The sequence below is a fragment of the Elephas maximus genome, chromosome 26 (genome assembly GCF_024166365.1).
Source record: "Elephas maximus indicus isolate mEleMax1 chromosome 26, mEleMax1 primary haplotype, whole genome shotgun sequence".
In the NCBI taxonomy this organism is placed as follows: domain Eukaryota; kingdom Metazoa; phylum Chordata; class Mammalia; order Proboscidea; family Elephantidae; genus Elephas; species Elephas maximus.
In genome coordinates, this window is record NC_064844.1 from 6,798,548 (window position 1) to 7,029,335 (window position 230,788).

Consider the following 230,788-nt stretch of genomic DNA (forward strand, 5'->3'; position numbering starts at 1 on the left):
TGGATTTCATCTTATAGGATGTTGCAATTCAAAGATGATTAAATTGTATATAATGCACCATCCCTCTTTTGCCAGACAGAGAAATTTCCTGATTGTACTCCTGAGATACTATAAAGCATTTCCAAGGCTGTTTTTAAACTAGGGAATTGTGAATTGGTGGATTTTCACATACGTTCCTCCAGACCTCAGTCTGGTCTTAAGCTTCCTGTTTTTACAATTAACTCCTCATGTTTCTTTGTTGAGTGTGTGTGTGTGTATGTGTGTATGTGTGCATGCATGCGCGCAAAACCTAAAGATAGACCACGATGCATCTGGAGCCATCTGGCTTTAGAGGGGAATCCAGATTTCTGTGAGGGCTGCACACTAAATGTAAACTGGATAACGGATGCTATCTAAATGTACACCTCCTCCGTTAACCCTTCAGTAACCACTTTCCAGGATGCTCTTAACCTGTTGCGCTTGGTGTTAACACTTTACGGGTTCTTAAAATCTGTGAATGAAGCAGGTTGGTCTGTGTTAGCATTAACCCCAGTATAGGCACAGACACTTCCATGTTGTTTATGCCAAGCTTCTGAGGGATTACAAAGGAAAGTGGACATGGCCGGCATTGGGCTGCTCCTAAAAGCAATGTTCCTTCTTGGTTCCTGCTCTCTTTCTGGCATTCCATTCAGCAAAGAATGCAGTGTGATTAAGAAAGAGTCATCAAGAGCTGAAAGAAGAGTTGCTAGCAACCAGGATGATGGGAGGCTTGCACACTGGTCAGGGCAATGCAAGGTTCTACTGTGTACAACACCTAGCAAAGTACCACATGTAATTATCCAGTGTATCCTAATTTCAATTATGATGATATTGGAAGGAATTTATTACTCTACTCCCCAAAGCAAGATCCTTTCTACAGCAATTGAAGTGAAGTGGGAGAGGTTACATTTCAAGTTGTTTTCTTAAGTGTCTTCATTTGGGGGCAGTAAGGATGAAAATTACATCGATAACATTTATAGAACAATTACTGTAGACCATCATTTCATTTAACCCTGTTATTACTCCCACTTTACAGGTGAAGAAAGTGAAGCATAGAGAGGTTCAGTAACGTGCCTAGGCTCTCACAGCTGGTATTTGGATTTGAACCAGGGCTTGGAATCAGTTCCTTCCCATTCCAAGCCTTGCTGAAAATTTGCATTTCCACCTCAGATAGACTGAATCAGGATCTACAGTTTAACAAGATCCCCAGGTGATTTTTATGTACAATAAACTTTGAGAACCACTGCTGTAATAGTGGTTCTCAGAACTGCTCCCTAACCAGCAGCATTAGCGTGGCCTGGGAACTTGTTAGAATTGCGAATTCTCAGTGGGGATTCCAACGAGAACCAACCGGGTTGAAGCCCTGATTTGAACTAGCCAGGGAGACTCTAGGGCCCAGGCTCTCAACTAGTAATTAAGTGATTTTGCTATTTCTTAATTCACTTTTATGACAAGAAATCTTTACCACTAATTTAAAATACAGAAGCATCAGAAAGTAGGTATTTATGTAAACATGAACACAGCACACATTGTAAAACTGTATAACTATATTTATTTTCTTTTAAAAAATCATCTTTTCCATGCCTATTTCATCCCAGGAAAAGGTCTTTATTTCCCCTGGAAATGAGGAGTTAAGGTCTGGTTTTGTTGGAGAACTGTTTAAATCGTGCACGGCATAGAGATTTATGACTAAATATGTAATCTGTTTATTTGTCGCCCAACTTGGATGACTGCCAAACGTCTCCTCTTAGTAGCTCTTGATTTGTTTGGATTTTTTTTTTTTTTTCAATGACCAAATAGTCAAACAATGTCTGAATCCCATTTGCTCCAGTCAGGGAATACCCACATGTTGAAAGACGCTGCTAGTCATTTAAAATCCTACCACATTTTACTTGTAACTTTGAAGAACATTCACGCTTCAGTGGACTAGATTAAAGAGCAAAGAAAGAAAAAAAAAGAAAGCAAAGAGCAAAGTTTGCGGTTCAAGCGTCTTTGCCATTTGCTGCAGCGAGTTCCCCTACTCCGTTTTGCTGCCGAAAGCACGCTCAACAGATCAAATCAAAGTGTCCGAAAAGGCTGTCTGCATCCCTCGCGTTTAAAAAGGGGATTTCGTTCCCTTTCCTTCGCGCATCAAAGAAGGCGCCGGGGGAGGAAAGCAGCCCCAAGCGAGCAGGAGCCAGCGAGCCCGCAGGCAGACCCCGGCCCCGGCTTCCCTTCCCCGGCCCCGGCTTCCCCGCCCCGCCCGGGTCCAGGCAGCCGTCGTGGGCGCGGGCGCGGGCGCGAGCGCGGCGCCGGCCACCGCAGCCCTGCCGCGAGAGCGCGCCCGCCGGCGGCATCTGGGCGGCGGCGGGGCCGGCCGGGGGCGCGCCGGCTCGGGAGCGCGCTCATGCAGCGGTTTTCTTCTCCCACAATCCAGAGGCAGCGGCGCGGGAAGGGCGGGGAGCCGGCGGAAGGATATCGGCGCGGAGGGAGCGGGGCGCTCCCTTTGACGGAGGGCCGGCGCTCGTGGTTGGGCGGCGCGGGCTGGGGTGTGATGCGGCCCTGCGGTTCTGTGGCCGTTACTCCCGCTCCTCCGGAGAGGGCGGAGGCCGGAGTGCGGCGGTGATTTTCTGCCGGAGCTCCCGGAGGCCGACTGGAAAGGCCGGCGGGGCTTAGGAAGCTGGGGGGTCAGGGACTCACGTTCAGGCCCCCACCCCGGGAGGGGAAGGGGAAGGGGAAGGGGGCTGGAGGCGCGGCGTGAGGGCGGCGGGAGAGCGCCCGAGGGATGGTGTGTGCTCGCGGGAAGGGGGCGAGCCCTGCCTGTGGGCGGTGAGGGGCTGCGGGCAGGGCGGCTCCGTCGCTCGGAGCGGCCGCCGGTCGCTGTGTGTGTGGAGCGTGCTGAGGGGAACGCCGCGCTCCGGCCGGGCGGCCACCGGCAGCCCCAACGTTGTGCCTGACGAGCCGACGTTGGCGGTTAATTCATTGGCGGCGTCGCTCGTCTTGCTCCTCCAGGAGCTGGGCAGCCTTGACGGGCTTTTTGTCTCGCTGCTCCAGCCCCCTTTCCCTTCCTCCTCCTCCAGATGCCTTTTCTCTGCCCCTCCTCGCCCGGTGAAGCCCTTGCCCGCGCAGGCTGCCGCTCGCGCCGGCCGTCGAAGCCGCTGCTCGGGAGTTCGCCTCTTTCCCCTCTGGGGTGTTTTCTGAGGAGGGAGACCTTTTCCCCCTGGACGATGGGATTGTCCTCCCTTGCGGAAATGGACTTTCATTGATTTTTACTTACTTCAACGTCTAGTGACCCATTCCCCAAGCGTTATTTGTGTGGTAGTTCCCTTTTTTTCTTTTTTTTCCCCTCTTCCCCCAAATACACCATCTGTAAAATGGAGAGCGAGATTTTTACTCCCCTTCTGGAACAGTTCATGACCAGCCCCTTGGTCACTTGGGTAAGTGGGGTGTCCTTGGTTGTATTTGTGGCTGCAGAGATGGAGGTGGGCGTTCGCGGCGTGCTGACGAGCTTGCTTTCTGTTCTAGGTTAAAACGTTTGGACCCCTGGCTGCGGGAAACGGGACCCACCTAGATGAATATGTGGCTTTGGTGGATGGGGTCTTCTTGAACCAGGTCATGCTCCACATGTAAGTGCTCTTTTCTTCTCTTCGGGACAACTTGTTTTCTGGGGGCGGGGGGGGGGATTGCATGTTGTGAATTTAGAGGCTTTCTGTTTGAAGCCCCTCATTTGGTTTATCGGCCGGAAGAGTCCAGGTGGTTCAGGAATTGGACCTTAACAGGAGTGGTCATCTTACGGGCCCAGCACATGTCTCACAATCTAGGAATTTTACCTGTTCAAACGGTGAAACTTTAATATTGCGTTCTGTGAACTATGTATTGTCGCTTACAGTCTTCAGTGCTGAAATCCAAACCGTAGCCTGCCTTCTTGGATAATCTGGCCAAATGAGAGAGAAAGAGAGAAAATGAACATAGTTTCCTCTCGGGGTGGGGGAGGAACTTTACTGTGAAGTTATGTGCATTTGATGCAGAAATGTTTCTTCCTAAGCTTCGTGTTTAACAATAAATGGCTCAAATTCTTAAACTGGTGAAGTAATAGCAGATTTTGCAAGAGAGAGAATTTCAAACAATAGTTCTGATTGGTGAGGAGGACTGTTGCAGTAGCAGGGAATTTAAATGCCTCTAATTTTTTTTTTTTAATAACCAGAGCCCGGTTAGATGATTTACTGTATGCATTATTAGATTGCTTAATATTTTGGGAGATGATTTTGAGGTGTTCTTAGGCGTTTTGAAATGCAGGTAACTGAAGTCTTGATGACAACTAGATAATAATTTAGCATGCATGTCTTTGTCTTACATGTTTATATTAAGTAGAAAAGTACATTTTTGACTTGGGAACTGAATATTGAAATTGTATTGGGAACTGAATCAGTGAAATACAAACGTCCATTTTTATTGTTACAGGTATTGGAGCATGCATGCATTCTAAGTACGTGCATGTAGGTTATTAAATTCTGCTTATTATATTATAGTTGTGCTCAAAATAAGGTGTATTTAGGCATAATTTCTCTTGAATAGGATCTGATTTACAAGAGTCAATTGGAATTTTTAATTTCAAAACATTCTTCTCTCTTATCTATGTAGAAATTTAGTGCATTGTTAATATCTGTTACTAGAGAATAAGTACTGTTTTGCTTTACTAATTTTAGATATATAATTTCAATTCTGCATTTTATTAAAAAGGATTTTTTTCTGCTTAAAAGAAGGCAGAAGTCAAAGCCATAAATAGCTGTTCCGGTGATAACTTCTGAGTCTGTGTGCCCGAAGAGATCTGTGTGCTATTTTTCATGTATATGCTGAACCTATAGGGAAGTATTATACTACTGTACATTTCCCCAAAGTGTTTTATTTGTGTAGACACTTAAATGTATATGTTATCTAAATGTCTGTATGTTTTTATTTTTCTTTAAGAAAAAAGGAATGTAGAAATGAATTCTTTCTGGAGATTGTGAATATGTTTTTTGGCAGCTCTTCCATAGAATTATTTTTTATATTTGAAATATCCCACTATTTTGTAAGCAAAATGGTAGAATGACTAAATTGACTTCTGTTTTAGGGGAAGCACATGACAGGAAGGGTAGCCATTACAGTAGATACTCAGAACTTGTTCCTCTGTCTCTTCATTTGCCTGTTTTTAGACAGAAATTTGAGAATTTGCTCAATGAACTCTAAAACATAGGCGTGTTCACAAAAATAGGAAAATATATTTAGTTTTCTACTTCAATGTTTTTTTGTTTGCATGATTCCTTTTTCAAATAATATTTAAATGTTGTTTTTTTGAGTCCTGAATAGTTAGCCGGGCTACTAAAAACAGATACTCCCCACTTTGAGTACAGTTTTACACTAAAAAAAAAAATGTATATTTTGAAATAGTGGTTGCAATGTTGTTGTTTTTTGGGAGGAGGACTAACTCTTTTCCAAACCTCAAGTCTGCTTCTGTGTTTTCAGTTCCTTTAAAAGTTTTTCAGTGTCCTAATTCTGTCTGAATAACCTGTATAAATTAAAGGAAAAGAAATTTAAGAAAAAGAAGCACATTGCTGCTTAAAAAAGAATTTTTGCTAAAATAAGATCAACACAGATTTACTTTAATGAATTATTTAACTGACAGGGTAAGAAAATATACATTGTTTTAAAAATTATGTTTTGCTAGTTTTTACATCATTAAGATTTTTGTTAAGCATTTTCCTCAGATTAATGTTTGATTTAATATATTCTCCCAAAGTGTCAATTACAACACTGTACCTAGTAAGTTAGCCTAAAGGCTAGTTTTAGTCTAAGTAATTTCTAGATTACATTTGGGTATAGAGTCTGTGAGTGAGAATTCTTTGTAAATGAAATTGTTTATATATTTTTCTTATGTTTCTTGTGCTTGGAGTTTGTTGAACCTCTTGGCTCTGTGGGTTTGTGGTTTTTATCCAATTTGGAGATTTTTTGGCCGTTATTTCTTCAAATATTTTTGCCCCTCCCTCTTGGAAGTCCAGTAACATGTCTGTTAGCCTGGTTAAGTTGTCTTAAAGCTCAGATCAGTTTTTTTTTTTTCCCCCAGCCTTTTTTTTTCTCTTTGTTTCATTTTGGATAGTCTATCGCTGTGTTTCCAAATTTTATTCATCTTCTTTTCTGCAGTGTTTAATCTGCTGTTAATTTTATGCAGCGTATCTTTTATTTCTGACATTATAGTTTCTCCTCAAGAAATCTGGCCTTTTTTATATCTTCCACGTCCCATCTTTCTCCTAGCTTCTTGAACGTATGGAATATGGTTATAAAGACTGGTTAAATGTGTCTACTAAGTCTATGTTTCTGGGTCAGTTTTAATGGATTTTTCTCCTAATTATAGATTGTTTTTTTCCTGCTCTGTATGCCTGACACTAGGAATTTTACCTTGTTGTTGGATACTGGGTATTTTTGTATTTCTGTAAATACTTTTGAACTTTGTTCTAGGATATGGCCTTTTTGGGGTTGCTTTTAAGTTTTCTTAGACAGTGCTAGGGCAGTGTTTAGTTTGGGGGTAATTTTGTCCCAGTATTGAGGCACAACTGTTCTGAGTACTCTGGCTGGTGGGAACAGGAATGTTCCTGGTCCTCCTGTGTGCTGTAGGTGTTGCCTTTAATCCTTTGGGTGGATATTTCCCCTATACTTAAGTAGTTTACTCACAGTATGTATTTGTAAGTACCCAGCTGAAAACCTGAGGAATACCCCCTACAGACCTGTGCATCTTTCTCCGCTTAAGTACTCACTCCTGCTTGCTGTCTCTAGCCTCAGTTCCATCTCCTCAACTCAGAGACCATCACACTCTGCCTGAGTTCCCGGTCCCCGTTCTGCAGCCTGGAAACTTTCAAGGCAACGGGCTAGGGCAGTTGTAGGGCTCCCCTTGTTTGTTTCCTGTCTGTCAGGGATCACTGTCCTTTGTTGCCTGATATTCCATGTCTTGAAAAACTTTCATATATATTTTTTTTCCCTGGTTGTTTCAGGCATAAGATTAAATTTCATCCCTGTTACTCCATCTTGGCCAGTAGTGGAAAGCTCTTTATATATTTTAATTAGGTTTTTCCCTGCTAGTCTTATAGTCCTGCTTACAGACATGACATTGAATTATGTTTTATGAGCCTTATTGTAGAATTTTTTTTTTTAAGTATTTACCAGAAATAAGAATATTGATTGATTTAGTGACCCTGGTGTTGTCGTTTTGCACCCAGGATGTGGAAGTGAAGAGTTGGATTTCATGACACTGTTTACTGACTCTTCTGATTTCAGAGTCTCTTCACGGACTTGGCAGGCACTGTATTTGGAGATGAAGCCTGGATTTCACTGAGTAGCTCCTTGAATCAAAGAATCTCTGTAAGAGCTTGTGACATGGCACCAGTGCTCTTTAACTAATAGGAAAGGGATGCGATGTACAGATCTGGAATGATGGCCCATCTTGTCTGCATATTGCAGGGCATTTTTCTGCTCCCACCAGATGAGTTTTTCTTTCCCCCCTCACATTTAGTGGTCAAACATAGGGCTTGGCGACAGTGAGGCAGAAATGATCATTTTCCTGTTGAGATGTCAGTTCTGTAACTCATTTTGAATATTACTGTACTTTTTAAGGAATTTGTGACATTGTAGTTAATTTCATAAGCCTAAAAAGTATACTCTTCATATTAGCTAAGTAATTGGAAATGTGGCTATGTTAGGTTTTAAGTACCGAGACAATTGATAATAATATCAGACCAATGTTTGGAATTATTCCGTGTGATTGAACCCCATTAGATGGCTGTAGACATCTGGACTTGGAACACATGGTGATCATAATGTACTTGTTATGTCTTCTTGTGGAACCTTGAGTTTAAGGAGCTCTAGGAGTCATCTACTATGAAAATCTTTTTAAATTAAACCCCTGACACATGGTCATCCGACTTCTGCTTGAGTATTTCCTGAGAATCAGCTTCACAAAGTATACCTAAAGAAGCCATTCATCTGATAGAGGAAGTTGACTGAGAAAAGTTCCTCTGTCCTATCAGTGCTTAAGATTTCAAAAGTGGATTGTGCTAACTCTGTAACTCTACAATAACTCTAAAATGACTTATAGAATAAGCTGCCTTACCAAGTATGGCGTTGACTCTGAATTTTTATGTGGTTACTCTCAGGTTTTCTCACTGGGCCTCATAGTTTTTGTGTATTTAAAAAACATATACAGTGTAGTCAGAATTGCTAACTTACTACCAAGTTCTGTTGATTTACCTCCTAAATATTTCTCAGATGTGTCCCTGACTCTTGAAATAATTTAGTAGCCGTGACTGGTCTTTTTTCCTTTGGGCTTAAAAAAAGAAAAAAAAACAAACCTGTTGCTATTGAGTCAATTCCTACTCATAGCAACCCTATAGGACAGGGTAGAACTGCTCCGTAGTGTGTCCAAGGCCGTAATCTTTGCAGAAGCAGACCATCGCGTCTTTCTCCTGTGGAGCAGCTGGTGGGTTTGAACTGCTGACCACCCCACAGCACCTTGCCCAAGACTGAGCAGACTTGTAGCCTCAGACATACTGTGTTCTTCTGTGTCTCTCTGCCTTCCTCTGTACCCTTCCCTTCCCCAGAACACTGTCCCACCACCTTTCTGTTGCTTTCTTTAACCAGCTTTTACTTACCTTTCAAAACTGCACTTCTGCATTCCCTGGCTCAGTCTCGGCTAAGGACCCTTCTTTGTATTTCAATAAGATCCTGTCTATACTTCGGTGGTAGCATATATATCTCACTGTATTGTAGTGTCAGTTTGCTTGACTGTCATGACTAGCCTGTGAGTTTCCTGAAGCCAGGCTTTATATCTTTCATCTCTGTATTGCTAGCGTAGTAGTAGTGATAGACATATGGTAGGTTCTTGGTACACTTCTGTTGAATGAGTAAGAGAGAGGCTACACAGTAAAGTTGAGTAAATTTGGGCTTTGGGTCAGACTGACTTGGGTTCAATTCTAGCTATGCTACTTAATGACTGTGTGTCCTTAAGCAATTTACTTAACATCTCCAAATCTCAGTTTCTGCATCTATAAGATGGGAGATAATGTTTCCTTCCATGGATGGTGAGGGATGGGGAGTAAGGGGAAAGATTAGACATAATCTCTACTCAGGCAGAGGCAGTATGTTTTCTGTTTTGTTGACCACTGTACCCCAGTGCTGGTTGCTGTCATTATTTTTATCCTGTGCTATACCATACCAAGCTATTACTATTTCCACAAACAGGTCATAATCATTCACAGCTTAATTTTATGTGATCTCTGTTAGCATCAAATCCACATAACTTTATCACCTTTAACAAGTTACATAGCCCCTCAGTTTTCTCACATATAAACTGAAGATGAAGAGAAATTATAGGATTAGTGTGAGAATTAAATAGGCTAATTTGTGTACAAGGCCTAGCATATGGTAAGTATTCAATAAATATTAGCTCTCTGTGTCATTTTTACTTTATTATTATCATACTTATTTTGCACCTCTCCCTTTCTTTTCCTAGCAAATAGCTATGGTTCAGTGGGTTTCTTTATATGGTCTTTTTAGCACTGGATTTGTAATTCTCCCAAAACAATTGTTCTAACTGCAGTCCTTCAAGTGGTTGGTCAGTTTACTGTCTGTAGAAGTGACTTGGCAGGGCTTAGTCAGTTTACTATCTGCAGAAGTGGCTTGCAGGGATCGGTTGGTTTATGATCCACCTAAAGGATTAGTTGGTTTAGAAAGCCACGCCCTGAAATTAACAAGGAGTGTCCCCATTTAAATGGCCAGTCTCACAGAGGGTTTTGGTGGCTTCCTGATCCATGAGAGCTAGGAGAGAAGTGGTCCTTTGGACCTGGCGCCCCTGTACTGATAACGTAAACCAAAAAAAAAAAAATTTCCATCAAGTTGATTCCAACTCATGAGATTCTATAGGACAGAGTAGAACTGCCCCATAGGGTTTCCAAGGCTGTAACCTTAATGGAAGCAGACTGCCACATCTTTCTCTTGTGGAGAGGCTGGTGGGTTCAAATCACTGACCTTTTGGTTAGCAGCCAAGGGCTTATCTACTGCACCACCAGAGTTCCTTGAGAGCTTCTCTCCTAGACCCAAATAAAGGAGCTGTAGTATGGATCAAGGGCAGTAGCACTGAAGACCAAGAGAGACTAGCTGTGGTGGGTGAGCTGGCCCATGAAGAGAGACTGTGGTGTAGTGGATGAGTTGGCCTACGGAGAGAGACTGTGGTGGTGGTGGGTGAGTCGGCCTATGAAGAGAGACTATAGTGGTGGTGGGCGAGTTGGCCCATGGAGCAGATGGCGAAGGAGTGGTGGCTATAGCAGTACTAAAAGAAGTGGCAGCGAACAGAACAGACCCATACAGTGGCAGCAGGGTTTAAAGACTGAACCCTAGGTGAGCCTGTCGAGTGACATCGTTGAACTTCCAGTTTGAAAGTGCCCTGATGGGCGAGAATGAACGTTAGTTTTCTGAAGGGTAACCTGCTTCCCTTTGAGATATAAGTGGGTCTTCTTTTAGGTGTTGAGGCCTCATGGTGGGACCCCTCCTGAACCTCACATTTTGCATATATTCATTCTGTTTATATTAAAGTTGTTATTGCAGTTTTATTGTTTCCATGAGTTCTCTGGACTGTTCCAATGAATTATTGAACCCAGTAGAGAAAGAGTGTCGTTGCGGGTACTGGCTGGTGTCAGAGATGGTGGCGAAGTAAGAGAATGGGGGTGTATCTGACCTTCATATGCCTCATAGGAACCAGTTTGGTCCCAACTCTTATAGTCAGAGTTATTATTACAACACCCTATGAAGTCCCTTGGTAGAGTTACTTGCTTTTTCTCCTGTGATCCCAAATTGTTAAAGTGCCACCCCCTACTAGATTATTAGGCTTTAGAGGCTGGAGATTTTGTCTTTCACATCACCAGCGTCTGGAATGATACCTGCCACAAGTCACCAGCATCTGGCATAGTACGTAGCATGTGGTAAGTTTTCAGTAAATGTTAAGGGAATGACAGAAGGCCTTCCATAATTTTATTGATTTCCAAAATTTGGGACACCTTCCAGTTTTAGTACTGTAGAATATAGTTTTATTTTTTAGTTTATCTTCTATTTCTCCTTTTCTTTTGTCCTCCCTCTATCCTCTTACTTGTTTTAATTACGTTTATTGAGTATTTTCCCCCCTGTGTTATGTCTCCCTTGAGTTGATGAGGTGGTAAGAACTCCATGTCATGATTCATGGCTTTTTTATGTTACTTGAGTAAACAGTGCTTTCAGTTTAGTTTTCAGTAACTTTCCTGATGGTGTCCAACATGTTGAGATTTTTGTCCATAGAGGACTGGTGTCTTCACGTTGGACTGTTGTCTTCAAGAACAGTCCACAGCGATTGTCTGCTATGACTCATCTAGTTAAACTATAGAAAGTGATGTGAAGCTAGGTTAAGAACAAGTGGACTAGTTGCTACATATGGGAGTTTTTTTTTTTAAAACAAATTTCTCTCTGTAATATGTATTAATTATTGGAAACTATAGTCCTTATGGAATAGATGGAAAGGAAGGCCAATTCCTAACTCTACCCTTTCAGAAGGAAACTAGTTGACTTTCTTTTAGGATCAATGAAACAATCTTTTTTTTTTTTTTTCTTCAATATTTTAGGTGAAAGTTTACACAGCAAATTGGATTCTCATTCAGCAATTTATATACATGCTGTTCTGTGACATTGGCTGTAATCCCCACAGTGTGTTGGCGGTCTCACTGTTTCCGTCTTACCTGCCCAGTTTCCATCCATCCGGTTTCCCTGCCCCTCCTTGCCTTGTCTTCTTTGCTTTTGTGTAAATGTTGATTGTTTGGTGTTGTAGAGTTGATTGTTTAAAGGAGCACATTCCTCATGGGTGTTTATTTTATAGGCCAGTCCATTATTTGACTGAAAGGGACCTCCAAGAGTAGCTTCAATTCCACATTAAAAGGGTATCTTCAGGCGATAGCCTCAGGGGTTCTTCTAGTCTCTATCAGTCCAGTAAGTCTGGTCTTTTTTATGAATTTGGCTTTTGTTCTACATTTTTCTTGCATTCTAACTGGGACTTTCTATTATGTCCCTGGTTAGAACGGCCAGTAGTGGTAGCTGAGCACCATCTAGTTGTTCTGGTCTCTGGCTAGATAACCCCAAGGTTTGTGTGGACCGTTAGTCCTGTGGACTAATTTCTTGAGTCTTTGGTTTCCTTCATGCTCCTTTGCTCCAGATGGAGCTAGGTGTATCTTAGATGGTCATTCACAAGCTTTAAGACCCAGATACTACTCACTAAACTAGGATGTAGAACATTATCTTTATGAAGTTATACCAATTACATAGTTGTCCCATGAGACTCTTCATAGTTGTTCCTGAGCCTTCAAACCCAGTAAATTAATCCCATGAGGTGTTTGGATATGCCTAGGCAGTATCCATAACCCTGCTTCCGTGTGCTTTATTATATGTGTGAATATATGTGCAGGACATACAAAAATGTGTATACATATGCCCACAAATACATACATGCACATGTACTTCCAATACGCCTTCCCACACCTGTGTAGCATACGTATCTACCTATGTAACCACTCGTGTTTTTTGCTTTTTATTACTGTTGTTGCAAAATTGTGTCTGTTACAGCATTTACTGTAGTTGTCCTTTGCTCTTGCATACCTCTCAGTGTCTTCATTTATCTTGGTCACGTTGTGCTGACTTCCCCCATATTGTGTATTGCCTTTCCCATCACCAGAATTAACGTATGTAGTAAATGATTCCCCCTTCCTCCCCCTCCCTTCCCTGGTAACCATCAAAGTTGCATTCTGTGTATATACCTGTTCTTGGCTTTTTATAAAAGTAGTATGATGCAGTAATTGCCTTCCTGTGTTTAACTCATTTCACTCAGTATAATGCCTTCCAGATTCATCTATGTTATATTTCACTGACTCATCATTATTCTTTATCCTTGTATAGTATTCCATTGTAAGTATGTACCACAAGTTGTGTATCTGTTTAACCATTGACTGGCACTTAGGTTGTTTCCATTGTTTTGCTATTGTGAATAATGCTACAGTAAAAAATACCTGGTTTTCTAGTAGATGGACATCTCTTAATACCAGGTAAAATCTCAAATATGATTTCTAAATATTGAAACATTATGTATAGAGTGATATCAAGATTGTTCCATGGACTCATCAAAAGATTTTACCAAAAGAGTAAAAGGAGCCTTGGTGGTATATTGGTTAAGAGCTTGGCTATTAACCAGAAGGTCAGCAGTTCACATCCACCAGCTGCTCCTTAGAAACTCTATCAGGCAGTTCTTTTGGGTTGCTGTGAGTTGGAATCAACTCAGCAGCAACGGGTTTGTTGTTGTTTTTTTTGACCTAGTATTCAATTTAGTCGTTAGTAAACTGACTGCTTTTAGAAAGCCAGTATGGTATTGAGGGGGAAAAAACATGGACTTAAGAATTACAAGTTTAAATCCTGGATCTGTTACTTAATGTATTGTTTAACCAGTTACTGAAACTGGAAAATAATATTATCTTGAGTCCTGATTCTGTTCCTATGCTACCCTAGCCCTATTTTACTAGTTAATAAAACTGGGTTGATGAAACTCATCAACTTTACTCTGAAAAGAGCCCTGCCCCTGTAATTGGTGGAGCCCAGAGCAAGCATTCATTTACCATGTATACCTAAGTATTTAAAATTATAAACCAAGCTAACAAATTGTTATGTTCTGTCCTTTTATCTTGATGAACATACATTCATAATGACTCAAAAGGGAAGGTTCAAATTTAGAATTTATGGAATTTAGAATTCATAAATTTCATTTAATACCAGAATGTGGTGGAGCCTCACCTCCTCCCTCAATTCCTAACTCAGTCTGGCACCACACGGGGGTCTCAGATGCGTGCTTGTGAACGTTCCAGCCTGCATGCCCAAGATCTAAACTCTGGTGCTCCTTCCCCCAAACACCTGCGCTTTGGCCCAAGGTGTCCATATGTGTAGCAGAGTCTACCTTCAGAAGGACAGACCTGGAGAAGAGGCCTGTGCAGGCCCTCAACTGACTTAGGGGCCTTTGGGAAGAAATGCCGGAATCTCAGGTACTCGCATGTCATCTAGAAGGGAGATGGGGAGTGTGAGTCCATCCCCTTGTTTCCATGGATTCCATGCCCAGTGGAGAGGAATATGGCCTGAGGAGGGCTAGAGTGGGGTTCAGGGCAGAGACCCCTCTTGGCAGGATCTAAAGGCAGTATTTTGAGAGGGAGGAGGGGATGATTCATTCAAAGATCAGTTCATTCAGTGAGTAGTTTCTCTCTGCTGGGTTCTGGGATATGGTGCTAAATAAGGTATGGCCCTTGCCTGCTAATAAGGGAGAAGAGTTTGTAAACAAATTGCAGTGTGGTATATACACTGTAGTTTGTTTACATGTGTATTTTGTCTCAGTACTTCAGATGTGTTATCAGGAGGGACCGATCCCTGGAGAAGGACATCATGCTTGGTAAAGTAGAGGGTCAGTGAAAAAGAGGAAGACCCTCAATGAGATGGATTGACACAATGGCTGCACCAATGGGCTCAAGTATAACAATGATTGTAAAGGTGGGGCAGGACCCGGCAGGGTTTTGTTCTGTTGTACATAGGGTTGCTATGAGTAGGAACCAACTTGACAGCACCTAACAACAGCAACATATGTGCTGAGTAGTGGAATTATATTTTGGTATCGTGTTGGCAGAAAGATGGGAGTGATTATTTACACTTTGGAAAGTCTTCTTGAAGGAGGTAACATATGAGCTGGGACATGAAAGTTGACTAGGAATAATCAGGGTGAATAGGGGGAGTGGAAGGAAGGACATTTTAGGTAAAGGAAATAGCATGAATGAAGGCATGAATATGTAAGTAAATATGGTTGAATCCAGGAACTGTGCAGTATTTTATCTGGTTGAAGCAGAGATTGTATGCTAGGTTGCACGTGGGAAATGCACGTGAAGAGAAATGGGCAAGGAGGAACAGATCAGGGAAGGCTTTGTATCCCATGCGAAGAAGATTGTATTGTTTCCTGTACAGTAGTGTTTCTTAAACTGGGTCCACAGATACTCTTGGGGGCCTGCAAATACTTTGTGTTGTTGTGCACCATTGAGTTGATTCCAACTCATAGCCATGCTATATGACAGAGTAAGGTATGGTCTTTCTGCCCCACAGGGTTTTCTAGGCTATAATCTTTACAGGAGCAGGTTGCCAGGTCTTTTCCCCCACAGAGCTGCTGGTGGGCTCAAACCGCAACCTTTTGGTTAGTAGCCAAGCACTTAACCATTGTGCCACCAGGGCTCCTTGTGAGTACTTTAATTTTTGTTTTCATTGTTACCAATTAAATTTTTTTCCAGAGGTAATAATAAAATTCATTTGTAGTGGTAATTCTCAGTTGGAATATTTTTTCATAGGTTAAGACTACTTTCTTAAAGCTACTTTCTCAGACGGGGTCCGTGGACTCCTCGATAATTTTGTTTCTTTAAAAAGTGTCACTACCTTACTCAAGCTTGAAAAACAATAATGTAGGCTCTAGAAATTCACAGAAGGAATTTGAACACATGGTGTTTGCATTTTATCTGCAAATGTCCTAAGTTTGCCTTCATATTTGAGAGACAGTTTTGCTGGATATATGATTCTTGGGTGGCAATTTTTTCCTTCAGTGCTTTATATAAGTCATTCCATTGCCTTCTTGCCTGCATGGTTTCTGCCGAGTAGTCTGAGCTTATTCTTAGACTCCTCCTTGTAGATGACTTTGTTTATCCCTAGCTGCTCTTAAAATTCTTTTTCTTTGGTGTTGGCGGGTTTGATTATAATATGTTTTGGTGACTTCCTTTTGAGATCTACCTAGTGTGGACTTTGATGAGCATCTTGGATAGATATCTTCTCATCTTTCACAATATCAGGGAAGTTTTCTGCCAACAAATATTCAACAATTCTGTCTGTATTTTCTGTTATCCCTCCCTGTTCTGGCACTCCAGTCACTCGTAGGTTATTTCTCTTGATAGAGTCCCACATGATTCTTAAGGTTTCTTCATTTTTTAAAATTCTTTTATCTGATTTTTCTTCGAGTATATTGGTGCCGAGCGTTTTATCTTCAGTCTCACTAATTCTGCCTTCCACTTCCTCAATTTTGCTCCTCTGACTTTTTATTGGGTTGTCTAATTCTGTAATTTTATTGTTAATCTTCTGAATTTCTAATTGCTGTCTCTCTGTGAATGCTTGCAGCTTATTAAATTTTTCATTATGTTCTTGAATAATCTTTTTAATTTCTTCACCTGCTTTATCTGTGTTCCTTGGCTTGTTCTGCATTTTGCCTGATCTCCTTCCTGATGTCTTGAAGAGTCCTGTATATTAATCTTTTGTATTCTGCATCTGTAATTCCAGGAAGGCACCTTCATCCTGAAGATTCCTTGATTCTTTGTTCTGAGAGCTTGTTGAAGTGATCATGGTCTGCCTTTTTATGTGATTTGATATTGACTATTGTCTCCGAGCCATCTATAAGTTATTGTATTGGTTTATTTTAGGTTTGCTTACTGTATCCTGGTTTCTTGCTTTGTTTTGTTTTGATATGCCCAAATAGGCTGCTTAAATGAGCTAGCTTGCTTATTTGCGCCTTTGAAGCTCTAACATCCTATCATCAGATGGCTAGAGCTGTTACCAGGTATATGAGCCTAGGAGTCCTTTCAGCTCAGGTGCCCAGGGAGTTGGTCATCAAGTGTGTGGTACAGGCTCTGTCCTGCAGTCTTAGAGGGGCAGGGGTGATTGGTGTAGGTACAGGTATCTGGTTGCAGCAGGGAATCACACTCTGAACAAGGCAAGGAGCTGACATCTGTCCCCCAAATGTCTGTGAGGAAAGTGTGTCCCTGTTCCCTAGAGTGCAGAGGTGGGTGGGTTCTGCAGCCAGACCATGGGCACCCAATGCGTTTGGTTGTAGGGGCTGGGAGGTACCAGTTATCCTTGGACCCTTGTCATGGGTGGCTGGGTGATCTGAGTGGAGCCACCAGTCCTTAGGCCCCTGATGTGGGTAGGCGAGGACCCTGGTTAATAGGCAAAGCAGTGTCAAACATCAAACACCCACCTCTCCACTACACAGCTGAAACAGTTACAGTCTGCCAGCAAGGGCCTATTCTCCTGAAATGGGCCCACATGGGTCCATGCAGGGGGGACAGGTATTCCCAGTCCACGGACCGTTTATGCCCGGACAGGAGCTGCTTCTGTCCTGAGCTCCCCAGGCTAGTGGAAGTTGACAGATTATCTTTTCCCTCAATTGTGAATTTATTCCTTCTCCAGGGCCAGGGGAATGGCTCAGGACGCACAGCAGAGCCTGTCTAAGGCCCAGGGAAATAGACTAGCCACTGAAGTTGGCTTGGGGGCTGGGGCCATGGTCAAATATACCCAAGTACTTAGCTTTTGCCATGAGTGCCATTCTTTTCTGGTTCCGGAGGTGTGAGTAGGCTGTGCAGCTTGCTCTTTGTTCCTGAGGAAACTGTGTCTGGAACTCTACTGCCAGGCCTGCTGAGGTCTTTCCAGGGAGTGGTGCCTGAGGGTGCTCAGCGATTCAGGTCTGGCAACTCATCTTGGCTTCTGAACCGTCTCTCCCTCCTCCTGCCCCTCAGTCTGTTTTCTGACTTTTCCTTTAATGTTCAGGGCTCCTAGCTTGTCATAAGTATAATCGTTTCACTTGTTTCTTCAGGTCTTTGTTGTAAGAGGGATCACCGGAAGCGTCTGACTACTCCGCCATCTTGGACCCACCCTCAAGTGTTTGCATTTTGGAAGAATTGGTCTGGATTTGGTTATGGCCATAATCTAAGCTATAAATGACAAGTGCCAGAACAGAGATAGGAAGTGCAGTGATACAGAAGAGGCATTATGGAAGACAGGATAAGAATGTTGAAATGATGGGGCTTGGTTACCAATTTGATATGGATATTGAGAGAAAAAGGGGTTTAAGTCTAGGATGACTACCAAGGTTTTACTTGAATAAACAGTGAATGGTAGTGCCCTTAGTAAGACATTACAGGATGAAAGGTTGAAGGAAGTGTAGGAAACAAGTTCTGAGTTAATTTTGGAATATCTGGTGGAGACATCTTGTAGGCAGGTGGATATCCATAGGTCTGGAGCTGAGGAGAAAGGCCTAAGATAGAGATAGGAGAATTAGCTTTTAAGTTTGTAATGGAAACTAAGGACATGGTGCCAGGAAAAAAAAAAATCAGAAGAGGGCCAATGACAGGCCCTAGGAAACAGCAGCAATTAAAAGGCTGGGTGTTTGAGGGAGGAAATCACAAAGAGAGGCAGTTACAGATGAATATAAATATTGTCATGCAGAGTTTGATGGCTAAACTTACCTGAGATTTGAAGACCCCACTTGTAGAGGAGCCAGTCAGCATAGTTGAGTAATTTAACCAGTAGTACTTAGCAGCTCAGAAGCTGACAGAAAGATTGGGGTTTATTCAGAGTTGAGGATTGGTAAGTAGGTGTGGGGTGGGAGATAGAATGTCCTAGAGATTCTTCAAGTGTGAGCATTAAAATGGGGAGGAAAGCCAGTATCATCAGGAGGAGACTGACAGACTGGAGGTTGCAATAAGGATGAAGAGTATGCTTAGCAGGAGTGAGTGAGTGAGCGAGTAAGTAAGTAAAAGATATGAAGCTGAGTAGAGAGGCTTTCAGAATTTGAGATTTTGGCTGACAGGTGTCCCATTTTGAATGGTGATTAGGGCCAAAGTTAGAGCATGCTATGGGTGGGTAGAATAGAGTAAGAATGAAGGTAACTGAAGTGAGATGGAACTTCTTCATTTCTTAAGATGTTGTGATCTCTTGATTACCCCTAGAGATAGAAATAGGTATTTTGAATTAAATAAAAAACTAGTCAGTTACAGAATAAATAGCTAATTTTAATGGTGCTATAATTAAAGAATAGCGGGGAAGGAAGAAGACTGGTAATTGTTTATAACTTTTATATTAATGTAATCTTTGTATTAAAAATCATACTTTGTGAAATATCTAATAGCTCTTCAGGAAATTTTTAAAAAATGGTATATTTTTAGTATGACTTTTCTAGTGAAGGCCAGAAAAATATTTGAACGTCACATTATCCTTGACAACGCGGCTATGTTCTTTTCCTTGGTAGTAAAGTAACAAGAAAGATGGTTTCCTTTTAGGTGTTGGGTTCTAGTCCTGGATTAAGACCTGGATTACTGTATGGTTGTGCAAGATGAGGAATTGTGGAGAAAGACCAACAGAGACCCGTTTTTACCAAGACTGGTTAAAAAAATCCTCAACTACAGTAAAATCTCAATTAACGTGAATGTTCAAGGAGAATGACGTTTTCCCACATTGGAAGATTAACTTACTTTCTCTAACTCTTTATTTAAAATCTTTCTAAATGAGTTGCACTGTGTTTCCACCTTAAGAGATAGAATATACATGTGAAGATTAAGAATCTTATGGTATCTCACATGGTTTTAAACATAACTTCATGTTAGGTGTTGAAGACATACACTGACTGAGACGAGTCATAGTGAATGGTGATGTCAGGCATTTGTTTGAAAACTAATCTCTGGTTGTTAGCTTTGTTGTTCTTTTTAAAGTTTACGTATGGGTTTTATGTTTCTTCTGAGTGTAAGTGTGTGTGTGTGTTAGTATGGATAGAATAGGGGACCCTTACCATTTAGAGGAGAGCTGGTGGCACAGTGGTTAAGAGGTCAGCTGCTAACCAAAAGGTCTGCAGTTCACACCCACCAGGCGCTCCTTGGAAACCCCATGGGGCAGTTCTACTCTGTCGTGTAGGGTCACTATGAGTTAGAATCGACTTGATGGCCGTGGAGTTGGCTTGGTTTGGGCTACCATTTAGAAGTTAGCTTCTGCCTCTGGAGGTATGGATAGTTGGGGAAACCTATATGTGGAGGAAGTTAGAACTCAGGCTAGGGAAGCAGCTTGGGGAAAAGAGCACAGTGTATGTATGATTTGGGTATACTGAAAAGGGCAGATAAGACCAATATTGTGGTAATCTTATTCTACTGTTACTTAATAGGAATTTATATTCTTAGAGTTGTCCTATGGGGGGGCTTTTTTTTTTTAATATTAGAGAAAACAATGAAAAGATAAAACATTTTCTTAATCCAATTAAAAAATTTCTTCCCTGAGATACATTTCTGTAAGTACATGTTTATTTTAGTTCATTCCACTACCTGTCAGTTTGCTTGTGTGTTGCTGTGATGCTGCAAGGTATGCCACTGGTATTTCAGAGTCACCCATGATGGACAGGTTTCAGCAGAGCTTCCAGACTACAACAGAGGAGCGAGGAGGTTCTGGGGATCTACTTCTGAAAATTAGCCAATGAAAACCCTGTGGATCACAACTGAATATTGTCTGATACAGTGCTGGACGATGAGCCTCTGTCAGAAGGCACTCAGAATGCACACTGGCAGCCACGTTGGACCTGGACATACCAACGATTGTGAAGATAGCACAGGACTGGGTGACGTTTAATTCTGTCTTACGTGGGTCTCCGTGAGTTGGAGCCAACTTGACAACAGCTAACAACCGTGACGTTTTAGTTCATTCATTAGAAGAGATTGTACTTTGGAAAATACTCTTGAAAGTTTTCCCCATTTTAGAGGGCTTTATTACTTCTCAAAAAATGACAGTGATACTGATCACTAGTAACTAATCAGGTGAACTCTTTTAATTACCCAGGAGGGTTTAAGGACCACAGGTTAAAAACCCTTGCTCTGTTGACTTGATAGTATGAGAGTGAAAGCCACAGTAGTTAGATCTGTCGCTGATCGAAGGAAATAGCTAACTACACGTCAGCCCTGGAGTCTCCAGGACTGACTGAATCTGGAGCAAATACCGCCCTGGAATACTGATGAAAACAAACCTCCATGACCCGGTCTTAGGTTTAAGGACAGTAGGTAAAGGTTCCGTCACAAGTCAGTGGTGATGCCCCTCGGTTGTGTAGACAGCCTTCCTTTATTTTCGTCGCCGGCCGTGTGGCTGACCACCATATATAAATGGAGGTTCTGTTCCTTTTTGAAGACACTGATTAGCATAATACCAAGTCCTTGCCCAGGTTTCCATGCCAAGAACGGGAACTGATTTGCCCAATATAGTAGATCTCAAAGTGCTGGCAACCGATGGGGGCTGGGGGGCTGGGGAGAGGATCCCAGAGACTTTTTCAGGGGACTTTGGGAGGTCAAAATTATTTTCATAATGATACTAAGATATGATTTGCTTGTTTGTATTTACAAAGCCCTGATTGTGCAGAAGCAAAGGTGGGTGGAAGTGCAGGCACCTCAGCATGAATCAGGAAGTGGTGCCCAGTTACACTGACAGTCACTCCACTCGTCACAGCTATTCACTTGCAGCTAAAAAAAAAAAGAGTTTCACGTGAAAATGCCCTGGATGAAGCAGTAGAAGCTATTTTAAGCCTTGACCCTGAGTGCACATCTTTTTAATGTTCTGTGGGATGAAGTGGAAAGTATGCGTGAAGCATTTCTGTTGCATAATGAAGTGTGATGAATGCCTCAAGGAGAAATGTATGATTTCCTTTTTTTTTTTGAGTTGCAAGTTTCTTTTGTGAAACACTATTTTTACTTGAAAGAACGACTGGCAGACAAACTATGGTTATTCAGAAGTGACTTAAAGGAAACTTTTATCAGCTAACATGAGCTGGGCAACTCCTCAGTGCTCGAAGACTTCTCTGGTGAGGATTGGAGGTGATATTAATGAATATGGTTTTTCTCATATTGAATAACAAAACATGCCAACATTTGGAACCTCTGTATAATTCAGTGATCCAATTTTTCAAAATGACCAGTGGACAGTGTTAAAAATTGTAAATATGTAAAAAGGCCCTGACAGCATACCAGATAGACCAGTGGATTTTACTGTGTAACAGAGTAAGAAAAGTTCATTGATATGCTTTTAGATTCCATATTGCAACTAACCTTTTAAAAAGTCCTACATACTGAATTCTGGTCATGTCAAAGAAGAATATCAATAATTATCTGAAAGGGCTATTAAAATATTCTAATTATGTATTTATGTGAGGTTAGATTTTTCTTCATGTACTTCAGGAGAAAAACGTAACACAACACACTGAATGCAGAAGCAGATTTAAACACTCAGCTGTCATCTGTTAAGGTTGACATTGAGGAGATTTACCAAGATGTTAAAGAATATTGCACCCCACTAAAATTTTTTCTGTTTTGGAAAAGATAGTTATCATAAAAAATGCTTTTTATGTTAACATTCAATGAGTTTGTTAATTTTAGATAATTTTAAAATATTAATTTTAGTTTCTAATACAGTGAGAATTAGAAAGAAAAGATAAACAAAACGTCTTTAACAGAAGATCTTTGGAGTCCTCAGTAATTTTTAAGAGTGAAAAGGAGTGGTGAAACCAAAAAGTCAGAAAATTGATGCCTAATATTTGAAGGGCTCATGATGGAGCCTAGGCCATTCTAAGAAATAAAAATTAGGTCTTTAGCCGTTTTATCCAGTTAGATAAAATCTAAGTTAAGTGTATTGTGATTATTTGTGTGTCTTTTTGCAATTTTTAAATTAAAGCATTGTTTCTATCTGTTAGATCAGTGACCATCATGCTGTATTGCTAGCTCAATCTTGGCATTTTAATGAGGGCTAGCTAGAAAACGTCATAGATAGATACTTCTTTAATTTTTGAAGAGGTGACTTGATGTGTCTAAAATTATAAGAATAAATACATGAAAGGGACCATGACTGTAATAATCTCTGTGAAAATTATGTGTCACATACTTCTCCAAGAATGATGGTTCAGTTATTGGTACATAGATTTTGTGAATATTAGCTTCTGTTGTTAGCTGTCATGCACAATGGTGGTATTTGTGAGAAAGGGGAGAAATTAAGTCAGAGGGATGCCTTTTTTTTTTTTTTTTTTAAGCCACTCATTTTCCTGATTATATTTGAGACTAAAATAATTATTTGGATAGATAACCCATAATGGTGATAGTATTTAACTGAGTTAAGTTTTTTCCCTAAAGTAAATGTTCATATTACTTAGTTATTTCAGAAGTTTCACAGTGATTTGCAAGTGTTACATAGTTACAAGTTACCACAATAGAATATCTCAAAAACTAAAAAAAAAAAAAAATTATATGAACTAGTTTTAAGTCAGAGTGGCATGATAAAAAATATGAGCACATGTAGTTGTTAAGCACCAACACTGAACAGATGGTCCAAGAGGACACACAACAGGTTTGCAGTCTGGGTAGAATTGCTTGGAACCATTAAAACTATCAGATTTCTGTTTCTCGTAGATATTAGTCAATAAGTAAGTAAAGACATAGTCCTTGATTGTTCAGGGACCAAATCTTACAGTATTAGTGTTGCAAAAATACCGACTTTTCCTCTAAAAATTTACTGTATGCAAGGGTAGATAATACTATAGTCTGTTTACTATTTTAGTTGAAATTAATGCAGCTTGTCATAATTAGGTCGTTTATAAATGTGAGATTGCTTGAGGCCCTCTTTTACTGCCATGCTGCATTTCATTTCTGACTGGACAGATTTGAGGTATATTGCTAGGCTATTTGCCACTAAAGCGTTTTTATTTTTCATCTTATAAAAGGAAATGCTTGATTTGAGATTGTGTTGCCTTGGAAACAGCTATGTATGATTAGAAAGGTATCTGCTCACATGTAGCACGTGTATCATGCAATAGCTCATTTTTTAATTTAGAAAAAGATCTTTCCAAAAATACATTCTTAAAAAAGGTATGCTTTTAAAAAAGCCTAATCAAAACCTCATTAATTATGACTCCATCTGAATTTGTGATAACTTCCCCCAGTCTCTCTCTGAATTAATGTTTGTTTAGCATTTTAAATATTAAACATGAGTGAAAGGCAGACTATTTAGAGTACTCAATAGGCTACAGATTTTTTTTAGAAAATTCTGTAAGTCATACTAAACCCAGTTTAAGTTCCCACTGCCGTCAAGTCGATTCCGACTTACAGCGACTCTACAGGACAGAGTAGAACTGCCCCGTAGAGTTTCCAAGGAGCGCCTGGTGGATTTGAACTGCCGACCCTTTGGTTAGCAGCCGTAGCACTTAACCACTACACCACCTAAATTAGTGTACTGTTATTTTTATTGTGTAAGAAATAAACCTTAAAATACACAAAGCAATGGTAGTGCTTTCTATCTTTACAAAAAATACATTTTTTACAGAAGCTGTTTTTATATTGTTTTATTTTCTTGTGTGTTTATGTTTAATCTCACAAATGTTTTATGACTCTGAATCCGTTGCGTTTGGGATTGAAACATGCATAGCCTTATTAAACGTGCTTCAGCTGAGTAACAGTCAGACACAATTACTAACATTTTTCCTTAGGAGTTAATAAAATTGACAGGCCTCGTGAATCAAAATATTTTTGTGGGTGTTTTTCTCTTTAAAAAATGTTTTACATGATTAAAAGGATTAGTTAATACCAAAAAAGGTTCATAGTGGAAAGCAGCAGTCCTCTGCTCTGTCCTTCCCCACATCAGTACAGGTCTCCAGAGTAAAAACTGTTTACTTCTTTTAGCCGTTTCTTCTGTTATTTAGCTCCATACATAGTGATAATATGCCTACCCTGGTATTTTTTGATTTATCCATTTCAGACATTATCTGTTGGCTTCCTGATAATAGTAGATGATATTTTAGCTTTTTTTGTGCCCCCAACCTTATTCTTAACTGTGTCCTCTTGATGTATTTATCATAAGTTTAGTTTCACTAGTAGTCACTGTTTACATTATTAGAACTACATAGTGTTCACTACCAAGCCAGGCAGTGTGCATTATTACATTTTCTTTTCTTTTTTTTTAATTGTTTTCCTGAAGTTACCAATTGCCTTGATTTTTGCACTTACATAATTTTTAATAAACCTTAAGTATTCAGCTGTTTTCATGGAGGTGAAGCTCAGGACTTTTCAGGCAGTGTCACTTGGGAGCAGTCCATCCCACATAAAGAAATCTAATCCTTGGGGCCAAAGGGCCTGTTTTCCATGGTCCTAGCATATGTCGATATGGCCCTAACACAAATTACGAATGCATCAAACAGGAAACCCAAGTCCTGTAATTGAAAGTTTATTGCTGTCTGGATCCAGACCTAGAGTCCTTAGGGGTTATCCTGGTCTCCAAGTCCAGAACTTTTAGGATCATAGACTATGAGGTAATAGCCAGAGATTCTAAACAAGTTAGGAAATTTCCAGTTCTGTTTGCATATTAAAATAACTCTCAGGTAGGTCCAGTGGAGATTAGGAACTGAAACCAGAGGCTTCGAGTGCCTGCGTATTACCCTGTTCCACCACAGAGCTCCACCACTCTGTCAGGTTTTCTAATGAGTCCTTCCAGATAAGAGAATTCCCCGAGTCTCAAGTAGTCATAGCAAAGAGACCTGCAAAGCACCACAGTTTTATAAAAGGATGCAGAAAACTTCCATTCCCCCCCCCCAGCTCTAAGATTCTTACTGAATATGAAATTTTAGGTGTTGAAGTACTTTTTCTGCAATTTTTTTCTTGAAATACCTTCTCTAGCTTATCTAAAGTGAGTTTTCCATTTTTTCTTAGATTCCTGAAATAATTTCTAATATCCTTAGTTGTAAAAACTAAATGCTTTTTATACTCAGAATTGTATCAGTTGTCAAAAACAGTCTTTCTCAAAGGATGAAAAAAACCTACTAGAAAGCTTATAAATAGTTATTTTAACATGCGTTTTAAAAAAAAAAATTTTGAGCAAACAATAATTCTAAAGTCTGAAAACTTGCTAATTCTTAGAGGTGCTTTCTTCCTGGCGACTGAGTAAATTTCAAGATAATCATGTGAGCAATGTTGGACATAAAATTTAAAAAGAAAATTTTAGACTTTATTTAAAAAACAAATATCACCTTAACACAGAAATACAGTAACAACTCTGTGTCAGGGATAAAGATAATATTTACATTATAAAACTTGTCCAAGTAGGAATGAAATCACATTTATTAGAATATGAGGTGTCCCAAATTACAATCCAAATTGTATATCAAGTCGTTTGATGATGGGCTTGCACTGTGTGTGCAGCTTTTTTAAAATTTTGTATACATTTTTAGTAGTAATATTGAAATCTTTCTTAAATATTTGTTGTCAGACTTAAATAACTAGATTTGTAATATCGCTGTAATGAACTAAGGGGAAAAGGAAATTAATCTCCTTAAGTTTGATTCCTTACTCTGAAAACAGACTAGAGAATATCTTCAAACAATACAGTAACAGTGATTTATTGTATTGTAAAAATCCATTGCACACATGGATTTTATAGATAACATTGCTGAAACCTTTTTCTATTGTCTTTTTTTACTTTCCTGAATGATCCTGTAACAGAAAGGCCGAGAGAGATTAAAGGAAGAAACCGCAGGATCCTGGGCGAGTTACTGTTCTGGACTTCAATTTTGTGACTTGTAGTGAAATTCCGTAATCTCTGAAGGCTTTCCTAGGTCTAGATGCTGTCAGGGTATGGATAAGAGATAGTCACGGGTGAGGTTTGTAAAGGGATTCAAATGTAAAGAAAATAGAAACAAAAAGACGGGAGATGACGACTAGAGAGGAAAGCTATTTATTGAATGTCCATGATTGCCAGTGAAATTTATATAACTGTAGGTATACCAAAGAGCCCTGGTGGCACAGCAGTGGCTTCCAACTGAAAGGTGGGGGGTTCAAACCCACCAGCTCTGCTCTGAGGGAGAAAGGTGTGTCAGTCTGCTTCCGTAAAGATTTACAGCCCTGGAAACTGGGGCAGTTGTACTCTGTCCTGTAGGGTCGCTCTTGGCTGGATCAACTCAGTGGCTGCTGGTTTGTTTGCTTTTTGTAGGTATACCTAACATTTCTGTTGCTAGAATTGTTCCTACTCAGTCCTCCCCAGTTACGAGTATACTTGATAAAACTCGATTTTACATACATTAAGGAGTAAAAGTATTCGTTAGTTTACTGACTACAAGTGCACCAGAGTTGATTACATGAAAGAAGGCTTTCCCTTCAGCTTTTCGGGTTTTTAGCCATGGCTTCCTGGCCATGGTGCAGTTTGTCTTTGTCTGCCATGACATACGTATCTGACTTCTGCGATATCGTCTCCTTGCTGTCGTAAATAATTCTGGTTGGAGCTTTTACCTCAGAAACCCACTTTCCTGTTTAGACTCTCATTTGCCTTGGGCTGTTCTAGGATTCTGACTTGAGTCGTTATTTCCCTTCCATTAAGCATAAATCAGCCACAGCTTGGCGTAGCCTGCCTCAGCGCCGTGTACGTGTACGTGTGCTACAGACCCGCAGTTGTAGTATAGGGCTCTGTGAACTCAGCCGATCCTTGGACACAGATCTTAGCAAGGAGTAGCTATTCCAGACTGCCAAGTGGATGGTTAGCTTGGAGAATGTCATCTCATAGCTCTTGTTAAAAAGCAACTGTTTTTAAAACACTATGTTTAGGTCCAGATTATTTATTCTTGTCTATTTATTCAAACTACATTTGTGCCAGTAAATATACTCGTTATTGGAGATAAATATGAATAAGAAATGGTCCCTGCTCTCAATGAGTTTACAGTCTAACGAGAAAGTAAGTCGTAAAGGCCGTGAAATATTAAAAGGACTGTGGTAGAATTTTTGTACAAAAAGAGGGAAGAGTGCTTATGTCATGTGGTAGGGCTGGTGGAGTGAATAGGTTCAGTATTAAGTGTAACAGTAATACACTGCATTCATACGTTAAAGGAGAAGAATCAGAAGTAGAAGCGGGAAGATGGTTGAGGAAGGCATCCTTGCAGGGTCTGGGGCAGGCAGGTGTGGGGTGTCAGAATCCGAGCCAGGTGCAGAGGATGCTGTGGAGGAGGGGAGGTCCAGCATGGGCAGTCAGAGTGTGAATGGGGGTGAGGAGGATGTAGGGATGCCCTGGTGTGAGGTGTCGAGATGGGTGAGGACGGCTTTCACATGGGCTGAGGGATTTGTGAGGCATACCAGTGATATTAGACTGCTTACACACAGGGGGTTAATCAAATAAGTAAATTCATTAGGAATAATGGGAACAAGGTTTCTCACGTCAGAGAAAGGAATTCCAAACTTGGGAAGGAAGAACTAGAATGAACATTGTGGTTGGATTGTCATTAGAGGTATTGATGTGAACTCAGGGATTTCAGTATGTGTATGTGTTTCCTTGTATGTGTCGCCTGAGAGGGTCTGGGAACAGCAGCACCTCAGCAGTCATGAACACACCTGGGACCTCTTGATTTATTGTCTGCCATTTCACTTAGCAGTGCCTTTTTCTAGCCTGACCTCTTTGCCCAGGTGAGGAACTAGCTCATACCTACTTGTGTTCTGGCCCCAATTTACCCATCTGTTCTGGTAGCCACACTTTTACTTGAACTTCCTGGTTCTAACTGTAGCTTGACTATCATTCTTCTACAGTTTATGCTGCCTTAGAATCATTTAGCCTTTTGCCTTCATTCAGTGACAGAGTTTACCCGAGAAAAAAATATTAACCCCGTCACCTGTCTCATTGTTTCTTCAGTTCCCTGGGATACTCCCTGCTCAAATACTGTCCCCACTACCCTGTAAGGAGGAAGCACATACATTGATTATTAGTCCATATTTTAAATTCTTGACTAAAATGGATTTATTTTGGGTGATAAAAGTATATATTCAAAAGAAATGAGGTGATTCATCCCTGGAATATGGAAAGACAAAATGAGAACATGTGGCTTAAATTTCACGTTTATTTTGCCACTGCCTCAGCGTTCCTGGGTGATGCAAATGGTTAAAGCACTCAGCTCATAACTGAAAGGTGGAAGTTTTGAGTCCAACTAGAGGCACCTTAGAAGAAAGGCCTGGCAGTCCACTTCAAAAAAATCAGCTATTGGGAACCGTACGGAGCATAGTTCTACTCTGACATTCATGGGATTGCATGAATCGGCATCACCTGGACAGCGGTCAGTCAGGAATATCAGATGCGCCTGTGTTCATCAGAAACCTAGAGTACACATCACACTAATTGTCTCTCCTTTTAGATCATCTCTGTGGAGATGAATGCACAACCTGTTCAGAGAAAGAAATATTAATATGGTTAATTTCCATTGTCTAACTTTGAATAAGTTGATAGGTATTTTTCAGTGTAATTTTAGTTAAAAAAAATTTTTTTTTATTTCTTACAGTAATCCTAAATTGGAGAGTCAGAGAGTAAATAAAAAAGTCAACAATGATGCCTCACTTAGAATTCATAATCTGTCCATTTTGGTGAGACAGATAAAATTTTATTACCAGGTAAGAGCTTTGTTTTTTAATCTCGTATTTTAATAACTACTTATTTACGTTTTTTATGTTACTTAGTATCGATCATCTAACAAATATTAAATGCTTATTATGTGCCAGGTACTAGTCCATTAAGGAGCCCTGGTGGCACAGTGGTTAAGCGCTCAACTGCTAACCGAAAGGTCGGTGGATTGAACCCCCCAGCCGCTCCACAGGAGAAAGACGTGGCAGTCCGCTTCCGTAAAGATCACAGCCTTGGAAGCGCTACGGGGCGGTTCTACTCTGTCCTGTAGGGTCGCTATGAGTCGGAGTGGGCTTGACAGCACACAGCCACCACCACTGGTCCGTTTGCTGAGATAGAGCCATAAACAGAATAGATAATTTCCTACGAGGTATTAGATACAAGCAAGCATTCTTGTCTTTTATCTTTTTTCAAGCCAGTTCCCAGCTTCAGGAGACTTGCACTTTGTTAACATACTTGAATTATGCCTTTAAAGGGTATACTTTTTATTCAGTTTTTTTTAGCTTAAAATGGATGTAAATTTTACTTTTTAAATATGAGTATTTTTAAGGCCGTTAATTTACCTCTAAGAATCCCTATAGCTCTGTTGTACAAATTTTGTTATGTTGTATTTCTTTAATGTTTAAGTATTTTCTAATTTCTGCTATGACCTCTTATTTCATTTATGAATTTTTTAAAAGTATGCTTTCAAGTTTATAAATACGTGCTGTTTTTCAAGGGTTTTTTTTTGTTTTTGATCCTCGATGGAATAATATGGTCTGCATGGTACTGTTTCTTTGGTATTTGTTAATTATTACCTGTCCTGGCCTAGTGTACTGGCAGTTTCCATAAAGTTCCAGGTGAGCTTGAAGAACATGCATTCTCCAGTCGTCTGGGCGCAGAGTTAGAGCGAGCTCGTTTGTTAATTATATTGTTCAGATCTTTTGCATCCTCATTAATTTTGTTATTGAGCAATCAATTTTTGAGAAAGATGGGTTGAAACCTCCCATGATGACGATAGATTTGTCAAGTTTTCCTTTATATATTTTGAAGCTGTGTTATGGGGTGCAGTGACTTTAAAATTGTTGTCTTTTTTGAGAATTGAAACATTTATGGTAGTTACCTAGTGACTCTCTCCTGGGTTTGGAAACCTTTTTTTGTCTGCTACTTTAAATTTACTTCTGTTTATTTAGAGGCCACTCTAGAAATTATACCTTGAGTAAAACTGCCCCATTGGCTTTCCAAGTAGTGACCAGTGGATTCCAACTGCCGACTTTTTGGTTAGCAGCCAAGCTCTTAATCGCTGCGCCAGCACGGCTCTGTATTTAACTTAGTAAAGGCCAAAATTAATCAGTATCTTCATCAATTTCTGGATTAATACTTTGACTTGAGAATGCTTTAATGCTGGTCATTCTTCCTGATGACTTAAAAGCTATTCTTACTTGTATTTTAGTTCTTTTTTTTGTTAACAGTATAAATTAAATATTAAAAGTACCATTGAGTAAGTAAAATCAGTGTTTCTTTAGATAAAGCTACAAGTTTTCTTTTCTCCTTCCTACTCATGGTTTTCTCTTGTATCTCAGATGTTCCTTTGTAATCATTTTTCTTTCTTCTGGAAGTACATTCTTCATAGATTTAGAGAGGGCTTGTAGGAAACCCTGGTGGTAGTGGTTAAGTGCTACAGTTGCTAACCAAAAGATGGGCAGTTTGAATCCACCAGGCGCTCCTTGGAAACTCTATGGGGGCAGTTCCACTCTGCCCCGTAGGGTCACTGTGATTTGGAAGCGACTCGACGGCAATGGGTTTTTTTTGTTGATAATGAAGTTTTTCAATATTTATTTATCTGAAAATGCTTTTATTTCACCCTTGTCCTTAAAAGATAATTTTGCTGGATGTGCATTTCTCAATTAACAATTGTTTTTCTCTCAGTGCTTTGAAGATTTTATGCGTCTATCTCTGGATTGGGTGGATCTCTGGATTTCTTTTTGCTTTGAATAAGTCAGCTATCAGTCTGATTTTTGTTAGTATTTAATTTATTGTTCTTTTTTCTCTTTTGGCTGCTTTTAGTATGCCTCTTCTAATATTTTCTCTTTCTTATCCTGTTAATCCGATATCCTTCAGATATTTCTGTTAGATATATAGTAGACTTTCTTGTTCTAGCCTCCATTTTATTAAACTTCCTTTTATATTATCAATCTCTGTTACATTCTGAGTTTTTTTTTTCAGCATTTTATTGGGCTTTAGGTGAAAGTTTACATAGTAAATTAGTTTCCCATTCAATAATTCATATACACATTATTCTGTGACCTTGGTTGCAATTCACAGAATGTATCAGCACTGCCCATTTCCACCCTGGGTTCTCTGTTTCCATTTGTCTGGTTTCCCTGCCCTTCCTGCCTTCTAACCTTTGCTTTTGGGCACATGTTGCCCTTTTTGTCTTGTATAGCTGATTGTTCTAAGGAGCCCGTTTCTTATAAGTGTTACTGTTTGTTGTGTAGGCCTGTATATTATTTGGAAACCCTTGTGGCGTAGTGGTTAGGTGCTATGGCTGCTAACCAAAAGGTTGGCAGTTCAGATCCACCAGGTGCTCTTTGGAAACTATGGGGCAGTTCTGCTCTGTCTTGTTGGTTTGCTGTGAATTGGAATTGACTTGATGACAACGGGTTTGGTTTGGTTTTGTATATTATTTGGCTCATAGGTGATCTCTGGGCATGGCTTCAGTTCAACTTTAGAAGGATGTCTTAGGACATAGTCTTGGTGGTTCTCCTGGTCTCTGTCAGACCAGTAAGTCCGGTCTTTTTTTATGAATTTGAATTTTGTTCTCAGTTTTTCTCCCACCCTAACCGGGACTTTCTGTTGTGTTCCTGGTCAGAGCAGTTGGCAGTGGTAGCTGGGCACCATCTAGTTCTTCTGGTCTCAGGCTAGTGGAAGCTGTGGTTCCTGTGGGCTAAGTGCTTCCTTGTGTCTTGGGTTTTCTTCATTCTCCTTTGTTGCAGACGGGAAGAGACCAATAGTTACACCTTAGATGACCATGCATTCTGAGTTTTATTTATTTTTTTTCAGGACTGTCTCTCTGGTTTACAAATTTGCCCCTCATCTGTATTAAATATTCTGTTTTAACCCATTGATTGAGCTTTGACTCTCAGCAATTACATTTTTCATTTCTAGAAGTTCCATTTGGTTCTCTTTACATCTACCTTTTCATTTTCTTTATTAATCACTCTTTTAATTGCCTCCTTTATTTCTTCAGAATTTGTAAACACTTTTTATTTCAGATTTTCTATCTGAGAAATCCAGAATCTGAAACCTGATTGGGATCTGCTGTTTGTGTCTGTTCGCTCTTATGGCAGCAGCAGTGGCGGAGGGCATGCGTGTTTTCATTTTTTTGCCATTTTATCTGTGGGGATTCTTTGGGGTCTGAGCCAAGGATGTATTCCTTCAGAGAGGATTCATTTCCTTTTGTACAACCAACCCAGGAGCCCGTTTAGTTTTTTAATTTATTTTAACTAACTCTGTATTACTTTAGGTGCAACGCTTGTACACTGTAGAATATTAGAGGAAAAACCATTTGGGGCTATCACTATTTGTATTGGCTTCCTGGGGCTGCTGTCACAAATTACCACAAACTGGGTCATTTAAAACAACAGAAATTTATTTTCTCACTGTTCTGGAGGCTAGCAGTTCAAAATCAAGGCATCAGCAGTGTCGCGTTCCCTCTGAAGACCCCAGAGAAGAATTTGTCCCTTGCCTCTTCCTAGCTTCTGTCACACACAGAAACACTTCTGGCCTAAAAAGAAAGAAAGAAAGAAATCCAAAAATGTTGTATACTTAAAAAAAAAACTTTAGAAATTTTTAACTGAGCTCAAAAGGAAGTAGCTGGCAACCCTTGGCGTTTCTTGCCTTGCAGCTGCATCACTCTGATCTCTGCCTCCTCGTCATGTGTCCTTGCCTCTGTCTTCTCTGTGTCTAAATCTCTGTCCTGTTATAGTAAGACCTCATCTTAACTTGATTACATTGGCAAACACCCTGTTTCAGATAAGGTCCCATTCACAGCTTACCAGGGGTTAGGACTTCAGCGTATCTTTTTGGGGGACGCAATTCACCACTGTTAACACCTGAGTATATGTAATTCTGGATCTTTTTCTGTACAGTTGTGTGTGTGTGTGAAATAGGTGTGTGCTCATATATTTTTTTTTACTAGGACCACATTACTACAAATCATTTAGAAAATAACCTCTTCAGTCCCCTCCAAAGCCAAGAAAGATCGATTTTTCCTTGTCTTCCTTTGCAGGGTTCAAAAAAAAATTTTTTGTTTCCTCTTTTATCTCTACCTGATAATTATATGGCTACTTTCTTTTGAGCTCAGTTAAAAATTTTAAAAGACTTTTTTTTAATGATACATTTTTTCTTTCTTTCTTTCTTTTTCAGGCTAGAGGTGTTTTTGTGTGCATTTTATTTTGCTTTTGTATATTGAGTGGTCTTTGATGCTAGAAGTAGAAGTCTGTGGTAGATTTATTTAGAAATAGTTTGTTAATACTCTGCGGTATTCAGGCCCTTATTTTCTTCCGTTTGGTCGGAATGACTAAGGTTTTATGATACATCTATTTTGTCACTTACGGTTTTTTCATATCTGTATTTCTAGGTATTTTAACCAAAAGACTAGATTAAATGGTACACTGACTCATTTTGACAATCTTCATCAGTTTTTGTCCTTCTGGTTATTGGAATTATGCTAGACTTTTGGTTTCATGTTATCTTAAGGGAGGAAAGTTTCCCTTGGAAATGTCAGTGAAATTTCCCTGGGGGAGAAAGAGAAAAGGCCAAAGGCATTTCTGCATCAGAGTCTCAGATCAGTTATCAGTGCAACCTAACTCTGAATTATGTACAACTGCTTTGTTTCTTAGCAGCTTTATTGAGGTATAATTAGCATACCATTATAGTGCACCCATTTTTTTAAGTCAGGTTTATTGATCTTAATTTACATGTATTAAAGTTTTTGACAAATGTATACAATAAGGTGATGGCCACCACAATCAAGATGTTGAACATTTCCTTCACTTCAAAAAACTCCTTCCTGCCCTGCTCCTATGACCTAACCCTGTAACCATCGGTCTGATTCATATCTCTATACCGAAAACCAAAGCCAAACTCATTCCCGTGGAGTCAATTTCTACTCGTAGTTTTGTCTTTCTGTTTCTTCTTTCACTTAGCAGAATGCTTTTGAGATTCACCAAGTTGTCATATGTATTAGTAGTTTGTTCATTGATGTACTGATAAGTGTTTTAACAACATGCTTTCCAAAAAAAAAAAAAAAGCCCTGATTTGTAACATTAGGTAAATAGTCCCACAATGGCCTATATTAAGCCAAGCCACTCACACCAGCGCATAAAACCCCTGAAAATTTCACAGTGGTCTCTGATGGCCTATTAGCATCAGCGTCAGCGAACCACCGACTTTGTTCCTTTGTATTGGTGGGTAGCATGCCATTGTACTGAATTATAAATAAAGCTGCTATAACCAAGAGCGTGCAGGTCTTTGTGAGGGACAAATGTTTTCCGTGTCCTGGAGTAACTAGAGAGGAGTAGCATGCAGGGTCCTGTGGTAAGTGCTGTTCACCTTCATGTTGCCAAACTGTTTCCAGAATGGCTGGACTTATGTTTTCCCTCCAGCAGCGTATGAGAGTTCAAGTAGTTTTACATCCCCACCAGCACTTGGCATTGTGTTTTTTTAAGTTTTAGCCGTTATGTGTGTAGTGGTCTGTTTTAACATTTTTACCTTCTTAATTCTTTTTAGTATTTGGACTAACATAGCAAGTTGATGAGAGACATTTTTAAAGAATTTGTTCTTTTTTTCGTCTTCTCGTGCTCATCGTTCATAATCTCACTGTGCAGGCTCTGTCAGAGGATGTTTCCTGAGGTTCTTATCGTGCAGTTCCCTCTCCTGACATTAGAATTGCATGTTTTTAAAGGCGGCGTCGTTAGTGAATTATTTTAATGCTTGGCTGTTAACTTTAAATGTGACTTTTTTTTTTTTTTTTTTTTTTAAGTTAGGGAGATAAATTTTTGTTTCTTTCAGAATCAGTTTAGAATTTTTAAAAAATTCTCAAAAAAACTTTACTTGATCTCAGAGGGGGAGAAAAAGATTCTGTGTTGCTACCAATATGGCAGTACATTGTTTTGCAGCATTTCACCAAGGTTTTATAAACTTGGTGGATTGTTTCTATTTTAAAATCTTGAAGACTGTTAAATTGTTTGCCACCCTTTCTGAAGCCTCAATATTGAAATCTTATTTTTGAAGCTTCTTGTAGTTTTAGTGTGGGCCAGGGGTTGAATTACATACACCAAGTCTGTACATTAAATTTTCAGTAATAAAATACCGTGTTGCCTTGTTAGAGTAATATATAATTGGATAGAAGGAGATGATGAAATAAAGCATGCGTAGCAGTAACCTTGTATAATACATCTTTGGCAGGATTAGGTTATACTTCAGGGACAGCCACAGTCCTAATTTGAGTACTGTGTAGCACAAATGATTGGGCACTTGGCTGCTAACCAAAAGGTTGGTAGTTTGAACCCACCAAGAGGCACCTCAGAAGAAAGTCCTGGCAGTTTGTTTCCAAAAGGTCACAGCTGTTGAAAACCCTGTGAAGTTCAGTTCTGCTCCGAAACACACGGGGTCACCATGAGTCAAAATCGACTTGGGTAAAAAAACTTGATAGCAGCTGGTATTGGTCATAGTAAGAAATGTTTGTAAACACCTCCTTAATAAGAAATGTTTTTATAAACCTCAGCAGTTCTCATAGAAAATGGGTAATTTGTTGAGACGTTGATTCAGATATTTGTACATTCACACGCCTGCACAAATGTCTTCTGCATACGATGTGCAAGGTCCTTGTCCTGTTAGAACCTAGAGTCAAGGGGGAGAAGCCATTGAACAAGTTATCCTGATAAGTGAGAAATTGGTGCTGTAGTTGCATGTGAGACGCAATTCACCCATTTAACGTGTGCAATTCAGTGGTTTTTACAGAGTTGGCAACCATCAGCACAACCTATTTTAGAAAATTTTCACCTCTCCAGAAAGAAACCCTGTATGATCAGCAGCTCTCCCCATATACTCTCAACAATGTATTCCTCCTGCCTCCAGCCCTAAACGAGTCGATTCCAACTCATAGCAACCCTATAGGACAGAGTAGAGCTGCCCCATAGGGTTTCCAAGGAGTGGCTGGTGGATTGGAACTGCTGACCTTCTGGTTAGCAGCCGAGCTCTGAACCTCTGCTCCGCCAGGGCTCCCTTAGGTCTCTGTAGGTCTGCCTGTTCTGGACATTTCATGTAAGTGGAGTTGTGCAATATGCGGTCTTTTGTTACTAGTTTCTTTCATGTAGCATGATGCTTTCAAGGTTTATCTATGTGGTAGTACTTTATTCCTTTTTTATGACTGCTGCTTTCTTGTTCTTTGTCTTGTCTTCCTGTGCCAAGTATTGAAATTATCTTTGTAATAATCATGTTAATTTAACGATGTTATAGTCACAAAGAGATTGGGGAAGGAAGGAATTTGTGACATCTGTCAACTCAGCAGTCATCAATTGGGCATGACTTTGTCCCCTGGGGGACATTTGGCCATGACTGGAGACATTTTTTTTTTTTTTTTCATTGTACTTTAGATGAAGGTTTACAGAAAAAAACAGCTTCTCATTAAACAGTTAGTACACATATTATTTTATGACATTGGTTAACAACCCCACAACATGTCAACATTCTCCCTTCTCAACCTTGGGTTCCCTGTTACCAGCTTTCCTGTCCCCTCCTGCCTTCTAGTTCTTGCCACTAGGCTGGTGTGCCCGTTTAGTCTCCTATTGGTTTATGGGCCTTTCCAATCTGGCTGAAGGGTGAACCTCAGGAGTGACTTCATTACTGAACTGAAAGGGTGTCAGGGGGCCATAATCTCAGGGCTTCTCCAGTCACTGTCAAGCCAGCAAGTCAGGTCTTTCATTGTGAGTTCTACATTTTCCTCTAGCTCTGTCCCGGACCCTCTATTATGATCCCTGTGGAGATATTTTTAATTGTAACAACTTAGAGGCGGCGTAGGGAGGGCGGTGGGGGTGCTGCTAGTGGCATCTGTTGGGTAGAGGCCAGGGATGCTTCTAAGCATCCTGCAATATAAGACTCACAGCAGGGTTGTCCAGATCAAAATGTTATTAGTACTGAGATTGAGAAACCATGGATTAGATGATACTGGAATTGAAGATTTTGTCTTGACTGTCACCATTTTATTTAGACACATCTGTAAATATTAATGTTTATTTCAACACCAGTTATACTGTTTTTCTCTTCATGGCTCTAAGTTTGAATACCAGTGGACTACCTCAGGGCTAGAACTGATTAGCAGCTACATCCAGAGCTGTCAAGATTTCCAACTTAGCATTGCTTACTTTAAAAAAGGAGGGGAGGGGTGGTTTAGTCATCTAGTGCTGCTGTAACAGAAATAACACAGGTGGATGGCTTCAAAAAAGAGAAATTGATTCTGTCACGGTCTAGTAGGCTAGAAGGTCATATTCAGGGCGTCAGCTCCAGGGGAAGTCTTTTCTCTGTTGGCTCTGGGAGAAGGTCCTTGTTGTCAGTCTTCCCATGGACTAGGAGCTTCTCCGTGCAGGAACCCCAGGTCCAAGGGACATGCTCTGCTCCTGGCACTGCTTTCTTGGTGGTATGAAGGCCCCACTCTCTGCTTGCTTCCCTTTCCTTTTATCTCTTAAGAGATGAAAGTGGTGCAGGCCACACTCCAGGGAAACTCGCTTTACAATGAATCAGGGATGTAACCTTGGTAAGGGTGTTAAAATCCCACCTTAATCCTCTTTAACGTAAAATTACAGTCACAAAATGGAGAACAACCACACGATACTGGGAATCATGGCCTAACCAAGTTGACAGATATTTTGGGGAGGGGGACACAATTTAATCCATGACAGGAGGAGTACTCAATTACAGAATTTTTCCAAAAAAAAAAAAAACAAAGTTTCTGAGATGAATATTGAATATTTATGAATGTGTAGAGCTTTATCATAACTTGTTGTCAATCTTCTTTTAGATACTTAAGACAAAATATTGCTGTTGCTAGTAGCTGTGGATTTGACTCCTGGTGACCCCGTAGGGTTTTCAAGGCTGTGACTTTGAGAAAATCACCAGGCCTGTCTTCCAAGGTGCATCTGGGTGGGTTGGAACAGCCAGCTTTCCAGCTAGTCATCAGGCAGTTAACCACGTGCACCACCCAGGGACTCCTGACATATTCCCGAAGATTGAAATTCCTTGTGTGCTGCTCCCCAGTGTCCTTCTTGTAGGACCAGTTTGCCTCCTCACCCCCAAAATGTTTCATATTCTTACATAAAGTGTTCTGAGGCACTTCTAAATAGTCTTCAAAAATATATCAGTCATCTTAACACACGATTAATTGACTGTGACTGAGTTTTTTTTATTCTCATATACATTACTAAGCTAGACATGGCATTGGTTTAATATGTGACAGATTTCAGGTTCACAGAGTCAGATAATACAGTTCTCAGCTGCTAAATTAGCTATTTGTTGGAAATCTCAGATGTTTCCAGAAGTCTTTTTAAAACTGTTTAAAAAAAATATGTTTTTATCCTCATACACCCCTCAAATAAAGAATTTGCAGTGAAATATTTCAGTACACTTTGGTTATTATGACATGCAAAGGAAAGGTGAATTTGGGTAGGTTAAAACTGAAAAGTGTATGTCTCCAAATTTTTGATGGCGTGGTAAGCATCAGGGTCATTTTACAAAAATGATTCCCAAGGAGAAAAGAAATTTTACAGAATATCCTGAGATGGTTATTAGTGGGGAGGTTATTTCAGTATCTTTTTACAGTAATGCTGGATAAATTTAAGTGTCAGAATTCCTTGTTTTCTTCATCTTAATGATTTAGAATATGTAAAAATGCTCCATAGAAATAAGCTGTCAGTCAGATTTCCCTCTTCTTCCTCTCCGCTTTACTGAATGCCAGGCATTGTACCAGGTATCGGGGCTACAGAGGTGAACGGGACCGACCACATCCCCACTGTCGTGGAACTTAGTGTTCTAGCAGATTGCTAATAGACAAATTAGCAATTAAATAAAATATCTTCAGATTGTAATAAGTAATGTAAGGACAGTGCAGTAGTAATGAGAGAGGCTGTGAAAGAGGCAATTGGTAGCGTTAGATTATCGGGAGGTTTATTGAACTTACACTTAAAAAAAAAAAAAATTACACTTAGTTATGTTTAAATGACGATCAGACCTTTTCAAGTAATCACTTGAGCCACAGCCGGTATCTCTTTTTGTCTTGTGAATAAATATTCCAGAGTTTCAAGGCAGAAAACAAGTAAATCATACGTTTTCTGTAAACTTACTTAGGTTGTGTGATTTTTTTTTTTTTTGACATTATTTTTGTTCCTGTGAGTGTGGAAGAGGGAGTAAATTTGATAATCAGACACGGTTGACAAGTAAAGTATCATAGTCCATTTTTAGAACTGTTAGGAATCAGAGTTTGACGTGGCTAGATGGCATGGACTTGAAACAAGGACTAAGTGGGAAAAAAAAGTGGTTCTTCCACCACTGTTAAAGCATTGGAGGCCCCAAAAGAAAAGAACACGTTACAATTAGGACATCTAAATGTATTAGGAAGTTTTTGCGTGGTACAATGTCACTAATACTAAAAACAAAAATCAGGGCTAGCACCATTGATCTAGTGCCTACAGAAAGCAGATACTTTTTAAGTTTTTCTTTAACATCTGTTAAAATAAGCAACATTTGGAATATTCATGAAATTCAGCAGCCAGGAAAACCAGGCTCTGTGTTTGTTATATAACAATTGCTTTATATTTCATCATATTTTTGATACTCTGATCAGATGTTTTTCTTTTTAAAGCCATTCATTTAGTTTTTTTCATTAGTCTATTAAGATATGGTAAAATAGTCTTAATTGTCTGTTTAAAAATAGATGGCGAGTCTCTAAAAGCAGGAATTGTCATTCCAGCATATTTTACAAATCTTTCAACCATATTTAGCACTACAAAAATGTGTAGTTTTAATAACAGCATTTTGCTCTGTATGTGGTTTAGGAAAGGAAAATGAGCCCAGACCTTTGCCAGAAGTGTTATTGAACTTCTTACTGTGAAGAAATGTTATGGAGAACTGATAGGAAAAAGGAGAAGCCTAGCTTAAATCATCTTTATATAGTACCTAAATAATAATGTTTATGTCTGGGGTATACTTGAAAGGGTCTTTCTTTTAGTGCTTCAGCAACATGAATTTTAAATCACACAGTAAACTTGTATATTAATAAAAAAGACTTTAGATGGTAAACTAAAAACTATGGTTAATATACCAGTTTTTATGGAAAAATTATACAAAACCACTTAAAGGTAGTGGGAATGAAATTACTTGTAATGCCTTTCAAGACACCTTTGCTGTTATTTTTGTATTCTCATAATGTCTACCAGTTTTTCCTTGTTCTTCTCTTTTTCTTAAGTATTGCAGTTCTCTAAATCTTGCAGGACTGCCTCGTTGCGTAAGGGAATTTCGGTCTATTGAGTGAAACTTTGCTTTAATGATTCTGAAAACCCACAAATTCTTTGTTTGAATACTTGCATACCTTTCTAAAATTGCAGCCTTCCCATCATTTCCACCCTCCCCCAGTACTCCTTTTCTTCCTTGCTTTATTTTTATCCTTAGCATTTATCACCAAAAATATTTACTTGTTTATCATGTTTATTTTCTGTCTAGCCCAGCTAAAATGTAAACTCCACAGGAACAAGAATTTTTGTTTGTTCACTGCTGTATTTCCAGGGCTTAGAACAATGCTCGGCAAATAATGTTGTTGTTAGGTGCCGCCCAGTCAGTTCCGACAAATACTGACCCGTGCACAACAGAACAAAACACTGCCAGGTCCTGCGCCATCCTCACAATCGTTGCTATGTTTGAGCCCATTGTTGCAGCCACTGTGTTAATCCATCTCCTTGAGGATCTTTCTCTTTTTTTGCTGACCCTCTACTTTACCAAGCATCATGTCTTTCTCTAGAGACTGATCCCTCCTGATAACATGTCCAGAGTATTTGGGACATAACCTCACCATCCCTGCTTCGAAGGAGCTCTCTAGTAGTCCCTCTTCCAAGATGATTTGTTCGTTCTTTTGGCAGTCCATAGTATATTCAATATTCTCCTCCAACACCACAATTCAAAGTCGTCGGTTCTTCTTCAGTCTTCCTTATTCATTGTCCAGCTTTTGCATGCATATGAGGCGATTGAAAGCACCATGACTTGGGTCAGGTGCACCTTAGCCCTCAAAGTGACATCTTTGCTTTTCAACACTTTAAAGAGGTCTTTTGCAGCCGATTTGACCAAGGCAGTGCATCTTTGGATTTCTTGAGTGCTGCTTCCCGTGGGTGTTGATTGCGGATCCAAGTAAAATGAAATCCTTGACAACCTCAGTTATCTCTCTGTTTATTATAATGTTGCTCATTGGTCCAGTTGTGAGGATTTTTGTCTTCTTTATGTTGAGGTGTAATCCATACTGAAGGCTGTGATGTTGATCTTCATTTGTAAGTGATTCAAGTCCTCTTTACTTTCAGCAAGCAAGGCTGTGTTATCTGCATATCACAGGTTATTAATAAGCCTTCCTCCAACCTTGATGCCCCGTTCTTCTTCATATATGCATATAGTTCAGCTTCTCAGATTATTTGCTCAGCATACGGATTGAATAGGCATGGAGAAAGGATGCAACCCTGATGCACATCTTTCCTTATCTTAAACCATGTAGTATCCCCTTGTTCTGTCCGAACAACTGCCTCTCGATCCATGTACAGATTCTTCCTGAGCACAATTAAGTGTTCCGGAATTCCTGTTCTTCTCAATGTTAGCCATAGTTTGTTATGATCCACGTAGTCAAATGCCTTAGCATAGTCAGTAAAACCCAGGTAGACATCCTTCTGGTATCCTCAGCTTTCAGCCAGGATCCGTCTGACGGCAGCAGTGATGTCCCTGGTTCCACGTCCTCTTCTAAATCAGGCTTGAATTTCTGCGACATAGTGCTGGCTGCTTTTGAATGATCCTAAGCCAAATTTTGCTTGCATGTGATATTAATGATATTGTTCAGCAATTTCCACATTCGGTTGAATCACCTCTCTTGGGAATAGGCATAAATATGGATCTCTTCTAGTCAGTTGGCCAGGCAGCTGTTTTCCAAATTTCGTGGCATAGACGAATGAGCACTTCCAGCACCGCGTCCGTTTGTTGAAACATCTCAGTTGGTATTTTGTCAATTCCCAGAGCCTTGTTTTTCGCCAGTGCCTTCAGTGCAGCGTGGACTTCTTCCTTCAGCACCATTGATTGGTTCCTGATCATATGTTACCTCCTGAAATGGTTGGACGTCGGCCCAGTACTTTTTGATATAATGACTCTGTGTAGGCTTTGCATCTTCTGTTGATGCTTTCTGCATCGTTTAATACTTCTCCCATGGAATCCTTCACTATTCCAACTCAGGGCTTGAATTTTTTCTTTAGTTATTTCAGCTTGAGAAATACTGAGTGTGTTCTTCCATTTTGGTTTTCTATCTCCAGGTCTTTGCACATGTCATCATAATACTTTGTCTTCTTCAGCTGCCCTTTGAAATCTTCTGTTCAGCTCTTTTACTCCATCATATTTTCTTTTTGCTTTAGCTTCTCGACGTTCAAGAGCAAGTTTCAGAGTCTCTTCTGACATCCGTTTAGGTCCTTTTCTTTCTCTCTTGAGGTTTTGTTTTTTTTTAATAATTTTTATTGTGCTTTAAGTGCAAGTTTACAAATCAAGTCAGTCTCTCACACAAAAACCCATATACACCTTGCTACACACTCCCCAATTACTCTCCCCCTAATGAGACATCCCGCTCTCTCCCTCCACTCTCTCTTTTCGTGTCCATTTCGCCAGCTTCTAACCCCCTCCACCCTCTCATCTCTCCTCCAGGCAGGAGATGCCAACATAGTCTGAAGTGTCTACCTGATCCAAGAAGCTCACTCCTCGCCAGCATCCCTCTCCAACCCATCGTCCAGTCCAGTCCATGTCTGAAGAGTTGGCTTTGGGAATGGTTCCTGTCCTGGGGCAATCTGTCTTGTGTTTTTAATGACCTCTTGTTTTCTTCATGTAGGATGTCCTTCCACAACTTGTCTGGTCTTCAGTGATAGTGTTCAGTGCATCTTGAGATGGTCTCTAAATTCAGGTGGGCTGTACTCAAAGTCATACTTTGGCTCTCATGGATTTGTTCTAATTTTCTTCAGTTTCAACTTGAACTTACATACAAGTAATCGATGGTCTGATCCACAGTCCGTCCCTGGCCTTGTTCTGACTGATGATAATTGGGCTTTTCCATCATCTCTTTCCACAGATGTAGTTGATTTAATTCCTGTGTATTGCATTGGCAAGATCCATGTGTATAGTCACTGTTCATGTTGGTGAAAAAAGGCATTTGCAGTGAAGAAGTCGTTAGTCTTGCAAAATTCAGTCATCCAGCATCGTTTCTATCACCAAGGCCATATTTTCCAACTACTGATCCTTCGTCTTTGTTTCCAACTTTCTCATTCCAATCACCAGTAATTATCAGTGCATCCTGATTGCATGTTTGATCAATTTCAGACTGCAGTAGTTGGTAAAAATCTTCACTTTCTTCATCTTTGGCTTTATTGGTTGGTGTGTAAATAATAGTCGTTTTAATTAGTCTTCCTTGTGGGCGTATGGATATTATCCTATCACTGACAGCATTGTACTTCAGTATAGATCTTGAAATGTTCTTTTTGACGACGAATGCAATGCCGTTCCTTTTCAAGTTGGCATTCCCGGCGTGGTAGACCATATGATTGTCTGATTCAGCATGACCAATACCAGTCCATTTCAGCTCACTAATGCCTAGGATATTGATGTTTACGGATTCCGTTTCATTCTTGGCACTTTACAGTTTTCCCAGATTCATACTTCATACGTTCTAGGTTCTGATTATTAATGAATGTTTGCAGTTGTTTCTTCTGATTTTGAGTTGTGCTACATTAGCAAATGAAGGTCCCGAAAGCTTGACTCCATCCACGTCATTAAAGTCGACTCTACTTTGAGTAGGCAGCTCTTTCCCATTTGTATTTCGAGTGCCTTCCAACCTGAGGGGCTCATCTTCCGGCTCAATGTCAGTGTTCTGCTGCTATTTGTAAGGTTTTCCCTGGCTAATTCTTTTCAGAAGTAGATCGTTGGGTCCTTCTTCCTAGTTTGTCTTAGTCTCGAAGCTCAGCTGAAACCTGTCCACCACGGGTGACCCTGCTGGTATTTGAATACCGGTGGCATAGCTTCCCGCATCACAGCAACACGCAAGCCACCACAGTAAAACAAACTGACAGATGCGTGGGGGTGGCAGATGATAGACACGCCAAAAGATATTTGTTGAGTGAATGATTGTCCTGATTTTCTCAAAACTTTCTCCTCGTTTTTCAGTTGTATTGCAAGAAGTCTGTCTTCATAAAATTTCTTATAGGTTTCTTATCACTTCAGTGACAAATTGGAGTGTCTTTACGAGTTCATGAACTTCAGTAGTTTATATATTATCATCTTTAGCCCATCAACTGATTGGTTCCTGTTATTAACTTCAGATTTGTCTAGGGCTCATTTATGTATTCTTTTTCCTTTTTCGTTAACATCTTTGGTGAACATCTTTAAACTAGGTGAAATATGGGGAATGTGGAATGTTATAAAAAACCTAAAACCAAACCCATTGCCATCAAGTCGATTCCGACTCATAGCAACCTCATAGGACAGAGTAGAACTGCCCCATAGAGTTTCCAAGGAGCGCCTGGTGGATTTGAACTGCTGACCTTTTGGTTAGCAGCCGTAGCACTTAACCACTACGCCACGGGGGTTTCCATGGAATGATATAGTAGAGCCTTACAGCGGTCAGTTTTTAAAGCCTCCAATCTCTTTTATGTCTTGTATTTTTTTTAATGAGATTTGTAAGATTGGAGTATAGAAATAAAAGGAATGTTTACAAAATTACAGCTGGAATCCTCCTCTATTCGAACTCATAGCAACCCTACAGGACAGAGTAGAGCTGCCCCATAGAGATTCCAAGGAGTGCCGAACTTTTGATTGACAGCCATAGCACTTAACCACTGCGCCACCAGGGTTTCCGAAGAAGCCATAAGGGAACTAAGTAGAGAATTTAGAATAATTTTTTTTGTGTCACATATAGCTGCTTTATTACCTAATATTAGCACTTTCTGACATAACTTAAAATTAATACTTGGAAATAAGATAAAGGTAAGCTTTTCCCATTAACAGGAATGTTTAATAATCATGATCATTTTTAAGTCTTTGTATTTTTGTTTCACTTCCTCCGCTCCCCACAAAAGTCCCATGCCTAGTAAGTCACAGAGCTGAAATTTAAGCCCAGGCATTTAGACTGCACTCCATCAGAGTGCACTATACTAGGCATTTGGATTCCACTGTACATTTTTAGATGACATGGAAGTAGGTTTTGAATTTAACAGTTTATTGTAGTAATTTGGGAAACCCTGGTGGTGTAGTAGTTAAGTGCTATGGTGGCTAACCAAAGGGTTGGCAGTTCAAATCCGCCAAGTGCTCCTTGGAAACTCTGTGGGGCAGTTCTGCTCTGTCCTATAGGGTCGCTGTGAGTCAGTATTGACTCAACAGCACTGGGTTTGGTTTTGGGGTATAGTAATTTGAGTTGTTCAAATGTATTTAAACTTTATAACGTAAAGGTTAAACTTTATTAACACATGAAGTCTTTGATGAAACCATGTGTTGAAAGTACATATCAGATTGCTTTCACCTTTGTGGGAAGATTGAGTTAGTACAAAACATGGCAGACAGAGTAGGCGGGAAGTGGGAGCCAGCTGCGCAGGAGGGTGGAGGAAAGGCTGGTGGACTGTAGTAAAGATTACTCTCCTTGTGGGCGGTTGTGCATATAACACGTAATGTGTTAACATGAGGTGTTGCAGGATAAATTGATAAAACAAATTGCTTTGGAAATGTGTTGATGGTTCCTACTTGATTTGTCAGTCATTACTCATGTTACCCAAAATAAGTGGTGTAAATGACTATTATCTTTTATCTTTGAAGTTTTCAGATTGAGGTAAGCTTTTTCTAATAATTCAGGATCTCTTAAAATTTAAAGCTTCTCTTCTGAGGGTGAATTTAAAAGTTCTTCATTCTGATTTTTGTCGCGGCTAGGTAGAGTATAGACAGAACACTGCTTTTATATATATATATATATATATACATATATATTTGTTTATAATTTCTTTTAAATATGTAAAATGGTAGTCCTCATAGTTTTTTCCTAATTTTATTATGGTAAAATGTATATAACAGAAAGTTTGCCACTGTAACTGTTTTTAAGTGCACAAGTTGGTGACACTCATTACTCTCACCATGTCGTGCTGCCATCACCACATTCGTTCCCCCAAGTTTTCCATCAGCCCCAACAGAAACTCAGCACCCGTCAGCAGTAACTCCCGTTCCCCCTCCTTCCAGCCCGGGTAGCTGCTCATAAACTTCTGTGTCTCTACATTTGTACATTCTAGATAGCGCACAGAAGTGGGATTCTCATTGTGGTTTTAGTTTACATCTTAGTCCTTGTTGTTTTGCTTCAAGGTAAAAAGACTAAGCTTTAAAATGAATTACAAATGTATTTCTTTAAGTTTACTTAGATCATGCATATTTAGTTATAGCATATTCTACCTTGAGGTAACTTGCTTTTCAGCAGAAAATTTGTTAAATACCCAGACTTGGTGTAGATCTTTGGAGTGAGTAATTTTAGCAATTTTTGACACTTAGCCTTCATATTTTTAAGTATATTTACTAACATGATACACATGTTGAATATGTGCACTTTTCTTTAAATGTGTATTTTTTGTGATAGTTTTTAAAGAGCCAGTACATATGCTGAAAAAAAACACTTTTAAAACCTTCTACTATGTTATCACAAAGAATTATAGATAAAAGGTTAAATCTAATGAGCATATGGTGTCCTGCAGCCCACTGGCTATGGGAAAATGCTGCAGTGGATCTAGAATTATACAACTTTAAAATGCACTGCAGGTTAACTTTTCATGGGCATTTGCTTCCTCGTCATAGTATTAAACATAAGATGATTTAAAAAGAGTTGAGTACTTTCAGAAACATTCCTTACCAACTAATTGTCTATGAACACATAGTTGGAGCCAGTTTGTAAAAAAACTGTTAGTTATTTTTATAATCTTACAAAGCTTCAGTAACATCCCATGGCACCCATCAGCCTTGTGTCTGGTTCCTCCCAGACTCTGCAGCAGATCACTGTCAGGGGTTGTGATGGTAGGTACAGTGTGTTCCAAGACCTTAGATATCTTTCTTTTCCCCCTTTATTTTTTTAAACATTTTAATTGAAGTAAAACATACCTAAGAGAAGTATGCAAATCTTATGTTATAGCTTGGTGAGTTATGACAAAGTCAGTGTTAACCATGTAACAACCATGGAGTGTCTTTTTACAGGAGACTTTGCAGCAGCTGATCATGATGTCATTGCCAAACGTCTTAATCATTGGCAAAAACCCCTTTTCTGGTAAGTATTAAAATAAGCGTAACATGATAACAGCGTTTTGTCTTTGTGGTCTTAATCATCGGCAAAAACCCCTTTTCTGGTAAGTATTAAAATAAGCGTAACATGATAACGGCGTCTTGTCTTTGTGTAACACTCTGGTGTTTACCAAGAGCTTGCTCATTTACATTAATTGACAACTCTGTAGGGACGATTGGAGGTGGTGTTCCATTTGGAGAGAGATAAGAAACTTAGAATATTTGCGGGTTGTAGGTGGGGCCAGACACACGTTCTACATTCACTCCAGTGTTCTTTCCTGCTCTCCTAAACTGGCTCATTTCTGTACGCGGTTTTAGTGTCTCATTACTGACAACTACAGAAGATAACAATGGAATTATGAGGCTAAAGAACTATAACCTTACAAAAGAAATGGTTTTGATATAATATCCAGGTTTCTATGCGTGCACTACTACCTACCATGGCAAGATGGCAGCAGGTTTTTGGTTTTTACCATTGCAAAAGTTGTTTGAATTTCAGGTTTTCTGATTGATTAATATCTTAATTTATACTATACCATTTCTGCATACAAAGATGAGAAGCAGTTTCTTCGATCATTTAAATGACTTTCTTCAAATATTTCTGCCCTTTATGAGATTTTAAATGTGACATGTTCTGAGTTTTAATTTTTGAACACTTGGGAAATTAGCAGCTACCTAAAGTTTTACCAGTGGGCTTATTATAGGGTACATGTAATCTGAATCGAATATATCTTCTCCAACCCCTATCCCTATGCTAAGTCAAAACAAACGAAAACTAAAACCCAAATAAAATCTAAAATCAAGCAGCTATATTTATAGAGCAAGCTATCAAGTAGGTGGGGTGAATTAGAAGTTTAAATAATCTTTAGAAATAATCTGGGGTGTAATTATTTTCAAACCCACCTGCATTTATTAAGTGCCTACTGAGTTTTAGGGACCAGGGATATGAGGAAATGGCCCATACTCTGAGGATCTTGTGGTTTGGTGAGAGATTACAGATTACTGGAAACCATGTAATAAGTAACACAGAATAGGGATATGTACAAAATGTTGTTGTCGTTGTGTGCTGTCGAGCCAATTCAGATTCATACGGACCCCATAGGGCAGGATGGAACTGCCCCATAGGGTTTCCTAGGCTGTAATCTTTACGGGAGCAGATCACTAAGTCTTTTCTCCTGCAGAGCCGCTGGTGGGTTCAAACCATTGACCTTTTGGTTAGCAGCCAAATGCTTAAAAATTGCTCCACCAGGCCTCCTTGTACCAAATGTTAAGCCATATAAAATATGGAGCAATTTATTATTCTTAAAGTTGGCAGATTAGTGAGGGTTGGGGACCATTGGTGGTTGGGTCAGGGGAGACTACCCTGAGATGTTAGAACTGTGCCTAGGATTGTGATTAGTCTTGCTCACTAGGGGTAAGGGCGGTGGGAGACAGACAGACAGAGGGAGCAGCAGAAGTTCAGGCAGAGGAGTGTATATGTATGTGATTAGTCCTGCTCACTAGGGGTAAGGGCGGTGGAAGACAGACAGACAGAGGGAGCAGCAGAAGTTCAGGCAGAGGAGTGTATATGTACGTGATTAGTCCTGCTCATTAGGGGTAAGGGTGGTGGCAGACAGACAGAGGAAGCAGCAGAAGTTCAGGCAGAGGAGTGTGTATGTATGTGATTAGTTCTGCTCACTAGGGGTAAGGGCGGTAGGAGACAGACAGACAGAGGGAGCAGCAGAAGTTCAGGCAGAGGAGTGTATATGTGTGTGATTAGTCCTGCTCACTAGGGGTAAGGGTGGTGGCAGACAGACAGAGGGAGCAGCAGAAGCTCAGGCAGAGGAGTGTAATGTATGTGATTAGTCCTGCTCACTAGGGGTAAGGGCAGTGGGAGACAGACAGAGGGAGCAGCAGAAGTTCAGGCAGAGGAGTGTATATGTATGTGATTAGTCCTGCTCACTAGGGGTAAGGGTGGTGGCAGACAGACAGACAGAGGGAGCAGCAGAAGTTCAGGCAGAGGAGTGTAATGTATGTGATTAGTCCTGCTCACTAGGGGTAAGGGTGGTGGCAGACAGACAGAGGGAGCAGCAGAAGTTCAGGCAGAGGAGTGTATATGTATGTGATTAGTCCTGCTCACTAGGGGTAAGGGCGGTGGGAGACAGACAGATAGAGGGAGCAGCAGAAGTTCAGGCAGAGGAGTGTATATGTATGTGATTAGTCGTGCTCACCAGGGGTAAGGGCGGTGGGAGACAGACAGACAGAGGGAGCAGCAGAAGTTCAGGCAGAGGAGTGTATATGTATGTGTATTTGGGGAATGGTAATTAGCGTGGCACGGTGTAGCTAGAAAGGTGGTTGTTTCAGGGAGAGTAGGAAGAAATGTCTGAGAAGAGAATTTGGACTTTATCATAGACAGGGGTGGCCTGATGGTGAAATTCTAGCCCAAAGAAGTGATTTCTTTTTGGCTGGTTGGATGCGTTTAAAAAAATCTGAATTGGGTGCTGTTGAACACAGCACGCCCTCTCCATTTCTGTTATAGACGTTAACTTCCATCCAACTCGTTATGTACATTTGTTTTACTGGCCTCACTGCGGCAGACGTTTAAGGTTTTGATCTTCATGAATCTACATGGTGGAAAGCCATTTAAATTTTATTGGTAGATGAATCACGTAAGATTTGTATTTTAGAAAGGAAACACTAATAGGCCTAAAAAGAGCCAGATCTGTTAGGAACCATTTTGGCTGACTGTGGCACGTCTTTGTATCAACACAGTGCATAATTTGGTAAGCTGGTATAGTATGCTCACTTATGGAAAGGGGATGGATTTACAGTTAGGATGCTTACTGCACAGGGCCTGAAGCCTGTTTGATCTGTACCACCCTTCAAAACCGAGGTACCTGCCCATTTCCACAGTGCATGAGGGGACGCACACACACACGCACACACACACACTCACTCGTTGGCTTTTCTGAATTCTTGTCTGTATTTCCTTATAGACTTAATCCTTTGGTCAAGTTGTTGTGAATATTATCTCTAGGAACCGTTACCTCAACATAATAAAAATGAGAGTTGAAATAGAGCAAAATGTTATATTTAGTCATTGTTTTTATTTCAGAGCAAGGCACAGAAGAAGTTAAAAAGCTGCTTTTACTTTTACTGGGTTGTGCAGTTCAGGTAAGTACTTCTTAATAGTTTTATCTCAATAACTGTCTTAGTTACCTAGTGCTGCTGTAATACGAATAACGTGGGTGGGTGCCTTAATGGAACAGAAACTTATTTTATCTCAGTTCAGAAGGCTGGAAGTCTGAATTCAGGGTGCGGTTTTCAGTGGGGGTCCTTGCTTGTCTATTTCAGCTTCTAGTAGCTGCCAGCGATCCCCGTATATGCGTCTGTCTCTGTCATCTGTCCCCTCTTTCCCTGTGTGCGTGTCACTGTGTCTGTTCTGATCTTTTTGTAACTCATAGTTGATTAGGTTTAGGATCTACCCCACACTGGTGTTGCCTCATTAACATAACAAAAGAAAAACCAATTTCCAAACAGGATCACATCCACACGGGAATTAACATGTGTTGGACGGATGCAGTTCAATTCAGAACATTCCACCCTTTGACCTCCCAAAATTCATGTTCTTATGTACAAAAACATATTCACTCTATCATATCATCCCCCAAAGTCTTAACTCATTCAGTATCAACTCTGCTTCACCTTCTGAATCAGCTCAATCAAGTATGGGTGAGACTCGGTATATTTTGCACATCCTGGGCCAAACTTCCTCTCTACCTGTGGACCTTTGAAACCCAGAATACAAATTACCTGCTTCCAAAGTACAGTGGTGCGATAGGCACAAGGTAGACATGCCCATTTCAAAAGGGAGAAATCAGAAGGAGAGAAGGGGTCAGGGTCTTAAGCAAGTCTAAAATCTAGCAGGGCAAATCTCATTAGTTCTCAAGGCTTGAAAATAATCCTGTGTTCTCCAGGCAAAACCTCAGAATACTAAAGAAACTATTGTTATTACCATCTGTAAGAGCAACAACAACAGAACTGGACTGTAGGATCTTCACCCCCACTTTCCTGTATTCTGGAACTCACGTCATAGCCTTCCAGATGCTGGAAAATGAAGATGAGATGCTGCTCCTTCTTCTGACAAAGCAGAGGTTAACCAAGCCAGGTTCTGCCAGTTCTGCCGATAGGTGTTTCCTGAAGAATTTTACCAAGATGGCTCTACACTTGAATGACTTGATATTCATGTTTAAAACAGCTTCTATCATTTTACTTTACTAGTGAAGTAAAGTAGAATTATGTAGTGGGTATATTTTCCTTAAAACTAGTTAATGAAACCATGCTCAGAAATCACCAATTATTATAACATCAGATATGTAAATTCCTTCTTATTGATGCATGAAATCAAATACTGCATAAAACAAAGTAATGTACACATAGGCTGGCCTCATAAGAAGTCTGCCTTCTAAAATAGTTCTACAGTAAAAACACATGAAATGAAAACAAGGTTTTCTATTGATGTTAAAAGGGCTCAGTGGTTAAAAGCTTGGCTGCTAACCAAAGGTCAGCAGTTCAAATCCACCAGCTGCTCCCTGGAAGCCTTATGAGGCAGTTCTACTCTGTCCCGTAGGGTCGCTATGAGTCGGAATAGACTTGACAGCATCGGGTTTGGTTTGTTAATTTTTGGATTAGAGTCATATAATCTGGAAAGGATTTTTAAGATTGATGTTATTTCATATGGTTATTGAAAAAAGGAAGGAAGGGTATTTGGGTGAGCGAAGCTATAAGAAGGCATAGAATGGAAATATGTATGGATGTGTCATTGGAAAGTAAGCTGGAAAACAAATTTGATTTTGAGATGGTTAGAGAGAACAGGGCAGTGTAAAGATAAGTTTTGAGGTTGAGCAGAGAAGCTTGTTAACCTTACCATTTTTTTAACTTAAGGGGAATAATACAAAGAGCCAACAGACAAAAACATTAGTAATGTGAGAGTGACTCCAGAGAGCTGTGGCTGGAGTCAGCAGAGAATAATCTGTCGTCGTAAGTTTGGAAAATGTCCAGAACCCAAAGTAGCAAATTTATTTGGGACTGAAGACAGTAAATACACACAGGCTTATTTTTTTCAAAGTAAGAGAGGACAGGTTTTATCAATTCTGGAAAACAGAGATGACTCAAGAAGGCCATCATCCTAACCTGTGTCAACATCATTCAAGATTTTTTTTTAAATGAGGAGATAAAAAGTTGTCAGACCTTGGTTTTTCATGTGAAATGAGCTTATCAAGAAACTTGGAAACCAGTCTTTGTCGTCGTTGCAGTTTCTTTTTTTTACTTGAAAGTCCTTGAAATTTTTCATGTATTGCAGTGTTAGAATGGTATATCTACCAAGAAAGGAGGAAAGGTCCAGTTTTGAGAAATACTAGCTCATTCTGCATTTTAAAATGTTACTGACTGGATTTTTTTCATGCTTCCTGTGTGCCAGGTGTTGTACTAAAGGACACGGGTTTTAGAAAAAAGATTAAAAGCTCAAGAAGTTTAAATTTTAGAGGCAGACAGACTAAACAATAACAGTACTAGTTGATGATTACCATCATGCAAGGTACATTGGTACGAAGAAGAAGTATTGCCATAAGTCAGCTTGTAGTGTCCAGGAAGTCCTTTGAGGAGGTAATATTTGAAATGAGAGCAGAGATGTTGAGAAAACAATTTGTTCAGGGAATATCAAGTATGGCTGGAATGTCACATAGATGGAAACAGATTAGGCTGGAAAATTGACAGCGATCAGGCCGTGAAGGACTAGACTTGCCACATTTAGAGTTTAGATTTCATCATGTAGGCATCTGGGAGCCACTAGTGCTAACGTGTCTTCCGCACGTTGGACTTGTTAGCAGGTGGGACCAGTCCCTGGAAAAGGGCATCATGCTTGGTAAAAAAAAAAAAGGTAAAGGGTCAGTGAAAAAGAAGACGACCCTCAGTGAGATGGATTGACACAGTGGCTTCAGCAGTGGGCTCAAACATAGCAATGATTGTGAGGATGGCGCAGGACCAGGCAGCGTTTCCTTCCGTTGTCCATGGGGCTGCTATTGAGTTGGAACCGATTCAGCATCACCTGACAACAGTGCTAATGTCAAATGTGTAAAAAAATCAAAATGTTCTGTCAGCCTTTACCTGTGACTATGTGAACAATTGGAAATCTTTGTTGATACTGAAGAACCAAAATGTACTTCGAGGACAAGAAGCTATTAAGGGACGCAGTCAGCAACTAGTATGTTTGAACACCTTGTAGAACGTGATCTCTGTTACAGGAAATCTGCCAGGCCTGCTGGTAGTTGAGCAGGCGCAAACGCGAATGCTTAGTGTGATACATAAGTAAGTGGCATACATGTACTTTTCCACACCTGGGTTTAGCTCTTCTACTTGTGATACATAGGTAGAGATGGCAAGATAAAGTTTGCTGGAACAATACTAGAATCTAAGAGTTCAGTGGGTCACAGATTTCCAAAGATATTATATTCATTAAAAGAAATACAAAAGCAAGAGAGCATTGGGAAATTTAATAAACGATCATTTCTGCTTTTGAAGAAAAAGTGAGGAAATTCTTAAAAGGAAGCAGCATTTGAGAACAGAAAAGTTAACCATTCTTCAAAGACCTTACCTCACAGAACAAATTATAATTAAAGAAATAGAAGCCACAAGACTGACTTTGAACGTGAAGAAAACTTTTAAGTTATATCCAAGGCCAGGGCTTGGGTATTTTCATTACTGACTGACTAAAAAATCCTTCCAGAGTCTTTTTCAGTGGTTTAGCACAGTGGCTAGCACAGTGGATAGCACAAATCTCCGGAGCCAAACTCTGAGGATCAGCTTCGGTTCTCAGAGATGGCATGGCACTTCACCCCAGTCCTGAGATAGTCAAGAGATTCCCCAAGCTAAAGCGTTCTCAAGAGGAGGAAAAATTTCTGCAGTATATGTTGTTTGAAAGTTTCTTTCTTCTAAGACCTATTTGCCCTTTTTCAGCAGAATTCAGGCTTTATGTCACTTTTCAGAAATACTGCTTATTTTGGATTTTGGCCAGGTTGGGTAGTGCTGAAAATAACAGCATGTCAAGTGTGATTGGAATTAAAATATTGACCTTTATGTATACCCTCAGAAGCAGTTTCAACATCAGTATTTGATTCTGAAAATCAGTTTTGAACTTGGTCACTTTTTAAAAAATCTATTGTTTACTTACCAATTATCTATGAAGCATCTTAAAAGCATTTAGAACTTTGACGTATTACTTTTTTGGCAAATAAAACAATAGCCCAACTTCTGGCTCTTTATCTGAGAGTGCATAAAAATAGAAAATGTAGCTCAGTTTAAAGAGGGAATTTTAATTTTTCCATTTTTATTTCTTCTTTGTGGCTTATCTTGGTCTTTGATAGAACTGTAATCTGTTTAGACATTAACCTTACTGGAAACACCATAACGTGTTTCTCGTTGCATTATTTCTTGTTTAATAGCTTGTTTGGGGTACCCTCTCTATTTTAGTGTAGTGTTTCCACATAGCTATGTCTTTTTTCTTTAAGGTGAGAGAGCATTGAAAGTGCTAAGTGAAAATAGGAGGAATTTGAAGAATAATACATTAAGAATTTAATCTCTGGTGGAAAGTATGAGTCGGAATTGACTCGATGGCAGCAGGTTTGGTTTGGTTTTGGTGGAAAGCATAGAACTTTAGGGTTAGTGCAGTTCTGCCTACACTCCTCACCCAAATAACCTTTCTGCTTTTTCCTGTGTCCCATATATCCTAGTCTTACGATACGGTAACCTGCTTGTATAGGAATCAGTTGCTATAATAGCATTAGAAATGATCTTAATGCCCACAACACTTAAAGAACTTGATATGAAGATAAAAGAGAGCTTAATTTTAAGTGGAAGGAAGTTTTCTGATGATTATTTTGTCTTCACAGGAAGCTTTATAGCTGGAATTAAAATTGATATGTCCAGTTTTGACACCAGACTTTTCCTCTGCCCTAGAGTGAGGCTATTGAGCACAGTAGCTACTAGCCACATGTGGCTGTTTGAATTTAGGTTAAATCCTTGCTGTTGAGTTGATTCCCATTCATAGTGACCCTATAGGACACCGTAGAACTGCCCTATAGGGCTTCCAAGGCTGTCATCTTTAGCGAAGCAGACTGCCACATCTTTCTCCCGCAGAGCAGCTGGTGGGTTCGAACCACAGACCTTTCAGTTAGCAGCTGAGCTTTAACCACAGCACCACCAGGGCTCCTAATTTAGCCTACGGATGATTAAATAAGACGAAAACTTCAGTTTCTCAGTTGTACCAGCTCCATTTCAGGTGCTCAGGAGCCACATGTAGCTGGTGATTGCTGCATTGGCTAGTGCAGATGCGGAACATTTGGTCTGATTATTCATCTTCAAAGTTTGAATCTTTTCTCTATCTTGACAGTCTTTCTCTTTTATCTTTTAATATTGTATGAAATTCATTCTACAGTCTTTAAGAAAGCCTAAGTTATGAAACATTGCCAGGATTTTTTAGACTTTCAGAGTTCAAATAAAAGCGAGATTTAGTAGAAATTGTGGGCGTTTTAAGGGTAAAGGAAGAATCCTCATTGATTTGTGTTGAGACTGTGCTAAAGGGTGAACTCTTGAAGGTAATGTAAGGGGCGTAGAAAAGGGAAGTGTATCTGTTTGGCTCAAACTGAAAGCAGAAAAGATGTGGCAGCAGACCTGGGGGATAGTCAGTGAGTTACAGTCATTATGAACCTGGCATTTTATATTCTGATGGGCTGAGAATCTATGTATGGGTGAACAATTTTAGAAGAATTAGATTATAAATTGGGGTTACCGTAACTGAAAAGTTTGTTATACTGCAAATGTACAATCAGAAAATAGTCTTAATTCTTACTAGTCCTGACAAATATTAAACTCAGTAACGCACATCCCATTCCCCCCAAAACTCTAACTTCCTAGTCACAGAAATTATACATTCTTAGTAATTTAGTTTTAGACATCATATCATCTTAATAATAATCTTGTTTTTATTGGATAGACCACTTTCTTGCTGATGGAAATATGTTTAATTAGTTGAATTTTATGGCAATAGAGATAGTGTTGCAATTTAATATAATATAGGCATTGACTATAAAACAGCTTTGCTAAGTTTCTTAACGATCAAAGAGCCAGTTTTTCTTTTTGTGAGTGCATTGTCTCCACTCGTGGTTTAGTAGTTGGCCCGTGAGCCGCATCTGAGCAGTACAAGGCAGCGCTGTCTGTCTGCACTTCTCATTTGATGGCTGCAAAAACAGTTATTCCAACAGTTGGACTGCAGTGTAACTTCAGAGATGTAGATGGAGGCAGAGGTTAAGATGCATGCTAAATTGTTAATACCGACTAGAGAGAAAATGAGGTTTGCATTCTGATATTTTTAAATAAAGCTTTAAAAAAGTTACGCGGTAAGGAATTGCTGTCTTTATTCCACTTTTACGTGTGTACTGCTACGCACATTCTTAAATTTTGCCCCAATAACTGTTATTTTCAGAAACGAATCAAATATTTATTACCTTATAAATGTTTAACTAGGCCACAAAAGTAGGTTTCTTTTATTAAGATTGATAGGCTGAAGATGTGAGAATGAATTGTAAGCTAGAAGTAAAAATTGCTTTAAAAATTTCTTTTTTTCCCAAGAAGAAAGGCTGTGTTGTTTGGTGATAGCCAGGGGCTGACTGAGCATTTTGGCCGTATTCCGAGTTCTGCCACTGACTCACTGTGTTTTTTGGCAAGTAGCTTACCATCCCTGAAACAAGTTCTCGATTCTTTACTTCTCTGTTGGTAAAGCTCATATACTAATATTGTACTGACCTCAGATGGGTTGTGTAATGGTTTTCCGCTTTAGAACTTTGCAGCACAAAAACTGTGTGGATTTTCAGTGCCTTGCTGTTGTGTAAATAAGTATTTCTGAATTGTTATCTCTGTTAGGTAAGTATATTAGACAGACTGTTTAAATGCACAAAACCTTCACTCCACCGTTCAGAGCATAGCCACGTTTTTTAGCCTGATGCGTTTTTAGTTATTGACAGCATTTTAAGGACTATACCCTATAAAGTATGAATGATCATTTTATTCACTTCTTTTAGTGTCAGAAAAAAGAAGAATTTATTGAAAGAATTCAAGGTTTAGATTTTGATACAAAAGCAGCAGTTGCCGCACATATTCAAGAGGTAAATACCCTGTATACGGTATTTGTATGCTTTTAGTTATCTTGAGATGTGTTTGCGTATCTCCCAAAATATTTACAGTCAAATGATAGGCAAGATTAAATATAAAGGAGCCTGCTTTTTAGAGATAGTTCCTTAAATGAATCCTCTTCTGTATGGCACAGTGCTAGCTAGCTGCAAATGTATCCACAGGGACATAGGCAGGAAGTGTTATTTGAGGAATGAAGTATATGTCCTTGTTAGCATAGAATGAAGGGTATAGTGAACGGAAGGAGCAGAAAGTGGAACACTGCCTGTAATTCAAAACATGAGTGCGGTACTCTTAAGTCAGGACAGTCTTTTGAATGAATGCACATAGCATAATTTTATTGATGATATTAGTTGAATTACAAATATATTAATGATTCGTAACACCCATATAAAAACTTAAATCTACAGTGTCAAATAACTGAAATATATTTGCTAAGATTGGTTTTAGAAGATGCTGTTTTTCCGTCTGTCCTTGGGCTTTTAGACTTGTGTACTTAATAAGACTTTTTAGAATTAGAATATGTAAAAAATTTTGCATATTGATTAAAAAGACCAAGAAAAGGGAGAGAAATTGAAAGTGGTGGAAATTTGTAATGTTTGGATTTTTCTCTATTTAGAAGACATTTTGTTCCACAGATCATCTTTTCCCTTAGTGACCACTTACCCAGCCCCACTGCTTGTCAGAGTTGTTGTCGACAGTACATGTTATTAGCACGCTACCAGGAGAGTCCTGTTGGCGGACCCTCCCTTTATATGTTTGTTTATGCCAGCTTTGTGGTTTGTATTTTATTTTGAATAAATGCTAAGTCCTGCAAGTTAGTAAGTTTGCCATCTCTTGGAATCGGTATTTTTGCTTTTTATTGTGGAAGTTAGAGAAAAATATAAGAATCACAGCAAGAAATGGAAAGCAAGAAATAAGTAGTTTGCTCATAAAACTTTTCCATTCTTTTAAAAATTTTATAATGAAATTTTTTTCTTCTTTGCTTTTGAATTCAAGTACAGTAAATTTAAATAGGCATTTCCTATGGATTGTTAGTGGGGAAGATAGAGCTTTTCTTCTGTAGATTTTCAGGAGGTTCTATAAGAAGAAATAAAATATTTTGAGAACGACAATTAAGTCTTATCTAAAGAAAAGGTCAATTGATTTTGTTAAAGCAGTTTCCAGGCACATCAGTATTATTTTCCCTTAGGAATGCCTTGAATTAAATTTTCGTTTTTGTTGACTGGAAAATAAATACGAATTCATTTAAAAATTATATTTAGTTTAAAATAATTTTTAGTAGAAGTCTTTTCATCATTATTGTCAGATGTCCTTTAGGTATGCTATTTGGGTTTTATGTTTTTATTGTACTGAAATAAGTTTTTAAGCATTGGCTTTGGTTTGTTTTGTTTGTTTTTCTAAAGGTAACGCACAATCAGGAAAATGTGTTCGACCTACAGTGGATGGAAGTGACTGACATGTCACAGGAGGACGTAGAACCCCTCTTGAAAAATATGGCGCTGCACCTGAAAAGACTTATAGATGAGAGGGATGAACAGTCAGAGGTTTGGAAGCTCCTTTCAATGTCTGTGAAAGCTTGCTTTTCAAATAAAGACAATAGCTTTAGAGCATTTTCTGAATTGATACTCTGTTTCCTAGAGAGAGGTAATAAAGTACTTTGTCTTTTTTGTGGAACTCAGAAACCAGAAAGGAGCCCTAAAAGTCTTAAATTGCTAGTAAACAACTGGTGATTAGATTTTGTTTTCTCCTTTCTTTTTAAATTATTATCCTGATTTTTTCTCTGAGTGTTTTTCAAGTCATTCCCACAGCTCTGGCATAGTACAGAAGTGAGAAAGTGAAAATATAGTTGATGTAAATGGAAAAATCATTGCCTGCTGTGAAGCCTAAGAATTTGCTGAAGGTTAATTTCTGAGTTTTATCGCCACATTCTAAGGGTGGAAAATAAGTGTTAATAAAAGGAGAATAACAGGTGTTCTGAATAAAATGGCCCACAAAAGGTCTCAAATTTTTGCAATCAGTGTAATGAGGTGTGATTTTTAGAAAGAAAAATTATTACAAGCTCCTTTAAGAGACAGTACTTTGCTTTTTAAAAAGTGAAATTGAACCAGAGTTCCTGTCTGCGCCCTGTAGTAGCAGTTTATAATTTGAGAGGAGTCTAGACTTCAGTGCATATAGTGGTGAGTAATATTTTCTTAATAGCAGACCAAAGTGCTCCAGCATTAAGGGAATATATACCTTTGATCAATTATTCCATTTACCCATCTACCGGGAGAGACAGTTTTGAGTGTATTTCTAGAGAATTTGTATGACTACTCTTGGGACTAATGAAAGACTGTATAGAGGAAATTCCTGAAGATTTTTTTTTTTTTCCCTAAGCTAAACTTTTAATGCCTCTGTCAAGTATATTCAGTTCTGATGGAAATTGTTAGTCTTTCTTCAGGCATTGAAAGAGAAGAAAATATAAAGATTAAATAAACATTTTAGAGCAACAGTTGAAAAATAAAAGCCAGAGCAAGGCAGGAGGAGACGATAGTGAATTGAAAAACATCCCTCCAAACCCTGTTGCTGTCGAATTGATTCCAACTCACAGTGACCCTATAGGACAAAGTTGAACTGCCCCATAGGGTTTCTCGGGAGCGGCCGGTGGATTCGAACTGCTGACCTTTGGGTTCGCAGCCGAGTTCTTAACCACTGTGCCAGAAGGAGCCCTGGTTCAGTGGATAGGAAGGAAAGGGAGGGCTTATTAAACTAAAGCTATGCTTTAATGACATTTCCTGTCAGATTTTTTGAAGATACGTTGAAGGCCTTGAGCTCAAAAAACTACCACCATTAGTAAAGAAAAGTCAAAATGTCTTGATAATCTTAATGGAAAACACCTCTGGATATTCGTAACTCTCGTACCAGGCTTCTCGTTTTCTTTTTTATATTTCAAAGCCCATAGTTGTGTGTTCAGGCACATGCACGCATGCGTTCTACTTGTTGGCATCTAGAGCGTCTTTTTTTTTTTTTTTTTTTTTGCCATTTTTTAAAAGATACTATTTTATCGTAATTTTAGTGAAGGTTTAAGTTCATAGCAGTTTAGGTTCCCATTCAACAGTCTGGAAGCTCTTGATGTCTCCATTTCACCATCTTAGTTGAAATGTAGCATCTGTCTTCCTATATAGTTTCCTTTCTCCATTTCCTATGGTTGAATATTTTTAAGTACCTCTTTCTTGTGCTTAGTACTATGCTAGGTAAGATGAGGAGTCCCTGAGGTGATCAGTTAAGCACTCAACTACTAGCTGAAAGGCTGGCAGTTCAAACCCACCCAGAGATGCCTTGGAAGACAGGCCTGGTGATCTGCTTCCAAAAGGTCAAAAAGCCTTGAAAAAACCTGTGTAGCAGTTCTGCTCTGCACACTGTTGTCTCTGAGTTGGAAATGAGTTAATGGCAATTAACAGCAACAGGTGAGATGAGAGATACAGAAGAGGAATAAGATTGTTTCTGGTTTATTTTAAAAAAATTACATACCAGTGAAAAATATGAGCCAGCATATAATTAAATGCTCATTTGCACATGAAACAAATATCTGTTAAATCCTGACAATGGGCCAGATACTGTTCTAGTGCACATTCAGTAGTGAAAAGAAAAAACAGAAATTTCTGTTGCAGTGGAAGTCATATTCTGATGTGTCATATTGTATGTAGTTCTGAGTGATACAGTGGGACTCAGAGTGAGGAGAACAAGATTGGTGAAAGCATAGAGGTAGAAATAAATATGGTAAATTCAGGGAATGAATATTGCTGGAGAGCGGTCCCACGACCATGCTGGTGGAGCTGATTGGTGAGCACAGATCTCAGGTAACCACTTAGCACTGAAACACTTTGGCTATAAACCAGGAAAACCAAACCCAACCCGTGGCTGTGAAGTCGATCCTGACTCGTGGCAGCCCCGAGTGGGTCAGAGTAGAACTGTATCCATAGGGTGTTCAGTGGCTTCACACAGACTCAGTTGGTGCTGGTTTCGCTTATAGAGAACACAAGAGGTCTTCAGAAGAAGGAGGCAAAGAAATTGAGCTCAGTTTAAGATCTCATTCTTGGGTGCACTACCTCATAATTGTATGTGTCAGAAATCATTTTTACAAGCATATAAATTCATTATATTGTGAATAAGGATGTGTACCTCTAAGAGAATGAAATTGTATTTACCTCTCTACTACAAAAAAAACAGAAGTCAGCTGTTCTCACGTCATGCCGCTGGGTGATTATAGCTGGAGATAAAGTTTCTAGTGGCTGCTGTATCTCAGATGATTGTGAAGTGAGTGGGTTTTCTGGAAAACTTAAATGACTAAAAAAGGAGATCAAGATGATGATTAATGTTAAACATGCATGTGAAAATATTTCATGACATGGGAAGGTTTCTAAATTAACGTATTTTGTTAACTAAATTAATGATTTGAGTATTATATGTAGACAGGTGACTATTGCATGTCTGTAGCTCTAAAAGTTAGCCTAAGCACTTCATTTTAATTATTTCATTTAAAAAAAACCCAGTGCCGTCGAGTCGATGCCGACTCATAGCGACCCTATAGGACAAGGTAGAACTGCCCCATAGATATTCCAAGGAGTGCCTGGCGGATTTGAACTGCCGACCCTTTGGTTAGCAGCCGTAGCACTTAACCACTACACCACCAGGGTTATATCATTAGGTTTACCTTATATTTCGGCATCTATTGTATCAGGTTTTTGTGTGTGTGTGTGTGTGTGTGTGGTAAAATATATATAACAAAAAGTTTGTCATTTTAACCATTTTTAAGTGTATAATCCAGTGACGTTAATTGTATTCGCTAAACCCTGTGGCATAGTGGTTAAGAGCTATGGCTGCTAACTGAAAGGTTGGCAGTTCGAATCTACCAGGCGTTCCTTGGAAACTCTATGGGGCAGTCCTACCCTGTTCTATAGGGTCACTATGAGCGGGAATCGACTCCACAACCACGGGTTTGGGTTTTTTTTTTTTAATGTTATGGTATCTTTTGACTGACTAGAGTAGGTAGTGGATTAGGCAAGGACAACGGCTAATAGAAGGTCTTAAAAATCAGGCAAAGAAGTTTAGATCTGATGTAGTAGGAAGTACGGAGCTAGTAAAGACTTTTCAGCCAAGAATTAACAGGGATGGTATTTAAGGAAGATGAATCTGATAGTGGTAGGCAGAATGGACTGACAAAAAGAAAGTAAACCTGAGAATCAGTTAGACCATCCACTGTTAGAGTAATGAAAGTCTGAGGTAACAAAGGCCTAGGTTCCGGAGGGAGTATAAGAGATGCTAGAAGGCAAGACCAAAGATAATTGGGACAGTAAGAAAACATACAAATAAAGTTGACTCTGTGGAGGTGGAGCCTGAGCTACTGTGGCGACTGGTGACACTGTTGACAGAGACAGGGAAGTTGGGAGGGGTGTACTGGTAGGTGGCAGGATGAAGTGGGTCCATGGACACATAAACTACTCCTCCAGAAGGCCAGTGAAAGAGGAAGAAGCAGGAAGATAGCCAGAGAGGAAGGTGATTTCTTTTTTCCTCAAGATAGAAAAAAACGTGTGTCACTTTGAAAAGTGAGAGGAAAAGTCAATAGAAAGAAAGAAATTGGAAATGTTAGGGAGGTTAGACATTGAATATGTGTTGAGAGCTAGAAATGCATAAGAAGAAAGAAGTTAATCCAAGGAGGTTTTGTTTCTTTGGCAAATTGGAGGAGACATCATTTGTTGGAACTGGTGATAGCAGTTTGCAGTTGGACGCTTAAATAGAGAAGAGGGAATATTTATCTACAACAGCCATCACGGGAAATTTACCAGGAAAACAGCAAGGTTTCAGTAAAGGGTTGATGGGCAGTGGAAAGAGCCTACTTGGAAGTGGATGGCACAATTGTGGTAAGGCTACGTAGGCTTTGTTCCTCCTTTAGGGTGAGAGTAAGCGGAAGAGCAGGACATAGTTTTAGAGGCAAACAGGAATTTTAATTCTGGCCCTGTCGTTGGTTATGTGACTTTTATTTAATCTATGTGAACTTCAGTTTCTTAGTGACATAATACCTCTACTGTAGATACGGTATTAAATGAGATTGTCTTGGGAGATTCCCTAGCTAGGAGGTCTGCAATGTTAGTTCCCTTTTCTTTCTCACTAAAGAGTGAGGCGTGGTCAGAGAATGGCATAGTGGTCTTAAGTTAAAAGTAAGGGTGGCATTTAAGGGGCTAATTGTGGTTCTAGGCTGAGTAGGAACTCCAGAATAGCCGGAAATAATTGATTGTGTGAAAAGGGAGAGGAGTTGAGTGATTAAAGGCTCAGACATGGGTAAAAATAGACTCAAGAGATATGGCAACACGGGTACAAAGATAGAGAAGGGGGCATGACACAGGAGAGGAACTGGTACTTTTACTGGAGAAAGCTGCGTGGAGGTGGAGTCGTACAGAGGAAAGGAACTGGGAAGTCACAGTCATGTTCTGTGGCTCAGCAACACGCGTGCTGAAATCTGTGAAACATACAGCTGCAGACAGGAAGGTAACGCAGACCTTGATACAGTTGCTGAAATATATCCCAGGATAAAGAAATAAAGTCTGGTGGATGGTTTGAAAAACAACAATAACAAAAAAAGTAATGATACGGTGAGGGCAGTAAAAGATTTGGTGATGAGTTGTTGGGCAAGGATGATGGTTTTGAGGTCCCAAAGTGGTAACCCCACCCACTCGGTCTGGAGTGGTAGGACATTTGAGGTTGCTATAGGAGAAGACAGTTTCTGCTTGCCTGAGAAGTGTGCAAAGCTGAGGAACTCGATTAGAATAAGAGAGTTTACCAATAAAGAAAAGAAGAATTAGGGGAACATAGGAATACGATCGGGCGAGGTTACGTGTGGGTGGGTTAGATAGCCCTTAAAGGTCAGATGTAGGAAAAAGAGAAAGAGGTCTGAGCGCCACAAAGGGTCTCTGGAGAAAAGATTAAAGGAAACCACTTAATGGCAAGTGGTTCAAGATGGAAAGCATACTGGAACTAGTGTCGCAGGAGAGAGCATCGAGTACAGAGCCAGGAGGCTGGTCTGGAATCTTGGCATGCTGTTACCTAGTCGTGTGATCATGGACAAATCAATCCCTCTGTGTCTCATTTACCTTACTTGCAGAATTAAGAGATTGGACTAAATCTCTCAATTCCCTGTGAGGTCCTCATTAGGTCTCTTTGGTATTCCTTTTTACGATTCTAGTGCGATACTGTCCAGTTCCACAGTGATGGGACGATAACATTTCTGAGCTGTCCAGTGTGGCGGCCACTAGCAGCATGTGGCTGTTGAGCACCTAAAACGTGGCTAGCAAGAATAAAGAAATGAATTTTTAACTTTTTAAGATTAAATAGCCATATATGCTACTAGCTACCATATTGGACAACACAGTTTTAGATAAATTACTCTTGATTTAAGTAATCTTGGATTAATTTATTTCCTGTATCAAGTTTTTTATGTCTTCCCAGCATTAGCTATCTGATGTAGTTATCACAGTTGATTGTTTTGTTAAAAAATTAAGAAGGAAAAAAGTATTAAATCTTGTTTTAGTGTTACTTCCTAAGCTCATCCGTGAACTGTTGAATGAAATTTTTTTAAATGATAGCTCAATATGACAGACTTACTTTTGACCAAAGAATTGTTTTTGGCGTTGTAGTACAATAACTGGATCTAGGGAATGGTGTTGCTTTGTTTAGTTCTCTGATGTGTAGAACACTAATAGCGATTCTGTGTTTATCTGTCATTCCTCAGATGATAATTGAACTCTCCGAAGAGCGAGATGGTCTTCACTTCCTACCCCAAGCCTCTTCGTCTGCACAGTCACCCTGTGGTTCTCCGGGCATGAAGCGAACAGAAAGTCGACAGCACCTGTCAGTGGAACTGGCAGATGCTAAGGCCAAGATAAGAAGGCTTAGGCAGGAACTGTGAGTTACTGATTTTCAGACTCATTAAATTAATATGGTCACAAAGGTTACCTAAATGTTTTTAGGATAATGGAATATAGATTTGTGGCTCCCAGTTGCTTGTCTGTGTCAAAATTTTCACCAGTTTTCATCAAAATGAAAAAAATGAGACTGACATAGTTTTTCCTAGTGCTATATCTTTTCAATTTAAAGGATCCCCTTTATTTTTGGATTCATGTTCATCCTATCTTTCTAGTTTTAAAATGTCCTTCCTTTTATAAAATAGCATCCTTTCTTGTCAAATTGGGCTCTCCTTAATTTTTTGTTTTTGCATTCCTTAAAATCTGAAATTTTGGAGACCACTGACATCGCTTTTTTAAAATTATTGTTACAGAAACTGAATTTTTGGTGTATATTATCTTTTTTTTTATTATCACAAACAAAAAACTTAATTTTGAGTGTATATCTTCTGCATTTGAGTGTGTATCTTCTGCACTGAAATGCCTGAATAATGTACTTAGTAAAGGTAGGTACTCAGGTTTTGTTTGTACTGATGCAATTATATTTAACTTTCAAAAATCATTACAGAAAAGTCGTATAAATATCACATCGGCATGCCTCGGAGAAGGGCATGTAAAGAAATGCCTAGACTCTGCATGGGATTTTTTATTTTGCACTTTAAAAAGAACAAAGGGTTTTTTCCAGAGGGAGGTTGTTTTTCATGGAATCTGAGCATCAGGGTGAAGGTTTTAAACTTAAAACCACAATATAGGGATTAAATTTATTTACTGATTATTTAAAGCAGTTTAAGAGTGGATGAATCTGCAAGGTAGAAAAAATATTATATTCTATAAGAAAATTTGAAAACAAAAAGATGGCACTTTCATTTGTGGATGTCTGCATTATTATGTGTCCATTGATGTGAACACGCCCAGGATATTCTGTAAACAGCTGCACCAGGAGAATTAGGAGAGAGATTGCTGTTATTAGTCTGACTGGCAGCTCATGGGTGGCCTGCACAGTGCACACCAGTTCCTTCCATGTAATTTAGCACAATCTTCTCCCGTCTTTAGATAAAGCATGCAATTAGAATTGCAGTGATGGCTGTGAATTCATTTAACGCTTTGCACTATATTAGAATTTAATTTTTAAATAAAATTTACTTGTTCATGAATGTATTAAAATTTCAAACAACCTAGAGTGATGAAACTTGGTTCCGTATATGCCGACAGGAAAATGTAAATGGATATGTTTAGTGAACAAATAACATTCCAGATATGGGAAGTATTCTTAGTAACTAGCATTTCATCAAATACTGTCTCACATCTTTGTTGTCCTTGGAAAACGTGTTCCTTCTTGGATTTCTTCCACTAACACTTGTTTTAAGCTCTTTTTCTTGGGACAGATTTTCACTAAAGTGAATGAAGTACGGAGATTATAGTGGAAGAATAATCCAAGCTGCCTTATACCCAATGGAAATGACGAGTAATTAATTATAATGAGAACATGCAAATTGACCAATAGCACTCACATTTATGGGTGGTATGTCATAATAGAATTGTTTGTGATTCATAAACATACATAGTAAAAGTATAATTTGCCATGGTTGGAAGAAGAAATTCCTTATCAGTTTCAGTTTTAGCAATAGTTAACACTATCAAACCACCAGTTGGTGTCAAGTTGACTCAAGTCACGGCGACCACATGTGTGTCGGAATGGGACTTTGCTCCACAGGGTTTCCAGTGGCTGATTTTTCAGAAGTAGATCACCAGGCCTTTCTTCCAAGGACCCTCCAGCTGGACTCAAACTTATTTTGGTTAGCAACTGAGCATGTTAACCATGTGTACCACCCAGGGCCTCCAACACCATCAAAGACTCTCTGTAACAATTCTCTCTGCTTCCGTGGATCCCATATTTTAAAAGAGTTTTTTCCCTCCTGCAAGCTATTAACCATTCTTTAAAAAAAAAAAAAATAACAGCTTTTTTGAGATATAATTTACATACCAGAAAATTCATCCTTTTGAAGTGTGTAGTTAGTAGTTTTTAGTATATTCACAGAATTATGCAACAATCACCACTATTTAACTTCAAAACATTTTTATCAGCCCAAAGAGAAACCCCACACCCATTATCAGTCTCTCCCCATCCCGCCCTGCCCTCAGTTCCTGCTGACCATTAACCTGTTTTCTGTCTCTGTGGATTTTACCTATTCTAGACATTTCGTATAAATGGAATCACGCACTATGTGGCCTTTTGTGGCTGTTTTCTTTCACTAGCGTAATGTGTTCAGGGTTCATCCGTGTCATAGCATGTATCTGGACTTTATTTCTCTTTATGGCTGAGTGATATTCCATCGTTGTTTTTATTTATCCATTCATCAGTTGATGGACATTTGGATTGTTTCAGTTTTTTGGGCTATTGTGAATAATGTGGCTACGAACATCCGTGTGCAGCTTTTTTTGTTTTGTTAAAAATATACATAACAAAACATGTATCCATTCAACATTTTCTACATGTACAGCTCATTGACACTGGGTATGTTCTTTGCATCATGTCTCTATACTCGCTGCCCATATTGTTTCACCATCTTTGCCTTAGACTCTCTGTCCCCTGAACTCCTTCTCTGTGTCTCAGAGTTACTCTTGTTATGCAACCCTACCTACCTGTAAAAATGACATGGCAGGGGTGTCTGACCTCCTCTAATTTCATGAGGGGGAAGGAGAATCAAGATCAATGGCCCAAGGCTGGTTCCTTTGAAGCAGAGATCAAACGTGCCTCCTCTTTCTGCCGTCTACCAATTCTGACACCAGCCATCCCTGCCACTGCACTGTCAACTTCTCTGCTGGGTTAGATAATTCGTTGCAGTGGCCACACAGCAGTTGCAGGCAATATTCACCATTATGGGGTTTATCCAAGAAGTAACAGGTTATAATTCAGGCTCAGGAACACTCAAGCATACAGTTCTTCCGTCAGGACAGTCTCTCCTTGCAGGCACGCCTATCCCTGGCCTTCAGCCTCTGCCCAAAGGCACTCAGCTTTCTCAACTCCATGGGCCGGGAAGCCCACTGCGCCCTCTCCTGTGGGTCTCTGCTGCCATCAGTGTTATCTCTTGCTCTCTGATTCCTGGGTCCAGGAGCTTCTCAGTGCAGGGATCCTGGGTCCAAAAGATGTGCGGGCTCCTGGCTGTTCTTCCTTGGTGGTGGTGGAATCTTCTCTTTCCACTTCTGGTGTGGCTTATTTCAGTCTCAGTGGGATGGCAAAACTGACCAGTACCCTTGATGGGCCACAATTACCACATCTGCACAGTCCTACCAGATCGCTTGGGTGTAAGTTACAAGACCATGGCAAGAGAGGCCACACAAAAGCGATCCATGGCACCGCACATACCATTGTATGTATATGCCACATTTTGTTTTATCTGTTCATCTGTTAAAGGGTGCTTGGATTTTCTCCACCACTTAGCTATTATGAATAGCGCTGCAGTGAACATAGGTGTTTGTGTCATTACTTTTAGGTCTCTAGGAGTGGAATTGCTGGGTCATATGACAGATCTATTTTTAGTTTTTTGAGGACTCGCCATGCTGTTTTCCACAGTGGTTGTACGATTTTACGTTTCCACCAGCAATGGGTAAGGGTCTGATCTTCCCACATCCTCTCTAACATTTGTTTTTGGTTTTTATCATTGCCATTTCTAGTATGAGTGATACAATATTTCATTGTAGTTTTGATTTTTGGCTAATGGTGATAAGCATCTTTACATGTTTATTGGCCACTTGAACATTCTTGGTGAAGTTCATGTCCTTTGCCCATTTTTTGATTGGGTTATTTATGTCTTTGTTGTTACTGATGTTTTATATGTACTTCGGATAGTAGATCTTTATCAGATGTATGGCTCCCGAAGATTTTTTCCCAGTCTGTAGATTGTGTTTTTACTCTTTTGATAAAGTCATTTGATGAGCCATAAGTATTTAGTTCTCATGGCCCTGGTAGTATAACATTTTCGCAATATTAAACTTGTGAATTCTTGTTTCATGACCTAGCATATGATCTGTCCTGCAGAATGTCACATGTGCACTAGAGAAAAATGTGTATTGTTCTGATGTTGGGTGGAGAGTGCTATCTACGTCTGTCATACCTGATTTGTTTATGATATTGTTCAAGTCCTCTATTTCCTTACTGATTGTCTTTCTGGAAGTATTGTCCCTTGTTGACAATGCAGACAATTATTGTAGAGTTGCCTGTTACTCCTTTTGGTTCTGTCAGTGTTTGCTTTATATTGGTGCATTGATATTGGGCACATGTATATTCATGGTTGTTATATTTTCTTAATAGATTGATCCTTTTATCAATATATGATGTCCCTCTTCATCTCTTATAATAGATCTTGGCTTAAAGTGTATTTTGTCTGATTGCAGTTGGCCACCCCTTTGTGTTCAGGTTTTTGCGTGGGCATATGTTTTCATTCCTCTTGGATATTTACCTAGGAATGGAATTGCTGGATCATATAGTAACTCTGTGTTTAACCTTTTGAGGAACTGCCATAATGTTTTCCAAAGTGACTGCACCAACATTGTGTGAGGGTTTCAGTTCTCCCCATCGTCGCCAACAGGCTGTTGTCCATTTTTTCTGATTGTAGCCATCTTGGTGGGTGTGAAGTGGTATCTCATTGTGATTTTGATTTGTATTTGCCTGATGACTAATGATGTTGAGCATCTTTTCATGTGCTTATATATTTGTATACCTTCTTTGGAGAAATGTCTCTACAAGTCCTTTGCCCATTTTTAAATTGAGTTGTCTTTTATTATTATTATTAAGTTAGGAGATAAACTTTTAAACAGATCAGAAATAAAGTGAAACTGGCACTGTGATAGAAGTCTGTATAGGCTACAGTTGAGACCCTAAGGAATTTTGGTCATTTCTGACTTGGGGGAGTGGTGCCAGGAGAGATTTCGTAGAGACAGTCACATTTTAGCTGATGTTAGACATTAACTAGGTTGGAAAGGCTCCATTTGGTATTCTGAGCAGCAGGATCAGTGTGTATAGCCCTGCGTAAGGTCCAGTAGGGTGTAAGAAGGGGCATGGCAAGAAGTTGACAGTAATGCAGTGGGGATACATGGAAGGACGTGAGTGCAGCACTAGGAAGTTTGGAGTTTAAATAAGGGAAACCAACTGAGAATTTCTGCATGGGACAATAGCTAAATCAGATTTATCTTTTAATGAAGAGATAACTAGCCTAGTAGCCAGCTTTCAGTGGGTGTTCAGTAAGTAGTGATTGAAGAAATAAATAATTCTGATGGCAATGTGAAGGTGGATTGAAGGATAGTCCAGGCAACAATGAGGACCTAAAGGAGGTGAGGAAAAAAGGGAGCTTCTGGTCTAATTCCTAGTTTTCTGTAGTCAGTTACTATGTGAGTGGCGATGCCATTCACTTAAAGAGGTAAAGTAGGAAAGAGGAGTAAGTATTGGAGTAAAAAAAACCCATTGCCGTTGAGTCGATTCCGACTTGGAGCAACCCTGTAGGACAGAGTAGAACTGCCCCATAGGGTTTCCAGGGAGCAGCTGGTAGATTCAAACTGCCATCCTCTTTCTTCTTAAGCAGCTGAGCCCTTAAACACTGTGCCACCAGGGCCCTATTGAAGTAAAAGGCAAGTTTAATTTTTAACGTATTTAGTTTGAGGTGCCTTGGAAACATTTAGATGGAGATGATCTTTGGATATTGATTCTCCGAGTTGCAGAATAGAGATTTGGGATCACTAGCGTACTTAACGCGGGATAATATGTTTGTTTCAGGGAAGTAGGACATGTATGGGAATGGATGAGATGGTCCAGGAAGAGCACGAGGAAGTAGAAGCATACGGTCTGAAGAACACACGCATTAAAAAGGCGTCTGGGTAGTTAAGGGCACTGCCACTGGGGACAGACTCCATCGTGTATTAGCCATGTGACTTACTTTCCTCATTTGTAAATGAGGCTTGTACTAACAAGTGCCCTAGAGCGGTACGACACGTGGGCAGGTGAATCTTGGCTCACCACCTCTTGAGTGAGTGACCTTGGCTGAGTTACTTCATCTCTCTAAGGCTTACTCAGTTTTATAGTCTATTAAGTAGAGGTAATAACTGGTGGCTCTGTGAAGGTGGGTGCCTACCCTAGTGTTGTTGTGGGAAGTAAATATGCAAAATGCTAAGAACAATGTCTAGTGCATAAGTATTCTATAAATGTAAGCTGCTGTCATCGCTGCTATTTCCCTAGAGGGCTCTTGGGAAGATTAAGTGCTTGGCAAAGGATAAAGTGGTTAACAAAGTGCCTAGCACAGATCATAAGAGCTTGATAATTGTCAGCCAGAAGATGGAGAGAAAACATGAAACCAGCAACAGAGTCAGAGAATTAATTATTTAGAGAAGGAGAAGACCAAAGAATGTGGAGTCACGGAAGCCAAAGGAGACAGAGTGTCAAGAGGAAGAATAGAGTTGGCGGTATTAAATTCTCTGAAAGTATCTGAAAATAATCCATTAGATTTCACAATCAGAAGGCCATCGACTCTACTGAGAACAGTTTCAGTGGGGAGATGTGGATGGAAGCTTCTTTGCTGTGCAGAATGTTGTCAAATCAGTGCAAAAGGGAATTTTTACATTATTAATGTGATTGGGATCCTGGATAACTCTTTGGGAAAAAATTTAAATTCATACCTCATACACACCAAAATGAATTCCAGTTGTATTAAAGAGCTAAATGTAAAAATAAAATGATACAAGAACCAGGAAGAAATATAGATGAATATATATTTGCTTTCTAGGTGGGGAACAACTGTTCATGAAAGCGTAAGAAATATCTGTAAAAGAAATGGTTGCTCTATTTGCATAAAAATTTTCAGTGTTACTGTCCCAAAGTACAATAAGTAAAATTAAAAATGTGACAATTTTTAAAGAAATATTTGTAATAAATGTCTTATAAATCACAAAAGGCAATCTATGTTAAGAGCTTATAAAAACTTTTTATCAGTAAGAGAAAATAAACCATCCAATAGAAACTTGGGCAATGGACATGAATGAGCTAATAACTCACAAAAGAAGACATTTTAATTGCCAAAAACATAAAAAAAGGAAGACACACACATGCTACCTTATTCATTATGAAGGTATTAGTCATGGAAGTTAGTCTTTGTGGAGCATTCGGGGGGAGTTTAATGGCATCTAATCATACAAATTTCCGATATCCATTTTTTTGCCTTTCCCCTGGGGTTGGTAGTATGTAGGATTTTATCTTAAACATAAATAAGGAAATGCTCAGGTTTGTCGTGTGTAACCTTGTTTAGTTTATTGCAAGGTATTCACATCAAGGCACGTGAGGAAAACCGCGCAACGTTAATTTAGCACCAGAAAATCAGAATTTACAGTTGCAATGTTAGTTCAGTGGTTAGATTTCCAGTCTTTAGACTTCAAGCTTTTACCTTTCACTAGAGATCTCAGGAGGAAAGTTTGATCAGGGCTTGAACTTGAGGGAGATCCTCCCTAGCTAGGGTCTAGGTTCAGTGGTGGCAGACAGACACTCAATCATAGTGTCTGGAAGGGTCTCATTTGGTCTTGCAAGATAAAGGCTAGGCAATGTCATACTTACAAAGACTGGTATGTCACCTTCAAGGTCAAAGATTAGAGGTTGTTTACGATATACCTAGTGTCTCAGTATCACCTTACAAAGATAATCTTATGTCGTAGTTCCTTTATCTTATCACATATGTGCTGAGCCAGTTTAAGGAGGTTTCTATCATATTACGTATGCGACAAACCAATTTAGGGAGGTTTTACTATGTATTGTATCATTGTGATATATTTCAGAGTTGTGTTGATAATTCAGAAATCCTCTAATTATGAGTTGTGATTTCTTTATCGTAGCACGTGGATACAGTGCCGTCATCTAGAGCTGATTTAACACATTCTTCTCTTTATCAATTTCTGATGATAGACATTTTTAAGTAATTTTCTGATGGCTCATAGTTTCAAACAGCTTGTAAGAAAACATAAGTTTTTCTGCTTAGAGACCATCTCAGAAGTATATATGTGTATTTCTGTTTCTAATGTCAGTTTATGAGCGAGCTGTGCACATGCAGTTTGAAAGCATAACAGAGTTGAAAACATTATGAAAACCTGTGAGATTTGAGAACGTGTGTAGAGATATAACAGTTTATGGCTCAGACCATGTTTAACTAGATATTTAGTAACGGTAATACATTTGTATCAGTGCAGATAGTGATCATAGTTTTCAAAAGTAGTAAGCTTATTTTTTAATAAATGTATTTTTGCATTTAAGGGAGGAAAAGACTGAACAGTTGTTGGACTGTAAACAAGAACTTGAGCAAATGGAAACAGAACTAAAAAGGCTACAACAAGAGGTTTGTACCTTTATTAATAGGACCACCCAAGTCACTGGAAATTGGTGTTTTTCTCCTTGTTGTTTATAACCTTTACCTTAATGCCTTATATAACAAATGAGGTTACTGAAGCTTTAAGAGATTGGATGACTTTTCAGTGTCCCTTCAAAAATAACAGCCAAAACTAGAAGTCAAGGTCTTTGGACTTCCCTTCTTTTCTTTAGCAGTGCTATTCAAACTTTGTTGTTAGGTGCCATTGAGTCAGTTGTCCACTCGTAGTGGCCCTATATGACAGTAAAACTGTGCCCCATAGGGCTTTCTAGGCTGTAATCTTTATAGAAGCAGATTGCCAGAACTTTCTCCCACAGAACGGCTAAGTGGGTTTTAACCACAGCCTTTTGGTTAGCAGCCAGGTGCTTAGCCGTTGAGCCTCCAGGGCTCCTTACTAAGATTCAGAGGAGCCTCTTAAGACGGGGGATTTCCAGGTTTCTCTTTCAGTGTGTGTTTGGCTTGGAAGCTGGAATACTGTTACTCTAAACGGTGCCCAGTATGCGTATATCCCTGGGTCTCTGGGCTCTGCTTTATACTAGCTTATATATGACAGAATGCTTTCCTGATTTTCACTCTTTTTCTATTAAATAAGATCAAAATATTATACTTTTTAGAAGTTTCCGGGATAAACTGAATGCTTCAAAGGTAAGCGGAGCAAGGGTGGGGGTTTGGGGACTATGGCTTAAGGGGACTTCTAAGTCAATTGGCAAAATAATTCTATTATGAAAACATTCTGCATCCCACTTTGAAATGTGGTGTTTGGGGTCTTAAATGCTAACAAGCAGCCATCTAAGATGCATCAGTTGGTCTCAACCCACCTGGATCAAAGGAGAATGAAGAACACCAAGGTCACACAGTAACTGTGAGCCCAAGAGACAGAAAGGGCCACATGAACCAGAGACTTAAATCATCCTGAGACCAGAAGAACTAGATTGTGCCCCACCACAACCGATGACTGCCCTGGCAGGGAGCACAAAAGAGAACCCCTGAGGGAGCAGGAGATCAGTGGGATGCAGATCCCAAATACTCATAAAAAGACCAGACTTAATGGTCTGACTGAGACTAGAGGAATCCCGGCGGTCATGGTCCCCAAACCTTCTGTTGACCCAGGACAGGAACCATTCCCAAAGACAACTCATCAGACATGGAAGGGACTGGACAATGGGTTGGAGAGAGATGCTGACGAAGAGTGAGCTACTTGTATCAGGTGGACACTTGAGACTATGTTGGCATCACCTGTCTGGAGGGGAGATAGGAGGGTAGAGAGGGTTAGAAACTGGCAAAATGGTCACGAAAGGAGAGACTGGAAGGAGGGAGTGAGCTGAATCATTAGGGGGAGAGTAAGTGGGAGTATGGAGTAAGGGGTGTATAAGCTTATATGTGACAGACTGACTTGTAAACTTTCACTGAAAGCACAATAAAAATTATTTTAAAAAAGTACACTTTTTAAAAATCAATTCTTTTTACTTCACCAAAACTTTGTATTTTTTCATCTTGACAAAAATTGAGTTAACTGGTGTTAATGGTTTGGTAATGCGTTGTTCTCGTTTGGGTGTATGACATGAGCTCTTGTTTAACCCGTTAAGTGGTAATGATTGGGGTAAGGGTGCACAATTGTTTCTTCCCTTTATTTTTCCTAACCTACCGTTTTTAAATGCAGGGAATACCCCACTTGCAGGATCATAAACCTGGAATATCCCCAGATTAATGAGACTTGGAGCTATAATCTTTCTTTCCAGATATTCTGTAGCTGCTGTTCCACTTCTTGGTAGCAGTGTGTGTGAGTGTGTGTGTGTGTGTGTGTGGCATGCACACGCACCTTCTAAAGCAGCAGTTCTCAAACTCTTTGGTCTCGAGCACTTTCCACTCTTAAAAATTAATGAGGATTGCTTAGGTAGCTTATGTCTACTGGTATTTGCGCTATTCAAAATTAAAACTAAGAATTTTTAAAAATTGTATTTAATGATTCATTTAAAAATATTACTCAACCCATTCCATGTTCACATAAAAAAAAAGCGTTTTAACTAAATAGACATTTCCCCCCCCTCAAAAAAAAATTAGAACAGTGGTACTGTTTTACGTTTCTGTGGATCTCTTTGATGTCTGGTTTAATAAGACAACTGTTGTCATAGTTGTTTCTGCATTCAGTCTGTTATGATACCATATGCCATGAATCCTCTTGAAAGCTCCACTGTGCTCACAAGAGAGGATGAGAATGAAAAAGGCAAATAATGTCTTAGTATTATGAAAATAGTTTAGACCTCACTGACTGCCTGAAAGTCCCTGGACCACACTTGGCTGTCCTAAAGGAATGACAGGAAGGCTTTTAAAAGTTTGGATTTTAATTTTTGCTTCAAATGGCATTAAAAAAAATTTTTTTTTTATGGCATTAAGGTATACATTAATCATTTTACTTAAAATCATTTAAAAATCTAAGCAAAAATTTGGTATGTTGCAATGTATCTGGATAGAATATTTCTCTAAAGTAACTAATGGTACACTTTAGTGACACAGCTTGCCTCTTCAGCTTTTTTTATGATCCAGTTTTTTAAAGATAACTTTGTCACCTTGAATTACTTAAAACTGGTTCTGTTAAGTAGGGATTAACTTAAAAATACTCGGAATATTTTTTACATTCCTGATAGAGCACATAGTGGAAAAATTTATCTATAGGCATATGTATATGTATGTTTAAAATACTTTATATTATTGGTGAAAAAGACTTTATCTCCCTGTTTTTAAAGAAAATATTGTTTATCGTGGTGTGTGTGTGTCTATATATATATAAAAAACCAGCACTTTGCCATTTCAACATCTTTGTCTATACCTTTGTCTACTGTAGATATTTCATGTAAGTGGGATTATACAATATTTTTCCTTTTGTAACTGATTTATTTCTCCGTCTCCTCGTTTTTAAAACAATGTATTGAAGTAAAATTTACATACCATAAAATTCACCTTTGTAAAGTGTACGATTCATTGATTTTTTTTTTTAGAGTAAATGTATCTAGTCGTGCAGCCGAGGGATATCAATTTGCAAATAGAAAATAATATAATATTAACTTTTTTATTTATTTATGTTTAGAACATGAGTTTGCTTTCCGATGCTCGTTCTGCCAGGATGTACCGAGATGAATTAGATGTGCTTCGAGAGAAGGCAATCAGAGTTGATAAGCTTGAAAGTGAAGTCAGCAGATACAAAGAAAGGTTACACGATATTGAATTTTATAAGGCACGAGTTGAGGTGTGTTGCATCATGTAAAGTGTCGTGATATTTTTCCTTTAAAAGTGTAATTTTCAAAATGCATTAAAAATGTGTTTAATAAATGTGAGGAACTCTTGAAGTGTTGAGCGAACAGCAAATACCCCTGGGTGTTTGTCTTATGATGGATCAATATCTCAGTTATCTAGTGCTGTTACAACAGAAATACCACAAGGGGGTGGCTTTAATGAACAGAAATTTATTTTCTCACAGTTTAGGGGGCTAGAAATCCAGATTTAGGGCACCAGCTATAGGAGAAAGCCCCTCTGTCCACTTTGGGGGAAAATCCTTGTCTCAGCTTTTTCTTGGAGTTCTCCGCATGACACCTATATAGATGTCCCCATTCAGGCTTGCTTGCTTCTGTGCCTGATCTGCTCCTTGTATATCTCAAAAGTGAGTAGGTTTAAGATACACTGTATACCGGTATAGCCTCATCAGCATAACAAGGAAAATCCTATTCCCTGGTGAACTCACATCCACATGTATGGTGATGTTGTTGTTGTGTGCCATTGAGTCAATTCCAACTCACAGCGACCCTATAGGACAGGGTAGAACTGCCCCATAGGGTTTCCTGGGCTATAATCTTTATGGGGCAGATCGCCAGGTCTTTTCTCATACGGAGTTACTGGGTGGGTTAGAACTGCCCACCTTTCAGTTAGCAGCAGAGCGCTTGACCACTGCAGCACCAGGGCTACTCACCACATGTACAGGGGTTAGGATTCCAACACATATTTTGGGGGGAGACAATTCAACCCATAACAGTCAGCATATTGCTTAGAGTATTACAACAGGATTTTTCCACATAATTACGTAGAACTTTTTGCGCTCTTCTTTCATTCCTTTATTTAGCACCCTAGATATTTCAGACCTTTGAAGCCCTTCCCTCATAATCAAAATTAAGTTATTTATCTTTACTAATCTCAAACTTCTTACCGAAAGTGAAAGCAAAAATACTTCTGACTACTGTTTAACTCAGATTTACTAAATTAGGGTCAATGAAGTCTATATACATGTCAACAAATTAGAAAAAAAATTCCTACTTGATGTTTGCAGTTTAGTGTTATACACAATGGAGTTGAGTTTGACAGCAAGAATTCAAAAATCCTTGCATCCCTTTTTTCTTTTGTGAGTTAATTTCCTGTAAACAGGAGATTCTGGTCAGTTTCAGTATGGAGATGACAAAGGAGGAGCATGTAAAACCAAGAAATGAGAACATTAAAGAGAAAGTAGAACATTTTAGCATGATAACCTGTTGCTGTCGAGTCTATTCTGACTCATAGTGACCCTACAGGACAGAGTACAACTGCCCCATAAGGTTTCCAAGGAGTGGCTGGTGGATTCGAATTGCCAACCTTTGATATTGCAGCCTGAACTCGTAAGCAGTGCACCACCAGGGTTCCATAGTTACCAGAATATAGGCCCAAAAGGTAGCTAACATAAAAAAAAAAAAAAAACATAATGTGCGTTTAAATTCTTTGGCAGTTATTTAAACGTGTATATGCATGGCACTGTTGGGAGATCCTCATAGATGCCAGTCTTAATATACTTTACCTTGACTCATGTTCATGAACCACAGCCTATAACTAGCTAGATAGGTGTGGACACATATCTTAGAAATATCTGTGGAGATTTTAAGCATTTTCTCAAGATTATGTTTCTTGATAGATCCTTGGTGTATGATTTATGTGAGCCCTTGTTCAGGTTTTGGTATTTTACTACAAAGATGCCCAACTCTTCTTTCATCAAGTTATATCTCTAAAAGGAAGGAATCCTTAAGTCCATTCAGTCAATAAATTAGGCCCTGATTTTATGGAGAATTATGTCTTAAATATCTGAACACCTACATATACTTCTTTACCATTGTGACTAAGAAACTTAAATATACTCCAACAATTTCCTGTGAAATTGTAGTACTATTCGACATCCTAACATACATACTAAGCATTTTGTTTGCACACTAGCTTAAAATCTTGAAGAAAAATGAAGCCAAGAAAGCACTGACTGTATTTCTGTTACTCAGTAGCTTGACTCTGAATAGAACTGTTGATAAAGACAGCTTAATGTTTTATTTTACGATAAAGAAGTTTTATGTTCCAGAGCTTTACAAAATTAACATATATTAACATGTTTGTGATAGTTAAGCGTATTTTAAATGCTTATAGGAATTAAAAGAAGACAATCAAGTTTTATTAGAAACAAAAACCATGTTGGAAGACCAACTAGAAGGAACTCGAGCTCGTTCTGATAAATTACATGAATTAGAAAAGGAGAATTTACAACTAAAGGCTAAACTGCATGACATGGAAATGGTAAGTATTATGAGGTAGATCAGTTACATGGCCTCTGAGGAAAAATTCTAAGATGATTTCCCTTGATTACAAGGATGGCTAAATTTATGCACTTGAGGCTCTAACAGAGAGGAGAGCTAAGTAAGTTAGATGGCTTCAACTTTACATAAATACAGGAGTAGTAGAAATTTCTGCTTTTATTACAGTGATATTACTTATTAATTTTGTCTTCTATCATTAAAAAAACCACAATTAATAAATTATTGTGTAATCATACCTTAAAGATTACAGAAATAAACCTATTTGCTAAAAATGGTGGATCAGAATTCTTTCATTATATCACCAAAACAATATATTGACTATGAAGGAGAGTTTTCACAGTGTCCCCAGAGATCATGTTAAAAGGATGTCAGACACCTAGTGATCATTAATAATAATTAGAATAACTGATTGTTGCCTTCGACTATGAAAATTTTAAGGAATTCAAACTTTATTCTTGTATTAATTAGCATCTGATAAATAAAAGTTCCAAGTAATAAAGTATTAGCTTGAAATCATTTGTACCACTTCTTAGCTTTGTTTTCTCTTCTTGCTTCCCGCACTCATGCCAATAAAAAGGAACGTGATATGGATAGAAAAAAGATTGAGGAATTAATGGAAGAAAACATGACTCTGGAAATGGCACAGAAGCAAAGTATGGATGAATCGTTACATCTGGGCTGGGAGCTGGAACAGATATCTAGAACTAGTGAACTTTCTGAAGGTATTTCACATGTTCTATTTAAATGGGCGACTGAATAAATTGTATTTATGCTTACTTTTCTGAACTTTTTTTTTTTGTAGTTCTTTACTTTCCCCAGCTGGTGGTATCTCAGAAGACCCCTTGCCTCCCTAGGCAAGATTTCCCAAAGTACCATGTTGTTAGCATATCTCTGGGTCTGGTCCTTAGCTGTGCTTGTCTTAGAGCTCAGTTCTATGAGTGCAGTAATAGATTTGATTAGCTGCTTGGGCATTACTTCATGTTACTCTCACGAGGGGCTGGAATGCCAGTGAATTAATTTTAAGTATAGCCATCTACTAAATAAAACAGTAAAGTCATATTAGCCGGCCAGCTGTTCTTTGCCTATAGGCAAAATCAAAATGTAGTGGGAATATTCCTATGTGCCTGTGTCATTAGAAGAAAGGAAGTTAAGGAAGTTCATAGCTACTTTCATCAGTACGTGGTGGTCCCCATTATAGGGTTATACCTACCAACCAGCCCAGCCCAGTTATACCCCTCAGACGGTAAAAGACCACTATAAATTTTAACTTTGGGCTCTTTTTCGCTAGGCTCTAATTGACCTGTCTCCTTTCCTCAGGCTAGATGTGTACATAACATACAGTTGTTTGGATTATAGCTTTGGATATGCTGATACTGATACACTTTATTGAAATTACACCAAAGTTCCCTAATTCCTCAGTTACTTGTTGTCAGATACCTGTATTCCTTCATTCAGCAGGTATTTATTAAGACCAGCTGTGTGAAGAATACTATCCCAAGCCCTGAGGAGACGGTGGTGAGGAAGAAATAAACTCCAACAGAACTGAACAGTCTAGCGCTAACAGAATAATTCATTCTACAGATGGTTCATTCTATTCCTTACCTGTTGGGCTTCTTCTAATTTTAAACTTGAGATTTACCTTAATTCCACATTCTGGGACCCTCCCACTTCTGACTACATAGTGAGTGATGAGGTTCAACTAATGAACTTGATGTGTTGCTTAAAATACATGGGGAACTTTTTTTTATTGTATTCCTTATAAATTCACTTACAAAAAGCAGCTCAGACTTAAATAAATGTTTTCTACTACAAAAGTAGTTAAAATTCCTCTGCTGGTTAAGAGTTTACTATCTGGTAAGTGGAGACAGTAATGTAAGTGCTTTCTAGGGTGGTTGTGAGTGTGAAATTTGTTAATGCATAGGGAGTCCCTAGAACAAAGCCTGGTAACTAGTAAGCAGTTCAACTGTTAACGACTATTATTAGTATTGTATCACACTTGTTTTATAATTGGTCTTAGCTGGGGTCATGGACCTGGATACCCAACAACCAAAAACCAAACCCACTGGCATCAAGTCAATTCCGACTCACAGCGACCCTATAGGACAGAGTAGAACTGCCCCATAGAGTTCCCAAGGAGCGCCTGGTGGATTTGAACTGCCAGCCTGTATGGTTAGCAGCTGTAGCACTTAGCCACTACGCCACCAGGGTTTCCATGGACCTGGATATTCCTTTAAATTTTTTTTTTTTTTTTTTTAATTATATAAGTGCCTTTCTTTGTAGAAAATTTGCGAAATGTGAAAAAAATAAAAAGGAGGAAATAAAAGTCACTAATGATTTCTTAAATCACTTTCACATTTCAGAAAATTTGCTTCCAGGATTTTTTTTACATATATATATATGTATTTTAAACATCATCAGGTCAATTCAGTTTCCTTTCTTTGCTTAAGATTATAACATAGGCACTCTCCCATGTTATTAAAAATGTGTTGTGCGCATACTTTTTAATTCTTCATAATCTGACCTGAAGCACGTAACACTGAGGGTATTATTAACGTATATCATGTATTTTAGCTTAATGTTGGGCATTTGAAATGCATAGCTGAAAATCATGACTTACTATCATTGTTACTGGGTGCCGTGGAGTCAGTTCCGACTCATAGCGACCCTGTGAGAGTACAACTGCCCCATAGGGTTCCAAGGCAGATTGTGAATTAGAGTTTTACTAAAGAAGACTTACAAGTAAAAAAGTAAGTGACTGTGCAGTATACCAGCTTTTACTGAAGGATTAGCAATGTACTGATTAGAACAAAAGCTGGAAATAAAAATTGAGCTTTCTAAAATCTGGGTGGTATTTTGCTGCACCTAATTTGGAAGAGAATGTATGGGTATGGGGGTATATGTTGTGTCTATATGTTTCTTAGCTTTTCATGATGAAGAATTTCAAACATGCCCAGAAATAGACCTAGAAATGCCTTCCCATACCTCCATCCACTTCCCCTCCTGAAATCTAGGATTTTGAAATAAATTCTAGGTATATTTCAATCGAAGTACTAATATTTTTATATCATCAGATTTTTTAATGAGTATATGATAAAAAAAGGGTTATTAAAAAATTAATTTTGGCTTACTGTAACTCAGAGAGCATTATTTACAGAGCTGGAAATCAAGTTTTCATGTTTAAAAATGTAATGCTGAAATCTACTCAGAAAAAGTGATGTCCCATGGCAGTATGGAGTAGGTGTTGCACTTTGGGCTGGAGCACGGATTCTTCATTTACAAGAAGCAGTCTTCTTCAGCATGGCTAGTGGATACTAGCTCACCGTTCTCGGACTCACACTAGAATTTTTTTCCCTCAAACTGCCTTCCTTTAATCTTTTCAAGTTGTGGCATGGAATACGCTTTATAGTTCTTATTTGATTCACACAATGACCCGGTGAGGTACACAGGACTGTCACCATTATATTTTATACAAGTAGCCTCAGCCTCGTTGAGGTGGAAGTGAGTTGGGTGTTGCCAAGTTCATTTCTCCTGAAACTTGGACTGGAACTCTGGTCTCTTCAGTTTAAATTTTGTGCTTTGAGCTAGATTGTGTATGGATCCATTAAAATTGCAGATATAACTTTCTTTCACCTGTTATTTTTTTTCATTGTGTCTATCTCATATAACTTTATTAGTTTTTTATGAAGTTGAAGACTAGGTGACACAGGTGCGTTTACACACAGTGTTCTAAATAGTAAAGAGTATACGGGGTTTTACCAATGGCGTATTTTTCAATATCATAGCACCACAGAAATCCTTGGGCCACGAGGTGAATGAGTTGACATCAAGTAGGTTATTGAAGTTGGAGATGGAAAACCAGAGCTTGGCAAAAACTGTAGAAGAGCTTCGGAGTACTGTGGATTCTGTAGAAGGCAACGCTTCCAAAATCCTGAAAATTGAAAAGGAAAATCAAAGGCTAAATAAAAAGGTAAATAAAAATTTAGTATTTAATATCATGTTTAAAAATATATGTTTAACAGTTTAAATAGCACTGTGGTAGAACATTTACATTTCAGCATTTTGATGTGCCCTCAATATAGTTTTAACTTATTATGGAAAATTTCGAACATACATAAATGTGGAAAAGAATGAACCCCTGTGTGTTCATTAATTACTCAGCTTCAACAATTAACAACTTACAGTTAATCTTATTTCTCCTCCTGCCAGCCGTCCCCAGCACCACTGGGTGGTTTTAAAGCAAGTCCTAGGCATGTTTTCATTTCACCTAGAGTACTTCAGTGTGTGTCTCTGAAAAACAAGAACAGTGACATTATCACACCGAAAAAATTAATAATTCCTTAAAAACATCAAACACTTGGTCACTATGTTTCAATTTCTCCAATTTACCATTTGGGTATTAAAACTATATTTTTCCTTATTCAGTGATATTCTTTGTTTTGACACGTTTCCACTGTTGTAAAATATTTAATGAAATCTTGTTTTTTGTGATTTGATTTTCTCTAGGTTGAAATTCTTGAAAATGAGATTATTCAAGAAAAGCAGAGTCTTCAGAATTGTCAGAATTTAAGCAAGGATCTAATGAAGGAGAAAGCTCAGCTTGAAAAAACAGTAGAAACACTTAGAGAAAATTCAGAGAGACAGGTTTGTAATTTCTTATTAATTAAGCAAAATATGCATTTTAAATTTTATTTACAAATGTTATTTTAAACTTTTACGTAGACGAAATGTTTATATAACATGAAAGCAAAATATTTTAGATTTTTTTGTAGCCGTTTTGGAGCCCTGGTGACGCAGTGGTTAAGAGCTCAGCAGTTAACCAAAAGATCAGCAGTTCAGATCCACCAGGTGCTCCTTAGAAACCCTGGGGGGCAGTTCTTCTCTGTCCTGTGGTTATGCTATGAGTCGGAATTGACTAGACTGGAACGAGTTTGTTTTTGGTTCTTACAGCATTTTTACCTCATTTTCTCTCCCATATATTTTAGAAAAGCTGAAGGCCAGTATTCATCTTACATACTCTCGAATTTGCTTTCAGGTTTTTATGAGTCATTCTCATTTGATGATTGAGAAACTGAAAACTGGATGTATTGGGTGACTTTCCATTTCTTCATTTTTATTTTTTAGAAGTAAAATTAGTCCTCAAACCCCCCCCCCAAAAAAAAAAAAAACACAAACCCTCTGCTGTGGAGTCGTTTCTCACTCATAGCAACCCTGCAGGACAGAGTAGAACTGCCCCATAGGCCTTCCAAGGCTGTATGAGTCCTCAGAGCGTGTATATCAGCCACCTCTCAGGGTGCTGGTAAAAACACCAGTTTCTCTAGGCCTACAGAATAAAACTTCCGGAGCTAACTAAGCATGAATCTACTTTTACAAGCTTCTTGGGGGATTGTTTCATACAATAAATTTTGAAAACCATTGTGTTAGCTCACACAATAAATTGGGTTAGTTCTCAAATGTACTAGGTAATTTTGTTATTTTGAGGTTTCCTAATTAGAATTCTTTTTCAGAATGAATAGACAGACACACATACACATATGTAATATAGCAAATTTTTACTGAACACCCACTCTGTATAGGCATTGCAGAGATTAATGAAAGTAAAAGCTTATCTCCTTAAGGGTGTGTGTGTTTTACCTCTATTCATATTTGAATTTGAAGCATGTAACTAAGTAATCAAAAGACTTTTGCTTAATATTAAATGTGTCTCTTGTAACCATTTCTTCAGATTGTGAACTCCCTGAGACATCACATCCTGGCCATATATGTACACAGTGGTATCTCAGTAAATATTTGACAGAATTAAAAGTGAAATAAACATGATAGCACTCTTATATTCTGCCTTACCTGTTAGTTTTTGAAGGGGAAAACTATGTAATTTAAAATATTTAATTTTTACTCAGTTAACGGTTTTTAATTTTCTCTTTCTCTTTTTTGAGTTAGATTAAAATATTAGAACAGGAAAACGAGCATCTGAATCAGACCGTGTCTTCCCTACGGCAACGGTCCCAGATCAGCGCTGAAGCGAGGGTGAAAGACGTCGAAAAAGAAAACAAGATTCTCCATGAATCTATCAAAGAAACAAGTAGCAAGCTTAGCAAGATTGAATTTGAAAAAAGACAAATTAGAAAAGAATTGGAGCATTATAAAGAAAAAGGAGAACGATCAGAAGAACTCGAGAATGAATTGCAGCATCTTGAAAAAGAAAACGAATTGTTACAGAAAAAGATAACTAATTTAAAAATCACTTGTGAAAAAATTGAGGCCTTAGAACAAGAAAATTCAGAGCTAGAAAGAGAAAATAGAAAATTAAAAAAAACATTGGATAGCTTTAAAAACCTTACATTTCAGTTAGAATCCCTAGAAAAAGAGAATTCCCAACTTGATGAGGAGAACTTAGAGCTACGAAGGAACGTGGAATCCTTGAAGGGTGCGAGCATGAAAATGGCCCAGCTACAGTTAGAGAATAAAGAACTGGAAAGCGAAAAAGAGCAACTGAAGAAGGGCTTAGAGCTCATGAAAGCATCATTCAAGAAAACAGAACGCTTAGAAGTTAGCTACCAGGGTTTAGATACGGAAAATCAAAGGCTACAGAAAGCTCTAGAGAACAGCAATAAAAAAATTCAGCAATTAGAGAGTGAACTACAAGACTTAGAAATGGAAAATCAAACACTGCAGAAAAATCTGGAAGAGTTAAAAATATCTAGCAAAAGACTGGAACAGCTAGAAAAAGAAAATAAATCATTAGAGCAAGAGACTTCTCAACTGGAAAAAGATAAGAAGCAACTGGAGAAGGAAAATAAGAGACTCCGGCAACAAGCAGAAATAAAGGATACCACGTTAGAGGAAAATAATGTGAAAATTGGAAACTTGGAAAAAGAAAACAAAACACTGTTCAAAGAAATTGGCATATACAAAGAATCCTGTGTTCGCCTGAAAGAATTAGAGAAAGAAAATAAGGAGCTTGTGAAGAGAGCAACTATTGATATAAAAACTTTGGTTACGTTACGTGAGGTAAATATATTTAGTGAAATTTAAGGAAAATATTTTTCATATTTTTAAATGAAAGTTTTATCGGAACCCATCAGTAATTGGCATCATCTTACAGTTTAGGAAATTGGAATTAGAAATAGGAAGTTTTTAAGTTTCCTACTAATAAGCACATTTTTAAAAAATTGTAATAAGTTTCCTGTGTGATATCTGACTACATTATAATTTTTAATTTTTATTTCAAAATGGTATTAAAATATTTGAGCAAGACTCTTACTGAATACTAAGTATAATAGGAAGCATGATAGCCACTATTCATTGAATGCTAACCATGTGCCAGGTACTAGGCAAAGGGCTTCATATAAGTTATATTTATAAATACATATATTATTTTCACAACCAACTCTTTGTAGGTATTATTCCTACTCTTCCAATTAGAATACTGAGGTTCAGAGACATTAAGTAACTTGCCCAGGATCACACAGCTAATAAATGGCAGAGTGTGACTGCTGATTTCAAACCCAGATCTTTTAGACTCCAGAGCCCGTGAATTTGACCTGTATGTCAGAGGGATGGCAGATCCAGTTCATTCTAGAGGTCAACACTGAACAATTGATAGTGCCTACTGGGATGTATGTATTGAATTCTTAAACTTACAGGGGTAGATTGACACTGTGTGCTGTGGAACATGGCCGGTGCCAGTCAGAAGATAGCATGCTGGGCTCTTTTTTGCCATCCCCTATGCTGTACTGTTGGAGCCCTGGTGATGCAGTGGTTAGCATTTGGCTGCTAACCTAAAGATTGGCCATTGGAACCCACCAGCTGCTCTGCAGGAGAAATATGTGGCCGTCTGCTTCCATAAAGATTGACAGCCTTGGAAACCCTATGGGGCAGTTCTACCCTGTCCTGGAGGGTCTCTGTTACTTGGAATCAACTTGACGACAGTTGGTTTGGTTTTGGTTTTTTATGCTATATGTATGTGATTAAAAAAAAAAAAGTATCAGCTTTCTGGGGGCAAGTCATATTGGGCAGTCTGCATTTCCGCTGGAGGTTCATGCCAAAGCAACCAAAACCACACACTTTCCCCCGAGTCAGTCCAGACTCATGGTGACCCCATGAGTTGCAGGTTACCGTGACCTTTCTTCCGAGGTGCCTCTAGGTGAGTTTGAACTGCTGATCTTTTGATTAGCAGCTGAGCACTTAACCGTTTTGCCAACCAAGGATGAAGGACCATCAGCCACTCATTTTTTCTTTCTGTTGCTGTATGCCTGAACTTCTAAGAACATCCCCTAGTTCTTCAGATCAGTATCTTAGGCCTTTTCCACTGGGAGGAAAGGGGGCTTGTGGTAGGAAAAAGTGTTGTGACCGACATGTGTTTATGAGAGGAATTAAAGCTCCAGCTCATTATTCAAGGGTAAATGGTGGGGGTGCAGGGGTCGGGTGGGTGTGTCTGTGTGTGGGTGTGCCTGTGTCTAGTAGGAAGAAGTGTTGTGACCAACGTGTTCGTGAGAAGAATTAAAGCTCTAGCTCATTATTCAAAGGTAAATTGGGGTGAGTGTGTGTGTGTCTGTGTGTGGGTGTGTCCGTGGGTGTGGGTGTATGTGTATCCGTGTGTGGGTGTGTCTATGTGTATGTCTGTGTGTGGGTGTGTCTGTGGGTGTATGTATGTCTGTATGTGGGTGTGTCCATGGGTGTGGGTGTGTGTGTGTCCATGTGTGTGTTTTTGTCTGGTAGGAAGAAGTGTTGTGACCGACATGTGTTCATGAGAGGAATTAAAGTTCCAGCTCATTATTCAAGGGTAAATTGGGGTGTGTGTCTGTGTGGGTGTCCATCTGTCCGTCCATCCCTGTTTCCAGACCCAAGATGTGTGTTCACAGGTAAAGAGAGTTTCTCCTTTTAGTTTTAACATTAGGGCTAAAAGAAAGTATTGAAGGAAAAAAAATCTGTTTAACTAGGTTATAACTTTGTTGCTTAACTACATTTGAATGATAAAGGAAAGGTTTAAGAACATTTGTGTCTTTCCTGGTTTGAGTTATATGTACTCCTAAACGGTAGTTGTTAAAATCTTGGCTGATTTCTTAGATGTTTTATATATTTTTTTACATTTACTTGACTTTTGCACTTCTTTTAAAATAAGGATTTGGTGAGTGAAAAATTGAAGACTCAACAAATGAACAATGATCTTGAAAAATTAACTCATGAGCTTGAAAAGATAGGGTTAAATAAAGAGCGACTCTTACATGATGAGCAGAGCACTGATGACAGGTGGGTATTAAATCTGACAAATGTTCACCTTTTTTGTTGTTGTTTCCTGTACTAGCCGTAGAAAACACCTGTGTATTTTACCCTTGTTTCTGGTCCCTTTCTTCCTTGGGAGAAAGTTCTGTAAGAAGAATGTAAGGAATCAGATAAGCATAAATAAGTAAGTAAATAAATTAAACAAAATATCCATACAAGGAAAAGAAAAAAACACTAAAATGTTTCAAATAGGAAAAGAGAATGCCACCCAGGTAGTAGAAGTTTGGAAGGTATAATTATCTGTGAAAATAAAATAAGATTTTAACAACAAATAACCTCTCACCCTTTGTGAAATGCACAGTCAGTTTAAGCAAAAGTTATTTTTCTTTTGAATCACGTGCTTAAATGCCTCAGTTCTTTTGTGTGCCAAAATGTGGACGTAAAGAGGAGTGGAGGGAAAGTGTAAAGCAAAGGAAAATACACTGAGAAGCAATTAAGGTATGAAAATAATGTGGAAAACTAAGGTCTGAAAAACAAGATGAAAAATTAGCCTATATACCCTTTATTTTGAAGATGTTCAGTAGAGGTTTTAAGAAAATTTCTCTTCTCCCATGGTAAGTCTATGAGAGTTAATCTGATTTTCAAGTAGTCCAGTATTTAGAATCCAGTCTGCCACGTGGTTCTGGCTAGAATAGAAGTTGTGTGGTTCTGGCTAGAATAGAAGCTGTGTATTGATAAGTGTGTTGTTTTATGTAGACTAGATTTTAAGTACTGGAATTTTTTAATTATACAAATTGTATTCTATCATATACCCATTGTTGCTGTTGTAATAAGTGTTTATATTCTGTATTAAATGAATGTATAGAAAAAATATTGATTATATGGGATTTGTTTTCTTAATTTTGAGAATATTAAAAATAAACATAATAGATTGATACTTTTAATAGCCAGGTCTACAATAACAAAGAGAAGTAATTTGAGGCTTTTTTTGTAGCCTTCAGTTTAAGTCAAGTAACGGTAATTGAAATAATTTTACAGATAATTTCATAAAGAAATATTTTTGAGTTAAACAGATAGGTGCTAATGTAGTTGACCCTGGTGGCTCAGTGGTTAATAGCTATGGCAAGCAATGGCTGCTAACCCAAAGGCCGGCAGTTCACATCCACCAGTTGCATCACTTTATTCAAACAGATTTATTATGTGCTACATCTAAGACACTCTGCTATGTGTTCTTGGCCAAAAAAAAAAAAAAAAAAAGAGTAAACCATGTATCTGCTCTATTTGTTATAAAAAGTATAAAAATTTTTGTTGTAAAATTTTGTTACAAATTTCGCAGCTCCCATTGGGCCCTGAAAGCTATTGGCACTTCTTCCCAGACCTTATTTTGAGCTTTTACTGTCTGCTGATCACCAAGCATCACAGAAGTGATAATACTTCAGTTGAATCTACAAGAATGATAGAAGTTTGCTAGGTGGAAATAATGGGGAAAGATACTCCGTGCAGAGAAAAGCACAAAACTTACAAATCTGTTGCCTTGAAACAATTTTTAAACCTTGAAATGAAACTATCCCATGAAGTCATTTTTAAACGTAACAACAGTTTGGCTCAATTAATAAAGAATGTTTGCCGTGAGCACTGTGCTGTTGTAAGGAATTATCTCCATGAGATCAAATTGACAACAGTAAGCACAGATGAGAGCTTCAAGGGCTGGAGTCTGAGTTGATGGTGATGAAACAGTACGAGTAGAGGTAGCGGAATTGGTGACCTGGTGTGAAGTGTGTAACTTTTGTCATTGAACTCCACATGTAAAAACTGTTGAACGAGTATATGTTTTGTTGTGTGTATTTTCACCCCCACCCAAAAACAAAACACAAAAGTATGTTTGAGCAATTCTTAGAGTGACATAAAAGATGAATTGGCAAAGGAGTGAACTTGGAGGCACAGCGACCAGTAAGGAAGCTTTTGTGATAGTCTAGGCAAGATGCAATTCATTTATTTCACAAATATTTAATAATGAGTTTTGTCCCTGGTTTATAATACTTTCTGAAATTGGGTCCATGTACAGCTCTTTTTTAAAAAAAAAAAGTTTAATTAATACTATAGTTTTTCATGAATCCACCATTCAAAAAGATAACTAGAAAATTGGCAGTCACATCTGTCTGCCTCTTCCCACACTGTCACCAGTATCCTGTGTCTAGAGTGTATCACTAAAACCCCCCAAAAAGACCAGCGCTGTCAAGTCAATTCCGACTCCTAGCGACCCTATATCACTGTCTTTCCTGAATGTTCTGCAACCCTGATGACATGTAGTGTTAGCAGGCTTTAAGTCTTAGCTAGGTATGTGTCCTTGTATAAATACACATTACATCATGGGCAAATGCTTGATTGTATGCTGACTCTATCCTCTTCCTCTTTGTATAGATTCTAGTCTTGTAAAACTAAAAGGAATAGTCGGGGACTTAGCTCTTCCAGATGTCTGGTTTTGAGCATCAACTGTCCCTTCCGACAGCCCAGGCTGTGATCTAGAGCTCAGCTTACTGAGTGGTTTTTGTCACTTCATGACGAGGAATAGTTTTAAAGGAAGACAGGGAGAGGAGGGTAACTTTACTCACCTCTTTAAAAAAAAAAAAAAGAAAAGACAATTTTATAAGAACTATTAATGACATCAGAATCTATGGTCATAAATTACCTTTAAAAACAATTTTCTGACCTCCAGTGATGAACTATATTACTTTTATACCTGGATAGTAGGTACAAACTTTTGGAATCGAAATTAGAATCTACTCTAAAGAAGTCTCTTGAAATAAAAGAAGAAAAAATTGCTGCTTTAGAAGCTCGATTAGAAGAATCTACAAATTACAACCAGCAGTTGCGCCAAGAGCTTAAAACAGTAAGTGACTTTCTTGGAAAGAATTTGAATTATCTATTTATTTAAAATATAAAGTGTGAAATAAAAATGCAAACATTGTTTTATTAATATTTAGTGTATTTCTTCTATAAAATTGAAGGCATTCTTAAACATGTTCTTTGTCACATGAATGTACTATATTCCGTCCTATTTCACATATGTGTACAGTATTCCAGAGTAGAGCACATCAGAATTGGGGGGCAGACTGGAGGGAGAGGCAAACTTAGTTCACTGGGAAAAGCTCTCAATGTGATAATAACACCTCACTTTGGCACTCTCCTTTTATTGAGAACCCAGGTAAAATTTTGATAGGCAAAGGTATGGGTGTGAGGCTACCAACTAAAGTCCATGATCGTATGTGTGGTGTACAAAACACCTGGGTGCCTCATAAATTTTAGGTCTTTTCTAGGTCTGGATATTTGGAATTATCCAGTGAAGCAAGCAAGGCAGTCACAGTCACCTCTGTTTTCCATGAGTGAGTGAGGTGGAGTTGGAGGGACTTGGTCATGCCAGAGCATCAGTAGGTAGTAGATGTGGTAGAGTCACGTTGTGGGTCACTCTCCCTTTTTCCATCCCTGCGGTGCCTCCAGGAGTGGTCTCAAGGTAACTGTACAGTCTGACTGACAAGATTACTATAGACCACATTTAGAACCATTGTATTCAGAATACTACAGTGTATACAAGTAGGTAGCCGGACAATGTCAGGCATCCACCCCCACACAGTTGTCTGAGAGCTGTCGTCCCACCAGGTTATTTCAGCTGCAAGAATGTAAAGCTCACTTTGGCTGTACAGGACCTGCCTGGCCTTGAGACCTCAGGCCCTACAGCAGTGTCTCCGGCAGCAGCTCCAAAGGCGTAGGATTAAGCTCTCCAGAAGAGGCGTTTAAGTGTTGCTGCATTCAGGGATGCTCAAAGATGTGGCTTCCTATTAGGTGTTTATAGTTCTTCTAGTCCAAATATAATTTACTCATCAGGGATTGTTTTTCCAAAAACAATATTGCCTAATAACATAGAACATTCCAATTTTATCAAGTTTCTACAGGAACAGTTAACTAAAGATGAACTTCACGTGGAAAAGGACAAGGTTTTATTTACCCTTTACCCGTACCGTCTTTGCTGGTATTTGTAACAGGCATTGCCATAGACCGTACATTGTTGCAGAGAAAATTTAAGAGCTTTGTTTAGTTAACACAAATAAAGGAATTATCCAAAAAGTAAAGTGAAACTTGGTGCCAAATTGAATTAATCTGCTTCTCTGTCCTTGTAAGTCTGCTTTATGTCTTCAAGAGTCAACTTCTTGAAGCTACTCAGTCAGAAAATATGTGGGTTTGAGTATAGGCTGGTGTACATGTGTTCGAAGTCTAAAAGGTGGAGATTTAAAATTCCATAACTGCTTTCGGCGATTGTGGTATATAAGTGTTAATGGACTAGCCTCCTATCATAAACATGTATTAGACTGGAGTTATGCTGTTGTGAGGTTTTTATACTATAGACAAAGAGGTATATCACTTGAAGATAGAATGGAAAAAGTTAAATATGAATAGCATAAGACCTAAAGTAATCATTAAAATACCATGACAAAGAGTTACAGCTAATATGCCAACAAAAAAGATAAAATGGAATTGTAAAAAATAAAAGAAAGCAGGAAAAGAAGAAATGGAGAACAAAGTGTGGTACAGATTGGACAAATACATACTCTTGCTAGTTTTAATGCAGACCATATCAATAACCCCTTTAAATTTTAAAGGTCTAAATTTATAAATACCCTAGTTAAAAGGCAGAGATTAATAGGTAAAAAGCAAGATCCGCCTCTATGCTACCTAGAAGAAGCCTTGATGAAAAGTGGTACATTACACTAGCACTGATCCAAAGAAAGCTGAAATGGCTATTGTAATATCAAAGTAGATTTTAGATCAACGAATATTACCAGGGTTAAGGAGGCTCATTTCACAATTACAAAGAGTTCATTTCATCAGGTGGACATAACAGTGTTAAATGCTTGTGCATCTGATAGTAGATTTCATCAAGAGGACATAACTGTGTTAAATGCTTGTGCATCTGATAGAAGAACTTCAAATTACGTAATGTAACTGCAAGGAGAAACAGGCAAATCCACAATTACAGTTAGAGGGTTCAATACCACTCTCTCAATAATTAGTAAAACAAGTAGAAAGAAAACCAGTAAGGATACAGATGACTTGATAACACCACCAACCAACTGGACCTACGTGACGTTTTGTGAACACTCCACCAAACAGTTGTAAACTATACATGCTTTTCAAATGCACACAGAACATTTATCTAGCTAGATCATATTCTGGGTCATTGAACAAGCCTCAATAAGTGAAAAGGATTTAAGTCCCCTAAGTAAAGAGAAAGAATAATAAAGATACAAGTAGAAATCAATGAAATAGCAAACAATAGAGAAAATAGGTGAAATGTGAAGTTGCTTCTTTGACAAAAATTAATAAAATTTATAAATCCCTAGCCAGGTTGATGCAAATGGTTAAGAGCTCAACTACTAGCTGAAAGGTTGGCAGTTCAAACCTATGCAGAGGCACCTCGGAAGACAGGGCAGGAGATCTGCTTCAGAAGGTCACAGCTTGAAAACCCTATGGAGCAGTTCTACTCTGCACACATGACGTCACCACGAGTCAGAATCAACTCGATCTCAACTAACATATATGTGGAACCCTGGTGGTGCAGTGGTTAAGAGCTCGGTTGCTAACCAAAAGGTCAGCAGTTCACATCCACCAGCCACTCCTTGGAAACCCTATGGGGCAGCTCTGCTCTGTCCTTTAGGGTTGCTGTAAGTTGGAATCAACGGTAATGGGCTTTTTGTTTTGGTTTATATACATAAGCAAAAGAGCCTTGGTGGCATAATGGCTAATCACTTGGCCACTAACTGAAAGGGCAGTTCAAACTCAATGAGAGAACAGACCTGGTGATCTACTTCCATAAAGATTACAGCCATGAATACCCTGTGGAGCAGTTCTACTCTGTCACGTGGGTCGCCATGAGACAAAATTGACTTGATGGCACCTAACAACAACAACATAAATGGAAAAGCTGATTCTAAAATTTGCGTGGAAACACTGACCAAATACTGGTGAGAACTGGGAACACCTGGAACTCTCATACTGTGCTGATGGAGCGTTTTTAACAATTTAGGAAGTGCTGTGGCCTTTCCTCATGAAGTTACACATACACCTAGCCACGACCCGACAATTCTGCATGTAGATATTCACCCAGGCAAATGAAAACGGACATGAATGGATTTTTACAACAGCTTTATTCATAATAAAAACTAAAAACGACACAGTGGCCACTAGTTGGCAGTTGAGTAAAGAAATTTTGGTAAGTCCATATAATGGAATGCTACTCACCAATAAAAGAGAATAAACTACTAACATACTCAGCAACTTGGATAAAGCTTAGACATATACTAAGAAGAAGAAGGAAAAAAAAAAGATAAGATTACATACTGAGGAATTTCATTTCTATCTGTTAAATTTTAGAATCGACAAAACAAGTTTTTGGTGAAAAATAAAAACTGGTGAGCAGTGATTTTTCTAAAATGGTGGAAAATTAATGTAAAATAGGACACAGGAAATTATGTCAAGATAGAATGTAATTAAAAATCTTAAACTTGGCAAGTGATCTTGATTTTCCAGGTTTTTTAATTGAACATCAAAATACCTGGAAAATCAAGATCACTTGCCAAGCTTTACATTTTAAATTGCATTCGATCTTGCCTTCTTCATTCTTCAGTTTCCCCTTATGACTTTCTAACCCAGTAGTAGCAATATTGGTTTATTCTTGAGTCATAAGGTTTCTTAAAGTTTGCATTAAGTGAACTATTTTAAGTTTCTGTCTTTAATGTAAAGTTTTGGGTTAATTTAGAAATTTATAGTAAACATATTCTAGGATAAATGAGTGATTCAGGGTAAGAACAATAATAATAATAAACTTAAAGAAATTTTAAATTCACTGTGGTAATTTTGGTGATATAAGATGAAGACCAAAGAAGAATTGAATTATGGTGTTCGCAAAAAATATTCAATACCATGGACTGCCAGAAGAACGAACAAATCTGTCTTGGAAGAAGTACAGCCAAAATGTTCCCTAGAAGTGAGGATGGCAAGACTTCATCTCGTACTTTGGACATGTTATCAGGAGGGACCAGTCCCTGGAGAAGGACATCATGCTTGGTAAAGTAGAGGGTCAGTGGAAAAGAGGAAGACCCTCGATCAGATGGATCGACACAGTGGCTGCAGCAGTGGGCTGAAACATAGCAAGGATTGTGAGGATGGCGCAGGACCGGACAGTGTTTTGTTCTGTTGTACATAGGGTCGCTGTGAGTCAGAATTGACTTGATGGCACCTAGCAACAACAAGATGAACAAGTTGACAAGTTGCTAGTTTCGAGTTGGCTTTCTTAAAGTGGAATTTGATTGTAATCACATCAGAAAACCTTGGATAAGGTAGATACTTGGATTACTCACTTCTTATAAATTACGGTAATTACATGTGGTTCAAGATATGAATAAAGAAGTAATTAATTTCTTAACATAGCTCATTTCAAGCCACATACTCTTCTTAAAGAGGCAGACATATATATAAAAAAATAGATACTGAAATTTCATTTAGGTATCTGTTTATTAGAAATTATTACATATGTCAAGTTTTTATTTGTTCTTTACATAGGGATCTCTGTGAAATTTCAAAATTGGCTGTAGATAGTTCTAAAAGAAGTGTTAGTAGGTAGCAACATGCCTGTGTCCAGTTAATTTATTCTTTAAGGCTATTTTCATCACAGACAAGAGGAGCTGAAATTATAGAATACGTTGTAGGAGCACGGCACATGAACAGACTGTGTTTAATATTTCTGGGAGGGAAGAATGTGCATATTAAAAAGCACAAACTGTGATCATTATAATAATGGTAATTATACATATTATTTATCACATTTTTAAGTAAAGCATCCCTCACATTCACTGGACCAGTGCAGAGTTAAATTAATTGTGAGAAATATAATCTTGGTCGTCTTTCTCTCCTCAGTAAAATATTTTTAAAAATATTTTAGGTGAAAAAAAATTATGAAGCTCTCAAACAGAGACAAGATGAAGAAAGGATGGTACAGAGCTCTCCTCCAGCATCTGGCGAGGACAGCAGATGGGAGCGGGAAAGTCAGGAGGCCACCAGAGAGCTCCTGAAAGTTAAAGACAGACTCATTGAAGTAGAAAGGAATGTAAGTATTTTAGAATTTTTAGCAGAATTAAAGTTGTTTAGATATAAAGGATTGTTGGATATATACATAATTAATCTGGTTTTTCAGCTTTGTTCATTTTATACTTTGTTGACTTGTTCATAATATAAATATGTTATATAAAAAAAGACTGAAGAACTAATAACTTACTGTACTTTTCTCCATCACTGTCATATAAGTTTGTCAGCAAGCTCTGTCAACTCTGTCGTGAAGATAGAGCCCAGACTCATCTACTTCTCTTCAGTTCTCCTGCTCCCACTCTTGTCTGACTTTCATCTGGACTCCTAATGTCCTCCCAACTGGCCCCCCTCCTTCCATTCTCGGCCCGGCCCACTCTAACCTGTTTTCATTGCGGTAGCCAGATTACGTCATCTTTTTAAAAAATACTCCAGATGGTGTCATTCCCCTCCTGAACATCTGCAGTGACTTACCGTATCAGTTAGAATAAAGTCCACCTTCTTTGCTGTGTCCTGTGAGATCCTTCCGGACGCTGCCCCTGCCTGTGTCCCCTTTACCATACCACTGCCCCACCCGCTCCCTCTTGTTACCTGGGGATAATGTGACTGTCTGCTAGTATCTGGGAAACACTTTAAACAATGCACATAAGTAAGTTAATTCTAGTAAAATACTGGTCTTTTTTCTGTTTGTTCCTACCTCGGGGTCTTTGTGTTTACTTCCCCTGCCTGGAGGACATGGTTAGCTTCCCTTAGCATTCAAGTCTCATATCCAGTGTCTCCTGCAGGTGTTCTTCCTTGATCCCTTCCCCCAGTGACGTAGCTGTTCCCAGCCTAAACCATGCACTGTCACACTGCCGCATTTAGTTTCTTCATAGCACTTTTCAAATAGTTAAATTATATTTTTTATTCATTTATTGTTTGCCTGCTGAAAGAAAGCTCCACAAAAGCAGGTAGCTTGTTTTTCTTTTTCACCACTGTACTTCTGGTATCTAGACTAGTACCTGATAGTAGGCACTTAATAACTATTTGCTGAGTGAGCTCAAAAAATATTTGACATTAAGCAATAAGCAAATGAATTCAGCAAACCTTCAAAGACGAATGAGCTTGAGGAACTAACAAGTATTTACTAACAAGTAAAATAATTGTGGTGTTACTGCTTTCTGTCATAAAAATTTATACAGATACTTCATTAAAACATCAATGATTTTAATTTAGCATACCAGTACTACAGATACTTCATTAAAAACTTCAAGCTATAAAACCAAAAATTAATCTCTCACACCATTGATTCTTATTTCCTCACCCAAAGTAACTACTGTCAGCAATTTCTTGTGTACCTTCTCAGAAAAATGTCTTCTGCAAATTTATACCTGGGGAATCATACCTTCAATATTCTTATTTGCATTTTTCAATTATATTACCTTGGAAATCTCTCCATTTTAGCAGTTACAGATCCATCTTATTTTGTTTAAAGACTGCACTTTACTCCATAGTGGGGATATTATTTAAAAATTCATTATTTAATAATGATTTATTTTAAAGTCCCACATTGATGGACATTAAGGTTATTTTCTAGTTTGGCTCCAATGAAAATCCATGTATAAACAAGTTGATAGTATCGTGTATTGCTGACAATGGAATTGCTGGGCTAAAAAGAAAATTTTTTTATTTTTTATTTTTTATCGGTGTGTGTGTATGCATATATGTGTTTAACTTCTATTGATATTATTGTATTACCCTTTAAAATTCCCATTAGTTTGCTTCTGTTCCAAATATTTGTGTTTGTAAAGACTTAGTTTTGTTGCTGACCCCTGGGGCCACCATATTTATTTATATTTGCCTTTGGACAAATTAGAAAAAGGCATCCCCCCTTGGCTGGATATAGCTCCCACTCATTCTGGGTACCCTGGGCCCTCCTGTGCAGTTTAGAAGCTCCATGCCTGTTTCTTGTGTTCATAGATGTATGTAGAATGAAATGGTTTTTAAGATATTATGAGGCCATAGGACACAGATACAATAGTATATTAAGTAAGGTTTTAATGTTACTGTTTTTTCATAAGTTAAATATATGTCTACAGTTTGGGATAAAGGGGAATATTTTGTTTTTTCTCTTTTACGATTGTTGAGGTTTTTTGGATTATAATGGTAACACATGCCCATTGCATAAAATTGCAGTACCGGTAATAGAAATACGTTTGGTGTTGCTTTTCTTTTCAATGGCCATGTTTTCTTTATTAAGAATGCTACACTGCAGGCGGAGAAGCAAGCCTTGAAAACACAACTGAAGCAACTTGAGACCCAGAACAGTAATCTGCAGGCTCAGATTCTGGCACTTCAGAGACAGACTGTGTCACTGCAGGAGCAGAACACCACCCTGCAGACGCAGAATGCCAAGCTTCAGGTCCGCGTGGGCTACCGTGGGGGTGTACTGGTGAAGCAGGGAGGCTGGACGCAAGAGCATGGCTTCTTATGCTAGCATTGTTTAAGTGTCAGAGCCTCTAAATATTATAAATTCATTCAACAAATGGAAGGAAAATAATTTTATTTATATTGTGATCTTTCCCTCATTTCAATAAGTTGATTATAACTAATCAGGTAGAAACTCTTTGAGTATGGTTGTAGCATACCATTCCTTATTTCATTTTTACAAGTTTCTTATCAGATTAGTTATTTGAAAATAACACAGCATGGTAATGTTGTCTTTAAACTTGTCCTTAGTTCAAAGGATACATCTTTTACTCAATGCCACCAGCCAATGTCTTTTCAAATAAAACAATCAGGTGGAGAAAAGTGCAGCTCTCTGAAACCTCGTAAAGAGCAAAAGAAGTTCCCTTTCCGAATCTAAAAGTTGTTCTTCCCGTAACTCTTTTCCAGGTAGTAAAGCAAATACTAATTTAATTTAGACTCTTGAGAGATGTTCCAATTGAATTTTCACAAGTAAATTTTCAGTTCTTTCAGCTTCCAAATTCTAGAAAATGATCAACTAGTGTTTCCAATTCTGTACTTTAGGATATGTAAAATACAAATTTTTGCAGTTCACCTTCATTTAAAAGAAATCCAAACCTAGACACACACACATATTTTTCAAAGCACAAATCAAAAATTAAATGGTAGCCTTAGTCTTTGAGAAGCTAAAAATCCAAATTTGCCAGTATATGAGCATATCTGCTATGATGTCAAACTTCTAAGGTTAACATTGTAATCTTTAATTTTTAAAAAAGAACAGTACATCTGATGACAATATGCATTCTTGTAGGTTGAAAATTCTACCCTTAATTCTCAAAGTACCTCACTTATGAACCAGAATGCACAACTCCTAATCCAGCAGTCTTCCTTAGAAAATGAAAATGAGTCTGTGATCAAAGAAAGAGAAGACCTGAAATCTCTCTACGATTCTCTGGTCAAAGATCATGAAAAATTGGAGCTTCTTCATGAACGACAGGCCTCAGAGTTTGAATCTCTCATTGCTAAACACGGAACTCTAAAGTTTGCCCACAAAAATCTTGAAGTGGAACACAAAGATCTCGAAGATCGGTAATTTATTGTGTTTTCTTTGTACTCGTTTTTTTTTTTTACTGTGCTTTAAGTGAGAGTTTACAATTCAAACCATTTTCTCATACAAAAACTTATACACACATTGTTACGTGTGACCCTAGTTGTTCTCTCTTACAATGTGACAGCACACTCCTTCTCTCTACCCTGTATTCCCTGTATCTATTCAACCAGCTCGTGTCTCCTGCCCTTTCATCTCACCTCTGGAGAGGAGCTGTCCATTTAGTCTCATGTATCTACTTGAGCCAAGAAGCACACTCTTCACCAGTATCCTTTTATATCTTTTTATGTCCAGTCTAATCTTTGTCTGAAGAGCTGGCTTCAGGAATGGTTTTAGTTCTGGGCTAATAGTGGGGAGCCATGCCTTCTGGGGTCCCTCTAGTCTCAGTCAGACCATTAACTCTGGTCTTTCTACTAAAATTTCAGTTCTGTACCCTACTTTTCTCCCCCTCCATCAGGGACTCTGTTGTGTTCCCTGTTAGGGCAATCATTGGTGGTAGCCAGGCACCATCTAGTTCTTCTGGTGTCAAGCTGATGGAGCCTCTGGCTTATGTGACCCTTTCTGTCTCTTGGTCTCATATTTTCATTACGTCTTGGGTGTTCTTCACTCTCCTTTGCTCCAGGTGGGTTGCGACCAATTGACGCATCTCAGATGGCTGCTTGCTAGCTTTTAAGACCCCCAGATGCTACTCACCAAAGTGGGCTGCAGGACATTTCCTTAATAAATTTTGTTAAGCCAGTTGACCTAGATGTTCCCTGAAACATGGGCCCTATCATGTTCTCTTATGTTGTAAGTTTAAAACCAATTTTCTTCAAGCAGTGCAATGAATTGTATGTGTTATAAAGATGTAAGAAATAATGTATGTAGAAAATTTATATAAATTTACATGGGTTTTATATTTATTAATAAATTATTCTTGTTTCTTTCATTTCTAAAATATTTTTTCCCTGAGGAAATATTATAAACCAAATGTCTCTTTTTTTTCCCCCCAGTTACAATCAGTTATTAAAACAGAAAGGACAATTAGAAGATTTGGAAAAAATGCTCAAAGTAGAACAGGAAAAAATGCAGCTTGAAAACAAAAACCATGAGACTGTAGCTGCAGAATACAGGAAACTTAGTGGCGAAAATGATAGGTAATAAATGAACGTTTTTATGTGCTAGATCTGTATTATCCATTTCATCCAGAGTGTACACACTGCCTCTTTATAGTGCCAATCATAATTTGAACTTAGAATTTTGAAAACTAGAGTAGACTATTTGAAATAGCTTCTTTTACAGTTAAAAAAGAAAAAAGACATGAGTCATAGCTTTCCCAACAGAATCACACAGTTCGTATGGAATGCTCAGACAAGAACCGTGTTCTCTGTTTTCTCTTCGTACTTTGTTTTATTCAACTACTTAAGTTTTTAAGTTGTATTTTATAATAAAGTTTCTGTACCTTGATAGCACTCACATGCTTATTGAGACAGAATGTAACGAGAGCTGATTTTTGTCTTTCACTTTTCACTAGCCTGGTATCCCAACTCTTGTCTTTTGAAGTTCCTACAAGTGAGCAGCCTTATAATTTCCTAGTTGATTGATTTGTACTTATTTATAAGTTTTTTGTGGTAATGGTCTCCATAGGGCAATTGTTTTTTAATTGAAAGCTTTGAGGAAGCAAAACTTCTTAGCTATTAATCTGCCTGCTATATCAGGATGCATTTTCAGAAGTTACAAAGGTACACTTTCAGAAACTTTTGAAAAGTTTTTGGATAGCCTGAACTTTTGCCCTACACTTAAATTGTCATAGCTGAAGTGCTAAAGGCAGCGCACAAAATTCAAATGGAGTTATTTATTATTTATTCTGTTGTTATGAATTTAATGTGGTGTGTTTTTAGAATTAAACCTCTGTTTCTTTAAAAAAAAAAAAATCTGTAAGCTTCCAGAGCCATTTCATTTTCTTACTCAGTAGTTTTGAATTGGGTTTCCCCCGGTTGTTTATAACTAGAAATACTCTGGTAGGGAATTTGAACTTGGATTTTAATCTCAGGCTCTACAATCAAGGATCGTAGGAGGATGTGTGTGTATAGTATATACAGAAGACCAAATTAGGACAAGCCTTAAAATACAAGGACAGGGTCATTTATTATTTCATGCCCAGTGCTGGAGAGAAACGTTTACTGTCAGAGGTTCTATCTTGAACCTAATTTTTTTTCTATTGTTGGGATTCAAAAAAAAAAAACGGGACAGTTCATGAACTTAGGCCTTCCAGGAAGCTCATTGTATACATTACTGAGGAGCCTCCAGAGAAAGAACTCAAGCTAAATGATGAAATTGGGCATGATGACCTTGACCCAGAAAATTCTCCAGGCTTAGTGGAACAGTGGTCCTATTGGACCATTTTGTTTCTGAAACCTTCTCCTGCCCAGCGTTTATGGACTCCTGGCTGTGTTCTGGAAACCCTGGTGGCATAGTGGTTAAGAGCTATGGCTGCTTACCAAACGGTCGGCAGGTCAGATCCACCAGGAGCTCTTTGGAAGCTCTGTGGGGCAGTTCTACTCTGTCCTGTAGGGTTGCTATGGGGAGGAACCAACTCGACGGCAGCAGGTTTGGTTTGGTTTTTTTTAATCTGTGTTCTAAGGGGAGAGAGGCTCTAAGTAAAACCTGAAAGAGCTGTTTCACCAAAAAATGTATATGTATTTATGAAGAATTGTCTGAAGAATGATAGCTTGTCCATTCCTCACAATAGCCTAATTTTTAAACTCAGGTAATGCCAAAACAGAAAAGTTTCTTACCTGGACTAGGTTGTCTAGGCCTGTTGAGGATTGTGTTCAGTGAATTGCATTTTGGTGTTAACGTTCTCAGCTTTGGCTGAGGAAAAGTGTGAAAATCTGCTCCAAGGGAGCTCTCTGTAGACTTTGCCGTAGAGATGGTGTTGAGGACGTTGTACGTCATACCTCTTTGTGTTCGCCTCCCGCAGTGACGTATCAGTAGAGAAATCTTTGATGCCCTAGGTATTGATAGACCATGCAGATGTATATGTGAGTCAGTGAAGCCTGGCCAGCTCTGTACTCAGCATGCATTCATTCACTCACTCATTGAGTTGACCTATTTATGGAGCATTTACTATTATTTTTAAAATTTTTTTACCAAGTCTTAATTTTCAAAAAATATTATTTATAATTCTTGTAAGCTGCATCAGATTCTTTGAGGAATGAGTGAGGTAAACTATTAGATTGCTCTGAACAAAAGTTTTGCTTGCCTGCCTCCTTCTCTTGTGGGTTCCTGGTCTTGGCGCCCCAAAACAGAGAGGCTGGCAAACTGCTATCGGCCCAGCAAGCCAAACCCATTCACAGCCCGTTTCTGTGTTCACAGCCCGTTTCTGTGCAGGCCCCAGGTTAAGAACAGGTTTTACGTTTCTAGGGGAAAAAGAAAGAACGTGCTACAGAGACTGCATGTGGTCCACAGTGCCTAAACTATCTGCTCTCTGGCCCTCTACAGAAAAAGTTGCCAATCTCTGCTCTTAGAGCTGAGCGAAGCGTATGCTGAAAGTGTAACTGTGAGGGAGGGAAAAGCTATAACTTGATCTTTACGAAAGATTCAGAATTTATCAAAAATAACTGGCAGTTGAATAAATGTGAATGATTTGCCACAACTGCAGAAATTTCAGCAACTCTAAAATTTGATGTAAGCCTGTATACCTGTTGCTCATCAGTAGATCTGTGTAGTAGTTCACACGGGGTTCAGTAATCATCTTGATCTGTGTTTCACATTGAATTTTAGAGTCTTTGAGTTCTTTGTAAAATGAAACTGGATTGGTCTTTTTTTCTGTTACTTTAAATTTTTATATGATAAAATTATGAGTGTCTTTACATCTTCAACATGTTTAGAGGCCAAAAGATTTCTTTTCAAGGGAAAGGTACTCAGAATTTTTTTTTTTTAAACTACATTTTACAGAGTAGAAACTGTTCCTTAATCAGTTTGGTAACTGGCAAAAGAATCTTTTATATTTTCTAAGTATGCCTGTTATGTTATTTACAGCTTTTCATATTGTGTCAGTTACAGTGGGAGCCCTGGTGGCACAGTGGTTAAGAGCTATGGCTGCTAATCAAAAGGCCAGCAGCTCGAATCCACCAGTCGCTCCTTGGAAACCTTGTGGGGCAATTCTACTCTGTCCTGTAGGGATGGTATGAGTCAGAATTGACTCAACATCAACGGGGCTAGTGAAGTTACAGTGAAAGCTATTAAGAGACTCTAATTTTATTCTGTCGTGATTTCCAATTATAGGTTAAATCATACATATAATCAGCTTTTAAAAGAGACTGAAGTTTTACAAACTGACCATAAAAATTTGAAGAGTCTTCTAAATAATTCCAAACTGGAACAAACGAGATTAGAAGCTGAATTCTCAAAGCTGAAGGAACAATACCAGCAGTTGGACATCACATCTACCAAGCTGAACAACCAGTGCGAGGTGAGCTGTGACAAGCTGAGTAGCTGTTTGCCTCCTTGGAGCATCAGGCCACGCCTAGAATAGAGAGTCATGTTAGAATGGCAGTGGCCGCATGTGTTCAGTGAGCATCTCTCAAAGAGCTGGTCAGGGATGATTGGAATTCAGAAATCATCCAGATAAACTATCCTTTATCATTAACTTCAAGATGCTTTGTACATTCTAAGTTTATGTACTTGGTTAATGAACAAATACTCATTGATCTCCTGTTGTCTGTCAGAGAACAAAGAGAGAAAAATCCCAACCCATGTGGAGTTTATATTCTGGTGGAAGGAAACAGACAATAAACATAGTAAGTGAAACACAGTGTTTCAGTTACTATGGCTGTGTTACAAATTACCCTAAAACTTAGTGGTGTTAAAACAGCCATTTAAGATGCTCACCAATTCTATTGGTTGGGAGCTTGACAGGGACATTGGGACCGTTTGTCTCTGCTTCACTTCCAGCAGGGCCTCAGCTGAAATCATCAGAAGGCCCTCTCTGTTAAACTCGTTTGGTGGTTGATGCTGGCTATGAGGTGGAGACATCGGTTCCTCTTCAGGTGGTCTCTCCCTGTGGGCTCCCTTGGGCTATCAATATGGTGTCTGGGCTCCCTTTGGCTATCAATATGGTGTCTGGGCTCCAGAGACTCCAGAGAGCCAGATAAAAGTCTCAGAAGTCATGCAGCATTGTTTCTCCTGCTTTCTGTTCATTGTGGCAGTCATATAGTCCCATCCAAGGGGAGGAGAAATAAACTGAGCCTGTCGCTGGTTCTGACACCTGGTAGTTCTTCCAGGGTAAGGGGCAAAGTGTGAAAACCAGCCCCTTTGCTACTGGAGGAGGTTAACTTGATTCAGAGCAGAGGACAGAAAAGCCTCAAGCTCAGGAGACTTGTCAACCACTTTATAATAACTGGTTAGGGCAAATAATAGACCACCACACTTTGAGAAATTTAATAGGGCATCCTGGGAATGGGACAGCCGTAGTGGGTCTTGATAAGATCCCATATGTCATTGGTGGTCTGGGAGGCTGCTCCTGTATAAATCTAACCTAGATTTACCAATTCTTCAAATCACAGTTGTTTTATAAATCTCTTTCACGTATGATATATGTCATATTTTTTTCCTGAATAGTTTGAGAGTTGGTTACGTATATTTTGCCTGTTTACACCTGATTACTTCAGTGTGCATTTCCTAAGACCAAGTGCATTTTCTTAGATAACCACGGTACCATTCATCAGATTTTAGGAAAGTTAACATTTATACAATACTTTTATCTAATCTACAATTCATATTCTAATTTTTTGTCAGTTATCCTGTAATGACTTTATGGCATTTCTCTCCCCACGCCTCCAGTCCAGGATCCCTTTTTGCATTTAGTTGATTTATTTTATACCGTGCCAATTATCTTGTACCATGTTTCTCGGTTTGGATTTCTTTGATATTTTCCTCATATTTAGATTCAGGTCATGCATTCCTGACCAAAATGCTACACGAGTAATCTTATATCCTTCTCAGTGATCATATCTGAGGCACATCATACTTGTGTCTGCTCCTCTGATGTTTATTTTGATCAATCAAAGTGTTGTCTGGTTTCTCCACTGTATAGTTACTGTTTTTCCTGTTGCTGCAACTGATAGCCATCTTAAAGGAAACACTTTGAGACTAGGCACATATCCTGCCACAATCCAGTTTTTCAACTGGAGATAAACATTCAGCTTTATGCTTCTGGAAACCCTGGTGGCGTAGTAGTTAAGTGCTACAGCTGCTAACCAAAGGGTCGGCAGTTCGAATCCAGCAGGCGCTCCTTGGAAACTCTATGGGGCAGCTGTACTCTGTCCTATAGGGTCGCTATGAGTCAGAGTCGACTCGACGGCACCGAGTTTGGTTTGGTTTTTTTGGTTTTTTTATGCTTCTATCTTATATTCTCATGGGTAAACATCCCCATCTTGTGGACTCTAAAAAATTTAATTTCCACAAAGGCCCACTTTTCGTTTGTTTTTTTTACATTTTTTACAACCATGGGCAAAATTGTTTTTTTCTTAACGTTAACCAAAACCATCCTCAGCAGATTTTAAAATTATGAGTTTAAGTCAGTAATTTATGCATTAGTAATATGACTTGATGAACATACTTAAATATTGATTGTACTAAATTTTATCTTTTTGTGATTATGCCCTTGACAGATACTTCAATTGAAGTAGCCAAGGGCTTTATATTTCAAAATTTGAAATCATTAAGGTAGTTAATTTACCGTATTTCATCTTTTCACATTCTAACAACTCTGAAGTAGGGATGCATCTTATATTAGTTTAGAGATGAGCTTTCTTAATGGTGTGAAAAAATATGTCTGTTGATCCGTATTTTCTTAGATTTGCTGCCGTACACTTAATACAGCCTTAACTTGTGGAATAGCAATTCTGTAAACTCTTCCTTAGAACATTTCTTATAATTTCTGTCACCTAATACGTAAGGAAGACTGCAGTTACTGAATTTATGGTGATATACCAGCCATCACTTTCGTTATTCCAGGTTAATGGAGAAAACTGGAGGTTTGGTCCGTTCTCTTAAACTTTCTAAATATTAAGTAAATTCTTTCTCCATTGATGGGAACTCCTGACCCAATTTTCATGATTTTTAATTATGTTAAAAGGAATGTTAACACAATATAGAACTTTTAAGATGATTTCTACCTGCAAAACGTGAATAAATGCAGTAGGACATATATTAACTTCTATCACAAATTATTTGGTGATCTATGTCCTTTTGAATTAATATACTAATCTCATGAGGCATAGTTCTTTGGGGCATCTCACCAGTTCAGCACCTCTGTGCATAGGGCTTTGGTAGAACTATTGATCATCTCTTAATTAGTATTTGAGATACTAGGTGCATTGAACTTCCGTAAGATTCAGAAAAACTGTCGATTTATTAGTGTATAAAAAAATGTATGCATTGTCAGATTTAAACGTCTTTATTTTTGAAGTGATTGGTCAGATCGTAATGCTGTTTTCATTTTGAATTCTATTAATTCAATAAATTTAAAGTCTCATCTCTTACCACCCTTATTTCAAAAAAATAATAATCTGGATACCTAGGGAATGTACACTTTTCTTAGCAAGGGGTATTGCTTTTTTGTTTTCCTTGTTTTCGTGTTAAGATGCTTTTAGTTGCAAGTGTTAGAAACCAAACTTGAACTTGTTCAGGCAAGAAGACAAATATATCAGTCCATGGAATCAAAAAGAAGGATTAAAAAATTAAATTCTGGGAAAGTCATGAGCGTAACTGGCCCTCAGAAATAACTGGAAACAAGGACTACATAAAGAAAACCCTTTTTGTAGGCTTCATTTTCTGGCAGCAGGCTGACTTTTTTATGCTGCTTCTAGTAGCTTCTGAATTTTTTTTATCTCATCAGCTTCAGCCACCAAAAAATAATGGTTCTCTCACTTTCAATTTAGAAAGTCCAAGGGAAAGACTGGTTGGCCCAACTTGGGTCAAGTGTTCACCCTTGGCGGGGGGCCAAGTCATGTAAAAACATGATTTGGAGGAGGCAGAAAAATGAATCTGTGGTGCAAGATGTCAGCATTAGTGGTTAAACTTGGTGGGAAGGGATGGTGATTGAAAGAAAGCTCTAGAAATGTGTCTGGATACAGTTAATGTTCACATATGTCTTCATTTTGAGCTGTGTATTTAAAATTTGTCCTGTTTTCTGTATACATGTTTTATCAGCTGTCTATTGACACATAATGCTGTACAACCACCACAGAGCCTCAGTGATAACAGACAGTAAATGTTGATTTTTGGCTCTGAAGTCGTGGGTTGATTGAACAGATGTGCTGATACAGGCCAAGATCAGCTGATCTTGGTAGAGCTTGCTCCTGCAACAGGAGTTGGCTGGCAGATACTCTGGGGCCAATGGTGGGTGTACATACATATTTACACTGGTGGAGGGTGGCCTAGCTGGGAGAACTCTCCTTTCCTGCATGTGCGCTCTCATCCTGCATCAGGCTTCCAAGAGACTGAGTGGAATTCAGGCACAAGGCCTCTTGAGGCCTGGGGTGGAAACTGTCACACTGCCATGTCCACTGCCTTCTCTTGGCCAGAGCCATACCAGATTCAAGGAGAGAGGAAGCAGATTTCTACTTGTTGATGGGAAGAGTGTGAAACCACATTGCAAGAGGATGCAGATAAGGGGAGAAAAATAACTGCAGCCTTTTTATAATCAATCAAATGTTACATTTCAGTTTAAAAATACAGAGAGAAGTAAAATAAACAAGGTATACCATTGACAGGGAAACCCTGGTGGCATAGTGGTTAAGTGCTACAGCTGCTAACCAAAGGGCCGGCAGTTCAGATCTGCCAGGTGCCCCTTGGAAACTCTTGGGGGCAGTTCTACTCTGTCCTATAGGGTCGCTATGAGTTGGAATCGACTCGGCGGCACTGGGTTTACCATTGGCAGTTGTTGGACCTAGATGTTTATGGGTACCCATGGTGTCATTCTTCCCGCTCTTCCGTGCCTTTTGAGAATTTTCATAATGCTAATTTTCTTTCATCTATTTTTTTTTTTTGAAGGGCTTTTTTGTTTGTTTGCTTTTGTTTTTTCGTACAGATCTGGAGTCCACTCTGAATCCAGATGCTGGGGTCCAGAAATCTGCATTTTTTTACTGTACTCTACAGATGATACTAAACGTGCTCTACCCGTGATACTAAACACTGCTTTGGGCTTTCTGACTTCTACTTAAATCTCTAAGTTAGACAGTTTTGAAGAAAGAAAGCAGTGTTTTTGGAACTTGAAAATGTATTATATGTTAGACCCAGTGTTTGAGAGAATTAACCCAGAAAATACATATGTACGGTATTTAACGCGGTGCTTAAACTGTCATTATTACTAATAATAGCTATCATTCATGTTCAAATAGCAGAAGATTTAAGTCTCTGCTAAGTATTTTATGTTTTTCAAATGTCTTGGATGATTTATGTTAAGTATGAATGTTGATTTTTTAAAAAAAGTTTATATTTAAACAGTTGCTAAGCCAACTTAAAGGAAACTTAGAAGAAGAAAATCGACATCTGCTAGATCAAATTCAGACATTAATGCTACAGAACAGGACACTGTTGGAGCAGAATATGGAAAGCAAGGATCTCTTTCACGTTGAACAGAGACAGTACATGTAGGTATTAAGTCATTTGGCACTTTAAAATATTATTCATTTTATCACTGCCATATCCAGGGGCAGGGAAAACTTGATGCTAATTTTTATTGATATTGCACATCATTCGTTATTTCAACATTTGCTTCTCTGAGTGCTCATGTTCTAGGTTTTCTGCTAATAACCAGAAATACTAAGGTGAAAACACATGGGCCCTGCTCTTGTGGAATTGGTAAAAAAAGAGAGATACAAGTAAACATGTAAAGTACAATAATTACTTTTGGAGGTATGTGTAGGGTACCATAGAATATAGCAAATATAGGGGGAAGATTATCTTAGTCTGAGAGAAACAAGGAAGAGTTCCCAAAGATGATTGCTTCAGCTGAGACTTAATGGTTCAATAGATGTTTGCCTGGGGAATACCAGCAAGTGAGAGCTGCAGGTGCAAAAACAGGGAGGTGTGATGATTAAATGTGATAATCATATTTGATGATTAAGTCCTGTCACTTAGCCTCTACCACCTTGGGGTCCACTCAGCCCCATTGGAGTTAACCCATTGCTGTCGAGTCAATTCCAACTCATAGCGACCCTATAGAACAGAGTAGAACTGCCCCATAAAGTTTACAAGGAGCACCTGGTATATTTGAACTGCCAACCTTTTGGTTAGCAGACATAGCTCTTAACCACCGTGACACCGGGGTTTCCCCATTGTAGTTAGATGTCTTAATTCAGTTAGGGCAGTTCCCACTGTCAAATCTGACATAAAATAGCAATCACAGCACTCTCAAGAATGCTGGGGCTCCCTTCACAAATTTGTTCCTCACTGTTGTGGTGAAAGGTGAGTCCTCTGGGCACTCTGTGTGTCTATGAGTCCAACCCAATAAATCCACTCTAACTTGCCAATTTCCCTAAGCCTTTGGACACCTTCTTCTACGATCTATCAGGGCAGTTCTAGCATTTCAACTTGATTTCGTATAGGCCACTGCTTAATTAATTGAGGAGGGAGGAGCAACAGAGAAGTGGCTGTCAGAATCCAGTTCACAAAAGCTTTTCTGTGCCATACAGAGTAGCTGAAAAATTTGAGCAGGGTACTAATTGCGATCAGATTTGCATTAAAAAAAAAATTATTGATAGCCTTTTTGGTGTATGGATTGGAGAGTCTGAGAATAGAGACAAGAAGTAAGTATTAAAAAGGCTGTTACAGTCTGACTGAGACTAGAGGGAACCCGGAGGCCATGGTCCCTGGACCCTTTGTTAACCCAAGACTGGAACCATTCCCAAAGCCAGCTCTTCAGACAGGGATTGGACTGGATTATAAGATTGACAGTGATACTGGAGAGGAGTGAGCTTCTTGGCTCAAGCAGACACATGAGACTATGTGGGCAGCTCCTCTCTGGAGGCAAGATGAGAAGGCAGAGGGGAACAGGAGCTGGTTGAGCGGACACAGGGAGTACAGGGTGGAGAGGAGGAGTGTGCTTTGTCAGTACGGGGAGAGCAGCTAGGAGTACATAGCAAGGTGTGTATAACTTTTTGTAGGAGAGACTGACTTGATTTGTAAACTTTCACTTAAAGCACAATAAAAAAAAAGGCTGTTACAACAATCTAGTGAAACAATTCACAAGCAGTGGCAATTGAGTTCAAACAGGAGAATTGTGAGAGGTGGCAGAGACAGGGCTTGATTGTTGATAACTTGTGTCTCCATTGAGGGGGTGGAATCTGTGTACTCAGGGATTTGGGCCTGGGAAGCTCAGCGGGTGGGTAGTCTCTGTAGTATACCATAGTTTACCTTTACTAAAGTCTTCTCTTCTTCTTGCCCCTAAATGAGAAGAGCCACAGTATAATGGAAATCGCACAGTTGTTCAAATCCCGGTTCTTCCACTCACTAGCTGTGATAGACAAGTCCCTTCATTTCTTTGATCTTCAGTTTCTTCTCTAAAAGAGAGATCGTAACGCCTACTTCCAGGGTTATCTGAAGGAACAGATGGAAGTATATGTCTGCACCTTTCAGCTTGATGCATGATGGGAGCCAGGGCACATGTGAAACCACAGGATACAACATACATTTTTCTGAAGCATCAATTTTACTACAGAATTTGAGGCAGGGAACATTTTTTTTGTATGAACACACGGGTGTATCATTAGCCTAAGAAGCTAAATACAGAGCAGAGAATAAAAGCATTCATACCTCCAAAAGGGCTGAGGGTGTAATCTAAAGTGGTCAGCTGCAAATGTGAAATTACGTGACATTTTACATTTGTCTTTAGAATTCATATAAACTCTGCCTTTGCTTCGTGATATTCCTACATATTAATATAAAAATAGCTCTTGGCATTTGAGTTTCCTGTCCCGTAAGCAGAGGCATTATTGAAAGCTTTGTCTTTATTATTCTGATCCTTGGTGACCAATCCATTTTCAGGGTTTCAGTGATTGTATCTATATGGGTGATTTCCAAATATGAGCATCCATTCTGACCTCTTGAGCTTAAATTACAACTCTCCATCTTACAAGTCAGACCTTTCTAGTTCAGTGCCTCTGTCACGTGGTCCTAGCGGGGAGACAGCGGACAGGCAGTACTGAGAATCTGGAGGTTCCTGGTGATATTTCAGCAGATAAAAGCTATGGCCCTCTCCACCACAGCCATTCACTTTTCAACTGTCAGCTCTTCCACAGGCTTCAGATTTAAGCAGTGGGTTAGTAATAAAGGCGTAGTAGGCCAACCACAGCTTGCCCTGTGGTGTAACTGTCGGCAACATCTGTTCACACAGCATCTCCTTTCCTTGTAACTCTCAAATCAGTTCCTTCCAATCCCCACCAGCCCTCTTTGTCGACTAGACTACCCTCAGACCCTCCTAAATGGTTTCCTCACCTCCAGCCTTTCTGATATATCCCATTCCGTCACTGGGTTAAAGTACCTAAAGCGAAGATCTCAGAATGCCACTTGTGATGAGACGTTCAATACGTCTGATTTCCTATTGAGCAAAATATAAACTTGAGACGCTCTCTTTGTTTCCTTTCAGCCCACGGTCAAGCTAAACTACATAATATAGTATTCTATTTTTTTTTTAATTGAACTTTAGATGAAGGTTTATAGAACAAACTAGTTTCTCATCAAACAGTACACACATTGTTGTATGACGTTGGTTAACAACCCCACGACATGTTAACACTCTCTCTTCTCAACCCTGGGTTCCCTATTACCAGCGTTCCTGTTCCCTCCTGCCATCCAGTCCCTGCCCCCGGGCTGGTGCACCCTTTAGTCTTATTTTGTTCCATGGGCGTATTCAATCTTTGGCTGAAAGGTGAACCTCAGGAGTGACCTCATTACTGAGCTGAAAGGGTGTCGAGGAGCCGTACTCTCAGGGTTTCTCCAGTCTCTGTCACACCAGCAAGTCTGGTCTTTGTTTTTGAGTTAGAATTTTCTTCTACGTTTTTCTCCAGCTCTGTCCAGGATCCTTGATTGTGATCCCTGTTGGAGCAGTCAGTGGGGGTAGCCGGGCACCATCTAGTTGTACTGGCCTCAGTCTGGTGGAGGCCATGATAGATGTTTCATTAGTCCTTTGGACTAATCTTTCTTTCCCTTATGTCTTCATTCTTCTTTGCTCCCAAAGGGGTGAGACCAGTAGAGTATCCTAGATGGCCACTCACAGGCTTTCAAGACCCCAGATGCTACTCACCACAGTAGAATGTAGAAGATTTTCTTTATAAACTATGATACGCCATTTGAGTTAGATGTTCCCCGAGGTCATGGTCTTCACAGCCCTCAGCCCAGCAATTCAGTCCCTCAGGAGTTTGGACGTGTCTGTGGAGCCCCATGACCTTGCCTTGCACAGGTTGTGCTGGCTTCCCCAGCATTGTGTACTGTCTTACCCTTCACCAAAGTTACCACTTATCTTTTGTTTATTTAGTGTTTTTCCGCCCCCACCCCTCCTCCACCTTGCAACCATCAAAGATTGTTTCTTTTTGTATGTGAACCTTTTCATGAGTTTTTACAGTAGTGGTCTCATATAATATTCGCCCTTTCATGAATGACTTATTTCACTCAGCATAATGCCCTCCAGATTCATCCATGTTATGAGATGTTAACAGAGCGTTCTTATCTTCCCTTACAGCCATCTAATATGGCCTCTCTTTCCACGAGACGTTCTGTGTAAGTTGTAAATTTAAAGAAAGGAAAATGGGGAAAAAATCCCGTTGTTATTCTCTAATGGACTTTTAGTTGTAAGCCATGGTATCTGCGTGTATGTGTTGGGAAGAAATTAGATCATAGTCACAAAATAATGTATTATCATTCAGAGTGATGCAAAATATGATGCCTGTTGTAAAATGTAATTTTTATTTTTATAGCGATAAGTTAAATGAATTAAGACGACAAAAGGAGAAATTAGAAGAGAAAATTATGGATCAGTACAAATTTTATGACCCGTCACCTCCTAGAAGGTACCGCTAACCAAAGTTTATGAATTTTTATTTTGAAAATAAGATGACAGTTGTATGTTAAGACTTTTAATTTTATAGAAGATTTGTATGTTGAATTTTAAACCGAGATTTGTTTGTTTTGTTTTTTTAATTACCCTATTAGGAGAGGCAACTGGATTACCCTAAAAATGAGAAAATTGATAAAGTCTAAGAAGGATCTTAATCGGGAACGTCAGAAATCTCTAACGTTAACACCTACCCGCTCAGACTCCAGTGAAGGATTTCTTCAGCTCCCCCATCAAGATAGCCAAGATAGTTCCTCAGTAGGTTCAAACTCGTTAGAAGATGGTCAGACCCTGGGGACCAAGAAAAGCAGCAGTGAGTGTATACACACTTCATCTCTAGTAGTGATTTAGAATCCTGTTTTAAAAGATTTATTTTAAATAACTTAAGCAATTCTTTGGGAGAATAGTCTAGGATTATAAAATTTTTACTGCAGTGGGGCACAGCCACATCACTTTCTATACTGTGTGTTTAGAGAGAGAGACCACACACAGAGATAGTATCGTTGGGCCGTAGTAGAAAGAACACTGAGATGAGAGCCAGAACACTCTGCCACATGCTGGTTCTGTTAACGTGGGCAAGCGTTTTACCTTTGCTCCCTGCCTTGCACCCGGTTATAAGGAGAAGTGAGATAAATTGATGTGTAAGATTTTATTTTCCTAATTATTTATAACTGAATCCAAATAATAAGACATATCCTTTGATGGTGTCACATTGGAGCAGGGTTACCATTGATGGGGACGCAAAGGAAAATAGGTATGAATCTGAAGAGGTGTTATTCAGAGATTTAGAAGTAATCGCAGATGAAGAAAACAAGTGAGGGGTTACGTGCTAAGAGATTAGTTAAAATGAAGGGATGGGGAGATGTAGATCTGTGTATAAACTTGTGGTTTCATGTTTTTAAGTTACCGATGGAGTACTGACACATCATAACGTGCCCTATACAACCAGAGCCTTTTAATCCATGGCTGGTGTGCTCAGCTAGAGCAAAGCCAAAGACGTGTATTTTAGAAGAAAGAAGAAATAAGCCAATGCTAGGCCTTGGAAGAGGTCCAGGAGATTGACTCTAATCAGTATTCTTATAAAATAAGTAAACAAGGATACTTTGAGCCTGCTCACACTATCATCAGTCACTAAAAAAAAAAAAAAAAAAAAGTGTATATATATGTCAGTACCATTCTTTTGAAGTAAAAGCAGGCAAAAACAGCTGCTTCTTCCTCCAGGAATAGAATCTTCGTTAGGGCCACACTCAAAGCCCTCAAAAAATTGTACACAATGTTTTAACCTCAGGGAAATTGTCTCTGAAAAGACAGAGTATTTTACTGTGTAGGAGATTAGACATTAAAGAGTGTATTTCAGGATGCAAGTATGTTGTTGTTGTGTGCTTTTGAGTCAATTCTGTCGCATAGCAGCCCTACAGGCCAGAGTAGAACTGCCCCATAGGATTTCCTAGGTTGTAATATTTATGGGAGCAGGTAGCCAGATCTTTTCTCCTGCAGAGTGGCTGGTGGGTTTGAACCACTGACCTTGCTGTTAGAAGCCAAACATGTAACGTTTGCACAGCCAGGGCTCCTTGGGAGTGCTATAGCATCCTAGAAACTAGAATCCATAGGTAAGCAACAAAAAAAAATGCACACATATGTAAATTAGTCCCAATAAAGCAGCTTAATTCTATGTATCCAATGAAGATTATTGCTACCTGGGTCTTTCGCAGTCTAGTCCTTTTTCCACTAAATCTGCCTGAAACCTCTGAGTAGTTATTATTGTAGAGAGATCATCAAGTTTTTTTTTTTTTTTTTAGAAAAAGTGGCAGGCAAGTTAATTTTATCTGCTACCTTTGGATAGAAAATACGTGATATCTTATTAAATGAGAAATTATAATAGGCATACTTAGTTTGTTTTTTTTTTTTAATTAAAGGAAGGTACTTTAATTCAGGTACGAGAACATAAACTAGAAAGGCACAACAGCCTGTTTTGAAGCCGTCTTCTTCCTTTTAAGTATAAATCTGTCACTCTTTTATACTATCTGCTGAAGCTTTCAGAATAAGAATCAGAAGTAATACTCTTCTGCCATTGCTCAGCTTTAGAAATTTAAAAATAAACACAAAACCCAGCAATACCGTTGTTGAGAGCCATGTGGTCGGTTCCGACTCATAGCGACCCGATGTACAAGAGAATGAGATGCTGCCTGGTCAGCACTAATGTTCCCTTAATTTCAGTATGGTTTGGAAAAAGGACATGTTTCTACATAAGAGGGATCATATTCCGCCACTAGGAAGCTCCTTTCGTCCTGTGCACTTTGGAAGAGTGTCTGTCAGTAAAGCAATCTTTGGACAAGAGTTGAAAGCAAAAAAGTACCTCAGCATGTGCATGCTGTAGCCAGTCAGCTTCGTTTTAGCCAAGGGTCCATTTTTACGTTGCCTTCAGCTCATTTCTTTTTAGTCACTGAAAACAGCTGTGTTTACAAAGCTGGGAAAAAAAATAGGTCAAGTTAAAAACTTAAATGAATCATGACTGTGCCTAGCAGCAGTGAAACAATTTACAGATCCACCTGTCCATTGCACTGTCTTTAATGCATGACACTTGTCAGTTTGTCAAAAGAGCTTTGGTTATTTATAAGCTGATAAAAAAAAAAACCCTGAGAAAGTGCATAGTTGTTAAGGCTGTGTAGATTTTTAAGTCTTTTTGCAAATTGTTTTCCTGGCTCCTAAATTGAATTTCCAAAAAGGCAAAACAATTTTTTCTATCTAAATTCTTATGAAGAATATAGCTGAAGAATGGTTAGTGACTCCAGTACGTTTTTATTTTTGTTCCAATGACTCCTTTACTTTAGTAGTAATCCTGATTTCACTCACAGAATTTTTTTGTACAGTGCACCCTTTGATTTCTTTTTTTAGTAAGCTCACCTGTGAAGGCCTTTAGAATACCTACAGATGTGATACAGGCATAGCTTTCTCTTACTTGTCCTCTCATGGGTGCCTCCTTAGACTTCAGTCTTACTGGAGCTCAGGACTGACACCCATTATTGCTGTCAAAGTATTTTTTTTCCTCCTTCCCCCAGCCAACCCTTTGCAAAGTGAACTGAATATAATTGCTTGTTTTGTCTTTAGGACTCTGCTAGAAAGAAAGAATATGTGCTGAAGAATGCACCAGAATGTAGTTTAAATGAATTAAGTTAATTTCCTATCTTCTTCTTCTTTTTTTTTTTTAATTAAAGCTTAAGGGGAAAAACTTTTTTTGAATGTACTTTTTTGAAGTTTCTTTTTTTTTTTTAAGATCGTTTTAAACATCCTTGGGCACTTTTTCTAAAATACAGCCTTATAATTGCAAAAGTTAAAATAGGAGAGGATTGAAAAGCCTTGTATGTTTTCATCACAACCCATCAGTCGCCTTCCTTTTAAAGGTAGCTTTACAAGTTAACCAGGAAGATGGTTCCCTCTGTAGGTAGTTCTAACCAGCCCCTGTGAGTAAGTGACTGTAGCCGTGCCAGGCTTTCAGGGGATGTGTTCCTCTCCATTGTCTTCAGTGCTTTCCCAAGTGTTTTAAAGTATCCAAGTGCATACTTCATACTTCATTGTCATTCAGCAGCATGAGAATAATGGCTCTAGCATAGCACATAGCTGAAACTCAGACATTTCATCTCTGTCCTTAATTTCAACATTTAACTCCCATCTGTTCTTCTCCCTTTTTTCATTCATTCCCGTTTCTGTTTTTCCTCATGCTCTGACATTAAAGTGATTGCACTGAAAAGACTGCCCTTTTTGAGGAACAGACCGAAGGATAAAGACAAAATGAAGGCCTGCTACCGTCGTTCCATGTGTAAGACTTTATGACAGTTGAGCTTCTTTTCCATGGCTAGCCTGGCTCCATGACTAATGCCTCACTAACCTTTCCCTGGCCCGTGCCCGCCCTGTCACTGTGTGACGCGCAGTCTTCCTCTCATTCAAGGAGCTGGAGGAGCTTTTTGTTTTTTTTTTTTTTTTTGGAAACTGGCACTGAATTCGCATTATATGTATGTTTACTGGTACATATACATGTACATCTACATGCATATGTTTATCATACATGTAATAGAGTTGTAAATTCCAGTGCTTTCTAAAAGTTGGCAGGAAAACCCTTAATTTTATAAGCTACAGAGATTTTTTTCCCAAAGAAATATATTTAAAGAAGATATAAAAAAAAAAACATTAGCATTAGGAATTTATTTTATATGGATCAGATACAATAAATAAAATGGCCTATAACCCCTGAAAATGTTTGTCATTCTTTCTGTAATAATCCTCTGAGTTTTCTTTTTTTAAGTGAAATGGGTAATAACATAGTCACATTAAATGCCTGTCACTTTGGATATCATCTCTTTCAGGTTTTTATTGAGTGGTGTACTTATTTGATTCATAAAATGAGTAGTTTCTTCAGTAACCTGCTCTGACCGAGGACTCTTTATCATTTTCAATAATGATGCTATATAATTTTTTTGGTTTATAAGAGCTGCTTACCATCTGACCTTTATTCATTCCATTTTTGTCACCACAAAATCACGTTACGAGGGTTTCTAATTATACTGCACATCACTGTGCAAAAGCATGGCAGTTTTATTATAGTAAAATTCTTTTCCTCTTTTATAAAGGGGGTGGGAGTGGGATAAAATTATTTACCAGAATTGATCAGCCTTTGGCCTACTCATTCATTCAGTTGAATGCATGTCATAATTCACATGACCTTGTGGTGTTAGTTTTTGATGTTCACTTACATTGATCCATAGACCAAAGCTAGATCATTTATAATGCAGAGTAGATAGAAGAGCACACGCATTCACCATGCTGACTCATTTGCTTTCATTTGCATCCCAGCCATGAATGACCTGGTGCAGTCCATGGTCCTAGCAGGAGGACAGTGGACAGGTAGTACTGAGAATTTGGAGGTTCCTGATGATATTTCAACGGGTAAAAGGAGAAAAGAACTGGGAGCTATGGCCTTCTCTACTACAGCCATCAACTTTTCAGCTGTCAACTCTTCTGCAGGCTTCAGACCCAAGCAGTTGGTTAATAACAAAGGTATAGGCCGTCTGCTGTTTGCACTGTGGTGTCACTGTTGGCAACAGGAATTTTGATCTGACTATCCCCTGTGTACTTTTTTAAAAGCAACAATCTGAAATAATTACCAAAACATAACCTGAATTTTATGTGGAAGAATTCTCAAGTCATGTTAAAAATTTAAGATATTATACAAAGAACTAAGATCTTTCCTAGGCCTCCATTCGTAATAAGCAGCTAATGAACTAACAAGAAAAGGAGAGGTGAACCAGGTCAAGAGTAAGAGAGGGGTCAGTGATAGAAGCTTTTAAAAAAAAAAACTACAACTTCAAACAGAGAACTTCATGCAGTAGGCCAGGCTCTTGCTTTGCCTTACAGGATCACTGGGGAGATGGTTCCATTGCTTCTGGAGTTTACCCCAAGCCAGTCAGCTCTCATCAGAGCTAGTCTGTTTACTCCTAGTTCCAGTTCCTGGTCAAGTCTATGAAATATGTTACATGAAGATATATTGCCCACAGTCGAAAAAGAATGTCCATGTTCTATGTAGATAAAATTTTTATAATGGACTTTTTAGTTACAAAAATATTTTTATATCCATTTTACTATTTTATGTAGATACTACATCCTTTGAAGATATAAGCCCACAAGGTATTAGTGATGATTCTAGTACGGGATCAAGAGTTCATGGTAAGATGTGAACTTAGGGAGCAGGTATTGAGTACAGAACGGGAATGCTGAGAGCCTTGCGTTGTGTAGGTGAATGTGGCACTGCTAGCCAGCATGTTTTTTCTAACCTGCATCTCATAGCTATCTCTGCCATTTCTTCAAACCTAATACTCTCTTCTGCCCCTTTAAGGATGTGTCTTCATCTGTATGTTCTCTGTTTTAGTCAAGGTCCTTTATATAGTATGCCTGCACAATACTCAAAGGTAATTTTGTTGCTGTTTTTGCACAAAGCTGTAGTTAAGAGCTAGGCGGCTAACCAAAAGGTCAGCAGTTCAAGTACACCAGCCGCTCCTTGGAAACCCTGTGGGGCAGTTCTGCTTTGTCCTACAGGGTTGCCATGAGTCGGAATCGACTCAGTGGCAATGGGCTCGGTTTGGTTTAAAGTTATGAGAGTAACATTTTGCCATTGGTTTAAAAAGAAATATGTTGGTCAAAGATGAATTCTAAGAAACAAAATTTTCTACAGTATTGAGTTTTAGGTTTAAAAATTTCTGTCTAGCAAACCATACCTTACCAAACTAAATTATTAACAATAATTTGATAACATGTTAAAGGGATTTCATGTATCGGTGGGATTTTAAGAATTAGCATAGGGCAGTGTTAGCTGTACAGTTGTTTCCTTTGTACAGAGAGGAACCCAGGGGTTTCTCTGCAGTGTACAGGGGTCCGTGTCTTACCTGTTGTAAGTGACCTAGTCACTAGCTCTTTGTTTGTTTGTTTGCATGTCGTTCTGTTCAACTAAAACCGTCCTGGTATCTGTCTAGAGGTCATTTTCAAACCTAAATCTGCACTTGATCTTCTTTTCTTTGAATTTCAACTACTGTTTGAGAACTGTCCTGTCCTAGAGGGTCACACTGCACTCCCTGGAAATGCCTTTGCTTTCTGATCTGTGAGATTTCCCTCTGGGCGTGCTCCGCCTGGGGAAGTGTGCATGAGTGCTTCCTCAGAGCGTCAGTGATCAGACTGTAAAGGTTGCTGTCATCAGCCGATGTTTCACCGCACTGTCTCCTGATGTTTTCATTCAGCCTCGAGACCAGCCAGCCTTGATAGCGGCAGAGCACCCGCTAGCAATAGCAATAATAATGCCTCACTCCACGAAGTCACAGGTACGCTGTAGGTAAACTGAGCATGCACTCCTTCCATCGCAGTATTGGAAGGGGGGAGATGGGGTGAAGGTTCTGGGAGAAAGTATGAAATCCAGATCATCTATGTCTGGAACATAGTTTCTTGGAGCATTTTATACTTTTCACTTTGTACTACAAGAGTATTGCAGTGTGTACAAATGTAAAAACAGGAGCAGTCACTGTGATTTCAGTTTTCCATCTTCACAGATAAAATATTTTTATTGTAATCTTCATACTTTAAAAATATCTGCAGATCCTTATGTTTTGTTTTTAACATGAAAATGATTCTTTAATTTTCTCACGATGCATGTACATTTGAACTCACGCTACAGAAAATATTTTAAAAGTTCTTTTAGCTCAATTTATCCACTAAATAAGGGGAGACTTTTTAAAGCTAAATTGAGACAATTATGTGTGTATGTATTTGTGTGTTTGTGTGTGTTGAACAAGAGCTATGTGGATGCATATAGCTCATAGGAAGAATTACTTCGATATAGTTTTTCCTTAAAGTTTTAATATGCATCCCAAGGTGAGGTTTTTATGTGAATGGCTGAAAACCTTACCTGATAACCTTTTTCCTACCTACTACCAAGTTGGATTCTAGAATTACGTAATAGATTATAAAAGTTAGCTCATTAGTCTCTACAGTCGAGTTGTCAAATTATAATGAATGCATTTATGTTTTTTGTGTATAAAATTATCTCAGTTGTAATTTTACTTTCTAGTTAATGCTGTGACTTTGTTGCAGTGATCTGAGAACACTGATAGTGAGAGATTATTTTTTCATTTTTATAATCATGTTCTTATAGCCAGTAAAAAATGTAGGCTGAAAATACAAAGTGTTTTTTTTCTGGTTTGAAAATGTGAGAAAATCTCATTTCTGTAACATGTTACAGAACTGTAGCCAAATTCCTTCACGACTTTACCACCTGAGGTTAGGAAACCACGGACAGCTGCGTTTTCTGTCGTGATGCACCAAATGGTTTGCTGTTGCTGAAAACAAATCAGCACTCCTAGGGGCAGCACAGGCTTCATGGAGCTTTATTCTAGAGGCAGCTAGAGCTGCCCAGCCTCGCCTGAGTCTTTCAAGGCTGTGCAGCCCCTGTACCAAGGGTGGAGGGTAGAAGCAGTCGGATGGTTCAGGCATAAAACAGAAGAATAAAATACCATGTATTTGATTTTATATTCCTAATGGAATTTTCTAAGTAATTGCATCATATCTCCATTGGACTTTGTTAAATGCCTGCTATTTAAATTAAAAAAAAAAATTAAGGTTATTCATTTAGGATGAACAGATAAGCTTCTCAGTAGGAAATGAAAACTTTGAGAGAAACAAAAAATTGGAATATAGTTTTTAGTGTTTAGAACAGTTTTGGTTTTAACATTCTGAAATAATTTAAGATTCTTATATACATGTCCATATTCTTATATACATGTTGTGAAGTTTTAAAATTATTTGAACCTGATTTTTTTTTTTTATTTGTATTTTTCACGTATTTATTCATTGTTTTACTCATCAAATGTTTTGAGTGCTACTTTGTATGAGGCTCTGTTTAGGCCCTGGGTATGGTGGTGAAAGCAAGTCTTTGCCCTTTGTGGAGTTTACAGTATTTGTCAATGGACAGAATAAGGAAGCTGGCTATGGTAGATCATTGTCGGATGTATGAAAAATTAACGTGGTTTACTTACAAGCATTTCTAAAGAAAAATTGAAAGTGTATTTGGCTATTCATATAAGAATCCAGTCAACAAATGTAGTCTCCTTAAACAGCATTAATCTCATTTCTGTTTTTGAACTCTTAATACACCATTTACTCCAAAAAGCAGGTGCAGTTCCTAGCCAAAGCAGGCCTCAAAGCCACAGCAGTGGAGAATTTAGCCTGCTTCATGACCATGAGGCTTGGTCCAGCAGTGGTAGCAGTCCGATCCAGTACTTGAAAAGGCAGACCAGGTCAAGTCCAATGCTCCAGCACAAAATGCCTGAAGCGTTAGAGAGCCGGGCACATCCCAAGATCAAGACTGGTTCCCCTGGAAGTGAAGTCGTTACTCTGCAGCAGTTTTTGGAAGAAAGCAACAAGCTTATCTCAGTGCAGGTCAGTTTTATCTGTGGTGACCACCACACGTTAAATTTCCATGACTGAACTGAGTGGTCTTTTTCATGAAAGAGTGTTTGGAGATATTAGTAATTTTATATATTAATATAGATCAAGAAAGTAAAAACATGACTGTACTCACTAATCTGCTTTGATTTTTTTTTTTTTTTTTAAACAGATGAAGTCCTCAAGTCAAGATAATCTTTTAGATGAAGTAATGAAAAGTTTGTCTGTCTCTTCTGACTTTTTGGGAAAGGACAAACCAGTTAGCTGTGGTCTGGCCAGGTCAGTAAGTGGTAGAACCCCAGGGGACTTCTATGATAGACGGACAACTAAGCCAGAGCAGTTTGTGAGACCTGGTTCTCGAAAGACTGAAGGTGCTCACTTCACTGGTCCTCCAGGAAAATCTACGTCAGGCACTCAAGGAAAGATAAAGTTGGTAAAAGAACCTTCTCTGCCACGACAATCAAAAGATAGTAGTCCTTATGCTACTTTGCCACGCGCAAGCAGCGTGATCTCTACTGCCGAAGGGACTACCCGAAGGACGAGCATCCACGACTTTTTGACCAAGGACAGTAGGCTGCCTGTGTCAGCTGAGTCCGCACCAGCAACTGCTGAGGGCAGCCTCCCTGCAGCATCTAGTGAGTACTGTTGCCACCAGTGGTCCCCTCAGGTACTTCCCAGTCCAGCACCTGCTGTAGGTTCCCAGGCACAAAACCATGTACCTACGGAGATGCCAGTGTTGTACCCCGAGTCTCTGTGTGCCCAGGCTAGAAACCCACGAGCAGAAAGGTCACCTTTTCTTAACCAGACTTTTGCCACTGTTGATATGTCTAGTGATCCGTTTGGGATCTCAGCTAAAGATAGCCTAGGGTCGTTTACTGTGACTCATTCATCGCAGCCATTTTTATCCCTGAATACAGAATTAGTTAGTAACATAAGTGGGTTCCCCCCCAGAGCAGTCACTACAGTCCCTGATCAGGCTTCCACCTCTCTGGGTGAGGCTGTGCAGATGGAGAAGGAACAGCTGTCTAATGATCACAGCCCCAGCAGCAGCCACCCGTCCCCTCTAGGCAGCAGTAGACTTACAGCTCCGGCAGGCCGCAGTCCTGGTGCCACAGAAGCCGCGTTGTCGGGCTCCGAGGATGACCAGACTGCTTGGTATGAGTATGGCTGTGTGTGATTGGGACTGCCCAGTGAGGTGCCGATGGTCTTCGATACGCCCTGTGCTTCTCTAGATCTGATTTGAAGAGCTGCTTTTGAAAAGTGGCGTTTGTCTAGGTTCATATTTTTACATTTAAATTGTGGCACAGTGTTCAGCTGTACGTGGTGGCATGTATAGAAATGTGAATTTGTGACCACACCGAAACCTGCATGAAGTAATAATTGCATTCTGTGTTTTCCACATGCCTTTAAAAGCCTCAACGGTACATGTTCCTCTTTCGTATTTTTGTCACCTGATAAAACATGGTTAACTTTGATATCTGGAAGCATGTTAAAAGAGTTGCATGCATTTCCCCCCCTCCCTCCTCCTGTTCCTCTCGCTCCTCTGCCTTGCCCCTCCCCCTTCCACTCTCCCTGTCTTTCTCCCTTTTTCTCTCTCCTTCTTCCTCTCATTTCTTTTCTTACCCCCCCACCCCGAATGTGTACTTCATCTTGCACATAAACAGTATTAGTAAGTAAAATATATGAAAAAAAAGTCATTGTTTTTTGCCATTTAATTTTGCCATCTGTCCTGTCATTTTCAGAAAAATAGTTAATAATTCAGTTAATGCTTTGTGTAGCAGGTGACTCTTACCCACATTTATAAAACATTGTTAGTTCTCATAAACTTAGTGTTATTCGTAGAAAACGCCATCAAACCTAAGTGTAATTTATACAGTAGCTAGGAGCGTCTGTGTTAATCCCATTTCTCTTCTGCACTTTTCTTCATCCGATAAATACAAGAGCTCAAGCACCATCCCTCCTTCAAGATGACTTTTTACATGGAATCAATTAACACAGTAGTTCCTCTAGTTCTTTTTTTTATTACAGAGTCAAAAAGAAATAAACCAAATCTTACTCAATGTCTTGGAAATTTGTATTTTTACTTCTATTCAGAAAGTGTCACAAGTTTACAAAATGGGGAATATTAAGTCTTTAGACTTAGTTCAAAAAGAATATACAAAGAGTAGTTTCTGTGAGGATGGTTACTGCCGTAATTGATTTCTTGTTAAATTGCATATGTGTGTCCTTAAACAGAATTTTTACACATGAGAACACTGTGCTGAAATGTAATACAACCTGAACCACTTAAACAAGTTTATCTTTTTAGTAGATCAAATTTTAGAACTAAGAATAAGTGCAAACCCTTTAGCTAAATATAACTACAAGATAGAGAAAATATTTCCCAGCTCTGGCTCCAGTGTCATAAACTCTAAAATTATCTTTCTCTGATCGTAGCACTTTTAAAGCCGAATCAGCTGAACTTGAATCTCTGACTCCCAGAATATTAAAAAACCTGTAACCCTGATTCATGTACTTCTGTAGGAGTCTTTCTTAGCTGTTTCTAGAATGTTTTTGCCGTTTCGATTTAACCTGAATATTCCTGACAATAACTCAGCCTGAGATCTGGAAGGAATGCTTTGAAGTGTGCCTTTCTAAGTGGGGAGGAGACTATTCTTTAACATAGTGTTGTTATCAGTTAGACCAAAGACAGCAAAATCTATGGAGAATCTCTGCTTGATGAAGCTTATATTTTTTGTGTATTAAACCATCCTCTTGTACTTCTGCAAGGTCATTTTAGGGACTTGGTCTCAAATGGTAACTCTTTGACCAGACTACTTTCTCATAGCCAGCTGTTACAAAACATTTTTCAGGAGCAGGTGATCAAATGAACACAGTCAGAAGATTTTCACGTTTTTCAGTTCATTTTCTGCACAAATCCATTAGTCAACTATATTGTCAATTTTTGCACAGTTGTAACAGTTCAAATGCTTTTGGTGGTAATATTCTTGTCTGAAAAATTAAAATCACCCACCTCTTTTTTCATAATCTGGTAATAGTAATAGTAAACATGGGTGAGAGTAGGTAGGGCCCATATGAAATATAAATTTAATAATTAGTGTTACTTCTTTTCTGTGTTGAGTCAAAGATGATTGCACAGCTATCCCAGTTTTTTAGATGTTACAGATCTGGTCCAAACGCTTTACAACATTAAATTTATCCATTCAGATTGCGTTGAAAAATCATGTGCTGTTATGTTAATAACTAGTTCTTTTACAACATTAAAATGGACAGAAAATAAGTGTGTCCTACTCAAATAGCTATGGTTATATATACAATCTGTTTTCAAAAAGAACATAGCCACTGTGCATGTCAGATAAATGGAGACCATACCCAGGCGTCCTGGTGACTGTCTGGCAACACGCACTGTACTTCCTTCAGACACCGCCATCTGCTGAGTCATAAAATCCCAAACAGCCCTAGTGTTTCGCCTGTGGAAGAGCACTCTGAGTCAGATTTCAAGCAACGAGGAGAGCCTTAGGGATCCTATAGAAGCAGTGTTTCCCGTGCTTCAAAAAAGTCATTTTAACATTTTCTATAGTAAATGAAATCTTAGAGATATCCAAAATTTAAAAAAAAAAAAAAAATATTTTTTAAGATAACAGCTCTGATTCAATTGAGCAGCTGTGCTCTCCTTCCAAGGGGCAGCTTGTGGATTTGAACTGTCAACCTTTTGGCTTGTAGCCTTAGCTCTTAACCACTGTGCCACCAGGGCTCCATAAATATCTTAGGGCTTCACGAAGGATTGTTTGAAAAAAAAACCTGAAGATCCAGTACCCTAATTTTATAAATAATGAAACTGAACAGTACTCGTATTCCTGGCCTAGATTTCTAGAAATTATACCCATATTATTTGTGAGGCATTGTAAACTTACATTGCTAGGCATTGGGTCCCCTTTGACCCAGGCAGTTCTAGCTATAGCCAGTGGTTAAGCAGGTACATTATTTGCCTATAAAATATTCCTCAAGTCCTAGTTTTATTAGTAAATTATAAAAAAATATTTCATTGTGGATATTCCTGCTGCTGCATGTAAGAACTTTTTTATTTTAAAACTCTGTGTGACCATTCAGTAAATAAGCACAGTAAAGTAAACCTGTCTGACACTGAAAGAGGGGAAAATGTAATTGCCACAGAGTTTTTCTGTTAAATAGTTTTACCTTTCATAAGTGTATTACTTCTGGCTTTTAAAATACACATATCAGTCTTTAAGTGATGCACTAGCTATCAGGTGAATAAATTTCCCAGGGAGTGAGAGTCCCTCTTGACCTTTTCCGTGACAGCTCTTTAGTTGATCCTTCTTGAGCTGTATATGTATTAATCTTGGATTAAATAACATGAAATGCTTTTCTCCTGCAGATGTGGACACAGTACAAGAAAGCAGAATTTCAAAAAGCAGGGCTAGGGAGCAACAAAGCTCCTAATTCTGTTACCCACTACATGACATGTGGGCCACGTGGTGAGTTCCCAGCTTGAAACGTGAATGAGATTACTCTCATTTGTACAAACTAACTGCATTAAGAATGAGAACAAGTGCGCATTGCATTAACAGATGTACATATTGCTTGCTTAATTTATTGACTTTCTGTCCTACTTAACTAGTAAAGCAAGACTGGTTGGTTGCCCTAGGTTTTTGCCTGCCCATGCAGGGAACAAACCTTTAAAAATTATTTCTGTCTTTCTTTCTTGATTAAAATTTCATTTTATTAGTGGATGTTTTAGGACCTCCTTTTTAGTCCAGAGTCATTTTTGTGGTAGGAATACAGGTTTGCCACAATTTTCTTGATAATGGGTGACCATAAATTAAATTAAATGGCTTCTCTTATGAAGAGCCACTCAAAGAAAATGGTCTCTGACTTTCTGTCACTTTCTCATTCCTATAGAAATATCTGGTGCATGCTGTTCTTATAGTGGCTGCTCTGTATTTTATCCCTCCCTTTTTATCTTCCAGCTTTTCTTATATTTTCTTTCTTCTTTCTACCTTCCAACTTAATACAGAGAGAAAAGTGTCCTTCAGTTTCTCAGTATGAAGCCTTTATTTCTGAAGTAACAAGACAGCCAACTATAGGAGTCATTTTTAAAAAATCTTTAAAAGGAGACTTAACAGTCGTTCGTGAATAGAGCAGGCAACAATACAAACCTTCATTCCTTCCTTGAATCAAGGAGCACTACTGGAATCCACTGCCAAAATGTTTAGGTTTTAGGACTCACTCTACGTTGTACTGTTCACATCTGCTGAATAAAGGACGTTCTCTCGCTGAGGACCACGTGTGTTGTGGTTCCAGGAAGTACTCCAAGAACAGTCTGCTTGTTTCTTCCATCGTTTATGGATTGATCCATGTTTGCTTAATGCCTCTGCTCGGTATTTGCCCACATCTAGCCATTTCTATTCAGTCGTGTAAATCTAAATTAAATGCTGTAGTATTTTGTGGAATGTTCTGTATATCAAGATAACAGAAAATTGTTTGGCATGTCACAGCCCTATTTGGTTAGCAGACTGCATGTGTTGATACTCTTTAAAAAGCCAGTTATGTTGATGCACTGCAAAAGAAATTCAGTTTAAAAGATAAATCTGAAAAATCCATAACAAGATAGGAGTTAGGAAAAATTTACAGTGATATTACTCCGCTTTCCGTGTTCCTGATTAAGCAACACTAAGCATTCATACATGAGCCCAAGGCAATTAAAGAGTGCTTTTCTGAAACTTTTTTAATAAGGTGATTTTCCAGCAAGTGGCGTTCCCAAGAGAAATCTGTTACGTTTTGACTCATTTCCCTTCTTTGGTATTGGATTATGTATGTATGTTTCTTTTTTTTTTTTTGAGAGCTGACTATTGCTTAAGAAGTTTTCTCATAGCAAGAAACAGTGTAAATACTTTACTATGATCCACATTTTGACAAACTCATTTATTACTAAGGTTGTCATTTATTAATAAAAACTTTTGGTTTTGTCCTTTATAATACCACATTAAAGTTGATAACTGGGATTGGTACTTTTGAAATATTTGTATGTATTTGTTACCGTAAACATTTGGAAGAAGCACAAAAAAGTAGATTTAGTTAACCCAGAGAAACATGAATTTTTTAGTAGTTGCAATTTTATATATCACTTTTATTTTCTTATGAAGTCAAAAAATGCATTGATACTTATTAATGCAAATTCATTATTTCACATAAATATTAGAATAATCTTAAATGTCTGAAATGACGAAGAGACTGACTTTTTATTTTAACAGTGCACTTCTTAGGCTCTCACTACCAGCTCTGAAGCTCTTTTTGGAATAATTCCATAGTGTGTGGTTTATGAACGGTGCGTTTCAGTATTAATCCAGTAGCTGTGAGAAAAGTGTGTGTGTCTGTGTCTCCCCTCCACCCCATAGGCCAGTAGCAGTGTTCATAGTCTACTTTTGGAAAAAACCTTCCATTAGAGAGAGAGAGAGAAACAGCAAGTTTAGTTGACCAGAAATTGAAACGGGAGTTACAGACTTGGACTTATTTAACTTAATGCCACCGTTAACTTAGGTTTTGCCACCAAATAATGCTGCAAAGTTCAATCACTTTGAAACTCTTGGATGAAAGGTGCTATGTAAATGTAAATACAGAGAGTTTTTACTGAAATACAAATACTGCATGGAAGACATACTTAGAACCTGTCCTCTAGGCCCTGACACACCTCTCTCCATCAGGACTCCCTGGATTCAAGTATCAAGCTGATAACGGGCATCATGCTAGTCTAGAGACGCTTGCTTGTAAAAAATGTAAATTCATTTTTAGGTGGATAAATTGAAATGTAGAGATTGTTTTACCTAAATACAGTAAGTAGGTAACTTAGATTTATATTAACTAGCATCTAATTTGCACAACTAGGGCACATCCCAGGACAGTTACTGAAAGTTGGAATTTAATGAGTAGAAGGTAGCTCAGTGAAGGTGAAGGGTATCCCAACTTGACCTCTCCAGAACACTCATAACCTAAAGTAGGGAACTGCTGACTTAAGAAGCACCTTTTAGCCTCAAGTAGAAAATACTTAAGGGCAGCCCATAAAATAACCTGAATAGGGTGACACTGAGAAAAGGCAGTTAAAAGAGTCAATGAAGGGAATACATTGAGACTGCAAAAATATGAATATTGTCGATTATATTCATCACCTTTTTCGTACCATTTCAAGAAAAGACTAAATAATGACCACATGAATATTTTATTTTCTCCATCAGAAGCAGACTTTGTAGGAAGCCACTCTTTTCTCTTAGATAAACTTCCTTGGCCAAACAAAATGGTAAAACCAACCAGAAACTCTCTGGGGCGGCATGCTTTTTTATTACTTGCCTGTGTTCTAAATTGACAACTCAAGCCCCAAGGAAACTGAAGAATTGCAGTACACAGGGTAATAGCCTCACCCCAAAGCTCCAATAATGTGTTCCACATTTGGCCATGTGGAAATGTTTAGTCCAAGTTTTTGAATTAGTGGTTACCAAAGAACTAATGAAACAGGTTTGTGTGTAGCACCTTTCATGCCAAGGCATGGTAAGAGCCTACTGAAAATCACTGTGCATCCAGCATTGTAGTCGCCTCACGTCTGCAGTTGTTACAGCCTGCGCCGTCTGAACAGTTTGTCAGGAAGTGAAAAAGATACTGTACCAAATCTGGAATGACAATGGAGAGTAATCATGTATGCTAAATAATGTGTATTTTAAGTTACTTTTGAGAAAAGTGGTGGATTTTTGTTTGTACTTTTCTTTTCAGCTTAGTCCCGAGATGTATTTTTAAAGCCTTGAACGAGTAATACAAAAGGAGCCCATTTATAATAAAAAAAAACCTTGATGTATGTGTTGAGATATTTGGACAGCAACAAAAATGCCTTAAAAGGAATGCTTTTGGACAAAGTTGCACTTAAAACACCCTTTGACAAAATCGGATTTTAAATTGTCTTTTCATTGTCTACGAAGAATCCTTTTTCAATGTTTGTCATTTTACTTATACCTGTTATTAAATACCAAATCAAATAATATAAAAACTGTAACATTTCTTTTAAAAACTAATGCTAATAAGAGATTTGGAGTTGAATGGTAAAATGTTTATTACTTGATGATACCTAATATCTGCCACAGAAACCAACTCGTAACAAAAGTCACACCATCTGTTTGCTGGATATCTTTTTAAAGACATTTTTCATTTTAATTCTTAACTTTGTTTCTCCTAAAAAAAAAAAAATTTTAATTTGGTTTAACATTCCAGGTATCAAACTGATATAAAAATAAAACAGTGAATTTTTATAACAAGTGGTTAGTAATCATTTAAAACACTTTGAAGGACAGAGTAGCAGGGGCAGGGATCTGGGAACCGTGGTTTCAGGGGACATCGAGGTAAACTGGCATAACAGTGTATTAAGAAAAGGTTCTGCATCCTACTTTGGTGAGTGGCATCTGGGGTCTTAAAAGCTAGCAAGCAGGCATCTTAAGATGCTTCAATTGGTCTCAGCCTACCTGGAGCAAAGGAGAATGAGGAACACCAAAGAGGCAAAACCAGACCCATTGCTGTCAATTCCAACTCATAGCGACCCTATAGAACAGAGTAGAATTGCCCCATGTTGTTTCCAAGGAGCACCTAGTGAATTCGAACTGCTGACCTTTTGATTAGCAGCCATGGCACTTAACCACTACGCCACCGGGGTTTCTAAGAGACAGAAAGGGCCACTTAAACCAGACTCCATCAGCATAAGACCGGAAGAACTAAATGGTGCCCAGCTACCTACCACCAATGACTGCCCTGAGAGGGAACATAACAGAGAATCCCTGATGGAGCAGAAAAAGTGGGATGATGCAAAACTCAAATTCTAGTAAAACGACCAGCCTTAAATGGTCTGACTGAGACTCGAGGGACCCCAGAGGACATGGCCTCCAGACTCTGTTAGCCCAAAACTAAAACCATTCCCAAAGCCAACTCTTCAAAGATTAGACTGAACTATGACATAAGATGATTACTGGTGAGGAGTGTGCTGCTTACTTCAAGTAGACACATGAGACTATGTGGGCAGCTTCCGTCCAGAGGCAAGATGAGAAGGCGGAGGAGGACAGGACATGGTTGAATGGACATGGGAAATACAGGGTGGTGAGGAGGAGTGTGCTGTGACATTATAGGGAGGGCAACTAGGGTTACACATAACAATGTGTGTATAAGTTTGTGTATGAGAAACTGATTAATTGTAAACTCTCACATAAAGCACAATTAAAAATATATATTCCAACAACAACAAAAAAAGAATATCCCATTTGATTGTCCTAGAAGACGTGAGAATTTTTATAGCCACATAAAGTTCAGTAGCCTCGGTTAGGTCAGATCCTTTAATGAAGGAAGGATTCTGTTTGAGTCTAAATGAGAAAGAAATGTCAAAGTTCCTGCTTCTGTTTTTGAAGTAGCTATCGTATGGCAGCTAACCCCACATTTTCCTGGGTTTTTATACTGTTGCCATATTGGAAGGGACAATAAGTAAAAATTGAACATAGAGAAGAAAGTTGTATAGTGTGTTCCCATTTCTAACCTCTGAACTGAGACTGATCATTTTTCATGTTGTAGTATATATTCTGCTGCTGAGTTTTAAAGTGTAATTTTAATAGTGTTATTACAGCGTCACATTTTTCATCCCTAGTTTTTGGGTATTTTTTCTGAATTAAAAATTTCTAAAGATACATTGTCTAATAGGAAGCCAATCAACTTTTTTTTCTCTGAGAAAAGTCAGCAGCTTAAAAACAAACACCCAATAATGGAAAGCTTTTGCCCTTGTCTTTTTTTTTTTTTAATTAGATTGCTGAGGAGTTCTTATTACAGCCCTTCTACGGCGCTAATATTTCTTTTAAAAATTTTTTATCAAAATAAAATCCTCTGTAATCCCCATCACCACTATTAACAATTGAATATATTCCTTTTGGTTTCTCCTCTATATAAGTATGCTACCATGTGTGTAAATTTACACATAAAGTTTTGCAATTTTTTTTTAAGTACAGAAAACATCCTAGAAGATGCAGAACATTAATCTTAGAAGTAGACTTCATTGCTGAAGGAATTCCTCTTGTAGGAAGAAGAGGGAAGGAAGGAGGAAGGGTTGTCTGAACTAAAACTGCCTCAATACATCGTTCTGAGAACAGCTCCTTGAAGACAAAATATTCCTCCTAAAAAGATTTAGGGAGTCACCCAACCAAGGGTACGAAATAACCTCATCACTTTTATTGCTTTATGTAAATTACGAATAGGAAAAACCACATTCAGAAATCTATTTTAAACATCAGCTCAGCTAGTTTTTGCCAAAATTTAGTATTATGGGATCATGTCCTGTCTTCTTCACAAACATGAGAAAGTCTTCAGGGCTCAATCCCATGGTGGCAGCGTTGGTCATTGGATGAAAGTACACCTTTTCATGGCCACCTTCCAGAAATGCAGAATCCAGAACAAATGTCACATCTCCGTCATCACAGAAGAGTGCCAAGGGTGTGGCACAGCCTTGGCTAACTTTCAGTTTTTCTATCATGGCTGTTTCATCAGCAAACCTCAGGTTTCCACTCCCAACACCCAACTGTTTGGCCAGATCATTCAAATTAATTTGTCGATCATGAAGAACTGTCACCAGCCAATAGCCTTTTTTCTTTTTGTCTTTGAGGAATAAGTTCTTACTATGTGCTCCTTTCAAATGTTGGACGTGCGGCATCATTTCTTCAACTGTAAACACCTGTAAAATATCACATAATGAGAAGTTTAAAAATAAAGTAATACACATACACGCTGCATTCACATACGTATTTTGCTTGCTGGGTGAAAAGAGCAAGGTTAGGGAGTACTCACGGCCTTGAATTTCACTGCTAGAGACACATCCCCAGCCCATTACCAGACAGCTATAAGCCCTTGCCCTTTGAATTCCTCATTTCAGGATCCCAGGCAGATCCTCTTAGGCTAGTTCTAAGTCCAGTGTGCTGGCCAAGCTCACATTCCTAAATTGCTTTTTCTTTTTCTGTTTTTGGGACTGAAAGTTTATAGCAGCCCAGACTCCTTTAGCATTCCATTACAGGCAGACCATGTGACAACCTCCACTCTACAAATGTACCCTCAGTGAGGGTGAGAGAGCAGGGAAGGAGACCCTGAGCTGACAGACAAGGAACATCAGAAAAGCTCACAACACGTGCAGGTCACGAAGCGGGAGACTGTGACTACCCCGGGGGAGCAGGTCAGAGAGAAAGATCAAAGGTGAAGACTAGCTGTTAATGAGCTTCTCTACTCTGGGTGTTTTGCCAACAGCAAACAGAAAAGGAAGAGTTATAATCCAGAGTGATGGGCACGAGAGACACTTAGTAACTGAGTCCTATGCCAATGCTAATCCTATCTATTGTGTCAAAAATCTTAACCTGCTTCCTCACTGGGAATGAAAAAAGCGTCTTTATTTCCTGTCTTAATTTTAGCTAAAACCAGTTCAAGCGCATTCAGTCATTTCCATTTGAACCCCAGAATACTTCCTTTAAACAGCAAAGCAACCAGCGAAAAATCTGACTGGATGCTTCCGGGAAATCCAAATTGAGGTGTTGGTCACGTGCGGAGGAGGAGGAGGCAGGCGTGATCTCAGCCTTGTGAGCTGACTTACTTCAAACTCTAGTCCAAATTAAAATCCATTTTTATAAATAACATTTAAGCAATTATTTCAGGGATTAAAATAAGGGTGATTTTGGCTAAACCAAATCCTTTAGGCCAATCATATCTGTAAAATCAAGGTCATTTTTCCAGTTTCATAAAAAAAAAAAAAAATTCCATGGAGCCTATCAAAGAACAGCCAGAAAACCGTTGTCCACCATAGATGAATACTTTCGAAATCCCTACATGCTGATGAAGCGCTTTGCATTGAAAGGGGTTCCCGTGTGCTCAGAGACATCTGTACCTCTTATTTGCAAAGACAAGACAAACTGCTTGAACTGAAAGAATACTCCGAATAAACCTACTGATGCCTTTCAATCCCGGGGGACTTCCATATGTAGAGAGATGGCATCTTTTTGTTCCCGAAAGATGAAGAAAATCAATACGAACAAAAAAACTTCAGTAGTCAGATATCCTTGGAAAGTGTTCTGTCACCAAATACATTAATGTATTAGAAGTCACAAGCTATTAACTCAGCAAAGGAAATCGCTAATTTCATACTGGTTTAAAACCCACTGAAGGTGTAACTCAAATATTTACAGGAGCCATGCAGATACGAGTGAAATGGGATGAATGTAAGAAAAGCCGGTGAGATGATAGGAAGGGGCGGGGACCTGTGGGCCTGGTGTTGCCAGGTTTTCCATTTTTTAAAAGGAGCTGAATATCCAATTTTTTTAAAACATCAGGAATTAATTCAAATTTTTATTTTAAAACAGTCTGGAGTAACCCTACGTAGGCCAAACAAAACATATCTGAGGACCTAATCTGGCTCTTACGTTTGTAAGCTCTGCTGTAAGCTCCACTTTCAAAGAATGCATTGGGATGACAAGTGACTTCAAAGTACGTCATGAGATACGCCATGCCACGAATCAGCCTTCTGACTAGGACAGAATTTGGCCAAGGGTGATGCTGGCTTTTGACCAAAGCAAATAGGTAAGACTATCCTCCCTTCTGGCGCCCACAGTGGTAGAGCTACAGCTGCTAACCAAAAGGTGAGCAGTTCGAATCCACCAGCTGCTCCTTGGAAACTATGGGGCCGTTCTACTCTGTCCTATAGGGTCACTTTTGAGTCGGAATCAACTTGACGGCAATGGGTTTGGTTTTGGTTTGTTTTACCCTCCCTTGGTATTCAGAAAAGAAAAAAATGTTAGCACCCAGGGTATCTTCTCTAGGAACTGCAGCAAAGGTTCATATGCACAGTGGCCAGTATTCTATATCTCATGTAATGTCTGACGTGCAAGTAATTTTAAACACTCTGCAAGCTATGCTAGGAAATGACTGAATAATTATTTGCATTTAGGTGGAGTTCTGTAGTAAATGATAGAAAATACATAGTACTTTGTTTCTATTGGAAAAACTGTCAGACATTGGTACAACTGCTTTCTTTTTCTTTTTTTTTTTAAATCTGGAATTTGTGATGAGGGCTCAACAGGTTAAAACTTTGGTATCAGAAAGAGCTAGGCTGAAATCCTAGATACAGAACTGCTGTATGACCTTGGGCAGATTTAACACAAGCCTCAGTTTCTCTTATAGAAAATAAAAGTAATGGTGTCTACTTAAATTTTTTTCAGTTTTTCTTATAGAAAATAAAAGTAATGGTGTCTACTTAAAAATATATATATATATTTAAAATGCCGGATTATATGAAATAAAACACATAAAACACCTTCCATGCACCTCATCACGGATAGTTCACATACATGGCTGTTATCACTAGCCTTGGGTAAACTTCAGGTCCCTGCGAAAACTCAAATTATACATTGTTTCCGCAAAGTTTGCAAAACTACACATCAGTACACAAAACCATGTTAAAATGTATCAAACTAATGAAAACAAAGAATGTATGTACATTTCTGTAGCCAGTCCTGGGGGCGGTGCTTATTTCTGTCTATGATCCAAAGGTAGAGCGGGCTTCGGGATCAAAGTGACCCGGGTGGCGAACCGCGAGCTCTCTGAACCTCGGTATCTTCATCGGTGCGCTGTTCACGGCGAGTCCGGCGCCTGATCCACGGCGGCTCCATCGCTGCAATGCCGCCAACCGCTTGGTACCTTGCTTTACCTAACAAAGCAGACACACCGACCCACAGCCCGGACCAGTTGAAGTTCTCCAGCTGCACTAGTTCTCCACACGCAACGTGATCGAATCATGAGGAAAGCAAGACCCCTCCCCGTAACATCACAGCCCCCGTCGAGGGCCTGTACTGTCCCTTTCGGGTCCCTTTCGTGCAGCGGAACCCGGCAAAGACCCAGCACCGCCTTCACACGGCGCGTTACCCCTGGCACACACGGTCTTAGCGACCTCTCCCGACGGACACTGCAGCTGCGCCCACCCCTCCGGCCGGAGCGCCTCACCTCGGGGTGTTCCACGACCTCGGTGCGGATGGCCAGGGCGCCCAGCCGCTGCTCCAGCTCCGCCCGCAGCTCGGCGCCCGCCATGCTGCTGCCGTCGTGGCAGGCGCCGGGGGGGGCGGGGGGACCAGGCGCGACTTCCCGCCAACCCGAGCGCGAGGCGGAAGTGCCCGGAGCGGTTCGGCGGCGCCTTCCGGAAGGGGCTAAGTCATGGCCGCGCGCCTCCGGGCCGGCGACGCTGTCCGTGGTCCAGGGGAGCGCGAGGCCTTCCCGGCGAGGCGCCTGCGGCCTCCCGGCGGGCCCTGCGTGGGTCTCCTAGGCCCACGGCTTTGCGTGTGAGCGCGCCGCAGGCACCTCGGTGACGACGTGGCCCAGGGGAGAAAAGCGATCCTTGGAAATCCTTCTAAGGCGTGTGGTCGGTACAATCACCGCAAAGGTAGAGCGAAGCAAAAAGGGAGATTCCCTGTGGCCTGTGTTCCAAGGGGCAAACCTGGGAGACCGACGTGCGTGCTAGCCGGGCCGTGTCTGCCCGCGGCCACGGAATGCTGCGGAACCATCAGGATGTGTTGACATCACCGATGGGTGAAACCACTGAAAGAGGGACTAAAAACTGCTAAATCACCGAGATTCTACCGTTTGAATTCGCTTATTATTTATTTATTTAATTGGACTTTAGGTGAAAGTTTACAGCCCAGCTTAATCTCATACAAAATCTTGTATCCATGTTGTCATGAGACTAGTCGCAATCTCTGCAATGTGACAGCACACTCCCCCTTTCCACCCCAGGTTTCCCGTGTCCATCCAGCAGCCCCTGCCCCTGCCTGCCTTCTCATCCTGCCTCTAGGCAGGAGCCACCCTTCTGATCTCAAGTATCTGTTCAGAAGCACACTCTTCAGGAGTATTATTTTATGTTTTATAGTCCAGTTTAATCTTGAGTGAAGAGTGGGCTTCAGGGATGGCTTTAGTTCTGGGTTAACATAGCGTCTGGAGGGCCATGGCTTCAGGGGTTCCTCCAGCGTCAGGCAGACTCTTAAGTCTGGTCTTTTATGTGAATTTGAGCTCCGTTCCACACTCTTCTGCTCTGTCAGGGACTCTGTTGTGTTCTCTGTCGGGGCGATCACTGGTGGTAGTGTTACCAAACACAATGGATCCGCTGCTTCTACTCTTGTTAAGGATAATTAAGAGTCTAATGGATTTAAAGCAGGCACAGTTTAATACTCACAGCGAGTAGGAGACAGGGAGATCACTCTAAAGCACTATCTCCCAGAACAGAGGGCTGGGAGAAGTTTTATACTATGCAGTAAAAGGGACGTTATACATACTCATTAAACTTATGGAAAATAGCATGCACATTTAAAAGAAAGGCTGGGCTGAGACTTAGTACGGAAGTAGATGCCGGACTTCTCACTTCCAAAGTAGGTCCGGCTTTTGTCTGGTGATGTATGTCTGGTGTTTTTAGTTCCCTGACAGGAATTTCTAGGTTCCTACGCAGGACTCATTATGGGATGGAGACATCCAGTAGTCAATCAGATCATTTCTGCACCTTTTCAGGATTCTGGTTTTAATTGGTTTGCCTGAAAAACAATCCTAATAGGAGGCATTAAGGGAAACTTGGTTGCTTATCATTTAAAGGTTAGCCTCAGGTTGACATACTGGTTTCCTTGTGTCCAGCCTATGCCATATCTTGTTTGCTTTGGAATTTTTTTTACAGCCTCTGTTTACAAGAGGGTTAATTTTACCTCAGGACCCCAGACCTGTCTCAGTAGGAATTGGCTTTCTTAATAATCATTGGTATGGGGTATGAGTTGGAATCAACTCGATGGGACTGGGTTTGGTTTGGTTTTGGGGTTATGGGTTTCAGGAATAACAGCCAGGAGGGTCTTCACTGGTCCAGCAAATCTTACTATTTCCTAAATGGATTGACACAGTGGCTGCAATAATGAACTTAAGCATAACAATTGTGAGGGTGGCGCAGGACCCGGCACTGTTTCATTCTGTTGTACGTAGGGTCACTGTGAATTGGAACTGATTCATTGGCAACAGGTTTCATTTTTGTTTGGTTTATGTGACCTTTTGGAAGTAGACCATCAGGCCCTTCTTCCAAGGTGCAACTTCTGGGTGGGTTTCAACAGCAAATGTTTGGTAGACCAGGGCTTAACCGATGCCAGCCAGGAACACCAGTTTGAATATGTTGTTGTGTGCCATGCAGTAGATTCTGATAATAGTGACCCTATAGGACACAGTAGAACTGCCCCATAGTTTTTCTATCTTCATGAGAGCAGATGGCCAGGTTTTTTCTCCAGTGGAGCAGCTGGTGGGTTCCAAGCGCCAACCTTTGAGTTAGCAACTGAGCTCTTAACCATTGTGCCTTCAGGGCTCCCTCAGACTGAATATAACCAAAAACAAAACCAAACTCCCTGCCATGGAGGCAATTCAGGCTCATAGTGACCTTGCAGGGCAGAGTAGAACTGCCTCTATAGAATTTCCAAGGCTGCAATCTTTATAGAGGCAGACTGCAACATCTTTCTCAGGGAGAACCTGGTGAGTTCAAACTGCTGACTGCTGAGTGCTTTAACCACTGCCCCACCAGGGCTCAGACAGAATGTACCCAAACCAAATCAAACCCACTGCCGTGGAGTCAATTCCCACTCATAGCAACCCTATAGGACAGAGTAGACCTGCCCCAGCAGGTTTCCAAGGAGAGGTTGGTGGATTCAAACTGCTGACTTTTGGTTAGCAGCCTGAGCTCTTACCCACTGCGCTACCAGGGCTCCAAACCTAGTTACCCACAAATTAAGATATGGAATAGGTGAGCACATTCGATTATCTGGCTTGGGAAAATAGTGGTTTCATACGATATATACAAAAACCATGTAGTAGGTCACCTTGGTAAGCAGTAAAGTTTCCTTCCCTTTTGTTCCCTTCATTTAAAATTGCAAGGTCATAAGGAAGCTTTACTTTGAACAAGCAACTGTTTACTTAGGCTGCTGAGAACCCCAGGCTGTGCCTTAAATGCGGGGCAGTAACGTAGGACTGCTGCCTGGTAGGAGAGCAGCAATCAGACTCACTGCGGGCCATTGGGAAACTCCCAGAACCAGGCCGGGCAGGCAGGCAAGGCCGGCTCTGAGCTGTTCTTCAAGCCTGTCTGAACTTTTTGGACTTAGTGAACCCTAGACTTTTACGTTAATGAATGGAGCGTTGTGTCCAGCATTATTACTGGGTCTGCACGCTGTTCTCACGGTGACCCAGGAAAACTGGCTTCTACGGAAAAGCAGAACATAGTTTTTTTTTTTTTTTTCTTCTACTTTGCATATAGGCTAGAAACGTTTTCTTTAAACTCTTAACATTTCTAAATAATTACTTTGAATAGATTTATGGGAACTGCTTTGGAATTCATGTACCAGCTAAGAAGAGAAATTTTCTGTGATTTTAATGCATTAAATTAACTTGCAAATGGAAAATATTTGTGTAAATATTAATACGAAATATAAGATTGAGACCTTATATCACATCCTTCCTGTGTTCCTGTTGATTTGATTGACCTAGCCTATTTATGAAGCCCTGGTGGTGCAGTGCTTAAGAGCTTGGCTGCTAACCAAAAGGTTGGCAGTTCAAATCCACGAGCCTCTCCTTGGAAACCCTATGGGGCGGTTCTACTCTGTCCTATAGGGTTGCTATGAGTTGGAATCAACTCGATGGGCAACGAGATCCTATATATGGTAAATGCTGATTTGAGGAAATATTGACAAATGCATTTTTGAAATGTCATATGTATCTTAACAAAAAGAGCGGATTCACTCGGAAACTCATATTCAATGTTTTTCCCAAGAAAGGCTTTCTTTTTTAATTATGAAAATATTGTTTAATGTTTTTAGTAAGTTGCATGAATTTACTTTTTAGTGTTTTAAAATCATACTTTAAAAATGTTATTAAAAATGTTTATTATAAAAATCAGACCACACACAAAGATGCAGAAATGAAAATTTAACTCACAGTTAAATACACGTATTTACATCACATACAGAGAGTGTATACTCTGTGTAATGCTGTCGATTCTTAATCTTATTTGAACAAAACAGAATTGTATGATATTTTAGGATCTGCTTTCTTTCCCACCTCATTATATGGCACAGGCATTTTTCCACGTCAGTAGGGATCTACAGTATCGCCAGTATTAGCAACAGTAACCAGTCTCACATTTGGAAATGTCCAATGTCTGATGACTTAAATGTAATTTCCAAACTTTCCCTATTATTATAAACAAGGCTATGATAAATATTCATATTTCTATACTTTTGCATGATTATTTTATTTATTTCCTGGGATAAATCCCCAGGTCTGCGGAGTTACACACTTATGCATTTAAATTCTTGATTGCCCTCCAGAAAAATGTCTTCAGTTTGTTGTTGCTAGGTGCCATCAAGTCGGTTCCTACTCATAGTGACCCCACGTACAACAGAACGAAACACTGCCTGGTTCTGCGCCATCCTCACAATCGTTGTCATGCTTGAGCTCACTGTTGCAGCCACTACAGTAAGCAAACTTCCTGTTCTCCACATCTTAATTAGCAATTCTTTGATTACCGGATATTAAATGAGCAAACACACTTTTAGGTTTTTTTTTTTTTTTTAAGATTTAGGAAAATCATCAGTATAACTTTTACGTTTACTGATGTAGGGTGATATATCTATGTATCTTAAATGTCATCTTCATACCATCAAGATAAACTAAACAAGTGGGAAATAAACTCCTCTGCTAGACTATAAGCTCTGAGTGCAGTGGTTAAGAGCTCAGGCTGCTAACCAAAAGGTGAGCAGTTGGAACGTACCAGCTGCTCCTTGGAAACCCTTTGGGGCGGTTCTACTCTGTCCTGTAGGGTCCCTATGAGTTGGAATCAACTCCATGGTAACAGGTTTGGTTTTTGGTTTTGGTATTCACTGCTGGCAGTCTAGCTCCCAAGGTGAAGAAGGCTGAGCTGAGTGCATGCTGTTACACCTGTTGCCATCAAGTCGATTTCAACTTACAGCGACTTTATAGGGCAGAGTAGAACTGCCCCACAGGGTTTCCAAGGAGCAAGTGGTGGATTCGAATTGCTGACCTTTTGGTTAGCAGCTGAGCTTATTCACTGCCACCAGCGCTCCATGCTCGGTTTGTCTTCTCAAATTTAGTAGTGGGATACATCTTCTCAGGGTCTGGGTGAGTGAAAGGGCAGACCACAACCAAACTCGCTGCTGTCCAGGAGAGGTTTCCATTCATTCAGCAACACTGACTGTGCACCTTTGTGGTAGTGAGAAGGCAAAAATAAATTGTGTGTGTGTGTGTGTTGTAGGTGATGAGTTAGGAGGCCAGAAAGATGGGAACGAAATAAAGACACGTGTGCCTTGAGCAAGAAACTGCTCTATACCATACAGTTAGCCCAGGGCAGTGTTATACCTCCAGGACAGAGATGAATAAAACAAGTTCTCTTGAGAGGTGGTGGTGGTTGTGGTCAAGAGGATGGGACAAAAGACACAATGTCCAATCAAGGTGTGAAAATGCTCTGGGAGGGGCGAAGACCCTAATAATCACACCACCAGACATATACTACGAACCAGCTGTCATTATAACGCTTTGTAAACTCATTTAAACCTTCCTACGATCCTAGTAAGCAGCTGCTGTTGTTAACCATATTGCAGATTCGGAAATTGAGACACAGACAGTCCAGACATTGTCCCAAAATTCAGAGAGCAGGGAATGATAAAGCTGGGATTTGAACCCAAGCGCTTTGACGCTACAACCCTAACCGCTTCCCACTCGAGGGAAGAAGAGAAAGGGCTCCTCCTCCAGTACTAACTGGTTCTACCGCACGTTTCCTTGCACTTTTCCCCTTCTTGTCAGACACACGTGTCTTTTAAGAACACATCTCCCACGTTTCCTCGTTCGGCTTTTCCTCGAGCGTAGGCACCAAGGCCCCTAACAGCCCCAGGCTAGCAGTAGTTTATCTGCAGGGAAGGGACGTGCAGAAACGACGAGCGACACGCCGCCGAAGCCGGGAGGACGCCACAGCCTCAGCTCGGGCTGCGACAACCATAGCGACGGAGGCGGGACTTCTGAAGGCGGGGAAGAGCCACTTCCGGCCGGAACCGGAAACTCGACAGAGGCCGTTCGGAGTGCGGACCGGCGGGCCGGCAGTTCTCCGGTTCCGGAAGGTGGTCTCCGCCCGGCGTGGGCTCTGACGCGCCCGGGGGCGTTGTGCAGGAGCCGAGTTAGTAGGGTCCCCTAGTTCCGGCCGTCCTGGGTGGTGTCCGCGCTTTGGCCGGAAGTGTCCGTGCACAGATCTCGTGGGTGCATAAACAGCGCGCATTCGGAAGCTTTTCCACGGTGCATCGCTGCCCGGACCCCAGCGTGGGCGTCCGGAAAGCGTGCTCCTTCTCCCCGGGGCGGCCGGCTGCTGCTCTCCCCGCGTGTCGCCGAGGGCGGGTCCCCAGGGCGGCCCAGGCTTGGAGCGCGGGGAGGGGGACGTCACCTCCGCTTCTGCGGGGACAAGTCACGGAGCTTCCGGCGCTTACGTTCGGACGCTTCCGCTGACGCCGCCGCGGCTTTCCAGCCTCCTTCTTCCGGGGTTCCCTGACGAGAGTGTCCTAGCGGCGAGGGGACACGGGGCCGGGGTCCGGGGGGACACGGGGCCGGGGTCTGTAACACACGGAGTAGCCATGAGTCGGAACTGACCCAGTGACAACGGGTTTGGGTTTATTTTAATGAATAATGATGCTGAGCATTTTTTCATGTGCATGTTGGCCATTTTGCCCATGTTTTGATTGAGTTTTTTGTCTTTTTGTTGTTAAGTTGTAGGCGTTCTTTATCTATTCTGGATATTAAACCTTTATCAGAGGTATGGCTCCCGAGAATTTTCTCCCAATCTGCCTCTTGACTTTGTTGATAGCATTTTGATGAACAAAAGTTTTTAATTTTCATGAGGTCCCATTTACCTATTTTGTCTTTCGCTGCTCCTGCTGTTGGTGCCATATCTACAACTGCATTGTTAAAAACTATCCCAAAGCAGTATCTCTGTGTTTTCTCATAAGAGTTTTAGTTCTCACATTTAGGTTCTTGATCCATTTTGAATTAGTTTTTGTATATGGTGTGAGGTACGGATTCTGCTTCATTCTTTTGTACGTGGAAATCCAGTTTTCACAGCACCATGTATTAAAGAGATTCTTCTTTCCCCATTGAATGGACTTAGCCCCTTTGTCAAAAATCAGTTGACCATAGATGTATGGGTTTATTTCTGGGTTCTCAGTTCTGTCCTATTGTCTATCATTTTACTGTTTTGATTAGCTTTATAGTATGTTTCAAAATCAGGAAGTGTTACCTCTATTCTTCCTTTTCAAGATTGCTTTGACTATTTGGGGCTTCTTGCTATTCCATGTAAATTTGAGGATTTCCATTTCTGCAAAGAAGTTTTGAGGGGGATTGCATTGAATTTAGAGATTGTTATTTATATTAAGCCTTCCAAAACATGAACACGGAATGTCCTTCCATTTATGTGGGTCTTCTTTAATTTCTTTCAGGAGCATTTTATGCTTTTTAATGTATAAGTCTTTCGCCTTCCTGGTTAAATTTATTCCTAGTGTTTTATTCTTTTAGATGCCACTTTAAAATAGCTGATAATAAATTATAAACTTTATCTTATTTTCTCCTCATAGTCTTGTGGTAGAAAGGACAAACATTCAAACACTTTTACTTTCCTTTTTGCAGAGATCAGAAAAATGGGGCCCATAGGAAACCAGTGACTTGCTCGGTGAAGATAACACAAGCAGGTATATGTCAGAGCGGGGACTCCAACCAAGGTCCTTTTGTGCCTAGTGAGGTACTTTCTACACGATACTGTGGCCATCCAGTTATCTTTTTATCTTATTTTTTTTTTAATATTCATTATACTCTATTTACTATGTCAAAACAAAAAAAAGCAAACTTATTGTGGTTGAGTCAGTTCCTACTCATAGCAATCCTATAGGACAGAGAAGAACTGACAGATAAGGTTTCAAAAGCACTAAATCTTTACAGAAGACAACTGCCACATCTTTCTCCTGCGGAGCAGCTGGTGGGTTTGAACAGCTGACTCAGTTAGCAGCCAGGCGCTTAACCACTGTGCTACCAGGGCTCCTCATTTACCCTCCTTGACATGGAAGCAGCTGTCAAGAAATCAACACGTTGCATTGGGCAAACTGCTGCAGAAGACCTCTTAAAAGTGTTAAAAAGCAAAGATGTCACTTAAGACTAAGGTGCTCCTGACCCAAGCCATGGTGTTGAATGTGAAAGCTGGATGATGAATAAGGAAGACCAAAGAAGCATTGATGGCTTTGAATTATGGTGTTGGTGAAGAATATTGAATAAACCATGGACTGCCAAAAGAACAAACAAATCTGTCTTGAAAGAAGTACAGCCAGAATGCTCCTTAGAAGCAAGAATGGCGAGACTACATCTCACATACTTTGGATATGTTACCAGGAGGAGTCAGTCCCTGGAGAAGGGCATCATGCTTGGCAGAGTACAGGGTAGCGGAAAAGAGGAAGGTCCTCAACAAGGTGGATTGACACAGTGGCTGCAACACTGGGCTTAAGTAGTATAGCAATGGTTGTGAGGATGGTGCAGGGCCGGGAAGTGTTTCCTTCTGTCTTACGTAGAGTCACTATGAGGCAGAGCTGATTCGACGGCACCTAACAACAACAATATATTGGGAGAGTAAAATACATTTTGGAAAGATTGGTTAATTTAATGTTCATTTATCCAGGAAAGCTCACTTGTCCAGAGCCTCAATTTCTTTGGGCACATAAAATAATGATTATTTCTAAACAATTAAAAAAAAAAAAAAAACCTAGCAGGAAAAAATCATAGCATATTTGTAGAAATACCACATTATGAGATAGTTTTAAAAATTAAGACAATGTTAATAGTTAGTACTTTATTTGTGATAGTTTTACGTGGATTAATGTAGTCACTTTGAAATAGTCCATAATTTTGATTTTTTTTTTTTTTAGTAATTTTGAAAAAGTAATGGTTAATAATATAAAACAATGCTCACAATATAGTCTTTAGTGAAAAAAGTTAGAAAATATGGTTTCGTTTTGGTGAGTAATATCGATATAAGCATAAAGAAAAAAGCATAAAGAGAAGGCTTGAAAAGATAAATATTAAAATGTTAAGTAAGGTTATTTCTGAGTGGTAAGTAGAAGAAAGTTTATATTGAAGAGTCTAAAAGGCTGTATGTGTTTTTTTGAAATTTACTGTCTATTGAAAATAAAATTTCTTAAAATGATTCAGTAATTTACAGAAAAAATTGTACATATATTGCAATGAAAATGCTCCCCTAGGTTGTAATCACTCACTATGTCTGGTGTGCCCACGAATCATTATACTGGAAGACTTTAAAGAGTAGACTCTGGCTTATTAAATTTTGAATCAAAACATAAAGTATAATGCCTGGCACATGGTGCTTAGGAAATGTTTGCTGAGGGCTAAATGTGTGCTTCTCACATTATTTTAGTTACTCCTGCCCTTAAAAACTGGGCAGCAAAGCCATGGAAAGGTAGTACTGACAACAGAAGAAATAGAGGACTCAGGGAGGAAAAGCCCTACCTTATTGTTGAGCTCTGTCACAGCTTTCTTTCGGTACAGTTTCATTCCAAGAGTGATATTCAAAAGGCATTATTTAACACATACTCATTTGATGCCGTTTACCGACCGTAAAGTGTCATTTTTGGGAAAGCAGGTTGTGAAAAGGGAAAGAGTTGAGGGTAGAAAGACATTCCAGGTAGAGGGAACATATGCAAAGGTTCAGAATTAGAGGACAAACCATCGGAAATTACAGTTAAAATAGCAAAAGCTTGGGTGGTGAGAGTGGGGAAATAAGTGTGGCAGGAGGTGAAATGAGAGGTTAGCAGAGGGCATATAATGAATCTTTATCTGCCTTGCTGTGGCTGTGGAGCTGTACATTGTCCTGGGGATAATGGGAACCCACTGGGGTATTAAGCAGAGAAGTGGTGAGTTCAGATTTGCATTTTAGAAAGATCACTCTAGTTGTGCTTTGATTAGTTGGTATTTTAAGAGTGAAAAAAGAACTCTTTGTAAACCTTACTGTTGTATTTCAGTTCTATCAGAGTAATAACAATAATAATAGCTAATATCTAGAGAATAATGTGTCCAAAGTCTCATGTACTTTGGACACATTTTTAGGAGGGAGCAGTCCCCAGAGAAGGACACCATGCTCGGTAAAATAGAAGGTCAGCGACAAAGAGGAAGACCCTCAACGAGATGGATTGACACAGTGGCTGCAACAGTGGACTCAAGCATAACAATAATTGTGAGGAAGGTGCAGAACTGGGCAGTGTTTCATTCTGTCGTACATGGGGTCACCACTAGTTGGAACTGACTCATCGGCACCTAACAACAAACAGAGAATGCTTAGCCCGGAATCCCATTGCCAACTAGACTGAGCTCTTTCAGGGCAAGGACCCTGTGTTACTCGTTAGCACTTGGCGCTGTGCTTTTTGCATGTAGTAGATGTCCCAATTGATATTTGTTGATTGCTTTTAAAAATTAACCGAAATAATTATTTTAAAAGTGTTTTTTAATAGGAGAAACATGAACTGGAAGATGCTAAAGTTGGAGCGCCTGCTGCGATTTCACACTATTTGTAGGCAGCTGTACAGCCTGGCTCAAAGAAGAACATTGGTGCTGCAGAGGCATGGGTCATCCTCAGGGTACCCAGCGTGGACGGCTCCACTGCACGCCTGGCCCTGGCAAACAGACATGATCATCGGGGCTGCTTTATCTCAATATAAGTCTCTAGTAACAAAGAAGGTAGGTACGGATTTCCAATAGTTACTGGAGTTTTTGGTGTGAGGTGAAAGTGTCTAGAGCCACGAGTAGAAATCCACTTTGAGTGTTTTGTTATTTAAGGAATCTTTATGGAATCTTTATTCTTTCTTGCTGTGCTCCAGACAGTCAGTCTTGTTAGGAAGAGAAATTCTGGTGAGTTGTTTGGTAATGCTGATGGATTTGATTCCTTGGATATCTGTGTATGAGCAGTGAATTAAGGATGAGAGTTTTTTTAGTCTTAAGATGTAACTAACTGAGAACTGCCCTGATGGAACACAACAGAGAACCCCTGAGGGAGCAGGAGAGCAGTGGGATACAGACCCCAAGTTCTCATAAAAAGACCAGACTTAATGGTCTGACTGAGACTAGAAGGACCCTGGTGGTCGTGGTCCCTAGACCTTCTGTTAGCCCAAGACAGGAATCATTCCCAAAACCAACCCTTCAGACAGGGATTGGACTGGACTGTAAGACAGAAAATGATACTGGTGAGGAGTGGGCTTCTTGGATCAAGTAGACACATGAGATTATGTGGGCAGCTCCTGTCTGGAGGGGAGATGTGAAGGCTGAGGGGGACAGAAGCTGGCTAAATGGACACGGAAACACAGAGTGGGGAGAAGGAGTGTGCTGTCTCATTAGGGGGAGAGCAACTAGGAGTATATAGCAAGGTGTATATAAGGTTTTGTATGAGAGACTGACTTTATTTGTAAACTTTCACTTAAAGGACAATAAAAATCTAAAAAATGTGACTACTTAAGGAGTGTTCAATGATAGAAACAGGAGCTGTGGTTGTGGTAGATATTCCGGAATAAGTTTAAAGTTTCCACTTCAACTTTTTTCTTCCTTTTTTTCGGTGTGTTCTGACACAATATTTAATAGGAAGGGAGACCCCAGGAATCTCAGTTATCTCTGACAAAATCTGAAAAGAAGGTGGAGGTATGGATTGGAATGACTCCTGAGGAGCTGGCCAGAGCAGTGGGAAAAGACGCAGGTGAGGCAGAGAGTTTCACGAGGAAAACTGGAAGGCAGAAGCCCTGGTGTCTTATTTGCCGTGAAATGGAAGCTCTCAAGGAGGAAAACTGACAGTTTAAAAAGATACGAAGTCGTTCCAATATTTTTTATTCTCAGTCACAAACTTTAATTTATTTCTTGACTCTGCCGAATATAGTTCTCCAAGAGTTTGCTTTTAATGAAAGTGAAAAAGATTTTTGAAATCTGAATTAACCTTTTTTTCTCAGAAATTTTCTGGGCCCTTGGCATAAACCCAAAGAATGTTCTTGGACTGAGGGACTGTTCTTATAGTCATTTTTCCCCCTTTGTTTTTCTGTAGTTTTCCGATGTCTTTTTTCCGCTCACTTTGACGGTATCTGTAAGCCAGCAGATACATATTTGTGGTAATAGCCATGACTTTTAATAGTACTGTTTGTACTTACAAATGGAGAATGTCAGTGTCATTATTTTATTCTTTCATTATGCTATTCATGCATTTGTTACCAATTTAGGTCTGCTGGGACAAAACGTTAATTTTCTTTGTAATCTGACATGAAAATTCAGTATAGGAAAAATAGCCTATTATTAAAACAAAGTGTCAAGGGAAGCAGACTCTTGGAAAAAAAGAAAGAATTAATGATAATATTAAAAAAATAATAATAATAGCCGATATTTATTGAGCTGTAAGTATGGACAGCACTTACATGCTTTAACCCATGTAAGCCTCATAACACACTAGTGGTGGGGTGATTAGTATCCCCGGTTAGAGGTCGAGAAACTGAGACACAGAGAGGTAAGATAATTACCCACGATTTCACAGCTAGTATGTGGCGGAGCTGAGGTTGGAACCCATGGAGCCTGGCTCCAGAGCCACGCTCTTATTCACAGACCAAGTTATCTCTCAACAATTGCTGTTTTGTAAGTTACAGCAGAGGCAGAATTTTAATTAGTGGTGAGGTTACTGAATGGTTACTGAACTGAGAGAGATGGAGGTGTCTTTCCTGCCCAGAATCATTACCATTCTTTGTGTACGTACGTCCTCACAAAGAGTAGAAAATTAGCACCCTATCTTGCATTTTTAAAACTTTTGCAGTTGCATTCTGCCATCATTTTATAACTAGAATGCTTTTGAGAGAATAAGTAGATACGGACCTGTCATTCAGAATTTTTCCAGGGCAAACTGTATCAATAGGATTTTGTAAGTAATATTAACAATAGGCTTGATTTTTAAAACTTTTTATTATTGGAAATAGCAATGTTTGAACATGTAAAAGTAGAGAGAATAGAATAATAAGCTGAAATGTACCCATAATCCAGTGACAACTGTTTTAATATACCATTTAATCCAAAATGCTTCAGTATGTATCTCTAAAAGATACGTTCTTTTCTTTTTAAACATAACAGCAACAGCAAAAAAAAAAAAAAAACCCAAACATATAACCACATTATTTCCTTAATATCACCAAGTAAATAGACTAATAATTTTCATCTCATGGAACAGTGGTGTGAGCCCAGAACCGATTTGCTGTGATTGAAATAAAAGTTGTTTATTTGAAGCTTGTTCAATATGTTCACATCTCTTCTGACTTAAAGATAGCTCTCATAAGGTCGTTATTTTTAACAAGGTGAGTACTTTTTTTTCCTCTCCTGGGTCACTTAAAATAACTTGATATAATATTTCTGTTTGAAATGCCTTGAGCACTTTACCACATGTAAATATTAAGTGTTGGGTAAAGACAAAATAGTATGTCGCACCATGTACATTTATGAGAGACGGGAAAAGATCACGTCATGGTATAAGCTGCCTCCCAGAACTTTACGACGATGTGTGGGAAAACAGTAGGAACTGGATCACTGGGAATGTCTGACGTTATTTCAGACTGCACAGCATTGCACGCATTATAATTTTCACATTCTGAAAGGGTTTTAATGTTTTCTGAGAGCATGGTCACATAGAAAATGTGGGTTGTATCACTTATAAAATGTTTTGGGTAAGGATGTGGAACGTATGGGAAGTGGTTCTTTGGCATTATTAAGGAATATGAGCAGTGGTGTGCTAGGGCTGGCTCACACCACCCTGTTGTTAAATTTTAAGGAATTTTCCAAGCTGGTTGTTAAACACAGCCAGTAATAAAAATTAAGTTATAAAGAAGGTAATGAATATTAATTGAAAGTCTTCATTTCCTAATTATTTTCTTGCATTTTACTGTTATCTGTGTTCTTGAGATGATTTATGCCTGTTGTATCTCTGTAGTGGAACTGCATACACAACAGTGTACCACTTCCTGCTTCTTCCCGTCTGTGTTCAGTGGCTTCACGTTGGCGGCTGGAATCAGCCGGGGTGGGAGTACTTACACGACGGATCAGGTTTTCTGTTGTGTTTTGTTTTTCTTTTGGACACTAGTTGTCAGACATTCACCAGCACACCACTGGATAGGCTGCTTTGTCAGTCAGAAGGCTTTTCTTCTCTGAGGATGTCTTTCTTTCCTGTCATCTCTACACATGTATTTATTTTAAGGTGACTGAAAGCCTGGAAACATAAAAGTGTTGATCTTACTGTCATTGTGGATACATTTACTTATCATCCACAGGGAAATATGATAGATTGATACAAAACACAGTAAATAAAATGAAGATAAGAATTTTAAGTCAATATTTTCCTGTTTCAAGACTTTCTGGTCACCCTAAGTAGACACATGGAGTCCTGGTGGCACAGTGGTGAAGAGCTCGGCTGCTAACCAATAGGTTGGCAGTTTGAATCCACCACCTGCTCCTTGGAAACCCTATGGGGCAGTTCTCCTCTGTCCTCTAGGGTCACTGTGAGTTGGTGTTGACTCGATGGGAATGGGTTAAATAAACGTAGAGACAAATAAATAAATTGGGTGCATGTGTGTATTGAGCGATACATACGGTATTTTAATATCGCACATATGTGTTTGCATAAGTGTGAGAAGTAACTACATGTTTTCAAAGAAATAAACTGATATATTGTACTGAGTACTAAATGTATACGACATGCAGTCTAATGTTTTATTAATGGTTCAGGAGGTGTTTTATTGCCTCTTAGCTATCCTTATTTTCAAATATTTATAAATACGCAGAAATGTCATTTAACATAAATGCGTCGTATTTTAAAGTTTTTTTCTTTTCAGCTTCTTTGTGATCTACTAATATTAGCAAAACAGGTGGTCTATATAGTCATTCTCTTCATTGAATGTACTGTTTATATAGACATTTATTAATAGAGTTCACTTTTTCGAGCATTTGAGTTACGATCCTATAAGGTTTTATTTTATTCTAACCAGATTTTGTATATGAAGCTTTATTGAACATTGATATCGACATAGATTCAATAGAAGAAAACTCTCAGTTAGATGAAGCCTGTATCAAAGAAGTGATAAAGAAGGCAGGGATGAAGTTAAAATGGAACAAATTAAAACAGGACAAAGTAAGAGAAAATAAAGATGCAGTAAGAAGGTAAAGCTTAACTATGTATATTGGGGGAGGGAGACCATGTGATCTTATTCATTCTTTTTAATGGAAGGAAACCCTGGTGGCTTAGTGGCTGAGAGTTCAGCTGCTGACCAAAAGGTCAGCAGTTCGAATCTACCAGGTGCTCCTCGGAAACTCTATGGGGCAGTTCTATTCTGTCCTGTAAGTCACTACAAGTCAGAATGGACTGACGGCGAGTTTGGTTTTTTTTTTTTTAATGGAAAGTTACTTTTGTAATTAAGATAATATGTAAGTGTAGTAGGATCAATTCTTTTTTAAGGTACTTAAAGCATCAAAGTATTCAGGTCATTATAAAACTCTAAGAGTTATGTTCCTTAGCTTGCTGAGTGTGTATGTCGATTCTGAAATTTAAAACATGACTCATAGCTTGTTGCTGTGAAGATGTCAACTGCAGGTGGTCCGTCATTGTATGTTCTGTCACGTGTCGTGTCTAGTCACAGCTGAATGTCTGATTTTACTGCTAATGGAAGCTCACAGAAATAACTGCAAACCAATTCACAGGCTATAAAGTATTTTTGATATTTGAGAAATGAAACTTCTTTGCTGTTAATTGTAGGCCCCAGGCAGATCCAACTTTATTAACCCCAAGGTCCCCGGTTGTTACTGTAATGGGCCACGTCGATCATGGGAAAACGACGATACTTGACAAACTGCGAAAAACTCAAGTGGCAGCAATGGAAGCTGGAGGCATCACTCAGCACATTGGTGCCTTTCTTGGTATGAACGCAAATTACCTTACAGTGTGTTTGGGAACCCCCACTTAGGGCTTTCTTAAACCAGTTGTCATAATGCGAAGCGTACAAACCCGAAGTCAGAGGGAAAGCTAAACCTTGAAGCCATTAGTTGGGTAAAGTATAGTGTGGGTGGTCATGAAGGTTATTTTGTACTTTCTGTAAGAAGAAAATTACGTTCCTGTTCTTAGTTTGGTTGGATGAGCCTAAAATTCTTCATTAATTTGTTAATTATATTTATAAAATATGTAATTATATAATCTATGTAACCAACACTAGGTTGTAATAATATTGATGATAGTACTAGCTACCATTTACTGAGTTCTTAGCATATGCTTGGAGCCCTGGTGGCACAGTGGTTAAGAGCTAGGCTGCTAACCAAAAGGTCAGCAGTTCAAGTCCACCAGCCACTCCTTGGAAACCCTTTAGGGCAGTTCTGCTCTGTCTTCGTTTTTTTTGTTTTTTTTTTTTTTTACTGTCACAACATTATGAGATAGGTATTAATATTCTTACTCACAAATGAGGAGGCTGAGGCTTCATGAGGTTAGGTACGTTGCCCAAGGTACATAGTTTGTAAGTGGGGAAGCCAGGATTCAAACCCACAGCTGTTGAACTCTAAATCCTGAGCTACCAGCTATCACTGGATTGCTTTTGTGTGGCTCAGGGCAGTTGTCAGCTGCAGTTTGCTAGGGTGGTGGTGGCCTACACAGCTGTAGGTCTTCTCTCTCCAGAACAGACAGCCGTTAGCACAGTTATGAAGGTTAAAAAAAAAAAAAGGTAGTTACCATATATTCCAGGAATGTGGAGAGTTTTAATATGAGACTATCAGATGAAAAGAAAAAACTCTAAGGTCTCACTGGTCTGCTACCACTTTTCATTGTGAAATGATCTGTATTGTTTTCGTTAAAGTTAATAGAAGGAGTAAAATTGTTTTAAAGAATTAACAGTTACATTTGATAGTGTCACTTACGTTCTTTTGTATTAAGAAAGTACACATTCGAGTCTTGGTGTTTCTGGACCTCTGTTTACACAGTCTCTCTGCCTTCTGGAGAAAAGATCACCTTTCTGGATACTCCGGGACATGCTGCCTTCTCAGCAATGAGGGCCAGGGGCGCTCAGGTCACGGACATTGTCATATTGGTTGTAGCGGCAGATGATGGAGTAATGAAACAAACAGTCGAATCTATTCAGCACACCAAAGACGCTCAAGGTACCGTGGGGTGACTTACATGTGTTAGGAAGGAAATTTTTTTTTAAGGAGCTACATGGAGCTGGGACATTTGCATGTAGCTCATCTCAACTTGACATGATAATCCTGAGATTATTATACCTGTTAAAAGGAGTCCTGGTGACACAGTGGTTAAGTGTTCGCCTGCTAACCGAAAAGTCAGCAGTTTGAACCCACCAGCTGCTCAGGAGGAGAAAGACGTGGCAGTCTGCTCCCATAAAGATGTACAGCCTCAGAAACCCTATGGGGGCAGTTCTGTTCTATTCCCTAGGGTCGCTAGGAGTCAGAGTCAACTCCACGGCACTGGGTTTAAAGGTGAGGCTCGAAGGTGGTTAGATTACTTTCCCGCAGACAGAGAACTAATTGGAGGGGTGTAGCGGGATTCAGTGTGGGGTTTGTGACCACCAGTGCCGTTCTTTCTGTATCGTTCGCTTACTTGGTATGGTGTGAGTATATGAAGTCTCAAATAACTTTTTAAAAACATTTTATCGTGGAAAATTGTAAATAGACATAAAAGTAGGAAGAATAAAACAACGAGCCCCTACATGCCCACCACCTAAATTCATCACCCATTGCTGTTGAGTCGATTCCGACTCACAGTGACCTATAGGACAGGGTAGAACTGCCCCACGGGGTTTCCAAGAAGTGCCTTGTGGATTCTAACTGTCGACCTTTTGGTTAGCGGCCGTAGGTCTCAACTCCTACATCTCCAGGGTTTCCCCTGAGTTCATTAGGGGTTGCAAAGTGGTGATGCTCTAATTCTGTTATCCTTCTTCATTTACCTGGAACTCTTCTATAAAGAGAAACTGTCTCCTCATCTACTTTAAATGTGTTATTTGATCAAATGTATGGAATTGAAACTTTTAGAAAGTCATTTGACCATCTCCTCCTTTACTGTACATTTAAAAATTGTAATTAGCGAATGTCACACACACACACACACACACACATTCAGGCATGATCCTAGGCCTGCTTCTACTGAGAAAATACTGTTACCTCGAGAAAATACACCTGACCTGTTAAACCCATTGCTGTGGAGTCAATTCTGACTCATCGTGACCCTAAGGGCGAGAGTAGAACTGCCCCATAGGATTTCGAGGGAGCAGCTGGTGGATTCGAACTGCTGACCTTCTGGTTAGCAGCCGAGCTCTTAACCACAGAGTGTGTCATATTCTGCAGGTGTGTGGGGAAGGGGAAAAAAGGGTTAGGAATCACTGATGCAGTCCAATTCTTTGATCTCACAGAGACGAAAACTAAGACCCAGAGAGCGGTGATAACTTTCCCAGGTTACGTTGCTAATTTGCAGTGTGCCTGTTTTTGAAATCCGGGTCTTCTCCCTTCTAATGTTACTCTCTTTCCTTTTTAACTCCTCAAAACTGCCTTTGTGGGATGCACTAGGTTCCTGATGGACAAAGAGCACACATGGCAAATGGAAGAGCTGGTCAAAACAGGATAATTCATCGTACCATGCTTTTCTTCCCTCTTCTCTTGGTCCCAACTAAGTTACAGCTCATCAAAGTGGAATGTACTTTTTCATATCAGTAGATTGTAGATTGCACAGCTGTTTTGTATCCGTGCTCAGTCCCTTTGATATCTGTGAAAATTGCATAGGCATTGAAACTCACCTGGAGAATTGCCTCCTGTAATTTTGTGTGATCTCCTATCTGTAGGAAGTAGGTATGTCCAGTAATGTCAAGTAGATTATAGGATTATTTGGTTTATTCATTAAGGAAACATTTATTGAGAGCCTACAATGTGTCAACTACTGAGCTATTATGTGAATAAAGAGCTATTGTAAATTTTAAAAGAAAATTTGTGGTGATGATACCCAGTTTCAACCTAGAATGAGACTTTTTTTTTAATGAGTTAATAGCTCCTGGAAAGAAATGAATGATTTACCCATAAAAAACAAAACAAAACACTGTTGCTGAAGAGTCGATTCCGGCTTATAGCGACCCTGGTAGGACAGAATAGAACTGCCCCTTAGGGTTTCCAGGGAGCGCCTGGTGGACTTGAACTGCTGACCTTTTGGTTAGCAGCCGTAGCACTTAACCACTACGGCACCAGGGTTTCCATGAATGATCTAGTGATACTCAATTATGGTCCTCCCTTGATTTTCCTCTGCGGTGTATCTCCATTGTAGCTACTGATCTTTCACATTTAAGGAGAGGCCTTTCTCTACCCAAAATGCTGTTCTTTTGATCTTAGGTGACTGTTCTTAATTCAGTATCTGCTTGTAACTGCATTTTGAACCCCTGACAGCTGGATTCTCTCCTTACATACAGAGATCTGAGTAGGGTGGAGGGACTGTAAAGTGGGTCTTGTGGACCTTTCGGTAGGTGAGCACGGCTGTGGAGTAAAGAGAGCGAGGACAGGTTGGCATCCTTGGCTGTGAATACCTGGGATGGAAGGCATCAGCATTTGCACCCTTCCTAAATCTGTGTCTTTCAGTTCCTATTGTCCTTGCCATCAACAAATGTGACAAAGCTGAGGCCGATCCTGAAAAAGTGAAAAAGGAGCTGCTGGCTTATGACGTGGTGTGTGAGGATTATGGAGGCGATGTTCAAGCAGTGCACGTCTCTGCTCTTACGGTAGGTAAATACGGCATCTCACGGGTGGATGTGCTCCGGGGGTAATGCCATTTATACCTGATGTCCCGAGTGCGTGATGTTTGAAGAGCATTTTGACATACGTGATTTTTGTTGTTATTTAAAGATTATCTGGGTACTAGGCAACGCTGGGATCATTGTACTAGGCTCAGAAAGGTCAGTCACCAGTCCGTGGTCACATGGCTGATCAGTGGGGAATCAGGTCTGAATCTAATGGTTTTCTCACTATGAGACACAGAATGTTTAGAATAAACAGTGAATGATTTGGGAATAGGGAAACAGTAGGCTAAAGACTGTTTTAAGCAAAAATGATAGGATAGCCGTCCATATGTGTTCTTGTATACAATAAAGCACATAAGGGGCACAGGCTTGGATACTTTTTAGACTTAACAAAACACCTTACAGGACTGGTTTATGGTGTCTGAAAGCTTCGGACGGTAGTTTCATGGGACAGCTCAGTCAGTTGGCATAATATAGTACGTAAAGTTTATGTTCTACACCCTATTTGGTGAGTAGCTTCTGGGGTCATAAAGGCTTGCAAGCCGTCATCTGAGATACAACTGTTGGTCTCTGCATCTGGAGTAAAAGAGAAAGAAGGAGACCAAAGGCTCAGAGGAGAAAGTAGTCTACAGGACTAATAGTCTGCACGAACCGTGACCTCACTTACCCTGCGACCAGAAGAGCTAGATGGAGCTCGGTACCACTACCAGCCATTCTAACCAGGGCCACAGTAGATGGATCCTGATAGAACGGGAGAAGAATGTGGAACAGAACTCAAATTCTTGAAAAGTCCAGACTTATTGGACTTGTTGAGACTGGAGGGCTTCCCGTGACTGTCACCCTGAGATAATCTTTAACTTTGAACTGAAACTATTCCATGAGGTCATCTCTTAGGTAAATAATAGATTGGCTCATAAAATAAACAGTATCGCCCATGAGTACTGTGCTCCTTTAAAAAATTGTCTATATGAGACCAGTTGACGTTTACTCTAAGGCAAAGATGAGAAAGTAAGAGGGCAGGGAGACTGGAGTTCCGGAAATGGGACAGCCTGAACAGAAGTAATGAGAAAGTTGACACACTGTGAAAAATGTAACAAGTGTCACTGAACAAATTGTGTAGAAATTGTTAATTGGAAATCTAATTTGCTGTGTGAATTTTCCCTGAAAATACAATAAAATACTATTTTTAAAAAAAATGATAAGGTGGGGAGAATGTCAGGTAAGTAAAATGAGATTTTTTTTTTTTTAATTGTACTCTAGATGAAGGTTTACAGAACAAACTAGTTTCTCATGAAGCAGTTAGTACACACATTGTTGTATGACATTGGTTAACAACCCCACAACATGTCAACACTCTCCTTTTTCAACCCTGGGTTCCCTATTACCAGCTTTCCTGTCCCCTCCTCCCTTCTAGTCCTTGCCCCTGGGCTGGTGTGCCCCTTTACTCTCATTTTGTTTTATGGGCCTATCTAATCTTTGGATGAAGAGTGAACCTCCGGAGTGACGTCATTACTGAGCTAAAAGGGTGTCCGGAGGCCATACTCTCAGGGTGTCTCCAGTCTTTGTTGGGCCATTATGTCTGGTCTTTTTTCGTGAGTTAGAATTTTGTTCTCCGTTTTTCTCCAGCTCTGTCTGGGAACCTCTGTTGCGATTCCTGTTGGAGCAGTTGGTGGTAGCTGGGCACCATCTAGTTGTGGTGGAAGCCATGGTAGATGTGGTCCATTAGTCCTTTGGACTAATCTTTCCCTGTTTTCTGCATTCTCCCTTGCTCCCGAAGAGGTGAGACCAGTGGAATATCTTAGATGGCCGCTCCTGAGACCTTCTTTTCCATGGCATAAGATGGAGATGAAGGACTACTTTTTTTTTTTTTTTAGTTGTGCTTTTAGTGAAAGTTTACAAATCAAGTTAGTCTCTCACCTAAAAATTTATATACACCTTGGTATGTACTCCTAGTTGCTCTCCCCCTAATGAGTCAGCACACTCCTTCTTTCCACCCTGTATTCCCCGTGTCCATTCAACCAGCTTCTGTCCCCTTCTGACTTCTCATCTCCCCTCCAGACAGGAGCTGTCCACATAGTCTCATGTGTCTACTTGAGCCAAGAAACTCACTCCTCACCAGTGTCATTTTCTGTCTTATAGTCCGGTCCAATCCCTGTCTGAAGAGTTGGCTTTGGGAATGGTTCCAGTCTTGGGCTAACAGAAGGTCCAGGGACTATGACCTCCGGGGTCCTTCTAGGCTTAGTCAGACCATTAAGTCTGGTCTTTTTACGAAAATTTGAGATCTGCATCCCACTGTTCTCCTGCTCCATCAGGGATTCTCTGTTGTGTTCCCTGTCAGGGCTGTCATCAGTGGTAGCTGGGCACCATCTAGTTCTTCTGGTCTCAGGCTGAGGTAGTCTCTGATTTATGGGGCCCTTTCTGTCTCTTGGGCTTATAATTACCTCGTGTCTTTGGTGTTCTTCGTTCTCTTCTAGCCCCTTCATGATGCAGTTGGGGGAAGGTGGGCCAGGTAGGTGAAATGATTTTTCAAGGCTTTGCAGCTGGGTGGTTGCGGAGTGTGGCTTAGACTCCGTGCTTTTTCTCCCTGTTCACTGAATAAGAGTGAGTAGTACTTGATGGACTGCCTCACAAGATGAAGTGGATCAAAGGAGATAATAAATATGAAAGCTTCTTCAATTGAATAGACCTTCAGATATAAAGTAGCATTATTAAGAAAGTAAGAGGAAGAAAGCAAAGTTGCAGATACATATTTGAGAGAAAGAGAATAACTGGAACACTGTTTATGTAAGAGAATTAGTAAGTACCACCGGCGCCCATCTTTTAAAAAATAGCCGCTTGTTCTTTGCAAGATCTGTCCGTGGGGCAAGTTTTCTTGCTGATTCTTTTTCCTTTCTTTTTAAATGGGTAATTCATGATTTTAATGCTTGAAGAGAATAGTGTACTAACTGTCAAGGACTTTTTGGCTCTCTAACCCGGCTATTTACAGTAACGCTAACACTTGTTGTTGTTTTTCAAGGGTGACAATCTGATGGCTTTGGCAGAAGCAACAGTTGCCCTGGCAGAGATGTTAGAATTGAAAGCAGACCCCACCGGCCCAGTGGAAGGAAAGGTCATAGAATCTTTCACAGATAAAGGAAGAGGGTAGGACCTTTAAAATTCTTGGTTTTTAATACTTACGTTCTGTGGTTTTTGTGACTTGATCACAATGGCATATTGTTTTTATTGCATGTTATTGTTCGTCCATAAACAAAGCATTTATTTTGAAAAGTACTTTGTCATTCTAGCGCACAGAGCACAAAAATGGTGGTTATTGTCAGTAGACCATAGCAACTGTTTTGTATACGTCTCGTAGTCGTATTTGGATGCCTTGAATAGCTGCACTTGTTTGAGTTCTTTTTCACTGACTTGACTCAGTTGGCAACACCTCATACCCATTGCTGTGAAGTTAGTTCTGACTCATAGGGACCCTATAGGACAGAGTAGAACTGCCCCATTGGGTTTCCAAGGAGCACCTAGTGGATTCAAACTGCCGACCTTTTGGTTACCTCACAGACTAACATAAATTGGAATGGAATACCAGTTGTTGCATAAAGGTTTCTAAGTCCTTTATGACCGTATCCACTAATATTATATATAGTAAGGTCTTAGAGTGGTGTTCTCTTCTGGAATTTCCCTTCTTATCAGCAAGAGAGGTCTTTTCAGCGCATGATAAATTGCTCATAGAAAGGGAATGAGGGATTCTGTCCCAATACTCTCCCTGCCGGACGCTCCCTTAGCATAGTCTTACGAGAAATGTTTTCCTAGTGTGAAAAACTGCTTAAATCGAGAAGTGATGCGATGAGCCCTGTCTGTACATGTGTCTGTTTTTAAACTCCATTGTCTTTGCTTTACAGAAGAAATGCAGTTACATGCTGATTCTGACCTCGAGAATAAAGACACTCTTTTACTTCCATTTCAGTCCTGTCACTACAGCCATCATTCAAAGAGGAACTTTGAGAAAAGGCTCAATTCTGGTCGCTGGACAGTGTTGGGCCAAAGTACGCTTAATGTTGGATGAAAACGGCAGAGCAGTCACTGAGGCCTGTCCCAGCATGGCAGTAGGAATTATGGGCTGGAGGGACCTCCCTTCGGCAGGAGATGACATTCTTGAAGTAGAGTCTGAGGTACATCCAGCGTAATTCCTGTGTATTAGATATGCTGTAATGATTTTGAATGTCTCTCTAAAATGTGACACTGAGGAAGTATATGAATGTTAACAAAGAATTCTAGTCCAGAAGGGGCTGGGAGAGGACTCTGGTGCCATTTTAGAATTTGGCCGTTGACATTTTATTCTAATTGTTTAATTAAATAATTTCAATTATACACAAAGCCCCCAAAATTAGTGGTTTCATGTGTGAGTTGGGCTAATTTCATAATGGGGGAAAACCCAAAGCCATTAACCCAGCAGTTTTTGGCTGCTACTTGTTTAATAACGCCGGTTCCCCCCCTGCCACCAATAAAGACGAGGGCCCGCGAAGTTGTCGACTGGAGAAAGTATGAGCAAGAGCAGGAGAAAAATAAAGACGACCTGAAAGCCATCGAAGAAATGCGAAAGGAACACCAAGAGGCGCGTCGGAAAGACCAGGAGAAGTACGGCGATGTGCACTGGAGGCAGAGGTCCTTCTTAAAGTACCAAGAAAAAAAACGACAGAAAGTCTTAAAGACCAGAGAGAAAGCAGAAAGAGATTCAAACACCCTCTCCGTAATTATTAAAGGTACTTTTGAAAGGATTTTACTGTACAACTCATTTCTGGAATATATTTCTTTTTTTGGAATACATATATTTATACTCAAAATTGGTTCAAATCTTTAATGAAGCCAAAGCTATTTCAGTATTTTGGGGTGATTTTTTTAGTAAACATATTTCTTGATGATTTTGTTGTAAATGTACATTTGGTTCATTCTGCTTTATTGAGCAGATATTTATAATGCTAAACCTAAATAAAAGTGAATTTAGTAGGAAATGCCGTTGCCATCATAAGGAGCCCTGGTGGCGCAGTGGTTAAAGCAATCGACTGTTAACTGAAAAGTTGAAGCCACCAGTGGCTCCTCAGGAGAAAGATGTGGCCGTCTGCTTCCGTAGCGATTCACAGCCTCGGAAATTCTGTGGGGTCACTGTGGGTTGGAACTGACTCGATGCTAGTGGGTATTTTATCACGGCTTTAAAAAGATTGTCATTTTTGTATCTATTAATGCCTACCTCTTAACATTAATGCCTTGAAACTTTTGTCCTCTTCAGGTGATGTTGATGGGTCTGTTGAGGCCATTTTGGACATTGTGGATACCTACGATGCTTCTCATGAGTGTAAACTAGAATTAGTACATTTCGGAGTGGGTGATATTAGTGAAAATGACGTTAACCTTGCCGAAATGTTTGGCGGTAAGGATTCTGTTTTCAATTTGTTTGGCTATGTTTCCTAGATGGCTGTCTGAACCATTTGCTTCTGTCTTCTGCTGCTGGGCTAGTCCCCTCTGACGTTTACCTCCGTCAACCTCTCTCTTCACACTGTAGTCGAATCCCACCCGGCAACTGAGGCTGCCGGGGACGTACAGTATGCCAGCCATAGCTCCACTTGTTGCTGTTGTAGTGCAGACTTGGGGAACTGTTTCAAGCCCCCATAGTGTTTCTTTGTGGGCACCACTAGTGTTCACTTTCCCCTTCTCCCGACCCCCAACCCTGACCCAGGGCCGGTTCACTATTGGACGTGTGAATGCTCCTAACACTGTAACCAGGCTGTTTAGAACCTTCCTTTGTCTTTCACTTATGGCTGTCTGTTCTTATTAATAATTTTACAAATCACATCTTTCTTTGATCAAAAGCTCCTTTTAGCTTTAAATAAAGCCTAGAAGGCAGAGGGACCGTCTTTATTAGTCAAACTTAACCATACACAGAAGGGGAACTCGTGACTATCACTGTAACGAGGTCTAATACCCAGTGACACACAAGCATCGGTGGCACAATGCCTAAGAGCTCGGCTGCTAACTGAAAGGTCCGCAGTTCGAATCCACCAGCCGCTCCTTGGAACCCCTGTGGGGCCGTTCTGTTCTGTCCTATAGGGTTGCTGTGAGTCGGGCAGCGGGTTGTTTGTTGTTGTTGCTCAGTCGCTTAGGAAGGAGACACTTCAGTAACCTGACCTGGTGAGAACTAGGTGTCATCTGTGCCGCCAAGAAGGCGTTTTCAGTGGTGCCGATGAATTCCAGGTGTTCGTTACCCGTGACTGGAGTAGCACTGCACTGTGTAAGGTCGACGGCGGGCTGGGTGATTTCTTAACGATAACACTTTCAAGATTTTGCTTTTCAGGGTTGTGTTTTTCTGTTGATTAGACTGGGTTTTTTTTTTGTTTATTTTGTGTAAGGCCAGTGTGTTTTACTTTTTTTTCTACCCCATAAGGCATTTATAAGGAGCCCTGGTGGCATAGTGGTTAAAAGCTCAACTGCTAATGTAAAGGTCAACAGTTCAAATCCACCAGCCACTCCTTGGAAACCCTATGAGGCAGTTCTACCGTGTCCTGTAGGGTTGCTATGAGTCAGAATCAACTTGACGGCAATGGATTTGGTTGCTTGGTTGGTTTTTTTTTTCGGTAAAGTGTTTGTGTAGCATACCAAAAAGAAATCAAACCCATTGCCATCGAGTAAATTCCAACTCATAACATAAAAAAAAAAACCCAAACCAACTCATAGCATACTGGCTTTTAAATTAGGGCACTTAAAATAATATTTCCTGAATTGATTTAAGATCATAAAGAAATTTCCTTATTAAAAAAGCCACAATTTATAAAACTTACGGAATTCTCACTTTCATTCATTTTAAAGTGTACTAGTTTTCATGAGAAAAAAGAAGTGTATAGAATTTCTCATCCTCCCCAATTGCTTTTCATTTACATAGAAAGGAAAGAAAACCAGACTTGAGTTTCTGCTTGAAAGACAAATGGTTACAGTACACTATTTGTGCTACTTTACTGATTTGATTTCTGCTTGCCAGGCATCGTATATGGCTTCAACGTGAATGCGGGCAATGTTATCCAGCAGTCAGCTGCAAAAAAAGGAGTAAAGATTAAACTTCACAAAGTCATTTACCATCTTATTGGAGATTTGCAGGAAGAACTGAGCAGCAGACTTCCCTACAGGATGGAAGAACACCCAGTAGGTGAGTGTTCGCTGCATGTTACTTTGAAACATTGTACATAACACTTGAAAGCAAAGTTTAAGGAGGATGTAATTCACTCTTCTATCAGGTGTTTTCCTGTTTCATATCCTGTGACTGAGAAAAAACAACTACCATAGGTGAGAATTCAGTGTGACTCAATAATGTATGACGAACACCTGTCCTTGGCAACGCTGTGCTCAGGCCCCGAGGATACAAGGGCAGTACGAGCTTGCCCTCAGGTTCTCGCTTTGGAGACAGAGAGGAACAGCTGATTGGGATACAAGTTAGATGGGATAGGAGCACAGTAGATTATATGCAAGTGCAAGAAAGGAGCCACGGCAGAGAAAACTGTGAGAACAAAGTTCGAATAGTAAATATCTTAAAATATTCTTTCTAGCGTATTTCTTGGCCAGGTTAAAGGCTAAATTTATTTAAATTTGATTGAATCATCTTATCTGTTCTTTTCATCCCAGCAGATTTTTAAAACATTTTGTATTAATGGTTTAAAGCTTACAGAAAATTGCAACAAAAGTACAAAGGGCTCCCATATACCCTTTACCCAATTTGGCATTTATTTACAGTTTTGCTCCATTTGCGTTATTCCCCTATATGTATATGTAACAGACAACATATATAAATATATATATATATATATATATCCCCCCTCCTGAATTATTTGAGAGTCAATTTGAGACATTGGGAGTGCCACCAGGGCTTAAGGTTAGGGATTAACCTTAAGGTTAAGGGTTAAGGGCTCAGCTGCTAACCAAAAGACTGGCAGCTCGAATCTACCAGCCACTCCTTGGAAACCCTATGGGGCAGTTCTACTCTGTCCGATAGGGTTGCTGTGGGTGGAATCGACTCGATAGCAACAAGTTTGATTTTGAGATTTTGTGCCTGTTTGCCTCTGAATGCTTGTATTTCCCGAGAACAAGGATATTCTCCTCTAGAACCACAGAGCAGTGGTTAAACTCAGGAAGCTGAACGTTTATACAATATTTGGGAGACCTGATGGCACAGTGGTTAAGAGCTCGGCTGCCAATCAAAAAGTTGGGAGTTTGAATCTACCAGCTACTCCTTGGAAACCCCGTGGGGCATTTCTACTCTGTCCTGTAGGGTCGCTATGAGTTGGAACCCACTCAGCAGCAGTGGGTTACTCTCTAACCTGCAGTCCATATTCAGATTTTGTTCATCGTCCCAGTAACAGTCTTTAAAGGTATATATGTTTCTCCGGGCCCAGGATCATGGATGTAAGTCGCCATGTCTCTACTCTCACTTAACCTGGAACAGTTCCACGACCTTTGTCTTTCTGACCTTGACGTTTTCAAAGTATAGGTCAGTGGCTTTGTACAGCGTCCCTTAATTTGGATTTGTCTGTTGTCCCCTCATGGTGAGATTCGGCGTTTGCATTTTTGGTCCCCTACAGGTTTAGTTACAGTCCTTTTCTGCCCTGCTAAACATGACCCTATGGAGATCTGCATGGAGAGCTATGAGGTGACCATTTCTGGGAGTGAGCGAGCACCAGCCAAATAACACTTGACCCAGAGAACTGGAACATTATAGTATATGGTATCATTGCACTGTTGGAACTTCAGATAATTTTTAGTGGAAAAACTAAGCTGGTTCCCAGAATTAGTACTCTTAAGTGGGTGTAAATTACCAGTGGTGAGGTAAATAATAAACCAGGTAATGAATGAGAGATGATCTACTCTGGAAAGTGGGAGTACTGAAAACTGGATTCTCATGGAGCAGACAGGAATTGTACTTACTGTCGTCAACTGTTATCATCGTGTATTTTGTCCAGCCAAAGAAGTGAGCTGCATTTTGTTGTTGTTGTTCACTCTTTTGGTAAATGTGCATTTAGATGGTAAATGTGTATTTTTGTGATTATTTTCTTTTCCAAGAATACCAAAGGAGTTTCATAAGTTTTTATTCCTAGTATCGGTCAGGAAGATAAAGTTGGCGGAGTCAAAGAAACCAGCACTTCTTCCTTTCTATGCATACATTTGTATTTTTCTTACACCTTTCTTTTTTTTAATACTTCGTTGTTGTTGAGAATATACACAGCAGAACGTATACCAATTCAGCAGTTCCTACACGTGCAATTCAGTGACAAAGGTTATGTTCTTCGTATTGTGCAACCATTTCCACACACCTTTTCTGAGTTGTTGGCACCCCTATTAATATAAACTCACTGCCCCCTAAATTTCCTTTCTTTTTTTTTCCTGGTTTTTGAAATTACATTTTTAAAAATTTTGTTCATTTTTATTGTTGAGAATGTATACAGCAAAACATAAGCCAATTCAGTTGTTTCCAAATGTACAATTCAGTGACATTGAGTTGTGCAACCACTCTCACCCTCCTTTTCTGAGCTTTTCCTCCCACGTTAACATAAACTCACTGTCCCCTGAGTTTCCTGTCTGATCTATGGAGTTGCTGTTATCACTTTGATCCCATATATATAGTTCTTAAAAGAGCACAATGCTCAAGGCAGACATTTTTTTACTAGTAAAGCTAAACTATTGTTTGGTTTTGATAATATTTCAGGGGATATTTTTGGTTTCAGATTTAAAGATTATCTCAGGCCAATAGCTTCAGGAGTTTATCCAGCACCCGTGGCTCCAGAAAATCTGGATTCCATGAGAATTTGAAATTCTGCTTTGCATTTTCCCCCCTTTTTTATTCTTTTATAGAATCTTTGATCAAAATGTTCAGTAACGATAGCCGGGTACCATCCATCTCTTCTGGTATCAGGCAAAGGAGGCAGTTGTTCATGGAGGCAGTTAGCCTCACATTCCATTTCCGCCTCCTATTCCTAACTCTCCTTCCTCTGTTGCTCCAGGCGAAGAGAGATGAATTATTGTACCTTGGATGGCGGCTTGCAAGCTTTTAAGACCCCAGGCACTATGCAACCAACTAAGAGGTAGAACAGAAGCACTAAACACAGTATTAGGCCAATTAACCGAGGCGTCCCAATGAAACCATGACCCTAAACCTCCAAGCCAAGGAGCCAGACCCCACGAGGTGTTTGGTTGTACATCCATAACCTCAGCAGCCACTGTCTTTTTGTCATTGTTATATGCACCGTTAATTCTTGCACTTCAGATTGTCGGAAGTCCTGTATTTCTCGGCATCTTTAGTTTTCTGTACATTTAATGTTCTCTTCTTTCTAAAGGTGAGGCTTCCATACTAGCTACCTTCTCTGTGACAGAAGGGAAGAAAAAGGTTCCTGTGGCTGGCTGCAGAGTCCAAAAGGGACAATTAGAGAAAAAACAGAAATTTAAATTAATCCGTAACGGACATGTTATTTGGAAGGGTAAGCAAAATCAGAATCTGTTTCTCTATAATTTTGACGTTACTTACCATCCCCGTCTCGGCCGCAGTGATACATGAAAAAATCCTTGTACTCTGATACCTTCTCATAGTCCTCTGCTGATCCTGTACCCACCCAGCCTCTGTCCATCTTCCCTCCTCATTCCCAAACCTACTCTTCCTTACTATCCTCCCTATCTGGAGAGGTAGCTGGAGATCGCATGGGTGTCCCCAGCCTGGGAGCCTGAACCACCTCCTCTTCTGGATGTATCATATCCAGTCACCAAAACCTGAGGATTCTGTTAGCATCTGAACTCTGTCTTCCACTCCCATAATCATTCCTGGTCTCAGTGGGCTCCCTCCCTTACTAATGCCGATGACTCCTCCGGGATCATCACATCCCCAGTCTGATTTTCTAGACCTTTTTAAATTGTCTTCAAACTACCATTCCAGCCCTGTCTTCCACACTTGGTAGTATACTTGCTTACTTCTTTGCCTACAACATCTTGTCTTTTATCTTAGTTTTTGCCATTCTTCAAGTCCTGCGTACAAGCCCATCCTCTGCAGAAAGTCTTACTTTTGGAATGGGAGACTTGGTATCTTTTGCATCAAGCCAAATTTTGTTTACAGTAAACTTCGGTTTTCTTTGGTATTTAGTCTCATCCTTTAATATTTTTTAAATTTATATTGTTAGAACTGTTTGTTAAGATCTATAATCAGGAGGGACCAGTCCCTGGAGAAGGACATCGTGCTTCGTATAGGGTCAGCGAAAAAGAGGAAGACCCTCAGCGAGATGGATTGACACAGTGGCTGCAGCAGTGGGCTCACGCATGACTGTGAGGACGGGGCAGGACCAGGCAGTGTTTCATCCCTTTCTACATAGGGTTGCTGAGTCGGAGCCGACTCGATGGCACCTGATTCCCTAGTATCTGATGATGTGCAGTTCATTGTATTTAGGTTTCGAAAACATTATTCTTCAAAAGCATTTTATTTGGTGACTTGAATGTATGATTTTGTAAAATTTGTAAGGATTCCAGCGTAATCTTCCTTGGTGTGATACCAGACTACGTAGCACTTAGCGTTAAGTGTCTTCCTCTTTTTCGCTGACCCTGTACTTTACCAAGCATGACGTCCTCCTCCAGGGACTGGTCCCTCCTGGTAACATGTCCACGGTCCGTGAGATAAAGTCTTGCCATCCTTGCTTCCAGGGAGCATTCTGCTGTCCTTCTTCCGAGACAGATTTGTTCATTCTTTTTGGCAGCCCGTGGTATATTCGATACCCTTTGCCAACACCATAATTCAACTGCATCAATTCCTTGTCAGTCTTAATAGGTGCTCAATATTTGTTGAATACATGAACCTTAAATTTCTTCAATTTTTTTTTTTTTTTAAGGTTCATTAACCTCACTGAAACACCATAAGGATGATGTTTCAGTCATCAAAACTGGAATGGACTGTGGTCTCAGTTTGGATGAAGAAAATATAGAATTTAAAGTGGGAGATGAGATGGTTTGTTACGAAGAAAAAGAAGTTCCAAGCAAGACTTCTTGGGATCCAGGATTTTAAAATTAAAAAATGACAACATCTTGTTTCATTATAGAGCAACTAGTTTTGTTTTACTGAAGGGGTAAGCATTCAAGATTACAGCACTCTGGTCAGAAGTACTCAAGTTGCTCCACCGAGTGTTACTGTGCATTAGAAAACACCGTCAGTGCTACAGAAGCGGACCTTATTTAAGCCTCCAGCTAGAAACCCTGGAGTGGAACAGCAGCAGTGTAATAAAAGGGACTGTACACCATTGGTGTACCACTGAGTGCCACGATCACAATTGAACATCCTCCAAGCGTATGCTTTAGTTAGAAGTAGTGTGCAGTCAGTCCTACGGGAATTGAGCTTCACGGGCAAAATGTTCTCAGGTGCAGTGGAGTCCGTTTCTGACACGCAGTGACCTACCGTGACAGAGTAGGACTGCCCCATAGGGTTTTCTAGGCCATACTCTTTATGGAAGCAGACCATCAGGTCTTTTCTGGAGCTACTGAGTGGGGTTCACACCACCAACCTTTTGGTTATTGGCCAAGTGTTTAACCGTTGCAATAACAGGGCTCTTGGGGGGGAAAAAAAAAACAGTTGCCATCAAGTGGATTCCAACTCATGGCTACCCTATAGAATGGAGCAGAACTGCGTCATGGGGTTTCCAAGGCTGTCATCTTTACAGAAGCAGACTGCCTCATCTTTCTCCGGTGGAGGAGGCTGGTAGGCTGGAACCCGGCTTTTGGTTAGCAGCTGAGCTCTTAACCACTTCGTCACCAGGACTCCTTCCTTGAGCAAAAAAGTGTCAAATACCGCTTGAAATTTTTTTAGTGTTAGCGGCACTAATAGGTAATCCCTTTAAACCAGAACAAAACCAAACCTGTTGCCATCAAGTTGATTCTGACTCAGTGACTCTGTAGGACAGAGTAGAACTGCCCCATAGAGTCTCCAAGGAGTGGCTGGTGGATTCAAACCGCTGACCTTTTGGTTAGCAGCTGAACTCTTAAACTGCTGTGCCAACAGGGCTCCAGATTCCTTCTTTAAAGAGTTTAAATTCCTAAGAGTTCATACTTGGTATTGGCATTAGTGTATCCCCTTGTCCCCTAAACATCCCAAACCACCCAGGGATACTGAGGATACATTTTGAAGTTGGTGACTTAAGCTCAGCCTTTAAATTTTCTGTATATCAAAACAAATATGCTGTAGCTTTTAGGTTAAGATCATAAGCTTCTAAGTATTCTTTGTCTTAAGAGAAAACTCATACAAAAGTCTATCTGGAGATTTTGTCCCCCATCCCTGGGGACATCTGGCATTATCTGGAGACATGCTGGGTTGTCATTAACTGGGTGGGGGTGTGCTACTGACGTTTAGTTGAGGCCAGTGATACCGCTCATCATGACGCACAGGATAGCCCCCCACGACAGAATTTCTGACCCAAAATGTCCCTAGTACTGAGGTTGAGAAACTCACAAACTATTGTCTGTCTAGATAACTTATGTAGTAAGTACAGTCTTAACTTTGCTGCTAAAGTATAATTAGGTTAATTTAGAGCTTATGTTATCAGTCCTCATTCTCTCCTCCCCACCCCCTTGTAACCACTATTTTCAGTCTGACCTTCCCTATTTTGGGTATTGCATATAAAAATTATAGTATGACTTTTTGTGTCTTATTTCACTCAGCATGTTTCCAAGGTTTATCCAGATTGTAGGATGTATATTTCATTTTTTATGGCCAAATAATTATTATGGACATTTGGGAAGCCCTGGTAGTAACGTGGTTAAGAACTTGGCTGCTAAACCAAAAGGATGGCAGTTCCAACCTACCCGCTGCTCCTTGGAAATCCTATGGGGCAGTTCTACTTTGTCCTATAAAGTTGCTGTGTCAGAATCAAATTGACAGCTATGGGTTTGGTTTGGGTACGTAATGAAAACACCACAGACCTTACCAAGTAGTTGGCACCAGGCAAGTATCCAGAGCCAATGACTGGATCACACAATCCGCAGAAGGAAAATTCACATAACAGCACGTCAGAGAGGCGCTATCAACAGAAATCAAGTGGCCGTCGGTTTGAAGCTGAAAAATCATTCTGAAAAACTATTTCAATAAAACTCAACAACTAAGTGTTAGTTCATGTCTTTTATTAACCCATCCACAATTACTTGTCTTCTGGTTTGTTGAAGCAATAGGTCAGACAACACTTGCCACAGTAATGTCTATCGAAGTGGCTGGCCATAAAAACCCCAGCACCACACTCATCTGAAGGGCACTCCCGACGAAGCCGACTGATTTTGCCATTCTCATCCACCTGAAAACACAAACTTGCTGTGAGATAATTTTATAACACATTCCTAAGTTTTTAGTTGAAGCGACTCAGAATACTTAACCCTCTGATTACACAATACTGGTATAACTTTAGTGCTTACAAACTAAAACACCAGAACCTGAACAAAAGAATTCACAGGTCCAGCAATGTTTACACATTAAAGTCCCTGCTTTGCAAGTGGCAGAGCTAAAAACCTGAACCCAGATCTGATTTCTAACTCAGTAACCCAGGCTGGAAAATGCAGCCAAGTTGAACCTCATTAGGAGAGCTCTTTCAAATACCATACAGAAACTTTTACATTGTACAAGGCTTGAAATCAAGACATTTACACTGAACTTTTTTTTTTAATTCTCATTTCAGAAAAAGCTCATTTAAGCAAAAGTAGGTAATATTGGATGTTCAAGTGCAATTACTCCATGAAAGATCTAAGTTACTACGAAGGTTAAGTTTCCAAATAAGCCAAGGCTTTGCGTATCATCTGTCAACACCCAGAAGTGGCTCACCTTGTAGTATTTTAGGACAGCCAGCTTAACCTTCTTTCTCTTATGCTTATTCTTCTTGGGAGTAGTGTAAGACTTCTTCTTCCTTTTCTTAGCACCACCACGAAGTCTCAAGACAAGATGAAGAGTGGACTCCTGTCAATGGAAAAGAGGATGAACCAGAAAACAGGTTTTTGAAAGATTACATGAATGGTCATGCTGCATCAACAACCAAGCACCATTCCTCTTCTAACTGGAAGCAACAGAAAATACATGACGGAGAGGGTGATCTGATTCTTAACTACACGGAAATTAAAGAACACATTACAGGACACCATGGGATGCAATCATCAAAATCCAGAAAGTGAGAAACTACAGGAGTGTTTCTCAAATGTCAATGTAGGAGTCACCTGGGAACCTTGTTAAAATGAAGATTGACTCAGGGCACAGGTGAGAACTCAATTTTTTTAAGCAAGTTCCTGGTTGATAGGGAGATGCAGCTACTATATAGACCAGGTTCTATAGACTAAAAACCGGAAAGAATAGTTAAAGATGAGAAGAAACACATATAGCAAAGAAAAGATGAACACTGACTGGATTATTAATTAAGAAATAAATAGTACAGAGATTGTTTTTAAAAATTAGCGTCAATGGCACAGTGGTTGAGTTCGCCTGCTAACTAGAAAGTCAGCATTTCCAATCCTTCAGCCACTCCCTGCAAAACCTATGGGGCAATTCTACTCTGTCCTATAGGGTCGCTATTAATCAGAATTGGCCCAAGAACAATGGGTTTGGATTCATCTTGTTTAGAGGTACAGAGCAGAAATATTTACCAACGAAACGATGTAGGGGATTTATTTTAAAATAGCAGGGTGGAAGGGAGGCTAAATGAACACAATCTGACATGTTGGTAACTGAAGTAATAGGTTCCTTATACTATCCTCTCCATTTTTGCATGTCAAAATTCAAAGTAAATGTTTCGTATTTACTCTTAACGACTACTCTTTACCTCAACGCACCTTTTGAATGTTGTAGTCAGACAAGGTACGTCCATCTTCCAGTTGCTTGCCAGCAAAGATCAACCTCTGCTGGTCAGGAGGAATCCCTAAATGAGGGGGAAAATTTAAAACAGTAGAAGCAATCTACCAAAGATTTACAAAATAATCATCCTGTGTGTCAACTGAGTTTTACTAACAGTGATCACCAAGCTGTACTACGAGCTAAACATAGTCTTAAACGTTTACACATTTTTCTCGTTTAACCTCAGTGACAACACTTAATGGTGATGTTCCTATAACCCCGGCTTTACAGAGGAGAACGAGTTTTAGAAAGTTAAATAACTTGTCCGAATTCGCAGAGGAAATGCCACGCGGGGACTGCACCCAAGCGGCTGGGCGCCACGCTTTTTCCGTTTGTCCTCAGCGCTGCTCCCCAAGTCCTTGGCCTGCTCGGCGCGGCTTCTCCCCACAGCACCCGCTCTGGAACCCCCCGAGGGAGACTGAGGTCTCCACCCGCAAAGCTCCCCAGATAGCCGACAAAACAGCGCTTGCCTTCCTTATCCTGGATCTTGGCCTTCACGTTTTCTATCGTATCCGAGGGCTCAACCTGGGAGTTAAAAGCGCCAGTGTGACGATCACGGAGCCGGCGGGCAAGCTCCGAGGTCCCCCCCATACGCCCGCACACCGCCCCCCCGGCCGCACGTCCTCGCGGCCACGCGGGGACCCCCGTCCCCACCGCGTCCCCCGTCCCCCCACGTTCTCGCGCCCACGCGGGGTCCCCGTCCCCACCCTGTCCCCCCGTCCTCGCCCCCACGCGGGCCCCCCGTCCCCACCCCGTCCCCCCTCCCCCCACGTCCTCGCGCCCACGCGGGGCCCCCCGTCCCCCCACGTCCTCGCGCCCACGCGGGGACCCCCGTCCCCACCCCGTCCCCCCTCCCCCCACGTCCTCGCGCCCACGCGGGGTCCCCGTCCCCACCTCGTCCCCCGTCCCCACGTCCTCGCGGGGTCCCCGTCCCCACCCTGTCCCCCCGTCCTCGCCCCCACGCGGGTCCCCCGTCCCCGCCGCGTCCCCCGTCCCCCCACGTCCTCGCGCCCACGCGGGGACCCCCGTCCCCACCCCGTCCCCCGCCCCCGCCGCGCAGGGACCCGCTCGGGACGCCAACCACGTCAGGAACAAACTCGGAAGCCAGACGTTAAGGCGGCGCGGCCGGGCCCGGAACCCAGCAGGCCCTCCCCGGCCGCGCCTTCCCCGCCACCCGGGCCGCACCTCCAGGGTGATGGTCTTCCCCGTCAGGGTCTTCACGAAGATCTGCATCTTGGCGGCGGTCCCACCGGAGTGCGAGGGAAAGGAGCAGCCGGCCAAACCGGGGACACAGGGCAGCGCCGCCCGGCAGACGCACTCGGCGCAGATGGCGGCTCGGAAAGGAAGGCCGCGCGCCGGCCACGGGGTTTCCCGGCGCCCCCGCGCAAGGCCCCCGCTTAGGCGGCCACACCGAACGCCTGACTGCAGCCCCAGCGGCCGTCCAGCCGAGTGCCGGGCCGGGTCGGGACCGCCCTTCTCCCCCTGCCTCGACGGAGCTCTCACCTTAACCTTCGGGATGGTCTCGAAATAGCAGATTTAAACAACTTTAAAAAAATGCACTTAAAAGGCGTTTTCCTATATAGTCGATGTGGCTGGGAGGGGCTTTACAGGAGGCGGAGCCGAGGGAGGTGGGGTGAGGAAAGGGGAGGAAGTGGAAATGGATTCTGGGAGCTGTAGTTTTCTGCGGCTTCCTTCCGACCAGGACTACTCGTCCCAAGATGCAGTTCCACACCCCGGGCTCCCTAGTTACTGTCTCCGGGGGCTGGAGTCTGGTTGGAGGAAGGGCAGCAGGTGAGGCGGGCAGGACGGGAGAAGAGCCGAGGTTCGGAGGAAGTGGGTCGGGGCCAGAAGTGTCCAGGAGGGAGGTCAGGAGGCAGGCGAGGGTCTGGGCCGCGAGAGTGGCCGTCACTCCCTTTCAGCGCCGGTGAGGGCGGGATCAGCAATCACCTAAGCTCACCTCGGGCCCCCGAGAGAAGTGGGTCCCTGTGGAAACTCCAGGCAAGCTCAGGAACAGGCGAAATCCTAAACAAAAACAAACAAAGAACTCGGGTTTGTCTGCTTCTCGCCATTCGGCCCCACCCCGCCTTCAACCCCCCAGGTCTCCTGGCCTGAATTCTCACTGTTCTGTGTGGAACGGTTTAATGTGTTGAAGATCTCAGGAATTTTCGGATTTTACAGTGAAGCCTCAGAGGAAAGAGCCCTGCGGGATGGTGGTTTCGCTGTCCAATGTCCGAGTCTGGACGCCGGGAGAGGTGCAGCGGGGCGCGCGCGGCAGGAGAAGCCCTTGGAGGGTGTGGGTGGTCTCCCGGCAGGGCCGGCCGGTTGGAAGGGAGTCAGCCCTTGCCCTGTCCTTTCTCCACTCAGCAGACCACCGAGACCGAGCCCTGCCTAGTGAGCCTTTTAATGTCTTCTCTTTGTCTCCGTCCTCTGCCGTCTTCACATCATCCCTAGTTCATGGCGACCCTATGTGTTTCAGAGTAGAAGTGTACTGTCTGAAGAGTGCCAGGCCTTCCTTCTAGGCGTCTCTGGGTGGATCCGAACTGCCTAGTTCAAAAACAAAGACCAAACCCATTGCCATCCAGTCGATTCCGACTCATAGCGACCCTAGAGACCCTAGTTCAGGCCCTCCTTAATTCTCTCCTGGAGGAGTTCAGTATCCACATCCTACCTACTCTCCAGTCTTTTCTCCTTTCCAACCTACCGTCATTATTGCCTTCAGAATATTCATTCTAAAAAGCAGAGAATGATCGTGTCTTTATTCTACTTCGGATACTTTACCAGCTAGCCTCCGCGTGAGTGGTAAAGTCCGAGTTCCTTAGTATGACATTCGGCTTCTGCCTCCCTGACAGCCTAATCTGCCAAACCCCATTCCTCACTTTATACTTTGATAATACTGACCTAATTGAAGTCCCTGACTTAGATGCTCATGCTATGGCACTTAGGGAAAATCCATTCCCTCTCCTGTAACCCCTTCATCCCCTGGTCCACCAACGAGTCTCCACCTTTACAACAAAACTCTTTGAAAGAGTTATTTATACTCCTTGTCTCCATTTTTTCCCCTTCAGTTGACTTTCAGAGCCACTCCTGTCAGGCTTTTGTCCCCACTATTCCAGTGAAAGGGCTCTTGTTATGGTCGTTAATGACCTCCATGTTGTTCAATGGTCATTTCATATTATCTGATCTATCAGCAGCATTAGACACATTGTTCACTTCCTCCTTCTTTGAAACACTTTTTTTTTGGACCCTTATTTCAGGCCTGCATTTCTTTATTTAATACATACCAAAAAACCAAACCCAATCCACTGCCATCGAGTCGATTACGACTCATAGCAACCCTATAGGACAGAGTAGAACTGCCCCGTAGAGTTTCCAAGGAGCGCCTGGTGGATTCAAACTGCCAACCTTTTGGTTAGCGGCCATAGCACTTAACCACTGCACCACCAGGGTTTCCTTATTTAATACATAGCTCCCTAAAAAGAAGAAAAATACGTAATCTAATACGAATTAGAGGGATTTAAAGCTGCCCTACTTTGAAGCTCTTTGGTTTTTTAAATTGAAATTTTAAATTGAAAATTATGTGGTTCGGCTCTTCCCCTTTTTACATGTTGCTTTTTTCTTTTTCTTAAGTATTTTCTTGTGGTTTGGGTGACAGTTTACAGAGCAAATTAGTTTCCCGTTCAACAGTTTATACACATTTTGTTTCATGACATTGGTTGCAGTCCTGTCGATGTGACAGCATTCTACCCTATTCCTCCCTGGGTTCCCTGTTTCCATTCGCCCATCTATCCTGCCCCTTCCTGCCTTCTGAACTTTGTTTTGGGGCAGATGCTTCCCTTTTGGTTTCATATGGTTGATTGTTCTGAGGAGTGTGTTTCTCACTGGTGTTATTGTTCACTCGATGAGCCCGTTGTTTGGCTGAAAGGTGATCTCTGAGAGTGGGTTCTGTTCCAGTTTTGAAGGGTATCTGAGGGCCATGGTCTCAGGGGTTCCACCAGTCTCTATCAGACCAATAAGTCTGATATTTTTCATGAATTTGAATTTTGTTCTACATTTCTCTCTCACTCTGTTCAAGGCCTTCTATTGTGATCCCGATCAGAGCACTTGGTACAAGTAGCTGGGCACCATCTAGTTCTTCTGGTCTCAGGCTAGTGGAGGCTATGGTTCATGTAGTTCGTTAGTCCTTTGGACAGATTGTTTCCTTGAGTCTTTGATTTTCTTCAGTCTTCTTTGTTCTGGATGGGAAGAGATCAATAGTTGCTTGTATCCTAGATGACCATCACAAACTTTTAAGACCCCCGATGTTTCTCACCAAAGCAGGGTGTAGAACATTGTCTTTATGGACTCTGTTATGCCAATTGACCTAGATGTCCCCTGAGACTGTGTCCTAAGCCCTCAAGCCAAGTGACTCAGTCCCTCAAGGTGTTTGGTTGTGGCTAAGATGTTTTCATTACTGTGCCCTCTGTGTGCTCGGCTATATACATGGATATATTGGCAGTACATACAAATACATATTTGCATTGGGCAAATCTGCTGTGAAAGACCTCTTCCTCTCTCGTACCCTACATCTAATCCCTCAGCAAATCTTGTTGGCTTTTATTTTCAAAATATATGTGAAGTACTTCTCACCATCTTCACTGCTACTCTGCTGATTTGAACCACCGTCATCTTGCCGGGGTTATTGCCATAGCCTGCTAATAATTTCAGTTTTGACTCTCGTCTATTCTCCATAGAGCAGAGAGAACGATTTTTAAGTCAGCTAATGTCACTCCTCTGCCACAGCCCTCCAATGACTTGTTATTTTACTCATAGTAAAGTCTCAGTTCTGATAAGCCAGGCTGTCACTCCAGCAGTGGAGTGAGCAGGGCCATAATCCAGCCTGTTACTTCTGTTGCCAAGCCTGCTCAGAGAAAGAAGCACCTTTTCCTTACCTGCACAAAGGGGCTCCATGGGCTACTGGTGGGGCTGTCATCAAGGCCCTAAATCCTAAATGGTCTGGGAGCTATCTTTCCGGGCTTCTTTCTCCTCTCACCTTCTCATTCTTTCCTAGCCCTGCTGGCCTTTTTGCTGTTCCTCTGACATGCTCTCCTGCCTCAACGCCTTTGGACTTGGGGCTCTCTCTGCCTAGGCTACTCTTCTCTCCCAGGTATCTATGTGGCTTGCTTTTTTTCAAATCTCTGTGGAAAGTCACCTTATCAGTGAGGCCTTTCCAGCACCCTCTCTCTTTCCTTACTCTCTATCGCCCATACTCTGGCTTCTTTTTCTCCATACAGCATACCCCCATTTTCCCTGCTATGTTTTCACTTGTGCGTTGCCTCTCTCGCTCTCTCCCTCTCCTCGGTTGTAACCTGTGAGGTGAGGACCTTTGTTTGGTTCAGTGCTGTATCTCCAGTGTCTAGAGTAGTGTCAGACACACAGGAGATGCTCCAAAAATATTTGTTGAATAAATGAAGGCAGCACAGCTTACGTGCAGAACACCCTCAGTGTTGTTCTGCTCCATGTTTTCCCTGATGTTTCCTGGCCCTCTCTCCAAAGACCAATGAGATGCCCACCTGGTCTCCTGTCGCCCACTGCGCCCACTTCTATCCATCACACTGCCTTCTCCACCTCATAGAAATGGCTTCGTAACTAGATCCACTAGACCCGACTGGGGACCCTGTGACTTGTTTTGTCTGTACCCCTCAGTGTTTAATATGAATGAAGGAATGAGTGATAATCTTGGTTGGCTTGGGTAACCCAGGGGCATTCTGTAGGTACTAAGGAACTTTAGCTGTGTTCTGGTTTGAGGGTACCACAAGCCTGGTGTCTTCTGAGCAGACCAGATTATCGCTTGGTGATTGTTGATCATTCAGCAAATATTTCTTTGAGTTCCCACTGTGCCAGAAACTGCACCATGTGCTGGAAATATAACAAGGAACAAGAACATTTTGGTTCTCAACCTTGTTAAACGTACAGCCTGACAGGGGAGACAGAGAATATAAACAGAAAGTCTACAACACAATGTGATTGACTGATGACACCGTGCTGGGACAGGTACGTAGTATCACGTGAGAACATGGCAGTGGCACCTGACTGAGTTGAAGGGATTCCGGGGCAGCTTTCCTGGAGCAGTGTAAATTGAAATCGGAGGAATGAGGAAAAGCCAAGCGAAGATAGTGGTATATGCGTGTGGTGTTTAGGGGAGGGGCGGGAGTGGAGAAAAGGAATGCAGATACTGAACCAAAACCGATTGCCTTCGTGTCGATTCCAACTCATAGCGACCCTATAGAACAGAGTAGAACTGCTCCATAGGGTTTCCAAGGCTGTAATCTTTATGGAAGCAGATAGGCACATCTTTTCTCATGAAGTGGCTGGTGGGTTCAAACCACTGATCTTTCAGTTAGCAGCTGAGCGCTTAACCAGTGTGCCACCAGGGCTCCTTGGAATGCAGATGGGGGAGGGAGTTACGCAAGACCCTAAGGTAAGAGAGCAAGTTCATGGGAGTGGGGCTGAGGGTATGGAGAGAATTATTTTTTTTTAGAGTGCTATCGAGTCGTAGAGGCTAGATTTGGTTAGAGAGAAAAAAAGGTCACTGGGTCCTAAAGGCCACATAAAGAAACTTGAATTTTAGTAGGCTAAGTGAAGGAATTTTATCTGAAGGGTTGTAGGAAGCCATGGGTGTTCAGATATCACTATTTAGTCTACAAGGATCTCAGCCATTCCTTCCTCCTTTGATTTTTATCTTTTACTATCTAAAATTGCATTATTTATTTGTACGTAGTCTTTCTCCCCTGTTAGATTTTAAGGTCCAAGGAGCCTAAGACTTTACCCTTAATTTATTGCTGAATCCCTAACCCAGTGCCGTGCACTTAGTAGGCATTCAGTAAATACTGGATCAGTGAATGAATGAACAAACAAATTTCTCATTTGGGAAAACCGTTGATTCATTTACAGGCTATTACTTTGTAGGAATTTATGTTTATTTATAAATTGACTTTTTACAATTCATTTTATTGACATAAAACTAAATTTTTTTTTTTAACTTTGAAATTATTTTGCTCTCTCCATATATATGGCCCATGTGCAGTATTTACAGGCCAGATGTGTTATTTTAGATAAACCAGATAGCAGTTATGTTACCCAAACGTGGTAAAATTAGATGGTTATTCATCACAGTATCATTTGTAATGGTGAAGATGTCCAACTGTGGGGGAATGATTAAATAAATTATGGTGTATCATGCCATGGAAGACTATGCGATCATTAGAAATCATGTTTTTGGAAAATATTTAACAACATGGAAAAGTGCTTTTAATATTAAGTGAATAAAAACTAGAATGCAAAACTAAATATGGGGTTTGACCCTTATAATTATAAAGATTGGAAGGAAATATACCACAATACTAATAGTGATTATCTTTAAATGATTGGACTCTGGATCATTTTAGTTTTTTTTTAATTAATTTTCTTTGGTTTATAGTTTCCCAATGTCACACCATAATTATATACTCCTGTAGTCAGAGCGAAAAAGTTAAAGTGTTGTGCAGCAGTGTCCCTTGCGTTATTCACAATAGCCAAACGTGGGAAAACCCAATTGTCCATCAACAGATGAGTAAGTAAACAAAATGTGGCATACCTAAAATAGAATATTTTTCAGCCAGTAAGAGAAATGAAGTAGCAGTTCTGTACATGCTGCAACACGGATGAACCTTGAAAACGTTTTGCTAAGTGAAATGTCGGATGCAAAAAGACAGGCTGTATGATCCCACTTATGTGAGGAAACCCAGGTGGTGTAGTGGTTAAGACCTACAGCTGTGAACCGAAAGGTCAGCAGTTTGAATCCACCAGGTGCTCCTTGGAAACTATGGGGGCAGTTCTGCTCTGTCCTGTAGGGTCGCCAGGAGCTGGAATCGACTCAACGGCAATGGGTTCACTTATGTGAAATTCCTAGAATAAGCAAATGTGTGAGACAAAAGTTTATTAGTAGTTACAGGGGTTTGGGGGTGAGGGTCATGGGGGGTATTGCCTAAGGGATACTGAGTTTCTGTTTGGAGTGATACAAGCTTCTGGAAATAAATAGTGGTTGTTATGGATTGAATTATGTCCCCCAAAAATATGCGTTGTAAATCCTAACCTCTATACGTGTGGTTATAATCTCATTTGGGAGTGCATTGTCTTTGTTATTTTAATGAGGCAGGATTAGTGCAGAGTATATTTTGAGTCAGTCTCTTGAGATATGAAAGAGATTAAACAAGCAAGCAGAGGAGAGATGGAGGAAGGGTCATGCCAAGCCACAGTCTTCAAGGATCCAGGAAGCAAGCTGAGCGACAAGGACCCTCCCCCAAGAACCAACAGAGAAAGCCTTCCCCTAGAGCCAGCGCCCTGAATTCGGACTTCTAGGCTCCTAAACTGTGAGAGAATAAATTTCTGTTTGTTAAAGCCATCCACATGTGGTGTTTCTGTTATAGCAGCACTAGATGACTATGGCATTGGCGATGGTTGACAACATGATCAATGTAATTAATGTCACTGAATTGTACACTTAAAAATGGTTAAAATGATCAATTTTTATGTATATTTTATCCCCCCCGCCCCCACAAAGGTAAAACATTTTGCATCACCAGACATTTTTAAGCCAGCCAGGGGTTCTGTTCGGTGGGTATGTGAAGATTTTAGGAACCATCTAACATATGTAAGGCCAGTTGCATCATGCTTCTTCCAAAAGAGCTCTGTAATGTAGTTTCTTGAAAAGTGTACTTTTTCAAGTAAAAAAGTCTTGCTTGTTATGTTTGACATCATTGGTGGATGAATTTTTGCAGAAGTTCTGACCTTTTACTTTTCTGTTGTACTTTCCTATTAAAGATGAGAATTAAAGTTTATCATAAAAATTCCGTTTTTGTTTGCTGGGCACTGAGTTTATATTAATGGTGGTAGAATATTTTGCAAAAAGGTAGGGATAACGGTGGCACAACAGGAAAAATGTTACTGACGCCGTTGGATTGCAAATGTGGAGGTGGTGGTGCCGGTGAGTATTTTGGTGCGCGTGTATTCACCACAATGAGAAATAATTAATTTCTTAATCATTTATAGCCACCGTGTGCTGGGTGACCGTGACTGGGCAGGCAGGCACTGGAGTGGAGAGATATTTGTCTTGTTTGTGTCATGAAGAGACTCAGAAACTTGTGTCCCAAATGAAATAAACAAAATACTAAACTTTAGAAAGTGTTAAGTTAAACCTAATAAGCCATCCAGTTGTATGATACACAAAAGGGAACTGGAACTTGGTTGGTAATAGAAGACCTCTTTACTGACTGGGGAAACCCTGGTGGCATAGTGGTTAAGTGCTACAGCTGCTAACCAAAAGGTCAGCAGTTCGAATCCACCAGGTGCTCCTTGGAAACCCTATGAGTCGGAATCAACTCGACGGCAACGTGTTCGGTTCGATTTACTGACTGAGGGCGATGTTTGGTATTTCTGTTCTACACGTGTAGCATGTGAAAGTAGAACAGCAGAGACTTTTTAATTCATAGATTGATATTTCAGAGAGCGATCCACAGGGATTTTTTTTTCTGAAACAAATATGCATAAGTTTAGATCAATATTCAGCTTAGTGTTGTTAAAGCTTTAGATTAATTGGTGGTCTTTTTTCTTTTTCTTTCAGGCCTATCAAAGTATGGGCTTTGTTGCAAAAACAGGTCAAGATTTAACTTTCCTCTGGTGAACAAGTGTGCAGACTGTGACATATGTCATCCCAAGAAATAAATAAAAATGCGGTTCTCCCACCTATCATTAGTAGAAGTGACAGGGAATTTTTGGAAAGTATGCAAAGATACATCACCACAGAAACGAGCAGAGTGGGCTGTAATGAGGAAGGACCTGCTGACGAATATTACATCATATACCGAAACGTTTTTGATAAGGTATCATATGTTCTTAAGACAATGGAGCGTTCATGTGGGTAGAAGTGGTTTATCCTGACAAGTAGTATTCCGGCCTTGGGAACACTGCTTACTGCTTCGTTGACCATATTCCAGTTGTGAATTTTGAAAAGCTCATCCAATTTGACAGAAAGGGATGAATGGGGAAATGAGATGCTGGATTTATATTACTAGACTGTTAATATGGAGCCTGACAGCGCAGTGGTTAAGAACTTGGCAGCTAACCAAAAGGTCAGCAGTTTGGATCCACCAGCCACTCCTTGGAAACCCTATGGGGCAGTTCTGCTCTGTCCTATAGGGTATCTATGAGTCGGAGTCAACTTAATGATACCTAACAATGACGACAAAACTCTTAATGAATTTTCTGAAGGAGGTTAATGAGTCTTTTGAGGGAGACCTGGTGGCACAGTGGTTAAGTGCTTGGCTGCTAACCGAAAGGTTGGCGATTCAAACCCACCAGCCTCCCCGCAGGAGAAAGATGTGGCAGTCTGCTTCCGTAAAGATTACAGCCTTGGAAACCCTATGGGGCAGTTCTACCCTGCCCTACAGGGTCGCTGTGAGTCAGAATCAACTTGAAGGCAGTAGGTTTGCGTTTTTTTTAGAAAGTTTTAGAAATGTATATTGGTCCTTTAAATGCTTGCAGTTTACCAGCCTACCCTACTTTTCACTCACTTTTTTAACTGCCTCAGAAGATGCTCTGACAGAAAGGAAGTAGTATCAGTGTCCTTTCTTCCTTGCCTCGAGGAAGTAATTACTTACCTTACAACTTCTGTAAACCGTTGGTGTCAAGTAAAATAGCCACAGGCAAAATAGGAACTGAGTCTAGTTTAATTTTTAATCATTACACAGGATGAGTTTTATTTCCCCTCTGAATAAAAAAGTAGTGTCTCACTCTCAGGGAAAGTGAGCAGAACGTAACAGCACGTGACTGCCAGTGGAATCACAACGTTTGATGCACCAGAGTATGAAACAGAGAAACAGTCCAGGAAATCTGTCTTTTAGGATTGGTACATTGACAGGTTAGCTTCATTTCATGTATTGTTATGATCAGTGCTATTGCTTCTTGATGTTTTAGCAAATAAGGAATATCTTAGATGCGTATTTAAATAAAGGCAGTATCTTGACTAGGTCCCCAAACTATCAAGAGTTATGCCAAGGTTCTGCTTGTGTGAAATCAGCCAAGGAAGGCTGTCACAACTGTGACATGCTTATCCGTGTGTGCTAAAGTGCTGACATTTTTCAGAATTTTTCTTACGTGAAGAGTTGCCTACTTTGAGTTACGATAGATATAGTGAAGTCCTTTTGGGGGTGATGTTGGTAAATTTAATTCTTAGAGAAAAGACGTGGGATTAAATAAATAATGTCTACATCTATAGAACATGTGAAGGAGCCCTGGTAGTGCAATGGTGAAGCACTCGGATGCCACTGGAAGTTTGGTGATTCGAGTCCACCTAGCAGCTCCACAGGAGAAAGACGTGGCAATCTGCTCCTGTAAAGATTAAGAATAAAAAGGCCAAACCCGTTGCTGTTGAGTCAATCCTGACTCATGCTGACCCTATAGAACAGAGTAGAACTGCCCCAAAGGGTTTTCAAGACGTGGCTGGTGTATTCAAACTGCTGACCTTTTGGTTAGCAGCAGAGCTCTTAACCACTGTGCCCCCAGGTCTCCGGTGTAAAGATTACGGCCTAGAAGACCCTATAGCAGTTCTACTGTGTCACATAGGGTCACTATGAGTCGAAATTGACTTAGCGACACGTAACAACAACGTAGTCCATGTTCCTTTTCTCCCTGCTCCCCACCCCCAAGATTTGCATGTATTAAAGAATCCTATCCTTCAGGACTGAGAAGGGATCCAACGTAGAAATCATTTGGTACTTAGAGAAACTTTTCTTCTAGCTTTTCAATAACAGGTAATCTCTTCTTCCATTTTCATGTTATTCGAGCATGTGTTAATAATCTATTAATGACTTCCTTGTCTGATATTCCTTCACTCGTAGGAGGATCTAGCTGGGCAGAAGATGAAAGTATCAATTTGCATATCTGGATTCTTGTAACCAGAGGACAAATGCCAAATTGTATTGAAAATCAAAGATAGAGGGTTTGGTTTGCGGTTCCTCAGAAAAGTTAAACAGAATTATCGTATCCTAGGTATATACCCAAAAGAAAAGCAGGGGCTCAACCAGATTTTGAAGAGAAAGAAAGAGTTAGACTTGGAGAAACATGCTGGAATCAAAGCAAGGAGGGCCTGAGAAGACTCGTATACCAGGAGTAATGGGTATGGTAGGGAGAGCCAAGGACTTAGTGAGCAAAGATGACAAAAGCTAGGAAGAGTCAGGTGCTCTAGAGATGGGTGAATTATGGAGGCAACTTGCTCTGGAAAGTGACTGACCCTTTGTATTCCTGGTAGCATGTTGTACAAATAGGCCAGATCCATACATGAGAGTTGAGGTGGAATGGATACTATCCCTTTTCTCCCTCAGACCCCTGTACTTGGTAAGTATATCCGTGATTTTCTTGGGTTTAATGGAAGCCTTAATACAGGGGTCTCAAACATGAATGCCTGCAGAGGCCTAGAAGGCAATATAAAAGAGTGAAGTGGGCTGGCTGTAAGAGAATAAGGAATGGTGGGGACAGTGGCAAAATGAAGAACCAACCCAGTTTTAAGCTTCAGCAACTAATTGACATTAAGGGATGAGGGCTCCATATTGGTAGATATTTTAGAGTTTTCAAGAGAAGACAGAAATGTGATTTTTGGGGGTGTGAAATTCCTAAACTTTTAAAACATTTTGTGAGTCAGTCAAAACTACCAGCAGTATTCTACCTGTGGCCTGCCAGTTTGCATTCTCTAATATATTTTCTGTGTATCCTTAAGGGTTTCCATAAAAGGATTCTTCTGAAACCTGCTTATGTTAGCAGACAGACATGGGAGCTGATCGTAGTGTCACTAGAAGTCTATTGTCCATCCATTAATGTGTCTGAGTTGTCTTGGAATGTTAGAACCCATGACTGGGGTGTGTAGAATGGAGGGTGTCCAGAAGCAGCAGGGTGTTTAGATTGGGAGACCACAGATTGATGATCTCTGTTTTGTGAAAGGTTTCTGGTTCGTAGTCCTCCTGGTTTGGGTAGATAGGTGGGTAGTAAGGCTGTATCAGAAAAAAAACCATTATCTCCTACGCATATATCCTATTCTGGTACTTGACACTGATCAATAATCTGCTTGTACTGTTTCTTGACAGACCAGAAGTCTTCCTGAGTAACTTTTTCTAGGTATTGTTTAGCTAACAGTAAACCAGCCAGGGACACCAGGAGGGCTAAAGATAATAGGAGCAAAAAGCATAATTACAGCTTTCAGGAAAAATTATGGATTAAATCACACCTATTCCCTACGAACTTTGATCCCTTCTGAAATTCTATTGAGCTGAGCAGAATTTGGAAACCATAAATTACTTGTTTATATTTGTAACGTTTTGGTTTTAAAAAAGCACATGTAAAAATATTTCTTGTGCTGTCTCATTAGGGGGAAAGCAGCCAGGAGTACCTAGCAAGGTGTGTATAACTTTCGGTATGAGAGACTGACTTGATTTGTAAAATAAATAAATATGTAATATTTCTTAATTACTTATTTTTGCATGGGTTATGCGTACACAAGATTAACAACAACAACAAAAAGCCAATAAAGAAGAGTGCACAATGGAAAGTCAGGTCTGTTTCACCGTGGGCTCTAGTTTCCTTCCCTCTCTGCAGGCACCCACTGTTACCCTTCAGTGATATTCCGTGTGTAAACACTACTGGGAACCGTGAGAATATAGTGAGGAGGAGGTTTTCCGCGGTTCATTTGACGTCTTGAGAATAGAAATGCGATTTAGGGGTTGAGGCTATTGATTGGTACAAGCTGATGGGTTAGAAGATCAGGGAAGTGAAAGGAGATCCAGGATTTTGAGGTCGGAATGAAGTCATAGACTGGATTTGGAAGGAGTGACGGAAGGTATGTAATTATATTTAAGACATCCACAATAGAGGAAACTAGACCTGGTGTTGGTTTTAACTGACATCATGTGATGGATATGCACATACCAAGAAGAGCAAAACTGTGTTCTTATTTTGTTTGTCTCATATTTAAACTCACAAGTACTATAATCGCAAAGAGCCTGTGTTCAATAAGTACTGTTTAGTGCTCAGTCATATCTGAGGTTGCCAAATGCAAGTTCAAATTTTTAAACTTCTAATTGCTTGTCATGCTTTATTTTAAGGTAATCTGTACTGCTATTTGCAAGGCTTTTGATCCATAATTTATTAGAAAAATATTCAGTACCATAGGCAGAAAAATCGTATTTCAGGTAATAGAGTATGTCACTGCATACAAATCCATTCTCACTTCAATCAAAAGAGAATATGATGCCTTTATTGAGTCAATGAAGAAAGGCCAAAGCACTGCGTTTTGTCTTCACGGAAAACTTAAAGTTTTGGCAGCAGAGCCCACAGCATTGGTATATCACAGGAAGAGAATAGTCCAACTTGAAGCAAAGTAAGTATGTTAGTAGTTAGCCCAAAAAGTGATCATTGCTACTTGATTATATCAGCTACCCAGCATAATTATAACTACTGTTTCTCAGGTTTTTTAACATTTAAATTTCATTTTAAAGCCATTTTTCTATGTTATCCTCTCCTACCAATTTGAAATTACTATGGGGCGCTGATGGTGCAGTCGTTAAGAGCTCAGCTCTAACCAAAATGTTGGCAGTTCTAATCGACCAGCAGCTCCTTGGAAATCCTGTGGGACAGTTCTACTCTGTCTTATAGGGTCACTATGAGTTGGAATCGACTCGATGGCAGCAGATTTTTTTTTTTTTTGGTATATTAATACATATATATATTTAATATGTTTCAAGTAAAAAAATTAATTTTTAAGTAATTGGAGGCACATCGAAGTATGTGTACAAAGGTAAGTAACTTACTAAGAGAATAAAATGCTTACTCTTGTTGAATAGTCTCATGTTTTCTCAGTGTTCTATTTGGTAAATGATGGGTAAATCATTTTTATGGATAATTCCAAATCAACTTAGAAAATTATGCAAAGGTTCATCTCTGTATCTGGTAATATGGCTGGCTAGGTGCTGCGACAGACCCTCCAACTGGGGAAAAATGTAACATAAAACATTATAAAAAATTTTCTTTCAAGAGCATCAGAAACCTGACGAGATAATAAGTTATCAGGGCAAAATCTAGTAGAAAACAAAAGATGAGCAGAACACTAAAGCCACTTTGGCCCTGAGGACATTTATCAAATCTAGTGCCCATGAGCATCAGCTTTTGCTGTGGCATGGGGAGCAAAAGACAAACCCCAGGATCTGCTCAAGGTGTGGAGTCTGCTGCAGAACCTTCTCCATGTAAAGCTGCAAAGCTGGGGTCGTTAAGAGCTACACCCATTATGTTGGATGAACCACCCCACCATAGAGGACTGCATGGAAAATTGCCTTTGCTCAGCAGAAGAAGAGAAACAATAGCAACAACAGCAAAATACCATCCCTGAGAAGTTCTAGCAATAACTGGGTCCCTTTGTGGATTTCCAGCCATATTCACAACTCCTAGACCATGTTTAATAACTGAAGCTTGTGACTTAAAGAGCTCCCGGCTGTTATTTTCCTCAGCCACATGGCAAAGCAAATGCGGATCCTCCTGGAGCCCCTTACATCCTAGGCCTCGAAGCATTTCACAGTAAACAATAGCTTAGCATACAAGGAAATGTGGCATCATGAGTAGCAACCAGTGGAAACAGCACGTAGCAAAAATAAACAGAGATTTCAGATAGTGGAGTTATCAGACGGATTGTAAAATAACTGTTTACTATGTTTAAAGAAGTAAAAGGCAATCTTAAAAAGGACTTTAGGGGCAGGAAACTATTAAAGGTAACCTACCATTTGAACAATCTAGAAACAAGATAGAATAACAACAAAAATACTCAGTGGACCGAATTAACTGCAGATAAGCTACAATTGAAGAGAGATTTCGTGACTTCAGAGAGACAAATTATGAAAGGGGTTAAGAGAGAGAAAGGGTAGCAGCATTATTCATAATAGCCAAAAAAGTGGAGACAACACAATGTCCACGAACTGGTGACTGGATAAACAAAACATGCCTCATCTGTACAATGGAATATTATTTGGGCATAAAAAGGAATGAGATACTGATACATGCTACGTGCTGTGTGGCTAAACCTTGAAAACATTATGCTAAGTGAGAGGAGCCAGACACAGAAGAGCACATCGTGTAATTCCGTTCATATGAAATAGTCGAAATAGACAAATCCAGAGACAGAAAGTAGATTACTGACGGGGAGAGGGCGCTAGTGAGCGACTATTAATGAGTAAGGAATTTGGGGGCAATTAAGTGTTCTAGAATTAGTGGTGATAGTGCACAACTCCGTGAATATACTAAAAAACCACCAAATTGTATACTTTAAAAGGGTAAATTTTATGGCCTGTGAACTGTATCTTCATAAAGCTATTATAAAAGAAGACATGGAGGATAGAGTGAGGAAGTCATATTAAAATGTTTAGTCACAGCTGTAAAAGAAGAGATAATATTTGAGAGAGACAATATTTGCTGAGAAATTTCTAGAATTGGTGAAAGATATCCATTTACAGATTGAAGACGTCAAAAAGATCCCAAACATGATAAATATTAAGACGTATTCAACTGGATTCATCATAAATTGTCAAAGATAGTTCATGAAAATAGCCATAAACTGAAAAACCAAAGCCATTACTGTCCAGTCAGTACCAACTCATAGTGACCCTACAGGACAGAGTAGAACTGCCCCATAGGCTTTACAAGCAGCACCTGGTGAATTTGAACTGCCCACCTTTTGATTAGCAGCCAAACTCTTAACCACTATGACACCAGGGTTTCCAAAGTAGCCATAGAAAGGAGCAGTTAAGACACGTTCTCATAGGCAACAATAGAAAGCCAGAATATGTTGAAACAATATTCATTGAGCTGGATGAAAATAACTACCAAATTAGAATGTTATTTACAATGAAAATTGTTTCAAGAAGGAGACCAAAATAAAGAGATTTTCAGGCAATGTTTGCTACCAGCAGATATCAGTAAAGATGTTTCCGAAGTGTGTACTTCAGGCAGAAGGATGGTGACCCCATATGGGAGGTCTGAGAAGCAAGAATGAAAAGGAAAGAAAATTATAAATGTGTAGATGAATATAAGTAAATTCTAACTTGATAGAGCAACAATGATTATTCAAAAATTTAAAATACATGACAATGATAACAAAATTGGTAGGGTGGTAGATGAAGTTAAAGTGTTCTAAGATTCATGTAGTGTCAAAAAAGTTTAAAGTTAGAAAAAGAACAGCAAAGCAAACCTAAAGAAAAAGTAAAAGGAAAGAAATGATTAAGATTAAAAACAAATTAAATAGAAATTAAGCTACAATAAAGGTAGAAAAGCCCCAAACCCATTCTTTGAAAAGATTAATAAGATTGACAAATCTTAGCAAAATTGATCAAGAAAAAAAAAAAAATAGCAACAAATATCAGGATAGAAGATTTTGCCTGCTGCATACATTTAAAAAATTTGAGTAGCATTAACAATTTAATGAACACAAATTTGAAAATTTATGTGAAATGGGCAAACTTGGTAAAAATACATTTTACCAACACTGACTAAAGGAAAAAGAAACCATAATAGCCTTAAAAAGCATTAAAAGAAGCAGAAATTTAAAATTTTCCATAAATGAAATTCCAAGTAGAGATGGCTTCAGTAAGAAATATTTCAAATATTTAAGGAAATATGATTCAAATCTCACCCCAAGATTTTCAGAGAACAGGAAAGGAAGAAATGTTCTCCTCCTGTGTTTGAATTTAGCATAACTTTGATACTACCACCTGACAAGAGCAGTGTGAAAACAGAAAATGAAACCCTATGTCACTTCTGAGCACAGATGCAAAAATCCTAAACAGAACATAGCACACCCAATTATGATGTTGTTAGGTGCTGTTGAGTCTATTTTTGACCCATAGCAAGCCCACATGCAGAGTAGAACTGTCCCTTAGGGTTTTTCTAGGCTGTAATCTTTGTGGGAGCAAATGGCTAGGTCTTTCTCCTGCAGAGCCTCTGGGTAGGTTTGAACTGCCAACCTTTTGGTTAGCAGCTGAGTGCTTAACTATTGTGCCACCAGGTCCCTTGCACTCAATGACAGCAGCCCATAACGCTCATAATCATGCATCTTGACCAAACTGGGTTTATCTTGGGATCCAAGTTTGCTTTAAAGTTAGCTAATGAATTAGCATTAAAATTTATATGGCCTTTCCAATAAATGCAGGAAAAGCATTTCATAAAATTTAGCCTCAATTCATGAGTTAATAAAGGTTGCCAGAAATAAAATTAATATATAATAATCAGTTGCATTTGTACATATTAGCAACAAAATTAAAAATAAGGAGAAAGGTACTGTTTACAATAGAATAAGAAATACGAATTTCCTAGCAATAAAGCTTAGAAGAGATGTGCATGACCTCTATGGATAAAATTATAAAACCTTATTGAAAGACATAAATAAGTGGAGAGATATAACATGTGCATGAATTTGAAAATTACACATTATGAATATATTCTCTTTTCTCAAGAGGTTCAGTGCAATTTCAACAAAAATTCCAACAGGATATTTTAAAAATGGAGCTCAATAAACTGATTCTTAAAGAAGAATAAAGTGGAAGGACTTGCAAGATCAGATATGGACAATTATAATTATGAGAGTGTGATATTAGTGTGCTGATAAGACAACTGGACTGACCAAACAGAATGAAAAGCCCAGCAACATACCAGTACATCCACATTTGGTGTATGACAGTGAGTACACTGTAGATAAGTAACTAAAGAGCAGACTATTCCGTAAATGCGCTTGTGACAGGCAATTTGGAAAAAGTTACCCCATTGGGGAAAAAATTGCATTGGACCTCTACTTCACGTCATACGCAAAATCAATTCCAGGTAGCTTAAAGAGCTATATGTAACGGGCAAAACTGTGAATCTCTGGGATGATATGCTATAGTGTATTTTTGTAACTGTGGATGTTGAAGAACTTCCTAAAGAACATACTAAAATCTCTATAAAATAAAAGATTGATAAATCTCACTGTATTAAGATAAAAACTTCATCAGAAAACACCAAAAAAGTGAGAAGGCATTCCATAGAGAGGGAGGAGATTTTTATCACACATATAACCAACACAGAACTAGTATCCAGCATGTATAAATATCTCCTGGAAAACAATGAAAAGACATAGCTAGAAAATCTACAAATGTTTTGAAATTAATATAGCATCCTTACAAATGACTATGGATCAAAGAAGAAATTGAAATGAAAATAAGAAAATATTTTGAATGAAAATGAAAAGATGAGCTATCAAAGTGTGAAATGCCACTAAAGCAGTGTGTAGAGGGAAATACAAAACTTTCAATGTGTGTATTCGAAAGCAAAGATTGAAGCCAGTGAACTAAACGTCCATCTCAAGAAGCTAGAAGATAAAACTCAAAGAAAGTAGGAGGAAAATAATAAAGGTAAAAGAAATCAATGAAATAGAACACATACAGTAGAGATAAATCAGTAAAGGCAAAAGTTTTGTTTTCTGAAAAGATTAATAAAGTTGATGACTTCCTAGCAAGACTGGAGAAGAAGAGAGGAGAAAACACAAATTTGCAATTTCAGGAATAAACGAGAGAACAACACTACAAATACATCTGCTGTTAAAAAAGCCAACAGCTTTATTCCAATAAATTTGACAACTTTTGATGAAATGTACAAATCATCTGAAAAACAACACCCCCAAACTAAGAGGAAATTGAAATCTGAACACCTCTTTATATGTGAAAGAAATTGAATTCATAATTTAAATTTTTCTCACAAAGAATACTCCTGCCTAGGTAGCTTCGTTGGTGAATTTTTTCACATACTTAACGAAGAAATAATACCAATCTTAGGGAAGCTCTTTCAAAGAATAAAGTGGGAACACTTTCCAGCATAGCCATGATATTAAAATCTGACAAGAATTTATGAGGAAAGAAAATTACAACCTAATATTACTCATAAACTTAGATGCAAAAATTCTACAGAAAATATTGATAAATTGCATCCATCAATATATAAAAAGAACAATGCATTATGACCAAGATGGGATTGATTGAGGGAATGCAAGCCTGGTTTGACATATGAAAATCAAAGTTATTTACAAGTTTAGCAATAAAAGTGAAAAACCATATTACCAGCTCAATAGATGGAGAAAAAGCATTCAACACCTATCTATGATAAAAACTTAAAGCAAACTAGAAATAGAAGGGTGCTTTCTTAAGTTGATAAATTGTATCTATAAAAACCTACAACTACCACCATACTTAATGGTGAAATTTTCGGTGCTTTGTGTCTTGGATTAGGATCAAGACAGGATACCTACTGCACGACTTCCATTCAGCATACTGAAGATCCTAACTATTGCAATAAAGTATGAAAAAGAGTTAAATACAGAGATTAGAAATGAAGAAATAAATGTGTTTTAATCCACAGATTACTTGATTGTGTACACAGAAAATTCAAAGGAATCTACTGTCACATTTTAGAGTTAATAAGTGAAATTAGCTTAAAACCACAATGAGATATGACTTCACACCTACTAGAATGGTTATTATCAGAAAAATAGAATATAACAATTATTGACAAAGAAGTCAGTACCCTCATGCATTGCTGGTAGGAATGTAAAATGGTGCAACCACTGTGGAAAACAGTTTGACAGTTCCTCAAAAAACTAAACAATTACCATATGACCCAGCATTTCTACTCCTAGGTATATCCAAAAAAATTGAAAGCAGAAACATAAACAGGTACTTGTACACCAATGTTCCTTGCAGCATTATTTACAATAGCCAATGTAGAAACAACCCCACTGTCCATCAATGGGTGAACAGATAAACACAATGTTGTATATACATACTATGGACTATTATTCAGCCATAAAGAGAAGTTCTGATACATACTGTGACATGGATGAACCTTGAAAACATGCTGAGATAAACCAGACACAAAAGGACAAATATTGTATGACCTGAAGTTAAGTGAAATAGCAAGAATAGGCAAATGTGTAGCGACCAGAGTTTATTCATGGTTACCAGAGGTGGGTGGGAAGGGGAAATGGGAAGTTATTGCTTAAGGGGTACTGAATTTCTGTTTAGAGTGATGAAAAACTCTAGGGGTGGTGGTTGCACAACATGATGAATATAGTTAATGTCACTGAATTGTACACTTAAAAACGGTGAAGATGGCAAATTTTTTGTTACATGTATTTTACCACACACAAAAAAAACTTTAGAAAATAAGGCAAATTTAGCAAGGTCACTGTAATGAAGTCAATATATAAAACCAATTATATTTCTGTTTTGTTAGCTTGAGCAAATGAAAATAAAATAATACCATAAGAAAATGTAATATTTTGGACAAACCTAATGAAAGATGTGCCAGATCTCAACAATAAAATTACACTAAAATTACAAAATATTAATGAAAATACACATAAATGGAGAGAGATATCACATTAATGAATTAAAATACTCAGTACTGTTAAGATGTCATTATTATTATTACAAAATCGAGGTATAGATTTAATGCAGTCCCAATGCAAATCGCGCAGATATTTCTGTAGAAATCAACAAACTGACTCTAAGTTTAGTGTAGAAATACAAATGATTTAGAATATCGAAGACAGTCTTGAAGAAGAACCAAGTTGGATCACTTAAAATAGTAGATAATCAAGATTTACTGTAAAGCCACAATAATTTAAACAGTGTAATATTCACACAAGAATAGATAAATAGACCAATGAGACAGAATAAAGAATCCAGAAAGAAATTTACATATATATGGTCACTTGAATTATAACAAAAGCAACCACTCCAGTTCACTGGGGGGAAAGGATGGTCTTTTCAATAAATGTGCATGACAGTTGCATATCTATATAAGGGAAAAAATGAGCCATGCCCCTCAGTTTCATACCATACATAAAAAATAATTCGAGATGGATCATGGAACTAAATGTAAAAGGTAAACATGGTGATATATTTTCATGAATTTGAAGTAGGCAAAACTTTTTTTTTTTAATTTTTTAAATGGGACTCAAAAAGTACTTATAACAAAAATTGAATGGATCAAAGACCTAAAAGTTAAACCCAAAACTATAAAGTTCTTGGTAGAAAACATAGAATGGGACCTATTATTAAAAAACAAAATAATAAAACCTATCAATTACAACTATAAATGCATGAACAGCAGAAGACAAATTAGATAACTGGGACTTTATAAAAATTAAATACTTAAGCTCATCAAAAGATTTTATCAAAAGAGTAAAAAGACAACCTACAGACTAGGAAAAAAATCTTGGGAAATGACTCCTCCGATAAATGTCTAATCTCTAAAATGTATAGAAAATGTCAACAACTCAACAACAAAAGGACAAACAACCCAAGTAAAAAATGGGCAAAGGACATGAACAGACACTTCGCTAAAGAGGACATTCAAGTGGCCAACAAACACATGAAAAGACACTTGTGATTATTAGCCATTTAAAAAAAAAAAAAAAACAAATCCGTTGTCATCAGGTTGATTCTGACTCATAGTGACCCTATGGGACAGAGTATAATTGCTCCATAGGGTTTCCAAGGAGTGGCTGGTGGATTTGCACTGCCAACCTTTTGGTTAACAGCTGAACTCTTCACCACTGCAGCACCAGGGCTCCTTATTAGCCATTAAACCAGAAAACCCATTGCCATCAAGTTGATTCTGACTCATAGTGACCCTACAGGTTAGAGTAGAACTGCCCCACAGGGTTTCCAAGGAGTGCCTGGTAGGTTTGAACTGTTGACCTTTTGGTTGGCAGCCATAGCTCTTAACTACTATACCACCAGAGTTTCCTTATTAGCCATTAGAGAGAAGCTAATCACCCTGCTAAAATGACATTGAAAAAAAAAAGAAGCAAATGCTGGTGAGGATGTTGGAGAGATTGGAACCCTAGTCCACTGCTAGAAGGATTGTAAAATAGTACAACCACTATGAAAAAATGAGAAAACTACCTTATGATTCAGCAATCCCACTTCTACGTATATATGCTAGTGATCTAATACTAAAGACACAACTAGACATATGCACACCTATGTTCATTGCAGCACTATTCGCAACAGCAGAAAGATGGAAACAATCTAAGTGCCAATTAACAGATGAACAGATAAAATGTGGCACATACGAAATAATGATGAGGTTTTGAAACATAACATATGAATCTGGAGAACATTATGCTGAGGGAAATAAGTCAATCACGAAAGTACAAAATTTGTATGCTCTCACTTTTATGAATAGACAAGAAGAGGTAACATACAGAAACTGGCGTTCATTGGTTGTTAGCAGGGACGAGTGGGGAGAGAGAGGGAATCACTCTCTTAGATAGTAGACACTTGTTATTTTGGGTGATGGGAAAGGTAACACAATGTGAGTGGAGTGTGCGTAGCTGGACCAAGGTAAATGATGTTACTAAGAAGTAGACAAGAATAAAGGATGTTTTTGTTTAAAAAAGAAAAAGAAAATGGATAAATTAGACATCATTAAAATGAAGGCCTCTGTTCATCAAAAGACCATTCAGAGAGTGAAAAAAAAAAGCTAAGCCACAACGTGTGATAAATATATATGAAAAAGGAGTAGTAGAAAGAATACATAAAGCACTCCTATAAATGAGTGAGAAAAAAAGACCTCACACGAGCAAAAGGCTTGAACAGGTAATTCACAAAAGAGGATATCCAGGTGGTCAATACGCACAAGAAAAAATGCTCACATCTCACTCAGGTTTGTTTTCTCTGTCGTATTTCATCTTCCTTGCTGCCTGAAAACAAGAACAAACTTTAGTTTTGTTTCAAGAGTGTTACTGCTCTTAGCCACGAGGCACACGTTAGTTACAAAAAAAAAAAAAAAAAAATGAGGTTACAGATGTTCTGGGAGCTTATAAAGCACTTATGTTCTCTATCTGTTGTATATTTCTTGCCGCCCTTCTGAAATGAGAGTAGACATGGCACTTTGTGACCAAATTATTATGTTTAACATTTATACATTTCCCGTAGGGTTTGGAATCTGAGTACGAGATTTTATTGATTCTCTGAAAGAACACCACTCTTCACTTGTGAGATTAACTTTCTCAGGGCATTGTTTCGTAAACTTCCACGTAGTCCATAAAAGTTCAATTAGCTAAAATAAAGCAATGACTTAACCTGTTTTACTTTAAATTTTGTGATCTAAGAATTTACTTAGTTGAAGGAAATATAAGAAAGCTTTTCTATTTTTCAGAATGAGGGTTGTTGAAAATAATTCCTCAAGGATTCAAATGCAAATAGAGGAAATGAAGCAACTTAGAGCAGAGTACGAAAAGAAAGAAGTAAAATATTGTACTTTCTCCAAAGATCCTTCAAAACCTATTCCAGGTATTGTATTTTGTTTAAAATATTTGAGATATTCCAATTAGTACCTATTATAGAAATTAACATACATGTGCTGATATGTGTGCATTTACCAAGTGTATGCTATACAAACAATTTTAGCTAGTACTCTAGGCAGATACAAAGGAAAGAGAAGGTTTAAATAACTGTAAAAGATGAAAAGAGTTACAGTCTAGCTGGATTATATAAACCAGTGGCATAATGCTTCTTAAAGTGTAGTTCCTCCGTCAACATCAGCGTCACCTGGGAACCCGACAGAAACACATATCCTGAGGCCCCACTTCCGACCTGCTGAATCAGAAACTAGGGGAAGAGCCCAACAGTCAGTGTTTTAACAGGTTCTCCTGGTGTGGGGTTTTGGCCTGGTTATTATGGTGCTGTCTGAAGTTTAAAATGCTGGTGTAATATGGGGCTCCACTTTTGGTATTTTTTTGTTTGGGTTTGGTATAATATGGAAAGACTGTTATCTATTACTTCCTGGCGAATATTGTTGATTCCTGTGGATATCAGCATTCACTGGTTTCAGGTCTTCAGAAACTGGAGTGCACCTGGAATTCATCCAGGGTGTTGAGAGGTTTGTATGATGATTGCAGATATTCATCCAGGAGAAAAGACTTTAAGAGTAGATAATTGTATTCAAAACCTTTAAGGATTATGACTAGAGATGAGTAGATTTTTCTCCTTGTTTATCCATAGGCAGAATCAAGATGTAGACATTTAGGAAGGCAGATTTGATTTTAACAGAAGAGACTATGTCTTGAGGTAATTGACTATCATAGTGTTGTTCTGTGCCTTGAGGAGATTCTGACTCCTAGTGATCCTGTAGGACAGAGTACAACTGCCCCGTAGTGTTTCCAAGGCTGTCATCTTTACTGGAGCAGATTGTCAGGTCTTTTCTCCTGAGGAGCAGCTGGTGGGTTCGAATCGCTGACCTTTCAGTTAGCAGCCAAGCACTTAACCACTGCACCATCAGGGCTCCTTCTACTCCATACAGTGTGGTCCCTAGGGAGGTGCAGGGGATGTGGACTGCACTAGGTGACACTGTGAAAGGGGGTGACACCAAAATGAGTCTGTAAATTTTTCATGCAATGTTTCAGCAGAAATTTATTATTTTTTACAAAACTATCCCTGTAGTTAGTTATAACAAAAACATATTTGGTAAGCCCATCTTACAGGTATCAAGGCTAAACTCTATGCTAATTTACTTCTCGAACCTTCTAATGCCCTCTGGTCAGAGCTGTCGTTATCATCCACTTACCGCGATGCTTCGAATCTCATGGTTTCATCTGCACACACTGTAAGCACGTGCTGCTGTTTTTGGTGCTGCCAGTGTTTTTATACTCACAGATTTTGTCAGATTTTTCTGATGTTTTAGCTACAACAGTGTGGTAATTAGTATTTGTGAACCTACATCAGTAACTTTTTTCACAGTGAAGTAGTAATAAAAGGAAAAGAAAGACTGATATACAGGAATTACGATTTACAAAAAACATTACTAAGGATTCTGTGTAGTCCATGGGACGAGGGAGAAGACACCATGAGTTACCACACTGGGTGACACCAACCCTAATGACATCGCTGACTGCATACCGGAGGATTTCAAGTGAAGTTGAACGATCATCTCGCGTTTAGTGGAAGGAACTAGTTACACTTTCAAAAAATATAAAATTGTGACTGTTGTTAGGTGCTGTAGCGTCAATTTTGACTCATAGTGACCCTGTGTACAACAGAACAAAACACTGCCTGGTCCTGGGCTGTCCTCACACTCGTTGTTGTGCTTGAGCCCATTGTTGAGGGTCTTCTTTTCCGCTGACCCTCTACTTTACCAAGCATGATATCCTTCTCCAGGGACTGGTCCCTCCTGGTAATATGTCGAAAGTATGTGAGACAAAGTCTTGCCATCCTCGCTTCAAAGGAGCATTCTGGCTGTACTTCTTCCAAGACAGATTTGTTTGGTCTTCTGGTAGTTCATAGTATATTCAATATTCATCTCCAATGCCATAATCCCAAGGCATCAATTCTTCTTTGGTCTTCCTTATTCATTGTCCAGCTTTCATATGCATATGAGGCAGTTGAAAACACCATGGCTTGGGTCAGGCACACCTTAGTCCTTAAAGTGACATCTTTGCTTTTTAACACTTTAAAGAGATCTTCTGCAGCAGATTTGCCCCATGCAATGCATTTTTTGATTTCTTGACTTGCTGCTTCTGTGGTGTTGATTGTGGATCCAAGTAAAATAAAATCCTTGACAACTTCAATCTTTTCTCCTTTTATCATGATGTTGCTCATTGGTCCAGTTGTGAGGGTTTTTGTTTTCTTCATGTTGAGGCGTAATCCATACTGAAGGCTCTAGTCTTTGATCTTCATCAATAAGTGCTTCAAGTCCTCTTCACTTTCGGCAAGCAAGGTTGTGTTATCTGCATATTGCATGTTGTTAGTGAGTCTTCCTCCAATCCCGATGCCTTGTTCTTCTGCATATAGTCCAGCTTCTCAGATTATCTGCTCAGCATACAGATTGATTAAGTATGGTGAAAGGATACAACCCTGACTGACGCACACCTTTCCTGACTTTAAACCACGCAGTATCCTCTTGTTCTGTTTGAACGACTGCCTTTTGGTTTAAGTACAGGTTCTTCATGAGCACAATTAAGTGTTCTAGAATTCCTATTCTTCGCAATGTTATCCATAATTTGTTATGATCCACACAGTTGAATGCCTTAGCATAGTCAATACAACACAGGTAAACATCTTTCCGGTATTCTCTGCTTTCAGCCAGAATCCATCTGACATCAGCAGTGATACCCCTGGTTCCACGCCCTCTTCTGAATCCAGCTTGAATTTCTGGCAGTTCCCTGTTGATGTCCTTCTACAAACACTTTTTAATTATCTTCAGCAAAGTTTTACTTGTGTGTGGTATTAATATTGTTTGATAATTTCCGCATTCAGTTGGAACACCTTTCTTGGGAATGGGTACAAGTATGAATCTCTTCCAGTCAGTTGGCCAGGTAGCTGTCTTCCAAATTTCTTGGCATAGACAAGTGAGCACTTTCAGTGCTGCATCCATTTGTTGGAGCATCTTAACTGATACCCTGTCAATTTCTGGAGGCTTGTTTTTTGCCAGTGTCTTCAGGACAGTTTGTACCTCTTCCTTCAGTACCATCGGTTCTTGATCAGATGCTGCCTCCTGAAATACTTGAATGTCGACCATTTCTTTTTGGTACAGCGACTCTGTGTGTTCCTTCCATCATCTTTTGATGCTTCCTGTGTCATTTAATAGTTTCCCCATGGAATCCTTCATTATTGCCACTTGAGGCTTGATTTTTTTCTTCAGTTCTTGCAGCTTGAGAAATGCAGAGAGTGTTCTTCTTTTTGGTTTTCTATCTCTAGGCCTTTGCACATTTCATTATAATACTTTACTTCTCTAGCTGCCCTTTGAAATCTTCTGTTCAGCTCTCTTACTTCATCATTTCTTTCTTTCGCTTTAGCTGCTCTATGTTCAAGAGCAACTTTCAGAGTCTCTTCTAACATCTTTTTTTGTCTTTTCTTTCTTTCCTGTCTTTTTAATGACCTCTTGCTTTCTTCATGTATGATGTCCTTGATGTCATTCCACAACTCATCTGGCCTTCGGTCATTAATGCATCAAATCTATTCTTTTTTTTTTTTTTTCATGTGAAATGCCGAACTTTTTTTTTTAATTAACTTTTATTAAGCTTCAAGTGAACATTTACAAATCCAATCAGTCTGTCACATGTAAGTTTACATACATCTTACTCCCTTCTCCCACTTGCTCTCCCCCTATTGAGTCAGCCCTTTCAGTCTCTCGTTTCGTGACAATTTTGCCGGCTTCCCTCTCTCTCTATCTTCCCATCCCCCCTCCAGTCAAGAGTTGCCAACACACTCTCCAGTGTCCACCTGATTTAATTAGCTCACTCTTCATCAGCATCTCTCCCCACCCCCCCCCCCCCGACCAGTCCCTTTCATGTCTGATGAGTTGTCTTCAGGGATGGTTCCTGTCCTGTGCCAACAGAAGGTCTGGGGAGCATTGCCGCCGGGATTTCTCTAGTCGCAGTCAGACCATTAAGTATGGTCTTTTTATGAGAATTTGGGGTCTGCATCCCACTGATCTCCTGCTCCCTCAGGAGTTCTCTGTTGTGCTCTCTGACACGGCAGTCATCGATTGTGGCCGGGCACCAACTAGTTCTTCTGGTCTCAGGATGATGTAGGTCTCTGGATCATGTGGCCCTTTCTGTCTCTTGGGTTCTTAGTTGTCGTGTGACCTTGGTGTTCAAAATTTTCCTTTGCTCCAGGTGGGTTGAGATCAATTGATGCATCTTAGATGGCCGCTTGTTAGCATTTAGGACCCCAGACGCCACATTTCAAAGTGGGATGCAGAATGTTTTCATAATAGAATTATTTTGCCAATTGACTTAGAAGACCCCTCAAACCATGTTCCCCAGACCCCTGCCCCTGCTCCGCTGACCTTTGAAGCATTCATTTTATCCCAGAAACCTCTTTGCTTTTAGTCCAGTCCAGTTAGGCTGACCTTCCTTGTATTGAGTGTTGTCTTTCCCTTCACCCAAAGCAGTTCTTATCTACTGATTGATCAATAAAAAACCCTCTCCCTCCCTCCCTCCCTCCCCCCTTCGTAACCACAAAAGTATGTGTTCTTCTCAGTTTTTTCTATTTCTCAAGATCTTGTAATAGTGGTCTTATACAATATTTGTCTTTTTGCCTCTGACACATTTCGCTCAGCATAATGCCTTCCAGATTCCTCCATGTTATGAAATGTTTCAGAGATTCGTCACTGTTCTTTATCAATGCGTAGTATTCCATTGTGTGAATATACCACAATTTATTTACCCATTCATCCGTTGATGGACACCTTGGTTGCTTCCAACTTTTTGCTATTGTAAACAGAGCTGCAATAAACATGGGTGTGCATATATCTGTTTGTGTGAAGGCTCTTGTATCTCTAGGGTATATTCCGAGGAGTGGGATTTCTGGGTTGTATGGTAGTTCTATTTCTAACTGTTTAAGATAACACCAGATGGATTTCCAAAGTGGTTGTACCATTTTACATTCCCACCAGCAGTGTATGAGAGTTCCAATCTCTCCGCAGCCTCTCCAACATTTATTATTTTGTGTTTTTTGGATTAATGCCAGTCTAGTTGGTGTGAGATGGAATCTCATCGTAGTTTTAATTGGCATTTCTCTAATGGCTAATGATCGGGAGCATTTTCTCATGTATCTGTTGGCTGCCTGAATATCTTCTTTAGTGAAATGTGTGTTCATATCCTTTGCCTACTTCTTGATTGGGTTGTTTGTCTTTTTGTGGTTGAGTTTTGACAGAATCATGTAGATTTTAGAGATCAGGCGCTGGTCTGAGATGTCATAGCTGAGAATTCTTTACCAGTCTGTAGGTGGTCTTTTTACTCTTTTGGTGAAGTCTTTAGATGAGCATAGGTGTTTGATTTTTAGGAGCTCCCAGTTATCTGGTTTCTCTTCATCATTTTTGGTAATGTTTTGTATTCTGTTTGTGCCCTGTATTAGGGCTCCTAGGGTTGTCCCTATTTTTTCTTCCATGATCTTTATCATTTTAGTCTTTATGTTTAGGTCTTTGATCCACTTGGAGTTAGTTTTTGTGCATGGTGTGAGGTATGGGTCCTGTTTCATTTTTTTGCAAATGGATATCCAGTTATGCCAGCACCATTTGTTAAAAAGACTATCTTTTCCCCAGTTAACTGACACTGGTCTTTTGTCAAATATCAGCTGCTCATACGTGGATGGATTTATATCTGGATTCTCAATTCTGTTCCATTGGTCTATGTGCCTGTTGTTGTACCAATACCAGGCTGTTTTGACTACTGTGACTGTATAATAGGTTCTGAAATCAGGTAGAGTGAGGCCTCCCACTTTGTTCTTCTTTTTCAGTAATGTTTTGCTTATCCGGGGGTTCTTTCCCTTCCATATGAAATTGGTGATTTGTTTCTCTATCCCCTTAAAATATGACATTGGAATTTGGATCGGAAGTGTGTTATATGTATAGATGGCTTTTGGTAGAATAGACATTTTTACTATCTTAAGTCTTCCTATCCATGAGCAGGGTATGTTTTTCCACTTAAGTATGTCCTTTTGAATTTCTCGTAGTAGAGCTTTGTAGTTTTCTTTGTACAGGTCTTTTACATCCTTGGTAAGATTTATTCCTAAGTATTTTATCTTCCTGGGGGCTACTGTGAATGGTATTGATTTGATTATTTCCTCTTCGGTGTTCTTTTTGTTGATGTAGAGGAATCCAAGTGATTTTTGTATGTTTATTTTATAACCTGAGACTCTGCCAAACTCTTCTATTAGTTTCAGTAGTTTTCTGGAGGATTCCTTAGGGTTTTCCGTGTATACGATCATGTCATCTGCAAATAGTGATAGCTTTACTTCCTCCTTGCCAATCCGGATACCCTTTATTTCTTTGTCTAGCCTAATTGCCCTGGCTAGGACTTCAAGTACGATGTTGAATAAGAGCGGTGATAAAGGGCATCCTTGTCTGGTTCCTGTTCTCAAGGGAAATGCTTTCAGGTTCTCTCCATTTAGAGTGATATTGGCTGTTGGCTTTGCATAGATGCCCTTTATTATGTTGAGGAATTTTCCTTCAATTCCTATTTTGGTAAGAGTTTTTATCATAAATGGGTGTTGAACTTTGTCAAATGCCTTTTCTGCATCTATTGATAAGATCATGTGGTTTTTATCTTTTGTTTTATTTATGTGATGGATTACATTAATGGTTTTTCTGATATTAAACCAGCCTTGCATACCTGGTATAAATCCCACTTGATCAGGGTGAATTATTTTTTTGATGTGTTGTTGGATTCTATTGGCTAGAATTTTGTTGAGGATTTTTGCATCTATGTTCATGAGGGATATAGGTCTATAATTTTCTTTTTTTGTAATGTCTTTACCTGGTTTTGGTATCAGGGAGATGGTAGCTTCATAGAATGAGTTGGGTAGTATTCTGTCTTTTTCTATGCTTTGAAATACCTTCAGTAGTAGTGGTGTTAAGTCTTCTCTGAAGGTTTGGTAGAACTCTGCAGTGAAGCCGTCTGGGCCAGGACTTTTTTTTGTTGGAAGTTTTTTGATTACCGTTTCAATCTCTTTTTTTGTTATGGGTCTATTTAGTTGTTCTACTTCTGAATGTGTTAGTTTAGGTAGGTCGTGTTTTTCCAAGAATTTATCCATTTCTTCTAGGTTTTCAAATTTGTTAGAGTACAATTTTTCGTAGTAATCTGAAATGATTCTTTTAATTTCATTTGGCTCTGTTGTGATGTGGTCCTTCTCGTTTCTTATTCAGGTTATTTGTTTCCTTTCCTGTATTTCTTTAGTCAGTCTAGCCAATGGTTTATCAATTTTGTTAATTTTTTCAAAGAACCAGCTTTTGGCTTTGTTAATTCTTTCAATTGTTTTTCTGTTCTCTAATTCATTTAGTTCAGCTCTAATTTTTATTATTTGTTTTCTTCTGGTGCCTGATGGGTTCTTTTGTTGCTCACTTTCTATTTGTTCAAGTTGTCGGGACAGTTCTCTGATTTTGGCTCTTTCGTCTTTATGTATGTGTGCATTTATCGATACAAGTTGACCTCTGAGCACTGCTTTTGCTGTGTCCCAGAGGTTTTGATAGGAAGTATTTTCATTCTCGTTGCATTCTATGAATTTCCTTATTCCCTCCTTGATGTCTTCTATAACCCAGTCTTTTTTCAGGAGGGTATTGTTCCTTTTCCAAGTATTTGATTTCTTTTCCCTAGTTTTTCTGTCATTGATTTCTAGTTTCATTGCCTTGTGGTCTGAGAAGATGCTTTGTAATATTTCGATGTTTTGGACTCTGCACAGATTTGTTTTGTGACCTAATATGTGGTCTATTCTAGAGAATGTTCCATGTGCGCTAGAAAAAAAAGCATATTTTGCAGCAGTTGGGTGGAGAGTTCTGTATAAGTCAATGAGGTCAAGTTGGTTGATTGTTGTAAGTAGGTCTTCCGTGTCTCTATTGAGCTTCTTACTGGATGTCCTGTCCTTCTCCGAAAGTGGTGTGTTGAAGTCTCCTACTATAAATGTGGAGGTGTCTATCTCACTTTTCAATTCTGTTAAAATTTGATTTATGTATCTTGCAGCCCTGTCATTGGGTGCATAAATATTTAATATGGTTATGTCTTCCTGATCAATTGTCCCTTTTATCATTATATAGTGTCCTTCTTTATCCTTTGTGGTGGATTTAAGTCTAAAGTCTATTTTGTCAGAAATTAATATTGCTACTCCTCTTCTTTTTTGCTTATTGTTTGCTTGATATATTTTTTTCCATCCTTTGAGTTTTAGTTTGTTTGTGTCTCTAAGTCTAAGGTGTGTCTCTTGTAGGCAGCATATAGATGGATCGTGTTTCTTTATCCAGTCCGTGACTCTCTGTCTCTTTATTGGTGCATTTAGTCCATTTACATTCAGCGTAATTATAGATAAATAAGTTTTTAGTGCTGTCATTTTGATGCCTTTTCATGTGTGTTGTTGGCCATTTCATTTTTCCACATACTTTTTTGTGCTGAGACGTTTTTCTTAGTAGATTGTGAGATCCTCATTTTCATAATGTTTAACTTTATGTTAGTTGAGTCGTTACGTTTTTCTTGGCTTTTTTCTTGAGTTATGGAGTTGATATTCCTTTTTGTGGTTACCTTATTATTTACCCCTATTTTTCTAAGTAAAAACCTAGCTTGTATCGTTCTATATCGCCTTGTATCACTCTCCATCTGGCAGTTCAATGCCTCCTGTATTTAATCCCTCTTTTTAATTATTGTGATCTTTTACCTGTTGACTTCCATGATTCCCTGTTATGTGTATTATTTTATTTATTTATTAGAATTAATCTTAATTTGCTTGTTTTTGTGCTTTCTCTATTTGAGTTGATATCAGGACGTTCTGTTTTGTGACCTTGTATTGTGCCGGTACCTGATATTATTGGTCATCTGACCAAACAATCTCCTTTAGCATTTCTTGTAGCCTTGGTTTGGTTTTTGCAAATTCTCTAAACTTGTGTTTATCTGTAAATATCTTAATTTCTCCTTCATATTTCAGAGAGAGTTTTGCTGGATATATGATCCTTGGTTGGCAGTTTTTCTCCTTCAGTGCTCTGTATACGTCGTCCCATTCCCTTCTTGCCTGCATGGTTTCTGCTGAGTAGTCTGAACTTATTCTTATTGATTCTCCCTTGAAGGAAACCTTTCTTTTCTCCCTGGCTGCTTTTAAAATTTTCTGTTTATCTTTGGTTTTGGCAAGTTTGATGATAATATGTCTTGGTGTTTTTCTTTTTGGATCAATCTTAAATGGGGTTCGATGAGCATCTTGGATAGATATCCTTTCGTCTTTCATGATGTCAGGGAAGTTTTGTGTCAGGAGTTCTTCAACTATTTTCTCTGTGTTTTCTGTCCCCCCTCCCTGTTCTGGGACTCCAATCACTCGCAAGTTATCCTTCTTGATAGAGTCCCACATGATTCTTAGGGTTTCTTCATTTTTTTTTAATTCTTTTATCTGATTTTTTTTCAGCTATGTTGGTGTTGATTCCCTGGTCCTCCAGATGTCCCAGTCTACATTCTAATTGCTCGAGTCTGCTCCTCTGACTTCCTATTGTGTTGTCTAATTCTGTAATTTTATTGTTAATCTTTTGGATTTCTACATGCTGTCTCTCTATGGATTCTTGCAACTTATTAATTTTTCCAGTATGTTCTTGAATAATCTTTTTGAGTTCTTCAACAGTTTTATCAGTGTGTTCCTTGGCTTTTTCTGCAGTTAGCCTAATTTCATTTGTGATGTCTTTAAGCATTCTGTAAATTAGTTTTTTATATTCTGTATCTGATAATTCCAGGATTGTATCTTCATTTGGGAAAGATTTTGATTCTTTTGTTTGGGGGGGTTGGAGAAGCTGTCATGGTCTGCTTCTTTATGTGATTTGATATGGACTGCTGTCTCCGAGCCATCACTGGGAAACTAGTTTTTCCAGAAAATCCGCTGACTGGTACGCTGGCTCCTGGCTCTGAAAACAATCACTGTCTCCCCGTATTTGTTTGTTCTCCATCTCTAAATCTGTGTTTGTTGTTCAGAGTTCGTAGATTGTTATGTATGTGATCGATTCACTTGTTTTTCCGAGTCTTTGTTGCAAGAGGGATCCGCGGTAGCGTCCACCTAGTCTGCCATCTTGGCCCCACCCTCCTCAAATCTATTCTTGATGTGGTCTCTAAATTCAGGTGGGATATGCTCAAGGTCATACTTTGGCTTTTGTGGACTTGTTCTAATTCAACTTCAGCTTGCATATGAGTAATTGATGGTCTGTTCCTCAGTCGGACCCTGGCCTTGTTCTGACTGATGATATTGAGCTTTTCCATTGTCTCTTTCCACAGATACAGTCAATTTGATTCCTGTGTATTCCATCTGGCAAGATCCATATGTATAATCGCAGTTTATGTTGTTGAACCAAGGTATTTGCGATGAAGAAGTCGTCAGTCTTGCAAAATTCTATCATAATCTCCAGTATCGTTTCTATCACCAGGGCCGTATTTTTCAACTACCAGTCCTTCTTCTTGGTTTCTGACTTTCACATTCCAATCACCAGTAATTATCAATGTGTCTTGATTGCATGTTTGATCAATTTCAGACTGCAGAAGTTGGTAAAAAGCTTCAATTTCTTCTGTAAATTTGAATAACAGTCGTATTAATTGGTCTTCCTTGTAGGCGTGTGGATATTATCCTGTCACTGACAGTGCTGTACTTCAGGATAGATTCTGAAATGAGATTTTTGAGGATGAATGCAACACCATTCCTCTTCAAGTTGTCATTCCCGTCATAGTAGACCTTGTGATGGTCTGATTCAGAATGGCCAAGACCAGTGCATTTCAGCTCACTGATGCCTAGCAAAGTACAAATAAGATACATAGGAGTAAGTACAGAATAATTAGCAAATTGATTAAGTGCTCAGTTAATTCAAGATAAAGGAATGATTAAAATCAAGTAGGATTAACTCAGGGAAGCTTCTGGGGAATTTGAGGTGTGTGGTAAGGATGAAAATCGGCCAGAAGCAGAAGGGAAGGTGTTGGAAGTGTAAGTGTGTGCACATACTGAATCAAGGAGACAGAGAGGGAGAGAGTACTGAAGATTTGACAAGCATTTGTGAGTTGTGTGTTAGAGAGAGTAAGCGTTATCCTGGGGTTAGCTGTAATAGTAATGGGAGATTTACTTAGAAAGAATTCAATTGACAGGAATTCTGAATTGTTAGGCAGAGGCTCTTGGTGCGATTGAGCAATAATTCCAGTTAGAGGTTTGCAGGGTGTGATGATAAGGCCTTTTTTTTTTTTTTTTCTTTTTTAAAGATTTAAGATTTGTGTGTCCTCAGGACAGTCACTGATGATAGGCTTAAAACTGCTGTCATTTAAGAGTGTAGGCTTTGTCTTTTTATGTTTGGTAAGCTACAAATTCATGCTACCATTTCTGAATTATTTCTTAACGTAGTAAACTGTCTCCAAGACTCGCTGTTTGAGCACACAGCCCCACTAATGGTTTGTTTTGCTCCCTTTTGCTGTAGGCATGACTCTTCAAGAATCCGTCAATCTAGATGCTCTTACTAAACACCTGAAACATCTTGAAGATAAATATGCAGAAATTAAACAAACGATGTCAATCAAATACGTGTCAGCTCAAAGGAAGGCTGATTTAGATGAGGAAATGATTATGTTGTTAAAGCAGAGAGACGTAGCTGAAAATCTGAACAAAGAGTTACAGTCTCGGTATGAAAGTTGATTATATCTCTTTAAAGTCTGAATCTTTTATTTGTGTTTATTCTAATAGTCCATCACTTGATTTTAGGCTCATATGTTGTTGCTGTTTGTTGTCTTTATAGTCATCAAAGAATGCAAATTATTTCACACGCACTTACTTCATGGGTAAGATCGGATATGAGCAGATCATTTCAAGTCACCGTGGAGCAAATTCAGAAAACCAAAGATTTACACGGTAGTTTATCTGTATTTTTAAATTAGCACAAATAATGGAAGACTTTTCTTTTTTCCATAAAGCTAACGAGTGGGTCTTTCCAAGACCAAATTTAAAGGAAGCAGCTGCTAGGTCTCCGTTACCCTGTGGGCTTCTTCCTTCAGCAGCTACCAGGTGACTGGTAAAGAACAGACTTGGTGAGCCAAAGGGAGAATACCTGAAAATGTACCTAGAACAAGGAGGAAAGGAGTTAGCTCCGTTCAGGAAGAGGTTGATGTTGTTAGAAGCCATAGCATTAAGCTGTTGGAATTGGAATCTCCGCCATGCCAGTCCTCTTCCACAAGTTGCTGTAAAAAAAATTGGCATATGCTTATGAAAATACCTTGAGGGGGGAAGGCGAGGTGGGCAAACAGATGTAGAAGGCTTGCATTATTTATGTAAAATGCAGTATATGTGTGTGTGTGTATTTTTTTCTGTTGGTTGACATGGTGGCTGCAACAGTGGGCTCAAACATAGCAACGACTGTGAGGATGGTACAGGACTGGGCAGTGTTTTGTTCTGTTGTATACAGGGTCACTATAAGTCAGAATTGACTCTATGGCACCAAATAACAACAACAGCAAATATATGTGTATATTTTATTGGCAACCATTTTTAAATATTTTATGGTGCTGCTTTTAATACTGACAGGTGACCAAGGTACTGTGGAGGACTTGCTTGAAGATGATCCAAGCAAGGCAAAAGAAGCTGAAATTTTGCTTTGCTATATCGAAAGGCAAGTAACTCAAGAACTTTGATTTTTGATGTTAAAATGACCATATTTAGTATCTCAATCTTTTATATCTTTAAAATTCTACTCAAGTAGACAAATTAGAAAATAAACTAAAATATAATATTTTGCATAGATTCCTTGTGAAAAAAATGCCAAATTGGTAGTTTGAGAGATTTTTCAGAAGTGATAGGAGAATTGAATTGTTAATACAAGTTTTATTTATATATTTTTTGTATTCTCTAGACTTCAGCCTGATGTTACAAAGTATTTTTGACAGTATATCTTCTTGATTCAGATTACCCTGGCCCATTCAGTACTTTTTTCTCCTTATTTCCATCCTATGACGTATTAAGAAGGCATATCTCTTCCTAATACTTACTAAGTTATTGTATATAGTGTGTAATAGAGGCTTAGAGGCTTAAACAGATCTAAGACTGTATTCTTTAAGAAGTTTATTTACAGGTTATAAGACCAATATATAAAGAACATTATGTAATATTCCTAGTTTTATATGTTAAACAGTTGCCAAATGTTGTTTGGCTTGTCAGTATAATAAACAGGAGGTAAAGATATATATATATATATATTTTGGCACCAATTCTATGTTACTTCCTTACACTGTGTCCTTCTTTAAGCCTATCAACTTAAGATATGTGAGAAAAATCCCCTGTTGAGTTCAAGTTTCATGTATTTTGCTTAATATTAATTACCTTAGCACCTTTCTCATCCTATACATTTCTTTGCAGCTTTGTAAATTCTTCTTGCCATCGTTTATTAATTGTGAGGTTAGGGCTGATATGGAGACCTTTTGCCATTGCAAGAGGAATAGAGGCTTAAGTTATCTTAACTCTTTGTCTTTCCTTCTGATGCTAGTCTAGTATTAAAGTGAGAGTGTGATCAAGAGCAACGTAGGATTCTGAACACCAGGGACACCTCTTGATCTCCGTCTTGGCAGCCTGTATATTCAATTAATATTCTCTCCTAGGCTGAGCCTCTAAGCATATTGCCTTTCTTTCCCCTGACACACCTTCTCGTTTGAGAGAAAAAGAGATCTGAGCTCACTGTAAATTCACTTCAAATTCTTCCATTCTATTCTCTATGGCTTGCTGTAAATTCAACAGGAATAAAGCCCAGAATCAGGTTCAAAGTCAGCTGGCAGGTGAGAGTTTTATTCTGTGGCTACAGCAAAACAACAGAATGTCAAGGAAAGAACTGAAAGTACATCTCACAGAGTGAATGAACCACTTTTTGTTGTTATATCTTATTATGTAAGTATATTTAGTCTGTATTAGACATTTCTAATCAGTTTTCTTTTTTGTGTGTTACATTATAATGCTTATAAAACGCAATGGCTGTAGGTTCAATGAATTAATCACACTTGGTGAATATGAAAAGGCAGCTATTTTTGCAGCGAACAGTCCCAGAAGAATTCTTCGAAACATTGGTACAATGAATAAATTTAAGGGTAAGCATTTCTGTATGATTCATATATGTATATATAAATTTCAGAGTCACTGTGTCAATTTCTACAAAAAAAGCTCCTGGGATTTTGATTGAGATTACATTGAATGGATAGAGCAATCTGAGGAGAACTGACACTGAGCAATACTGGGTCTTCTGAGCAATGAACACAATATACCAAAAAAAAAAACCAAACCCAGTGCCGTCAAGTCAATTCCAACTCATAGTGACCCTATAGGTCAGAGTAGAACTGCCCCATAGAGTTTCCAAGGAGTGCCTGGCGGATTCAAACTGCCGACCCTTTGGTTAGAAGCCGTAGCACTTAACCACCCCAACACAGTACAGCTCTCCTTTTATTTAGGTTGTTTAATTTCTCTCAGTAATGTTTAGTAGTTTTCAGCATACAGGTCTTGCACATCTTTTGTCATATTTATCCTAAAGAATAGTCTAGTTTTTATGCTATTGTAAATTGTATTTTCTATTTCAATTTCCAATTATTTGTTGCTGGTATGTAGAAAAGGAGCCCCGGTGACGCAGTGGCTAAAGCAATCGACTGCTAACCAAAAGATCGGCAGTTGGAAACCACCAGCGGCTCTTTGGGGGAAAGATGTGGCCGTCTGCTTCTGTAGAGATTTATAGCCTTCGAAACCCTATGGGGTTGCTGTGAGTTGGGATCAACTCGATGGCAGTGGATTGGAAGCAATAAAAAAATCCGTATGACAGATTCTCTGTGCTAAAATCCCTATATTTCATTAATAGACTCTCAGTCAGAATCAGTTCTTTACTTCATGCCTGGTTTTATCAAGCTTTGGTATTCTAACTGGATCGTTGAACAAACTAGACTTGCTGGAGTTCAGAGCAGGAAATAACTTCATTCCTCCTCGCTGTTGTCTCTTAAAGGGGCAATGTTGACTTGCCCATCTCTGTTACTGCATGGTATGTCGGTAGGGTCATAGTTTTTTCCACTCACTTTTCAGATATTAATAGTTTTATTTTTAGGTACCCAAAAGTCTAGTCTAAAGTGAATAGAAACTGTAAACTTTTAATTAACCAAAGACTTCTGCTTCCCAGCCTGGGTCTGACTTGACTCTATGACCTCTAGGTCATAGACAAGGAGACGTGTTTGTTCTTTATCCTTCTACTCCTCCTCCTCTAATCAGTGGGCAGCTTTTGAGTCAGGCTGTGTAAGAGACACAATAGGTCTTACTTGACTGGTGTAACGTGGTGGTCTGGCCTTGGTGCTTCCCGGTGTTGCAGATGCCCGAAGCTGGCTTTTATTAGCCACGTAGTAGATACTTTTTGGAATCTCTCCTTATCGGGGTCTTCCCACTGCACCTTTTACTGATTCAGGAGGTACTGCTTTGGCTGGATGCTTATGACTTTCCCTTTAGCTGTTGTTCCTGGTGGTGTGCACCCTCAAGACAAGTTCAGCCTTCCTACCTTCCATGGGTGCTTCTTCACCCTTGAGGAGCATGCACTCTTGTGGAAGTAGAATATGTTCCTACTTTAGCTCTCTTTCCTCCCTCTGGACTCAGAACTTTAAACTTTTCCAGGGAAATGTCAGGCACTGGTCTCTGTGCCTTCCAAACCTAAGACACCCTTGTCCAGTTGTTCTCTTAAAATTTTTCTCACTTGACTTTGAGTAGGGGTGTTAAATAAAAATCTGGGGGGAAAATCTGGCAAATAAGATATGGGTGCTAAATTTACTTCCTGCTAGCAAAAGGGGAACAATCTGATGGATTCATTTAGAAATCAGAGAGATTGTTTCCTCTCCCTCACCCCACCCAGAAGTTCAAGTACTGGGTGTATACACAGTTTAAATAAAGGAGAATTGTAGTCATGCTAGTTTGGAACTGAGATACTCTAATTGGTCATTGACTGGGCCCACATGTAAATATCAAGATCCTAATTTATCATTGTCATCGGATTATTTTCAACATTGGGACATGTCAGACTAAATATTTACTTCTGGATGTTCAGTTTTGTGCTTGTCTCATTTCACTGGTCAGAGAGCAGTATAGTTTGCGTTAGGAATTTGGCCCTTTGTGTTTCTGCAACACACCTTTTGTCTCCTCTCTTCATTTCATAGTTTTTCTTTGGTCGTGGCAGATTTATACCATTACCAGGAAAAGCCAGCCTCTTAGTTCTTTGTCAGAGGGAAGCATTTATCTTCTCTGCGTCTCGCAATGGTGGGAGGGTGTCATAGATTGAATTGTTCCCCCTGAAAATATGTGTCAACTTGGCTAGGCCATGATTCCCAGCATTGTGTGGTTGTCCTCCATTTTGTGATCTGATGCAATTATCCTATATGTTGTAAATCTTAACCTCTATGATGTTAATTAGGCAGGATTAGAGGCAGTTATGTTAATGAGGCAGGACTCAATCTACAGGATTAGGTTGTATCTTGAGTCAATCTCTTTTGAGATATAAAAGAGAGAAGCGAGCAGAGAGGAGAGGGACTTCCTACCACCAAGACAGAAGAGCTAGGAGAATAGCGCATCCTTTGGACCTGGGTCCCTGCACTGAGAAGCTTCTAGACCCAAGGGGAGATTGATGACAACGACTTTCACCTTGAGCCGGCAGAGAGAGAAAGCCTTCCCCTGGAGCTGGCACCCTGAATTCAGACTTCTAGCCTCCTAGACGTGAGAGAATAAATTTCTGTTTGTTAAAGCCATCCACTTGTGGTATTTCTCTTATACCAGCACTAGGTGACTAAGAGGGGAAGCAGACGGCACGCCAACAGCTCTCTCCACCGAAATCGCTCAGCAGATCTTCCAATTACTCTTCCCGTCTCTTATGTAGCCTAGAGGTGACTGTGGGCTATCGGTGGCAGAAGTAGTTTTTCAGTGTGTGGACACTGAGCTTCTTTATTCTTAGCTAAGCTTTGGAGCCTAAATGAAAACCAAGGCCACAATAAAAAGCCCCATTTAAAGAAAATCTGTTGTTCCATCCCAAGGGAGATCTAAAACAAACTCTTTGGTTAGTGAAGGATGCTCCGGCCAAGCGCATAAATGGCAACAAGAAGTGACAAAAAGCAATGGACGGGAGAGGAAACTTACAAAAAGCAGATGTGAGAATTCAAAAAAGCGTGTTATCTAGGACCATTTAGTGTCAGACTTCATTTCTCCAGATGAAAATATTGTACATTAATTGGAAACATTGTACAATAATTGATATTCATAATAATGACATTGATTAGGAGGAAACTTTATTATTAAATATTTATTTTGAGAAATGAAGAATTCACAACATTTTACAGAAAATTGTCAGTCAAAAACTTTAGAATAGTTTTGGCATTTAAAGGAGTAAACTTTAGTTATGTCGAAAACTGTGTTGTGTGCAATGTTTATTCCCTAGTAATTCTGGATAAAGAGCCCTGGTGAGTCATTCTCTAAGACTGTTGAATAACGCTTTCTAACCGAGCCACTAAAGCAGAAATATTCCATAAAACTAGAATAATATTGATTATTTCTCCAGCCCATTCAGATTTTAATCTAATGTTCTTAATAGCAGTTATTGCTTATCTAAATGTTTATGGTTAAAAAAGAAAAGAGTATAAGAAGTCTGATAATTCAGCACTATACTAGTATTTTTGTGACAATGAAACAGTGGAGAAGGTTTTCTAGTTTCTAATTTTGATCTTTTTTGTTATAAATTTTCGGATTTTTTTGGTCACAAAGTGTAAAATAATGATTCGTTCTTGAGTGGGCGATAGATGATACTAAATTTTCTATGATTCAGAAATTAAGTTTTATAATCAGAAAGAGATGGGCAGTATTAGTTTCCTAGGGCTTCCATAACAAATGATCACAAACATGGTGGCTTAACAACAGAAGTTTATTCTTTCGCAGTTCTGGAGGCCAGAAGTTTGAAAACGAGGTCACTGCGGCTGGTTCACTCCGGAGGCTCCAGAGGAGAGTCCATTCCATGTGTCTCTTAGTTACTGGTGGCTGCAGGCGATCCTTGGTGTTCCTCAACTCGTAGACACATCACTCTAATCTCGGCCTTTGTCTTCCCTTGTGATATTTAGTTGTTATTCCGAAGAACCCATAGGCCTTAGTTGAAAGTCACAAATGTGCAGATAATTTTAGGTTACTAAAATTTTGAGAAAATGTGAAGAGATGAAAATAATATGAAATAAAAAGCAAACTATTACTTAAAATATTTGACTCAAAAACTTTTCTTCTTTCTGTAGCTGCTGGAAAAATTAGAGGAAAGCCTTCTCCATTACTGTTATTTTTTGAGGCGCTCTTCAGCACAAGCCAGGCTTCTAAACGTCCTATTGATGCAGCTCTAACCGTGGAAGGCATCAAGTGTGGATTATCTGAAAAACGGTTAGATTTAGTTATACACTGGGTCACCCAGGAAAGGTAAGCAAAGTTAAGCTTTTAAATTCATTTTTACATTTGGTTAATAAAATTGTTTGTTCTTCTCAAAATTTTTAATAGCTTTCTCATCAATACATTATTGGAGCATTTACTTCAGGTCCTAATACAATTAATCAATCAGAAAGTATTTACTAAGCATTCATGGAGTAATGGGGGCCAGCCACAATGAGCCCAGCTCATTGATTCCCAGCAATTCACAAGATGATTCATGATCACTTAATGGTGAATGGAAGTTAAGCAGTAAGAATAGACAGAGATTGACCAGTGTCACATCACGGGGCAGGGGGGAAGGCAGGAACCTAGTTCTCCACAGGCTGTGGGTACGTGTAAATACCAACATACAGGTTTTTGGTAGCTACAGCCACGTTTCCTGAGGCTGAATGAGTAATGAGTAACTCTTTTAGTCTATGTAGTGACGGCAATACTGGAACAAAACGACAATACCAGTATTTCTGATAGCATTTATTTATTTCTCTTATTAATAATTATATAATACATAATTATATAATTATTATAGTCCATATTTGTTTAATTCATATCTGATTATTTCTTTAATGATATGTCTTTTTAATTGTGGTAAAGTATATTTTGGTATCTAAGTGTGGAAATCAGGGAATTGCTTACTAAATAATTGATTTGCACTCAGAAGCAGCCTTCTGATTTTAGACCCACTTCTTTGCTGCCTACCCCAACAAACACAGAGGACATTATTTTCCTTGATAGGAATTTTCGGTAAAGAGATATTTTGTGGGAGTTTCAAGATATTATTTAAATGTTATCAGCATTTTGTTACATGTACGTAGACATCAATATTATGTGATTCCTGTTTTTCTGTAGCTATTGTTTAAAAATATAGCTAGAGCACAATTTTTATATAATCAGTAGTTAGAAGTGACATCTTTAATCACACCCAAATGTTCTTTTGGCTTATGCTGGTAGTTTCTAGGTGAAGTTACTGGAATAGTACAGATGGTTCACATCAGTTGTGTATGAAGATGATGCACTAAAATATGATGACAGGCAGCTGAGCCAACATGGCACCGTAGACAAATGCACCATGGCAACCCTCTGCAGCAAAGACCTGCAAAACTAAGTAAAACAGATACAGACGTCAATCTTGGAACCCCGAGCATCAAATGAAGGGATAAAGAACTGGTTCAGACACCAAATGGAAGAAGAAACTGATGGAAAACAGAGAATAGTGGGAGACATGGAGTGGAAGTCCCCTGCTGGTTAACACAGCACAGTGTCACCATCTTGCAACACAGCCAGCAATGACCCTGGACAGGGAGTACAAGAAGGCAACTTCACAGAGCTTCCCACAGGAGACAGAGCACCTGCTAACCAGAGAAATGCACTTTCCACCCCTCACCCTTCTGCCCTGTACACCACTTCGACCCCTTCCCAATGAGCCACACTGTGCCACTCAGCTAGAGAGGTACCCCCTGTCGGCACCGCCCCGCCGGCCAGGTCCCACCATGCCATTTTTTTTCCCTTTCTTCCTTTTCTTTCTCCCTCCCACCTAACCCTTTATACCACCTCCCCCTCTTTCTGCCAGTCCTTGCCACACCACTGTGGCTAGAGAGCCACCGGTGTACTGGCCCGCTGTTGCCCCAGGCCCCCCTGTCCCCACCTGCGGCCCCCACCACACCACCAATTTTTTTTTAATTTCTTTTCTTTCTCCCTCCCACCTAGCCCAGTATGTCACCTTCCCACTAGCACCAGGTTTGCCCCACCCCACTGTTGGCCCCCACTGCACTGCCATTTTTTTTCTGTTTCTTTTCTTTTTTGTTTTCTCTTTCTTCCCTCTCTTTCTCCTCCCTACTTATCCCTATACAGAACTCCCCTCCCCCTCCAGCCCCCACCATGGCGCGGCAGCTAGAGCATAAAAATGGGCAAAGGTTATGAACAGACACTTCACCAAAGAAGACATTCAGGAGCTAACAGACACATGAGGAAATACTTGCAATCTTTAGCCATTAGAGAAATGCATATTAAAACTACAATGAGATACCATCTTAGCCCAACATTACTAGCATGAATCAAAAATGAAAAAAGAAAGAAAATAACAAATGTTGGAAAGGTTGCAGATAGATTGGAACTCTTATGCACTGCTGGTGGGAATGTAAAATGATACAACCACTATGGAAAACAATATGGTGTCTCCTTAAAAAGCTAAAAATTGAAATACCATAGATCCAGAGTCCAACTCCTGGAGTATATCCTGGAGCAATAAGAGCCATCACGTGAGTAGACATATGCACACCCACGTTCTTTGCAGCATTATTCACAATAGCAAAAATATGGAAAAAACCCAAATGCCTATCAACAAATGGATAAACAAATTATAGTGCATACAGTCAATGGAATACTACGAACCGATAAAGAACAATGACGAATCCTCAAAACATCTCACAACATGAATAAACCTAGAGGGCATTATGCTGAATGAAATATGTCAATTACAAAAGGACAAATATTTTATGAGACCACCATTATAAAAACTCAAGTAAAGGTTTATACACAGAGGAAAACAATTTTTGATGGTTACGAGGGAGGGGAGGTTGTGAGGAAGGAGGGGAAATCACTAACTGGATAATAGACAAGTGTTAACTTTGGTGAAAGGAAAGACAACACACAATGTAGGCAAAGTCACAACTTGACTAAGGCAAAGCCATGGAAGTTTCCTAGACACATCCAAACCCCTTGAGAGGCTGAGTTACTGGGACTAACGGCTGGGGACCATGGTCTTGGGGGACATCTAGGTCAACTGGCATAACATAGTTCATAAAATAATGTTCTACATCCTACTTTGGTGAGTAGCGTCTGGGGTCTTAAAAGCTTGCGAGCGGCCATCTAAGATACATCTATTGGTCCTGTCATGTTCAGAGCAAAGGAGAGTGAAGAAAACCAAAGACACAAGGAAAATGTTAGTCCAAAGGACTAGTGGACCACATGAACCACAGCCTCCACTAGCCTGAGCCCAGAAGAACTAGATGGTGCCCGGCTACCACAATCAGCTGCTCTGACAGGATCACAATAGATCTCCTGTTCTGGACAAAGTGGAAAAAAAAAGTGTAGAACAAAATTCAAATTCACACACACGCACACAAAAGACCAGACTTACTCATCTGACAGAGACTGGAGGAACCCCTGAGACTATGGCCTCTGGATACCCTGCTAACTCAGAACTGAAGCCACTCCTGAAGTCCACCTTTCAGACAAAGATTAGACAGGCCTATGAAACAAACAATAACACACATGAGGAACGTGCTTCTTAGTTCAGTCACGTATATGGGACCAAATGGGTAACACCTGCCCAAATAGAAAGATGAGAAGGCAGGAAGGGACAGGAAACCTGGACAAATGGACACAGGAACCTGGGATGTAAAGGGAAAGGGGAAGAATGCTAACACATTGTGGGAATTGCAACAATGTCACAAAACAATTTGTACAAAAATTTTTGAATGAGAAACTAATTTGCGGTGTAAACTTTCAGCTAAAACACAATTTTTTTTTTATGACATATTTTGGTCATTTATTGTTTTATTGTGTGTTGTCTTTCCTTTCACCAAAGTTAACACTTGTCTATTATCCAGTTAGTGATTTCCTTTATTCAACTGAGCCATCTTAAAAGAATGCCTTCTCCTAGTATAAGAGCTATGTGTTTGTTCTTTCCTATTTTAAAAATCTCTAGCAAGTTTTAAAAATAACAGTGATGTCACACCTTCTTTGTTTTCCTTTTAGTACAAATGCTTGCAAGATTTATCATTAATTATGAGCTGAAATCCTGGTGGCGTGGTGGTTAAGTGCCACTGCTGCTAACTAAAAGTTGGTAGTTCGAATCTACCAGGCGCTCCTTGGAAATCCTATGGGGCGGTTCTACTCTGTCCTTTCCTGATGCTATGAGTCATAATGGACCCAATGGCAATGGGTTTAGTTTTTGTTTTTTTATGAGCCGAAATCAGTTGTCATCTTTAAGGAACATTTAATAAGCGTCTGCAAGGTTTAGAATCTAGGTAAGTACTGAGAGCCCCAATGAGAGACCTTTTGTTTAGCTCGTAATTTTCAATCCCACCAGTCTTTCCAGAAGAGTTTTAACCTTGTTTGTGGATTTTTTAAAAACTTGAGCTCACCTTCACCAAAATGTCTTCCCCCAAAGGAATACATAGTCGATTGTTTTTGTTCTTGCTCTTAAGTCTTTCACATGCTGATCAATTGCTTATTAGAATTCTTACAGGCCCTAGGAAACCCAGCTCCACTGTGGGCCCTGGGAAGCCCAGCTCCACTGTGTTGGATTTTGAAATATTCCGGCATCTCATCCAGTCATCTAGAGCTCTCAGATATGTGCCTACTGGTCTGCTTTCTCTAGGCTAACATTTTCTGAGGAGGCTGGGGATGTGATTCATGATTATGCGGAGCAGGATACGTACAACAAGGCCAAATGCGTGGCCTTAGCTCAGATTATCTACAATGAATGTGGCCTGCACAAGAAAGCTCTTCTTTGCCTGTGTAAACTTGGTCAAATTTACGGGGCCATGGAATACATCCAACAATTCAAGGACTTTACTTCTGGTAAGGAAAAAAAAAAAACAAAACCTGCTTATTCATATACATTTGAATTCTGGGTTTTAATTTAAGATCACTAGTGATTTTTTTTTAGTGATAGCAGGCAATATTTTAAACTTAATTGATAAAATATATATATGGTAAGTAGGACATTTCATTTGTAATTTTTAAAGAAAACTGGAGCTAGCCTACTTTGCTGTTAGGCATTCAGATATCTTGTTTTTCTTCAACATATAAATATTTAGTAAGCTGGACAGTCCCAGACATATACAGTTTTAAAGATAAATTTAATAAATATGTTTGAACATGCTACTTAAAGAATTTTTTTTAAATAGCCGAACATATTGGTCATATTGTATAGTGTTTGGAATTGTAATATAAGCATTAGAAGGGAAAAATTAGTGAACTAAAGTTCATTTCGATTTTTTTGAAACACCTAAGTTGCAATTAGGCAGTAGAAAAATTGCACTTAGTTTGAATATTAAATGCAGTGATTTAATGTATGTATAAGTTCCCAGAACAGTATTTGTTTAGTAAATACATACTAGATTACCTTGTATTGACTTTCAGATTGCAAATTATATTTATGATAGTTTTTGAAAAGCTCTCAGCAATTATTCTGAAAATTATCTCTTTTGTGCCCCGAGAAGAATACTTTAACAAATTTAAAAAGTTAAAACAAAGTTTAGAAATTTAAGAATGTAAGTTATAAATGTAGTTTTTAGATTACCTTAGTAGTTAACGAGGAGATTGAACCCTACAAAGTTGCTCTTTTTGTAACCCCAAAATGATCAGATGTTGGCAACTTCATATGGTTCTACTTATGGCTAATTGAACTAGCTAATGGCTTCTTAAAATCTTTTTTAAATTTTTAAATATTCGCTATTTTAAATAACAAAATTATTAAGCCCCTTTTTGGTACAAGGCACAGAAAGACACACATTATACTCACTAGAAGCTGCCTAAATATAAGCAACAAAATGTAGACAAATATAACATAGTATTAGATGGAACCTTAGAAATGATCTCCAACTCTAGGCCTTTTCACGTGCAGAAGTTGAGGTCCAAACGGTTACAGATGACACAGCTGGAACTAGAATTCAGGCTACCTGGTTACCAGTCTAGTTCCTTCTATCATGCCACGTTTCTTTTCACGATAGTCCTTTGATAAATGTTTTGGTTTCTTTTTGGCGTTCTTTGTTATGAGTTGTTTTTCTTTAATTTTTGTGTGTGTTTTTTTTTTTGTTGTTTTTGCTTTTTTTGACTGGGGATAGCGCTGCTGAGTTTGGTGTGGAGTTAGGCGTTGACGGGGGCTTGGAAGGATTGGATAAAAACGCGTAGATCAGGAAGGATAGGCATTATCTGTTCCCAGTTCCTAGTTGATATTCTACCGTATTAGGATGTTGAGGCACAGTTTCTCCTTTTTGCTTTCAGATGACCTGTTGCAGCTCATAACGTTATGTCCCCAAACTGAATTAATTCATTGTCTCACTAAAGAGTGGAATGGGAAACCACCACCTTTGTCTTTGGGTCTTGCCATACTTCATCTGTTCTCTGTAGATATGAAAAAGGTTGGCATTAAGCTACTTCAAGAAGTAAATAAAGGCGGGAAAGGTAAGTAGAGTAAAATGTTATGGAAGAAACAGCAGTTATATAATGTTGTATATATCATGTATGATATATAAATAGGGTTATTTATGGGACTGAATATGAGACAGGAAGTTGCTAGTCACAGCTGAGATACTTTAACAATATTGAGGATAAGATTCAAGATGATTATGTATGTGCTGAACTCAAATCTTCTACAAATTCTCTTGAAAAAAGTTAACTTTAGAAGTTTATAAATATAAAGATTAATATGTCAATAGTAGTCTGTGGGCAATAGTATATATCTCTTGAAAGAATTAGAGTGAACAGACAGTCTTTATGAAGCTTGAGGGAAATATAATAACAACTAACACTATGCTAAAAAATTTAAATGATTTTAATTATACATATTAAAATACATGTATATTTAGCAATCTCTTATATGTGTTTCAAATATTATTTGGACATAATTATATATTTTTTTATTCTTAAACCAGTTATATGCATATTTACGTGATTTTCACTCAGAACCTAACTCTGCAGGAAGTCTAGAATAACTAAGCAGATCTCTCCTTTTCTTTCCCTTCACTAATTTTATATAGAAACTTGACCAGACAACTCGATTTTAAATTTTTGTTTGGGGCCAGTGAAAGAATGGCATTATGTGATCCATAAATTGCTTGAAAACATACTTGGGAAGATAATTTTTATTTTAAAATTATCGTAACAGATATCAGCTAAAATATATTGATGGGAAGATTATAATCATGGGAGAAAGAAAATAACAGTGAGATAATATTCTAAAAAGAGATGCCCTGTCATGAAGTACCATATCCTGCAGATGGTAGATAAGAAATGAGTTCCATAAATAGATATATTCCAAAAGTCACTATAACTGATTTTCAAAAGTAGATAATATCATTGTTGTTGTTGCTGTGTGCCATTGACTCTACTCTGACTCATACCGACCATACAGGACAGAGTAGAAATGCCCCATCGGTTTTCCTAGGCTCTAAAGTTTAACATTTTCTCAAGCTGAAAGAACTGAAGAAAACATTCAAGCCTCCAGTTGGATTATTGAGGGATTCTATGGGCAAAATATTGAATGAAGCAGGAAGCATCAAAAGAAGATGGACGGAATACACTGACTCATTGTACCAAATAGAACTGGTCGATGTTTAACCATTTGAGGAAGTAACATACAGCCAAGAACTGATGGTATTGAAAGAAGTCCAAGCTACACTGAAGGCAATGGCAAAAAACAAGGCTCCAGGAATTGATGGAATACCAACCGAGATGTTTCAAGAAACGGATGCAGTGCTGGAGGCACTTACTCTTCTATGCCAAGAAATTTGGAAGACAGCTACTTGGCCAACTGACTGGAAGATATCCATGTTTGTGCCCATTCCAAGGAAAGATAATCCAACAGAATTGGTAAATTATCGAACAACATCAGTAATATCACACAGAGTAAAATTTTGCTGAAGATATAATTCAAAAGTGGTTGCAGCAGTACATTGACAGGGAATTGCCAGGAATTCAAGCTGGATTCCGAAGAGGACGAGGAATGAGGGATATCATTGCTGATGTCAGATGGATATTGGCTGAAAGCACAGAATGCCAGAAGGATATTTACCTGTGTTTTATTGACTATGCAGAGGCATTCGATTGTGTGAATCATAACAAATTATGGATAACATTGTGAAGAATGGGAATTCCAGAACCTGTCCATAGACCAAGAGGCAGTCATTTGAACAGAGCAAGGGGTTACTGCATGGTTTAAAATCAAGAAAGGAGTGTGTCAGGGCTGTATGCTCTCACCATACTTATTTAATCTGTATACCGAGCAAATAATCCAAGAAGCTGGACTACATAAAGAAGAACATGGTAACAGGATTGGAGGAAGCCTCGTTAACAACCAGTGATATGCGGATGACACAACCTTCCTTGCTGAAAGTGAAGAGGACTTGAAGCACTTACCAATGAAGATGAAAGACTACAGCCTTCAGTATGGATGACACCTCAACATAAAGAAAACAAAAATCCTTACAACTGGATCAGTAAGCAACATCATGATAAACAGAGAAAATATTGAAGTTGTAAAGAATTTCATTTTACTTGGATCCACAATCAACTACCATGAAAGCAACAGTCAAGAAATCAAACAATATATTGCATTGGGCAAATCTGCTGCAAAAGACCTTAAAGTGTTAAAAAGCAAAGATATCACTTTGAGGACTATGGTGCACCTGACCCAAGCCATGGTCTTCTCAATTGCCTCGTATGCGTGCGAAAGTTGGACAATGAATAAGGAAGACCAAAGAAGAATTGATGCCTTTGAATTATGGTGCTGACGAAGAATATTGAATATACCATGGTCTGCAGAAGGAACAAACGTGTCTTGGAAGAAGTACAATCAGAATGCTCCTTAGAAGTGAAAATGGCAAGACTTCGACTCACATACTTTGGACATGTCATCAGGAGGGACCAGTCTCTGGAAAAGGACATCATTCTTGGTAAACCAGAGGGTCAGCAAAAGAGAGGAAGACCCTCAAGGAGTTGGACTGACACAGTGGCTACAACAGTGGGCTCAACCATAGCAACAATTGTGAGGATGGTGCAGGACTGGGCAGTGTTTCATGCTGTTGTTTATAGGGTTGCTATGAGTCGGAACCAACTCAATGGCACCTAACAACAGTCTTTATGGGAGCAGATCTCCAGGTCTTTTTTGCTGCAGAGCCCCTGGTGGGTTAAAACTGCTGGCCGCTTGGTTAGCAGCTGAGTGCTTTAACCATTGTACCGCCAGAGTTCTTTAAATAATATCACAAATATTTTTCTAAAGGAAATTAAAGAAGAATGTTATTTATTAAAGAAATTTAACAAATGAAATAAATATCATTAGATTTCTTTAATTAAAAAAAAATCCTTCTTTTATTTCCTTTAGAACAATACTTGTTACAGAAGCCCTGTCATTAAGAGGTTTCCATCTAGGCATAGGGTGAAGATTTATCAAAGAGCTTCTTAAGCCCATGGGTCAGCACTAGGAGAGCCTTCATCGAGTTTCTGAAGGATCACGAAAACCAGACCAGTTCAGTTATTTGATAGTTTCTGGTGTCTTATAGACTCTGTGAATAAGACTGAGCCCACCTACTTGACTTTCTGAGCTCCCTGTCTGGTAGCCTTCAGCATCTGCTACCTCACCAAGGAAATGAGTAGAGGAGTGTGGAGTGTGAGAAGTGTTCGACGATTGAACTGAGCTGGACTAAGTGCCCCACAGGTTAGATCATTGAACTTACGGGAATCAGGTGGATGTTAATAGCACCCCACTTGAAGTGGTGTCCTTTTCTAGCTTTGAAGAATCCCTTGATGTGGATTATCAAATAAGGGTAAGTGCCATACTATTAATGTCCTATTTTTCTCCTCAGATGCAGTAGAACACCTTATGATAAATGATCCGTTTTGCTCCCTAGAAAGGTGGCAAGAAATGGCGGATATATGTTTACAGAATGGCTTTGACAAATTATCTAACGACATTATGTCCATTCTTCGATCTGAGGCTGGAGTTACAGAAATTTCTGAAGAGGATGACTCAGTCAACTTAATGGGACATGTCTTTTGGTAGTTCCGTATCTTAACCAGCTGAGGGAGCTTGTACAACACTCTGTGGGTCTGTGGGTTGGGCACACTGATGTTGGCATAACTACCTTATAAATAAACCTGGAGTATGAAGCCCTGAAAAATAAATCACAATTCCTTTGTTATGACGACATTTAGGTTTGTGCTTGATATTTATAGCCTTGCTTCCTTTTTTTGTATGGTCATTTCTTATGAACCTTGATAAAATGCAATGATATAACTTCATGTAAAACTCAGTGTGGGCCTTTCTAGATAAGGGCCTAAGCTGATGCCCAGATACATTCCTTTTGGGTGATCTAATTTGATAAGAAGAACTGAGGAAGGTGTGAGTAGTATCCTGTCTGTTAGACTGCCTTCCAAAATATCAAATGCTACACTCTTGACTTGACAAAAGAATGCAGAATGTCATTTCAAGGTTGGATACTCTGGGGAGAATCTCAAGTGTAGTAATTTTATGCTGCTGATTTAAAGAAGGGCCACTTGCTTTGGTAGATACGCACAACGAAGGTTAGGCTTCTATTATAAAAGTTGGAATCTTGCCATGTTCTGACCTAGGGTGAAAACCCGCCAAATTTTACATGGAAGTGGAACCAGGACAGCAGTAGGCATAGAAAGTGTGTCAGGGGAGGTGGGCTTGGATCATTTCAAGTGCCTGAATAAGTATTTGATAAGTCAAGAGTTCTGTGTCAAGGACAGGTGTGATGTTCAAAATATTTAACGATCAGTGTGGCATGGCCACCCGTTGAGCAGAACAGATGCCAGACTGAGCAGAGCGGCTCTCAGCCCTTATGCCACACCAGGGAACACCAGCTGAATGCCAGCTTGATCCTGGCCTGGTAAAAATGAGCTGCTGTTAGATAGAATGAGAGCAAAGGGCTGAGCTTGTCCCCTCCTAAATTTAAATTGAATGTGTAGTTTTTATTTTGTAATGGAAAAAATATGAACTTGGAGTCAGACAGCCTCATATTCAAATTCTGATCTTACATCTTATTCATTTGTAAAATATGGGCAGTAATGCCTCCCCTAGGGGTTGTTGTGAGGATTAGTGATGATGATGTGTGTCATATAAGTGTACAGCATAAAGGTAGAACTTAGTATGAGACAGCCGTTATTTCTATGTAATAGGTCCTAGAGACACATCTTCTTCTACTTGGTCTATTCTTACGAAAGCCCAATTTCTATCTCTCTGTAATTATGTAATCATCTCTCTTTGGAATATTTGATATATGGATATACCTTATTGCCTGTTAATATCTTAAGCTGTCTGTTAATTAGGGTTGCCTGGCTTATCTAATAAATCCAGAAGGGTAATTACTGAGTTTTCAGTTTTTCCATATAGTGCTTAACACAGTATTGGATAATTATAATCCAGTTTCCTAAAACTTAGTATTTTTGCTAAGGTAATATATGTGTACAGTTTAGTCATATATTACTAAAAGCCTTATAATATCTAATAATATTTTGATTTCTGGCCTTCACATTAGTCATTATGTTTGAAAAGGAAAGATGAAGGGTGAAAAAAAGAAAAGGAAAGAAAGAGGGGATTTCTTCATGTACCAATGGCTCGACACCCTTTTTTCTTTGAGACTTGTATGATTGGTAGAAGGCTGTTATGTGCCCATTGACAGAACTTAGAAAAAAAATGTGTCCATGAGAGACAGGAGAGTGAAGTAGGTATGTAAATCTGGAGAAAGCCTGAGGCAGCATCTGTTGTTGTTGTTACTGTTAATTTTGCCTTGGTTTTAAAATGTTTTCCTCCACTTATTATAATTCCTTCTCTGTTAGCAGTACCTTTGGCAGCTTTCCCAAGGAAAGTGAAACTTGACAAGTGAATATAAATTAAAATGCCTGGAGATGGAAAATGGAATTGGGAGAAAGAGCAGGAATATAAAGCCAAGTGGGAAAGAAGAAAGGGTTGGGTCGTGAGCAGCACAGGGCTTGGCAACTAAGAACCTCCCTGTAAGCCACACTGAGAAGTATGATGGGCCTTGTAGCACAGAAGCCTGGTGTCTTAGGCTGGGTTCTCTAGAGAAGCAAAATCAGTGAAGTATATAAATATAGAGAGATTTATAGCAAGGAAATGGCTCATGTGGTTGTAGAGGCTGGAACGTCCCAAGTCCGTGGGTCAGGATAGAGGCTCCTCCATCCTGATTCATGCAGCCACAGGGGCTGGCAAACCCAAGATCGGCAGGTCAGAAAGCAGGGCTCTGACTTACAGGCTGTGAAGACTGATAAATCCCAGGATCGGCGGGTAAGATGGCCGGTAAGCTGTTAGCTCAGGTCCCAGACGAACAAGAACCAGCTGCAGGATCCAGAGCGAGCAAAAGCCTGTGAGCCTTGCTAGAATGTCCACTTATATTTGATGCAGGCGACACGCCCAAGGAGACTCCTTTCAACGTATTGGTTACTCACAGCAGATCCCATCATGGAGGTGATCACATTATATCAAATCTCACCATGGAAGTGATCACAACATCATATGACTGCCAAAGTACATCATAACTGCCAAGCCGCTGAGTCTCATGGCCCAGCCAAGGTGACACACAACCTTAACCATCACACCTGGGTTCTAGACAAGCCACTATGTAGCTTTGTTTCCTATTCTTCACGTCAAGATGAATTTGTTTTGACTAGATAATCCTTCTTCCCTTTTCCAACTATAGAATTCATAATTCTTAAAAGGAATAAATGATTTCCTAGTGCTTCTTGACTTTCTGCCTAAAATTTAAATACAAAGATTCAACATCAGCTTCAACAATACATACTGAATACTAATTTTGTATACAGTCTTTGCTATCAAGATGACAACTTCAATGGGAAGACACATTTTTTTTTTAATTACTAACAATAATTCCTTGGTATCATGTAATACCCAGCCCATGTTCAGATTTCACCAACTGCTTACAAATGCCTTTTTACAATTGAGTTGTTCCAACTAGCATCTAAACGAGGTTAACGTGTTCTATTTGGGTGTTGTGTTTCTTCATCTGGAGTATGCCTCCTCCCCTCTCCTTTTTGTCCTCTTGCCATTGACTGGTTCATATTGGGTTGGTTATGCATTTTGAATTGGTCTGATTGCTTCCGTATGGTATTGTCTAATTTGCTCCTCTAGTTCCCACATTTCCTATAAATGGAAGTTAGCTCTAAAGGCTGGACTAGATTTTAGTTAAGCTCTTCTAGCAAGAATACTTCATAGGTGATGCTGAGCACTTCACGTTTCATAATATAAGGCACAAAATGGTGGTTGTCTCATCCTATTGCTTTTTGAGGTAATGTTGAAAATCCTTAACATGGCCTAAAAAACTCTGTGTAATCAGGGTTCCGGCTAGATTTTCTGCACCCATACATCCCACTGTGCTCCTCGCTTTCTTTGAACCAGATATTTGCCTTCTTCAGTGCGGTCACTAGGGGGTGGGGACTGCAGACTGCATCTACTGTCAGAGTAGGTGACATCAAAACAACCCCAGGGTCTGCATGGGTGCTGCCGAGATAGGAGCCGCCAAGGCAGTGGTATCACCAGGGCTGGTGTCACCCATCACCCAGTGTGGTAACTCCTCACACCCCCCCACATCCCCTGTCACCCGCCAGTCAGGTGTGGCTGGCCAGGCGAGGTGCCCACCACTGGTTAGAGAGGAGGGTCTCCACCTTGGCCAATGGGAGAGGGCAGGAGCTGTGGGGTGGTGCCAGGAAGGGTGGGGCTGTGCCTTAGAGGGCTGGGCCCTGTCCTGGGGGGCTGAGAAGGCAGGGCCGGACCACTTGCCCAAGGCGGGGGGGGGGGTTTGCTGGTCAGCCCCACCCACCCCTGGCAGGGGAGGATGACACCATGAGTTACCACATTGGCTAATACGAACCCTAGTGACACCACTGGCCATTTTTCTTCTAACATGCTTTAAAACATGCTGTTTCTTCTACCTGGAAGCCTTCTCCTTCCCTTTTTATCGT

At 39.6% G+C, this 230,788-nt stretch overlaps 5 protein-coding genes across 25 annotated transcripts; 3 read left to right on the top strand and 2 right to left on the bottom strand.

Moving 5' to 3' along the window:
- Positions 1-2,458: 2,458 nt before the first annotated feature.
- CCDC88A (coiled-coil domain containing 88A) lies at positions 2,459-132,196 on the top strand. Of its 9 annotated transcripts, none has more exons than XM_049870564.1 (33): positions 2,460-3,434; positions 3,523-3,623; positions 29,228-29,336; positions 47,872-47,941; positions 51,050-51,108; positions 58,068-58,151; positions 59,583-59,723; positions 65,945-66,117; positions 74,401-74,482; positions 77,598-77,756; positions 79,937-80,083; positions 80,681-80,825; positions 83,886-84,070; positions 84,607-84,744; positions 86,041-87,111; positions 89,225-89,352; positions 92,074-92,215; positions 97,319-97,483; positions 99,698-99,859; positions 100,715-100,992; positions 102,004-102,147; positions 105,281-105,467; positions 110,507-110,652; positions 114,976-115,068; positions 115,211-115,425; positions 118,846-118,929; positions 119,961-120,164; positions 120,759-120,830; positions 121,895-121,975; positions 123,817-124,085; positions 124,264-124,758; positions 128,488-128,587; positions 129,127-132,196. In XM_049870564.1, exons 1-33 carry the CDS (start codon positions 3,372-3,374, stop codon positions 129,156-129,158), a joined length of 5,724 nt encoding a protein of 1,907 aa, XP_049726521.1. In that variant the 5' UTR covers positions 2,460-3,371; the 3' UTR covers positions 129,159-132,196. The 9 variants fall into 9 exon arrangements, with proteins under 9 accessions (XP_049726516.1, XP_049726518.1, XP_049726517.1 ...); XM_049870565.1 differs by having other exon boundaries at positions 124,264-124,726; XM_049870566.1 differs by having other exon boundaries at positions 92,077-92,215; positions 124,264-124,726.
- A 276-nt stretch (positions 132,197-132,472) lies between these two features.
- On the bottom strand, positions 132,473-138,297 carry LOC126068158 (prolyl-tRNA synthetase associated domain-containing protein 1). Its single transcript, XM_049870577.1, has 2 exons — positions 138,150-138,297; positions 132,473-134,847 (listed from the first exon to the last, which is right to left on the bottom strand). The coding sequence occupies exons 1-2, from the start codon at positions 138,231-138,233 to the stop codon at positions 134,416-134,418; spliced, it is 516 nt and encodes a 171-aa protein (XP_049726534.1). The 5' UTR covers positions 138,234-138,297; the 3' UTR covers positions 132,473-134,415.
- A 21-nt stretch (positions 138,298-138,318) lies between these two features.
- Positions 138,319-172,226, top strand: MTIF2 (mitochondrial translational initiation factor 2). Of its 8 annotated transcripts, XM_049870574.1 has the most exons (16): positions 144,291-144,390; positions 144,972-145,017; positions 145,884-145,945; positions 148,750-148,988; positions 149,883-149,994; positions 153,299-153,470; positions 154,063-154,223; positions 155,271-155,447; positions 157,917-158,056; positions 161,091-161,215; positions 162,033-162,237; positions 162,576-162,828; positions 163,353-163,493; positions 165,096-165,260; positions 168,436-168,576; positions 169,966-172,226. In XM_049870574.1, exons 4-16 carry the CDS (start codon positions 148,770-148,772, stop codon positions 170,136-170,138), a joined length of 2,184 nt encoding a protein of 727 aa, XP_049726531.1. In that variant the 5' UTR covers positions 144,291-144,390; positions 144,972-145,017; positions 145,884-145,945; positions 148,750-148,769; the 3' UTR covers positions 170,139-172,226. The 8 variants fall into 8 exon arrangements, with proteins under 8 accessions (XP_049726528.1, XP_049726530.1, XP_049726531.1 ...); XM_049870571.1 differs by lacking the exons at positions 144,291-144,390; positions 144,972-145,017 and adding an exon at positions 138,319-138,582; XM_049870573.1 differs by lacking the exons at positions 144,291-144,390; positions 144,972-145,017 and adding an exon at positions 138,319-138,582 and having other exon boundaries at positions 148,763-148,988.
- On the bottom strand, positions 172,224-175,344 carry RPS27A (ribosomal protein S27a). Its single transcript, XM_049870578.1, has 5 exons — positions 175,170-175,344; positions 174,455-174,509; positions 173,924-174,009; positions 172,929-173,060; positions 172,224-172,407 (listed from the first exon to the last, which is right to left on the bottom strand). Exons 1-5 carry the CDS (start codon positions 175,215-175,217, stop codon positions 172,258-172,260), a joined length of 471 nt encoding a protein of 156 aa, XP_049726535.1. The 5' UTR covers positions 175,218-175,344; the 3' UTR covers positions 172,224-172,257.
- Positions 175,345-175,685: 341 nt separating this feature from the next.
- Positions 175,686-228,043, top strand: CLHC1 (clathrin heavy chain linker domain containing 1). 6 transcript variants are annotated; one of them, XM_049870422.1, is made up of 12 exons: positions 175,686-175,775; positions 183,622-183,880; positions 188,237-188,424; positions 198,282-198,415; positions 210,027-210,228; positions 210,342-210,454; positions 211,124-211,208; positions 212,564-212,670; positions 216,862-217,036; positions 221,427-221,629; positions 223,058-223,237; positions 226,636-228,043. In XM_049870422.1, the coding sequence occupies exons 2-12, from the start codon at positions 183,704-183,706 to the stop codon at positions 226,830-226,832; spliced, it is 1,761 nt and encodes a 586-aa protein (XP_049726379.1). In that variant the 5' UTR covers positions 175,686-175,775; positions 183,622-183,703; the 3' UTR covers positions 226,833-228,043. The 6 variants fall into 6 exon arrangements, with proteins under 6 accessions (XP_049726379.1, XP_049726378.1, XP_049726380.1 ...); XM_049870421.1 differs by having other exon boundaries at positions 175,692-180,014; XM_049870423.1 differs by having other exon boundaries at positions 175,692-180,014; positions 226,681-228,043.
- The last annotated feature ends 2,745 nt before the right edge of the window (positions 228,044-230,788 follow it).

Excerpts from the sequence above, each read along its gene's own strand:
- CLHC1 (XM_049870422.1), top strand. The coding sequence starts at position 183,704 with ATGTCATCCCAAGAAATAAATAAAAATGCGGTTCTCCCACCTATCATT. Across the intron at positions 183,881-188,236 it reads ACCGAAACGTTTTTGATAAG|GTAATAGAGTATGTCACTGC; the intron begins GTATCATATGTT and ends ATCGTATTTCAG. Across the intron at positions 217,037-221,426 it reads CACTGGGTCACCCAGGAAAG|GCTAACATTTTCTGAGGAGG; the intron begins GTAAGCAAAGTT and ends TGCTTTCTCTAG.
- RPS27A (XM_049870578.1), bottom strand. The coding sequence starts at position 175,217 with ATGCAGATCTTCGTGAAGACCCTGACGGGGAAGACCATCACCCTGGAG. Across the intron at positions 174,010-174,454 it reads CAAGATCCAGGATAAGGAAG|GGATTCCTCCTGACCAGCAG; the intron begins GCAAGCGCTGTT and ends CCCCTCATTTAG. Across the intron at positions 173,061-173,923 it reads CTGACTACAACATTCAAAAG|GAGTCCACTCTTCATCTTGT; the intron begins GTGCGTTGAGGT and ends TTCCATTGACAG.
- CCDC88A (XM_049870559.1), top strand. The coding sequence starts at position 3,372 with ATGGAGAGCGAGATTTTTACTCCCCTTCTGGAACAGTTCATGACCAGC. Across the intron at positions 3,624-29,227 it reads AACCAGGTCATGCTCCACAT|TAATCCTAAATTGGAGAGTC; the intron begins GTAAGTGCTCTT and ends TATTTCTTACAG. Across the intron at positions 77,757-79,936 it reads TTTATAAGGCACGAGTTGAG|GAATTAAAAGAAGACAATCA; the intron begins GTGTGTTGCATC and ends AAATGCTTATAG.
- MTIF2 (XM_049870571.1), top strand. The coding sequence starts at position 148,770 with ATGAACTGGAAGATGCTAAAGTTGGAGCGCCTGCTGCGATTTCACACT. Across the intron at positions 165,261-168,435 it reads GATGGAAGAACACCCAGTAG|GTGAGGCTTCCATACTAGCT; the intron begins GTGAGTGTTCGC and ends TTCTTTCTAAAG. Across the intron at positions 168,577-169,965 it reads CGGACATGTTATTTGGAAGG|GTTCATTAACCTCACTGAAA; the intron begins GTAAGCAAAATC and ends TTTTTTTTTAAG.
- LOC126068158 (XM_049870577.1), bottom strand. The coding sequence starts at position 138,233 with ATGGCGGGCGCCGAGCTGCGGGCGGAGCTGGAGCAGCGGCTGGGCGCC. Across the intron at positions 134,848-138,149 it reads AGGTCGTGGAACACCCCGAG|GTGTTTACAGTTGAAGAAAT; the intron begins GTGAGGCGCTCC and ends GATATTTTACAG.